Below are 288358 nucleotides of genomic sequence, written 5' to 3' on the forward strand. Positions count from 1 at the left end.
GCAGATGGCACTGGTGTTTACTCTAAGGCTCTCTAAACATCTGTCTTGCAGACAAATTAAAGTATTCTTTCTGCCCTGAACAGAAATTACTTCTGATTTTTCTGCACTGTGAAAACATTATATTCAGATTAGCAAGAGGCAAGCCGTCCATTACTTCTTCAGGAGAGGTTGTGACATAGACCTTGTGGGAGAATAAAGCCTAATTGAAAGGATAAAAAGCTTAAACTCTAAGCCTATCTTTGCTGAATTGATCTGCAAAGAGTTACATGCACACGAAAAAAAAATCTTGGTTTAGTTAATGTCTCTGTCTCTGTGTCATTCCTACTAACCAGCAGACAAATTTCTAATTGTCCAACGCATTTTTGGTTCCCATTTTGTGGCACACAAGGCGCTGTGCCATGGAGGTGAGCAGAGCCTGGAGCCACGGTAAGAGCTGCTCCCCCTCTTTGCACAGTGAGTTGCACAGTGATGTTGGCTTTGTGTCCTTTGCCTGTGCTCCAGACTTGACCTCTCTTCCATAGCTGTTGGCTCCTGACCAGAACAGGGGCTGGAAAAGAGGTTTGTTGGCTGTGTTGGAAGTCAAGTTTCATTATGGCAATGAGCCAAAATGGAGTCCAGATGGGGTTGGCTTCAATAGGAGAATGAGTGATGAGCACAAGCTTAGTTTTATGTGATTCAGAACAAACAGAAGCCAGTGCTCAGGAAAGCTTACATTTCATTGTATGTAAGTGAACGGGAAGGAGGCAAAGCAGAGTTCAATCTCATTGTGGAAAGGCCTGAGGTGCTGAAAAGAAAAATATTATTTTCACATTAAAATATATTGTCATGAAAACCTATAACAGCACAAAAATGGGGCTCTGTTGCTGTGGAGCTGATTGGTGTGCATAAAGAGCATGCATGTTCATGGTCCATTACTGTCTGCATTCTGTTTCATCCTTGGGTGGTTAGTTTTACCTTTTGTATAGGTTTGTTACAGGCTATGTATAGGAGTGTTACAGGATTCTTGACAGTTGCAAGTGGGCTGATCTCAACACATTGCAAAACACACCGCATTTCTAAAATAATGCTCTTGTTATTCCTACCAGATCTGAAACAGGGGTACATTTCAGAGAAATTACCAGAGAAACTGCTAAATTCAGCAGGCTTGAATAGGGCTCCAGACTTCTACTGCTAGCTCAGTTACTTCCACGCTGTGTGGCCTTGGTGCAAGGTATTTATTCCCTCCTCTTCCTTGTTCCCACTGTGATCTCTTTAGGCACTGTGTCCTACTGGGTGTTTGTGTATTATCTAACATAACAGGGCCTGCTAGGCACAACTGCAATACAATTAATAAATAATAATACATTTAGTTCCACTCTGCTATTTACAGGACTGTGCAATGCATCATTTTCTAGAGTTAATGTTGTTCACTTACACATTATTTAGCCAAGCTATACATACATTTTTTTTTCTCATTATTATTTTTCTTTTATAAATCCATCTCTCTATCTTCATTCTTTCTATTGGATTTCTCTGAATGAAAAAGTTAGAGAGGTGCTATGAGTAAAGTAGCCCTACATTTTGCACAATTCTTATCAGCAATAAAATTTTATGTTATATATAATCAATATATTTGTACATATTCCTCAAAAATAAACCTAACATATAAAATGAGGTTTGCTTGGTGCATTTTTCTAACTGCGCCTCAGTTTTCGTTATACCTCCCACTTGCATACTCTTATTGCTTCTGAAGATATGGAATAAAAGTTTAGTCTTAGCTGAGTTTTTCAGACACCTCACCTGGCCCTCCACTGTTGAGCAAACTTCAGCCAGCCCTGCCTTTGGATGCACTGACCCTTGAATGTTTACAGATCTGAATGCCTGAACATTCAAATAGATTGCCAGAAATAAGCATTATATGGACCGTATGCTCATATGAACACATTTAAATACATGGGGGATGGTTGCCAGAATTTAGGACAGGTGCAAAAGACTACATGAAAACACACGGAGGATGTAAACATGTAAAACATGGTGGATTTGAATGAGCACAGGCAGACCTTGTTTATTAGAAACATATGCTTTCCATCTTTGGAGGACAATACAGGAATAAAATGCTCTGTTTCTTTAAGAAATAACTGAAGAATCCTATATACAGTTTTATAAACAAATTTAGAAGATAGACTGAATTTGATATTTGACCATGTGTTAGTATCATTCATCTCACTGAATATTCATCACTCATCTTCCATGTGTTAAGAGTAATGCAAACTTTGAAAGATAGTATTGGTAAAGAGATGAACTGCTAAAGCTTGCATAGCAACTGAAGCTATGCCTACATACGCTTCATTATACATATATTTCTGCACGGAACCTGTCATACCACTAGTCTTTTAGAATCACAGAATCACACAATCAAAGAATGGCTGAGGCTGAAAGAGACCTCTGGTCCAACCCCACTGCACAAGCAGGGCCATCAGGATCTCCAAGGAGGAGACCACAACCTCTCTCGTCAACCTGTGCCAGTGCTCTGTCACCCGTACAGTAAAGAAGTGCTTCCTGGTGTTCAGAGGGAGCCTCCTGTACTACATTTTGTGCCCATCACCTCTTGTGCTGCTACTGGCTCCATCCTTTCTGCACCCTCTCTTCAGGTATTTATAGACATTGATAAGATTCTCCCTGTGACTCTTCTTTCCCAGCTGGAAGAGTCCCAGCTCTCTCAGCCTCTCCTCAGAGAAGAGGTGCTCCAGTCCCTTCATCATCTTGGTAGCTCTATGCTAAACTCTTTCCAGTATGTCTAGGTCTCTCTTGTACCGGGGGGCACAGAAGTGGACTCAGTATTCTGGGTGTGGCCACACCAGGGCTCAGCAGATGGGAAGGATCACCTCTCTTGACCTGCTGGTGATACCTTGCCTAATGCAGCCAAGAATATTGTTAGCCTTCTTAGAGGCAAGGGCACATTGCTGCCCCATGTTCAACTTGTTGTCCACCAGGACCCCCAGGTCCTTTTCTGCATTCCATCTGGGTGGCCTGCAGCCTGTACCAGTGCCTGGGCTTGTTCTTCCCCAGGTGCAGGGCTTTGCACATCTTGTTGAGCTTCATGAGGTACCTGTTGGCACATCTCTCCAGCATGTCCACGTCCCCCTGGACGGCAGCAAGACTCTCTGTCAGCCACTCCTCCCATTTTCGTGTCATCTCCAGACTTGCTGAGGCTACACTCTGCCCCATTCTCTAGATCATTAATGAAGTTTTTGAACAGGATTGGGCCCAGTATTGTCGCCGGGATATTCTGCTCTTTTACTGGCCTCCAACTAGACTTTGTACCACCGACTGCTGCAATCTGGGCCTGGCTATTCAGACAATTTTGATCCACTTCCCTGTCTGCCCATGCAGCTCATACACCTGCGGGAATGTTATGGGGGACAGTGTCAACAGTCTTACTGAAGTCCAGATAGACAATATCCACTGCTCTCCCCACAGCTCCCTAGCTCGTCAATTCATCACAGAAGATTATCATGTTGGTCAAGCGTGGTTTCCCTTTGGTGAATCCAAGCTGACTATGCCTGATTTTCTTACTCTTTATGTGCCTGGAAATGTTTTTCGGGATTAGATTTTCCATCACCGTCCCAGGGACTGAGGTGAGGCTGACAAGTAGGTAGATACCTGGGTCCTCATTCTTGCCCTTCTTGAAGATAGGAGTGACAGTTGTTTTCCATCAGTCTTTAAGCACTTCTATTCACCATGATCGATCAAAGGTTATAGAAAGTGGCCTCACAACAACATCAGCCAGGTGCCTCATCACTCACAGATGAATCCCATCAGAGACTTATGTATGTGCAGTTTGGACATCATGTATGTCCAGGGATCCAAGACTAGTAAATATAATACAGCTAAATTTTACATTTTGTTCTTAAGAATTTTCCAGTAAAGAAATTGTTTCTTTTGTGGCTAGTAAATATAATACAGCTAAATTTTGGAGAAGATGTTCATGTCCTCGCACGAGTAGTTAGCTCCTCACATGAGTAACTTCACTGGAGCTGTTGTTCCTATCTGAGTTAATGTCTGCCCAGGGAAAGCTCTGTAAACTATCTATGAAGAATAAAATAAACTATTTGCAAGTTAACTACAGGAAAGAGAGAAAAGAGATGATTTTGTTTTGAAAAGGATCATGATAAAGCTGTCAAGGGAGTAGACAGACTGTTTGGTATTGCATAATGTATAGCAGGCATAGGCAGAGCTATCTAGATCACTGAGCAGCACGGAACAGATAAAATTACTCCAAACAGTTGGTATTAAGTGTTAATTGCCTGAGCCTCTCTGAGACCATAGGAGTAAACTTTGCTGCATGACCCAGTTCTTATGTAAAGTAATTAAAGACAGGTTTAGGCCAACTCTTCAATGTACATAACACAGATCTTGAGGAAGTTTGTCTAAGCGCTAAAGATTTCTGGATGGATTTCATCATTTGGTAGATTGAGATTTAAAGCCATGGATGCAGTCATCAAGGACTTGATTTTCATAAAAGTAAAATAAACTTTTGCAGTATAAAATAATATTTCATTCTGAATATGTTAGTTTGTTTTTGTTTTTTGGCTTAAGCCCATCTCCAGTATTGATAATGTTCTTGTATATTTTAATTCCACAAAATCGTTAGTGTTTTAACACAGACCTGGCACCTAAAGATGTCCTTATCTCTGTATATTTGAGACATCCCTTTGATTTCAGTGTGATGTCTCATGCATGTAAGTGCTCTGCAGGATCAAAGCCAAAGGATTTAGTATCTTGCATGACATAGCCCCTACAAAATGGAGACAACATGTATTATAAAGTAGTTAGATTACTTTCAGATGCAGACATAATGCCTTCTTCACAGGCCTATAAATATAAAGGAGGAAACTAATTCTGCAAAAACAATAAGTTGGTCAAAATATAATAAGCTTTTTTATGATTTCCTTGAACACAGAAACAATGTCTCCACACAGTATGAATTACTGAGCTCTTAACAAAATTATTGTAGAAGACTCTGAGACAAGAATCAATAGATAAACTTTCCTATAGCATGGCAAAGACGCAGAAATAGCACCTTTCAAATGGGCTACAGAATTGGAGTGTCAGGTATAATCTTCCTTATGTAATCTCTAAGTAGGATCATCATGAAGTATTAATGTATTAGCCAATCAAATAAGTCTAGATAAGGTCAAACACCTTAGGTGTTATCTCTTCAGCTATAATTGCTGTTACAATACAAGTTTATGAACAGCGTGAAACATCCTGAATTTTAGCAGAGAAAAGACTTTGGCAAGTATCAGTCTGTTTGAAGAGAATAGTAAAATAAAGCCAAACAGGAAGCAGGACTTAATTCTGACATGTTCAGAGGGCTGCTTCTAGAAGTAGAGAGCCTCTTCCTGGGCTGATTCTCCCACTCTGCTCCTTCTGTGTATGTTAAATGTTACCAAGAGACTAGAAATAATTTGCTTCTGGGTGGTTTAGGATCCCGCATCCTTTATGGGCTCTTCAGTACGTCACAATACTGGTTTCCTGAGGCTAGGACTGAGCAAAGGTGATTCAAGAGGAGAACCTGTCTAGATCACCCCAGCTAACATCATGGCCTTGCTGTGCTGTTATTTCTCACATCTGTCCAGGAAGTCACATCATGTCCAGTAGTTTCACAGCCTAGGCTAATCTTAGGCCAGGGCTCAGCCATTTTCCTACACACCTTAACACAACTTACAATACTTTTCAATGCAATGTGAGTGCAAATGAAAGCACACAATACATGCAACGCTCCTGCAGTCAGTTGCAAGTTCTACTGGTGCCAGCCGTAAAAGTTGTTGTGAAATGCATGCCATTAATTAAATTGTTTGCAAAAGCTGATAGATCCTAGTACTCAAAGAATACATTTACATCAGCAGCAAGTTTCTCTAATATTGAAGGGGCTTAGACTTTTATAAATTTGGATATTTTTAAGGAAAAAGAGAAGCATTATAGGGACTAGAAAAAGGCAACGAATAACAAGGGTTACTGATTCAAAATGCGTTACATGGTTTTCTGCTTTTTGGCATACCTTAACAAAACTAGAATATGCCAAAAACTTTCCACTGTTTCCCATACTTATATCAATGTAAATGCATTATGATTTTGATGAAATATAACCAGTCAGTAAGACACTGAAAAGAAATTTTTTGTGCAAGATTATTTGCAACTGTGTATTCGAAGTTATACACAATATTATGTACAAATCATTTAAGGGGTTTCACCTCAGAAAATCCATATATTGATTTGAAGCTTCATTGACTTCAAGACTATGCCTGATACAGGATTGATCTTGCAAAGAGCTGCATTGGGATGCAACCAGGCACGCTAGACTGTGAACGGAATTCACTAAACTTCCCAAGAAACTGGAGGTAGGATTGTCTGTCTATTCTATTTATAAACTATTAGATTTCAAAGTTAGCAGTGCTGTAGTATAAAGAAACATCATGGTCATCTGCAGTGCCCTGGCAACCTGGAATGTAGCAACTTTGTCATTTTAACTGGCAAACAAACAAACAAACAAAATCACAGGGAAAACCTATTGAAACTACTTCATTGCTATTCTTTGTTTTGTACGATATAATGCATGTGCTGCAGTCTGAAAATGTAATAGTAAGTTTCCAGTTTTTAATCTGTATGTTCTAATTGGTCAGGAAGTTTACATTAAGCTCATCAGCTTGCAGGCCTCATTGCCTATTTTAGAACAATGAATGTGTCTTGATTGTACTGTTTTCCCTAAATATGTCTTTAATGGTGAGATGGAAAAAATTGTGTTCAATAAAATCAGGGTGAGAATCCTTGTCTTCTACACAACAAGAGCAAATGGAGAAGAATTGCTAACGCAAGCTATTGGGATGTTTTTAGTAGTCTGTAATCTCCTTTAGTCAAGAGAGAGAGATCAGTTTTATTCACAAGGATGGATCAACCCCGTTCCATACCACAGGTCACAAAAACTCTCTGACATCTCTGCAGATCCTGATATGAATAAATATATCCACGTTTGAATGGCTGACCAGTTTTTCTTTGGTGTTGTTCTATGGATCTTAATGTGCAATTATATTTTTCTTAAAGCTCAGTACGATGGTATCATCTTTTCAGTATGCACAAGCTACTATGGAAAATGCTCAAGCTACAATGGAGATAGCAAAGTTTTTCCTAAAATAAAGACATTTTCTAATATAATTGGAGACTTTCCTCCCACCCTAAGATTACAAGTTTCTTACTAATAGTAACTGATGTGCTAAAAAGATTATTTAATTCTAGTCTAGCACAGTCCTGCAGAACTTAAAGCACCAGAAGAAACACAGCGGTTTCACCTTTCATAGTTAGATAGTGTCAGGGAAGAATTGGGTGCTGAAGCTTCATCAGCTGTTAAACTGTTTGCATAGTTTTTAAATTGCTAGCTAGCATGGTCCTTAGCATGAGTTTGATTTGAGCTAAAACACTGTCAGATTTTCATAGGCCAGAATCCATTCATAATAGATAATTCCATGCACCCTGTTTTGAATGGTAGGAGAGTTTAATGCTATGTAATAATAGACTATGTCTCTGCCAGCTGGTTTCCGTGCCAGAGATCAGCCATAAGCCCTTTACTAATCTTCCCAATACAGACCCCGTTTGGTTCTCTAGAGCTACTTGCCCTCTTCTTCTATTGCTGAGATTATTTTTTTCTGAAATTTGCATCAGTGAGACACTTTTTAGAAATTCCAAGGAAGTCTTAGAATAAGGAAGAATGCTCACAGAAAAACAAAACCAAAAACAAACAACAACTACAAAACATAAAACCCACCTTGGCTCAGCAACTCCCTGAGCCTCTTTCTGATTGCTAAGGTTTTGGAGGATTTACCACAGAAATATTGTTATATGATTACATCCTCCTTGTACTTTTTATGAATCCTTTGCAATGGCTAGAGGGACTGTTTTGTACCAGTACAGCTGTTCTTTTATTCTTATACGAACAAGCAGAAAAATGCCCATGGGAGAAAGGTTATTGTTCTTTCTCATACAGTGGCCAAGGAATTTTTGGATTACATACTGCATCATGAAGAATAATAAAGTTTGTAGTCTAGTGTATTAAAATCTATCTTGCTGATTAGCATATTTTTTTTCCGCAATAATTATCTGTCATTAATGAAGGAGGAAAGCAGGAAATGTTCACATCCTGTTGTAGAATAGACTAATTTACAAAATCTGTTAAGAAGGAGTTACAGTAACATATCACTCCCAAATATCATGAGATTAAATATCGATGTTTTCCTTTTGATCACAAGTTTTTAGAGAACACCAAAAGGTCTATCAGTGAACACACACGTGCATTAAAATATTTATATATTGTCCATTTTTCAAATGTAATAAAAACTACAACTAATTAATTTTTCCTAGTGTTGCATATAGTTTGTTAGAAAAAATATTAAAAGGCAATGTAGCAAAAACACATCTATTCCAGTTTATATGGCTGTGAACTAGTGCATAACAGCTCAAAAGAACAGTATTGGAAAAGTATGTAGGATTCATCTTGTTCTTATTGAGGTCTATGGGATCTGGCATTTATTGGAACAGGACAATTTTACTCCTGGTTTAATGCCCGTGATTGAAATCAAGAAAATGATTTTTCATAACCTTGGATCCTAGTCATCACTGTTTCATTTTTCCAGTCTAACTCTTTCCAGGCCACACATTTTTACATAATAATTTCATATTTAAACTGAAATTTCAACTGAAATAACATGGCTTTTCAAAATAATCTGACTATATTTTAAATTTTATTTTAATAAATTCTAATCAATCTATACTCCTATCAGCAGATCTACTCTTGAAGTTGTATTTTTTCCACTGGTCCAGTGTGCTTCAGTTGTCTTTTATTTTACTTTTACAGGAACACAGTGTCATCTAGGAAATACCTTGCAGAAAGAACGAAATGTAATCTTCTACATGTTAAAGGCTATGCTCTCTCTTTGATCTGTTGCAGTTTAAGTGTTGCCCTATAAAGGATAGAAAGCATTTTTCACAATATGCCGTGTTGTGTTGGAGTTCAATAATATCTTTTAATCTAAACAAAGCATATTGTTCAAGCCTGATTTTAACTTCTGGTTGTCAGTGGTTTGTTCATTAACTGTAATTTTGGATACTGTCCATATAGACAATATATGTCAGATTTTATTTGGCAGATAATCTATGTCCTGAGACTTTTCAGACTCTTTGTGCCATGTTAAAATCTTTCTCATTATGGTTTTTCACATTTCTGTCTAGACTGTTTAAAAACAAATTTTCTTAGCATATAACCAGTACATAAATGTTTATACAAATACATTTCCCTATTATCATATATCAGTTATGCATGTGCTTCATGTATCAATAAAGAACTATATATGTCTCTGAGCTAGCTAAGATTGTGGCATTTTTTCTGACTTGGAAAACTTACATTACAAAATGTATACCATTATTTCCACAGTCAGTGGATTCTTCTTGACTGTAAATCATAGGAAGCTAGAGCAGAATAGAGTCATGAATTACTACCAGGAAAGGCCAGTTCATGTTATGAATCTAACCATTTGTAGAGATCGAATGTTTAGCTCCAACCTGGATTTAGCAAAAAGCTTGTCCTATTTTACTCGGTGCAGTTGTCAATGTCTTTCTTATCTCAGAACCCTCACTTCTTGCTGTAGATATACATTTCAATTCATGAGGGAGTTTTTCCAGGAAATGGAGCCCACTGAACTAGCATTTTTCATCTTATAGACCAATTTCACTATTCTACTGGCTTTCTCTCTTCTAGTAGCAGTACTAAAGAAATCTTCCAGGAGAGAAAATATCTGTTTGAACTGCAGATTAATTTTAGCCCAGAAATATATATTACTGCCATATATTTGCAACCTGTTAAGGATTACCTCAGAGCATCAGTCTCCAAAGTGGGTGTACACAACCCAGGATGTGTGAAAGAGATTCCAGAGGGTTGTGGAAAGAAAATATTTTTGTGCCATTAATAAATAAAATAATAAAATAATGTTTATTTCATCCTTACCTCATCCTTTTTAACTTTCTTGTTTTGTGTATAATGTGCAGAGTATACTAGTAGAGAAATAAATGTATTGAATATAAATAAGAAATATATGTATATTGGAAATGTGTGCTCAGAACTGTATGTGCAAACAGAAAGCTATGGCTTCCTCTGTAGGTTGTTCTCCAGCAATGATAATAAGGGGCTGCTGACACTCAACTATGGCTTATACTACAACCATACTATAGAGTTCATCCCAGATACCTCCAGTTACATAACATATTGATATTTTCAATGTCTGTGTCTTGGATGTGTAATGGATGTTTTGTAATTATTCATCTAGTCTTGCTGACTCCCTGTAGCACATCATCTGTGTTGCCACCCTATTTGTTTCTCCTTTCTCTCTACCTTGCTCTTCATGACTGTTTCTCCACCCATTCATTTATTGTATTCTTTTACCTTCCTTTTGTCCTGTGTTTCTTCCCATTGCCTTCAGATCCTCTCATTCCCTTACACTTTTACCACGTGACCATTTCACCACAGAGCAACTTTATGTTCACTCCAATTAAGTAATTATAAACTGCTCCCATAGACAGGAACAAGTGTAAATAGGAGACGAAAAACATGCCAAATGCAACTTTCCTATTATTGTAACCCTCATGCTCTTTTGTTTGCATCACTCACCTTGTCAGATCTAAGTTTAGACTATAAACTCCTCAAGGCAGAAACCATTTTTCACTTTCCTGGAAACTGTTTTGCCATCTTATTGCACTATATAAATATTGTTGAACATTTAAAACACATTAGTCATTTTGTATGCCACAATGTTCATCTGTCCAGCTAAAGAGTGCTTAAAGGGTTAGAAATTTTATATGGCAGGTACTCTGCATTTCCTAAAAATGGGGTTTCTTTAGGAAGCCATATATTGGATACTGAAGAAATTAAAAAAGCAACATCAGTCATATTTATTTTGCACATAGAAATCTCACTGGTATCACTGGCAGGAATAATGGGGGATGAAAGCAAAAGGAAAGTAACTAGTCTCTGACAGGAGCTGCTGAATCCAGCAGCCTGATAGAGGTTAGGTGGCTGCAGCTCCATATCCACAGGTCCAACCAGTAACAAGGCTGAGCATGTCATCCTGACAGGTATGCAAACACATGTATACCATATGCATATCCACATGGCCAGACACACACACACTGTAGACGAATCCAGTAACTGATACTAGATTCTCACTCTATCCAGTAACTTGTTCTGGGACTTTCATATCTCCAGTTGCGGCATGCACTGACATGCATACATTCAAATGGGTCCCACTGTAAAATCATGGACCCCACGGCCAGCCCAGTAGCTGGCTTGGACCTCCTGGTCCCTCCAGTTACCAATCAGAAAATGCAGTGGTCTCTCTAGTGTCCAGCCTGTCTCCAAGGCCATACATATCTGCCTGCACACTATGCACACATTCCAGTCAGAGTAGTAATATATGAAGCCGTACTGGGTTTACATGCAAGGATTTGGTAGCAGGGGGGCTGTGGGGGTGGCCTCTATGAGCAGAGCCTAGCAGCTGCCCCATGTCAGATCAGAGCCAGCTCCAACTGGCTCCAAAAAGGACCTGCTGCTGGCCAGAGACGAGCCAGGGAGCAACATTTGTTGGCCTCTGAGAGGTCAGATTTAAGAAAAGGGAAAGGAAAAAAACAAACTGCTGCACAACAGCAGCTGGGAGAGCGAGGAGTGAGAAGAAGCCCTGCAGACCCCAAGGTCAGTGCAGAAGGAGGGCAGGAGGTGCTCCAGAAGCCAGAGCAAAAGTTCCCCTGTGGCCGTGGAGAGGCCCCTGGTGGAGCAGGCTGTCCCCCCTGCAGCCCATGGGTCCCACATGGAGGCAGATCTCCACGCTGCAGCCTGTGGAGGAGCCCCCGGTGGAGCAGGTGGATGTGGCCTTGAGGAGGCTGCGGCCCATGGAGAGCCCCCGCAGAAGCAGGCCCCGGGCCGGAGCTGCAGCCTGTGGAGAGAAGCCCACGCAGGAGCAGGGGGTCTGGAGGGAGCTGCTGCCTGTGGGGGACCCAGGTTGGAGCAGTTTGCTCCTGATGGATGGACCCCGTGGTAGGGACCCATGTTGGAGCAGTTCTTGAAGAGCTGCTGCCTGTGGGCAGCCCCTGCAGGTTCAATTTGGGAAGGATGGCATCCTGTGGCAGGGACTCCATTCCCTGCTCCCCTGCACTGCTCAGGGGGAGAAGGTTGAAGAGGGTGAACAGGGGGGAAGGTGTTTTTAGTTTGCTTTTGGTTTCTCACTGTTCTAGTCTGCTAGTGATAGGTAATAAGTTACATTAATCTCCCTACGCTGAGTTTCTGTTTGTGATGATAATTGGTGAGTGATCTCCCTGTCCTTATCTCAACCCTTGAGCCCTTCCCATTGTATTTTCTCCCCTTTTTCCTTTGCAGAAAGGGAGTGAGAGAGCGTTTGTGGTAAAGTTCAGCTGCCCAGCGGGGTAAGAACAAGACAGAAACACCCAGAGGAGCAAACACCAACCAGAAGATTGGCTGTAAGAGTGTCATATGCTCATTTCAGCAGATTAACTGTCCATTAGAACCCCGTCATATTTATTTGTAACTGCCTAGGACAGCTAGGCTAACAGACCTAGGACATTGAGCAAATTCTCATTGCTCATATGGATGTGAAAGAATGAAAAGGCTATCAGCTCCCAAAGGACACTAAAAGAGTATCCAAAAACAACACAAGAGAACCTCAGGAGATGTGAGAGTACAGCATCGTTTTTCCTCTGTGTCATTGCAAAGAATCCTGCCTAGACCACCCAAGTACAAATACCTTGGAGGCTGCACGCTAGGTGGACTACGTGGACACATAGGTTTTAGTGTTTTTGAGTATGTGGGTAAGACTGTGTGTGAATGAGTGAAGTAACTTTTTTTTAACGATAAAATCACCTTTTCTTGTATGTCTCATATTGAGTTTTGCTACATTTGGACTGCAGTGTTGCAGCATTATTTCCTACAGGCTGGTTTAGATGTCACCTTGCTCAGTGTGGTGGCTGCTGTGAAACCCCGTTATTAGCCACACTAGAGCTTACAAGAACATACAAGCACTTACTAAATTTCAAGAACTTACATGCTTAGGTTCAATTAATGAACTACACTAGGTGCCTGACACATAAATATTTTGTATAGTAGTAGCATGTCATGCTCTCACACCTAAATCTGTTTCTGGATCTGTGTGTGTTTCAGTCACAATTTGTTCATTTTTTTTTCATTTGTGCTGGAAACCTAGCCTGATGTTGAAAACAGAATTTGTTGGCACCTTTAATAGGCAATCATCACTGCAGTATTTGACTACTAAAGGGCTCACGGACCTTCTAAACAATCTCACAACAAATTATAAACATACACAGTAGCACTTATATTATGGGCTTTGAAAATTCCCCATCCAGTTAGCCGTGGTATTTTTCTGCACTTGCAGAAATTGTTATACCCATTACACTACTAAATAATAAATAAACAAGCACAGATTCTCATGATCTTAGAAAAGCTTAATTACAATCAAATAAAGAGGAGTTTGGTCTGAGGACGAACATCAGGATTTAGTGAAGCAGTTGAAGCTGAATTTAATGAAATACAATACTTACTGAGCAGCAGAGTGTGTGGGTGAAGTGTAACTGTGAGGGGGAAGGTTTGAGTATGTGTACATATTGCTATTTGTAACCACCCTTCACACACCAAGTGGTATACTCTGCTTCCTGAACAGAAAAAGAAAAAAAAATCTTTCTTCTACAAATAAGTGCAATTTTCCTTTTCGTTTTCTCATTTATTTTGATATATGGGGCACCATATAATGTACAGCTATAATAACTACAGCTAAAAATATTGTAAGGAAATAGGCAAGAAGTGCAGTATACAAGTGACTGCTAAACTTACAGGGATGTAACACTGAAAGGGAACAAGGGCTGTTTCTCCTTTAGTAGTAGACACACATTGAGATATACTAAAGGCAGCAATTTAAATTCAGAAAATGCCTTGCAATGCAATGTCTTCCTCTCCTTAGGAATGTTTTCCTCACCATTAAAATCATAGTTTATCTCTTGGATGTCCTCTGTGACTTCCCACAAGACTTTCTAATCAATGGTGTACTGTCTGAAGAGAAGGCGTAAAGTGTGTTGTCAATTGTTTAGGGCACTATCATTGGAAGTGAAAAGCCTGGATTGGACATAGCCATACTAATAAAAGCTTGAGTCCTAGGTCAGCTACTTCTACATCTACTGCCCTGACAACAGAAAAGAGGAACTTTTAGTGCAATGACCAGGTCTATAAGGAAGTTTTGGTCTTACATATATACTCAGGTCTGGGAAGGTGGGAGAGAGAGCTACAGCCCTTTTTATCAGGTTTCCCTCTGACCGTGTTTGTCATCTTCCTGTTCTACGTACCTGATGCTGCAAATCTCACTCTGTACAGTGTCTACAGATATGAAAATGCAATTCTGTCTGATTTTTGCCAAAACAAACTTACCTATTCCTCCATCTGACAAATACTCATTTTCTCAGTCTCCACTTTCAACATGCCAATTGCTTATGGGAAGACTAGGGAGTTCATTCCTACCTGCACATTTTCACAACTATGGAATCAGTAGCTGAGCCAGTTTCTCCTATACATGCAGGACTTAGTTTGTCAGCAGTCACAAAGATTGCATTTTTTCCATGTTTACGGCTTAAAAGACTTTAAGAAATGTTTATGTGTGTCTGCTACCTTTGACCCAAAGACAAAATCTGTATTTCCAACTTTGGGCCACAGCAGCTCTCATCAGTTTCAGGTTAATTGACTATATTGTGAACTTTATTTCTCCTGTAAAAGGAAGCTCTGAGTTCTTTTTGTACTAACATCACATTCTGTACTAACTTCACATATTATAACCCTTCTTTTATAGTATAACTTCTGAAGTTCTCACTCCACTCAAGTCAATGACAGGAGGCTACTGAGTTTGAGTCCAAATTTTCATCCATGGATATAGAAAATATAGCTCCTTCCATCCGGCAGTTCTGGAAGAGGAACAAGTTTTTTTAGCTACAAATATGGTTAAAGTACTGTAATTTATTTGTGACACAAAATTAAAGACATTTTTGCCATCTGGAGGAAACATTCTGTTACCATGGGTTTGTTTTGAAAACTCAAAAGGTGGCATCCCCAATGTGTAAGCAGAACAAGATTTGTTTTTCATATACAATGGCCTTACTTGAGCATTTGACAAAGCCAAATGTAACAGGATGCTCTATTCACTGCTTAAATGTCTTAGTAGGTAGATTTGTGTACCAAAATTGGGACTAATCCAGGTTATTTTCATTTTCAAAGTCATCATTTTCTCATCACAAAACTGCTGAAGGAGGGATGTGGTCATTTTTTGTTTTGAATCTTTTTCTCTGACTCTGTCCTTAATTACAGTTCTCTCTTCCAAAATTTACCAGCTGCTGCTCTAACAGAGGATAAACAAATCAACTTGAGAAGACATTCAGGAAGATGGAACCAGAAAACATGCATGGGATCTGGAAAATGAAAATTTATCTGTTAGGAAATGATGAGACTGTTTTATTCTCTGAAATAGATTAAGACAGAAATTCCTACATATCAGAGCTCTTCTACAACTATTACAATAAAATAAATAAAAGTATGAAGGATAACTGGGTGAAGTTCTGGGTTAAAATTAAATAAAATAACAGTGACAGGTGAACATATAGAAAGTGACGATCCAAGACTAGTAAATCAGCAAGCAACTCTACTTTAAGGATGAAAGTGTAAAGACCAACATCATGTACTCAGTACAGGATAAGTGAACTGTTGCAAGGCAGAGCTCCCAGCTTTCTTCTTTCACTGGAAGTCTCACTCTGTGTAAGGGTGGAGCTCTGTCTCTGCTCTCTGCCTTTTTCTTAGGTAGATGCTCTTATTTCTAGTCCCAGGTGCAGTGCAATGTACAGGTGTTACTGATTTTTAATGTTATTATTCTCTGTATTCTTTTGTGGGTATTGGAGAGATTGGAAGGGTTTTGGTAGACATAAAGAAAAAAATGAATCTGGATGGGAAAATATTAACTGTGTTAATGGTAATTATTGTGTTGGTAGTAACACCTATGAGCATCAGCCTATTTTTTCTCTGCTGAGGTACAATCGCAGCATAAGAGATGAAACTCAGGCCAAGAATAATAATTTGCTGCAGACCCTTTCTCAAGAATTTGTTACATTTTGTTTGACCATGCCTGACTTCACATTTCATCCAGTGTTCAGACACTTGAATATTTATAGCAAAAGTATTCAGTAAAAATGTTGGTATTTTTTTCCATCTGTTAATTACTTGTAACAATTTTGGGGTCAAACCCACTGTGTGACAGTTCACTTCTTAGGGTTTTGTGCTTTGGCTTCAATATATACAAGTGAAATGAGATTCATGTTCCCTGTGAAGTTAATGGAGATGTTTACTCTGTGATCTTCTCTGTTTCATTTTTCAGAAGGTAACTATTCTGGCTCACTTTATTGACAACACTGGGAACTGAAAAATTTGCCGGGGGCGGGAACAAACCCTATACTGACAATCCATCATTAAAGCACACTACTGTAACCCAGTGTTCTGAACCTTGTATCCTGGCCTTTTGGGCCATAACTCATCTTTTCTTAATTTTATATCTGCTTTTCATGTCAGATCCCAAATGACAGTTTTGCGGGTTACTCTACCTTTAGGTGAGAGACAGGTAAGTAAGTTGGCAAAACATGCCCTCTGACAGTGGGAGTTTATGTGGAACTACACATTAGAAGTCATGTCTCACTACTGGGAAAGGTCTGTTATATGGCCGTCAGAAAAGCTATGCTTGAATAACAGGTAATCTGGGAAAGGAACTACAGGGCTACTGAAATAAAGCTGGGGGAGGGGGGGGGGAGCTGTAAAGAGTCTAGATGTAAAAGAAAGAAAGATTTAAAGGGATTTGCTGTAATTCAAAGATTACTGTAAAAACAAAGTTGCCTGAGGAAGAGAATGTAAGAGATAATGATCTATGAGCTGCCTTATACTTGAATATCCTATGCGTCAGTGTTCTTTTAAATTTTAATTGTTTTCTTGTTTCTTCTCAAAATGTTATTTATCAATATTCCTTTTCAAAATGCAAGCATCAGAGAATGGCATATGTTCCACCTCAGCAGCAGCAGTCACGGGCACTAGTAGAGGTATCAGATGCTTCCTACCAGTCTTCACTGGCAGTCAGGCTTCCTCAAGTACCTGAACCACTGGGCAGGGGCTGGGGGAGCAAAGTCCCTCCCACTGTAAGTGAAAAGCAGGTTTGAGACCACCTGATGAAACTGAACAGGTACAGGTCTATGGGATCCAGTGACATGCATCCTGGAGTCCTGAGGGAACTGGTTGACAGAGTTGCCAAGCCTCTCTTCATCATATTTGAAAAGTCATGGTAGTAGGGCAAAGTCCCTGGTGGCTGCAAAAAGGAAAATATCGTTCCCATTTTTAAGGGGTAGAAATGAAGACACAGGAAAGTACAGACTGGTGAGCCTCACCTCTGTGCCTGGAAAGATCATGGAACAGATCCTCCTGGAAGCAATTTCAAGTCACATACAAGACAAGGTAGTGATCCAAGAAAGCCAGTATGACTTCACTAAGGGTAAATTGTGCCTGACCAATCTGCTGGCTTTCTATGATGGAGTGACTGCATCACTCAACAAGGGAAAACCAACTCGTGTCATCTATCTGAACTTCTGTAAGGCCTTTGACATGGTCCCACGTGATGTCTTTGTCTCTAAATTGGAGAAAGATGGATTTGAAGGGTAGACCATTCAGAGGATAAAGAATTGGCTGGATGGCTGCAGTCAGAGAGTTGCAGTCAATGGCTCTATGTCCAGGTGGAGGCTGGTGATGAGTGTTGTCCCTCAGGGGTTGTCTTGGAACCAGTACTGTTTAGAGTGGTGCAGTTGATACAATAGAAGTAAGGGATGCCATCCAAAGGACAGGCTTGGATAGACAAGCTTGAGAAGTGGGCCCATGTGAACCTAATGAGGTTCAACAAGTCTAAGTGCAAGGTGCTGCACCTGGGTGAGGGTAATCCCAGACAGGAGTACAGACTGGGTGAAGAACTCACTGAGAGCAGTCCTGCAGAGAAGGACTCAGGGGTTCTGGTGGACAAACAGCTTGACATGAGTCAGCAGTGCATGCTTGCCACCCAGAAGGCCAACTGTGTCCTGGGCTGCATCAACAGAGGAGTGGCCAGCAGGTCAAGGGAGGTGATTGTCCCCCTCTGCTCTGCCTTTGTGAGGCCTCACTTGGAGTACTGCATCCAGGTCTTGGGCCCCCAGCACAAGGAGGATGTTGATCTGTTAGAGCTGGTGCAGAGGAGGGCCACGAAGATCAGAGGGCTGGAGCACCTCTCCTATGAAGAAAGGGTGAGAGAGCTGTGGATGTTCAGCCTGGAGAAGAGAAGGCTCCAAGGAGACCTCATTATAGCCTTTCAGTACTTAAACAGGGCTTATACAAAAGATAGTGACTTTTTACACAAGAAGATAGTGATGGGGCAAGGGGGAACAGGTTTGAACTAAAAGAGGGGAGATTTAGATTAGATATAAGAAGAAATCGTTCACTATGATGGTGGTGAGGCACTGGCACAGGTTGCCCAGAGAAGCTGTGGATGCCCCATCCCTGGAAGTGTTCAAAGCCAGGTTGGATGGGGCTTTGGGCAACCTGATCTAGTGGGAGATGTCCCTGCCCATGGCATGGGGGTTGGCATTAGATTGTCTTTAAGGTCTTTTCCAATCCAAACCATTCTTTGATTCTATGATACTACTCAGTGTTCAGCTTTCTGTATGTAATCCCTACAAAACAAGCATTACTGAGGAAGCTCACGTTCAGCTGAATCCCCACTATGATCTCTCTCAGGCTCAGTCTTTCCTGGGTTTCATCTTAGAAGCTCAGCCTGCATTCTTTACTCCCAGGTGTATGACCTTACATTTAGCCAGACAGAAACATATGGATTGTGCCCAATTTACAAGATGATCCAGCTTTCTACATTAGTGACCTGCATTCTTCATTATTTACCACTCCCTCAATCTTTGTCAACAGCAAACTTTATCAGTAATGATTTTATGTCGTCCACATCACTGGCAAATATTAAGTACTGTACAATCAAGAATAGATCCCCATGGGGCTCCAGTAAAGTTGTACAGCTAGATGGTTCTCCAGAATAGCATTCTGAGACATGCAGTTTTTAATCCATTTTTAATATACCATGTTGTTTTTGTATCGTTCTGTTTTCTGATTTAAAATGCTGTAAAATACAAAGAGCAAGACCTTAGCTTTCAACTTTATCAATTAAATTTGTGTGCTTTTCTTTTTCCTTCATTGTATTAATTTGATAAAATTTTCAATCATAAGCATCAGCTGATGGCATTATTTAAATAACCCTCCTGTAATAGTAGAGCCTTAATGACTAGTTGGTACTACTACATGATGAGAACCTGATTAACTGGGAGCTAAGTGCCAGTCATTAAGGCTGCCTATTCAGCTCTTTGTAGGAATTGAGATGGCTTATTGGAGCATTTGGATTGAAGACATTTATTAATGTGCATATGCATCTGCTAAATGTTATAACAACTTAAACTATAACTATAAATTACCAGGGACAAGCTCCTCACGAGGGCTTAAATATTTAGATACCATTTCAGATGTTTGCATGTAAAATATAAACTCCCTAAAAGCACTTCAAGTGCTATATCCAGCTATCTCTGGAGACACCTAAATTCTTTAGATGCCTAAGCTTTAACCAGTAATTCAAAGCCACCAAGTGTATAATAGAAATCAATTGTTTTTTGCATATGTCAAGAAAATTTACAGATTATGTATTTTCATGTTTAGGTTATCTCTAATGATTATTTTAGTATATTTCCAGAACTCGTTTTCTGGTTCTGATTTCACATATAGGTAGGTGTCTCTTTTACCCAAAAGCCTAATGCTTAGAGCAAAAAGATCCATTAATCCACTTAAGTTACAGAGGGAGTCAAAAACTCTTCTTCATAGCCTTTGTTTCATTCAGGCATCACAATCACAAATAAAACCTTACATCTGTCCCACAGCTGAATTCAAGACACCAGGAGATGTCTCTGGGCACTTCGGTCTCAGAGGCTTAGATCTCACTTGCAGATAGGTGCCTGTGTTTTTGCTTTCCAAAAAGAGCACCTGGATCTTTTTTCTGAAAAGCTTGTAATTGTGGTTGTCTTGGACCTTCATTTCTGTTTCCTTTCTTCTCCTTCTTATAAGCACAGACCTGCCACTGAGTTGAATGTGCAGCTGTGTTTCACTTAATCAGTTATTAGATGTTCAACTTTTCATGTTCTTAACTATAAAGGTAGAATACTGGTATGAAAGGATTTTGAAAACCTGCCCTGTTTAAAAGAAAAAAAATAAAAATAAAAAAGTTTTATTTTTTATTTAATTTTAATTTTTATTTTATTTTATTTTTTGAAGCTACAGATGTAGGTAGTTGTCTTCAACTTGAAAAAGTCTGTTTAAAACAATGATGTTGACACATTCTCAGCACTGGAGCATCCCTCACTGTAACATACTCCGGCAGCTAAGCTTTGAGATGTACACTGGTTCTATTTTAATAGGAGACTAATTGGCTTACAAATGAATCTGCTTGGGTGAGGCAAGTATAAATGGTTTCCTCAACAATACATACCACCACAAAACCTTAGAGTTGACTTAAACTTTAAGATTACTTTGTTGTACAGTTTGATGCCAGCTTTCCGCCCTAGAGATATGATCTGGTAAGGATACTCTTTCAGCTTTTTAAGATGGGCAATGTATATATTTATAAGATTATAGCCCATATGTTGGAATTTAGTTGACATTTCATGGACTTGGCCATGCCATGATTTTCCTTCCTTTCTGGAAATGCCCCTCCCTGTTTAGCTGCCAGAAGAATGCAGCTGACATCAAGAAGTTTTCTTACTATATCATAGATGTTCTGATTTAGCACTTACCGTTTCACCTGATGAGATCGATCTACCTTTTCCACTTGCACAGTGTACCACTTCTCAATAAGCCCCTATCCATTGGGAGTTTAACTGTGCCAGCTACAAGGCACTATTTGTTGATGGGTTGTCTTGAGTAATACACAGCAGCAGGACATTTGAAACGCTTTCCTTTACATCCTTCTGATCACTAGATTACTTTTTACAATTTAGAAATAAAACTGTCATTATAAGGAGAAGGAAGTGGTGCATTCTGTTTCTCTTCGGCATTCTGATTCTTTTGCTTGAAACAGACCTTGGCTCCTCTTCTCAGAATAGTTTGAAAGACAAGGTCACATAATATGAATTTCTCATTTAAACTATGTTAGGCAGTAATTCTTCAATTCAGACTATTCCCATAGTGCTCTGCACTTATTACATTACAGAGACGAGGACTGCACCTGAAAAGAAAAAAAAAAAAAAAAAAAAGAAAAAAAAAAAGGAATTAAGCCAAAAGAACATTTTTTATATATTAACATCCAGGAGAAAAATAATGATAATAATAACAATTTAAAGTTGATTCTGGGCACACTACCTTTTTTAGTTCTTTATGGCACACAACAGAATGCTGGAAAATTTTATTTGCTTATCATGAATGACCAGCAGTTCCCTTAGTCTTAAAAGCAGTAATCATTGACAATCAGACACATACTCACTCATGTGCTACAGCCAATGAATACAACGCATAAACATGATAGATGAAAATGTTTTTTATTTAAGCTTAAATTCAACATTAGAAAATTCTTTGGCATAAAATCTTCCTCTCCCCCAAGAATATCTAGTTTTTAAAGTGATATATGAGCATAGACATATAATAGAATGAGAGATTATTGCATTTCTTAGCATTGGAATAAAGGTGAAAATATAGATTATTTTCAACTGCTTATTACTCTGTAAGTTGTTTAAGAACTTCAGCTACAACACAGATCAAGTGTGTACATCTTCCCTCTTTTTTCCATTTAGTAAAATGGAATATAGAGTCAATATCATGTTAACTAACAAGGAATCTATGGGACCTTCAGTATTTGTATAGTGTTTAGATATATTTTCTAGCTCCCTCTAACCTAGGTCTTTACATTGTTGCCTGTCATTTAGCTATGCAAACTAATACATTCATTCTCACAGGAGATTCTATCATATGTTCAAATAATGCTAAAAGATAACTTTAAAAAAGCAACTATGCCTTCAGGAAGTGACTGATTTTTATTTTTATTTTTTCAAAAATACAAAATAAGATGGAACTGGACAGGTGTCCCAGATTCATTGCCTACAATTCTGGTAAATCAGCCTTTTTGTGTTGTGTAGGAGTCTGGACCACACTGACTCACCTTTCTTCATATAATACTCTGTTTGGATTGCCTTGCTTTCTCCAGTGAGAAAAAGCAAACATCTCTGATGTATATTACATATCCACTACCTCCAGAATCAGAGGAGCTTTAGTCTCAACAGGCAACTAGGAACCCAATAAAATGAGTTGTCCTGTTCTCAGACTCAAAGCAAATTGACGTGGCTGTTGGATTTCCTGAAGTTTGTTTAATAAACAAACCAAAGAAAAAATTAATCTGTATGAACAGAGAGCAAGCAGTTTAAAGCATAGGGCAGGTGTTCTTAGACACCAACCATTGCAAAATTTTGTTTAAGCTAACAAAGGTTTTGATTTATATTCTAGTTCTATATTTCTCTAAATAAAGTGAGCTTGCACAACACGAGTGGTTGTTTGATAGTTTATTATAAGGCTTGCCTAAATTGGCAATCTAGTTTAGACAGTCACCAAAACAGGTAAATACGTTGAAAGTAAATGAATAGGGTGGCATAGGGTGGCATGCAGTTTGCCTTTTTTTTTTTTTTTTTTTTTTTTAAGAATGGTGAAGCAATATCTGCCATTACCAATAGCTAAATTGGGTGAATTTTTCACTTGTTTCTAGGAGGTAAAATTATTTAAGCAACTAAGAAATGTGCCAGAAACTTATATGAATCTATTTATATTTTTTAACTATGTAAAATCACTATAATAATATTGTTTACCTAAAATCAGTATTGTATACACTAAGCACAAATTCCATACGGCTACTCTAGTGTTGCCATCTCTCTGCCAAGGAGACTGTTCATTCTGCAGAACAAGTTTAAAAATTAAAATTAAGTTACTAGGAAAGATCAAAGTAAACTTCTAATAACTCTATATCCATTAAACCTCATGCCCCATTATGTCAGGTAACAATACAAATGACTGGTATTAAAATAAATTGGACTTTATATACTTCAGGAAAAGAGAGCCTGATCAGACTTAACCTTGGATGTAATGTCAACATCTTAAGTATTTTAATTTAACTGTTATACAATTGTGAAAGCACTCCATAGCTTTAGAGTTTCCATACATCCTGAAACTCACTTGCAATGTCATTTATCATTGCATCTGAAGTGAAACAATTATCACTGACAGGCTTTTAAAGAAATATTTAGTTTATAAGTACAAGTCACTTAAAAGAAGTGAAATACTTTTTCTTTGAGTTACTTCTCAGTTGGCAGTAGCTGAAGTATCATCTCTAGGAAACAAAATCTTCACTGATTTTTTTCCTTCACTACAAGCATAGTTCAGCTGAATGACTATTTTTTTCTTTTTTTTTTTCTAAACTGAAAACTTCAGCAACATGGCAATAGTATTATTCAAGCTTATTTGTTCAATTAAATCTTCCAGCACTGAAGATATTTATTTTATATTAGTATGATTATTAAAAAGAATGTATACCTTCAGAAGCAAATGAGAAGCAAATACCTTCTCCCCATGTTCAAAAAACCTAGGGAATACGATCCTAAAAGCTTTATTTTAATATCTCCCCAGATCAGCTGTGGAATGTCTACATTTGCAGACACAAGCTTATTTTAACAGATTAAGAACTGCACAGAACAATCTGCAGGTTTATTATAAGTCATACACCCTTGAGCTAAAGTGTCCCTCTAGAACTAGGGGATCCAGAGATTGGAAAAAGAAGGCTAAAGTAGGCACCAGGATTTATGAAAAGTTAAATCTGCAACCATTTTGGTGGGAATTAGACTCTGCATTTATCTCATATAATCTTTTCTGTATACGGTTTCCTTAAAATGACAAATGACATAAAAATATAGTTTTAATGCTTTAACTTTATTTCTGTCACAGAAGGTTCAGTTTATAAATTAGGCTCTGAAATGCAGACTGAGAAATTTCCTTTTTATGAAAAAAATATGCTTTTCAGAGTAAGAACAGTAGTGCATTCACATGCACAACTGACATTTCATGTAATGATCCACAATCTGAAAAAAAAAAAAAAAGAAAATAAAGAGTATGTTTACTGATAATGGATTCATTAGAATCTCTATCCTACTGCCAACAGGCACAGGAAAAATTTCTCTAGCTACATTTGTTGGCTACTCTTAGTGTTGATGGAAGAACTGAAATGTCTTTCAATTGCATCCAAGTAAAAGGGGATCTTTGTTCTGTGTTCTAGTGGGACTGAAAACGTTCATTTTGAAACTCAAGGTGTACGGTCAAGGAAGACTTAGAAAATGTTTGTTAACTGAGGAGGCTCCAAAAGGGGAAGTTAGACTAAATGTGTCACTGTTAAATTTATGATGAGTTCCAGAGGCCCAGGCACTTTTAGGTTCCAAGAAATCTCAAAGTAATGCAGAATATGAAGGAAAATTATTTCTGCATGTACTTCACAAGAGCAGATTCATTGGCTGCATAATTCTATTTGAATAAAATATTTAAATTTGAAGTATAAACTTTGCTTGCTAGGAACATGAAATATTTCCATGGTATAGCTTGTTAGAGATCAGAAAAGAAAAAAAGAATAATATATATATGTATGTATGTATATATATACACGGAGAGTATTCAGTTATTCTATAAGGCCGTAATACACGTGTACATATAACTTGTATATTATTATTCTATATATCATTACATTCAAAGCTTTCTCCTGACTTTCTTTACAGTTTTATGTTTCATTTCAAAAATCTTAACAGTGTGAGTGCTTGAGGAAAAAAAAAAAAAGAAAAAAAAAAGTAGTTTCTAGTTTGGTTTCATATGAGTGATAAGACACGGTTGTAAGTGAATATGGGACTGTTGGGTTGTAAGTGAATAAGTGAAGTGTGAGCGGGACTTCCCAAACTGCCTAAGAAAGCATCTCACTGTAGACTGATCACAGTAACAAGTCAGGTTAAACCAGAGAATTACCTTTTGAAGCACAGGATGAGTCAAAAGGAAATATAATAAAATATCAAAATTGTAATGATGAGACGAGACTTAGGAAAGATCAGCAGCAGGGCTGGTGTGACCCTGCCAGATCTGACACAGCACATCCCCCCATGCATACCCCCAGTAGCAAAATAAATAAATAAATAAATAAATAAATAAAACCCCTGAACATTCTGCATTCTGAAAACTCTGGATGGACCTGGCTAATTTCATCTTTGGCTCTCACAGAAAGCTTCATCCTGTGGCTATTCATAGTTGTCACTCCCAGGGTTAGGCAGGACATTCTCTGCAGGAAGAGAATGGAATTTTCTACATCAATCCTTTCAGCCGTAGTAGTAAGAAAAAGTAAGTGAAAGCAGTTGTCCAATTGTCTCTAGTGAACAGTTTATTTGTTCATCTAATGTACTATGCATCACAGCCCTGAGATGCAGATGGGATAGAAGTTGACAAAGTAATACAGGAGTCCTTTTCTCCTAATTGTTCTACTTTGCATATCTCCCAAACCAGAGAAATTGCTATGCTATTGACGCTATCTTTTAGTGATGTTTACAAGACATTTAGCAATATAGAAATAGTAGTTTGTGTAGATAGTGAGCAAAAAGAAAACATTATGAAAGAATTAGAGTTGCTAAGATAATTATCTTGAAGCAACAATGTGATAATAACTTGTGTTTGGTACACAATAATCTCAGAAGAGATATTTGCCTTACCTCACTTTTATGATTCATATTTTAATTCATAAAAAATGTTCCACTAATAGATTGTAGGTGATTATGAGATGATCATTACTTTCAGTACATCAAGCATCACAGCTTTTCATAATTGTTTTTTTGTTGATCTGTCCCCTCCAACACAATTTTGGGCAAGTGGGCCAAAACTCAGCAACCCATCTCCCTCTAGAAAACTATTTAAACATACATAGGCACGTAAACTTAATTTTCCTGCTGAACAGGACTTAGTCCTCCTGTTTATATGCCTCACACATCTGGGGCTAAAAGGGCTTAGTATAAGTATACATGTTTGAAATGTATCTTCCTGCATAAGCATACATATACAGGTCTAGTTACCCACTGAAAATCAGCAGTTTCTTATTGCATAGATACTAAAGTACATTGAACCACAACATTCTTCCATTTAATGATATTTTAACTGATTCTGACATTTGCAACATTTAGATGTAATCGGTGTTCTTGGAATCTTTGCTGGAATCATTACAGGCACTTGTGTTCACCAGCAGAGCTTGGAAATGCAGGAAGTTTTGCAAAGATAATTGTTGCTACTATTTCTTTGCTAACTTCTCATGAAGATGTATATATTAGGAAGTTGCTTCTAAATAAACTGAATAATCAAATAAACTATATGTGCACAGATTAAGTTTGTGATGTTTTCTCATTAGTGGGTCCTCAACACAAAAGAATGGGGAAAGATTCGGGAGAATTAATAAATTAGACACCCAGATGCACATACCCTAAGAAGCCACAGATAACGGGGTCAACACCAAAGACCAGTGGTCTGGGTACCTGATTAATGGGCCATTGACAGAAACTCTCAAGGCCTTGAGGAGGTTCATCCAGATGCTTTGTGACTGATAAGAAGAGTGAAACAAGATTATCCTGGGTCTCATGAGAAAGTGCAAGCTTATTACGGGATACTTGAAGAAGTTTGTGAGATTGTGAAGTTTATTGAGACTTTTAGGGGAAGTGCCAAAGAAAATAGTGTGTAAACAATCTGCTGGACTGGCACTCTTGACTGGCTGTGCTCTGTACAATTTCAGTCTGTTGAGCTTTCTTATTGAACCCTCCTCTTAAGCATTTTCTTACATGAGTGTGGGGTTTGTGTGTGTGTATGTGTGTGTGTGAGAAATCCGCTAGTGAGCATGCATCTGGACTAATTGACAAGTAGGAAGCGTGGTCTAAGTGCCTGCTACAGGAGACAGAGAGTGTGGATCAAAGGAGCATGTAGGAGGGGGAGTCTGGTAGCTGGAGGGTCTGGGGCCAGCTCCTGGATAGGCTGAGGGTCTATTGAGAGCTCCTGGAGGTATCCATGTATGTGTATGATGCTAAAAAATAGCAACCTGGAGTAACTGGTGGGTCACACCATAGAGAGCCACTTATTGGAGAGTCCTTAGGTCTCTTAGGTATCTTAGGATACTGGGGAGACGGGGAGTTTGGGGTGCAGCTATTGGAGGGGTTCTAGCTCAGGGCCAGAAGCAGGAAGTCCTTTTTGTGTGTACATGGGGTGGGCTCTGTTAGCAATCTTTGAAGCCAATTAGCCTTTAGGTGAGAACAGGATCAGGCCATCGGTATGCTCTACATTTCTGGAAGTGCTGTTTGTAGGCACTGCTTTCCTGTCTGTCTGTCATTGCTGGTGGCTGGCTGTGTGTGCATGCACGCGTGTTCATCTGTGTGTCAGAGGTACCTGCCCAGCCTTACTACTGCTGAGACCTGGGGTCAGGAACCTCGGCAGCCTGACTCTTGGTGACTGGGTCAGAAGGATTCCCTTCAGCTCTGGTGGGCTGGGACTGATAACTGCCTTGGGTCCTAAAGTTCACCAGATTTGGCATTCCTTTAGCTCATACTCCTGGAGGCCCCATCTGAATCACACCTACTGGTTCCCAGCATGCAGAGAGAGGGAGCAGTGCTGTACATGCCAGGCTTGGAAGCAGCCTTACTCTGAGCTCCTTCTCCCAGAAGCTCCCAGCCCCACTGTAGCCCCCATATACCTCCAGGAACCCAAATATAAACCAAAAACTTCTGTGGAGAATGCCAAAAACTTCTGAGAACACCAAAAGCAAACAGAATAGGCACGAAAACACAGAATCAAGGTGTCAAGGCCCCATTTCATACAGTAATGGGAAGTTAGATAGGTGAAAACTCTTTCAAAGGAGCCTAGAGCAGTATCATCCCACCCTCAGCAAGTACGCCGATGATACAAAGCTAGGAGGAGTGGCCAACATGCCAGAAGGCTGTGCTGCCATTCAGCAAGACCTGGACAGGCTGGAGAGCTGGGCAGGAAGTAACCAAATGAGGTTTAATAAGAGCAAGTGTAGAGTCCTACATCTGGGAAGGAACTACCTCATGTATCAGTACAGGCTGGGGTGCGATCTGCTGGAGAGGAGCTCTGCGGAAAAGGACCTGGGGGTCCTGGTGGATGACAGATTGACCACAAGCCAGAAGTGTGCCCTGGTGGCCAAGAAGGCCAATGCGATCTTGGCATGCATTAAAAGGAGAGTGGCCAGCACATCAAGGGAGGTGATCCTCCCCCCCTACTCTGCCCTGGTCAGGCCTCACCTGGAGTACTGTGTCCAGTTCTGGGCTCCCCAGTACAAGAAAGACAGAGATCTTCTGGAAAGAGTCCAGCGGAGGGCAACAAAGATGATACGGGGCCTGGAGCATCGTCCCTATGAGGAAAGACTGAGACCTGTGTCTGTTCAGTCTTGAGAAGAGAAGACTAAGAGGGGATCTTATCAGTGTTTACATATATCTTAAGTGTGAGAGACAATGGGATTTGGCCAACCTCTTTTCAGTGGTTTGTGGGGATGGGACAAGGGGCAATGGCCACAAAATGGAGCACAGGAAGTTCCGCACCAACATGTGAAAGAACTTTTTCATAGTGAGGGTGACAGAGCACTGGAACAGGCTGCACAGGGAGGTTGTGGAGTCTCCTTCTCTGGAGATATTCAAGGCCCGTCTGGACGCCTACCTGGGCAACCTGCTCTAAAGAACCTGCTTTGGCAGGGGGGTTGGACCCGATGATCTCTTGAGGTCTCTTCCAACCCACACAACTCTGTGATTCTGTGGTTCTGTGACCATCTGCTAAAGATTAAACACCTCCTCCCCACCCCCCCACCCCCCCCAAAACAAAACAAAACAAACAAACAAAAAAAAAAAAAACAATGTACTGGTTCCAGTGAATTAGACCTGGAAGCAGATACTAATGCTTTCTTGAATTCCACTCTGACAGCAGTACTAAAAGCCCAAATGCATCTTTCCCCATGCCCTGTACCAAGCATGGCCATTTTCAGAATCTGTAATAGAAGGTCATACATGACTCTGATATACAATTGTCCAATGCAAAGGGAAAAAAAAATCTTCCTTGTCCACAAAAGAGCCCAGAGGAAACTCTTAACGCATGGAATCAATATAGTACTGTACAAATACAGTACAATATGTTTCCTGTTATGTATCAAAAATTCATGTCCAAGTGTTATCAATAAAGAACCCATTTCTTTTTATGTTTCCAGGGTACTGAAAGGGGAAGAAATGGGGGTGGAAGGAAACAACATTAGTGCTATTTCTTCTGTCAGCAGTTTTTTCTCATTCTGTTTTTATTTTTATTTTATTTTTGTTCTATTTTATATCTGTGTAGCTAATATGTAGTCTGCTGACAAAATGTCTTTTCCTTGGCCTTATTCAAAACACTGGGAAATATATGAAACCTCAGAATAAACTTCTTAGTTTTCACTAAGGGGAAGACTTTCAGTTTGAAAAAATTAATTTGTTAAGGATAAAAATTGTCATTCACACTGACGATCCATCTTGACACTTCTTTGTTCATTTGTTTATGAAAAATTGTGGAAGAACTGACCAGCTGTTTAATATAGAAGGCAAGTACTGTAGAAACCCCAGTGACAAAATTATGAGGCAAAATTTGCCTGTGTTACCTAGCTTGCTCCCAAGATACTATTTTCTGGTCATAGAGTATTACCATTACTAAATCCATTAAGGGGTATTAAACCCATTAAAAGCAAGGGAACTTACTATTAAATTTTCATATAAAGTGATGATCTCCAAAGAAGTTATCTGAGAAAGTCCTCCTTAATCAGACATTTTATACATCACGTGATTTGAGTTATTTCCTTACACCTTGGGGAAATATCTTTCTTTCTCTTTAGAAACAGATTAATCACTCATTCATTGCAAACTGTGCAACATGTACATAGGTTTTACTTAACCTTCCTGTTTGCACGCACGCACACACCACACACACACACTGAATTTGTTACAGAGTAGGTCATTGGCTGAGTATATTGACTAACTTAACTAGGGCTGTGCAGGATATGTGTAAACTATTCAAAGGGTTATCATTATTATTATTTTTAATACAGAAGTATCAATGGGCTTCACTGTGACGTCAGTCTTTTCACGAGTCACACTGAGTACTAACGCACAGAAAAACATTAAATGGGAATTTTGATGACGTAAAGATCTGTGTTAAGGAGACTTTCAGAATATGATACACAGGAATCCTTGTTTCAAATTTGTCTTTGAGACAAATTTATCTCCTCTACATAAAGATTAGATGGTGAGAAGGACTGTTACAATAGTTCTCAAAGATATATTTTCAGGATCATTATCTCAAGATTCATCATCCCCCAAGTGGCTGATTATCATTGTGTCTGGTTTCAGTCAAGAAGCAGAAAGAAATTACATGCACTTATTCCATTTAAATATTGATATTAAGTATATCTGCTAAAGTGTAGATTGATATGAAATACAAGGTTCAGTAAATGAAGATCCTTCAGTTTTACATTTGCAGTCTCATTTACCCAAAGCAGTGGGAAGCTTGATAGTTTACTCTTCACCAAGTCAATTATAGCAAATGCTGCTTGTTTACCAGCTCAATATATAAACACATAAATGACAGTATGGGATCTAGTCCATATACCTTGAACTACTTCCTCAGAGATACTACTTTAAATTCGCCTATTCTTATATTTTTCCTCAGTTCTGCCTCACAATTTGTCCGGTCCTGTTCAAAGGACTCTGTGCCAGTGGTGGTGGTTTGCACTGAATACCTCTGAGATTTTGCTTCTTTGCATGTATTAAGTTGCCTTTTGAGCCTATTCAAAATTTGAGTATACTTGTGAGTAACTTTTAGTATATATGATAAATTGTAATAAATATTTCAGCATCTTACTTGTGTGTTGTGCAAAGTATCTACTTTTGCTTGCTTTAAGCTTTTGACTTGTTAATTTCATTTAATTCTCCTAAGGGAGAAGACAGTGAAAATTAACTTTCTATACACTTATTCATATAACACAGGGTTTTAGAACTTTTTTGTGTTTCCCTTCAGCTGCCTTTTTTAAAGAGTCCTTCTATATGCAGTTTTTCTCTATAAAATAGAAACATCTGTGATGACTTGATCATCCTTGTAGCCTTTATCCAAACATGACTACCTTATACAACATGATTACTTTGCTACTTAATAAGCACTTTTGATATGCAAGGAGAGAAACAGAGGCAAATTTTCAAATAGAATTCAAGATGCAGGTATGTAATGGATTTACACAGCACTATAATGATTTTATTATTATTATTTTGTTTTGTTCACTATTCCATTCCTAACAACTTCTAACATCTCATTTGGTTTTCTTCACTGCTACTGTGTATTGAACTGACACTTTCATAGATCTCTCCCTCTCATACTCCTAAGAGCTTTTCTCAAACACTAATATACTAATATGCATAAAACAACATTATATATACAAAATTTATTTTTTCATGTTTCACTTGTACTTCATTTCATCTGTATGCCATGCCATTTCCTAGTTCCTTAGTATTGTGCAGCTTTTCTTTTTACCATTATTAACACTCATTCCTTGTCTTTATTACTGTTAGTATTATCAGCGCTTTTCCATATAACTCTTTCCAGATCGTTTATGAATATAGTGAATAACACAGTCTCTGACAGAGACTTCTACAGATTTTTATTTATGATGTATCTCCATTGTGAACATGAGGTAATAATTCTTTCCTCAGTTTTCTGTACTTTAATCACCTCATCCATACGAGGACTTTGCCTCCTTTGTTAAATTTCTTTAAGAGTCGTTGCAGAGGAATCCCACTAAAAGCCTCTTGGAAACCCAGAAAAGCATACCAACTTTATTAGCATTATTTACATGTTTTGAGAACTTTTATAGATAAGTAAGATAGCCTCTTACTAAGGCCATTCTGATTCCTCTCCCATGTATCATATTTATTGATACGTTTACTAATCCCTCCTCTAAGGTCAGTTTGCCCAATAGACATCATAGTTTACTTGATTAAAAATTTTCAGATTTCACACAAAGCGCTTTAAGAAACTGCTGTCACCATAACCACCTTACAGTCATGAGGCAGTTTTAGGAAGACAGCACAAGGCATGTCAGCTATCTTTCCACTTCCTTCAGATCTCTTATATTAATTCAAGCAGATATTTGACACATCATCTTGTCAACTATTCTTTAACATTACAGCATCACAGAATTATTGAGGTTGAATGGGACCTTTGGAGGTCATTTGGTCCAACCACCCTGCTCAAGCAGGGACACCTGGAGCAGGCTGCCCGTGACCATGTCTAGACAGCTTTTGAAGATCTCCAAGGAAATCTTATACAGACATTTCAGCTTAAGATGATGCTGTGATAATGCTACCCTGGCAGGTAACCCCATCTTCCCATGTTCTTGCACTCTTAACACAGATACAAAAGTTTGCATCTCCACAAAAGTTTCTGCCAGGAAAGTAGTGCCAGTAATATCATCAAATAAAGTGAAATAAACTTTAAGAAGTATGGCTTTGGGCCTTTGACCTTGGCCAGCAGCCAGACACCCTCCCTACTCATCCCATCCCCCCCCCCCCCCCCCAAGACGAGAGCAGAAAATGGGATGGAAAAGCGTGTGCCTCAAGACAAAGATAGGAAGATCACTTGCCAAACTCCATCACAGGTGAAACAGACTTGACTAGGGGAAAATTATCTTAATTTAATGTTAGTTAAAATAGGTTTGGATAGTGAGAAACAAAGACAAATTAAAACAACAGCTTCCACTGACTCCCTACCCCTTCTTTCCAGGTTCAACTTCCATCCTTCATTCCTCACTTCTCTACTCCCCCACTCCACTGAGCAGTGCAGGGAATGGGGGTTGTGGTCAGCCCACAGCAGTTCCTCATTGCTGCTCCTCCCTCCTCATACTTTCCACTTTTCCAGTGCGGGTGCCTTCCACAGGGTACATCCCTTTATGAACTGCTCCAGGGCTGGGTCCTCCATGGGCTGCAGTATGGATATCTGCTCCAGTGTTTGGAGCACCTCTTCCCCTCCATCCTCTCTCACCTTAGTGTTCGCAAGGCTTCTTTCACTTTTTCTCCACAGTCCTTGGCCTATGTGGCATTTTTATCCTTTCTTGAACACATTTTCGCAGAGGTGCCACCTCCTTGGCTGCCGGGCTTAGTGGTGCCCTGTGGTGGGACCACTGGAGCCAGCTGGAACCAGCTGGCACCAGCAGTGTCCATCATGGGGAAACCCCGGCCTCTCCTCACAGAGGTCTCCCTACAGCCTTCGCTGCCAGCACCTGGACACTAAAACCATGACACACACAATACAGTGGCTAACAGCCTGTAAGCCACTAACAGGTCCCTGGGAAGGAGATCAGCTAGCTCATTCCACTCATAAGGATCTTAGTCTGACAAATACAACCTTAGGGCAATGCAGAAACACAGAACCCTCACAGAATATCTGAGTGACCCAGCTTAAGACACCCACTGCAAAGAGTCTGTTTGTATATCCAAGCTAGTGCCTAAATGACTTCTGTGTTGAGTGGAGAGGCACTTTAGAATCAGATTCACAATGGCTGCAATAATATTTCCTAAATGAATGCTAAAGCAAATAGAATACTAAGAAATACTGAAGAAATAAATTATTTAAAATCATTCTTCTGTCTCAGAGTTAAGTATATGAACGACAAATGGCTCTGGAGATTAATTGTTCCTTTGTAGACACAAAGGAAAGAAGACTGAAGTGAATGAAAACCATCTAATTCCTAGGAGGAGCCAAATCCCCTTGAGACAAACATGTTTTGGAGTCCAGAAATCTCCAGACCCCAGGGCTGATATTCAAATGGGTCACCCATCTCCAAGTGTGCAATTTACCCATTTCAGCAAAGGAAATCTTTAGACCCTGAGCTCCACATGTGCCTAGCTCTTACCAAGGATGGTGGCTAAGGCACAGGCATGAGACAGAGTTGCGCTGGCTTCCCAGTGCTTAATAACCATCTTAAGTGTCACCTTGCTCAACAAGTTGACTGTTATGAATCATATTTTTAGTGCTCAGAGTTGAGTGTTAAAGAGAGACATAACTCAGTGCTGGCAGTTCTATTCATTTCAGTACAGAATATGACAACAGCTAGCCAGTGGTGATCATGTGATTCACCAGGAGTCAAAGAACTAATCTCTGACTGTTCTGGGAAGTTAAATCTTATTCCAGTAAGGCTAATGTTGCCATCACCTAGGTATCTCTCTCGCTTCAGCCACAAAACTACAAAAGCAGCTGCAAGACCACTTTATGGGCCATGCAGATGGACAGAATCGGCTTTAGAGGAACTCCTGGGGTTGCCGGATTACAGACTGGGACTTGATGCTATAACAATCCATGTAAAGAGTTTAAAAGGAAAGAGATATGGGGGAATAAGATTACCAGTGCTAAAATAATTACTTTTATGTATGAAGAAGAAAGCTCTGCATGAACTGTACAGCTTCTGAGATAAACAAGCGTGTATGATTGTGCCAGTATAATTTGGAGAGAGGTGGCAGAGGTTAGAAAAAAGCTTTTGTCCCTCAAGGAATTGTTCGAGCAGCTCACATCAACAGAGGCATACGTACTGCACAACACCATGCAGCCTGGCCCATCAAAGGAATAATTTAATCTTCAGAACTTTAAATTTCTTGTCTCTCTGAACCACTTAAGTTCAATTCTTTTAATTAACATTTAAATGAGATTACAATTCCCCGTTTGCATTTTTAAAGGTCATTAGGACTTTATGGCATTAGGCAATGTTCATTTTATATCAAAGGATTTGAGAAATCATCTCACATTCAGGCATTTTATACTTTTCCAGTACAGCTTATCTGGATTTATTTTGCTGCTTCCTCTTTAACTACCTATTGTACCTGGATTTAATAAGTAACACAACCAGAAAAAACATGCATGGCCCAGATTTCTCTGAAAGGTAAATAGAAGTTCCACTAATTTCCATATCCTATAAAGTAAAGCTCAAAACTATCCTTTCTAAACCCTCTCTTCTTTACTGCTTTTCTCATTTCTCACAGAATGTTTATCTTTCCCCTATTTCCATCTTTTTCTTATATTGGTAGTGTGCTCTGTGCCCTCATTTGTCTGTTCCCTCTTCTTCTTAGAGACCTGAGTACACAGTATAGTAACATTTCTCAGCAAGATAAGAGCTTGTGCTATATGACATAACCCTGCCTATAAGCAAAGCACTGTACACACAGTTGGATTCACAAAAGCTGTAAGGGGCATTCAGCATTACAGTCAGAGGGTATTCAGCATTGCTGCCCTTGCAAAGCCTCTTTTTGCTCTCACATACGTCCTATTCTGCTAGTTGATGTACATGCAGGATAGCTCAATGGATATTTCTTCTCTATGCTGTTTGTAGTGTTCAAAGGCTCTCCTTTTGGGTCCTTGAAATATCCTCCCCTGAGGTAGTCTATGCCAAGGATGGGGTGCTTTTGCCACTCTTTCCCAGTTAGGCTCATTTCAGCCTCCAATTGATCAGCCACTCCAGAAATACAGATGGGTTCTGCCCCTTTATAGCTTGATGGCATTAGGGTACACTCTACACTGGTGTCCACTGGAGCCTTGTTCTCCTGTGGGTCTGATGTGCCAGGCCATTGAATCCATACTGTCCAAAAAACCCTGTTGTCCCTTTCCTCCACCTGGTTGGAGGCAGGGCTCCTCTAGTCCTGGTCATAATATTCATTAGTCACTTCTTGTAAATGAAAATCACAAGTCCCTTTGTTAAGATCAGAAGTAAGATCAACCCTTCTATTCTGTCTGGGGAACTGCCAATCAGAAACTGGAGCATTAATTTTCCTGGAAGAACTCTCTTCTGTGATTGTTTTTCCTTGCAACTCATGTACTTGTGCCTTTATGGTCAAGGTAGATTTCTGATCCCAGTTCTGCATGTCCTCCCCATGATCACACGGGGAAAACCACAGGGTGACATGTGGTGTGTACCCACTATATCCTTTCTATAACAGTGGAACACTTACTCTGAATAGCTGAGATACTAGTTTGTACAGCTAGGGTGGAAGATATATTTTCTTTGAGTTGCTGGACCTCTTGGGAAATTTTCTCCACAGCCAAGACACAAGTCCATAGGGGGAAAGGAGACTTTCTTTGTACTGCCAGAGTTGGACAGCCAATTCATCCATCGTTTGTTCCTCTCAGTCTTTCCAGGTCATTACTGCTAATGAGTTGGCATATGACAGTGTGCTTCGTACAAATTTCTGCCACAAATGTAGCATGCACTTGACTTCATCTGGATTTTTGGATATCTGGTCATTGTCTAGGTCACCATAAATCACTTCCAGAACAGTTAATTCCCTCAGGTACTGTATACCTCTTTCTGTAGTTGTCCACTTGCCTGTGTGACATATAACATCTTTGAAGGGCCACCTTTCCTTCATACCTGACATGAGTTACTTCCAGAGTCTGAAGGCTTGTGGCACTTTTCCAGTCACATTGTCAATGCCCCCTTCCCTAGAGAGGGATCCCAGTTGCTTGGCTTTCCTGCCCTCTAATTCCGGGCTATTGGCCTCATTATCCCAGCATCGGAGCAGCCATGTGATATCATGCTCATCTGGACAACATTTGAAATCTTGTCACGTATCTCACAGCTTACCCAGGGATAAGGGATCAGGTGGTTACTGTCACACGTATGAGATCTGCCTCTTCCTCCTCCTGTTCCCATGATGGCCCTGCTTCTGAATAACCTGCCTCACCCTCTTCTTCATCCTTCCCCTTCTTAGTAGGGAATTAACCCTTGTGTATAGGGGTGACTGATACCAGCATGGGTTGGTTCTCTGGTCCAGCTGCAGTGCCTGTCACGGGAGTTAGAGTTGCTTCAGGGCCTGGTATGGGGGTTGGAGTGGTTGCATGACCTGTCACAAGAGTTGGGTTAGAGTTGAGTACTGCTCAGTAGGCATAAGCCAAACCCTAGCACATTGCAGTGAATTGTGTCTCTGGAATTGCCAGGGTGACGGCGTAACTTTTTCAAATATTTTACCATTTTTTTCAGGATTCTGCTTTTTTTTAGGGGCGAAGTTTCAAATCATTGGAGGTGCCCACTGTTGTAGGTGCCTGCCCATATCCTCCCACACTCCCTGCCACTCATAGCTATTCTGCCTTAGGGCAGATCTCTGGGTGGCATTCCTAAATAGTTGTTTAACATAAATAAAATAAAATTAAAATAAAATAAAATAAAATAAAATAAAATAAAATAAAATAAAATAAAATAAATAAAATTAAAATAAAATAAAATAAAATAAAATAAAATAAAATAAAATAAAATAAAATAAAATAAATAAAATAAAATAAATAAACCTGAAACACATTCAGGAGACAGAGCAATAGGAACACACTTGTTTGAACATCCCAAGGATATTCAAAATTCTCAAGAGGTATTGTAACTAGCCTGGAGGAGAATGGAGAGGTGGAGGAGAAAAGGAGGGTGAAGAAGTGGAAGAAAGGGTTGCTCTTCATCTCCCCATATATTGTCTCCCTGAGGAGAAAAGGCAAAGAGTGTAATTTATTAATAGTTTCTGAGAGATGGTTCCCAAAGTATGAAATGACAGCAATGCTGAGTACAAATACCAGATTCATAAGCCAGTGTACAGCGAAATGATAACCTTAAACCAGCCCCCAGAGATGATAAACAGTACGACAGGGAACACATACAGCAAGTAATGTGTAACTCAACACAACTCTGAGAACAAGCACAACCACTGTAAGAGAAAAAAAAAAATCAACATTGTTACCAGTAACAGTTAAATGGATATCATGCTTATAATGATTTTTTTTTTAATGTTCTCTTGTCAGATCTCTCATTATGTCAACCCTTCATGCCCCACACTGGACCTCAAAAGGACTGTTGTGGTTTAACTGGGCAGGCAGCCAAGCACCACACAGCCATTCACACCTTCCCTCCCTGCACTCAATGGGATGGGGGAAAGAATTGGGAAAAAAAAAAAATAATAATAATGATAAAAGAATAAACAAAGCAAGTGATGCACAGTGAGATTGCTCACCACTGACTAATACCCAGCTAGTCCCCAAGCAGTGACCGCCCACCCCCTGGTCAACTTGCCCAGTTTTATTGTTCCTCATGATGCCATATGGTATGGGATATCCCTTTGGCCAGTTTGGGTCAGTTGTCCTGGCTCTGTCCCCTCCCAGCTCCTTGTGCACCCCCAGCCTCCTTGCTAGCAGGGCAGCATGAGAAGCTGAAAAGTCCTTGGCTTAGTGTAAGCACCGCCCTGCAACAACTGAAACATCAGCATGTTATCAACATTGTTCTCATCCTAAATCCAAAACACAGCACCATACTAGCTACTAGGAAGAAAATTAACTCCATCCCAGCCAAAAGCAAGACAGAGACTCTGGTTCTATCATTGACTCCTTATTGTCCAGTGGTAGCATACAATTATAGTACTGCTGAGCAGGCAAGCACATCAAATATTTAAATATGAAGAAACTTATGTTGAGCTTCCTTTCCAGTTTCCTTTGTTCTTTTCTCTGTACAGATATCCCTGACAGTTCTGACATACATGTTATTTCCTTTAATTGTGTAGTATTTCTGAACATTACTTTCCAGCATCTTTTGTTACTGTCTGCATCTCTGTTCTTCTAGTTGAGGAGCGACAGGGTTACAATTTATTTAACTTGCATGTCTTACCAAGAGAAACTGCCACCATCTAGGGCACAAATATAGTTGGATAAAGCATCAATGTACTTACTTTATCCACAGATCAGGGGATATAAGCTGGTAGTTATCCCCTATCCTAGACTTGTGAGGGGCATTTAAGTTCCTCTGTCCTAAACATGATCTTCTGAAAGGCTAGACTGACCTTGGTGAAGGTCTAAATTTGCTTTAACTCACAGTTTTCTATGGTTCAAAGTTTAAACAGTGCATGATCGGATGTCGCTTATATCTGAATAAGACTTGGAAACTTTTTTTTTTTTTTTTTTTTTTTAATTCTGAACCAAGAGATTCTGATTCTTTTTGAAGTATTTTCAGAAGATGCCTTATGCTTGAAAGTTTTATGCCTGCTGGGATGATATCGAAGAGATGATGCTGTCTTGTTCAGTAGGCCAGGGTGGTTCCTGGAATAGCTGTTTCCAAAAGAAAATACTTTTTATTTCTAAAATACCTAGTTAGTGCACTCCAAAAGAGAAACCACAATGCACGCACAATGTGGACAGTCAGTGAAATGGGACCTGGGAGAGATTCGGATAGTATAGTATTGAGATACCCTGTATCTTCTTTGTAAAAGTAGTCCTTCACAGATAATATAGTATTTTCTTACAAAAGAACAACAAGAATAAATAATAAAAAACAAACAAAAAAAACTCTTCAGTATCTTTTCAACCTGAATGCATTGCTATAATGAAAACATGGGCAAAGACATGCAGCAGGAAACTGGCCAGTGTGACAAGGTAACAGGATCTCAGTGTAGAAACCAGGAGGCTGCAGCCACACTTGTCAAATGTCATGGTAAGAATGTCTAATGCTGAAAATCAAAGCAAAAAATGTCTGTGAACCATAACACAAAAGTACTGCACAATAAATTTCTTATCATGCAATTAGACAGCAAGTGAGCAATTCATAGATAACAAGGATGCCTCTGCATGTCAATTCAGGGGAATATATAAAAATAGAAGAATCCTGGAAGAGAAAAGAAAGATAATCAATACAGAGATTAATGACAGTAATTTCATACAAACATCTGGGCAATTAAGCATTCTCTTTAGGAGTTGTTTCTTGCAGTGACTTGTGAAGGGATAAATGAGTTGCAAACCAAACCACATCAATATATTGAACGTTGCCAGTGTGGTAGAAACAATACTTATTTCAGCTTGGACACTTGCCAGAAATTAAATACTAATACAAAAACATATTTGAAAAATATTGGTTCTTCAAACAATTTTTGTAATTGTTGTTGGATGCTGCTTTGCTTTTGCAACTTTTCCACTCTGGTTCTCCTGAATTATAACTTGAACATTTCAGATCAGGAAACCAAAAACAAAAACAAAAAAAAAAAAAACAAACAAAAAAGGAATTTCATGAAGGAAGGAGGTACTTAAGTGAAAGTCTATATGTTGCATTTCATGCGACAAATACTGAATCTTAGAATCACAGAATCACAAAATAGCTGAGGTTGGAAGAGAGCTCTGGAGGTCACCTGGTCCAACCACTTACTGAAGCCCGGACATAGAGCAAGTTGCCTAGGGCCCTGTCCAGACAGCTTTTGAATATCTCCAAGGAGATATTCCATCATTCTCACAGAAAAGACCTGCTTCCTAATGTTCAGAGGGAACCTTCTGTGTTCCAGTTTGTGCCCATGTCACTGTCCACCTGTCACTGACCACCACTGAAAAGACCCTGGCTTTGTCCTTTTTGCACCCTCCCTTCAGATATTTATAGACATGGATAAGATCCTCCCTGAGCCTCTTCACTCCAGATGTGGCCTCACCAGGGCTCAGCAGATGGGAAGGATCACCTCTCTTGACCTGCTGGTGATACCTTGCCTAATGCAGCCAAGAATATTGTTAGCCTTCTTAGAGGCAAGGGCACATTGCTGCCCCATGTTCAACTTGTTGTCCACCAGGACCCCCAGGTCCTTTTCTGCATTCCATCTGGGTGGCCTGCAGCCTGTACCAGTGCCTGGGCTTGTTCTTCCCCAGGTGCAGGGTTTTGCACATCTTGTTGAGCTTCATGAGGTACCTGTTGGCACATCTCTCCAGCATGTCCACGTCCCCCTGGACGGCAGCAAGACTCTCTGTCAGCCACTCCTCCCATTTTCGTGTCATCTCCAGACTTGCTGAGGCTACACTCTGCCCCATTCTCTAGATCATTAATGAAGTTTTTGAACAGGATTGGGCCCAGTATTGTCGCCGGGATATTCTGCTCTTTTACTGGCCTCCAACTAGACTTTGTACCACCGACTGCTGCAATCTGGGCCTGGCTATTCAGACAATTTTTGATCCACTTCCCTGTCTGCCCATGCAGCTCATACACCTGCGGGAATGTTATGGGGGACAGTGTCAACAGTCTTACTGAAGTCCAGATAGACAATATCCACTGCTCTCCCCACAGCTCCCTAGCTCGTCAATTCATCACAGAAGATTATCATGTTGGTCAAGCGTGGTTTCCCTTTGGTGAATCCAAGCTGACTATGCCTGATTTTCTTACTCTTTATGTGCCTGGAAATGTTTTTCGGGATTAGATTTTCCATCACCGTCCCAGGGACTGAGGTGAGGCTGACAAGCAGGTAGATACCTGGGTCCTTCTTATTGCTCTTGTTGAAGGAAACAAAAATGCTTAAGTGTTGTAAAAAGTCCTATGCATTCTGAATGTTTGTATAGAGGATAATAGTTTATGTCCTTTGGGGCTGAAAGTAACTCAAATGGACTTTGGTTTGGCATTGATCAGGGTCTAGTTTCTTTTCCTAGTGAAGCACAATTCAAATGTACATTTCAGCCTTGCATGTCCCATAGCAGAATTCTACTTTTAATACAAACCCATTTTTACTAGTGCAGCAGTGACCTAGCAATATACATGGAAAAAAAGAAGTTTGACTTACATGTTTTGTAAGTTTTAGGATTGACTAATATTCATTAAATTTCAGTCCTCATAATTGGTAAGCACCCAGAATTTTGCCATTTGACATGCTAGGTAATCTGTAAAACACTCATTTCCTTTATCCTTAGGTTATTTTGAGCAGAAAACAAGTTTGTGCCATGCCAACAGATATTGTGTTGAACTGAAGGATGTCATTAATAATATATTCATAAGTTTTAATTCCATTGGCAATTATTGATATACAGATGTTTAGTTGATTTTATTCACTATAATAATTCAAACGTAGTGTGAGAGTGGTTGGCAAGCAGTGATTAGAAATATTTGTTATTCATAGTTAATTTTGTCCAATTGGTTAAACTAGTATTGATTGTGTTTCTTGTTTGAAAAGATTTTTTGGAAGAGAATAATTCCTGGTAGCTAAATTCTGAATTTGGGCCCAAACATTAAAACAAAAAATTAATTACCTGCCAAATAATCATGAAAATAGGTCTGAAACAGACTGAATTGTCATATCAAATTTCTCTTGTGCTAATTGTGATTGCTAGATGTTTACTAATAAGTTTTCTGCGTTTTGCAGCATATTCACCTATGAAGTGAATGGTATAAATTAGACATGGATCAGCTTGGAAGTTTTTTTAATTCTTCTCTTTCAGAAACCAAACACTTCCTTGAACTTAAGATGCTAAGGTATTTAAGACACTCCCTAAACCCTTCCATTCAGAACTGCTGTTTATGTCAATCACCTGCAGACAAAACTAAACGGGAGCTAATTTCTAGGCTGAATGATTAGACACCTTTTACTGACACTATTTTTTTTTCTTTTTTTTTTTTTTGTTTGTTCTCAAAAGAAGGGAAGAAATTTAGCCACCTGTTCATCATTTTTTTACAGTGTCTGCATCAGTAAAGTCTAATGAATGGAGCTTCAGATATTACAGAAGTAGGTACACTGCTAGGCACTCTACCTTTCTCATATAAATTAGATATTCTACTCTATTTTGATTTGAAAAATTAACTAATCCTTCTTTTACCCTTTTTATACCCAGATATATCCATATCTCTCTGTGTTGTCAGTATCTGTTATTCGTTCATTTTCTGAGGCTAAAGTTGGCTGTAATGTTATACAGCATCTAAAGAACAGCAACTGTAAATCTTATGGTAATATGTACCAAGCAAACCACAATGCCTTTAGGAAACTTTTTTTCTGTTCTCTTATTTATTGACAGATTTTTTTTTTTTAATTACAACACAATGAAACGATGGTAAGTACATAAGATGCAATAGTATAAAAAGCCATTTTAACCCTTCCCTTGGTTAAGACACTTACAGCAGACAAGAACTGCCCCACCCCAATTCCCCCCTTCTCAAATGAAAACAAAAATAAATATAAATTAATAAATATAAAACAAATCACTGCACAGCCCTTAACTCTTTGATTGCCATGGCAAGAACCGTAATGATGATTCTAGCATGTGACTTCCTGTGGTTAAAGGTTGCCGCAGCAGTCAAAGGGTTATAGCATTGTAAACATAAGTACTTTGTTGAAAATGTTCAGTCATGTTAATGGTCTACAGCAATGAGATTATCATCATGACCCCTTGACCTTTAATGACACAACATTATAAGGAGTTAAAGAGATAATAGCTTGGTGAGCTGTTACATAGATTAGTTAACCCATTTTGTTTAACAATGCACTATGAGGTCTTGATTTACTAATAAAAGACAACTTGTGTATAATAAAACACTGTTCAATGCGTTGATCAATAAAATCAATGAAAAAAATCAGTCTAAGCACCACAAAATTTTGCCTGATTATATCTGACAGTCATAATACACTTTAGCACCATTTAGTCAGCCTTGCATTTGCACACAAACAAGCTTTGTGTTTGTCAGTAAAAGCTACCTGAAGGAATAACATATGTCAGTTATAAAAAGGTTACTGTATAGAATGCTGTGTGAGCCAATAAAATAAAATAGAATAAAATAACAATAATAAAATGACATTTAGTTGCAGAAAAAAAAAAAGGCAAGAAAAAAAAAAAAGCTCCAGTTATTTTGTTACTAACATACATTCTAATGAGCTAAACATGGGCATGAAATGCATGGGGCTGTGCTGAGAAAAGAAAATAAAGGTAAGAAATTTGCATGACACAGAGAAATCATCACATCTATATTCTGAGTTATTTGTCAGGCCGTGTAAATTAAGTGAGCAACTGTTGGATGTTTCAAAAAGTAGAGCTTGAAAAGAGTTGATGTTTAACAATGTGTGGGTTTTACAGTAATGTTATGCATAAAACCACTTTCAGAGACATCCTAGCAACTGCACCAAAATCCTTGTCTCTTCATGAAAAGTTTGTTTCTTTTTCTCAGAGGTGGAGGATAAACAAGGATATCATGGTGTGGGAAGAGACTCATAACTGCAGCAGATTCTAGCTAACGTATTGGAACCAGATTAATTGCTACTTTAATTACAGGGAATTAGGTGGAGGAAAGAATGGCAACTACATGGAAAATAGAATCAGCTTCTAAAATCACAAATCACACCCAAAAAACAGGACTAAAAAAAAAAAATAATGTTCTGATAGATAAAAGATTACAGCACTTGGAGTGAAAAAAAAAAAGTGAATGTTATTTGGAAAGTAATGGAAACAAGAATGTGTATGTAGTAGAAAAAAAAAAAAAAAGACACACACCTTTCTTGTACATAAACATATCAAACTGATTGACTACACCCAAACAAAACCAGCCATACACGCTTTAACCACTAACAGTACCAACCACGGGACTGGCAAAGAGCAGGTATAACCTCCCTTAAACATCTTCTGAGCATGTAGGAATACACCACGTACAGTAAACCTGCAGAAGTCAAACACTTGCACCTTTCTCTGCAAGCTGTGAATAAACTGTATAATGAATCTAATTCTCAGCCTACAGTAGCAGATGATAAGGAGAGCTCTTCATAAATACACTGTTTATGACACCTAAAAATTAGGATCATTCAGAAAACAATGTATAATAGGAAAACATTCAGCCATGCAACAGTGTTAGTCTGTTATGCCAGAGTAATAATTTAATGGTGGTTGATGTCTGTGTATGAACTGACTTGCTGTAGAGGAGAGTCCAGTCCTATAATTATTGCTGGAGTAGCTATGGCATAAATTACAGGCATCAGAATGTAAAGATGGAAGAGAAAAGGTTAAAGAAAAGAACTGGTACCACTGCAAATAATACCAATACTCTCAAAATACAGCTTTCTAGACTTCCCATCTCTCACAGACAACATAAACCGTGGATGTAAATAGTGTGCAAGGGCTGGCATCAAAAATGGTAGCTCTTTGCTGTTACATTATGACCAATGGAATAGCCATGAGATGCAAACATGAAGTCTATGATGGTCAGTGCTGGCTGTGCCACATCATTTTTATAAAAGTTAAAGCATGGCTGTGCCAATGGATGTCAGAGACTTTAGCAATCTGAAGTGAATAACTTGGAGCTCAGCTGTTGGGGTACTGGACAATGAACAAGATTTAGTGAAAGATATATTCCAAGTTCCTCTAATGTGCATATGATGTGTTTTTGAGAAGATACTACCTTTACATCATTGACAAAAAGCTGCATTTCCCAGTGATAGACTGTGAAAATATATCTGATTAATGAGGTGGACAACAAAATCTTATTTTCTTCATCTGTAGAGTTAAGAGACCATTTCTCACTTGTCTACCAAGATCAGAATACATTAAAAATTGTATCAATCAGTCAAAACACGTCAAGGCACAGTCAAAAAAAATAAACAAAAAGGGGGAGGGATCGGAAATTTGAACATATTTATCAATTTAAATTAAAAAAAAAAAAAGAAAGTGATACATGATCCATCCAGAGGTCATAGGTGTGTTTCTATTAAATCAAATATTTCAGGACTGAGATACAGAAATAAAGATACATGTCTGTAATATAGACTAACATAGGTAAAGGCTTCTTTCTCCTTCAACATCTCATCCAGCAGAGTTCTTCCAGTGATGGCTAACTATGGAGTTCTAATTTCTAAAAACAAGGGTAAAACATTTCACTGTGACAAGTTTTTGCACATAGATTCAGGATGATATTGGTTTGACTAATCCTTTCTTGAACAATTTACAATTGTAGAAGATATTTAGTGTGCTCTCTGTATATTTCTAGTCAGATTTAGAGCAACTCTGCTGAGGCGCCTTTTTGACTGACCAGTGGGATATGACATCAAATATATAATTCAGTGGACTTTCTAAAGTGTAACAATTATCTTTGTTGGAAATCAATAATACTTTCAAAGCTATCACTGAGTTCCTGATAATATGTCCTTTTGTTCTAATGTCAGTAAACAAGGTAGTGGGTACATGCAATTTTCTGTGGTGTCAGTCATCATCTTTGGTTCCTTCCCTACCCATCAACTTGGTTTTGCACTTGCAGTTATGAAGCAAAGTGTTCTCATTCCTTTCCTTATATTCTTCTAGAAATGAAAAACAGAAATGCACTTCCCTTGCTTTTTCTGTGTCTGCCTGCTGTCTTTGATCAAAAGACCTAGTTGGCTCTCCTGTGGATCCTAGATGTTTTGGAAAGACAATTCATGACTAATATATGTTTTCTCTAAGAAAGATCTCAATGGTCCTAAAAAGCTGTATTTGTCATCACTGTGATCCAAGGACAACAATCTTCAAAGCAATGCACAGATAGCAGATGATGGCCTGTGTATCTTGTATGGGAGATCTATCCTGTAACATAGTTTACATTCAGACTCAGTAAGACAGTAATAGTGAATGACACTACAAGTCCAAACTTTTAAGCATGAATTGACAAGAGATGACTGCTTGGTTTCAGAAACACACAAAGGATGGATGTTAGACATACACTTAGTTGACAGTATTTCACCAAATGCATTACACAGTGTAAGAACTGAGAATAGATTATTTGTGTCATCACACATTCCTTCAATACTGGAATGCTACTCAGCATTAAATTTTCTTGGGTATAGCAATCTCAGGTATTTCTGTGAGCTGAGTGAGTATTGTATTGACAATTAATGTCCTAAAGGTTGTTCTTTTTGTTGTCTGTCTGTCTGTTTGTTTGTCTTTAATAGTTTTCATCTGCCTTGTGATTCATGACCTGAGTTCATAGCACTTCATTATGTAAGGTGAAACACAGCTATGCAAATACAATCCACAGCTATGCCTTTCAGGTGTGAATTGTGGTTTGCCACAATCATTTAAAACAGTGCTGTAGGTTGCTGGTGATGTCTTCTGAATACACATCGTCAAATGTATCTATTCCTAATGCATATAACGGTGCTTTCCTAATGTTATAAATCTCTATCCAAGCAAACAAACTGCTCAGAGCTGACTTCAACATGGTGATCCCATAAAATATTAATGTGATCAGTGTGTGAGCACTGAAAATTTTGTGGCAATAACCAAGCAATGCATACATAGTATATGAATCTGTTTAGATTCTTTGTATGCCTAAATAGGGGGCTGTGCATTTAATCTTGACTATATCAGTTGTATAATAGTGTTTTTTGGGCTACGTATAATATGTAAGTGTTAACACTGAAAAATAAAGAGTATTTTAAACCACCATTTTACACTACTGGCCAACCTCCTTTTTCTCTTTGAAGTTGTGAAATCATAGTAAGGGAAACAATTTTTTTTCACACCTTATAAATGAGTTAGCACTGACTATATACTGACCCTAAGCACTGTCAGCTTCCGCAAGTCTGACAATTTTATTTATAGCCATGTAAGTACAAATATGTGTGTAGACAGGGTTTTAAACTATGTCAATATATAAGGATGGAAATATGGATTAGAAACATTATTTTCTGATTTAACACACTACTCTCTGCAAGTGGCGAACACAGCTGAGCATGCGCTGATTGGCAGAGATACAGTGCATTGTTACCAGTATGTAAGTAATATATTACTTCCCTAAAAACTCTTCAAACTCTGTTGTCGTAATGTTAAGGTCTAAGCACTTACTGCAGAAAGCTATTTTATACCAGCCTTCTGTTGCTAATCCTACTTCCCAGAAACCCAGTTCCCAGAATGATGGATGGGCAAATGTCTGATCCAGGACACGTGCATGACACAGAATAAAAGTGATTATTCCATATGTCAGTGCCAGATGGCAAGATGAAGAGAATTCTCAGTATATATTTTACTGCAAGAGCAAATTTTATTATTTATTTATTTATTTATTCATGGGGCATGAAAGACTATGAATTAAGATATGCTGAGAGCTTGCCAAAGAGATTAAGGATGTAGTTATAAAAAGGATATGATGCAATTTCATAGGGTAGAGATGGCTATTAACTAAACAGAAAACTCTAGTTTATGTGGTGGCTATTATAATTACCAGCTGTGAACAATGTCATTTTACAGAAGCAGAAGAAACTAAGCTGTATGACTGGAAAGCTTTGTGCCATCATAAATGGCTGGCATATGTAATGGTTAGAGTTTATGTAGTGTGACAGCAAGCAGCACTGTGCTGCATGCACATCCAAGTGTAGAAAATCCTGTTTAGTATGTTAGTTTGAATCAACATTTCTTCATTTATATTTTATCTGTCTCTCAAATTTATTTCATCTGTACTATGGGCAGACCAGAGTAATACTTAAGGCTATATCCACAGGGTCAACATACTTTAAACACCTCGCATAGAAAGTCATATCTCAACAAGAGGATAGGCAACTGCAAATGACTACAAATTGTAGACGATATGCTAAAGCTTATGAATGCTGAGAGTCAAAACCTGTTTATGACGTTTGTATTCAATGCTGTCTACGTACTTTGAAAGTCATTTTGATTTGACGAACAAATGCTTACTGTGGTCACATACTGATGAACCTTCAAAATATGAACTCCAGTTATCATTGTGCTTTCTTAGTTACATACATACCTCAAATAACACATCGTAGAGAATCTATGCTGTCTAACACTAGAGTCTACCTTAGATCAATTGTAAAATGGAGCCAGTCCACAACAAGTGATGGTATGCTTTTGATGTTTACCAGACATTTTCAGCATCTATGGCACTGATGACAATGTTGATCTCTATCAGCCTCTGACATCTCAGAGGATAAGTCATAAGAATGGATTAGAGAGATTGGACTCACACATTACATTTTTTTTCACGAGATCATTGGCTGACAAATCAGTGATTTATATGCATAAACAGATATTAATTTTATGTTTATATGTTATATGGTTCATTTACACCTGATTTTGTAACTGACATATGTTTAAATGGTCTTATTTGAACCACCCTCTCTAGAGTCTGTGTACTTTGAGCTAAGGAAGTATTCTTAACATAACAGCACTGATCTATCAGTCACAGATATAGCATTGTATTCAATAACAGGTTATCTGTTCCTCGACTCACACAAAACATTATTTGATTTACAGCATAGCTGAACACCTAAGTGGCCAGTGACATTTGTTCCTTCCACTGATAATAATGATTTTCCTTGTGGCTCATAGGGCTGCAGTCTTCTATTTACACTTCTGGAAATAGAGCTGTCCAAAGACAGTCTTGACAACAACAAAAGGCGACAGGGAGCTATTGTTCTGTAATGGCTGCATCAAATCTCTTACTACTACGGTACACAGCTTCTGCCACCTCTGCAATTGGTGATAAAACTTAGGCCTCATTCTAAGAATATATGTAAGCCAGGACAGAGCAAGCCCCTGCAGCCATATCCTTCAGCCTGGTTATCTTGTGCTATCTCCAATTTAGGCTGCTAATGGTGTGATAGTTTGCATTTCTAGTTTCTTAAAAATGCAGTGACTGGAACATTCACTGTTCAGTTTTCTATCTGGCGTTTTTTAAGCTTTGCCCTAGTGATGGTTTAAATGCAAAAAAACAAACAAACAAACAAAAAACAATAGGAATGTAATGTTTCTGTTGCTTTTAGGCAGACCTACTTTCTACCCTACACATATTTTTTCTAACCAACAAGCTAGAATTCTATTATATATAATTTGGTACCAAAAGCTACATTTAACTGACATTAGGATTGTGAAGTAAGCCAAAAAAAAGTTGAAAATTCAAAATTAAATCTTACATTCTGTTCTTAACCCACAGTGCTCATAGCACAAGAGTCTTGGCCAAACAACTGGGAGGTGAAGTATACTGCCAAGAGAAAGTGTAAATCTGCCCCTTATGTTTGAATATATTAATTTCTGTCATTTTCATTCACAAAAGTAGCCTTTTTTTTTTTCCTTTAATTATTGCCTCCCTTTACTCCACTTTGAAAAAACAAAAAGAACAAAAATTCATAGGAAGATATAAAACATGTATTACATTTATTCAGGAGACTTGAAAGGGCTCCTTTGGAGTCATTTGAGTGTCTCCATCTCAGGCTATCCAGTAAATATACAGTTACATACTTTTTTAAGTGTATTTTTTGGAAAAAAAAAGTGTCAATATGTTACAGTCAATAACCTTTTCATAGCTTTATACATTAAAAGGCCAGGTGAAACGGTGATGTTATCTACTCTGGCCTCCTGTGTCATATAGACCGTAGTATTTTGAAGATACACAGCCCTGTATAGTCAGCTTGATAGACTGTAACTGATTAACACAATGAATATTCAGTTTTATATTGTTCCACAGTACACATCGTGACAGTAGCAATATGGAAAGGCTTATTAAAAATTTTATGTGAAAAGTTACGACATGTGAGTAGGAACCCAGATTGCAGAATTCAATCACTTTGTTTTTGATTAGTGCTTGTAATTATAGGCCCTGGTAGAAAAACAACTGTTCAAAAAATAACATTGTCTTAGAACTTTTACTTGTTTGAGTTCAAAACTAAATCAGGCAACACCACTAATTTAATCTGAACTTCCATAATTCAAAGTCAGCCAACATGTATTTGGAAATTCCACTGACCACAATTGCTCCGACTTAAAACAAACCTTTATGACTGTGTTATAACCTACTGAAAATAGGAGTATATAAGAGAAATGCTGACAAAATCTTGCTCTGCATGACATAAACATGCCAATATAATATTACTTTTCCCTCTCTGTATATAATATATATGCACTTTAGAGTAAAAGAAAATAATCAACTTGTGTATTCAGGTATCTATGATGTACCATATACCAAGCACTAGACTTATCACACTTACCTTCCTGCATAACTAAAATTAAGTTCTCCAAATGCAAACATTTTTGTTACTTTATCAAAAAACAACAGTCAACATGCTCAGCACTTCATTACTCTCAGGGAAACAGTTGCACAAAAAGTTAAAGCTGCCATGAAAGATATTTCAAAATTGAAGTGAAATTTTCAAGTGAACAAAAAAAACAGATGAGATGCTGTTCTGAATTAAAGAGAATATAAAACCAGTTCTCCTGTTGTAGAGGAAAACCAAATGCAGAGTAAATAGTGTTAGTATTTTCCACCAACTATCCAAGGGACAAAATTGGAACAGGTGATGAATCATTTTGTTCTGTCTGTAGTAAAATATAAGTTATAGTAGATTGCTGACAATAAAAATGTATGCATGAATTAAAATATGCATGTATGTGTATGTGAGTGTGTGCATGCATTTCTAAATACACAAATACATGCACACACACACATATTAATATATATGACAAAGAGGCATTGAATTCCAAATTCACCAAATGAGCAGATGCGCAGTAAATACCCTACATTACTTAACTGTGAATTAATATATATTTTCAGCAACAACTGAATTGGATTTACTAAATAATGCTATGGGCTGATACTGGTGCAATTCTAACCTACAGTATGCAGTACCTCTACAAAACATCTCGAAAATGCCATCTGCATTGCATATTTGTTGTAAAACTATATCTTTTTCTAATCTTCATTTCTGTTAGCCGTTACATATGTATATCTGTTTACGCTCTAAGAAATAACAATTTGCAATGCTTTATAGCATGCCACATGTTCATAAAATAAGTCCTCAAATCAATATAAAATCATATAATTGAACAAAAAGGCATACTATTTTTCATGCTATGCTCAATATAAATATAAATTCAAGGCAGTCAAGCTATTCATTACCAAAATAATAATAACCATAATATATGTGTATATATACCTACACTCTCTAAAAAATGATCCAGTTATGTGAATTAAGAAATCAGTAAGAAATTGGCTGAATGTAGTACAAAAGTCTCATTTTATGTAAAAGCCAATACTGGCCATTTCAAGTATTTTAATACTTTCCTATAACCTTTTCATTAATAACTAGCTATCTGTAGAAATGATAACTTTATATGGAAAAATTGTATTCAAGTTAAATAAAAAATCATTTCTACTGTAGTTCATTTTTAGAGTGTGCATGTATACATAGCAAAATACCTTTCTACAGATCTATCATAAATATTTTTGTTTCTGTCTTTTCTTTCCTAAGAAAACACTTCACCATTTTTTTCTCTAATTTTGGATAATGTACATCAGGCCTTTTAAGAAATTAAACCCATCTTAGATCATTAGCAACACCAGATTCCATTCAGTTTGTGCCAGTTTGCAAGTTAAAGGTCAAAGAGCAAAGACATAGGACAGTACACTTTAAGGAAATTCAGACAGTGAAGCTGTTCACAGAAGACAATGTTTAACTTGGTAATGACAGTCAACAGGTCAATAATCAAGTTCAAGGCAAGCTGTTCATTGTTGCAAAAGCTACTCCCCTCAAATCCCGGCTTTCATAAAAAACCAGGTGTCTGACGTTTGGGGTGCATCATTCTGACCATCTTTAATAAGTTCACAGCCCAGTGACTGTAAAGCCTATCACTGCAAGAAGCAGCTCCTAAAATCAATAAAGAGGTCTGTCAGTTGCTGACTTTTCTCTAGGAAAAAAATATTGATACAAACCTGCTCTGCAGGTCACATGAAAATGACAATACTGCTGTTAGCACAAATTACACGTAATGACAAAATGCTTTGGTGGTCCCTTGGCTCTGTCAATGATATCATGTTCAGCTAAAGGCCAGAGATTTGACTAACCCTTTGAGAACTATGGTGAACATGCAAGGGGGTAACACACCAGAGGATATTCATGCAATATTGGAGTCATCATTTTGGTTTTCCTTTGAAACTGTAACTCTACCTCTGAAGAGGCAAATTGAATTATCATGCAACATAGTTTAAAAGAGAAATTCAAGATGCTTAAGATAAAAGGCTAAGCTATAAAACTGTAGCCAGTTCAGAAAAATCCTTGGTAAGTGGTAGAAGATATTAAAATACGTTTGATTCATTTAACCAGAAAGTAGCTGGTAAATATAGTTTGTTTTCTCTTTATGTTATAAATGCTTTTGTATCAATAATGCAAGTAATTAAAAACACTCACTTGCAGTCACAGGAAATCCGTTTTAAAAAAAAACAAAAAACTGTTTTTCTTTTAAAACCTGTATTTCCAAAACACAATCCTGTAATTTAATGACAACCAAGATTAACATCCACCAGACTCTGCAAACCAATGCAATAGTTCTCAAAGGGTTACACCAAAGTAATACCAGTGTCAAGTTTCTCTACAGCATGACTGTTGCTTTAGTTCATTGAAATCCACTTCAGAGACACACTGCTTTTTACCATGCTTTGGAATGAATGCTCCTGACAGACCTGTGAAAGGCCTGGGGCAGTTGGCTTGGTACAGCTTGGGAAAGATTATGCAGGAAAACCAACCCAAAATCAAACAAACCAATAAAAAGATTCCTCTTAAATATAGTAATGAATATAAATGAGTTTAAAACATTGAGGACATAGCCCAGAGCAGCTGTATAAAACACAAAATGAATGTATTATTAAGGCTGTTACTATATTGCAGATATTTTGGCCCCTTGTTTGTTGGAAAATGGCTGTCCGAACAGTCTGAAGTCCTGCGTGTCATCCAGGTCTCCCACCTGACAAACTGGAAGTAGGAGTATAGGACTTTATCCATAGCAGACAGAAAGCAATCCTCTTTGGAGACAAAGCTGTTTTGGGTCTTCTCACTTTCCTGAAAGTTCCATTGCGGGTTGTTGTGTTTTTCTAAAAAAATTGACTTTCAGCAAAAAATTTTCAAAGGGGAACAGGCCTTAAGGGAAAAATGTAGAAACACTGGAGATTTTTTATTTTTCCTCTTTGTTAGTTAATCCTGATAGTTTATCGGGCATTTAGCGTGCAGAGGAAAGGCCTAAATTGAATGACGAAGAAAGACAAAGGACTGAAGAAACAGCAGATACTTTGTATCATGGAAGCTTCCCAGCTGAGCAAATCGCCACTCATGCGCAGGACCGGCAACCCCCTGGGTTTTAAAGATCAGCTTTGTTTCAGATTGACAGATGCCTGCTCCTAGCTAGGAAACTGCATAACAGCTCTTGTGTTGAATCTCAAGTTACCACAAACTCCTGGGAGGGAAAGAAAAAAAACCAAAACCCTACATCACACCCACTCTTGCATAGAGCGTTTGCAGTACAGTATGTGGCGGGGTGTTCCTTTCCTTTTGAACTGGAACACAGTGTAAACCAAGACAAGGAGGCACAAGGCCAGGATGCAAGGAATGACGATGGCTATGGCTTTCACAGTGCTGGCTGTGTTGTCCAATTTGATGACAATGTCAACGTCATCTTGAGGGCTGTGTCGGTCTTTGTCTCGGTCTGTTGGTCCATCACAACCCATAAAATCCTTGAGGATGGATCTGGGATAGCCAGGTTCCACTCTGAGCATCTGGTTATTGAATTTCCAGTACTCTTTTCCTTTGTAGAAATATGTGAAGCCTGAGGAAGAAAATTGCAATTATTCATGGTCATATCAGATCAAACCACGTCATCTGCACCCAATGACTGAAACTACTGGTATGAAATTATTTTACAATTAGAAAGATAAAAAATATGAGGAATATACCCTACTGATGGGCCTTTCAAAACTTTCCAAGTTTCATTTCTTTCCTGTCTCTAGAAAATCTGTTTTCCCCTATTTTTTATAGAATAGAAAGATTTTATTTCCTGCATTACCACAAACAATAAAGGAATTTCAAAAAATGTTATCTGTGACAGACCAGGGTCCAGGTGATTTGTTTATTCATTGAAAGCCCAACAGGAGCTGTAATCCTCAGGGCCAGCTCTATGCACTTTGAAGCATCTCAAGCTCTTCAAGATGAAAAGTCTACTGAAATAAGTTGCTAGCCAGAAATAAGAGCTCTCTCTCTTCAGTGTCACATAGCCTACCACTGTACTTCAGAAGAAGGAAACTGTATGAAATAAAAGCAGCTTTGCCAAAAAAAAACACAGGTGTACACATTTAAATTTTCTGCAGGGAGCTGCTATTTGATCATTCAGATGCAATCCGATGTTATTACCAAATATGCCTAAATGAAAAAAAATAAAAAATAGAGAGACTCCCTGACAAAAATCTAAGTTACTTTATTATCCCAGATGAAAAATGGCATTAATCTGGAAAAAAAAAATAATATGTATATATATATATATATATACAGCAAACCTTCACAAAGGGTGAATTTCCTCCCACTGTTTATAGGCTGAATGCAAACTGATGGATTTTTTTCCAGCATTTTTTTTTTTTTTTCTCACAGTTAAGTACTTCGGCTGAAGCAATTTGATGTATTATCTATAAAAATATTCTTATACATATAGAGAGACTATATAGAAATGACATCTCTATATCTGTATTCTAACGTATATATATAAACTACAAACTTGTATATATCAGGTACATTTAACCCAAAATACTGACATTAGTTAGTATTAATTGTGAAGGAAATCCTTTTGTCTCTTATCACACTTACTGTAGGTGTTTATTTGCATGGTTTGCACAATTAAAAAAAAAAAAAAAAAAAGGAAAACCAAAAAAAAAATTAGAAATTATTTGGTTTAATTAGAAGATATGCTTTCAAATGGTCACCAACAGAACTATGAAGAAAAGCTTGCATGTCAGCTCTTCTACCCAAAGAAAGGAAAACGGATCCAGACAAAATGCACTCAAATTCTTTCCAAGTAAGTTGTGTTACTTCATATTGGTATCTGTTTTTGTTTCTTGCTATTTCCATACAAGCAGCAGTGGAGATGTGAACTATTTCTCAAGATATGCCTGCTTTCATTATTTCATGAAAAATGTCTTAGTGGTCTTAATGGGAACTTTATGACGGCATTTTCAATCCTTCTTTCTGCCCTAGGGTCCTTTTAGGCTTCCTGAGAAGCCCAAGAATGCCCTTTTCCCTTCACCTTCTTCACAATCTAATGTCATGTTTTACCACCCTCCTCATTCAAAGACTCTTGGACAGGCTATCAAAGCTATTGGGGAAGAGAAGTGGGTCTGACATCATGAAGAGTCTTTTCTGCCTTAGTAATAAGTTTTCTGCCCCTGTAGTACTTTGAAAACCACTCATCTGAGTGTTACACTAAGATAATTTGCATTCATGACAGACACATGTACCTGAGCTCAATAGAGAAACCTTTTTATGGGATATGCAGTCAAAATAAGAAAAAAAAATATATAAATACATGCATACATACAGATATCATAGAATCATAGAATAGCTCGGGTTGGAAAGAACCTTAAAGATCATTTAACTCCAACTCCCCCTGCCATAGGCAGGGATACCATCCACTAGATCAGGTTGGCCAAGGCCCCATCTGGCCTGGCCTTGAACACCTCCAGGGATGGGGCATCCACAACTTCTCTTTGGCAACCTGTTCCAGTGCCTCACTATATATAAACATATATACATGCTAAATTCCTTTTGGATGTAATCTTTAGAAATATGCTTTAAAAGTAATTAAGGGAAGAGAGCGTAGGTTATATCCATTGTGCTTGTGTGTGCATACATAATGTTTGTGCCCATTTCCAAACATATATGTGTATTTACAAACAACAGTTAGTTATTGAGTGTAATACATGCAGAATGTCATCATGCCTGACCTACTTCCCAGTAAAAATAAAATAAACCAAAGGAAAACAACATAAAAAAATCTAGTCTAGCCAAAATGCTGGAATCCAGAGATGTTTTCTACTTCTGGATGTAACAGAGATGAAGCAAGGAAGCAATTAGACATTTTTTGGGGGAAAAAAAATCTGTAGTAAATCACTTAATCAAGTTGGAGATTGAAATAGTAGATGGAAATGATCTATACATGGAAAGAAATCTTTTTGCCTACTTATTAAAAGGAAATTAAAATAATATGGCAATACATATATGTGCTGCCTGTGAGGTGAGCACAACGAACTCAAAATTTATTAATAAATAAATCATAAATGCCATACAACTTTCTTCCAACAATGATAAATGAGGACAAATGCATATTTTTATTCCCATCAAAGGGACCTACACTCTGTGCAACTGAGGGCAGCCTGCCAGTAGCCCTGGGTAGCACTGAATTCTCATAAAATAGATGAGATTTTGACTGCTCTCATTCATTTGGAACTGTGGTTAACTGAAATTCTAGATTCCTATATGTGATGATCCATCTTGGTCCAGGTAGTAGCACCTTATACTAACATCCCCATGATTTGCATTTCTTTATCATGGGTTTATGACATCTTTGATAACATAAATTCCTAAGGATATTTCAGATTAAGATTTCTATTCAGATAAAGATCTGGTTTCCCTGTTCTAGTTATTCAGAATAAAGGTATTACTTTCTAAATTGTATAAACAGCCAACGCCTTGACAGTAGTAAAATAGAGATATACTGTGGTTAGAAAATTCATTTTAAGACATACTTTAATTCTTTAAGAAGAATTTTTAAGACATACTTTAATAATAATTAAATAATTAATGCAGAGAACAGAAATAATTAAATGAATTGACAGAATAAAACAAACAAAAAAATGAAAATTAACGTTTATTATGCTAAATTTGAAAGATCTTTCCCCTTCATTGTGTTAAGTGATACATGCAAGCAAACAAAGCCTTTTTCACAAAACCAAGTTCTATAGCAGGAAATATTTCCTCTGTTCATAAATTCCTCCACTACTTAATACAAATAGTCATTCAGTGCTCTGCTACTCTGTATTACATAAAGCGTGTTAGTAAATTAGCAAATTAGTAAAACAGAAATGTGTTTGCATACCATTTCTTTGTGGACAAAGGCTCCCTGAGGAGATTCTGGGATACCTTTCCAAATTGTGATTGGTTTGGGATAACCAGGGTCCATGGATCTCATTTCTTCACTGTACCTCCAGTACCTGATTTTTTTTTTTTAAGAAAACGATAAAAAAAGAAAGAAAGAAAGAAAGAAAGAAAGAAAGAAAGAAAGAAAGAAAGAAAGAAAGAAAGAAAGAAAGATTATAACATAGCAGGCCAGAAACTACATAGTTTTTTCCTTCTAACATTTGCTATATTCAATAGTCACAAATGGGAATACTTGAGTTCTTTTAGATACTACCAAATAACAAAGAAATAAAATCTATTTGCAAACTAGATAACTGTTTCATGTATACTGAAAAAAGATAAAAGATTTTTGCACTTTGACAACTAAATCAACTTGTGTCTCACTTATAAACACAGCAATTCTGATGTCTAGGACACAGTGAAACAAAGAGATGCAGCATATGAAAAAAAGGTACACAGATGTTTTAACTAACATTTTAATCACAAAAATGCCAGCATGCTTAACTTGACTCCCTATGAATATACATTACTGTAGCTGGTCATTTTATTAAATTGTTACAATGCAAGAGAAAATTTTAAATGCACTTGTGCATCATTGTCAACCAGCCTTTCTCTAATTAAAAAGCCTCACTATGCAAATTTTACGCAACCTGAACATCAGAGAAGTATTTAAAATTTTGATTTTATTTACACTTAGAAATAATGTTGATATCTTCTTTGTTCTTATGCAGATGATTAAATTGCTGTATGCATCTAAGTATTATCATAGCGTATCCTTAGTTTCTCTGTGTATATTGCTATAATATTTGGGTAGGTTATTACATATTTGGATTGGCTCCACTAATTTAAATTACACTAAGTTAGAGCATAGTTTTCTGGGAGTTTTCCAAATTCAGCTTTATTCTTGTGAAAAATCACCTAAAAAGGCAGCCACTCTCCATATCACCTGCATTAATAATATAGTCCTGCTAAAATCTTGACCCTTTTTATAATTTGAACCATTTGACTTCAGCTTTTAGAAATGGTCATTATGATATATCCTGGTAGATTAGAGTCCTTAAGTGGACAATATTTTTTTCCTTCTGAAGGTTCTTAGAAACTAGTCAATTCATCTCTTGATCTTTTTGAAAAACAGAATAGACTAAACTCTTATGTACCTTGCCCTGTGCAGCATTTCCCTGGCTTTAAAATTCTAGTGAAATTAAAAGGTGGCAGATTTGGTAAATTACACTAAAAATTATTTGTATTTATTTTTTTCTTTCAAATGCATAAATCATTTTTATAATCTGATTTCTTAATATAGTAGTTCATGCACCAATAACCAGCCAACAAAACAATGTTATTTTGAAATGGAACATCTTTTAGAATTTACATGGAGAATGAAACAACATGTAGAAGTAGCAAACAAAGATCTGAAATCAATACTACTGCAGATAGCTATTACTCATGTCCTGACTCTGCATTTCTTCAGCCTTAGCTTCTCTTTCCACATTTGTTTGTTCTCATTTCTGTGTTCTCACTCTTCACTGAGTTTAATCTTCTATTTTCTAATCTCCATTTTTATCTGCATTTCCTATCAATTATCTTATCTTTTCCTCTGTCCCTCTTTCCCAGAACCCCCTTTCTTTCTTGCTTAATTCCATTCATTTTCATTTCTTCTCTTCCAACCTGGAGCTCTTCCAGCGAGTTCCATTTACTAGCCTTTATGTTTTTGCAGGATGGAAACAGGCAGTCCTATAGGACTTTCAAACATATATGTTGCATTAAAAAACATCTTTGAGGACACAGTCAGTACACACTTGAAAGCCCTGAAAGCATTGTCTTTTCAGCATTGATGAGAAATCCTATTAGGAAAAGACTGATCATGATACTATCTCTTCAGTCTGTGCTGAAATAATGAGCATGTCCACAGGGTAAGGAAAAACCTAGTTCTGTCTTTCCTTGGCATGCAAAATGTTCACAAGCAGACTCCCCAGTGATGACTTGAATGATTTGAGCTTTACCAACTATATAAACTGTGTTACCGTATCTCAAAGACTGGTAGAGTAACAGGGGGAAAATAAATGAAAATGCACTTTGTGGTTTGTAAAAATATAGGAAAACATTTGCTAAAATGTGTTCTTTCCTCTAGTTAATACTGTTTACTTAACAATATTGTAAACTACCAGAAAGCTAAGCTTTATGAATGAAAAAAAGATTCATTTAAACTAAAAAGTGCAAAAAACACTCACACCGAACAGGGGCATAAACAAGGCCAGGTGTCAAGAAGTGCAGCAACCGTGTTATCATCTTGTCCTACACTATTCAGTTCTAAGGAGGGGAATAAGAGTGGGCAAAATGTTTTTCTGCAATTTTTTGGACCCTCTCTTGCTTTTATAGAATTACTTGGAAGAGTTATCTTTTGTGTGTAAATGGATCACTTCAAGTAATAATAATGATCATCATTTCATGAGTTAGTTTAGACATGCAGGTATTATAATATCATTTACTATTTGAACTTCTAAATATTTATTTTTTAATTTTATAGATAATATTAGATGCTTGATATTTTATTGCTCCAACTGCTTTTTATTTATACCATTGTTCTGGCAGATTTAACTCTGTCTAGATTCTGCCCTGAAGCTCCTTTACTGAAGATTACCATCAAAACAAGTGTACATGTCCTTGAGTTACATAAGCAGGAACATTGTTATTTTTATGCTAGTATAATGTTTTGTTTTCCTTTCATTACTACCTTCTGCCACTAAGCAGCTACATTCATACCTTTCTCATGATTAGATACAGCCCTATAGTAGATATATACGTACTACTAAAACCAGCAGAATTCAACTCTAACTTTAAAAAGAAAAAATTGTGATATAAACAATACACATCGAGAAGCTTAGTGGTATATGGGTTTATTCCCACTGGTGGTCAATATCCCATAATAGCTCAATTATCTCTGCAAGGTTCATGTTCTTCGATCTTCTTACATACTGTAATGCATTTATATCATGCTGAGTCTCATTCTGCTTGTTAGCTCTAAGTTGAAACTTCTTTGCCAACATATTTTTTTTCCTGAAAGTTATTTTTATGTTATTAAAATGTTATTACCTATTATTATTGTTATTGTTATTATTATTATTATTATTATTATTATTGAAACTGTTAACTATAAATAACTGTTTGTGCATGGAAATATAAAAGGACACTGCTGAATAAAGACTAAGGCAAGTGCAGGTCATGTAAGATTCCTACTGTACATACTTTCCCAGGTGTGTGGAGGTGGGAAATTGTTATTTGAAAATGAACTTACATGAAAAAAAATATAATAATCAATCTTCTGAACAAGAGGAAGCAAATTGTACACGTGTCTTTCTTAATTAATTTTCAAACACCACTAAATTTTTACTTAGTTTCTACCTTCTTTACCATGAGCTGAAGAACTATTTTTCTTTAAAAACAAACATATAAACAAAACCTTTAACAATACAATTGGTTGTGGCAGTCTGTAAAGCAATATTATTGTACTGCTAAAAGATTATAAATATAGTGTTATCTACTAAACTAGTAAACTAAAAATATTCTGTGATGTGCATTAAATTAATTTCTGAAGACATCCAAGAATACTATTAACGTCTCATAATCCTAAGTACCACACAGTAATAACAGCAGCAATCATACTTCTAACAATACTAATATAAACATTAAAATAATTAGGAAAGAATAAGTTTTCTATTGGTTTATTAATTGTTTATTATTATTAGTGCCTTGAGCACCCAGAATATATTAATCAACAAATATAGTAACATCCTGAACTTATAAAATCCATCATTCAGATAACTTGCAGAGCTTCAAAAACTAATGGGTTTTCTTGACATTTCTATAAAGTAGACAAATATTCTTTCCTTTATTTTTGCAGACAAGGAAATGAAGACACAGAGACAATAAGTGACAAGTGGAAGTCAGTTTCAGGACTGGAGGAGAACTCAGATATTACCATTTTTCTTCTGTTCTTTATTAATCATAAAAATAAGCGTCCCTTCTGAAAGAAACCATAGGCTTTATTTAAAAATAATTCCTAGGGAACTGTTTAAATTGTTCTCTAGCTTCCTGGGTTAGCTGTCATTTTCCTTTCTTATCTCATTTTTAAATAGTAGCAACAAAGCCATTTTCACTGACCTTAAAAACCTTCAAATGAAGCGTTGCCTGTTTATGTGCTAGAGTTTAGAAATGAGGTTAAAAAGGAGGTAAGAGTGCACATAAGACTAAACACCAGGAAACTACCCAAATAAAGTGAGAGTGCAAGCTAATTACATTACTTGGAATATTTAAATTTAAATTTGTCACAACTGTGACTTGCCTGTTGACTTCTAAATCATAACTTTCCACTGGAAAGAGACACCTCATTTCAGTATGCTAACATAATTATAATACAGGTTATAAGAAATATGAAAGAAGTATGGCTCTCTGTGCAGGAGGAATTAACTACGTCCACAAAAACCACTGAGCTGTTGAAGTGGCTCAACTTCTTTAGGGAAATAACAGAAAAGATTAACACGCTTAGTCGACATCCACCAAATTGTTTCCTTGAAGAATTCCTATACCAACCTATCTCCTTTGAAGAAGTAGGTTTTCCCAACATCTTCCCACCAAATTGCTGAATCAATACCATGGGAAGGAATTCCGCTTCCAAGTGTTATCAAATCATGAGGATACCCTGGCTGGAGAGTAGTGTCCTTGAAAACCCAGAACTTGTTACCTGTACAAAAGCATATATATACACATACATATATAGGTGTTAGTCTTCAGAACTCTCAGTATTGAAATGAATACATTCTAAAGAAATAAGAAAGACACCCATAGGGTACAGTAATTGTGCTAAAAACATTGAAATGAAAAATATTATATCACTGCAGATAATGCAAAATAAAATACCTTAGAAAATGAAATATATTACAGATACCTTGTATTTATAAAACATCTATTATCAAAAAGGACCACAAATAGGACCACATATTCTAATACCATCTATTCTATGCCATTTACTGAGATCAAACCCAGAGTGAAAATTAAGTCATCTTTAAAGGTCTCTGTGAACAGTAATGTAATAAATTTACAGCAGTACTATACAATAGTATATAATGTTGAACGAGGAAAAAAAATAGTTAATTTTAAGACAAAATCAGATAAGAAGACAAATAAATAAAAAATAGAAATTCTTATCCTCATATAAACTGTATACTTTTATGACTGTGTTCTTTTTCTCCTGAAAAAGTTAAATTACTTAGACATAATGTACAGGTAGATTTTAAAATAGTTTTTCATATTATATATTCACATTCATATCCTCAGTGTGGCCTAAAGACTGCAAACTAAGGTTCTGAATCCCACTGGTGAAAATGCTGTGCTTCTGAAATTAATGAGTGGTTGCCTTTAGTACCAGTGGCAATAACATTTAACCTTTGGTTTTGCGTAGTGGATCATTGAAAACCACACAATTGATTTAGTATATGATGATAACACAAGGTAGTTGTGTGATGCTAGCTGGTATGCAAATGTCTACACAAACCTCAGATTACCTAATCTGTTTTAAATATCAGTTTAGGCTTAGTGCCTCCTGGACAGCAATGCTCAGTGGTTGAATCCCTACTGTTTCAGTTACTAGCTGAATATATTGTCTGTGTAGCTGTAAACATGTCTACAAAAGCAGAATTTACAACAATATTTTCTAGTATAGGCTTCCCTGTACCTGCTTTTGGAGGGGATGCTTCCTGTGCTCTCTTGCGATTCTTAACACTCCATTTTCCCACCTTCAGTTTGCCCCAGCTTCCTATCCAAGCTCTTCTTCCTCAATGAACACTTCCATGACTCGTATCACCAAATTCATTACCTCATATTATAAGCCTTTAGACTAGTGCCATCCCCAATAATTCTGCTGTCTTCCAGACTCTTCCCTAAGGTCTTTTAAACATACTGTGCCCCCTGACCTATTTCTGCAACCATCTTTTCATTTGTATATTTTTACTTTCTTCTAATTAATCTTCAAAATACATATCTCACCTGTGTCTTTTCAGTAAAAATTTCTCTTTCAAACACAGACATCTCAGGCTGAAAAAAGGTAATAAAGATCCTCCTATCCCCCCAAGAAATAGGGAAAATGGAGTGTAATCTGTGTTTTAGTATTTATCTGAAGAACTTGCTTTAGGGCCTGTCTTCTTTTTGCTTTATGTTATCACAGGGACATTCTTTGTAAGCTAGACTACAGCCTCCATCATGTAGGAAACATGTTTATTTTCTCTTTAAAGGACTACCTTCATCTGTGTTTCTAAAAAGTGCTGCTAATTGTAATAACAACACTGAAGGGGAAGGTTCTCTGATGCGATGTAGACCCTTCTGAGTTACATTACAGAAAAGTCTAGGGAAGGTCCTTGAATACTGGATTGGCCTATTGTATATGTATATATAGCCCTATTGGTTATTTCACCTTGGTCTGTCCAGTGTTATTTATGATGATGTTTAAAATTTAAGGGAAAAAAAAAACAAAACAGGTTGGATGGGGCTTTGCGCAGCCTGATCTAGTGGAAGGTGTCCCTGCCTGTGGCAGGGGGATTGCAACTAGATGATCTCTAAGGTTCTGTCCAACCCAAACCATTCTATGATTCTATGATAAAATATATTTTCCTCAGACACTTTTAGAAAGAGATCTTAAAAGATAAAATCATGGCTGTTTATGTTAGTTATTATATTTACCTGTAAGGCTAGGCAGGCTGTTACACAGACTTAGGAGGTTAAGGCGCTGTGCTGCATAATTATTTTATAAGGAAATGTAATATCACTCCAAAGACATAGGATCAGGTGTATGCCAGAGTCAACAAGAGGGAAAGTCCAGAACACTGTTTTGCAGTTGTTTTTATATTTTAGCTATCCCTCAGTGGTATTAAATATTTGCTTAACGGGAGGTTTTCTTTATATCCCTGTTTGTACTGTAGTGATGTAAAGCATGCTTTCATTTTATCACAGTTTTAATTAGGAGAAGGGATATAGTTTCAGTCCCTCCTATGCTGGGTTTCCAGAGTAAATTTTTTATCAGCTTCTTTACAGCTGCTTGCCACCCACTTCCAAACATAGACACTACAGTTTGCTCAACAGATCCATCTTCTCCCTCTGTCAGTTGAAGGAAGAAAGGGTTCTAAGAACAAATACATACAGAGACATCTGAAGTACTGAAAATAAAAGGGACATAGAGATCTAAGAACAGTCACGAAAAGCTAAGGTCTGTATTGACCTAGGATTAAGGTCTGTGCTAACCTGATATTTACCTTTACTGAGATTCCCTACAAAACTCACTTATATAGGGTATGATGATGAGGGTGAGCATCTCTAGTCTTTCATTGTCTCTCCTCCCATGTGGTTTATCCTTCTGCCAATTCAGATGACCAGACACAGAAGGCTTCGGATGATAATGGCAGTTTCAAATGCAACAGTAAGAGAAGCCATGTATTTTGGACCTTAGTAGTTGGTACTTATGGTGTGAACAACAGATGGGATCCAGTGAATGATACAGAGCCAGCTTATTTCTGTTTCAGAAGATCATTCAAAATGACAGCTGTTGGACAGCATTGAGAGGCATATGCTGTGATGTATGTAATGCCATTACCTTTTCCTGTGCCTCACAAGGAATAAAAGTAAAGTCAATTGTTAGGAATTGATCATTATCAGCCATACCCAACAAACTCAGCTATTAACAAGATCAGATCACAGTAAAACAAAACAGCGGTTGAGCGCACACTTTAGTGGACAGCAGTACTAAGCAAGGTATCTGTTAAATGTTCATATATACTGAAGTATGAGCAGGTAAAGAAAGGAAAAACATGACATAAGTGAGAAATTAAATCCTTCTTCACAAAATTTCTGACAGGAAGTGAATTGCTTTGGGGTAATTAGACAGAAGGTAAATTTAACTGTATAAAATACACTACCAAAAATGGAGACAGTAGGACATTGAGAGCTTTAACATATGTGGGCAAGACTTCTATTGATTCTAACTATAGGGCATTGAGTTTAACATTTGCATTGGAAGATATATTTAGTCTGCTACAACTCTGTTGATTGTTAATGGGAATGTCTGTATATAAGAAACCCAAATGTTCCACCTGAATGCCCATTTTAACTTTTTTTTTTTTTCTGTTTAGCGTCTGTCCCTCAGATGTTGATCAGAGAATTTCAGAAAAGTTGCAGCAAGAATGAGAAGCGTTCAAACTCTGAACCAAATATTAGGAGTTAAAGCTGAAAATCAGTGCAAAAGATGCATGACTATAAAGAAAATTAACTCCTTTACTTTTAAATGATATTTATGTATCTTAAAATGTACTAAAAATGAACCCGCAAGTCAGTAAGCTATCGTTTGGTTCATATTCCACTTCCACACTTAAATAATCAATACACTTCATAAACTGTGATTACAATGGAAATAAAGAATACATAACAAGACTAAAATAATAATAGTTTCAACCTTCTTATACATAAATAATGCTTGATCAGAGTCCTACTCTATGTCCCAGACAGAAATTAGCACTGTATTTATTTAACAAACTTGTTTTTCAAGGTCTGTTTGGTAGGTTTGTTATTCTCACAGAGTTTAATAAAGCACCACATGTTTCATGAAGTCTGGCCAGCCTTCAGAATGTTTCATCTCTCTGCATTTATTCCCTACTGTAAGATCTAATATACCAGCAAGCAGAATGGTAAGGTCACAAGCTGAGAATGAAGCAAGTGACAAAAAAGTCAAAATGTCTTACTTTTTTCAGTAATGCTTTGTTAAATATCATCACCATAGGAAAACAATTGAAAAAGATGAACTGTGACTGCAATTACTTGAAGTTTCTAAGCATCTATCTTTGACATTCTTAAAAAATTACTGGAAATAAAGACTATCTGTATTGCAATGCGTTTCTTAAAATACCAAATATTTAACTCCAGATAGTCTCCAGACTGACAACTGCAAAAAATTATGCAGATTTTAGAAACCATAACCATTCCTTTTTAGCATCAGAATGCTGAATGGTTGTGCTCCAGGGTTGTCAGCAACCAAGTCATGTTTGTTCATGGTATATGCAATTATAATATCTGTACTGCAAGACCTGTGCAGGATATAGCATATAATCACTACATAGGCCATGATAAGCCAAGATTATAAAAACTTTTAGGACTTCTATTCTGAACCGGTTTCTGTCTGAAACCAGTTAGAATTTGAATATCTAATTCTGGAGGGTTTTTTCTCCAGTTACTTTTGTTCTTAACTTTGGTCTTGCAAGCCAGGATCAAGCATCTTCTCACTAGTATCCCCAACTTACTATTTTTGCTTCCTTTTATCTCATTCTCTTTTTTCCCCCATCTTGTCTCTGGCACTTCTCTGCTCCATTATCCAACACTATAGTAAATATATTTTTCAAAATAGAATTGCCAAGCAGTGGGAAAAGTGCAGTTGAAAGTTATGATGGTGGCACTGGTACTATGTTTTACAGCAGCCTTTCTATTGCTACATTTGGTTTACCATAACATTCAATAGCACAGATGGCTTGACAATTTCATTTTTAGCACTATATAAATTCCCACAGGTATGGAGAATAAATTTTACTACTCACATTTCCTCATTTAAAAAAAAAAAAAAAGTATAGTTCTGGTGCCATCTTCTTATTATCATTCAGCATAGACACCAGCAATGAATAATAACAAGAATGTAAACAGCTGCTTTTTATAAGCCACTGTCCACCAGATTGTTAAGTACTTTATAAGCATTATGAGTCACAAGGAGGCAGGCCAAGTATCTTAAGCTACACAAAATGAGCAAGTATCACTTTACAGCTTTGCACTACAAGCATGCCACTGAATTTTTACAATTATTTTTCCTTTTATAAATAAATATTAATAAAAAAGTATATGAAACTAGTTAAATTTTTAAAGAGAAAAACATCAAAACCAAGGAAATTTCAAAACCGAAGAAGACCCTTGATCCAATAGCCTTGAACTTGATTTAGCTATATTTTCTATGGATATCTAACATATTATATGTGATCTCAAATGCTCCTCAAATATTCTCAGAAGAGTAATGTTGAACAGGTATAAACATACTGAAAGATTTTTAATAGCACAAGTAAGGAATAACTACATTTCCCACAGTAAAAAATTAAGCTATACAGATGTTTCAAAGGATCATAAATAAATATTCCATCCTGAGTTGCCATCCCAGATTATTTGCATATGGCTCATATTTTACAACATAGCTCCCATTTAAAAATATATATATACATTTAAAATCTTTTTATACCTGTACTATTTTATATTTCTACTAGTGTAAAACAGAAGCCTACTAATACAAATACAACTGTTTACACATAAATAGGAAAAATATCATACTAATTAAAAAAAAAAATTTATGAAGATCTAAACTTGCTTTATCATTTAAATCAACTATTTCAAACTTGATGTTTTCTGTCTCAAAAGGTAAAGATTGAAACAAATCGAATCAAATCAAATTCAATTTAATCAAATAGGATAGAATTGAATCAAATCAAATTGAATTGAATTGAATTGAATAGTTCAGTTGGAAGGGACCTTCAGAGACCCTCTAGTCCAACTGCCTGACCTCTTCAGGGCTAACAAAAGTTAAAGCATATTATTGAGGGCATTGTCCAAATGTCTCTTGGACATTGACAGGCATGGGGCATCAACCACCTCTCTGGGAAGCCTGTTCCAGTGTTTGACCTCTGTCATGGTAAAGAAATGTTTTCTTATATCTAGTCTGAACTTCCCCTGGACCAGCTTCATGCCATTCCTGTATATCTTGTTATTAGTTACCAGGAAAAAGGGACCAGCACCTCCCTGTCTGTTTCCTTTCCTCAAGAAGTCATAGAGAATAATAAGGTCATCTCTTAGCCTTCTCATCTCCAGACAACCCACGTGTCCTCATAAGAAGGAAATAGAGCATAGATTATTGAAAGTAAATGAGATTTGTGGATTCCTAAAGAGATCAACAGAATGTTCCTATCCTGGATGTTTCACAAGGTCTACATTGAACGTTTCTCAGAAGTGTTATTGGCCTAAGATTGAATATTTTTTTGTCCTGAACCTATGACAGTGTAGGAATGCACGCAAAAACAAAGTTGCAATTACTCACTATCAATCACATATGAATAAATTGGATTAATCCTCCCTCCTCTGACCCCGGACAGTGGAGGTATTGCTCCACAAAAAAGAAAGCAGAAGTAGAAAACTGTTCAGTCATGGAAGATGTCCAGACCCTGTTTCACTGTCCTGGTTTCAGTTTGGAGTCGGGGATACAGAGGATCTGAGGCCTGCTATACTCCAACCAAAAAGGAGATATTAGCAGCATATGAAGGAGTTTGATCTGCTTTGAAAGTGGTCGGTACTGAAGCGCAGCTCCTCCTGGCACCCCGACTGCCGGTACTAGGCTGGATATTCAAAGGAAGGGTCCCCTCTACACATCAAGCAACTGATGCTACATGGAGCAAGTGGGTTGCACTGATTACTCAGCGGGCTCGAATAGGAAACCCCAGTCACCCAGGAATCTTGGAATTGATTATGGACTGGCCAGAAGGCAAATACTTTGGGATATCATCAGAGGAGGAGGTGGTCCGTGCTGAAGAAGCCCCACTGTACAACAAGCTACCAGCATGAGACTCTTAATCTCAGGGTCGTGGGTTCGAGCCCCACGTTGGGCGCCAAAAGGACTGTTGTGGTTTAACCCAGCCGGCAGCTAAACACCACACAGCCGTTCGCTCACCCGCCCCTCTCCCTCTCTGGGATGGGGGAGAGAAATGGGAAAGTGAAGCCTGTGAGTTGAGATAAATACAGTTTATTAAGACAGGAAAATAATAATAATAATAATAATAATAATAATAATAATAATAATAATAATAATAATAATAATAATAGTATTACTAATAATAATGTGTACGAAATAAGTGATGCACAATGCAATTGCTCACCACCCGCTGACTGATGCCCAGCCTATCCCTGAGCAGCCGGCCCCCCACCCTGGCTAGCCACCCCTATATATTGTTTAGCATGATGTCAGATGGTATGGAATACCCCTTTGGCCAGTTTGGGTCAGCTGTCCTGGGTCTGTCCCCTCCCAGCTCCTGCTGCACCCCTAGCCTGCTCACTGGCAGGACAGAGCGAGAAGCCGAAAAGTCCTTGGCTTGGTGTAAGCACTGCTCTGCAACAATTAAAACATCAGCATGTTATCAGCGCTCTTCTCATCCTAATCCAAAACATAGCACCCTACCAGCTACTAGGAGGAAAATTAACTCTGTCCTAACTGAAACCAGGACATTCACAATAGGAATTTCACTCCAAAGTGAGTGAAAGAGAGCAACGGAGATGTAAGGTGTGCCTTCAGAAGGGAGTTCTGAAGGGAGGATATTTACACACTGACATGTTTCTCCAGCACATGGCTGAGATTGAATAGTCTATAATTTATTGGAAAACACTGGATGTTACTGATAACTTGAGAAGAAGTATTGGAGGCTTTATTTAAAAACCTGCAAGTCAATGCTGTCGTCACTTGATCATGACACTTTTCTGTGGTGAAGAACTGATCAGTCTTAAAGTGAGGCGATCTGGTGAGTGTTTTCTGAGCACACTGTGATGTTAACCCCGTCCAAGCCTTGTGATGGCATTCACTCCATTGATTCTATTTTTTTTTCTCTGAATAATGGACATAAATGTCGGCTTAGATCTGTGCTCTGTGAACATATCTGTATGACAAACTTCAGATTTAGAGCTCCTACTAGAACTTACTTGGTTTCACCATTTTTTTCCATTGGTAAAGCATACTACCTAGGTAACATGTTCTATTTGCTCATCATCTCAGCAACAATCAGCTTGTCTATTGCTAGCAACCTTGGGAGGAAGACATATACTATTTCCCCAGGAAGAAATTTTGTAAGGGAATGGAAGAAATGAGATGAGGATTGCTACCTACAGACTTCTGCAATCATGTTTCACAAATCAGCTGAGATCCTTGGTTAGCAGGAATTTTCAAGGACATGCATAGAAAAGACTCAGATGAACCTATTGATTCTGTGGCAGCAGGAAAACATGAATTACAGTGGTGGACAAACACTATCAGGTAGATATTGAAAATCATGAAGAGCTTATTCTTCATGACTGAGAAGCAAAAATTCAGAAAAAAAAATCAAAAAAGAAAATAGAAGTATTTTTGACTTTGGCAAACAATGGAACAATACAGATGTCATTGAAAAACAAAACAAAACAAAACATAACAACAACAAAGAAAGGAACTTTGAATGAAAAGCAAGTGGAAAAATATCTGTAGCAAAATCCAAGTGTATGATGTCATCTATAAGGCACAAAATCATCTGGTCTGAACTCAGAGAGCATACACTGGGGATAAGGAAGATGGAAAAGAACATAGTTTTCTGACTTATAGGAACACCATCTTGTTGCTTCTGTTTGCTTTAATTAATCTAGATTATTTCATTTCACAGGTAAAAAAAATGAAAAAAATCCTCTTAGCACCTCCTGTTGTTTTGTTATCTGTAATGTACAGATTGTTGAACCAACCCATTCCTCCAGGGCCTAACACGAGTCAGTCAGCACTGGATAAAGATTTAAATAATAAAATATTTTTAGGTCACAGGGAAGGAAATGAAAGGAAAGCAAAGGTAAGGCTAGCTTGATCATTTCTGCCTGAAGGTCAAGCAGTGGGGATCCCAGAATTATCAAGGAAGAGGTCTGATATGCACAGAATGGTTCCTTTGCTCTATGTAACAATGATGAGCGAAGGAGAATGTACAGAATAATCCCTCTATCCTTGCATGACCAGCAGACACAAAAATCAAATAGAGGAATGCAGATTTGGTGATACTTTCATCATGACTCCTGATCTTATTGACTTCCCAGTTTATGACATTACGTTTATTTTATGGTAACATAAATAAAAGTATATATTCTTTTGAAGTTGTGCAAATAGAAAATGCATGGAATGTAATATATCTTGCAATTCACACACACACAAAAAATTGTTTGGCTATTAGTAGAACATAAAGTTCATCTTCATTGTACTATTATGTAGTATTTCTGCATGTTATTAAGCATTTTCCATTTAGCATTTTAAAGGTGATAACATTTCCATAGTGAATGAAATATTACTTCTATCTCCCTGTTAACTTTTCTGCTTTTAAAAAAAGGATTAATTTATGATATAACAAAAAACATTTTTTCTACCTTTTTGTGATAAGTTAACAAGTGAATCACTCACAACACAAATAAAAGCTGAAGTTTTACAAATACCTATGAAGTTTCTTATTTCTTCTCCTAAAATATTATATTATAAAACATATTTTACATGGTTTTCACTCTTTAATTGCTATATGGGTATTTATTTATCATATAGGACAATATAAATTTGTTAATTTTGCTCATTAAATTAATTTTGCTCATTAAATCTAAATCTAGATTTAAATCTAAATTAGATTTAAAGAACCACTGATGCTGGGAGTGAAACTGAAAAGAATTATTAGCAATAATTCAATCCATACAACATTTTCTGGAATTTATACTTTTACAAAAATACTTGATACATCTGTGAAAAATATATTTGTTATGAATTCATTTCCCACCTGAAATTCCTAACATCACAGTTCTCATATGAAATAATTACAGTGCAATACAGTAAGATATATGTAGATCAGCTGCCATTTAAATATATATATGCAAATATCATTTGTAACAAGAAAGAAGAGCAAGGAGAACAACATGAAAACATGGGCAACTGTGTTCATTCTTGCTTCTGATCCACATTTTCCATAAAAAGATTTCATCATAGATCACTGCATTGCAATGTCTTGTATTTATGCTTCTAAATTTTTACAGAATATGTCAGAGTAAATGATCTGATACTCTGAAGGGTAAGCATAAATTAAAGCTGCAGTAGACAGGATGAGAAAACCTAACTTATATACTCTTTAGTTAGCTACAAATTTCTAACATTATTTACAAACCATTAATACAAATAAGTAAGTATGTTCCAAAAAAAACCATCACAGTCAAAAGTATTACACAAAGTCTGGCTTTTCTTACCTTTAAAGAAGACAAAATTCCCGTCACTGTTTTCATAAACTGCATCAATGCTTGGAGGCAGTCCTCTCCAGAAATAGGTAATCTGCATGGGGTATCCATCCATCACCCTGTTGTTTCTGACTCGCCAAAACCACTGATCCTGGAAACCAAATATACACCTCTTACTATGTTTTCAGGCATTTGTATATGTTCAGTTGCTGTCCTGGAAATACTGAACAGCCTATCCTAGCATTTTTAGAGCAGAACCTTTGCTGTTTGCATAACTATATTCGTATTTGCATATGTGTCACCTCCCCACATTACCAATGTGTCAGAACTAGTTGTTCCCTAAGGTTAGAATAAACTTCCCATGTGAACTCTGTGTGTGGTGCAGATAACCTTTGTCAGAATGTACAGAGTACTGTACATTATGATGCAACCTTCTCAACATCATTCCAGTAAGGGACCAGACTTAAAATTTGCAGGCTGACTACAAGTGCTTATAGACTGAGCTGTATGTATACATGTGATCAACTAATTCTGCAAGTCATTTTTCTGCAGTGGCTCCTAAGAGCGAAAGGTTGGTAGATTAACATTACAGTAGTGTAACTTGGCTACAACAGCCCCATAAGAATGAATATTCTTATGAATCTTATTCATAAGAATAAGAACTTTGATGGCAACTTTACTGTAGTGAAGATTTGCAGTCTTTACATGCACAAAATTTAATATTACAGCCAATTATAGGTGTTAAATCCAGTATCCTGGTAAATCTCTCTTATGTTGTTGACACTTAAAATAGCTTCTCTCTGTTAAGATATGCTATTGCTTTAAGTGAGAATCATATGGAAGGCACATTGTTGAGGAATGAGGAATGTTCAAGTTGAGGAATGAGTACATGACACATTAGGTGGGCTTTGATAAAGACAGCATTATGGTAAGAGCTGAAGAGGTACAACAGAAACAGTTCTAGTTGGCAAAGGAACTCTAATAGAATATTTCACTTTTTAGACACATTTTCACAGTCTTATAACATTAATTTTATATAAAACAAAACAACTCCCTTAAATGACAAAGTGCTATCCTGTCAGATATCTATCACAGTTGTTTTACATGGCAGATCAGCATTCTTTCTGTACAGATCAACTTGCAAAGCAAAAGAGATCTGTGCTCTTGTGGGAACTGGCACAGCTTAGAGAGAAGATTAGTGTTTTACAGGAGCAGGCTTATGATGAACTGCATTCATCATCTTTCCTAAACTGAGATCACAACTCTATTTAATTGTTCATCTTTACAATGACTCATCAATTTATAAATCATCACTGAAAGTATTAACTATAGAAATACAAAACTGCTCAATACATACACAAAAATACGTCTTAGTCATGTGCATAAATGAGTCTTAGATTGAAAGAGTTGTTTTCAGTTCCAAATTTCTGAGAGCTTTTAAAAAATGTTTGAATAGCTTATACAATTTGAAAAATATAATATTGATTGCCACTGAGCTGCAACTCTCTGAAAATAATATCACTAAAATCCCTCACATTTTTTCACATCTAGCTATTTCACTAGCAATAAAACTCTATTATATCTTATAGTCACACTATTTTTGTCTCATTAGACTCCTATTTACAATTTTCATTCTTTTTTTCTTTTTTCTTTTTTCTTTTTTTTTTTTCAATTGTTAGTTGTATTAAAATGTTTTAGGAAGGTCAGCAAAACAATTTTTTTTAGGATTAATTGACTAAATTCCAGTATGGGCAAAAGTGAGGGAATGCAGCTTAAAGATAAAAACATTTAGGAAGGCCTAACTGAAAAGTTTTCTCAACGCTGGAACAGATGTCCACCTCTGTTATTTGGTCACGAAGATAAGACAAAAGGGCTTTGAAAAATTAAAATTAGGGGAAATGTCATCAAAACAGATGATTTGGAAGTACTTTTTCATTGAAATGGTAATAAACACTTGAAATGCATTTTCACATCATATTTTTAAGGCATCATCAATCTAGCAGTGACTTAGGGAAAAATGATGTAACAGGAAGTCTCAATAGGTCAAATAGTTCTTTGTCTTCTCCAAATTCCCACAAAACCCTCAAAAGCCAGGTATTATCTCAGAAATCAGTTATTGAATTTTAAAAAATTACAAACAAGTAGCAAGCTGCAGTGAGCTATTCTTTCTGATATCTGTTACTATCAGGGTTTGCCTGGGCCTGCATCCTGTATCCCGAGTCACCAGGAAATTAAGAGACAACAATAAAAACACAGGAAACATGCAATGACACCTCTCTGATAACACCTCTGAGAGAGGTGATGATGCCTCTCTCTCCCAGCCACCCATCATTTACGGTTCAGGAGGTTCCCAAACAAAATTTTATAATTTTGGTATTAACAGCACTTCATTGCTAAGAATTCCTTCCTAAACACGTGCAAATTTACAGCATCCACAGCTATCTGCAGAAATAAATATATGACAATTTAACAACATGCAGTGTGAAAAGCCATAAGCAATTAGCAAATTCACAGCTGCTCGCTGTTCTGCCTTCATTTGCCTTCTTTCCTTTTCTGTATCACCAACAATAGCAGCAATTTGACTGCAAGATCTAATCCAAGATCCTTGTCCCTCCAAGTCAAAATTACCTTGTAGACCAAATCCATTCTACAATCTTTCTGTTTATTTTCAGGAAACCTTTCTATATGTTTGACCAAAGTTTAGGAAAAATAAATTCTTGAAATAAGATCTTCCTATGTCATTACCCTTAATGTTTAGATATTGCATCCTGAAACATAATTTTGAGCATACCAAGATCTGTTTTCTGATGAGCATTGGCACAAATTCCCTGACTTCAGGGAGTTCAGTGGAGCAGTACCAGCATTACAGGAGATTCTGACCCACTGAACTTCCTGAATTCCTTTAATATTTTTCTGTTGTCAGTAAATTGTATTACAATTTACAGTCTTCTAAGTACTGACTGAGAAAAGGGCAACCTGCTAGCACTAACCAGAAATTGTACCAAAATTCTAGAACTACTTGTTCTTTTTTTTTTTTTTAATGAAATTAACCTTTCTGTTCAAGTAGCTATTACATGATTTATTATTATTATTTTCATTATGGTGTTCATGAACTACAGTGGTTACTTAAAGATACTAAAAAGGCTTTTTGTCTCAATCAAGTGCTCTGAGAAGTTTATACATCCAGCAAGCTCATTATTTTTCTGGGATGTTCTCAGTTGATTTACATGTCATCATAATAAGAAGGAACAATGAGGTATTGCTCATCAATAAAGACCCTTCAGGTTTTCACAGTGTAGTCCCAACCTGGGAAAACAGAATTAAAATTTTGGAAGGGAATAATCTTAGCATTTTTATGTTCTTATGTAAATAGAAAAAAGCAGGCACAGTATTTGCCAATAGATGTATTTTTAGAGATAGGCAAACTGACAAGATTGAGCAAGTATCTGGAAATGTCTGAAAACAGAACTGGCAGTCTGGATCATATATAAGAATGGGCAAAATAGGTGTTGGTGGACATTGATAGGATAATATGCTTATGTAAATTTAACTTTCCTGGCTGATTTTCATATGAACATAACAGACCCAATGATTTTAGACTGCCGGAGTTCAAACTCTGGAAAACAAGCTGACAAATTCTAACATGTGGATGCCAAGATCTTGCTGAGGTATCAGATAGGCTCTGTTTATAGAAATAATGGATCATTTCAGCACATATGACTAAATTTACTTATTTTTTCTTAAACAAAGTTATATTTACTAGCAATGTTATCATTTGCATTTTGATAAACAGTTACAAGTAATGAAAATGTATTTTGAATGCAGTTAGCTATTATTGAAATTGGAAAGAATAATAGTCTTGGAGAAAGTGCATTCACTCTAAGAAAGCTCCTTTACACTCAAAGTAAATAGCCTGAAACAGTTTCTCTGACAAAACACATCTCAGCGTATTTGCTTATATTGAAAAAATACAATTTTGTCTCTTTTGAGAAATTTAGTGCATTGAAAAACTGTTTGTCTTTCCCACTATATTGGTTTAATATACTTCTAATTACTTTATTTCCCCAAAACGCATTAACTCCTGCAGACAGGTTGAACATATGACTTGTCACATGCATTGCCATTCCAAGCCTAAAAAACACATGGATTGAGTGCAAAGCTTTTAGTGTCTTTCCTTGCTGGCTAGCAAATGCGTTTTTTTTTGTAAGCATCTGTAGTTACCCAATAGCTCCAAATACATGGGATCTTGAATAATAAAGGATCATTTAATATTATAACCATAGACATACTAAGTAAATTAAACATGGACAATTATTCCCGGTTCAAAGAGTAGAACTGTAACAGACAAACAGTCAAACAAAATTGAATTGAAAAGAGAGTAATATGTCTAAGAATCAGAAAATGGGTATTGAGCAAGGAGAGTGTAAGCTACTTCAGAAACACTATTATGGATAAAGAGAAAAGGTAGGATGAAAAAGCAGGAACAGTCACTCAGATTGAATGTTACAGAATTTGTTTTATATAGAATATGGGATACTTTTGAGAAAAAAAAAAAAAAAAAAGACAACAAAGCCTTTTAGAGAAAATAAACTGAATAGAGATTGTACATAAATCATTCTACTCTCAGTAAATACTTTAGGTAATTTTTCCCATACATATGTAGCTTAGTGATTAGATGAAGGGACTAAAATGTAGTACTGTGTGTATGATAATAGCAAGTACCTTCTGCACAAAAGTATTTCTTTGTGGACAATCTTGAATGGAAGACTATTATAGTAAAAAAAACTCTCATAATGCATAATATATAATACTCTTACAATAAATAAAATTTTGCTTTTCAGTGATGACTGTGGTAAATTGTGTTCATGTTTGATTTTTTTTTTTTTTTAAATGAGTGTTTAAATCTGTACATCGATGAAGGAGAGTTTCAATCCCATTCCCTGGTATTTATTCTCACCCTAAACATTCTTCATGTTCCTTAAGAGACAGAACCGATGGTAGGAGAATTAAAAGCAATCTCCAGATATTTCGATTCATCCATAAAAACAGACAAAGCAAACAAACAAACAAACTAACTAACTAACTAACAATAACAAAACCACCACCACCACAACAACAAAAACTTGTAGAGATTTTAGTGCAAAATCAGTGGAGATGTTTTGTTTCTCAGAACCTCGCTTTCTCCCTCATCTCTGAACCAATAACCATCACCAACAGTAAAACATTAACGTGCTGCAAAATCTCTAAAGCTCTGCCCTTTATTTTATACTTGATGAATCCCACCTAGAATTCTTTAATGACATGCAGCACCCCAACCCTGACTCACAGATCTAAAATACACCTAATAAAAACCTCCAGGGTCTGGCTGGGATGGAGTTAACTTTCCCTGCAGTGACCCATATAAGGCTGTGCTCTGCACTTGTAGCTAGAACAGCACTGATACCACACCATTTTTTTGCCTATTGCTGAGCAATACTGGCACAGCATCAAGACTCCCTCTCGCTCTTCCCTCTCCCTGGCCCCCAAAAGAGCCAGCAGGCTGGGGGTGGGCAAGAGGTGGGGAGGAAACATCACCAGGGCAGCCAGCTGACCTAAACTGACTAAAAGGATATTCCATGCCATGTGGTGTCACACTGAGCAATAAAAGTTGGGTAAGAGAAAAGAGAAGGTGAGGCTCTTCTTATGAAAATGTCTGTCCTCCCGAACAACCGCTACATGTATTGATGCCTCATTTCCCAAGAAGTGTCTGAACATCTCTAGCTGATGACAAGTAGAGAATAATATCTTTTTTCTCCGTCTTTGCTTCTGTGTGGCCTTTGCTTGTCCCCCCCCCCCCCCCCCCCCCCCACTTCTCCCTTTAATTAAATTATCCTTATCACAACCCATGAGCCTTTTCCATGAGCCCTTTTTTCCTTTATAATTTCTCCTATCCCCCCTTCCTTTGAAGAGGGGAGTGAGAGAGCAGTTGTGGTGGAGTTTAGCTATCTATCAAGGTGAAACCACCACAAACAGAAAAACAGTCCAAGGTGATACACATTTTTTAAAAGTACAGAGTTAAATAGAAGAAAAGATTGGAAACTTTTTGAGTAGTAACTTTCATACCTACTTGGCAATGAAGATTAAGTTGCCTTTAAGCAGAAATTAGGTCTTGTGATGGTTTTACAAGGAATCTTAAAAGTCACTGTGGGTGCACAAGGAAAGAAAAGATTTAAGGCAGATGGTGGGATAGGTGAAAATGTAGGACATATCACAGCTGTAAATTATGATATTTTGACTACGAATATAAAAAATTATGTGGAATCTCCAGAACTCTGTGAAATACCCTCACATTATATAGAAAGTACCATATGAATTTCTGTTAGTCAATAATACTCTGACTTAATGCTAAAGTATATATACAGTGTTGTTAAAGGTATTCCACCATCAAAAGGTGGAATGAGATGGAAAACTGAAAAACTGAGTATCTACAGGTGCTAGAGAAAGAAGTTTTACCATGACTATATTCCACAGGGATCTCTGCTTGGCCTATTTAATTTCCCATGAAAAGGCAAATAAATGTGCCCTAAACATCTGCCCTAAATCAATGTTAACTAAATGCTGAATTCCAATTAATATTGTAGGCTAATACTATTGACAAAACACATAAAAGTTTCAGACTGGGTCATGCCTTCTCCCATAATCTCACCATATGAAAAAGCAGACCTTTTTCAATGGAAGATTGAAAATACCCAGAAGCTATGCAAAGTTGTAGAGGCAAACTGAATAATTCAGACAAATGACTATTGTAATTTCTTTCCCATCTGAGAGTTACAAAAACAGCACATGGTAAATAATAAACTATGATGTTTAGAAAATTTAAATTATTCTTCTACAGAGAAAGAAGAGTTCCAGTTATGTACAGAGAAAGATACCAGAAAACAAAACCTTAGAAACTATCTTTCAAATGACTGTGAGAATGAAAGTTTCATACTACACACCTTAATATGTTCTATATGTATTGTATCCAAGTAAAGATAAATCAGGAGTATCCTTTAGAAAATCTTGCTCTAATCTCAAAAGGCACTTTTTCACATCTACTTCATCAGTTCATCTGAATTTCATCACGGGACCCCAATGTCTGGGATCTGGGTCTAGGGGTCAATACTGTTTCTGCCACTGAGTCTTCAGCATGTGGGTTCATAGGCTTTGTTCCTACTCATTTGGTTATTTCTTTCATAACATCCATTTTCAACGTTACAAATTTGGAATTTATAACATTTAACTTAAAGTAGAGGAAAACATAATAGGAAATGTATATATAATAGAAAAAAAATTAAATGCTTTCGAGCAACTTTCTGCAAAATAATTTTAATGGAGCAGAAGAAAGATTTAGTCTAGGGGATTTAAAAGTAGAAAAAATATTAGCACAATTCAGCTATAAGAATGAGTATTTAAATTATTATTATTATTTTTATTATTTTTACATAAGATTTGTGAGGAAATGTATAGATTAGCTGTACTTCAGTTCCTACTTAATTACACAGAAGAAAACAATTGGTTCTAGTGAGACTGGAATCAGACATTAAATGGATACTACCAATCTAGCTTGTTTTAGGAAACAATTAACTAAATGGGTTATTCTATACACAGACTGGATATTTTAGCTCAACTTATTATTAAGCTAATTCACTTTAAGAACAAACAATACTCTTTTAAAACTACCAAGGACAATAATAGATGAATGTATAATGCATTGAAGATGATTTATTTGAACTGGTAGAAACAATTCATCTTTCCTAATGAGTTTGAGATAACAGCATGGTTATAATGGGGTAACAATGTCGTCTGAGAAACCACTGTGTGAACTCAGACCATTTAACACTGCTCAGAAACACCTCAGCCCCTCCTATGGTGAGATCCTGAACTTTTTGCTGGAGATGAGGCCAACTCACTAGATTCAAACCGTCCTCCACACAAATTAAAGCCATTGTTATGATGAACTCTTTTTCTTAACAGTATGTTTATGCCAACCAAGTCCAGGAGTAAAATAGCTACCTGTGACTCAGAGTAGGAGTAAGATACTGGTAGACTTACCCATTTGCTGTTTATAGGAAGTACTACATTGCACATGGCTTTAACTGTCCATCCTCAGCTGGACTGATTAAATGCTATTTAAAAAAGAAAGCATTCCACACACACACACACACACACAGTTTATTGCTGTATACATCTCTTTCACAGATATTAAATTAAAGAAAATTGTAATGTGTACTCTTGTTCATCCGAAGTCTGTTACTGTCTTATGCACCAGGAAGACAGAATGCAATGAGAAGATACGACAGAAGCTGGAGCAAAAATACCACCAAATTTTAAACTATGGTTGATTAGCCAACGTCAGTAAACCCTCTGAAAACTCTCCTGACTTTTTATAGCAATTTCAATAAAATACTATCAGCTGCAACCCATTTTTCCCATTTCTAGTGTTGGACAATGGTAAACCCAAGATGTGTACTTTCTCCTCCTTTATTTTACCTTTCAATTTCTTGTTTTCTATATAAACTTACTTTTACATTTTCTCTAAACTATATTCTAGCTATTTGCACCGTGTGTCAGTGATGAGGTGCTGGCAGCGAGGCCTCTGTGAGGAGAGGGTGGAGCTGCCCCATGTCAGGCACGGCCAATTCCAGACAGTTCCAGCCAGCTCCAATGGCCCCACTGTACAACACCGCTGAGCCTGGCAGCCCCTGGGAAAACTTGTTTAGGAAATGGCAAAAACATTGTTCCTCACTTAAATTTTCTTACATTCAAAACACTTCAGTGTTTAGGATCAGATTTGAGGAAGTTAAGGACTTTTTCACATCAAAGAATGAAGTAATAATTATATCTCACTGGATGTCAACAGAAAAAAAAAAGGTTAAAATATTTTAAAACTCAGTGTTAGCACAGTAATCTTGAGCTATACAGTGTCTGCAGGTAGGAGAACAATACAGATGGCAGGTCCCCCAAGTAGGCAACTTTTGCTTTAAAATAAAAAAGTTCTGATGTAGAAGAAGGTATCAATGCTTGATTAAAAAAAAAAAAAAAAAAAAAAGACAATAATTCATTTTTTTGTAATAAGGGTAAAACCTTCAGTCCAGAAACAAGTGTTTTTGGAAATGCAAAGCATATGATTTCATGTCTATAAAGGAAATATTTTGGAATAAAAATAAAGGATATTCCATGGTCAATGCATGGTTTTGTCCTCTTTGTTCTGTTTTGGTTTGTTTATTTATTTATTTATTTTTCCATACACTTCTGATAATTTCTCTTTTCATCTGGATAGAGCCCATTCTTTCTCTCGTACGTCACAATTCTGACTTTTTACATTACTTTTCTACCTGTGTAGTTTATTATGACTTGAGGAAAAATTCACTGTTTCACTGTAAATAGCTCTCATTTATGGTTATGAGGATGAACATATATATATGTATGTATATATATTCTGTCCCTGGAAATAGTTGACAAAAACATATTGGGCCATTCTGTAATATCTGTAATACTACATAAATATTAACTTTCTCATCAAAACAAGCACTAGATTCTGAAGCTAGAAAAGATCAAGATGATAGCAATTACAACTTAAAACTAACAAAAAAAAACAAGCAACAACAAACACAAAACAAACCCAAAGGAAAACTTCCTGTTTACTGGTCAAAAAGTGGAAACTAGTGAAACTTACATTCTGCTGTGACTGTCAAAAGATATCAAAAATTAAAGACACATCAGCTGTGCAACCAATTTATTGATTTATTGATTTATTTGATCAATTTTACCCACTTAATGAGAGTTTTCTAATCAGCCAATTGTTTTTTATTTTTTTTCCTTAGAGCTACAGGAAACAGTACTTTTATTTTCCAAAATGGTGATCTGTATTCAATTCTCAGAAAGTCCTAAGTGGAACAATCATTTTTTCATCATAATTCATTTATAATACCTTTACATGGCATCTACATTATTTTTTAATAGTGGTAGGAAGAGACATTCATTTGTTTTACAGTGAATTGGACAAAATTGGAGTATTCTTTACTGTGGCCCCTTACATTAGAAAAGGTATAATTCTTCTAGTTTCCACTGTAGGACAATTCCGAAATGCTCAATATTGTAATATTTGCCAGGAATTTCTGATTTTATTTCTAGTACACAAATAATAATATTGAAAGCCTGACAACAATCTATACAAGAATTCTGCAACTCTTCAACAAGCTTTGAAAAACACCCATATTTAGACTAGGTTCTGTGATTCTGAGACAATTACTATACCCAAACACTACATGTGCTTCCCTGGATACTGGATGCATAAGATGCACACAGACACGTGTTAGAAATAAAATCAACTCATAAAAGTAGATCTTATTCTTTAAAAGTGCCCAAACAGGCCATTTATTTATTTGTTTGTTAAGGAAACAGGCTTGGTACTATTCATACAGAAATGCCAGACAAATTACCTTTTTAAATAAATGCAGTGAACATAGCTTACTACCATGGCTATATGTTCTCTTTTGAAAGAGGTGCTTTCATGTAAACCCTGGCCCTTCCCTGTCTGTGCTTGGTGGAGTGGATTAACTAAATGCAGTAAGTTAGTTAACTTAATTTCTGAGTTAATTTTCCTAACTTAATGACTGCTCTTGCCCTTGCCAGTGCAGATGAAAACAGCTTTTTTCTTTCTTCTTTCTTTCTTTTTTTTTATATATATAAAATCTTCTCTACATTTCAAACTAACAGATTTTAATTACTCCATATCAACAATTTCATTCTAAATTAGGCACAGATTAGGGCTCCTACTGGTATTTGGTATTCCATGGCAGTAATTCATTTAAGAACACTTTGATGCATGTTTGGTTAATATTTAATTTTGAAATGTGTCCTCATTTTTTTTCCCGTTCTGTTCTCATTAGTAAATAATTCTTTAACTATATCCTTTGTTTTAATTCTTTCAGTCTTATTAGTCTTATTCAAATATATATATATTATAGTTTCTTCATTATCAAATTGTATTTTAGCTTTTTATAAAACATTTTGATGAATATTCATCTGTCCTGTTTTTGCTATGTAGACAGTAGCAATGGCATTTATGCATTTCCTTTCTTTGTATACATTAACCATTCAAAAATACTCTGAAGCCACCAAAACCTGTAAGTATCTATAGAATGCTTTTAGTTCAAGGAAAAACTATTATATAGTATACTTTTAAAATGTGCCACTGTATCTTTGGTTACCAACAATGGCTGGATGACACTAGGTCTTTTACATGAAATTCAGCAGTCTCAGAGAGCCGTAACAAACACAACGAGTTGATCTGGGCCTTATGTGGAAGACTTCCACACATGATATCACTATCATATACTTCCAAGAGCTCTTCCTGGAAAGTCTTAGATACCAGAACCTATTCCAAACGCAAATCTGACAGTTACAGACCTTGCACTACGGTGCAGCTGGAGATCATAGTCTTCAGTGCTATTGCTTTTCTGATGTCCCAGAACTTATTAATGGTAACAACTCAAGTATGAGTCATGCCACAAATGCTGTAACTTTGCCAACTAGATAATTCAAGTAAAAAAAAAAAAAAAAAAAAAAAAAAAAAAAAAGTAGCTATCTTCTTTTGGTCTCTTTATTCCTAACTGAGTTTGGCATTTCAGTTCATTCTGATTTTGTCCAAATAACTAAAAAGACTTAAACTCCATAAAATGTTCCCATTGCCACATGATGATTACTCAAATGAACAAACAAACAGCCAGCTATTAGAGAGACGCAAAAAAGACCTGTGAAGACATCAAATCTAGGCTTGCTGCCAGGAATTTCTGGAATGCTCCCATTCCCTCTAATGCTCTGTAGGTAACAGCACATGTGTGATGCACAAAACACTTCATCCACAGGATGAACATTAGGCCTTGACAGAGCAGTTGACTAGTTATTTCCCCAGTAGTGATTGCACAAGACAATCTGTAAGCAATCTGTAAATTTTCTTGAACCCAATTATGTTGCCTGTATCCTTGGGGAATTCATACAGAAGTCAATGAGTTTAATGAGTTCATGGAGAAATGGTGCATTCTGCACCATGGAAAGACAAGAAAACTGTATATTTTAAAACAATAATTTTAAAAAAAATATTAAAATTGAAAAAAATCTCCTGGCCTTCAGGGAAAAAAAAAAAAAAAAGTTTTAAACTCTGTTAAAGTATATGTTATATTTAAACTGCAAATATTCTTACAGTGATGACTCAAATTGAAAAAGTATGATGCATTTGCATTAACACACATGCTTCTCTATGTATTATAATTCAAACAAGGGATTCTTGATAGATCCATTTTTCAAACCGTGTAGGTATATAGTAGGGGTTAAACAATGAAAAGGTGTGAAAAGGTTTAATAAGTAGTTGAATGCCAATATGAGGTGAAGATGTCTGCTTTGCAGTAGCTCTCCTTGTCTCTTTACAAATCATAGTGTAAAAGGAGTTGGAATGAAGATTGACTTTCTGAGAGGCCTGCATTTACACAGGCTGTGTCAACACATTATCATGATTCTTGGAAATATCATGGGATATATGTTGAATATCACGTTTAAATGAGTCACAGCTTTTCTAGTTACCAACACCTACTTCTTGGTACTTCTCTTACATTAATACATTCCCCTCCAGATGCTACGGGAAACCAAATAACCAATAATTTTCTGTAACAGTTTGCTAGCTTAACTCTGACAAACATGTGAGCCTCTATTCTATCTGAAATCTCAGTAATACTAATTTTACAACTTCCTTCATCCCTCAAGTCAACAATGGTATTGTATGTCCACTTTTATTCAAATTATCCTTTTATAGCCTGCTTTGCTATTCCATTACGAAAGAGTATCAATAATTTTGGACTACATTTTCCATTTAATTAAAATTGGCAAGAGGATTTGAAAACATGCACAGTTCCCTAGGAATAGGTTAGATATTAGTATAAATATATTTTCAGAAATGTGTTCCCAGTTGCATGGTATTCCTTGTCAGTATGCTATTCTGTCTTACCTATAATAGCACAGATCTTTGAAAACACATCTACCCCAAAGATCAACTGTAGTGCCTATTATCCTACAGAAAAATTAGGGATTTTTTTCCACGTTTGTTTTTAATTTGTTTTTCTGTCTATCTTAGACCATAAGAAAAAAAAAAAAATATATATTTGGAAAATAAGGATTTCTTTCTTTTCCTTGGATGTCTTTTTTTTTTTTTCACAATAACTTTTATTTCTTTTCAGAATTATATTTTATCTATTTCTCATCGGTCTGACTTTGTTGACTCCACATTTGTAAGGAATAGACATAGAAATATTTGAAAATGGTTCAGGACAGACTTAACTTTGTCCAAGCTTTGTCCAAGACAAACTGTTCTAATTAAATTGAGATAATTGGGTTTTCTCTACCTGTCTATCCTTATCTCTTTATCACTTGTAATATGGACATCTGCTTGAGGGGTGAGCAGAATACAAATATGTCTGAGTCATCAGGCTTTTCCTGAAAATCAAAAATGCCAGAGGAAAGCAAACCCAATCCCCTGTCTGTAATTTTGCCCCCAAATATAGAGATTGATTCAGTATGGAATGCAGGCTATGTAATGGGCTATGTCTGGGCCTAGATAACCAGAAGTTCATTGAGAATGCAAGAGACAGTATGACCCGCTTCATCAAAGTTTCTAGACACTGGCAGGGAAAACACTGAAAAAAAGTTAAATGGAGAAATGATGATTAAGCCAAAGCCATAATTACTCATTTCTAGTTTCTTTAACCCAGCTAGCTAACACCAGCATACAAAGAAGACTGGAAAAGTCCACATAGAACACAAAAGGATTAACTCATTAAAAAATAATTTTTAGCTACATGAGTAAGCCTGTGGACTGTGAACCATTGCATGTCTGGGAGATCATTTAGTATCATTTCAAGATACAGCAAGCTATATGTTAAAACCAACAATGATACCTGCTGCAACAACACAGATATAAAAATGTTGTATATTTAGAATCATAGAATGGTTCGGGTTGGAAGGGACCTTGAAGATCATCTAATTTGAACCACCCTGCCATAGGCAGGGACACCACCCACTAGATCAGGTTGCCCAGAGCCTCATCTAACCTGGTCTTAAATACCTCCAGGGATGGGGCATCCACAATCTCTCTGGGCAACCTGTTCCAGCACATCACCAACCTCTGAGTGAAGAACTTCCTCTTAATCTCTAACCTAAATCTCTCCTCTTTTAGTTTAAAACCATTCCTACTTGTTCTGCCATTATCTGATTGAGCAAATTTGATTGTCTTTGCTTAGTCACTCAGATACAGGGATTAAATCTTGAAGAAATTGAAGGACTTTCTAACAGTGCGTATATGATACTGTAGAATAAATATGATTACAGATAAACTGTGAATTTACAATTTAAAGCAGTAAATGACTGTGGGTGACTATAGAGCTGGACAGATATCACTAAAACGTCTGCAAAGGCACCATCATGGTAAGATTGAAAAGAAACACTGGTGCTCTGCTAGGGAGAAGGGGAAATCATTGAATTCTATTATCAAGTATATTGTTTGATCTAATAATACAGTCTGTTCTCCTCGGTGAAGATACTCTCACTGGACAGATTTGTCAGATCATTACTTCAAATTTTCCCTGTCCCATTTCAATTTATAGACTGGACAAGCAATATTATCATATTATATAGCAAAACAGTTCTTGATTTCATATGCTTAATATTACAAGCTAATGTGCTGTTTCTTGTGTTATTTTACCTAATATCTATTACTCATAGTTGGTAGTCTCCCTGTCATGTCAAAGGTACTTAACTCTGGTGAAATCTTGATTCTGCTAAGGTCAATGGACTTTTTCATATTAGTTTTAGCTGGGCCAAGAATTCACTCAGTAGGCAAGGAAGAATGCACTTCAAAAAATATTCAAGCTATGAAAAAGAAGATATAGAATTTTGATAAATGCTTATTATAAGTTTGTTATATTTTAGTAGATTTTCAAATTGCAAAAGGTTTTTCATTCATTTGTTGAAAAAACTAAGTGCGTGGATGTTGCTTAATTATTTAAGACTTCAACTGCTTAGTAGTGCAGTGTTTTGCACAGGAAACAACTAATTTAGAGGAACAAATGAGATGCGTTTCTTTTCATCTCTGTTAAACTTCTGTGTTGTTGATCCTTAACCTCTTGAATGGGCAATAAATAAAAAAAGTAAATGAATAATTAAAACACACACAAATACTTCTGGAATATAAAGCCTTAGCTGCAAATCAAGATTAAGCAAATATTTCCAAGACTAATCAATAACACTGCTTGAAAAAGCTTACATTACAAATCATTACAATTGTTTCCCAAAATCTCTACATAAATTAGTTGAAAGGCCACAATTTTGTACAACAAGAAATTTTAATTAAGTCTTGTGCTTGAAATGTTTCTCCAATTACTCCCTTTGGTTCCATTAAGATGTAGCCCCAATTAAAATGTATTGTTAATATTGTCAATATTCCAAGGTAACACTTGCTGGTGCCTCCATGTAATTTTAAATAACTCCTTGCCGTGAAATTTTGCAATTATTTTTTGTCTTTTTTATTTTATTATTTTTTTGCTATTCTATTGCATAAATATTTTTTTCATCAGTGGAACATTCAAACACTCATTCTCTGAAAATAATCAAGTTTAAAAAGATTAAATACATTTTGTACCCAAGTATTCTGTTAAGGCTTTTTGTTAAGTTTTTGCTGTAGTAACATAGCAAGTAAAAACATTTATTGGTTCATAGTTACAAGTGACTGTAACAAGTAAACATTGTAACTGTGAGAAGAAAATCAGGATTTGATCTTTCACCTTTAATTTGCACTGTTATCGTAAGACATAAATTTGCCAGATCAAAGTCTTTTATGTTTATTTATTTATCTATATTTTTGATTTTTTCTTCAATTTTTATCAGTGGCATGCAGAGTTATAATTTTCCTGTATTTCTTTCATTTGATGTTATATTAAACTTGCTCTGATCATAAGCACAATTAAATTACTGGTCATCTAGGTTTCAGAATAAACTCTTGACATATGTGGGAAAAAGAAGGGGGGACAGTTATATTCAATGGCTAACTAAAATAGCAATTTTTGTTATTCTATATATCCACAAGTAAGAACGTATAAGCATGTTATCATTTATGAATTATTTTGGGTGAAGTAAGAGAAAGCCATAATTCCATTTTTATTCGTATTGTTACAAGTACTTTCCTAAGAATATGTACAGATTTGACCCACTGTATCCTTTTACATAGAGTGGCAGAGATCTTCAGATTCCACCAACTCTATGAATATACATATATATAGGCACATACAAAAATGACTAATTCTTGGAATTTTGGCTTCCAAATAGTAAGTCTCACATTTTTTTTCCCACTATTTATTAGGTTAAAACTAAGTCAGAAATAAGAATTTGTTGACGTTCATGTTTAACTGTCTAACCTTTACAGACACATCCCATCACTACATTTTTATATGGGTTCATACAAGTATTTGAGAAATTTTGTTGAGCTCAGTTTTGCCTACCCCATTGTGAAAAATCTTTTTAATGTGATGACTCTGTGGGGTAGGAAGTGTAGGTGTAATGGTTCATCATGAGAACAGAAGGAAAGGATTAGTCTTTGAATAAAGTGTTTTAGACCAGAGCCTGACCCTTGGAGTGGAGGTTGATTTCTCCTGAAAGCTGATACAGGGAAAGGAGACAGGAGAGGATCTGTCTTGCACAGCTGGAGGTGGTGGCTCCCCACAGTCCCCTCTGTTAGTGCTTTGTGATCAGCAGCTGCATACACGTCTGCTGTGCCTGGCCCCTTCTCCTGACATGAACATAGCAGTCACAAAACAGACCCCTGATTAAATCTCACTAGATACTCCCTGTGAGAGCTGTAGCCTAAAAGAGACAATGGATCACATGCTATGGGGACATGAATTGGTAAAACAGTCAAATTTCAGTGGATTCACAGCATCACAGAATGACTGAGTTTGGAAGGGACCTATGGAGGATTCAGAGGAGTAGGAAGAAATGCTCAATCTCCTCCTTTGGAGGAGAGTGGGGAAAGCAGATGATGCAGAGACAATTTGCAAATCTATTCCTTTCTAGTCCTCACATTTCAATACCTACATAAAAACACAATAGGGCTGAGGTTGGAAGGCACCACTGAAGATCCAACCCCCTCCTTTGCTCAAAGCAGAATCAGATGAAGCCCAGGGCTGTGTCCAGTCAGGTTTTGAGGCTCCACAAAGGTTTTGAGGCTCCAGAGGATCCACAGCTTTTCTGGACAACCTGTTGCAGTGTTTGATCGGTAAGGATTTACAATGGGAAGGTACTTTCCTATGTTCAAATTGAATTTAAATTTAATTTAAACAAGTGTTTCTGTCTTATTTTTCACCCAGGGATAATAGAATTCAGAAAGATGTTAGTATGTAATTTAAGGTGATGTCTCAGCAGTATGTCATTCAAACTTGTGTTAAGGAGATAGTCAAACAGCAGGCACCATCGTGTCACTCAAAAAAATGGCTTGAGGAGAAATAATAATATGAGTTTTGCATGGGAGGGTTTATTTAGGTCAAGATGGTGTGGGCAATGACATGTTAACAACATGGTAACATCACTTGCATTGAATGAGAGGATTGTGTGGTACAACATCAAGGTGCCCACAAAGACACCAGTGTCTAAGGGCTGGCTGACCTTCAGAAAAATCTGAACTACATTTATAGCGGAACTGTTTGGCCTCAGAGGACAGACTGTATCTAATTAAAAGCAAAGCACATATGATGGACATGAGAGAAGCTCAGTGCCATCTGCTTTGCTGCTGATCAAATCCTTTTACACTATACTGTTCGCCAACGAAAACATAGCCTTCTTGGAAAAAAATAGTACTTTTCTGTCTGACAAATCTAAGGCTCTGCTGAAGATATTGAGTCACGCATCTTTCTGAAGTTATGATTTATAATAGGCCAGTACATAAATAATAGGAATTTTATTAGCCAGATATTACAGACTGTTAATCAGTTCAAGTTGCTTATGAGTTTCAATAACATATATATACATTAAACTTGCACTCTTGTAAATAAATCCCTAGTAATATATAGCTATAATTCTTTATACTTTTCTATACATGATACTCATATGTACACAAATGTACATGTAGGTTAGTAAGTGCTACTTAATAAGTGTAGCTATGACTGGGTTGTCATCTTTCAGATGTACATAAAACTGTGTCCATAACAATTTTTTCAAAGATGAGTGGGAGGATTTTTAAATGTCTTACTCTGGGAAGTTTATGACTCACATGATTACATGCTTGTCTAGATTTCCCTGCAGCTGGATGGAGTATACTACCTGCTTCCCATACAGCGATGAACAGACAGTGCATTTTAAAGTTGTGAAACATGGTAGCTAAAGTCCTTTCCTAACTTAGAAGCACACTGAAAGATTTAAATAAAGTTTGGAAAATATTTTGTCATCAGCTAGTGAAAGTACCTATATAACAAAAATACATTAACTACGACTTTTTAGCATTCCAGCACTTCCCTGCTTTTGTCCTTGACATCATACAACTTATTTTTGTGCCATGAAACATCCATCTTGTACATTTCCAATGGGCTTGGTCTATTGTGATACATTGAAGTCCCCCCTGAACTTTTGCCACTTTTCTCCTTCCTTTTCAACATAGAACCTGAGTTACATGAATTAAAGCTGTTGTCCTCCCTAATGAGTACAAAAATAGCAAATCCCATCAGGTTTATTCTTCCTATCATAAAGATACGAAAAAGAGGTAGAAAGGAATCTGCTATCTGCAGTCTTAGCTACTTCTGACCTCCTGTTCCTGGTCTTTTACAGTTGATATGTTAAGTGTTTTTCCTCTCAGATCCCAAAGTGTTTACTTCCACAGCATCCTCTTTTGAACTTTCCCAGGCTGCAATTGACAGACCAGACATCCACAGCATTATGAGACAAAAACAGCTACACAAACAGTCTAGGAGACCTTTGAAAAAATATATGCTTTCAAATTCTGTGGAGTCAAGTCTCTTATTGTGTCTATTTCTTCATCTCTACTTTTTATTAGTAGTATTTTCCCTCTGTCTCTCAGATTTTTTTTTATTACACCAACCAGTCTAATGATTAAATAGTCAATGATAAAATGCTTTAAAAATTCCTCTTTTGTTTAATACATATCAAGAAACATTTTTTTTTCTTCTTTTGTGTTTAACAGCATACTCTATATAAATACACAATTCCAAAAGGGATATTGAATGGCATCTATACAGTTATGTATGAAAGCAACTGCAGCCTAAACTAATGCCAAAGGCTAATGACAGCCTAATTAGCTTGGTTTGTTTGGCACTTCATAAATGTTTTTACAGGGGTTCTTAGCAGATGAAGAGTCAGAAAACAAATTTCTGCAAGTTGTGGAGAAATTACTATAAAATAGTAAAACGCAGCCTGTTAAGGACTTCCTGAAATTGTTTCCATATTCTACCATCTGTAACACTAACATTTCAGAAGACATTTCTCTAAGCTGTAAATGCTCTTGCCCTGGTGGACACACTTCTTTCTCTACACTTACATTACATTTCAACAAAAACCCTATTAAATGGCAATGGTTAAATCTGGTATTCTTGAAGGAGCGAGTTAACTTTTCAAACATGAGTACTAAAACCATTATGGATCATATAATATCCATAATACATTCATTTGTTTCTTAAGGAGTTAGCATTAAACAAAGCAGAAAGTACTAATGCAAGCTCTATGAGATGTTCTTCTGCGAAGCAAAATCCTGTTTCAAAAAACAAAGAAATGTGACCAGTCTCTCTAATGTGCTGATTCTGAAGGAAAATTTCAACACATGTGGTGCTTAATTTTCTAGATGTACCCAGTTCAAAAAGCTAAAGATTTTGTTAAAATCAGTATAAACTTAAAAGAAGCATAAAGGAAAAAAATAATAATCAGTAACACATATTGTTGAAACAGAGCCAGAGGTAATTTTGCTGACAAGGAACAATCAACATATAGAGTCAAACACGAGCTATACACATCTCAGAAGTTACACAACAACCAGTGTGACTCTGTCTGCATACTGATAGATAGCACATCTGAGAGACAGTAATTTCTGTGCACCATTGAACCCCTTGAAACCTTTTTTCTTTTTTTTAAATTAACTGTACAAAATATTCAGAAAGCATTAACATAAGTACCTTTATGGGTAGGACATCCAATATCATCTTCAAAACTCTCTCTCTCTCTCTTTTTTTTTTTTTTTTCTACAGAAGATTGAAAAAGCATGCTGTAAACATCTTCACTAATGGATCTTATCTGGTGACCTTAGAAAATGGGGATCCTTTTCATTGAGGACCCTAGAGGTACTTCCAGGAGACTTTAAGAAGAAAACAGGATTGTCAAATATAACATACTACTATACACAGTGGCTGAGAAGTTTTTCCGTTAAAAGCAGGCAGACCAACAGTGTCATACCACTTCGCACAACTTTTCCAGAAAAGGAGGACCAATTTGTTTTTTCTCCATTTTTCAGCATTTTCTACGTCCCTGGAGAGTCCTAACTAAACAGAGGGAGAAAATAGCTGGAGAAAATACTGGAAATGAGAGTGACAGCTAATACTAATTGCATTCAGAATATATGCAGAAGCTAACAGTAACCTCAAGATAAAAACTTGGCACTCATGAATTTTGGCATAGAAAGTCTTGTCCTGATGGTTGCTTATACCAGTTCAAGCACATTTTAAATAATAACAGTAATTTTAAAACTACATTCAGTTAAGACAAACTTCATACATTTTCAAATATCATTTGATGAAAACTGAAGCCAATACTTAAAATAAACTATTTCCTTCTTTTTTTTAATTATTTTTTTTAGCATACTATGTCTCCATGCCATATAGCTAGCATTGGCATTTTAAGGGCACCTAATTTAATGAATTTAATGAAAGGAAAAATTCTTTTGGGAACAATACATTTATATAGCAGTAATCCATATATATTTGTTGAAAAACATTTTTTTTCCATAAAATCCAGTAATTTCTGCCAAAACAGTTCACCTGAAAAATTCTAATTTTATTTGCTGATCTTTGGGGAATCTTTAACAGGTTGATTGCTTTACTTCTGTATTTACCAGTCATGTTACATTGAGAACAATTCTTCTTTATTTCATTTCTTAAACCACACAAATTTTATCGAGTGTTGCTAGAACTGCTATTTTGTCAAATTGATGGAAAACAGTAAAAGAAGGATAAGCGTAGATTCCATTTTCCTTTTAAGTTTACTGTTATTCAGTTTAACTCTGGTTCTAGCCATTTGAGAATACCGGATATTCTTAAAACCACAAACAAAGCTCATCTATTTGACGGAACGCAGCAATTGCCTCTAATATTCTGATACACTTAAGTATACCTAATAGCTAAACAGCCAACAGAAAGCAATCTTCTTGAAATTAATATTGTTTGTCATCTACTATGAAAATCCACAGTGTATCTCAAACTCAAACTGCTATCTTTTGTGCTTCAGTTTTATGTTTAAATTAGAATTTAATTATTCAAAAGGGCTTGCATTCTTCAACTCTGTGGCTAACCTCCTATGCAATTTCAAGGATTATTTAAACAAATTGAGCACCTGATCTTGAAACTGGCCCATGAGATAAAAATATTAGCTATTTTCATTTTGAAATCGGTACACAGCACACATGCTATTCAGAAGGCAGTAAAATTTGCCACTACACAGTCATCACAGACCTGTGAATAAAGAGAAAGAAAGCAAAGGATATCATTTGATTAGCCTCCAACTTGATTAATTTTAACTCATCTTGGAACTATCCAGCAATAATTCTTCCAATGAAGGTCATAATTCTTCTTTAATTGTTTCCACCTGGTACAGTACTGTCACCAATTCCCTCTTTTCTCCACCTCTCTGTATCTGGTTCTCAGCCTGTTGCTCATGCCTTCCCAGGCTTTCTTTGTACTAGCATTAAGGAGCAGGAGTCAGGCGGTTGCCTTTTTCAGTTGTGTCAGACAACAGAACCCCCAGCTTCATTTCCTTCACTGGTGGATGCTCTCCTTGAATTCATTCCTTATTTCAGTTTATACCTTTTGAGAATGAATTCTTGCCCTGCTCCTGCTACAGTCTGATGTGCTAAGCTTTCACTTGTAACCTGCCCTCACTGATATTCTGCAAAGGAAAGTAGAAAAATAACAACCCCTGACTTTCTGACTTTTCTAATTCCTTCTCCCCTTTCCTGATTCTTTCATGCTCCTCCCCATGCACACACACATGAGAGAGAGAGAGAATCACAACCAGGTAATGAGACTGTCTTAGTAGACAAAAATCATTAACAAATTAATTTCTGAATTAGAATGATCAGAATGGCCTAATAACCCAAGGATTCAATGACACACAGACTACAAAAACAGGATTTGTATACTTAACTAAATCCCATTGTTTAGCATGCTAACCCAAGTTATCTCTTGTCATGCTGCCAGGTACTCTGAAGAGAAAATGAGAACTGTGGGACCCTTAAAGAAATTCATCCAGGCAAATGTCATCTTTTTCTTGCCTTCCAACATCTTGCTTTTAAGATTGAAGCAACTGAATTTTGTAATTCTAAACTCTAGACATAAAACCTGTAAACACTCTGTTACTGGTTGTTTTCTCTGATAATATTTGACCATGTTTCTTCATTAGAGTGTGGACATCAGGAATAAAATTTTAGTTTTAGAACATAAACGCATGCTAGAAAGTATATAAGCTATATAGTAAATATGTAGCGATATATGTAGTGTTAAGGCAATAAGCAGCAAACAACTTTCCAAGAAAACACAGTTTTTCTTTTCAATCAGAATAGTAAAGAGTGATCAGTAATGGTGGTCAATCTATTTATCCAGGAACACTGACTTGGCTAGACAGGAAATTTTGTATTAGTGGGATAGCATTTCACTATTTATCGATTTATGTCTAAAATAAATGAGAGAATGTTTTATTGCTCTTGAGGTGGATGATATGAGATTGAAGTAGATATTTTAATATCCTGTTTAATGTCAAGTTAGAAAATTAGATTCTTCCTTAACCTTTGAGTTTTAGTCATAAAAAGACTGATAGTTCAAGACCTCCCAGAGTTTGAAGGTGTACCATCTATTCAAATGAAAAGGGCTGACAGCCCCAGAGATGACAAAATACTTAGCTGTTCCTGGGAAAAAAATATTTTTTTGCTCATTGGGTTATGAAGTTTTTCATCAATAATTGGTTACTCATCAATAATTGGGATGAATTAATGTAAAGCTATTGGTAAATACTTTTTCTAAGTTATGCTACAGAACTTGAAAGTCTGAGTAGTACTGCTAAAGAGATTTATCTGGAGCAATACAGTACATAAAAAGAAAACATGTTAAGGGGGAAATGGTCCCACCAGAAAGAACAAAAAGAAAGAACCAAAAAACAAAACAAACCAAACAAACAAAAAAAACCATTGAATTGGGAGCTTCATGCTTTAGGACAAATTCATGTGTACTTGTGATATTGCTGAAGGAAAAAGTACTATCCATTCATGTGAAAGACCCTAGCTATGATGTTGAATCATGTCATATATTTACAAAACAAAGATCCCACGCTTCCTATTGCTGAAGCACATTTGACACAGCAATAGTTCAAAATAATAGATTATCCTCTTTCATGTTTCCAGAACACAGCAATACCTGTCAGCAAATTGTCTTAAGATTTAAGACACTGAATAATAAAGATTTTGTAATTATTTTTCAACATTCAATGCCTTCTGGAAACTGTACTTCCTATGATAGTCTTGATGTCCATGAGCCTTAGCAAAGTCCTTCTATCAAAAGACTGCCTTTCAGATTAGTTTGATTAATTCAGTTTGTCACATATACCACATTTATCAGCTTAGAGCAAGATGACTGGAAATAACAGCAACCCATTTGCAATAAGATTTTTGTATTTTTGTGACAAAGACCTTTACTTAGATGTGGGTTTAATGCAACCACAACACAATGACACACATCCATTGTAAATGACAGATCTAATAATAAAGTTAAAATTATAGCTCTGGGCAAAAAAAAAATAAAAAAAATAAAAAAAAATAAGACGCACGGTATCTAGTATATGTCTGAATGTAGCTGTATTCCCAGCAAAGTCATTCTTACTAGCTCCTACTCATGAGCTGATTTATGCTTTTTTTTATCTCTCCATAACCTGCAGCATTTATTTACCCTTGCATTTTGAGGCATTACAGTTTCTGCTGACATGGGTATTTTCCCCAAATAGAACATTACAGCAGTCCCTTGCTAGATATTTAAGCTATGTGTATGTTTATTTTTTAATTTCTTTCTTGAACTTTCTAACTGTGAGAGGGCTGGGAAAGTGGAGTCAGGATGAATGAGAGTTTGCTTAAAAAAAAAATAATAATAGAAATGTAGACATTTGATGTAACATTGAAAAATTCACAACCTCCTACCTTGAAAACAAACATTTCCCGGCGAAGAATAGCCAGAGTGTTGAAGTTCCCATCACAGATGTTAGGTTTGGCCCCAGGATAGGAAGGTTTGTCACCAGTGGGTGGCCGGGGAGGTTTAGGTTGTCTGTCATTCTTCCGCGGGTCTGCTGGAGGGATCGAACGATGTGGGGGCACTGTTGGCAGAGGTCTTGTTGGTGGTGGGATCCTGTCAGGTGGACCTTTAAAAACAGTAGCAAGGGATAATTTACATGGCTATCAGTGACATTTCAAGAAGAAATACAAAGAAACCCTGCTGCAAGCAGTGCAAATCCTACAGCGGGTGGAAAATGGAAAAAGTGACCTAATCAGCCTTTCTCATGTTGCTAAAGGGTATAATGAAGGAATACCACAGAACCAAGGCACTAATGAAGAAAATAATTATTTTTCACTATTCAGGATCTTTCTTCTATATTGGAACAACAATCCAATAAAACCTTCAAGAGATTTATTCATCACATATACTTTACCAAGTGAATAAGAACTGTTCAGAAAGAATCATTGTCTCTTGAATAAAATAAAGGGAATAAACAAACAAAACTTTTCCTAATAAGACTATCACCAGTCAATGGGTTTACAAACAAAACTTTTCCTAATAAGACTATCACCAGTCAATGGGTTTACAAATCATCTTTTTAACTTCCACCTATCAATTTGCATATGCATATGTATGAAATATGTGATAATTTCTATTGACCCAATTTTTAGGCAAAGTACTATCTTATTCAGAACATGTTCCCAGCTTTCCACACTTCCCTTTGCTATGTATAGATGGTCTTAAAACTGGACTTCAAATCCTATGCAACCACATAAAAAAAAAAAAAAAAAGATAATTTCATTTTTCTTCAAAATTCTGAAATTAATTGTTTATGTTTTATATTTAATTTTTATTTTTTGGTGAGTTTAACAAAGATAGATACTTGGTAATTAGAAGAATTTCTGAGGATAAATGTATTGAAAAGGAATAACTAAAACTCTGTATAATGTTTTAAACAAATTTTTATTCTTGTAGATACATTTTCTGTCATAATATACAGGGTTTGATGAAAGGTAAAATAACTATCCCCCCCATAAGTTCTCTATCTGAAAGTCCAATGGCCTTCCTAGAGAGATGCTTTTCATGTATATAAATATATATATATTTCTTTCCGGATATGCAAGGATGGGATCAGGAAAGGCAAAGCACAGATGGAACTGAACTTGGCAAGGGATGCAAAGAATAACAAGAAGGGATTCTGTAGGTACATTGGTCAGAAAAGAAATGCCAAGGAGAGTTTATCTCCTCTGGTAAATGAGAAGGGAGAACTGGCAACAACAGACATGGAGAAAGCTACTCAGCAACTTCTTTGGCTCAGCCTTCATTGTCAGTCAGGATTTCCACATCTCTCAAGTGGTATCCCTTCCTATGGCAGGGGGTTGGAGTTAGATGATCTTTAAGGTCCCTTCCAACCTGAGACATTCTATGATTTTATGATTCTAATTCTCTGAATCTCTGGGCAGGATCTGGGGGAGCAAAGTCCCTCCCACTGTAAGCGAAGAAGAGGTTCAAGACCACCTGATGAAACTGATGAAACAAGTCTGTAGGACCCAATGTCATATATTCCAGGGTCCTGAGGGAGCTGTCTGATGTAGCTGCCAAGCCTCTCTCCATCACATTTGAAAAGTCCTGTTAGTAGGGCAAAGTCCCTGGTGACTGGGAAAAGGGAAACATCGCTCCCATTTTTAAAAAGGGCAGAAATGAAGACCAGGGGAACTACAGACTGATGAGCCCCACCTCTGTGCCTGGGAGGATCATGGAACAGATCCTCCTGGAAGCAATGTCAAGTTACATACAAGACAAGGCAGTGATCTGAGACAGTCAGCACAGCTTCACCAAGGACAAATTGTGCCTGACCTGTCTGGTGACCTTCAATGATGGAGTGACTGCATCAGTCAACAAGAGAAGACCAACCCATGTCATCTACCTGGGCTTCTGGGGCTTTTGACATGATTCCATACGACATCCTTGTCTCTAAATTGGAGAAATATGGATTTGAAGGTTGGAGTATTCGGTAGATAAGGAATTGGCCAGATGGCTACAGCTAGAGAGTTATAGTTAATGGCTCTATGTCCAGGTAATGAGTGGTTTCCCTCAGGAATCTGTCTTGGGACTGGTGCTGTTTAATATCTTTATCAATGACGTAGACAGGGGAATAGACATAGACACTGGTACCCTCAGCAAGGGCCCACAGCATAAGAAAGATGTGGACCTGTTAGAGTGGGTCCAGAGGATGACCACAAAGACGACTAGAGGGCTGGAGCACCTCTCCTATGAAAAAAGCTGGGGGTGTTCAGCCTGGAAAAGAGAAGGCTCCAAGGAGATGTCATTGTGGCCTTTCAGTAGTTAAAGAGGGCTTATACAAAAGATGGAGAGTGACTTTTTACACAAGCAGATAGTGATAGAAAAAAGCGAAACATTTTTAAACTAAAAGGGGGGAGATTTAGATTAGATATAAGGAAGAAATCCTTCAATATGAGGGACTGGCACAGGTTGCCCAGAGGAGCTGTGGATGCCCCATCCCTGGAAGTGTTCAAGGCCAGGTTGTATGCGGCCCTGGGCAACATGATCTAGTGGGTGGTATCCCTGCCAATGTCAGGGGGGTTAGAATCATATGATCTTTAAAGTCCCTTCCAACTCAAGGTTGGAATCAAGGTATGATTCTATGATAATCCTAATGGCAATCCATTTACTTGCAATGGATGCATTGAATATGTCTTTCCCTTTCTAAACATACTAGTACATTTACTTATATTTTCCATGTACAACAATATTGGAAGTTTCAGTTGGATCAGTAATATTTCTGGAAACAAATGAAAATTTAAATTTGGATCATCTCTCCAAATTATTAAATACAAAATCAATTTTGACTTTAAAAAACTAACATATTTTGCATGAGCAACTTCAGAAAGACATTTTAATAGTAAGACAACCTTAAAACTTCATAAATGCCATTTGAATTTCTGATACTTGTTCAAAATAAGCATACTTTTTAAAGAAAAATATAGACTATGTAAGGAAATGGTAAACTCCCCAAATGGTTGTCATACAATTTAATAGGGCATTTATTTCATTCACAGTTTTAAGGTTTGTGACAATTATAATTTACAGTTAATAATGGTGTTTTGAGGAATACTGCAGACCAAAGCAATTATTTTAATAGGCGTGACATTTTTATTGAGGCGTATGATTCCCGATCACCTCTTGATTTTAAAGGAGGAAAGGAATCAGTTTGCAGTAGCTCATGTTGGAATGATTTTAACCCCAAACCAAAGTTTTCATATGTCATTTGCTGGTGATGTCAGATATTACTTCCCAGGGGTAACACATTTCTCCTAATGTATAGCCCACAGCTGTTAGAGCTTAGAGGTTAGTTTTTGGCAAAGTATTGTTGTCTAGACCTCAAGTCTAGACTACCAACTTATGAGGTCATGAGAAACAACCTTCCTTCTAGCTAATCACACAGGGAAAAAAAAAAAAAAAAAAAAAAAGCTTGGTAAGCTAATCATTTTGAAATTGCTTTATGAAAATATATATCAGTGCTTACTAATATAATATTTTTAAAAAGCTTGTTAATATAAAATATATCATAATGGCAGCAGAGTTCTAATTAGCAGTATGGTAATTCTACACCAATATAGATGTCATTTGTAGTAGTAATGATATGCAAGGAATGGCCCTGATAATATTCAATTTAACCCTGATAGTTAAACCTCTAAACTGAAAATAACTGTGAATATAAAATTAAATCTAATACAAAATTAATTGGGGAATATTAACCAAGGGAGTTCTAAATTATACTACTGGATACATGGCATTAACATAGAAATAGCACGAATTTTTTGCTGTAGGAAAGAAATATATATATATATGTAATAAACAAAACAAACAAACAAAACAGCTATAGAATCAAAGTCTTTAAAACCAGGAATGAAATTATAGCTTTAGAAATGTAAGGAAAAATAATGTGGGAGTTAGTCTTAGATTCAGCCTATAAGCAGAATAATGTTATTGTTTTCATAGAATCATTTAGTTTGGAAAAGGTCTCTAAGATCAACTAGTCCAACCTTTAACATAGCACTGCCAAGCCCACCATTAAACCCTGTCACTAAGCTCTACATCTACACCTTTTTTGAAGACCTCCAGGGATGGTAACTCAAGTAGTTCCCCAGGCAGCCTGTTCCAATACTTCATAACCTTTTCAGTGAAGAAATTTTTCCTAATATACAATTTAAACCTCCCCTGGCACAACTTAATGCCATTTCCTCTTATCTTATCACTTAGAGCTTGGGAGAAGAGACTGATCCCCACCTCACTATAGCCTCCTTTAAGGTAACTGTGGGGTGCAATAAGGTCTCCCCGGAGTGTCCTTTTGTCTAAGCTAAATAACCCCAGCTCCCTCAGCTGCTCCTCATAAGACTTGTTCTTTAGACCCTTCACCAGCTTCATAGCCCTTCTTTGGTCATGCTCCAGCACCTCGATGTCCATCTTGTAGTGAGGGGCCCAAAACTGAACACAATATTCAAGGTGTGGCCACACCAGAGCTGAGTACAGGGGGACAATCACTTCCCTAGACCTGCTGCCCACCCAGTTTCTGATATAAGCAAGGATGCTGTCGGCCTTCTTGGCCACCTGAGCATGCTTCTGGCTCATACTCAGATGGCTGTTGACCAATACCCCCAGGTCCATTTTCACCAGGCAGCTTTCCAGCCACTTTTCCCCCAGCCTGTATTGTTGCATGGGATTGTTGTGCCCCAAGTTCAGGACCCGACACTTAGCCTTGTTGAACTTCATAGAGTTGACCTCGGCCCATCAGTCCATCCTATCCAGATCCCTCCACAGAATCTTCCTACCCTCAAGCAGATCAACACTTACACCTAACTTGGTGTTATCTGCAAACTTACTGAGGGCGAACTCAATCCCCTTGTCAAGATCATTGGTAAAGATATCGAACAGAAGTGGCCCAGGTACTGAACCCTGGGGACCAGCACTAGTGACCGGCCTCCAGCTGGATTTAACTCCATTCATCACAACCCTGAGCTCAGCCACCCAGCCAGCTTTTAACTACACAAAGTGTACACCTATCCAAGCTGTGAGCAGCCAGGCTCAGAAGAATGCTGGGAAACAGTGTCAAAAGCCTTACAGAAGTCTAGGTAGACTACATCCACAGCCTTTCCCTCATCCACTGAGTCCATCACCTTGTCGTAGAAGGAGATCAGGTTTGTCAAATAGGACCTGCCCTTCATAAACCCATGCTGACTGGACTTGATTGCCTGGTTGCCCTGTAGGTGCTGTGTGATGGCATTCAGAATAATCTGCTCCATGAGTTTCCCCAGCACCAAGGTCAGACTGACAGGCCTGTAGTTTTCTGGATCCTCCTTCTGGCCCTTCTTGTAAATGGGCATCACATTTGCTAGCCGCCAGTCCCCTGATAGCCAGGACTCTTGATAAATGATGGAAAGCAGCTTGGCAAGCACTCCCACCAAGTCCTTCAGTACCCATGGGTGGATCCCATTCGGCCCCATAGACTTGCATACATCTAAGTTGTTTAGCAGGTCACTAAAAATTTCCTCATGGATTATGAAGGATTCATTTTGCTCACCATCCTTATCTGCCAGCTCAGGGAACTGGGTACCTGGAGAACAACTGGTCTTGCTGCTAAAGGATGAGACAAAGAAGGCATTAAGTACCTCAGCCTTTACCTCATCTCTTGTCACTATATTTCCCCCATATCCAATAAAGAATGGAGATTCTCCTTAGTCCTTCTTTTATTGTTTATGTATTTATAAAAGCATTTTAATTGTCTTTAACAGCAGTAGCCAGACTGAGCTCAAGTTGAGCTTTGGCCCTTCTAATTTTCTCCCTGCACAGCCTCATGGCATCATTATAGTCCTCCTGAGTGGCCCGCCCCTTCTTCCAAAGGTCATAAACCCTCTTTTTCCTCCTGAGTTCCAGCAATAGCTCTCTGTTCAGCCAGGCTGGTCTTCTTCCACCCTGACTTGTCTTTTGGCATGTGGGGACTTTTAAGATTTCATTCTTGAAGAGTGTCCAGCCTTCCTGGACTCCTTTGCCCTTCAGGACTGTCTCCCAAGGGACTCCCCCAACCAGTCTCCTTAGCAGGCCGAAGTCTGCTCTCCAGAAGTCCAGGGTGGTAGTTCTGCTAACTCCCTCCTTACTTTTCTAAGAATCAGAAAGTCTATTAATTCATGATCTCTATGCCCAAGATGGCCTGCAACCTTCACATCACTCACAGGTCCCTCTCTGGTAACAAGCAAAAGATCCAGAGGGGTGCTGTCCTTAGCTGGCTCACTCACCAGCTGTGTCAGGAAGTTATCTTCCACATACTGTAGAAACTTGCTAGACAGTTTCCTCTCCACTTTGTTGTATTTCCAGCAGACATCTGGTAAGATGAAGTCTCCCACGAGAACAAGGGCTAGCGTTTGTGAGAGTTCTCCCAACTGCCACGTATAGAATATTTTGTCTTCCACTTCAGCCTGGTTGGGTGGTTTATAGTAGAATCCCACCATGACATCTGCCTCATTGACCCTCCCCTTTATTCTTACCTATAAACACTCAAATCTGTCATCACCATTGTTCAGCTCTAGAAAATCAAAATACTCTCTAACATACAGGGCTATGTTTTGTTTTCTTTTTAGATTTTCAGTTACCTTGCATTCTCAAATACATACAGAATTTACCTTCACTAGATGTATCTCCTATTTCCAGCCACAAAAAAATAAACCATATTTTAAAAAGTGGGTCTTTTTTTCCCCTGTGTAGCTTGAAGTCTTGGACTCATAATCACATTTTTTTGAGATCAATTAGCTATATTTATCACAAAAAAAGGGTTTTCAGGGACCACGAAATTGATCTACCCAGGAAACTGTTTAGTATTATAACTGATAAACTGATAACTGAGAAGCAATCAATTCATACAATTATATTAACTTCGAGTACTGTGGAAATAAGCTCATTATGGTTAAAGCCTGCATGTCTTAATATTTTAATAGATTGGGATCCCTTTGCAGATATTTTCTATATGGCCTTTTAAAACATTTAAGATTACCATTCCAACTGAGTGCAAATTTGAATGCAAGTTGTGAATAGTGAGAAAACAAGTAAAAGAGCTTCATCAGAATTTTTGGCATTATCACAAGAAGGCCTTTGGGATAACAAGTGGCAGAGCCTACCCCAACAAATAATTTTTAGAGAGGTGATGTGGACAGGAGGTTGTCAAACACATTCTTAAGTGAAAACATTGTTTCCTAATTAAAATATGACATACCATATATCTTCTGAATGCCCTGTAAATCATCATTAGGTAGTTTGAAGTTATCAGTTTCCATATACTGGTAAAATGGAGCCATGATTGCTGTGGGATCATTAGAATGCTCCAAGCCCAGAGCATGTCCCAGTTCATGCACAGCAACTAGAAACAGATCATTTCCTGTGGAGAAAAGAAGGGAAAAAAAAAAAAAAGAACTTTGAAACAATAAGCATAGTAACAGAAATAACACAAGTGGAGGACTCTTCATTTGAAAGACATTTTCATTGAATTTGAATTTTACTAGTTAATATGTAACAATGAAACATTAAGCTAATGCAGTAGCAAAGGTGACTTTCTTTCCTTTTTTTCTTTTTTTCTAAAAGAGGCAACCAATCATATTATAACCATATGATACTCATATGGATACCATAAGAGTGTTTATCTTTTTAAGTTGATGCACATGGTTAATACAGGGTTCAAGTGTCATATCTGGCATCTAGGCTTGTGTGTAATTTTAGACATCTGGTTTATGCTTTAGTTAGGCTAAGTAAAAATGCTTGCACCAAGACATAGTTCCAAAAGGAAAATCTCTCTGATTTGTGTGGTTAACTTCACAGACTGAGGACTACCTATTTAGGACAAACCCTACAGGGAACTTAGTCATCCAAGTGCTAGCAATCAGGCCCCTGCTGATTATTTGTACATGTTGTCCATTTCTGAATCACCATAACTGAAATTCTAATGAGGGAAATATGGGTGTCTTGCTATCTCATTCTCAAAATAGGATTCCCTTATTTATTTAATTGTATAATCACTATATATTTTCAAATTCTTAAGTATTAGAACTTTTTTGATTTATGTAGATCTAAACAATAAAATGTCAGACTCATATTATAGACTGATTTCACACTTTTGTTTTTCCCTTCCAAAAATCCACATTTCATTTTTATTACAGGGTATTGGAAACAATTAGAAATGTTACCAGTAGAATTATGGCACTCTGTGAAGCAAACACAAATCAAAGTCAGTAAACTATTTCTATAAAACTTTCAGAGCTCGACCTTTAGGGTGTTCATTTTGCTTATTTTTACTCATCTACGACTGCACGAGTTCAGCATATCTTTCTATAAGTCTTTTGTACAGATTCTGTCTGTAGTCAACCTGTTATATAATGAGACTTCGGAAAAAATGTTTGACATCAGAAAGATTCTGGTCACTTGGAGAGGATTCACGTCCAGTATATTGCTCAGTTTCACCACATGGGAATGGGAGGAATCATTCCTCAAACATGTGTTCCTGTCACACACAAAAATTATTCTAGGTTACCAGCTTATGATGAACATATAACTTTTAGAAAGTTGAACATAAGCGAAAGGGGTCCCACCTAAAGTAGGTATCTGCTTGTTGAAATACCAGTATAAATGGTGAAAAAGTAAAACTGAAATGTAAAGTCTATACTGTGGTCCAGTAGACAGATATATATTGAGACGCAAAAATGTTCAACATTAACTTTCATTCTATATTCTGTAAATCCTTTGGAGGTAGACAGTAATATTCCACTGCTGGCGCTGGGATTATAAGTACTTTTATAATATAATAATAATATTAAACATTGGATTTAGAACAAAAAAAAAGAAAAGAAAAACATATATATTTACAGAACTTTGAGCACATAGTTGAGAGTGTTTCAATTTTTCAAGTATTTCCTCTTGCTGACACAAGAAATAAACTTTCTCCCAAGTACCTATGAAAGGGGAAACACTTGGCAGTAGACGTCTTCATGATGTATGGAACCATGCTGATGTTTGTAAAATAAATGTTTGATTGAAAGCATGGAAACATTCATAGTTAAAACTCTGTTTAGTTGACAGAGTCTTTTCATGTCCTTCTTGTTTTTAATCCAGAAATAGGAAAGCTAAATGCTTGTGCTCCTTTATTCAGTATAACTGTGCAGAAAAATCACCTTTCAAAAATTAATGTGACATAATATGCATTTAGAAATGAGAAAAAGTTTATCCTATCATTTATAATTAAGTGGTTTTCAGATGAAATATCTTCTTGACTATATGTATATATATTTGGATGCAGTTCTTTACATAGCAAGGCAGATTCTCTGTGCACTGTTGTAACAGGTTTGAGGAGCTTGACTGTCCCTGTCAGTAATGCTTTTGATATCTGAATTTGCCCTTCTATATCCAGTCAAAACTGATCTTGACGGTATCTCATATGAATAATCCACAATATCTGTGGCTAACCTCAGCATTTTAAGTGATGCACAGGAGCAACTCTGTAAATGTTTTCATTCTGCACTCAAAATGGAATAATTAATATCCTTTAAAAAATGATAGTTTAAGATGAAAAGACATGAAACAAGATATTACTGTGCTATAGCTATTGTATTGTGACAAGGCTCACAATTCTTTTCTGCATTTTATGAAAGTTAGAGTTTCAACACAGGTTTATTAGAATGAATTATTTCTTTGTGCAGCACTAGATTGTATGTGTAAAATGGAACTTCCTCTTGTTCATCAGACCTTGTGAAAGGCAAATTTGTCTCCTAGACCTGGGCTCCTACCATCATAATTAAGAATATTAACCAGTCTAAGTCTTTGTATCAATAATTGAACTAGCAACCTGCATACAGTATTTATTGAACCATTTTCATACAGTTTTACATTAATAATATTTGAATTTTTAATAATATAAATAATGACACTATGACTAGGCTGGTCAGTATCAATAGATTAAAGAGTGTTTTACATGTGGTACTCAACATCTACTGTTTGAAGTGAGAGGGCCGGGAGGTGAACTTGTAACCATTTCTAAAATTACGCAAAACTACAGTTAATAAAATAGTCTTGGAAGAGTCTACTGCTTCTCTCTAATTGTGCCAGTTATACAACGCCTGAAGAATCAATACATCCTTTGGTTCTCAGTCACCACTGAGTATTTATAAAGATCTCCAGGAATTCTTATATCTTCTTCCATGTTGACTTTGAGACTGCATAAATTACACATATGAAGTGAATATACATAGTAAATAAGTAAAACATCTACTGGCATGTGTTCCTTCCAGGATCACAGACAATGTGCATATGGCAGAGCACTTCTACTACTACTTCTAAGTGATAGTGGGTCTATGTTAAAGAACAGTTATTATGCAAGGGGTGTTCGTTTGTCTCTCTATGTATTTTGGGTGGGGTCATATGTGAAAAATAATAAATATTCAGTATATGCTTGGCCCCTCTAGGCCTAGTAAAAGCCTAAGCCCAAAAGGGAAAAAGGCAAAAGGACTCCGTAATTTCTACCTCCTGCAATGCAACTGGTAGATATCAAGGTAGCTATTAAATGTGGTAAACCAGAGACAGAACTGCCCTTGGAGAAAACAGGTAAAGGGGAAGGGAGAAGGTCACAGGAAAAAGCTGGGAGAATAACATTCTTGCCTGGGGTGACAGAGTGATTTAACACAGAACATATTTTCTACTTATAGTCAAATAGCTCCATTTTTCATAACTATTTCCATCAAGAGTCATGATTGTCTCCAGGGCATCCTGAGTTTAAACTGACCCAAATAACTTAGTGCAGTTGAAACTGAGGTTTAAACCAGTTCAGAATGTGTTGCGTGAGATCACTGCAGGTAAGACTTACTACTGTCATAGTTTTCATCCTTTTTCTTTTGCATATGATTAGATCTCTCTAATTCAGCAACAATTACTCAGTCCCTCTTTGCTTTTGGGAGAAAACTTGCCTTGAGCATCACAATGTTACAATCACTAGCTACTGAGAGTGCAGAAGGATAATCCTAAAAGTTCTCGTTCTTTCTCTCCAGACTGCGCAGAAGTGTATTTGAGTCTGCAAGGTTGATCACAGGACAACTTCAGTTCCTTGGCCAGTGGTCAGAGAAAGATGGAGTATACAGGCAAGTGAACATTAGTACCAGCTCCAGACAGCTTTGTTATCATACTTACACTGGATATCATCTTTTAAATATTTTCAGTCCTCACCATTGAAGGAGAGAGTCCCAAATGATTCTGTATATCCATATACATTATGCACGTAGAAATATATATTTCAGTCTACTTGGCAAAATGAAGCACCATCTCAAAAACTTTAAAAAGTCATGAGTAAAAGAATTAAACTACATACAACTATGATGGCTTTTAAACTAAAAGTTGCCACTTCAGGATGTACAGCGGTGAATATTCATTGTGATAGTCTCAGTTACATCTTGTTATATTTATCTATAGGGTAGTAGAGGAGTATTGCAAAATATATTTCACAAGTCCAAAATCTGTGCATCCCTGGTATTCTGTTATTAACGTAGAAATTCAGAATAGGTAGGATATAAGATCAAACAGATTGTGATTGTTTTTCTCATTTTATCTCAGGTTTAATTTCACATTGGAAAAAAAAATAAAAATAATAATAATAAAAAGTACTGTGTGTAAGGAACTAAGACAAAATGATTATTTTTATACTGACACTTTCTCTGAGGCCATAAACTATTTTAGGCACTAAATCTCCCTGACTTTACAATCACTGCCCAAACTTCAGAATATAAATATGTATTAATATATCAAATATTCAACAGCCAACACTGTGGAGCACAGCCTATGGAGAAACCTCTGTAGCTAATATATACACTATTTTTCATGTCTACAGAGAAACAAAACTAATATGTTTGTCCACAGCAAGCTATTAAGAAACACTAGTACTGGAGACATTATTTCCTGCTTTAAATGGTATGTGAGCTTAATTTAGAAAAGTAATACCCTAATGGCTTAGCAACTGTTAGATTTGTCACTTGGCCATCTTTTTGACTTAGCACTAAATGACACCCCAAGGCATGTCACTTGGTTCTTCTCCTTGGCACATGATAGTAACTGCTACAATACATCATGAGCTCAAAAGTTATCCATCTTTCAAATGCCAAGTGACCTAAATTTTGAAGACTTCCATATCCAGAGAACAACAAAATGAAGCTAGAAGATGAATTTCAAATGTGAAACAAACTGGAACACTACGAAACTATTTTATATACAGACCATTTTTTTTCTCAAATCTTATTTTGCTTCATTTTTTCCTGTGACACAGAATATTTCAGATTAAACACATATGAATCTGAAATGTAAATCTGTACAAGAAAGACTTCCATTTCATATCTATTATCAAAAAAACAGTACTCCAGAGGCAACTTTATAGTTCATCAGAGAATATTACACATGTGCTGCCCATGAACTTGTCTGATGTATTTACAATTTGCTTTTTTGTTATTTGGTTCATTTATACCATTGAATCACCAGACCAAAGCTGCTAATCCAAACTTGCTGAAATGCTGCAAAATTTAGAATAAGATTCTTACTGCATGTAGCATACAGAAAAATGGAAGTTGTATATCTATGTTATTATTATTTCCAGACAGGACAGAATTTTGAATGCAATATTTCAACAGTAGTGATAAAAGAAGACTTTTTCTCTCTGTAACCGTATTGCAATACAGCAGAATTGAGCATATACATGTATGTTCTTACATAAACACAACATATGCATGCTATATATGAGTATAAATGGTCCTAGATATAAATCATAGGCATGCTCTTACACAAATAAAAGTGCCACATTTCCTAGCCTAGGAAATCATATACTGTTGCTTGATGTTATCTCAAACTTTTATCAATCGCTGAAAATTGTTAGCTTTATGGTTATTTGGGGAAGAATTTTCCAAGAAAAGGGAGAGATGGTGCCATAGCTTTGACAAAAGAAGAATAAAAAGTTTTTTTGTTTGTTTGTTTTTTCTGGTTTTAAATTAAAAAAAAAAAAAAAAAGCATTATACAGAGTATATCCATTTTCTGTATGAACTTGGTTTACCTATTTTGTATACATAGTGTATTTTGAACAATTAAATACTAAATCCCATTTAGTCATTTTTTCACTGTGACAAAAAAGAATGACACAAAAATGTATTTCATTTACTCTGTCATTATATATAAGCTAATACGTATACTGCAATATTTGCAGATTGTTTTGCTGATATGTGTATATATATTTGGAAACAGTAGGGAGACACAAGCAGTTTATTATATATATAAAGTATGTACACTCTGTATGTCATTTAGTATACCTACACCCACATGTGTGTACTTCTTTAAAAAATACTCTATTTTAAACTGACCAGCAGATTAGTGTGAAATTTAAACTAGCTTGCTTGAAATTTGACAAGGGAATATTCAGCAGGACTGTCTTAGGGCTGTCTTAGGGTGACTCAGTGATCATTGCTGAAATTCATTAACGACATGTGAGTTTAGAAGAGTGTATGTCTTTTCAGGCAGTGTTCTACTGGTTCTGCATATTCTAGGCATAATTTAGAAGAAGTCAAGGGCCTGATAAAAAAACATCTTTGAATGGAGCCCACATTCTTTTATAAAACATATCAGCCTCTGCTTTAAAAGGGGAGGACGTGCAGAAGGTAAGACTTTTTGCTTTACCACATATATTTATTATCATTTATACAAACATTTAGTAAATAGCTTGAAATGGGTATAATTAATTACTTCAGATATTCTTAATTTTCTTTCTAAAACATGATGTAAGGATCTTTCCACTTTTTTTTTTTTCTCGTAGTTTTAATTACTAGTAATAAAAGATTTCACAAATTATTCTGACTCATGTATCAATATCAACATCTCTAAAAAGTGAGAAGTCGAGCAGTTGGAAAATATCCTAGGGGAGGTAAGCATGCTGCTTCCCCAAAAGGTGTAAATAAGGTTCTGCAAATATACTGCTTACCATTTTGTTTCATGCTTTGAGGAAACCCTGCTGTGACAATGAACCTAAAAAGACTAAAAACATCTACACTTATGTTGAGTCTTTAGCTCCCAGGATTAATTTCTGTCCATCTCCTGGGATTAACTTCTTCAGCATGCAGGTCTACTAGCGAATTTTTATACTATTCTCAGATGACATTTGCATTCAGATAGTAATGAAGCCACATCAGTTAGCAGACTGAAAAGTTCTATTTTGTATGCGTTCATGGCCATCTTTAGTTACTAATTATTTTAAATAAATCAAATTAAAAGTATATTGGAATTTTTAATTTTGTTATAAAAGATCTTCATAAATGATTTTTTCTCAGAAAACTCACACCAGTCAAAAGGTTTGAAAATAAAATGGTTATTCTTGGAACATTACAAATGACTAGGATGCTAAATAACATTTAATCTATTTTTCCAGTAGTCTCAATGCATTTGCAAATGTTGCACATACTATAGCAGCCATATCTATTTATATTTTTTCCTGTCTTCTCTTTGTTGCTGTTTTGGTTGTTGCTGTGGGAACAATAAGCTGTAGAAATATTTAAAACTTATTTCTGAAGGCTGTGAGAATGAACACATGCTGAGATTGAGTGTTTGAATATGTGTGTGACAAGAGCATGTATCACATATTTATCATCTTTCTTGCATGGTCCTGTCCTTAACGGTCATTCATGTGAAGGGAATGGACATCTTTCTACCACTCCTGAGTGAGTGCCAGGGAAGGAAAGGATAAAAACAAAAGGGCTTTAATTGAGGCTGAGTCCATATTAAAATCAAATTCTTGCCTTTGACAACAACAAATGTAGATTTTGACTTAAAGGCATTCAGCTAAAATGCTGGCTTGTTAACACTGCAGTTACTTTTGTTTTGAAGAGATGTTTTTGTTATTGTTGTTGTTGTTTTAATTTCCTCTAACATCCTGTGTATCCTACTATAATGAGAAATATGTGCAATTACTAGGAGGAAGGTCAAAGTCATGCTGCCAATATTCACAATAGATGTAACTTGCCATGGGGCAGAAATCTGCACAGGTCCTGCAGATCACTGAAATCACCCAAATAGAACCACGCAGAATTTAATTTATGTATGAACTATGTGTTGGCACTCTGCAGAGATAATTTTTTACCCAGTTTCAGTTAAACTACTGAGATTAATTATATCATGCTCTAATTTAATTTACACTAAAGCCAGGTACAGGTTGTTATTCCTATCCTACTTAGCACATATACATGACTAAGATTTTTTTAAAGATAAAGTGACATAGCATTGTATATATATTTGGGAATTTTATGTGAGTAGTTCTTCTTTCTTTATAGTTGTTTTGTTTGTTTAGTTCCTATTAAGAGAAAAAATCATGATAGAATTTTCCACGTATTTTTTTTTCTTGGACTGATGGTGACAGAACTGGGAATTAAGAATCTAATTGGCAAAGTGATTAGGAGAAGGAAAAAAATCATTAAAATTCTATGATCTGAGAAGCAGGTATGATTTCTTAGAAGGCTATAGACTTCAACAGGAGACTTGATCCAAGTGTATATCATATTTAAATGGAGGCAACATTGAACTGGAGATAATAAATAGGGAGAAAGTGACATAAAGAAAATCTTTTGTTTTACTTTGTTAAAATTTACACATATGAAATGCTATGATCTATTGGATAAATCTGCTGTCATCAGAGGGTATATCCATACACCTGTTTGTTCTACTTTACATAGAGGAACCACTGCAAGAATCTATGGCACTCAGAGAATGCTGTCATTTTGACACTAGTGACTCTTGCCATCAGCATGAAGATAGAGGCCTCAGAACCTGCTGTGGAGGGGAAGCCTCCAGGATGAATGATTGTAGAGAGCAGCTCCAAGGGTGCTGGAGAGGCTAAGATGGTTGGGCAAATAAGCTGTCCTCTTGGGCCCCACAGCAGAAGAGAGCCTATGCAAGACGATGCTTAAAGAGGAAGATAAAGGCAGGAGATAGCTAGTCCTGCCAAAGTGCAGAAGAACTTGAATGTGGGGATGTTAGATGGGGCAGAGGCTGACCATGATCGTATGTCCCAGCACACTTTCCCTCCTGTTGGTAAGGAGCTCAGCAGGACTCCAGCCTGGGGGGACAGAAGCTAGCACAGACTGGGAGAAGGGGAAATGCCATATATCCCGTGCCTTTGACAGCTCTCCAACCACGGCTTACCCGTAGAAAGCAGGGAGCTGAGCACAAAGTCACTGGGGACAAACTGGTCCCACAGCTGCTCTGTCACATCCTACACTCAAGCAGGTGCGGGACCATTATCTCTCTCCCTGTGTCAGCCAGCACGGCCAACCCTATTAGCAACATAAGTGATCATTAAAAACACAAAACAGCTAAGAACTGTCTGTTCATATATATCATGCCTGTTAGTTCTTCATGAAGCTCAGGCCCCAATATTTTTACTGCTTCTGTTAGAACTGCTAGCTGGTGTAAAGCTAATGACATTAACCCTATGTAATATTGCTTACACACCTTCAGTTTCCTGAATAGACAGTGCTTACCCCATTTTCTTATCAGTTCCCCAACTGCATCAATAGAAAGGAGATATATATATAATTCTTATGATAAGGGAAAAAAATATATGTTTACATATTACCATATTACCCATGACACGTTCAAAATTTAAGTTGTTAAATCCTTTGTGGATTACCATATTTAAATCAACAGGAAGGTGTTTGTCCTGTCATACGACAGGGATAGCCTGCACCAGTAACTACCTTCTCTGAGCGTAATACTGAACTGTTCCCCCAGCAGGCATCTGTGCTGCTGAGATAGATTTCCTTGGACCCCAGTTGGTGCTATTATTTGAAAGCAGTTATTACTTCAGTTCTCCTTCTCTAATCTGAAATTGCATGGTTTCAACATTGCAGGCAATATATCTCTAACTACAAAGGAACTCTATGAGATTAACTCAGATATAAACATCAACATTTGGTCAGATTGATTCCTCCCCCTGAGTCTGCTGGCTTCTGACTTAGGTCTTTTCATTTAGGCCCATGGCAAAACATTAATTGTAAACTACAAGATACAGATTTAATTCTGTGTACAAAATCAGGAAGCATTCATCGTTTACTTGAACTAGAGACTTAAACCTGTCCACTACGACAAAACATTTTGCACAAACAATATTGTTCTTTAATTTAGCTGGTTCTTTTTTGATCTTTCTGTTTTCATCTTTTCCCCAGCCTGATATTTTAGCTGTAGATGTTTCCAGGTACTGGTGTTAAATGCTCAGCATTTTTTGAAATGCAAGCCACTTAGGAAAGAGTCTAAATATAGACTTAAAAAAAAAGAAAATGGCCTCAAGAACATATGGTTTAAGCATTTTGAAGTACAGAATTGACAGGGTAAAGCACAAATTATTCTCTAGATTTGAGAACGCAGACACTGTGAGAAAGTCTTTCATTAGACAGTCATATACTACTCTTAAAAAAAAAAAAAGTTATATATGAGGTTTCCTTATATTTAGGGTTAGCTTACATTTTACTTTTCAACAATAATATATTAATTTTCTCCCTAACAGATAAAGAAATACATAATTATGTAAAGTTCTTGTCTCATTCTCAGGAAACCATGACAATATACATAGTACTTGGGAGTGTGATTTTTCCAATTCTGTTTGCCTCTGAAAAGGCGGGAAGAGGAGGGGTCAGCACAATAATGATATCCTATAGAACGTCTGTGGGAAAAAGTCAGATTTCTTAGAACCACTGTCTTGGAGAAAAAGTCTCCACAAAGTGGTCCCAGCAGCCAACAGAGACTCTAAGATCCAACTTGAGATTTGGAGTGCCGAGCCTAGTACCGTCTTCAAACAGCAAAAATGCAACTTTCTATTTAATGGGACAATTTGAGGGTCATAGATATTTTTTTTTTAGATATTCACAGATAATTCTCTTTCCTAAATTATTTCTACTGTCTCAGACTGATAACGATATAGTTTCAAGCTATTCTTCTCTTGTTTTTATTTTGTGTGTGTGGTGTGTGTGTGTGTGAACTGATTTTGCCTTTATGGCAATTTATTTGTGATCAAAGAGATAATTTCCTATTTGTTTTTAACCTGGCATGTTTAACAGTATGGATTTTCATAAGGTCTCCATAGCAAGCAGACCTGAAATGAACCTGAAATTCAGGCTGTGGTGTGAAATCTCCTAGAAGGTCATAAAGCAGTTTCTTTATAATTAGCATTAGTGTATTAGTATTATTTTACGGTATACATTTTTAAAGAAATACTGTCTTTCTGATAGATGATGGAGAACAGAAAAAGATGTATAGGGGATAAAAATAACACTAGAATATGTTGAATCATTTCCTTTTTCCCCCTTTTCAATAACTGTCATGTAGAAGATTTATATGAAGCTCTCTCAGATTCAGGACCCAGACTTAAAACCTTCTAAGCTTCCTGCTAAGAGAAGGGAAGGTAGGAGCTAGATTTATTTGTTGTGTATGAGGTCTTCCTTCCTTCCTTCCTTCCTTCCTTCCTTCCTTCCTTCTTCCTTCTTCCTTCCTTCCTTCCTTCCTTCTTCCTTCCTTCTTTCTTTCTCTCTTTCTTTTTTCTTTCTTTTTGTTTTTCTTTCTTTCTTTCTTTCTTTTCTCTCTTTCTTTCTTTCTTTCTTTCTTTTCTTTCTTTCTTTCTTTTTATTTCTTTCTTTCTTTTTTCTTTCTCCTTCCTTCCTTCCTTCCTTTTCCTTCCTTCCTTCCCTTTTCCTCTTCTCTTTCTTCTCTTTCTTTTCTTTCTTTTTCTTTTTCTTCTTTCCTTCCTTCCTTCCTTCCTTCCTTCCTTCTCCTTTCCTTCCTTTCTCTCTCCTTCTTTCTTCTTCCTTTCTCCTTTCTCCTCTTCCTTTCCTTCCTCCTTCCTCTTCCTCCTTCCTTCCTTCCTTCTTCCCTTCCTTCCTCTTCTTTTCTTTCTTTTTCTTCTTTCTTTTCTCTTTCTTTCTTTTCTTTCTTCTTTCTTTCTTTCTTTCTTCCTTCCTTCCTTCCTTCCTTCCTTTTCCTTCCTTCCTTTCTTTCTTCCTTCCTTCCTTCCTCTCTTCCTTTCCTCTTTCCTTTCTTCCTTCCTTCCTTCCTTCCTTCCCTTCTTTTCCTTCTTCTTCCTCTTTTCTTTCTTTCTTTTTTTCTCTTTCTTTTCTCTTCTTCTTTCCTCCTTCCTTCCTTTTCCTTCCTCCTTTCCTCCTTCCTTCCTTCCTTCCTCCTTCCTTCCTTCTTCTCTCTTCTTTCTTCTTCCTCCTTCCTTCCTCCTTTCCTTCTTCCTTCCTTCCTTCCCTTTCCTTCCTTCATTCTCTCTCGTTCTTTCTCTCTCTCTTTCTCTCTCTTTCTTTCTCTCTCTCTTTCTCTCTTTCCTCTCTTCTCTCTTTCTCACACAGTAACTGTACGTGAGGTGTTGTGGGATCAGGAAAATAATCATGAAGAGGTGACCCACATCTTCTATGCACTTGTTCAAACCACATCCATCTGCCCCAAACAAAACCAAAACAAAACAAAACAAAAACCTTTCTAGCATGCTGCAGAAAGAGGAAAAAAAAAACTCATGGAAACATCATTAGCTTCAACATATTAATGTTTAGCAAACTCATGTTAAACCTACTACTCTCAGTATACAGGTGTCTGATCCAATGAATCCAGTTTGGGAAGACAGTAATAAATTTTTTGTTGTTGCATAACCAGAGACAAAGGCCTCTAGACGACAACAACAATATTAATAATAATGGTGTGGTCTGTTCCTTTTCTATGCATACCTGCAATGGTTACAGAAATTCTGTGAGGGGCCATTCTGTCTTTCAGCTAAATGTTTCCTTGGCAATAAAGTTAATGTAACAGACAATGTGAACTTTCATCATTCATTTCCATACAAAGTCAGCCAGTTTAGTTTTAACAGTTCTCATAGCAGTTTAAGACTGGCTGATAGCGAACTGAGGCAGATGGCAAATACAAACAGTTGTTCTACTGGCCTAGTATGTGGGAAATAACCTCCAGTCGTAGTTCAAATGGATAACTGAGTTTGCAGCTTCCCTAGCTACTCCACATAGGCTTGCAATGGTCTGTGTTTGCCTACACAATGATGGAAGCATTATGCAACTTAGTGGACCTTGTTACACTTCATTTTTGATTACTGCCTGCATCATGACCATTTCTGTTTGGCAAATAAGCCACAGTGTAAATACCACTTGGATCTAGACACTAAAAGCACTGTGTAAGATGTGCTTAACAGACTACATTTCCATTGCTTTAATTAGGAATACAACAAAGTCCATCTCTTGACTTATTCCTTAGCCTCTCTTTCAGTTAGCATAATAGTACACTTGGCAATTTTAGGTCAAGACAGAAACTGAGAGTATGATATTGATAGCCCCTGGGATTATTAAATGAGCCAACTAAACACACATCTAGGACACGGGGCTGGATTCATCCACATCTCTGCCTTCACTGAGTGCCAGTGTTTAAGTTTCCCTTTTAACAACATGTAAATTAAGCACTTTCTCAAAGGTGAAAGGGTTTTCCATGAAAGCAAAAACAAACAAACAAACAAACAAACAACAACAACAAATAGAAAATGAGATCATTAGCTTGCCAATGGTTAATATTTTCCAACATCTGGCTTCCAGATAGTACATGGGATCTATTAGACAGATCCACTTCTCATGTCTGTATATTCCTGTGCCTCATGACTGAGTCCTCACAAGCTACCCAGGGCAACTTATGGATGCATATATTGCATCTCTTCAATAACCGAAGGGGTCTTTCTATTCCCAAGTGCAGCTCTACATCCATAGCTCTACATACCATAGTAATACTTTTAAGTACACACTGAATGTTTCAGAGTTATCATTTTATGCAACAACTTGGGGTGACTGGACACGGAACAAGTGGGTGTATGCACACCAAACAAGTAAATCCATGTAAGATTTGGAAAGCTTGAAAACAGATTACCCTGTTAAATTCTAAGAGCATAACATGCACTTACTATTGGGGAAAGAGTGATTGCCTTTCTAAATACTGAAAACCTTGAGGTTAGCATAAAAAACTATTATAGTGTATGAGTTGATCCTGAATTTCAGGGAGAATGGTGAAATGAAAAAAATCATCAGTTACTCCATTTGTCTGTAGCTTTCAAAGTTCTTTAAATATTTTCTGGCTTCTTCAGCATTGTGAAATGCTATAAATGTAATTGTTTGTTGTTTGCCTATTTTATAATAGTGCTAATTACCTCTTTTGCATTCAAATAGATTTAGTTTAAAACAGAAGTTGGGCTTCTTAACCTTACAACCACACATAAACAAAGCTGTAACTTCAACAAGTTAGGTCTCTTTAGCCTGGAAACAAGATATGACCAAGATCCATAAGATTATTAATGGCATAGATAAAATGATTAGGGAAATACTTCCTCATAATATGAGTATCAGTGTACTTAAAGTGAATTTATAAATGGCAACTTTAAAAATCAAGAACAGATAGTTTTTCACGTCTGCTTAAACTATAAAACTCATTGCCACAGGATGTTGTGGATACTAAATGCTTACACAGGTTAAAAAAGAGATTACACCAGTTCATGAAAGGAAATCCCTCAAAGGCTATTAAACACAAAAATATGGCCTCTGGCTCAGAAAGTCAAATGAGTCACAGATTGTTGGAAGCTAGGTGTGAATATGCCAGGGTTTTGTTGCCATATGCTTGTCCTTGCTTTTATCCTCTTTCCTAGGTATCAGCTAATAGCCCAATTAAAAATAGGTTGTTTTCTAGGAACCCATGTTGTTAATTCTGTGTTTAAAATATATAGATAAGTATGATACTATATATATATATATATATATAGGTATATATATATATTTTTTTTTCAAAGAACACAAACAACTTTTACATATTTGTCCTAGTACAGAACTGGAAAACAAGCATGTGATGACTACTAGGTCACACTGTTTGATTGCAGATTAAATTCAATATTAATAAAAGCTTATTAAAATAATCAAGTAAGAAAGAGCACTAGCCTTTATGAAATGAAATTAATTTTAAAATTGTAATACAGAGCTTCCTTTAATCTGAACTGCTTAGCTTGCTTTCTACCTAACCATAGCATATGACATGCATTGTTTGAGACGCAAATCCCTTAGGAGATATGGTTTTCACAACTCCACTAGTTCATATTTCCAGCAGCATATATCTGCTGCACTGTGACAACCACATTGGCAGCCAAAAGAAATTTACTACAAGTTGATCTATGCACTTCAGAGATTAAGATTTTCATAAACTTTTCCTGGCTGCCAACAAAGAGCCCACAGCATAATCTATGCACTAACTAAAGTCCAAGTATCTATCTACATTAGATACTGTATTTGCATCAAATCCCGAAAACTTTTGCTTGGCAACATGAGAGATCTATCAACCATAGTACAAAGTGACAGAGTTTTGTTTGTTTTGTTTGTCTGTAAAACCTGATAATTTTTGAGTACTACAGAGTTAGCAAAAAATTACCAAATCCTTAAGACGAGTTTTGCACTCGTTTTCCCAAAGACAGGTCACGTATATAAAAGTTGCAAATATTCCACATGAATGTAAGCATGCTACAAACATATTCTCCTTACACTTAAAAGCAAATGTACACCAAAAATACCTATTTCTGTAATAGAATATCATTTGCTATTATTTTGTGTTGCTTTTTTTGTTTGTTGTTTAGAAGACTTCTTTCTACAGGAATTTCAGTGTCTGTGTAGTACTTGCCATAGTAATTTGCTACAGCACATTACACAAAAAAAACATTGCATTCACCTTTTATTCTACTTTCTCTGGCAGATATCAAATATGAGGATACGAGTAATACAAATGAACTTCACTGATCTTACTATTTTTTTATTCTGAGGAGAGATTATACTCTAGTTTTGCTAAGTATTTTTTGCCACTGGAAGTCAGACCTTCTGCAGTCAGATTTTAGTCAGCAATTGGTACCTTAAAGCATCATGTCTAATCTGCTTGAAGTCTCAGCTCTCTAGACATCCTTGTTTTCCCCAAGAGCTACTTCTAAATCTTACTGTTTTAAAAAGCTGCACATGTGTAAGTAGGTCAATCTTAAATGAATCTAGTTAAAAGTACTATACTCTCCATTCCAAACTGGTTTAACATCCCTTAAATAGGTTTAAATGCATTCAGTAATTTCCCAGAAAAAAATAACTGATTTTAAGAAGAGGTTAAACTAACTTAAGTGCATTTAGCCAGACAAATCTAAAATCAATTTTGATAAACCAATGCAATTTTTTGAAGTTGAAGCAGGAGTTCATGCTTTAAGTTAAGCCTTTTAGTTTCTGGCAGATAGCCAAAAATGTTTTCACCACTTCTCAAGTGTGAGAAAGGAAATATATATATTAAGAAGCCATACAAAAGTATGATGATATGTATTGCTGATGGATTTGTCTATTAAAATATATCTTCATCCATGATGGGCTGCTCTCTGAAAGTCTTCTTTCTGCCCTATTTACTCGCCATAATTTTTAGGATTCCATCTGAGAGCTTTACTATATTTAATAGGAATTATGTTTGTAATAAATATATAATAAATCCAGGTAAAAGAGATTAATGGAAAATATATAAGGTCAAAGTGAGGAGGAATAACAGTGCATCTCAGTCACCATTCCCACCTGATAGAAATAGTTTTGTGTTTCATTCAACAAGCAGACAGCAGTGACATTGAACTCCAAAAATCATCACAGCCCTTCTTTCCCAGCTACTTGCTTGCCAAGACAAAGCTCTGAGCATAGTCATTAGTTAGGAACCTGTCTTCAGTGGGTTGGGACTGCCAAAGATTATCACAATTTTACCCAAACTTCATCTACTAAATGTCTGCTGGTATTTACCAACAGAACTAGTCAAGACACACAGATTTCTAAAGATAAGCTAGCTTTGTCTGAAGTCACTGTTCAGAAGACTGCTTTCAGTCTCTTCATCTGTTCCTCACTTAGGTCTTACTTCAGAAATTATAAATGATGAAAGGTCTGAGATTCATTTAGCTTTTGGTACTGCTCACTGTTAAGTTAATGGGAAGGGTTGCAAAATGAATTGAGGTTAGTGCTTGTCCTCTTCAAGGCTTTCCAATGGATTCATCAAAATAATACAGCAAGCAAGCAAGCAAGCAACACCCCTTACTCCAGAACACTCTAGCTAGTTATCCTATAATAGGGGACATATATCTACTTTATCACTTCAAAGCAACCTCAGTGTGTACGCTGCTTTTAGCAACTCTGAGATCAGATGTTGCCTCCTCTCTTTCTCAAAAGTCCTGTAGTGGGATCCTAAGCAACCTTCATTCACAAGTATGAGGCAATGAAATCAAATCTAGTGAGTCCTGTATAAAATATATGTTTTGTTTTCTTTCTAATTTGGATTTTTTGAAGTAAACATAGGAAAATTGTCCTGCTGATTTTTTTTTAATGTTTCTATTGCTATATACTATTGACAAAGCAGATCTGCAAGATAAGTCATATTCATAATTGTGTTATAGAAATACATCATCCATTTTTTCCAGTAGCAAATATCTATGCTCAGCAGATATTATTTAAATTTCCACAGATTTATAAATACTGCTGCTCAAAACCCAAAGTAAAATGTGAAGAGTATAAGTAGAACCATATAATTGCCTGTTTTACAATAGGGACAGCATCTTGTCTCTAAGACCTTGAGAACGTATATACATCATGCTGCAGTAACTTGGAGGATAGGGGAGGAGGCTCTGAAGCTTAACAACTACATAATGAAGCAGCATGTCCAGAAATCTAGCACACTGGTTATTCTACTAGAATCTGATACTTCAACCCTCTAATTATATTGCAGTGCCTTAAAAACTTTACGTGTTCCAGATTTAAAAATGGCCAGATGAAGACAACGTGTGACAGAGCCCTGTTAAAGCCAACAAGAACACTACCAGCTTCAGTACAGGAAGACAGGGCACAGTAGAGGATTTTTATGCTAGCAGCTAACAGTAGAGGCAGTCCCTGCCTCCTCCCATCCCTGTCAATGACTTTGAATTTCTATACAGTGATTTCAAACATTTGCAACTGAAAGTATACTTTGAAAAAGATTTCTGGTTAAGGATTTTGACAATACTATACCTCCAAAATATTGCCACTCTTAGCAAGATATCATTGTCCTTTTCTGGATACATCATTCATTGTCTAAATATTTTTCACTCCAAAAATGAGGTGATGTATATCACCTAAATGGATTGGAGTCATAGGGGCAATGAAATCTCTTCCTCGCCTCCAGATTGATATATTAAGATTTCTTCCTTTTCCCTTTTTTTCCTTCTTTTTCTTTCCAGCACTTAAATTCAGGAGAAAATAAAGTGTTTTTGTTTGTTTGTTTGTTTGTTTTTAATAAATACTGATTTTTTCAAATAAATACTTATGTCAGTTGATGTTGCTTATTTTCATCTGTTTTTTTTGTTGTTTACATCTCTAATTGTACATACTGTATGACCTCTATTTCCTTATTTTATGTTTGTCTTGTTATTAATCTAAACTGTGTTCTCTGCGAAATATTTTCCTGTGATTTTCACATCCTTTCTGACTTCCTGTTCCTGACTAGTGTTTCACTTTCAATGTTTGTTTCTTCCATCCTCTTCTCCTACTGCAGTTGCAAAGTGTTATCAAAATAATCTTGAGACTAAACAAACTAAACTTTCCCTGCTGCAGCCCATACAGTGCTGTGCTCTGCACTTGTAGCTAGAACAGCACTGGTATCGCACCAGTGTTGCGTCTATTGCTGCGCAATACTGGCACAGCATCAGGACTCCCTCCAAACCCCCAAGAGCCAGCAGGCTGGGGGTAGGCAAGCAATGGGGAGGGGACATCACCAGGGCAGCTGACCTAAACTGAACAAGGGGATATTCCACGCCATGTGATGTCACACTCAGCAATAAAGGTAGGAAAGGGGAAGGGGAGGAGTGGGGGGAGCTCTCATTATGAAGATGTCTGTCCTCCCAAACAACCGCTACGTGTACTGAGGCCCTGCTTCCCTGGACGTGGCCAAACATCGCTTGTTGAAGGGAAGTAGATATTTTTTTCCTCTTTCTGTGCTTTCAAGCAGTCTTTTCTTGTTTTGTTCTTGTCGTTGTTTTTTTCCTCTTTATTTTTCCTTGAATTAAATTATCTTTTTCTCAACCCATTGGCCCCCTTTTTTTTTTTTTTTTTTCCTTTCCAGAATACTTTCTTGTCCTCCTCTTCTTCTTCTGAGGGGGAGTGAGAGCAGTTGTGGTGGAGTTCAGCAGCCCAGCAAGGTAAAACCAGCATCGTTTGCAATCACCAACAGCACTATGGAAGTTCAGAGAAGAATTCACTACAGTTTAGCTGGAGTTAAGGTATCAGCCGTACTCAACTTATAGGGTAACCAGAAAAAAAAAGAAATAGATCATTATAGAGAATCTGCAAGTGTTAATTTGTGTGACCGGAGTGGTTTTTTTCTGAGCAACAGGCCCATTAGTCTCTACTCCTACAAAAGTCTTATTCACTCCCCAGAATGAGGGAAAAGTGCAGACCCCTCAAAGCATAGACCCTTTTCGCCAGCTTGTTAAAATAGGTATACAAGCCACAAAAAATGACCCTGAAGTGATAACAATGGAAAGCAGCACTAAACTGCAGAGATTATGTGTTTATATTGAAAACGACCCCTCAGTCCAGAACGTTATTGAAACCAAGCAAAACAAAATAAAATCAAGAAAGCATGATAAGAAAATGACAACAACAACAAAAACCCAGTAATAACAAATCACCCAGAGTATGAGGACACTGCTATTAACTAGTCAATATAAAGTAGTTTAGGAATATCTTTACTCAGAGTACTGAATTTGTGTACGATATTTTATATTCTTGTTTTGTGATCATTATATATATATATAAAATAAAATAAAATAAAATAAAATAAAATAAAATAAAATAAAATAAAATAAAACATTTTAAAAAGGAAAACTCTTTCTGAAAGCATTTCAAGGAGTTGCTTGTCTTTTCTGAGGTAGAAAGTATGCAAGCAGTTTTCATTAGCAGAACACTAAGAGGTGGAAAATCAGGCTAGTACTTTTCAAGAGGACCTAAGACTTGCATTTTGCTGCTAAATAACCAAGCTAGTCTATGTTTTCAAATCACTCTGGAATAATAGAATTGTAATCAGAGAAAATGATTATTGGGGTGAGATTTAATTCAAAAACAAAAAACAAAAGTTTATGACCAAAGGTTTTTACCCTTGTATTGGATTTCTAACAACACTACATGGAGTTGACTATTGAAGGACTATGGCAGTAATGAAGCTTAAAAAAATGACACTCGCCCGGGAAAAATGACTCATGGCTAAGATCAGAAATATATTTTTCAACATTCTGCTTTTCAGTGTTCTGAGACTGAGCTCAAGATGATAGGGAGCCTAAGAGAGCTGTAAGTCTTTTCTTCCTGTCAATCCCAAATGGCATGCTTGTCTTCTTTTTCCACCTGGAAGTTTTTTCCAGTCACAAAACAACAACAACAACAACAACAAATGTAGACATTCCTTCAGGATTCCTAGACCTAAGCTAATGCAGTAAGACCATCAGCACTGGCCTACCTGATAACTGGAAGTCACAGACAAATAGCAACTCTGAGTACATATATCAACTGTACTTAGGTTGGTATTTCTAGGCTGACAATCACATAGTACTTTCATTTAGACAATAGCTATGACCTAAGATCCAATGTATATACAATTTCAACAATGAAACTAGGATTTGCCAAAATTCTTCAGAACACTTGCATTGATAAGATATTTATTTTAATTTTAATGTATTTTGCAGAATTTTTGCAGTCATAAACTATTGTGGGTTTTCTATCTTGACTATCCCATTTTAACAGAAATCTCTCTCCCTCATACAGGATATACGAGCACATCAAAGTACGTTATTACACTTGCAAAACAAATTTCCTGTGATATCTGTTGACACTTCATGGCATAGATAACAAAACTTTTTTCTTATAAAAGGTCAATCTTCTAAGATACATAAAAGCACAGTTTTAATGATAGTATCATTTTACTTTCACTTAAATTTTTCCTTCAAGATATTTTAAAATTAGTGAATACAAGAAATAGCTCTTGAGAACTACTCTACAAAACACAACCACAAGAAAACACATTAAGAAATGCATGTCATTTTGCACTCTGAAAAATATCTAAGGTAAAGTAGAAGATAGCCAGAAGGTCGCACATTTTCATAGAGACTAAAAGTATCCATATGTGGAACTGTTCCAAAGGAGTTATCACATTTTAAATTGACACCTTGCCTTCAACATACGCATGTCTGTAGATTTTCCTGAGTGCTTAAGTAATAACTTAAAAAACATAGAACATTATGTGCAGTGTTGGTCTCCCACAGAGCCCATAAGAACACCTTCATTTAGCCTCACAATGCTGTGACTATTTACCTGAGCTGCACAAACAGAAGATTCCCACTGCTGTTTCTTTGATCTGAGTTTGTGGAGGGCAAATATAAGCAGTGCAATACGTTTTGCTCCAATAAGAATCTGGGGCTCAGTCCATAGGAAATAAGCTTCTTGAATCCATTCTGCTACTAAAGGCCTCCACAATGCAGTATACTGCTCTTGCTTCACTGACCCTTACACAATACAAGTATTTCACCATCAGAATCATCACAATATCCTATTTATACCCCTGAACTATTAAGTTAAAACTTTGTTGTAAGCACAAGGCTACAAATACTTAGACTTGGAAGATGGAAAAGAGAGGAAGGAAAGGAGTTAAATAAAGTCCATAATTGTTCACAAATTTGTTTTAACATTCATATACTACAGTTTTGCACTTAATTGTCATCTTTATCATCTTTTGTGTATCAATAGCATCTTCTTTGTGCATCTGTACGTCCTCTTCTATGTGTCATTGTTTGCTGAAGAGACTCTCTCAAACTATGTAAATGAATTAAAGAGATCTACTAGGACAAAAGGGGCCAAACCAGGGAATGCACAATAAGTCTACACAAAGGCTTTTCCTTGATACTGTTCTGCAGAGATAGCTTTAAATTAGGCTTCTTAGATAACAGCAGTAATTTAATCACATGAATTTGGAGCTCAGCAAAGGCCAGATTATTCTTCTGCAAATAGTATCCTTAAAGAGTATCTGTAGTTTTCACTTAGCAAATTTTAGGTGTACCAACTGCATTATGTAGTCACTTCTTTGACTCGGAGGCATTTACAACTTAAATAAGGAATTATGAATCATAGAATGGTTTGGGCTGTAAGGGACCTTAAAGATCGTCTAGTTCCAAACTCCCTACCACGGACAGGGACACCTCCCTCTAGACCAGGTTGCTCAAAGACCCATCAAACCTGGCCTTGAACACCGCCAGGGATGGGGCATCCACAGCTTCTCTGGGCAACCTGTGCCAGTGCCTCACCACCCTATGAGTAAAGAATTTCTTCTTAATATCTAATCTGAATCTAACTTCTTCTAGTTTAAAACCATTACTGCTTGTCCTATCACTACATTCTTTGCTAAAGAGTCCCTCCCCAGCTTTCTCTTATGAGTTCCAAAAAAAAGGTTCAAAAGTTATTGGGAAACACTAATTCTGTTCTTGGAATAGCACCCTTAAGAGCTGACTTTAAATGCTACCATTGAATCACCATTAAGTAAAACAGAAGACTAGGTTTTATACACATAGGTATTGGTGAGAAGTGTCAGTCGTTCTTAATCTTTCTTATATCACTTCTAATGAACATTCAATTTTCCCTAAACCTAAATAAAATCCACATGGCCAACAAGTTCAAAATGAAAGTTATGTAAACACTCATCAGTACAATGGTTGAATGAACACAAGGGTTCCTAACAAGAATTTAATGTGTTTCAAGAGAAACACTTTTTCACGCTCTAAGTTACATTTAGACAGAAACTTTCTGCTGTTAGAATCTTTTAGATTCCTAATCGACCAATTAACTGAAGATATTTCTAAAGCAACATAAACTTAGAAGAGAAAACTATGTGACTTTAAGGACAGTGAAGCATGGAAATAGCTGAAAATTCATGATACACTTTAATTAATATTATTTATTTTGTTTAAACTGAAATCTTCTCTTACCATCATGATTAGGATTTCCCAAAGTCCATGGCTCATCTGAGTCAAAATGAGTGTCTCCCCCAATTCCTGGCCCAGGGAAATATGCATGGGCCAAAAATCCTCCCTCCCCGTCAAAGGGAGAACTGTCTCCATGAAAACCTGATGCAAAAATGATTGTAATATCCACGTCCCTCTTGCCATTTTCTAATTCAATATAAGGAACTTCTTCAAATGTTAGAGGAGTTACATTCTGCCACACATCAAAGGCACGGCGAATGGCTTTACGAGTTTCAGCATCACCTACTTTTGGAGTGACGTTCTTAATGCTGAAAGAAACAGAGAAAGAGTAAATAGATTAAATTTTACAGAGTGGTAAGTGACACTGCTCACATCCATTTTTCCCTAGATAATTAAAAACACAGTGCTTTTAATAAAACATGCTAGTGTGGATTTATATTCCTTAAGAAAATTATTTTTAAACAAGCAGGTGAGAAATTACTGTGTAAATTTGTTTAGCCCTTTATGCTAGTTGTCTTTATATGTTAGCTGACTTATTCTCAGCAGTACAAAAATCTTATTTTTAGAACATTAAAAATATTTTTAAATAAAAAAATTCTTAACAGTGGGATAACCAGATTAATCAACCACTGACTGTTTACCTCCTGGATCACAGTTCGAATATATCACAGCTGAAGAATGGCATGTCATTTCTGATCAAAAGCTTAAAATGTCTCCAGTTAAATGATTTTTTAACTTAGCGAGTCCATTAACAATAGCAGAGCTCCATACTGTGACTACCAACCAATTTTTACAAAGACTCAAAAATGGTTCTTGTTTCATTTGGAACTGGATAGATAATTCCTTATCACAAATAAAGCCTTTCTATTTTATAACAGGCTATGTTCTTTAATAATCTGATTGCTTTTATTAATCTTTCATAAAACTGTAGAATTTGTCAGAAAAATCATTTTATAGAAAATCAATTTTATGCTAATTCATAAAAAAATATAGTTAAACAAAAATTTCAGTCTCCACTACTTCTACAGTTACACACACACAAAAAAAAAGGCAAAGAAATGTCAGAATCACTGTTGAGTTCAAAACGGAATTAATCTGCATTACAGTGAAATTATCTTAAAAACAAACAAAACTACCCTTCTTTATTTATTTTTATTACTTAATTCAAGAAAAGAATGCCAATAATCAGATTCAGACCTATCCAATTTCCTCTGTCATTTCTACTTAATTCATGTGCACAACAAAGACTGTTTTATTATTATGTCTGTATTGAAACTGCTGCAATCAGTTGCACTTTTTTTTCATTTGACATGTGCTTTGCTGAACATCCATCACAAGTTTTAGAAGTAACATTCTGGAATGCATGTAAGATTTCTGTAAGTTTACACAACGTGATGTGCTGATGGAGATCACAAATATTTCATTAATCAGCCTGAGAAGATTCATGTACTTGATTATATGATACTGAAAGTTTATAAAAATGGAAATAAACCTTTCAAGTCTAATCTAATTTTACATATATAGTATGTAAAATACTTATTGAATTCCTCCAGTTTCATTATGTCATTTTAAAACTAACTTTGTCAGATCTACAATGTCCTGTCACACTGATACCACTCTCAGAGAGGAAAAATCCTGTCACCTAGACCTGGCCCTATCCTACACAATGCAGATGTTGTGATTCAGATTGCTTTGTATGCCTTTTTCTCCTGATTTTGTCTGGGATAGAGTTTCATCTTAGAGGCTCATATGTTTTTAGAGGCTCTTGTGTTTTAGGATTTTTTGATGAAAACAGTGTTGATAACACACCAATGTTTTTGGTTGTTGCTGATCGGTGCTTGCACAGACTCACAGACATTTCAGCTTCTTGTGCTGCCCTGCAAGTGAGGAGGCTGGAGATGCACAAGGAGCTAGGAGGGCACACGGCCAGGACAGCTGACCCAAACTGGCCAAAAGGATATCCTATACCAAATGGAGTTATGATCAGAAATAAAAGACTGGGTGAAAGAAGGGGGAGGGGTGGGACATTTGGAGGAATGGCATTTGTCTTCCTAAGTAACTGTTATGCTTGATGAAGATCTGCTTTCCTGGAAGCAGCTGAACACCTGCCTGACAATGGGAAGTAGTAAATGAATTCCTTGTTTCACTTTGCCTGTGCACATAGCTTTTGCTTTACCTAATAAACTGTCTTTATCTTAACCCATGATTTTTTGTACTTTTACCTTTTTGATTCTCTCCCCTGTCCCACTGTGGGAGGAGTGAGTGAACAGCTGTGTGGTACTTAGCTGTCTGCTGGGGTAACAACACCTTTCCTCACAGTTATGTATTCCTTAGTACTGACTCATCAGTAATTTTATGATTACTGTTTGTGTTGATTTTCAGGTAATTAAAAATTGCTGGACACACTGGACCAAGTATCAGGCCATGCAGAACCCCTCTCTAAAAGCTCCCTACTTTGTGAATTACTTTTTTAAGATGTTTTAGAGAGTTTGTAACCTACCCACCGTATGTTCATTGAGAATGTACAGTATTTCACAACCAGAATGCCATACAGCACTAAATGAAAACACCTCACAAAAGCACACTTACACTGCCACTACCAGAAACTTAACAACAGTTAATGTGCTGCTTTCCTAAGAATACCACTATAATGTGGATGAATTTTTGCATTAGTCTAATCTTGCAGTGTACTCTGTAAGGCACATAAATTGTCCCAAGCACAGCTCACTGAAGGATTAGAGCCTCTGTTTCTGCATATACAGCAAATGAATAAACAGGTTTTTATAGAAAATAGAATATGTCTAGCGAAACTGCTATTTTTGACATAGTAAAATTTCCTCTGATAGATTCAATTTATTATTTAATTGTTTTCTGTTTAGAAATCAGTAATGGATCAAAGTCACACTTTGGGGTTATGCAAACGATCAAAAGGATACAAGGAAACTGATGAAAACAGATTGGATAAAAACAGATTGGAATTTTGTACTGGTGGTAAACTGATCAATTGCTTGGTCTAAGAGGAATTGACTCACATTTTAAACCTCATCACTTTACATTTTCTTGCTTTTTCAGTGCACAGAATTAAGTTTTAGTCATTGATTACAAATGAAAAGTTAAGCCATTCAACTAGTTTCACACACATTAACTATGGGTGATTACCTATAGTGGGGGGCCTTTTCCAGGAGCTTCAGCTATCAAATTACTTTTGAAATAGCATTCTACATCTCAAGAGTCATTGTCAAGAAAAAGTATTTTTCAGAGCATACATTCTGTATTAGAACAAGACATATTTCTGGCTTCCAAAATGGTCTTCTGGAGAGAGTAAGATTATAATGAAAAATGTAGCTTCTAAAAGAAATGAAATAAATCAATATTTATTCCAATATAGGAATATTTCCAGAGATGGTTGTCCTTTTTAATGGGTTTAATACAAGTCAAGTACAATCCTAAAAGGGCAAATTCTAATGTTATTTGTAATACCAGTGTGGAAGTTTTCTGGCTGGGAAGCTTGCATAGAATATAGATATGAAATCCAAACAACTTTACGTTTCTTTCATGGTGTTGATCTTCAAAAGGGAAGTATGTAACATGATAAATCCATACAATGTATCAACTATCAGGGATTTTACCTCTCACCTCTTAAAAGCTTTTGGTTTAGACATATCACTGCAGTAGCAGATAGTCTTATGTGATCCTTTCTCACATGGCTCTAGGTCTTAAAGATAGAAGTCACCTAAAATAGTAGTTGCTGTCACTGGTAACATGAAAAGAGGAGCTAGGCATCTTACACTCAAAGTGTCCATATAATGTGGCTCAAAAATATTCGGGACATGCCAGCTCAGAATCACTCATATTGCAAGGTGGTAGCATAGCAAGCCAAAAGCCATCATAATAAGAAAATGGTATTTCCTAAGAACTGCTTTCATAACCTCTCTGTCTAGTGATCATTTCACAGGAAAGAAATTCAATTGAGAAATCTTCAGTGCTGACCTTGAAGTGATTTGCAACGAAACCTTATAAAGAAGCTGAAGACTGTACTTGCAATTCCTTCCAATGGAAGTTTTTTAGTAAGCAAATGGAAAATAAGTTGAAATATTTCTTTAGACGCCATTTTTTACAAACAAGTATACTGACTGACATTTTGCACTGATTTTGAAAGCTGTTATTCTTAGACAATCACAGACATATTCATTGAATAGTGTTTTGTGTTTATTATTGATGTTTAATGCAAACATGGTTTTCAACCTTGCAGTTGCTTTAGTCATAGTAGTTTTTAAATCCATCTCTTGTAAAAGAAAGAAAAAGATTTCATCAGTGATATTCACTTTTCACATTTAAGTAGTATTTATACAGATACATGAAGAGTCTTGTTTGGGAGACTGCTATCCTGAAATTCTGCCTCCTCTTGATTTTAGAAAAGCTTTGGGTTTTCCTTCTACTCCTCCCCCTCTTCACCCAAAATAGCCTCCAAAAAATTCTCCATCTTTCAGTGACAGATTTTTGGCTGCAACAGCTTCAGGAGGCCCTGTAAGGCTGTCAGGATATACCTCACATGACTGTGTAGCATCACTCATCTGAAATTTAAATACAGTATATTAAGAATCACATATTTGCCATTAAATTTCACTGTTTCCTTCCTTTTCTTATTGTCCTCAGAGCAGCTCATTATATTTTTCACATAAATTGCTACAATCCTGTATATAAAATCAACACTTCTGACCAAACCAAAACCCAAGAGACAGCTCAGCAAATGCTAGGTAAAGCTCAAATACTTTTGCATAAAGCTTAGCATTATTGCTTACCTTAGCAGTAACAGTCTTCACAAGAGTTATAATAACTTACTGATAGACATGGCCTGTAGACTGTGATACTTTTATTCTTCCCTGCATGTAATAAATACTGTTCTTAAATTGGTTCTGTGCTCATTTGTGCATTAAATACAGAGTACAGGATTAACAATATCTTACTACCCTGTTATGATTACACTGGATACTAATGGGTGCTTTTAGAATTATTAGGTAACTATAACGAAGCAAGAGGACTTTTTAATTCTTCTAGAACGCGAATATATCAATTAAGTATAAATTTATAGATTATTTCTACAATGCCATTTCTTTCAAACATTTTAAGATTTTCCCAAAATTTGGGAAAAAATTACTATTTTCCCACAAATGGGAAACTCTTCTAGAGAAAGAAAGGATACAGAAGAAAAAAGATCAGGAAAATTAACTGAATAGGTAAAAACATGCAGTCTGTAATCCATACGAAGTAGTCAGCCATTTCTAGATCTATACTTGATATGAAACAGTTAAGATAAAATAAATTGAAATATAGCTTAATTTTAAATAACTTGTTGAAACGTTAGCTTCTCATTGTCATTGCTGTCAATCAAACCTAAAATGAACTGAAATTTTTCTTCTCCCTTTTTTTTTTCTTTTCCTTTTTTCCCATCCCAGTCTTACTCCTATTTGAAACAAATAGATCACCTCTGGTTAAAGATATACTGCGTTTTGTGCCATCATTTATCTACAGGCACTTTCCATCAAGTAACTTCATTAATCTCTCACTGATGTAGGTTTTCTTAGCTTCAACTTCTTTGCAGTCTCACTTTGCTAACTCTTTGTAGCTATAACCTAAAAACCTTTTTCATGTAAAATGTGATCTTGATTCATATAGCTCCTGCTCCAGCTGATTAAGCCCAAGTCAGATATATTGCTTTTGATCTCCTTGTTCTGTGACCACATTAAAAGTCAACCTACTGTTGCCACGTCTATAATTCTCTTCTGTTTCATGGACAATACTCTCCCTATAATTTGTTAAAAGGAGCTGAAAAGTGACAAAGATGAGGTTTCCAAGATACAAAACTAAGATTGGCTACTGCCGGTAAAGATAACAAAAAATGTTTTTATAAATACATCAACACAAAAAGGAGGACTAAGGAGAATCTCCATCCTTTACTGGATGCAAGGGGAAACTTAGTTACAAGAGATGAGGAAAAGGCTGAGGTGCTTAATGCCTTCTTTGCCTCAGTCTTTAGCGGCAAAACCAGCTGTTCTCTGGATACCCAGTACCCTGAGCTGGTGGAAGGGGATGGGGAGCAGACTGTGGCCCTCGTAATCCACGAGGAAATGTTTGGCGACCTGCTACAGCACTTGGATGTACGTAAGTTGATGGGGCCGGATGGGATCCACCCGAGGCTACTGAAAGAACTGGCGGAGGAGCTGGCCAAGCCGCTTTCCATCATTTATCGGCAGTCCTGGCTATCAGGGGAGGTCCCAGTCGACTGGCGGCCAGCAAATGTGATGCCCATCTACAAGAAGGGCCGGAGGGTAGACCCAGGGAACTATAGGCCTGTTAGTTTGACCTCAGTGCCAGGGAAGCTCATGGAGCAGATTATCTTGAGTATCATCACACGGCACTTACAGGGCAAGCAGGCGATCAGGCCCAGTCAGCATGGGTTTATGAAAGGCAGGTCCTGCTTGACGAACCTGATCTCCTTCTATGACAAAGTGACACGCTTAGTGGATGAGGGAAAGGCTCTGGATGTGGTCTACCTTGATTTCAGTAAGGCTTCTGACACCATTTCCCACAGCATTCTCCTCAAGAAACTGGCTGCTCATGGCTTGGTCTGGCATATGCTTCATTGGGTTAAAAACTGGCTGGATAGCCGGGCCCAAAGAGTTGTGGTGAATGGAGTCAAATCCAGTTGGAGGCCGGTCACTAGTGGCGTCCCCCAGGGCTCAGTACTGGGGCCAGTCCTCTTTAATATCTTTATCGATGATCTGGATGAGGGGATCGAGCGCACCCTCAGTAAGTTTGCAGATGACACCAAGTTAGGTGCATGTGTTGATCTGCTCAAGGGTAGGAAGGCTCTGCAGGAGGATCTGGATAGGCTGGACCGATGGGCTGAGGCCAACTGTATGAAGGTCAACGAGGCCGAGTGCCGGGTCCAGCACCTGAGGCACAACAACCCCAAGCAGAGCTACAGGCTGGGAGATGAGTGGTTGGAAAGCTGCCTGGCAGAGAAGGACCTGGGAGTATTGGTTGATAGTCGGCTGAATATGAGCCAGCAGTGTGCTCAGGTGGCCAAGAAGGCCAACAGCATCCTGGCTTGTATAAGAAGCAGTGTGGCCAGCAGATCTAGGGAAGTGATTGTCCCCCTGTACTCGGCTCTGGTGAGGCTGCACCTCGAGTACTGTGTTCAGTTTTGGGCCCCTCTCTACAAGAAGGACATGGAGGTGCTCGAGAGAGTCCAGAGAAGGGCAACGAAGCTGGTGTGGGGTCTGGAGAACAAGTCTTACGAGGAGCGGCTGAGGGAGCTGGGATTGTTCAGCCTGGAGAAGAGGAGGCTCAGGGGCGACCTTATCGCTCTCTATAGGTACCTTAAAGGAGCCTGTAGCGAGGTGGGGATTGGTCTGTTCTCCCACATGCCTGGTGACAGGACAAGGGGGAATGGGCTAAAGTTGCGCCAGGGGAGGTTTAGGTTGGATATTAGGAAAAACTTCTTTAACAGAAGGGTTGTTAGGCATTGGAATGGGCTGCCCAGGGAAGTGGTTGAGTCACCATCCCTGGAGGTCTTTAAAAGACGTTTAGATGTTGAGCTTAGTGATATGGTTTAGTGAAGGACTTGTTAGTGTTAGGTCAGAGGTTGGACTAGGTGATCCTGGAGGTCTCTTCCAACCTAGACAATTATGTGATTCTGTGAATCTGTGATTCTGTGATTATTAAAATACTTTGTTTTTACAGGAATGGGACTGTATGTCATATTTTACTACTAATTAATCTGAATAAAATGCAAGACCAAAAAAAAAAAATTTACAATTATAGCATATTAATGTTTAAGGATTTTATTATTTCAGAATTATTGAAGTAGTCAATTATTAAAGAAACGAGAACTCATATTATACAATGGAGATAAATTTTATTTGAGAAGGGCTGACACTAAAAGTACATATAGTGAAAAGCATTTTAATTTAAATTACACTGTGCAAAAACACAGCTAATTGGCTTAATTGACTGTTAAGTAGGAATTCTCTCTCACAAGTACAGTTATTGGGACTTTTTATTACCTTATATACCTTTTATGAGGTATATTTTACATGCCTTTACCTCTCCATTCAGTGGTTAGAAATGCTGAGGTACATAACACAGCTAACTGTTCTTTAAGAAAAAGGAAAGAATCACTGGTATGAAATTAGATTTTGAGATAGAACCAAGCTTTAACAGGGGGTATATATGCTTAAATCAGCAGGTAGGAATGGGAGTACTTCATTTTATTCAGAGTCATAAACATTGTCTATAATGGTACTGGCAGAACTAAGGTAAATACCAGAAACTTTCCCATGTAGCATAAGGTTGATTATAATTGCAAATTTTATGGTTTTGTTTTTTTTTTCTGTTTGAAAGCTTGTGGGAAATACATATATAATGGCATAAGAATGTTTAGTAGACAAGGATCTATTAAAATTTAGGCTGTAATTTTGCATCCATGATTATTACGGAAAGTTAATGCTTAGTTTCAGGAATCATAGGATCCCTGGCCAATTAGTCCTCAGGAGATGAAGCCCCATGGTAGTCTAATAGTTTATGAGAATTTCATTGTTGAAATCAACTAGTCTCCCTAGTATAAATCCCTATTTTTCTAGAGTATGCAACTACAAGTCACCAGAGCTCCAGCAAAACATGTACGTGGGAATGATACGAGCTCACATGTGGGTCATTTTAAAAACATCTGTTTTCAGAGAACCCTAAGAACTTCTTCCCCAGGCCACTCAGCATGCTTTCCTCATCTGCAAGTATCACTTCCCAATACAAATCTGCATGCATTTTCTGTGCTACTGTGTGTTCTTCGATAGAGAGAAATGAAAGATTTTGGCTACTGACTTGAAATTTAAAGTTCTAGAGCACATGGTGAGGTATTTCCACTGACTTAAGGCCTTGTAAGCCTCATGTGTATGTTGGGAAAAATGATACAGGCCAGTCCTGTAAATGCTTCTAGCATGTTTCAAAATATTTTACCTAGGCATAAGTTAATACAACTGAATTAAAGCACAGAATATTGCTTCCATGTTGAAGACTGGTTTTCAGATGTTTCAGTTACTCAAAAATTAATTAAATTTAGAAATTTCTCATCATCTCTGAAAACGACAACAACAAAAACACAGAGAATGTTTATTCCCCTTATTTCTGTTGTTTTTTATTATTATTATTATTTATTTATTTATTTACTTTTAAAGGAAAGAGAATATGCTCATGTCTAGACACTAAAATAACCATATATTTAAAAAATAATACAGTATGCAAATCATCCCATCACAAAACATATGCTCTTATTTCAATATTGATGGATCTGCCCTTTTTCATTCATGAGCAAAATATAATCAAGAAAATTCAGCATACAGACTTAGTGACAAGTAGAATTAATAAGGAGTGCAATTCCTTGATTTAGGAAATATGTTCTTAATATTCGTCTGTGGCAGTAATATTATGTTATAATCCAACTTGTTGCTACTTTAAATCAACAATACTTTCTAAAGTCTTTCTTAACTCAGTTTGTCTTATTTTTCAGTGTGGCTTTCAAACCTCAAAGAAAATTTTCTTTCCATATTCTACACAATGTGGGTCATTCAGAATTTAGTAATAATATATGGTTAACATGGCAGATAGGACCTTTCATTACATATTGAAGCTTCCAATGAGCATTAATTCATTTAACTGGACAGCATAAAGGTAGACATGTCCAAATCTTTCATCTTTTGTTGCTTTTCGGGGAGCTGAAGTCAAGGATGAATCCAGCTCATTGGGAAAGGAAGAAGATATTAATCTAGTGTTTGACCCAAGGCCATTGACCATCTGCAGTTAAGCTTTCTCTACCAATTAAATTAATGTTATATATTGCTGAACAATCAATTATTTTTTTTCTCTTCCTCGAGAAAGCAGAATAAAGCTGCAGAACAGCTTTTAAATTGCTATTTTATTTTATTTTAAAATGTTAAAAGTTCTAAATGATGGTCTTCATTCAAGACAAAGTTTGGCTTTTCAGAGAGCATTCTCTAATTTTATTTGTATAAGTGTTCTGCAGGCTGAATAATCGGAACAATTGACTAATGACTGACTCTCTTAGTGCTAGAGTTAAAATTATGAATAGTATGCCCAGACTTCTGATGAAGAGGACTTTATATTCAATAATTCTCTATTTAATTATATGCCTAAAAAAGGCATATAAACATTCATGTTCTATTTTACAAAGACGAGTGCTTTATTGATTCACATTCTTACTCCTTTAAAATACTGGGTGATTTACTTCCCTAACAACAGAGAAGGTGATTGCTTTTTCAGAGAGACTTATAAGTGTCTTTGTAAACATCACCTTAAAAAAAAAAATCCCTTAATAGGTTTCATAGATTTCTTCTCTCAATCTATATTATGTTCAGTCAGAGATTGTTTTGTAACCTGATACAGTCTAAAACACTAAGAGACAAGACTTAGCCATTAATATCTTTCTTGTTCTGTAATGGAGCTAGTTCTCACCAGTCCTATATGCTTATGGCTGGTAAAGAAGGTTAATCACTTTCTGTTTCTCCTTTGGTAAAAGTCATATTAGAATATAGGATAAGTATAAATAATACGTAAGTATAAATAATGTTTACAAGGTATGCAAGCATGAACTATACCACACAGAAAAGATACAAGAACTACTATTGCTGTGTAACTTCAGTAGAAACAGGAATTCTAAAAAGAAACAACCTATTACCAGTTCAAATAATTTGAAAGCTGCATTCCCTGAAGGAGAAAAAGTATAACTAATGCAGCAAAATATCCGTTCCATGCTATCATTACAAATATTGGAATTCTGCATATTGACACTGACTGTAGATATATCGCTGTCTAAGACTAACGATCATCTAAGCTAAAACTGTAATATGTGGCCAGAAAGGATTCAATTAACACAAATGATCATGGTAAATGATTTATTTGAAGCTCCATCTTGAAATTCGAGCTGAAGTTCTTAGACTGAAAAATTACAAATTAAAAACATGGAAATGCAGAAAAAATGTGATAAAAGTTGCATGTGTATCCATTTTGATCCTCTTATCTGTGATTACAGAGACAATCTAAAGGGAAAAATATTCTTAACAACATTAATCATTTAAATTTAACAGGTGCCAGGAGCAATTCTTGGTGGAAAAAAAAAAAAAGGAAAAAAAAAAAAAAAAGCTAGACTGAAAATACAAGTAGAAACAGATTAAAATGCATCTATATGTGATCTCAGTTCTATTTTACCATTAACAGTGATTTGATGTCTTGCCTAAAGTGATAATTTCATTTAAATCCAGTATCTCAGGATATCCTCTAGCCAGAGAGATAGTAAGTGGTAAATGTAGTTTTTGAACTCCTTCCGAGTGATCCCCTCAACATCGGAGTTGCGCCTATTTGACAATGATACATAGAAAAAACTCTACATCTGTGAATTTCACAGAGCCCAACAAAACTTTATACACTTACAGTTTTATATTAAATACTTTCTAGAAATAAGCACTAGCATTTAAAAAGTTTGCCTTACTCTATCCCAGTCAAAGCCCCCCGCCAAAAAAACAAACAAACAAAAAAAACAACCAACCAACCAAACAAAAACTCTTCTAAGAAAACTTACTATGAGCTGCTGTTAAGGTTCATGTTCTGCTCATCTTTATTGGGCTCTTTTTCAAGTAATGTCAATGCTTGAAATATACTTTTTTTTTTTTTTTTTTTTCAGTTAACCTTTCTGTTCAGAAAAGCAGGTGAGTGCAGATAACCTTACAGAATCATAGAATCATAGAATGGCTCAGGTTGGAAGGGACTTTGAAGATCATCTAACTCCAACCCCCCTGCCACAGGCAGCAATGCCACCTGCTAGATCAGGTTGGCGAAGGCCCCATCCAGCTTGGCCTTGAACACCTCCAGGGATGGGGCATCCACAACTTCTCTGGATAATCTGTTCCAGTGCCTCACTACCCTACCTTGATTGATGGCATTTTTTTAATTGTTTATTCTATGTTTCTGTTCTATTCTTTTCAGAAAAGTGGAAGAGGTAGCAGACACTGATATGAACGAGAAATTGTCCTTCCTTTGGAGGTGTTCCTAAGCCTGCTTAGCCAGGACAGTTAAGACTACAAGGTTTGACTAGCCAGAAAGACACAGAATGCAGCTGGAAACCTGCAGGTTACAAAAAGACTAAGAACTAGCACCAAGAAAAATGGAGCAGACGTGATGCTAGAGATATGTTCAAAATTTTAGGGAACAAAGCAACTTAAAGGGTCATTCAGTTAACTGGAATTAATCCTGTCAGCAAGGAACCACTAGGAAGGACAAAGTAAGTGGGGAGAAGGGATGAATTTTATTTCTCTATTTTATTTCTCTCTCTCTCTCTCTCTCTCTCTCTTTTTTTCCTGTTGTTAGTTGCTTTGAATTTTCTATATTCAGAAAAAATAATATATATTTTCTTTATTCTAAGGCTACTTGGCTTTTCTAGTTTAAATGACTTTTGATCTGTAATTCACTACAAAAGTATTATAGGTTTATTCACTTTAAAGCTCTGGTTGACTGGAGGTCTTGTCAAAATGAGACTGAACATTTTACAAGAGGGAAGGCAGGAGGTAGAGAACTGCTATAAATTCCTCAAAGTGAGGGAGATTACTAGATAGTTGCCACATAGTTTAAAACTGAGCACCCGTGTTTGGGATTATGATGAATGCCTTGGGTGACGGAAGATAAACAAGTGGTAGGATTTAGACTGTTGTAAAAAATCCTGTAATGAAATAGAAAATTGGACTCAGTACAAATGAGATGGGGAAAAAAAAAAAGGCATTTTTAGGTGACCCTGAATGCTTTTCATATGTATACATACATGCTATGTTTAAATTTTAAAATGCAGATAGAAGTGCTTTCTTATTCTGGTCAGCTATGTACTTCACCTATATTAACAATAAAGAACATCAGCCAGTGCAACATACTAATCACAAGGTAGTCAGTTCTCTATTGCTTTAAGTTATATCAGTGTTTAATGCCTTAAAATAAAATTCTACAATTCAAACATAAGCCATAGAATTGATATAGTGTTACTAATAAAACTCTCTTCACAGTTCTATGAAGATCAGTCTATATGACCATTACAGCTTATGGACTTAAAATCTAATGCTTATATGGGGTTATGAATAAAGGCAACAATCAGTGAATTTGAAAAACAGGTTTATCCCTTGTAACTTACTCTTGTTAGATAGTACAGAAATCCCAAAGGGGATGTGTAAATTTTCAAACAGGCTGTGTGGGAATCATTGGTCTGTTGACAAACTATGGATACTACATTGCATACATCACATTTACTTTGGTTGACAGAATTCTGGCAAGTACACTGTATGGATCTAACTTTCCCTGGAAAGATCAGCTTTTACAGAATAGGCAATATACTGTGTAAAGTATGTGCCAGACTCATGAGTTACAAAGATGTACAACCCCCATGTATCCCTATACCCATCACTGGCTAAGCAGGAAATGGTTAGGTCAGTGACTCACCAAAATGTAATCAAATTTATTGGTGCTTCAGAACAGACCTGTAGGCACCTACATTTTACAGAGACTGACTTACTTCAATAGCCTATTTTACATACTTAAATTAGAGATCTCAGTTTCATTAGAGTGCTCCTACTTTCAGAGAAATGTTCTCTGAGAAACTGCCAAGAGGGTTGTAAGGTAAGGTTAAGGACATATTGGGTGTGAATTAGATGCTAAAAGCTTCAGAGAATTTACTGCTTACTAAATGCATGCAATTTTAATTCAGGAAAATCCCTTGGTTCTTAGGTACTACATATGTATTTATCCAAGAGGTATTCAAATCAGCATTTTTACATCACATATTAATAATAAACTTCTTGAAACATTGAAAAATATTTCAGAAACTTATATTTACTTTTAATTAAAATTCAGTGCTACTAGTGATATTTATAAATCTATATTAGTCTTTTTAGTACCTGTAAGTGATATGTTTGTGCTGCCACTTCTGTCCTGTTAACGCATATCGTTTCCGACGAATGTTAAATTTAGAGCTACCTCTTGTTTGGTCAGGCACACCACATCGAGGCTTCTTCATCCAGCTGCAAGAAACAGCATCATAGTTGAAGCAGCATGAAAGAAAAATCATAATCACTGCACCCAACTAATAAAGATATCAAACTTTTTTTGAAGTTATAGTATTATCAATTTTGTGTCTATATACAAAAATGACTACCAAGAGGAACAGTTATCTTGCTACTAGATGTATATTTTGTGGAGCTTCATTGCGTCTGATGACATTCAGAAACAAATGTATTTGCTTTTATTTTTCCCTTTTTTTCCCTTCTTTTGCTACAACTTCTGAACAAAGACTTCACAAGTATTTCAGAATTAGTAATTTTTTCTGATTCATTCGAAGTAATTCTTATCTGTGTTACTGGCTTGCTTACTGGAGGTGAAGTTAAAGTATACACACACAAATTTAATCAAATCACTAGTTGCTACTGCCAGATTATTATTATTTTTTTAATTCAACATATTGAAACATTCTAACATCATAATAATTTTAAGATCTTCATTAAATGTTCCTACTATGTCACTGTCTTTCCACACAATGAAGAGTACCAGCTCTATTCACAACTATAAATAACTAGTGGAGATATCTAACAAGAATTCTGCCTAAGAATATTTAAAATTCTGCACAGAATCAAGTTGAAAATGTCTAATACACAAACAACAAAACAACCACTTCTGTAGCACCAGGTTTCCCACAGAAATGCTCAGTTTTTGCAATGGCCTTCAATGTTTCAAAGTATTCAAATATTTCAAACACCTCAAATTTGTCAGCATTCCAAATTATCAAAATTAGGATGATGTCTAATTCAAAAGAATAAGTTCAACAGAAGTGTTACTAAAAGAACTGTTTCTTGCTTGTAGTATAAACGCTTTAGTTTGATTAGAAGTAACAAAGCTCAGCAGAAGTGGTGATTTCATATGCAGCACATACCAGGATGATAGTAAGATTAAAGACATTCATTGTATAAGTAAAAGACAACTCTCCCCTGATACTTTTCCAATTCATTGACTTTACTCATGCCAGATAATTACTGACGTGAAAGCTGCAGTTTTCCTATGGTATATACCACAACAATGGTAATGTTCTTCAGGCTTGCACGGATGAATTTCTGACCATTAAACTGGCATTTAAGCATTGTTTTGTAAATATATACACACAACAGCTCTATGAATGGATGATAAGTCACTTGAAATTTCATCTAATTAGAATATAGATTCCTTTTAAAATATGTACAGTTAACAAAACTTTAAAAAAAAAAAACAACTAAAGAAACAAACACACAACAACAAAAAAAAAAACAGCTAATTTATTTAATCTTTTCCTGTGGGTGTTCTTAGTTAAATATATGCATAATAAAGAAAATTATCTTGTTTTGTTCATAAGAACTTGTGGAATGGTTGCAGTGCACAGGACTATTTTATATATATACATATATATAGTACTACTGTATATATATATATAGTAAACAATCCAATGAAATCATTGATTCTTCACTTCTGTACTCAAGGAATGAGATGTGCATTGTAAGTTTGATAACTACTAATACAGGACAAACTATATTGTGTATGGAATGATTTTTTGGAGATGGGATAATGAAATTTGAATTTCAGTGAAATCAGACACACTTGTTTTCATAAATCTATGGATTTCACTACATCCCCCGTCAAAGAGTCCCTCCCCAGCTTTCCTCTAGGCGCCCCCCTTATGTACTGGAAGGCCACTATAAGGCCTCCCCAGAGCCTTCTCTTCTCCAGGATGAACAATCTTCATTCTCTCAGCCTGTTTTCACAGGATCAGCACTACATCAAGAGAAAGTACCAAGCAATAAAGAAACACACACACATACAAACACACAAACAAATAATAATAAAAAACAATCAAACAAACAAATCAAAAACAAAAACTATTTTGTTATAAACATTGTACAGAAATGTCAGGGTCTTGTATAAATTTATATCACTTACAATTTTATATTTTCAAAGGCAATGAATTAGGCATTTGAATTAAAAGCATTTGAATTAATGAATTCAAAGCAATTGAATTAGGCCTTCCTCTCATGCCCCCTCACTTTCTCCTCCCCCCCCCAAAAAAAAAAAAAAAGTTTAAATTACTCAGACTAACTGATGGAAACCTATTTTAATAACAAGGTTTGCTCACTGGTGGACCAGGGGCAAAAAGTGTAAATATTAAAAGTTTTGAATTTTTAAAAATAATCTTCAAAGCTGTTATTGAAATAAGCTTTCAAGTTACGTCCAAAGTTCAATACTCCTCCAGAAAAGGTTAGCATAAAACGTTTTATGCTTAAGATTTAATATCAAAACAAACAAGTAACATACAAACAAACAAATAAACAAAAAAAAAACCAAGACCAGTAGGTAGCATGGACTCAGAATTCAACATAATATTATTTTACTAGAAATACTAACAAAAAATTTTAAACAAAACAAAACATACTCACAAATTTGGAACAAATTATGAAATTTAAGCAGTCACAATTTGTTTTTCCATTGACCTTGAAGTGGCATGTACCTATCAGAAGTGTTATGCAGCCTGTCAAGCTCGCATCCTTCTTCGAACGGGCAGAGGATGTTCCATGCTGTCATTCTGTGTGGCCTGCTGATGTTCTTACTGTTGTTGGTTATACAACGACTGGGACTGTGGTTCATACACAGCATAAATCTCAATGTAAATGTAAATGGAAGCCTTTGCACAAGTGGCTCACTAGCTTTCGGCAAGTTATCTTCATGTAAAATTTCAGGAAAGATGCAATTTTCTCTGTTTAATGCAGCTGAAGTGTTGGACTGTCACCTGCTCTATTACCTAAATACTAATTGAGCTAAATTTGGCAGTTAGAGTTTTAAACAAATTATTAAATGGTTAGTAACAGAGTCAAGTCCTTTCTAGCACAGAAATGAGGCAAAATATTAACAATCTCTGGCACATAATTTTCACTTTCTCTTTTTTTTTTTTTTTTTTTCAATGCTAAAAATAGTTTCTTAAACATTAACAGGTCTTACTCTGACTGTGGGGAAGGCTTCTGTCAGTAATCATTAATGCTCATAAAATTTGTGGATACTTATTGTGTAATGTGCTCTTCCATCTGAGGGATAACTGATGTATAAAACACTCATTTTTATTTTCTTCTGAATATAGCTGCTTATAGCGTAATATGATCAATGTTTTCCATGTTCTTGATTGTGTGTTAGAATTTAATTATTTAATATATATATTATTTTATTTTAAAAGGTGCACACTGGTAATGACTGCCTACCTCTCTTTCATATGTTTGTTTCCGAACCTGTGGAAATATTTTATTCAGCAGCCCCTCAATATTAATATTTTATTGGTACTCAATAAAGAGGCTTAATTGTGACTAATGTACTCTATCTGTAGACTATCTTACATCAAATTCTTCTCTTAGGTCCATTAGTTTAAAGCTTGAAGAGCTATATATGTCAAGAGAATTAAAACAGTTTAGACTCACAGAAAATTTGAAAAGATTAAAATAAAAATATGCAGCAAAATTATAACGTTTCTCCAGGAGAAAAAAATGAAAATGAACTTTTCATAACTCAAGTCAATTGCCTTATCATATTTTGTTCTTTGGGGGATAAGAGGAAGAAAATCTTTCTCCCTCCTCACCTTCTTAAGCCTTCAGGAAAAATTGAGAAAAGTCATACTTTGTTTTAAAACAGAGTCAAAACATTAAAAAAGCTACCTTTTATTTCTTTTCCCTGCTTATTCCACATCAAAACTGTATTATATATATATAGAGAGAGAGAGTCAGAGATAAACTAAATGGTTGGAAGCGGTCTTTTTAGGAAAAACAAACAAACAAACCAACTCTAACACCACGAAAGGAAGATAAAAAGGGAGAACACCAAAAATCCAATTTGACTTGGTGGCTGGTAAAACTGATTTCAGTTAACTACTGAATGGCACCCTGAAACTTCTTGTGAAGAGACATAGATGTGTTTTCTAAACGTTTTTACTCTTCCCTATCGTTTTCTTACTATCATTACAGGACTTTACTGGCACCCCTGTATGTAACAGAAAACAGTCAAAAAATGATGTAAGGTATTTCAACACTCTTACTGAGGATTGTTTCTCAGCAAGGCTTCTCACTGAATGTTTGCTGAGGCAACAAGAATTTATGTATACTTTTTTTCACATAAAACAACATTTACCAATAGAACAGACTGCTGATATGATTTCAACAGCTCAAAATTTATCATTCACTGCTAATTGAAATATGATACATTTTAATTGTAACCTATAAAGTAAACTTGGTTATAAGCTCATCTGAGAACTAAAGTGACCACATTTGCCATTTATTTGTAAAGGATGACACTAAAATAAAATGAATGCTTTGTTACTATCACAGAGATTTATTTAGCATCTTATATACTACCATTCTATTTGTATACCAAGAGGTTTGTAATGTACCCCTTTAAACTGCAAAACACATTTTGGAAATAAACATGTATAACAGTTTTAAGAGAAGACAGCAACTACTCTTCCTCTGCTTCGCATGTTTGTTTCAGGGATGTGAAAGACCAAGAAGCCAACTGTGGGTCCATTCTCATAATTTTCCTTTTTCAGTGAGTCATTGATGGGTTTGGTAATATATGAATGAATTGCATAAAATATTGTTGCACCCCATGCAAATGTCAGAGTATTTTCACTGAATTTTCCATTGTAATAATTCTATTCAGAATGTCCCTCATTTTTTATGTCATTATGATGATATCTATTTGTACCACTCATATTTCCATATCCCCAGCAATAAGCAAGCATCATTTTTTCAAATCACTTGGGAAACAAATTTAAAAATACAGCAAAAAAAAATGAATGGTGAGTAGTAGGGGGAAGATGTTCACATTTATGCATGCCAAAGTACTCATTAAGGGATTTACTGTTTCTCAGAACAACAAATTTTCTCCAGGAGACTTTGATGCTGCTGCTGCAAGACGTTATTTCTCTGCTCATGTTCCCATAGTTGGTTCCTGTCAAATTACTACAGTAATTTCTTTTAATTGTTCATCCTTCTGCAGACTAAGAGGCAGACTGTAATCTCTTCTCCAGACATGCTAGAGAAGCATGTATGCACAAGATGAGAACGTTTCTATGAGGTTCCTGCTACAGTCTTTATTTTGTAATCCCAGCATTACATGTGATTATAACATAATAATCACAGAGAAACAAATGGTAAACTGTCAAACTTTTCTGGTCTAAAGATTGTATGTATTCTCTTTACATATAGACAAAAGTGAAAATGATTTCAAATGTTTACTGCCATAAATGAACACTTAAAAAATATTTATCCTTTGCTATGTCGCCACTTCTCACTAGAATATTCAGTGCTGTTAATTGATGGTAACTTGAGGCCACACTTTAGTTTAATGAGTTTATTTTTTCTCAAGACCAATGCAAATGTGACAAGTCTTTAAGAATCAGTTCTGTTCCCAACTTGACTCAAGTTAATACAACTCCAAATGTGTAAGTAAATATGGAATTCATACAGCATTAATTATATGTACCTAAGAATCAACCATGCTTTAGTCTATCTTTCTGTGGAGAAGAAAATCATGTATCAAAAGAATGGAAGGTTCATGTTTGGAAGATTCAGACCCACCAAACTGTAAAATGGATGCTTTGGACTGCTGTATTCTTTGTCTCTTAACAGAAGAAATGAAGACAATCTTTCTGGCATGCTGCCCAACACGCCTTTTGCAATTAAATATTTTTTGTTTGTTTGTTTTAGTTCTTGTTTTTAACTTGCTGACTGATGCTCTAAAGCAAGAGGTGGCCTCCCCTTTTCCTTTCTTTTACCACTTTCTAGCTTCTCTGTACTGCTAATTGAACAGATCATTTTCCTTTTAGCGGAATATATTGCTTCTTACAAAGCTGCCACTAATGCGTCTTTATAAGGCTACTAGGTGTAGTAGCACTCTCCCCTCAAGGATCAATCACAAGGTGAATAAAGAGCCCAGTCTTTACAACCTGCAGGCTGGATCACAAACATATCTCTAAGCATGGCTCTCTCACAGGGCATTTCCTGAGCGTACTGCTATTGCAATGCCTGTTCTAAGGTCCTTTAAATTCCAAAACTGAGGGATGTCTGATCAACTCACCTCCCCTTAGGGCAGCCCTAAAATCTGTTTTGCTTTATTGCTTTTCAATGCAATAATGCATGTGCCAGTGGAATAAAATGATTTTTCCAGTCCTGCCAGCATTTTAGGTAGTCTCTTCCCTAAACCATAAATGATTGAAAAATCATTCATGTCAGCTACTTTACCAGAAAAGAGTAACAAAAGATGAAACATCAGATTGAGGCTAGTAAGTGGGAAATTAAAGAGGATTCCCCCCAAAAACAAAACAAAACAAAACAAAAAACATTTTTGAGAAGTAGTAGAAACATATGTCAACAAAATAAATGTTGGATATGTTACTTTGTTATTGTTCTATAGTGTTATTTTGTTGTTGTTTGCTTTTCAGGTAAAGTTACTTCTTCTAAAATCATGAGATTATCTTTATTGCATTTTACCTGGAATGAGTCCAACACTTCAACTCTTAGCCTCAAATAAGTTTTCTTCATACTCATTCTGTTTTGTATCTTCTATTATACTCATTCTATTTTGCATCTTTGCATATTTCTAAAATTTCTTATAGCATAGAGCTGTTTGGAAGAGTCTTTCAATCTCTCCCTTCTACAGCATTTGGCTGTGTTTGGTCTCTCAGCAGAATCAGATGCTGCCTGCTTTACATGACCAGAATTGCAAAGGGCATGCAAAACTAATCCAGTTTTACTGCACATGAAAATTAGCACACCTGGTCTTTTGTTACTGGAAACCATGAAATGAATGAACCAGTGGAATGTGCTAACTTTTGTGTGTGTTTGTGTGTAATGAGGATAAGGAAATTTACACTGAAGATTTTCCACTGTGAAATATTTAGTGAATTCTTGGCAGTTTCGAATAGATTTCTCCAGTTCCACACGGATAATCTTCCTTTTCTTTAATTAAGCCTGAAACATTTTCTTTAGAATCATGGGCCCAAAAGCAGGCAGCAGTTGACAGCTGACTATCTCCTATCATAAAATACATCAGAACAAGATGAAAATAAAAGAAGTCAAGGAGAGGCGGAAACATTTTTGCTCCCCATCTGAAGATGCAATGCTATTTGGATATCCAGGTCACCCTACTTCATTTGCCATATAGTTTTCCCATTTCTATTTTACTCTTTCTGAAACAGAAAAGTCAAGAGCAGTTCAGTACCAGTTACTTACTCAATTGTGTTCCTGTCCACTTTTCCTGTCATATTAATGCCATAGAACTGCTGCATGGCAGCTATAGCTGATTGCATGGTTTCTGCAGAGCGCAACACCGACATTCTGGGGTCAGTTGGTGGAAGGTAGCCATACTTTTGTAACCATACCTGCAATGACAAGTGCAGTGGCTATTAAATAGAAATTAGAGGTAAATAAAGAGCTCCCCAGTAATTAGTTTTGTATGATATATAATGAAGCTTCTGATTCATCAAGCATAAATCCTGTTAAATCCTGTCAGTTTATTGGAGGTTTGGGTCTTTGGATTTTTTTTTTTTTTGCCTTTTTTTTTTTTCTTTTTCCAGAGAAGAAATTCTTTGGGCTTTTCATTTCTTCTCCTTTATAAAAGATTCTGCTGTTTCCAGACTTACAGTGTTTTTTACCCAGGAGCCAGTTCTCTTTATTATCTGAAACTGCCTGCTTCAATTATTTTTTTAATGTATTTATTTATTTGAAGTTACAACTTAACCACCTATCCCTTGCTGTAGGCACTTCAAAAAAAAAATTAAAGCAGGCAAAATGTAAAATCTACAATATATGCCACATATAATTGGCTGTCCACCAGATACATAATAACATTTACCAACTATAATAAATCCACAATAGCTCTCACACAGTTACACTTCATTGTTATCTACTCTGAAAGAATACGAAAGAGAGGGTGAGAAGAGATTCATTTTCCAGGATGAATATCAAACACATATTTATATGCAAAGCACGTGGCTGGGAAAGAGGGAAGCAGCAGAGTCTGTGCACACTTACAGGAATCTCCCTGGTAAGAGGATCCTCCTTTTCAGATCCAGATAGATTTAGTGCCAACTCTTTATGTTCTTAATTGTGTAGAAGTAAGAAGGAGAGGGCATAGTCCAAATAACTGAAAGCTGTGTGGATTATAGCCAATATCTTAGTACACCTGGAAAAACTCTCTGAAACATGCTGTCCTCTTGAGGCAACGTTTCACAAATGAGTAGCTGCAGTTATCCTAATGTTTTGAAGCATTCTCAAAATCCAGCCTATACAAAGCACAGTGTAAGACTTTTAAGCTGATGAGAGTACTGATATATCTGAAAACTTCTTAGCTTCTCATCTGAGGAGTAGAACTACTCACTACAATGAAAAGTGTACATATTGCCACTACACAAGAAATGGTGAAATTGTCCTCCTTTAGCTTCATTCTCCGCAGTAAAAAGCACATGCAACCCCATAAATCAGTTTTTCCATTCTTAAATAAATAAAGAAATTCAGTCACCTCTTTCAGATCTATCACATTCATGGATTCAGAATTGTTACATTAATAAAATTTATCCACCTGCTCTCCCCTTATAAGTGTGTCATGGGCTTTGTCTACCTTATACAATGCTGCTGGGTTATTTATCTGTTTATACACACAGTTTACACACATCCTGACACCAAACCATGCAACTGCAATTTTCAACCTTAAGTTTAGCTTGCAGAGTCCTGTCCATAGAAAGATAACCATGTTTGTGGTTCACTCCCATTTTACATATCTAAAAAATACCCTAAGCTTTCCAGAGAAGTACCTCAAGATGGAACAACTTGTTGTCATGTTTAACTTTACTATGCAGTGAACATGAATTATAGGTGAACATTGGCACAGTGCAAGTAAAGGATCAAACCAGCACTAAAGATAGGGGAAATTTTCAGGTTACAAGCTTGGATATTTCTAATTTAAACAGGTTTACATATCCAGAGACAGACACTATCTCAAAAATGTTTGTAAGCTCTGCACAATGGGGAGATACAATACGGACAGGATTAAGATGTAGCCTAACCTCTGTCACCTTCACACTATCTCTATATACAGGAACCCTTCAGAATAAGAACAGAATTATATTTAATAGATAGGATGATGCTCTTATTTTCCATGAAACTGAACTATTACAATCTGTACCTACATCCAATTTTGCATTCTCCTGACTTCTTGCACTTTCCAGCTTCAAGGATGAACTTATGAACTTTAAGTTTCTATTATTTTGTGTCATCACACCATTTAGCTTATGTGTCATTATTTTGCAGGAAGTCTACTTTTCCTTCCATTACTGGAGGATGGCGCTGAAAGGCCAGCTCGGGGTTGAAGGCTGGCAAGAGTAATATATGTGGAAATGTGACCATGGAAGTAACAAATTAGTCTGATGCAGAGTGAGTTGATTTCAAGGTAATTTACAGAGTTCCTTTGAACTTACATACTTACAAAATACTTTGAACTTGTATACTTACAAAGAATATATTTAAGGATGGGGTTACTTTGAGACTCATCAAGCCATTGAAGAAAAGACAAGGGGAAGAATGTCAAAATATGATACTAAAACAAACGATCACCTGGGGAAGAAAAATAATTCTGAGCAGCATATCACTGCTCCCAAAACTGATGCTACCTTCTTGCCACCTTCTCAGCGTTAATTTGGTATGCAGACACACAGTGGGGCTTTCTGCAAAGTTCTCTTCTGTGTGTTAAGGGCACAAAAATTTCCTTGGTAGGCTTGAGAGACCATTCATCACCACTCAAAACATCCTCACTGTGGCAAACTGAAGGAGACGGGTATGGGGTTACAATTTGCCAGATTTACCAGAAGCTGAAGTTTCAGATACCTGAATTAGAAAAGGTGTAAGGAGAGAAAGAGACAGAAAAAAGGGCTTGGGGAGCACTGCTTATGGAAGAAAGGAAGAGGAGTGGACAAACTGGAATTAAGTACAGTACCACTGCAGACACAGAGGAAAAAGAAAAGAGAGGTGGCTCAAAAACAGCAGGAGCCTATTCCCTTCTAAAAATACAGGACACCCGATAATCACTCCCTAATGTTGAATAAAGGAAGTAGACCACCTGGCTCTTCCCTTACGATTTAAAATAGCAAATAGAAGACACAGTCTGACTGGAAAGTCAGAGGACAGTCTGAAAACAAGTTTCTTTTTCTGAAAATTTAGACTAATTGGCCTCCAAGGCTAATAACTGGTGAATGCTTGAAAGCAAGCTCAGATACTACTAAAAGCTATTAGTGTTCTGTAATATTGTGGATCATGAAACAAGACAACAGACAACAAATCTGGTTTCTGTGTCATTCCTCAGATTCCCCGAGTTTTCACTAATGGATTTTGAAGGACCTTGGCTCATTATGCCAGATGACTGAAATATGTGTCTGGGACTCCATTGTACACTGTCCAAATGCTGGGAACTAGGAAGGAGAAACTTAACTTTAAAAAATTAAGTCCAAAATATAGAGGTGGGGAAAATATCAGAAAGGAAAAGAATGAGGCAGCCACAGCAGGAGAACAAATTAAAACAATTTTCTCACAGTCTTGTAATTTTGAGGCAACCTATTTAAGAAATTATGGCCAGAAGACTTTCTCCCTACCTCACTAATGAAATTAAATGTCTTTCTGCCTTAACACACTTCAAAAATGACAGCACAGTGCCAGCAAGTCATCTATCATTCTGAGGAACTCGTTTGTCCTGGAAAAAGGAACTAGTGAAGTACATCCATCTAACACGTAACCTTTGGGATGCCAACAGAGACACTTTGCATGGACTCCAAAATCTGTGATATCTCACATTTCTTTATACAATATAGGAAGATAAAATACCACTATTTCAAGTGAAGCTTCTGGGCATGGCTTCCTTGTTCAGCAGCAATCTGACAGCCATGTTAACCTCTTATGATAACCACAGAAAAACATAGCTGCAAGACAACAGGCTCCACCACTTCCCTCTCTATTACAACACTTTGCCATCCTCTGGGAGGTTTGCCTCAGAACTGAATCTCCCTTGCTGTAATTTAAGCCTGTAGCTTCTCATTTTACCTGCTACGGGTGAAGGGAACTGATTATTCTTTTCCCCTCTGCAGCAGCCTTTATGTATTAGAACTCTCTTATGTGTCACTCTAATCTTTTAAAATAAACTAAATGAATGCCTTTTGTTTAATCTCAGAGACTTTTCATTGTTCACACTAACCTCTAGGAAACTAGAAGCTAAAATCTATCTCCACTAAGCATCTGCTTGCCCTAGATTTGTATATTGGTTCTTATTGTTATCCTGTTAACAAACATTGGATTTTTAACTGAAGACTGTTAGGAGTAATTCAGAAGGATGTGGGCACTCAAAGGTTTGGTTTTGGACAAAAACACGGAAATAAAATTAACCTAAAACTATTTTTTTCTCACTAATCGAACTTCAAGACTTATATCTCATTTATTTAGCCATTTTAAAATTATAAAACCATGCTCTACATATGCCTTTTGCATCAGAAGAATTCCCCCTACATAATTTCATCTTCTTTTTTTTCATAAGTATAAGGGAAAAAATAAAAGTAAACAAAGCTCACAGGTGAGGAAATGAGAAATGCTAGGAGTTTCTAGAGGAACTGCCAATTTTGCAGGAATCTGTGGAACCCATAAGTACTTAGAACATGAGCTGTATTAACTTCCAGATTTAGAATGTCATTGACTATATGCCTAAGGTTTTTTGATAGTTTGTGTGTCTCCTGCCAGGATGAGATCTTTTCATCTTTGTTTGTATCTGCTACTAACGCTATGCTATACCAATCATTTAGCTACAGAATAGATATCACTTTGTCATTCATCTGTATGTTTTCTCCTTTAAAGGAGAAAGTATGGGTTAATTTAAAATGTATGAAATACAGTGGTGGACTTTAGTCATTCAGATCTTTGCTAGTTGGGGAAGAAAGAGTACTCTTAAGAACACCATGTTGACACCAGACGGTTACAGAAACAAAGATAATCCATATATCATAATTAAAGATTAAGAAGTGAGACTATTATGACGAGTATCTGAGAGCTGTGTGATTTCTAAGATAGAATTTATCAATGAATCATTAGTGTTACTTAATGACTGCACAGTATAAGCTACAGTGCATTTATGTTCTATAAATCTGAAACCTTAGTAAATCAAACAGGCTCAGACAGCACAGATCAAAACAATTTCATGAATACCTTCAGTAGTGCAGCTGCATATCATTATTATTCATGTATTTGTGTTCCTTTCTCAGATCTTATCATAAAAACAAAATTCCTGTAGGTACTGAGTAGAACTCTGAGATTTCTTAACTTCAAACTATTCTGAGTTTTGTTTTTTAAGGAACTTCTACTAAAAACAATTTAAGTGAAATTATTTAAAATGTCTGAGTAATTTAGGAGATTTATATTTTCAAAAAACATATATTTAGGAATCTAACTTTTACTGATCACCACAGGATTTAGCAGTTTAGGCGTTGATATCACCTTGAAAAGAACTTGAAAGTTTTCACTATTATATAGATAAATAAGCTAAGTTCAGAATTAGTAACTGTATAGCCAGTTTAGTTCTCCATGCAGGCCAATTAATCATACACCCTGCTAATCTGCAATTTCCAAACAAAGTTAATATCTATCTGCTTTAGAGTTTGCATATCAGCTTGTTACTGCTACTGTGATGCCACTTGAAACTGCCCTGGTGTTTATAAAGTACTTCTGAAACCGATTCAATATGCTTAGAATCTAAAGAATAATATATCAATGATTTTTTTTTCCATCCATGCTTGCCTCATAGCAACGATGTATTGTTGCAAGTTTTTAATGGCTAATGGTATATTTTAGTTGCAGGCCTAACTTCTGCAGCCAGTACTGACTTTTCAGTGGCAACTTGATAGACAGATAGCCAGAGATAGACAGAAGTAAGCACTTGCACAGAGCAGTATAGGGAATTTTCTGCTGTTTTTCCTACCTCTTATCTCTGATTCCACCAATTCCTTATTGATGATTACTCTTTTTAACACCAATGTGAATTTACAGAACACAGATAATTGTGTACACAGTATATATTGTGTACGGTATCTATCTGGTGAGAAAAATCCTTAGTTACATTCTTCCCCCCAAAAGCATATAAGAACAAACAGACTAGGAGAATCCAACCTAGTCTATCAGAAGAGACTGAAAAATGTGAATACAAATTATGATAGATAACATAATAGCTTAATGGACATGATCAGTTTTCTACCTATGGTTTAATTTGAGATAACTAATATTTAGCAACTAAAACTGAGCTTGCACATTCAGAATACATTAATCTGGAATGCTTTGAAGCTCACAAATAAATTCACTTCTTGGAAATTGTAGAGCAGGGCAGGAAAGATCTTAAATTAAAGAAGGAATTACCTTCAAACCAAGCAACTATCTTGTTTCACATTTCACACGTGCCAAAGAAAAGACAAAATACCAACTTACAATATTTAGTTCTCAGATAACCTAACTCTTCCTCACCTTGAAAGATGATTATTTATTTTCTTCTGAATTATTGTGACAAACACCCAGAAATTAATTCAGGTGTTATATTGGCATGGTCTCAGACATTAGTATCTGTAATCTTCAATATGGATTAGAGAGCTTGCAATAAGGTCTTAAAAATAGAAAAAGTCTATGGGATGTCTAGATTGAAGACCACACTGTAGTAAATACTTAGATGTAGTCTTGGAAGCAGTAGAGTTGAGCTCATAGTGGACCAGTGTTGTGGTTCACCACAACTGCTCTCTCACTCCCCCTCCTCAAAAGGAAAAGGGCGAGAAAATAGGGTGAAAAGGGCTCAAGGGGCAGAGAAAATAGGATAAAAAGGGCTCAAAGGCTGAGATAAGGACAGGGAGATCACTCAACAATTAATGTCACGGACAGAACAGACAGCATAGGGAGATTAAAGAAATTTATTACCTATTACTAACAAGCTAGAGAAGTGAGAAACAAAACAAACTAAAACCACCTCCCCCCCCATCCATCCTCTTCTACCCCTCCTCCCTATGAGTGTATGAGTGGCAAAGGGGAGCAGGGAATGCAGGCTGCGGTCAATCCCTAACACTTTGTCTCCACAGCTCCTTCATGGTCACTCTCTGTCCCTGCTCTATGTAGGGTCCCTGCCACGGGATGCTGTCCTTCCCGAATTGAATCTGCAGTGGCTGCCCACAGGCAGCAGCTCTTCAAGAACTGCTCCAATATGGGTCCTTACCATTGGGTCCATCCGTCAGGAGCAAACTGCTCCAGCACAGGTCCCCCACGGGCCACAGCTCCCCCCAGACCCCCTGCTCCTGCGTGGGCTCCTCTCCACGGGCTGCAGCTCCGGCCCGGGGCCTGCTCCTGTGGGGGCTCTCCATGGGCCGCAGCCTCCTCCAGGCCACATCCACCTGCTCCACCAGGGGCTCCTCCACGGGCTGCAGCGTGGAGATCTGCTCCATGTGGGACCCATGGGCTGCAGGGGGACAGCCTGCTCCACCAGGGGCCTCTCCACAGGCCGCAGGAGAACTGCTGCTGCATGCCTGGAGCACCTCCTGCCCTCCTTCTGCACTGACCTTGGGGTCTGAAGGGCTGCTTTTCACTCCTCACTCTCCCAGCTGCTGTTGCCCAGCAGTTTTTTTGTTTGTTTGTTTGTTTTTTCCCTTTCTTAATTCGCAGAGGCACAAACAACGTCACTTAGTGGCTCATCTCTGGGCAGCGGCGGGTCCCTTTGGAGCTGGCTGGAACTAGCCCTTATCTAACATGGGGCAGCTTCTGGATTCTTCTCACAGAGGCCATCCCTGCAGTCCCCCTGCTACCAGAACCTTGCCTCATAAACTGAATACAGCCGGTGAAAAGAACACATTCAGCCTCATCAGCAACTACCGGCCTGTCAGTCTCACGTCAGTGCCTGGTAAAATTATGGAGAAAGTTATCTTTGAAGTTATTTAAGCGCACCTGGGGGACAATGTAGTCATTGGTCCCAGCCAACTTGGGTTCAGGAGGGGTAGGTCCTGTTTGACTAACTTGATTTCGTTTATGATAAGATCACCCATTTAGTCGATCGAGGGAAACCAGCTATGATCTTTTTGGATTTCAGTAAAGCTTTTGACACTGTTTCTGATTGGATCATACTGGACAAAATGTCCAGCATACAGATAGACAAAAACATCACACGATGGATGAATAATTGGCTGACGGGTAGGGCTCAAAGGTCTGTGGTAAATGGGGCCGCATCAGGCTAGCAGCTAGTCACCAGTGGGGTCCCCCAAGGCTCCATTTTAGGGCCAGTTCTCTTCAATGTTTTTATAAATGATTTGGATGTAGGACTAGAAGGTGTTTTGAGCAAATTTACTGATGATACTAAACTTGGAGGAGTTGTTGACTTTGCTGAGGGTGGAAAGGCCTTGCAGAAAGATCTGGACAGACTGGAGAGCTGGGCAGTCACCAACCACATGAAGTTCAACAAGAGCAACTGCAAGATTCTGCATCTGGGACTGGGCAAGCCTGGCTATATATACAGACTGGGCGACAAGATGTTGGACGGCAGCCCCGCAGAGAGGGATCTGGGGGTTTTGGTTGACAGCAAGTTGAATATGAGCCAACAGTGTGCCCTGGCAGCCAGGAGGGCCAACCATATCCTGGGGTGCATCAAGCACGGCATCGCTAGTCAGTTGAGGATAGTGACTGTCCCGCTCTACTCTGCGCTGGTCCGGCCTCATCTCAAGTACCTTGTGCAGTTCTGGGCACCACTGTACAGAAAGGACATGAAACTATTGGAGAATGTCCAGAGGAGGGCTACAAAGATGTTGAAGGGCCTAGACGGGAAGACGTACAAGGAGCAGCTGAGGTCACTAGGTCTGTTCAGCCTGAAAAAAAGGAGGCTGAGGGGAGACTTCATCGCAGTCTACAGCTTCTTCATGAGGGGGAGTGGAGGGGCAGGCGCTGATCTGTTCTCTTTAGTGACCAGTGATAGGACCTGAGGGAGTGGTGTCAAGCTGTGACAGGGGAAGTTCAGGTTGGACATCAGGAAGAGGTTCTTCACTGAGAGGGTTGTTGCACACTGGCACAGGCTCCCCAGGGATGTAGTCACTGCACCAAGCCTGTCTGAATTTCAGAAGCATTTGGACTGTGCACTTAGTCACATGGTCTGAATTTTTGGGTAGACCTGTGTGGTGCCAGGAGTTGGACTTGATGATCCTTATGGGTCCCTTCCAACTCAGGATATTCTAGATTCTATGATTCTAGTTCAGTGTTGCTACAGTTGGTTCATTAAAAAATATTTGAGGCATCTCCACAGCTTTAGCATGTATATCCTTATAGATTTTTTCCTGTGTCCCTGCTACAAAATGGGTGGGAAACTGAACATTCATATTATATAAGTCTCTGTGTGAAACCATATTTGCCAGTACATGTTCATGTATATCTCCTCCTACAGGCAGTCAGGAGAGAGGGGTCAGAGCCTGGAATTGCCCCATGCAAGTATATAGTGACTGAGATCATTTTAAAAGCTCACACTTGCAGCGAGGAGTAATTCCACTTCAGGTCAAGACTGCATAAGATCTGCCTGGTTAGTGACCTGAACCAAAAATACGGCATAATTAAAAATGCAAAATATATTCAAAAATGATTGCTGTTTTCCCAATATTTATGATTCTATTTTAGTTTAAATGTGCTAAATTTTTTGCTTTACTGTCACACTTGAATATGGAAAAACCATGTACCTTGCGAGCAGCAGTAACGAAAGAGGTTCCCAGTAAGTAGAAAAGGTAGAAATCACATGTACAGCTGTGCTTGAGAGACTCAGAAATATGCATGGAACAAGGGTCAGATATTACCCAGTTCCCAAGGCAGGAGTTACATTTTTCATTCACTACTACCAAGTGTCTGTACAGGGAGTGGGTTAGTGTTATAACAGATTACGATACAAATCTTTGCCGTGGAAAGAAACTCTTTGTACCTTGATCATTCCCCAAAACATTATACATATTTATAGCTGACTGTAGAATGTGAAACTTATTAATTTCTCAAGGAATATTTCTCCAGTCACTAATAGAAATCTCTGAAGAAGTCTGGCATGGACCCAGATCAGTGGAAAGACTACCACAAATAAAACTAACAGTTCTAGTAGATGTAAATACTCCTTCATACAGCTTATGTTAGGGAACACCATCCTTACATCATACTAGAATTTCTGTAGCTTCTTTGAAAATATGAAAAGCAATGCTAAGGATGCTGTGCTGAATAATCTGGCTGTGTAAGTCATGTATGCTTAAGAGTTTTGTCTGATACTTTAAAGGCCATGAAGATGATGAAGGGACTGGAGCACCTCTCCTATGAGGGAAAGGTTGAGGGATCTGGAACTCTTTGGCCAGAGAAGAGGAGGCTCAGGGGGAATCTCACCAATGTATACAAATACTTGAAGGGACGATGCAATGAGCATGGAGCCAGGCTCTTTTCTGTGGTGTGTAGTTCCAGGACAAGAGGCAATGGGCACCAGGTGGAACACAAGAGGTTCAATCTAAGCATCAGGAAGCACTTCTGTGCTGTGTGGTTGACAGAGCACTGGCACTGGTTGCCCAGAGAGGTTGTGGAGTCTTCCTCCTTGGAGATCATGAGACACGGTCCTGGACAACCTGCCTTAATTGCCCCTGCTGGAGCAGGGAGGTTGGACCAGATGGCCTCCAGAGGTCCCATCAACTTCAACCATTCTGTGATTCTGTGATTCTAAACTGAAGCATCCTGAGAACTTGCAGAATCCTATTCATATTAGCTCAAACCTGTTCATACTGGTTCAGGGAAAAGTCTCTGAGGGATGAGAGATCCAGGTAAGTAATTACTTTGTTGGTATTTTTATTGTGTTTTTTGTTTGTTTGTTTGTTTCCTTGTTTGTTTTCTGTCCCCCTCCCCCTGAGGTCTGTTGTAACAATTACTCTAAAATTTTTCCAGGCTCCTTCTCATATTGTCAAACAAAAGGATAGACTATTTTACTGTTTACGGTATTCCCACCTAAAGTAAATGTATATTTTAGGTCGCAGAGGGAAAGGTGTATAGGTACAAACAAGAATTTGTCCCAAGGCTGGCTAATTTAAGTTAGCAATTCTAACAAACCCCTCTCAAGTGACTTCATAGCAAAACTGGTTTGAAACGCAGGACTACTAACATTGGCTAAGCATATGCCCCTTGCAAATTATGGTTATAGTGACTGATTTTCTTAGATGCCCTCCTCATGCAGAAGAAGGGACTTCATTTGGAATTATAACTCACATGCTTGTACCCAATGTTATTCCAAGATCTCCAAAACAGGAGGAGTAGTAGTTATCCAGGAGGAAAAAGATATCTACATTCTTGTTTTCCTGAACAACTTTATGGACCCTCTCTGCTCATAAGTCACAAGAACTACTAACATGAGGACAAAAAAAAAGGACTGATAGAGAATTGGGAAATATCAAGATGGGAATAACACTAATTATTAGTGTTTATGCAGTAGAAGACAAATAGATGTTACAGAGTCCTATTGTGCTACACTGAAGAAACTAAGAATGAGAGTCAATTCCTTCATCATAAATAAATATTGTCTAGTTTAATGTGAAATGAAGAAACAGTTTATAGGAAGGAAAGACTTAAAGATCATGTGAAAAGAGGATGAAATGCAGCGTAAAAGAAACACTGACAGGTGTTATATGTACAATGAGTGTTGAGTAATTTAAGCTTTTAAACAAGATAAGATAGAAAAATAATGAGGAATTCTTAGTTGTCATCCACAGTCACTTGGGAAAAAAAAAAGGGGGGGACAGTCTTGGAGATAATAACTTATCTAGCAGAGTGTTGTAAGATTAAGGGAACAAGTCCTCGTGTTCAAAGATGAAAATAAGTTCTGGGAAGTTAATTCTCCACAACGCTCTCTTTTTACTTTATCTGTTCTACAGCACATTTTACTTATGAATCTCAAACTAAGGAAGCACTTGTGTGGAACTTTGCTACTTTTCCCCTGATAGCTAAGCACTCTGTTTTCTAGAATACTTTTTACAAGAATTGTGGTCTATTTCTTTGATAACCGTCAAAGAGGTTTTATGGTACGGAGATTGCCCACAATATCCCATAATCTCCAGTCACTATAAGTCCCTTAAGTCATTTTATTTGTCCCTGTAAACCTTTTGCTTCTCCTTTCTTGCATCTTTCTCTCTCTATGAATCTTCTGAAAGGTTACTTACATGTTCACACCTGGAATATCCTCGATCTTTGCTGAGTTTAGATTGCTTTCTCTCTTTTACTGATTCTTGTCATTTTTAACTGTGGGGGTTTATTCAGATGCCTGGATCCCAGAACAGCATGGGACTGGCATATATCAAAGAAAAAAATGATGAGGCTGGAGTCAGAACAATCCTGGCTGAGCCACAGGCCCATTATGTGTTCCTGGGAAAATTAGCTGGATTTCTTGGTAGCAAAGAGAAGAACGAGTGATGCTTCCAGACTTTCCTCAGCCCAGCATTGCAAGAATCCAGACAGGGTTTGGAACATATAAAATGCTATCTAAATGCAACTGTCATTTATGGTTGTCTCAAGGAAGGCAAGTGTTAAAAATGACTCTCATCACAGTCCAGAAGATTACCCAAAGTTGAGGGATAAACCCCACTTTGTGATTGCCTTAATATTAGGATATTTGATCTCTATAGCTTTGCACTAACTCACCTACAAGCTAATTTTTTTAGTCTAATCCATCTGTGTATTGTTGGCATTATTTTAACTGTACTTATCACAGTATTTCATTTCAGAGTTGTTTCTTCTATTTCATTATTTCTAAAAGTAAGCAAGGAACTGAACACCAACCAAGGAAACATAGTTTGCTGCATAGCTCCTACAGATTTGTTTTTCTTGTTTTAGATTCCACAAGAGTAGAGAAAAGCCCTCACACACATATGCTAACCAACCAAAGCAATGCATTTTGTGATTTCTTTATGAATGAATTCATAAAGACTGCCTAGCTACTTCCATCACCATCCTATACAAGCAACAAAGTCTCAAAGTGGTGGAAATGATCACAGACCTTTTAGGCTCTGAGAATATCATTGCAGTGAGTCACATACTTCAAAAGAGAGTCATTCGTATCAGTAAGATTTAACAGTAATTTAGGATTTTCCCTTAAAGTCTGTAATCATGCGCATCATCATCAACATCAGACAAATAGAAATTTTGTAGTACTATAAACTTAAGTTGAAAAATCATGGTTGTTTGACATCTTCAAGGGAACAGTTTTAAATCATATGCTGTAGTGTAATGTGCTGTAATATATATACATATATTTTATGTATATAAGGAAGTCAGGCAAAAATGTCAGGAAGCCTTCGTCAGTGAACAAGTTGCTCCTTGACAAATTCAAATACGAAAAAGAAAGCCTACAGAGAGTGGAAGCAAGGACAGATAGCTTGAGAGGAATACAGAGAAATCACCTGAGCAGCCAGGAATCAGGTTAGGAAAGTCAAAGCCCTGATAGAATTAAATCTGGCCAGGGACATCAAGGGCAACAAGAAACACTTCTATAGATATATCAGTGATAAAAGGAAGACTAAGGAAATTGTGGGCCCTCTCCAGAAGGAGACAGGAGTCCTAGTTACCTGGGATATGGAGCAGGCGGAGGTACTCAACTTTTTTGCCTCAGTCTTCACCGGCAAGTGCTCTAGCCACACTGCCCAAGTCACAGAAGACAAAGGCAGGAACTAGGAGAACGAAGAACTACCCACCGTAGGAGAAGATCACGATCTAAGGAACCTGAAGGTGTGCAAGTCCACGGGACCTGATGAGATGCATCTGCAGATCTTGGGGGAACTGGTGGATGCAGTTGCTAAGCTGCTGTCCTTCATGTTTGAGAAGTCATGGCAGTGGGGGGCAGTGGGGTGAAGTTCCTGCTTCTGGGAAGAGGAGAAGCATAACCCCTCATAAGAGGGGAAAACAGGACAACCCAGAGAACTACAGGCCAGTCAGTCTCACCTCTGTGCCCAGCAAGATCATGAAGCAGATCCTCCTTGAAACTATGGAAAATAAGGAGGTGATTTGTGACAGCCAACATGGCTTCACTAAGGATAGATCATGCCTGACAAAGTTGGTGGCCTTCAACAACAGGATTACAGCACTAGTGGATAGAGGAATAGCAACTGATATCATCTACCTGGACTTGTGAAAAGCATTTGATGTTGTCCTACATGACATCCTTGTCTTTAAATTGGAGAGACATGGATTTGACACATGGACGACTCAGTGGATAATGAATTGGCTGGATGGTCACGCTCAGAGTTGTGGTCAGAGTCACTGATGTCCAAGTGGAGATCAGTGATGAGTGGTATTCCTCAGGAGTTGGTATTGGGACTGATGCTCTTTAACATCTTTGTCAGCAACATGGACAATGGGATTGAGTGCACTCTCAGCATGTCAGCCAATGACACCAAGCTGTGTGATGCTATTGATAAGCTGGAGGGAAGGGACTCCATCCAGAGGGACCTTGTCAGGCTTGAAAGGTGGGCCTGTGCAAACCTCAAAAAGTTCAATAAGGCCAGGTGCAAGGTCCTGCAGCTGGGTCAGGGCAATTCCAAGCATAAATACAGGCTGGGTGGAGCATGGATTGAGAACAGCTCTGAGAAGGACTTGGGGTTGTTGGTTAATGAGAAGCTCAACATGATCCAGCAATGTGCGCTTGCACCCCAGAAAGCCAATGCATCAAAAGAAGCATGGCCAGCAGGTCGAGGGAAGTGATTCTGTTGGACTGAGCCCAGAAAAGGACCACAAAGATGATCAGAGGGATGAAGCACCTCTCCTATGAAGAGAGGCTGAGAGATTTAGGGTTGTTCAGCCTGGAGAAGGCTCCAGGGAGACATTATAGCAGCCTTCCATTACCTAAAGGGGGCCTACAGGAAAGCTGGAGAGGGACTTTTTATTGGGCCATGTAATGATAGAACAAGGATACAACAAGTAATAGAACAAGGGTTAATGGATTTAAACTGAAATGGATTTTGAACTGAATGGATTTGGATTAGATATTAAGAAGAAATTCTTTACTCAGAGTGTGGTGAGGCACTGGCACAGGTTGCCCAGAAAAGCTGTGGATGCCCCATCCCTGGAAGAGTTTAAGGCCAAGTTGGATGGGGCTTTGAGCAACCCCCCATATTTGGAACTAAGAGATCTTAAAGGTCCAAACCAAACCATTCTATGATTCTATGATTCTATGATTCTATGATTCTATGATTCTATGATTCTACGATTCTATGATTCTACGATTCTACAATTCTATGATTATGTGATTCTATGATATTGACAGTGCATTAAACAAAATATATTAATTAGCATGGTCCTTTTTTATATGTCCCAAGAGGTTGTTTCAAATTATCTTAATAAAAGTACTGAAACTTTGTTCTAAGACATTTACATAGGAAATACATAAATACATAATGTAACAACAGATGGTGTTGTGCTACTTTATAAAGGCTCGTGGGAAGATAGTACATTGTAATAAAATCAAAAGGTCAAGCTGCAAAGTTCCTTTTGGGAAATGATTACTCAAACCATATCTGAAACTTGATATTTGAATCCATTAGATAAAATAACTCTACTATTATAGTTAATGAAGTTTTAAGTTTTTAACAGTGAAGTTAAACATCTATAGGAAATGTGACTTGGCCAAACTTTTTTTTTTTTTTCTCAGTATCACATATTTAATTTTCTTCATTACCAAGTTTATTTTTATCATTTTATAAACATAAGAATAAATAATATTTTTAATCATAAAAGTATCCATTAAATGTCTATGCAAATATTTTCCATGGAGATATTTATGTATTGAATGTTCTCATATTATGGATTAAACTCAAACTGCATGAAAGCAAAAGAACAGAAATGCGATAACACATTGCACATGTTGTGGGTTTATACTTTATAGGTTTGTTGTTTTTTTATTGTTGTTGGTTTTGTTGTTTGTTTTTTGATGACACCTTTACAAGCAAGATTGCATGTAAATTCATATGGTACTCCACTTAACCAGTGTTTGAAAGTCTGTGTCTTTAAAAAACGATTGGATACACTAAAGACAACAGCAAGGTTGCCTCCAGTGGAAACAGGAGGCATTCAACTGAACAGAGAGATCCCTTATTTTGTTGAAAATTACTCTTCCTTCCTTCCTTCCTTCCTATGTCTTTTCAGCAACTACTGATGTCACTACCACTTGCAATGTAAGTTTTTATGACAGTATATGTGCTTCCTCTGGTCAGAGGAAGAGTTCTTAAATATAAATTGACTGTAAAAATGTTTTTAAATTAAAAATATTTTTTCCTGTCTTCTGTTTTTCAAAGTCAGCTATTTCAGATGTAAACTTTAAAGATTCTGTGCTTCCTGTCTGAATATCCATCCATATCATTCCACATTTTAGAAATGTTTTTTTTTTTATATATATATTTTTGTTGTTGTTTGTTTGTTTGTTTTTTACATTCAGGTTAGTATAAGATTTGTGATATTCGTCAGTACTCTAATGACTCTTTGAAAAATCTAATCCCTGTTTTCCTGCAGAAACTTGTAGATAGAAGATAAACATTGGATTTTATAAGACACAGTATTATCTACAGATAATATCAGGGTGTCCCTTCCCAGGGGAAAACAGGAAGAGGATGTAGTGCATAACAGGTAATATTGTGGTTTCCGAAATGACTTTATTTGGTCCAAATGGCAGAGTGGAAAAAAAAAAAAAAAAAAAAAACAACACTAAACTGTGACACATCATTAAAAAAAAAAAAAAACTAAGCAAACAAACAAACAAAAAAGACCTGTTCCTTCTGCCAGGGAGCAGAAAGGAAGTGCAATCCCTAAAACCTATAATTTCTTAGGAACAATGCATCCAGTTGGGAGGAAGGAGGACAACTTTCTAATTCAGTCACTCACTTCCTGTTTTTCAATGAAGACAATTCATTCAACTGCATAGTAACTCTATCTGATCAGAAACTCTAAGAATGAAAAGGAAAAGGCAGCACAAATGTAAGCTTGTTTTATGTCTGTCCTAACCTCTTTCAGTTTCTGACTTACTCCCCAGTTTTGAAGATGTTGGTCCAGTAAAGAAATTTCCATGGGATATTGATCTGTAATGAATGCTCCCCCCTTCCACTTCCAACCTGCCAATAGAAAATGCCCATGGGAGAAGGTAAATCTGTTACACGGCGGGTAGAGATCAACCAGAGTCCAGCATATTTTTGCATACTCGCTTCTACGGATTCTCTTTGATAATTTATTCAAATAACACCTGTTGCATTTTCCTCTTGTACATACGGTTTGAATGGCACTATGCAGTGCCCTACAACTGAAGAGGTAATGAGAAGACTAGATAAATAGTTGTTTTGTTTTTTTTTTACAAATCATCTTCAGCAGTGATCACATACCTTTCATAAATTCTGTTCCAGCATGGATTGTAATAGGTCAATATAGTAGCTTTTCTGGCTAGACTTCAAATCTTAAGTAGCAAGAAAATGTGAATTTAGTATGGGTGAGACATTATCATTGCTTCAAAATCACCGCAGAGTCTGTTACAATTGACTCCTGCTGTAGATGTTAAGGGAAGGAAAAAGAAAGAAAGTAGTGAAAGATGTCTTGCCTGCTATGGTAAAGACCATATCAATTCTGAAGTAAAACATTCCCTTTCCACAAAATCATCTCTGTGTAGATCAATGACAGAATATGACCAACTCGGGCTAGCTGTATTAGCCTCCTACTTTCAAAAAGATAAAAAATCCTTATACTTCATTTGACAAGCAAGTCTATTTTGCTTGCTGTACGCTAACTTACCAGCTGTCTGTAATGCTTTTGCATGTAGCAGAAAGACTACATATAATTCAGTACATCTGCAATTCTCCTTTTTATGTCACCCTCTAAACTCTATTTTTGTTAAAGGGCAGGATTACAAAAATAGAAGGGGGGAAGGGGAAGTGGTAGATTGATGCAAGTAAGGGATGTGACAAGGTGATTCCTGCAGGCAGAAAGGGACATACAGTAATTGCTTCAAAGCAAACCACAGAATTATCTTTTATTAGCTCCCCTATGGGCTACGGTCATGTGTATTGCAATTTAAAAATGTAACAGAACAATTTTAGCTTTGCTTAATTAGGACCTGATGCTGTGAATTCCTGAGTACCCTCAATAGCCAGAAGTTCCAATGGATGTTTAGTATCTGGCAGAAGTGTCTCTATCAACCAACATCAAGAGTAGTATTTATCTATATTTTCGTATATATTAAAAAATAAGCTCCTATGATAAAATAATTTCCTTTCATTTATCACAGGTAACATTTGTAAAAGCTCAGATATTGCAGAGTTTTTTTGTATAAATACATTATTTTTCTAGCTCAAGCATGCAGGTAGAATTGAATCAGCACAAAATGACAGGGAAAATTACATTCACATGGTGGGTTATCTTCCTTTTTTTTTTTTTCCTGCAAGGCATGATCTTCTATACAGTTAAGAAGTATAATATGCAAAACAAGTAACCTAGTACATTTTAAGATTACATTTGTAGTTAATAAACATAGCAGGTTCTGTAGTGTCATATCAATGTCATTGGCATGATTATCCTGTGAATGTTACATTTAAGTATTGCAAGTATCAAAACTTTATTTGATACTCATTTGCTCTGAGTTTAACACAAGTTATTTAAACTTGATGTACCATAAAGTAGTGGCAAAATCTGAGCTACGGTAACCCCATTGAGCAACTAAACACAAATTTAAAAAGTCTGTATACATTTTTTACAGGTCCAGCTGCAAATAAGGACAGCTTTTGATTTTATGAAAGCCAAGGTTTTTTACAACTGTTTATCTGTGCATGCATACATATGCTCAAGATAACGTTTTGCAAATTTTGGTCTTAGAAACAAGAAAATATCTTAATATATAGTGACTGAATTGTTAATTGATAAACAGAATATTTGATTTCTTACTTCCTATCAACAAAAAGGAACAAAGTTTTGCTATGGGAAAAAAAAAAAAAAAAAAAGAAAAAAAGAGAGAGAGAGAAAGAGGTCAGAGAAAATGGGGTTAGCAATCAAATGAAGTCCAGCAAATATTAAGCTCTATCCCAGATTAAGTTATATCAGAACGGCAACTAAGGTACCAATACTCCAAAAAAAAAAAAAATCAAGCCTGGGACCCATGTATAATGAACAAACAAATACAGATTATGATTGTCCCAGTATAAAGCAGTTAGGATATATTACTCTAGTCCATCCTACCCCAAAAAAAGAACAGATATATAAAGAATTTCCAACTAAGACCTTCAAACAGGTGGTCGATATCCTGGATGTAGTATTCTTATTTTGCTGTATATATTTTTTTCCTGCATGATAGCATATTTAGACCCTGGGCAATGTTTTGTTTTGTTTTGTTTTGTTTTTTATGTGCTACAAGAAAAACTTAACAGTATGCTTTTGCATTCAGTTTGAAGATGATATCTGTATGACAAATTACTGCACTATAAATTTCATTTTTATCAAGGACCGTCTTCTTATTCATCTTAACGTTGTACAATAAACCTTCATCATAATTTTTCTAAGATTCTTTTTTTTTTTTTTTAATAAATGCTCACCACATATTTTCTTCTCTAAGAAATTTTTCACACAAAAAAAAAAAAAAGTAATCTTTCTTCTTTCTCCCAATCTAAGGATTATCCAGTTTCAGAAAAAGTGATAAAGTTACAAGTTCTTCTGTAACAAATGAGAAACTCATGTTACTAAAAAGCAGAAATTCCTAGCCTTTTCTTCTAGTTTTGGACTAATGTTTGAGATCAGCTTTTAAAATAATAATAGCATTTTAAGTGTATCATTAGACTCAAGTCTTTTTTAGTTTAATAGTGGATTTAATAATGCAGCCATTATCTGAACAGAAACGTATGTAAAGGTGACTTCCTGAATCTGCAGGAGAGTACTTAAAGTGCTCATGCTGCTCTTTGATTGCATTGTAAGGAGGAGCATGGCTATGCTCTAAAGAGAAGTTCCTAGATGGTAAAAGCTGTGTAATCCTATTGTCAAGAAAGTTACCTGTAGCAGTCAAACACTGGGATGTAAATGTAGTCTCAGGGAGTGTCAGTGACCTTTCTTTTCTTTCTCTTCATATCAAAAAGTCTGAAGAAGCAGATGGAGGCTTTGCTTGCAACTAAATGCAAAAGAAAGTTCTTCTATCCTATAACGATTGAAGAATAACTACTTCAAAGTTATCAAACACCTATTAGTCAGATGTTGATTTGAAGACCCTAAGACTTCACATTAACAGAAACTATAATCAACTTTCCAGTAGTTGTTGAAGTATCTATAGTTATGGAAGCATCTCATGTATCCTTTCCATAAAGTACATCGTCTCTTAGGAACCTAAAGCTGCCAGGTAGAAAATTGGACTTTTCTCCTCATTTGGTTTTACTGATAATAAGTGAGATATGTTCACAAAGCTATATTGCCAAAAAGCAAGGTATGCCTAATGAAACAAGATAGACTTTACTGAGAGGCATTTTCAGATTCATCAAATTATTTAATCTCAAGTTGCCCTTCCCTTCCCTTCCCTTCCCTTCCCTTCCCTTCCCTTCCCTTCCCTTCCCTTCCCTTCCCTTCCCTTCCCTTCCCTTCCCTTCCCTTCCCTTCCCTTCCCTTCCCTTCCCTTCCCTTCCCTTCCCTTCCCTTCGTTCTCCCTATCCAGCGCAGAAATGCAGTCTTGCTTCAGTAATGGGTAAGTTTTGCAGGTGACTGAAAAGTAAAGCAAAAATGAAGAATCTGATAATATCAAAAGCTGTTAACTGATCGTATGTTCAGGAACATTATAACATAAACTGAAGCACAGTACATTGTAAAGTAAATATAGAGTAAATATATTGTAAATTAAATATAGAGTAAAAATGGGAAACGCCACAATGGATCATCTCAATGGCTATGCACTTCCTGTCTTAGGAAACAATCCCTATTGGACACTTATCGAATAGCCTGGCTACTGGGGTAAACTCATTTTCACCCCATTAATTAAGGTTACAGATAAATTTTCACTTAAAAATTTACTGTCCATTTCAGCTGATCCACATTATGTTCTGAAAAGATAAATAGGAGAATACAGTTCAGCTTTTCTTATTCTTAAGGCTTATCCTGGTTATTGTCCTCAAATGAAACAATATTAATATGGTCCCTTCCACAAAATACTTTCCCTTTCTCATTTTTTCCTCCCCATTTCCTAGGACTCTGTCTTTTCTTGATCAACCATTTCCTGAAATGAAGTCACCAGAACCTAACATACAAGTACGTAAGAACATGGTAACTGATCAACTTAATTACATTATTTTAGATTTTTTAGATTTCTGTTTTTTAAATGTCCTAGCATTTTCCTTTTGCTGCACATTGAACAGATGTTTTTGCTGAGCTGTCCGAAACATTGCCCAAGTCTCTTCCCTCAGTGACTGCAATTAACACAGAAATCTGCAACGTGTGTGAGAAATTCAAATTATTCCTTCTAGCGTGCATTACCTTATCAACATTGAATTTCACCTGCCACCCATAATAAATTGATAACCATTCACTCCAACCCACACAGTCTGAGAACTTTACTATGCAAATAATAATAATTAGTACTCAGTATTATTAATAATAATGAGTACTCAAATAATAAGCACTCAGCAAATAATATCTCTCTAAAATTCATCTCACTTTATAACTCACTTCTATAAACTCAATTCTCAACTAAATCACTGGGGAAAAAAATGTCTTGCAGGGATAAGTAGCTACTGGAATAATTTTCAAAGTTTTAGGAGATACTGTTTTCACTGGCAAGTTGAAAATCAAGATGATTTTTTTTTTCACCCCTAATTGAATGTGCTTTATTTCAAAGCAGAATTAGTTCAGGAAAATCCCATGACCTTTACTATAGCAGCAGGATGATCAACAGCCTTCTATGACAATAGGCCTTATGTTATTTTCCTCCTAGATGTAACAATCTTAGAGACAGTCATTCTTTATAAAGAGTAAGATGTGATGGGATACTTGGACAATCACCATGACAGTAGCTAGTAGACTTGAATTTGTGCATACCATGATCTCCAAATCAATAGTTGCTTTTTTGTGTGTGTGTGTGTGTGCCTGTTCACATTATCTCAGCCCGACAAGAGCACGTGGTTATGACAGCAAAGAGGTAATGCTTAGTGTAACAGAAAGCTGTATATTTAAGCAATAAATATCACAAGAGTTTGGGAGGTCTGGCATTTGATGCCTCCAGGGAAGAGTGCAGAAGCCTGAACGAACTAAAGCAGCAAGGACTGACATAGCAGGACATAGGCTGGTCAGGGACTGGAAAGAACTGGAAAATATTCATTTGTTTTCAGTGAGTGCTAAACTGCTTTGTAGGGAGAAAAAAAAAATCTGAGAGACATGGATCAAAAGTTTGCTACTGAGGTCTGAGACGATAAATTGGCTCAAGAGCTGTTTATATAAATGCTTCAGTTGCACACATAAGCTCTAGACAGGTGGAAACACATATGCATCACTTCAAAATTAATCTTAGCCAGTTTTCTGCCATAGGATTAAAAATAATAATAATAATCTGCTTGAGCTATTTATTTTATTTATTTTTGTAGGGCACACAGGACAGCTGACATACCAAGTTATGTACATGTCACTTTTCATAATGGAACACTTGAACTAAATCTTGTAAAACCCTTACAACTAATTACCTTTTGTACTCATCCAGTAAAATTCTACTCTCAGTTCTGAATTAACAAGTAAGCTTAGCTTACTTAGAAGGTTATTTTTAAAGAACACCCAGATAATCTTGATATTAAAAAAAATGGATATTTCTATATTTTAGTGCTCTAGATATAATAGATATTATTTTAATTACTTTTCCAGCATTTTGTCATAGAGTTATTTAAAAAAAAAAAAATCAAAAATTCATGCTCGGGTATACAGGAATTTCCCTCCAGAACTTCAATTTATCCAGAATTTTGCTATGTTTAACAAATACTATCAAATATTTTGCTATTCCAAAAGATCTTTAGATCACATAGGTATGGATGCAAATTTCGTTCACAGAAAGGGCAATAAGCATTTTTTGGTCCAAGACCTGTTTCCTATTCTAGCCACTGGAATGCAAAGCCATACCATTACTTGTGCTCTTCTCTGTGGAGACATTCCCTCCCACCACTTCGAGTAGCATTCCTGCTATGCACATAGCATTACAGATGGTACAGGCTGTGGAGAGCTTCAACCTGTTGCCTCTAGTCGAAGAGACTATTGCGAGGGAATGTGGCAGACAAAGTCTGAGAAGATGAGTAAATGCTTCATTTGCAAGACCACCATGGAAAATCTGTTGATCCCTTAGCACCAGCTATCTGGCAATGCTTTTCAAATACTAGAGTGAACCAGCTACCCAAAAGTTTATTTAGCTTGATAAAACTCAAAGGGACTAGAGGTCACAAACTTCTCTTTTCCATGTTTCTGAGTGGAAGCTGAAGGTGTGCTACATATCATGCTGATAGATACACTCTTCTCTCTTCCATGTAAAGGGATTGCAGATTTGGAACACGATTTTGTGAATTCTGTCTCCAGCCTGAGCCCTGTTAATGTTGGTAACATTGTATCTTCCAACGTCTTCACTAGTGATTCACTAGTGTGACAATTTATACTGTGGTGAATGTGAATATTATCAGCTTTGAAAGAGCAGATTCAAACAAATTAGGAAAAAGAACACAATAACGAAAACAATAAAAAGACCTAAATAGAAAAGCAGATACGCAAGAGAAGCATTCATCTTTGTGATCCTAACCAGCAAATCTTTAAACCATTACCTGTGCCCTTATATGTAAAATTTTAAATGCATCTAGGTTTTTGCAAAGTGGCAACTTTTAGATATCAGGGAGAGAATAACATGGATAATTACACACAGCAACAAATCCTCAGAAGTCCTCAAGTGGTAATTTAAGCTGGTTAAGGCCAGGGCAGCATCTCAGATGTAGACTGAGAAACCTAATAGTGGACTTGAACGCATACTCAGAGAGTCAGTTTCAAGCAACAAATTACAATCTTGAAATGGCCTTACTAAAATCAAAAGCCTGGAGAATTAAATCAAGGCCTCTTCAGGAAGACAGCTCAGTAGGTCAGGTGGAATTGTATATGGGCTAAGTATTGTATTTCTTTATTAAATACTTCTGACTGGACAAGATGGTTATATCATGAAGGATTCTTTGCTATGTTTTGTTTTGTTTTGTTTTTAAGTTAACCCCCTATTTTTATATTCTATATAATTCATGACTTCTCTGAAGAAGTATAAAATATACAAAAGTATATAAAATGCATATCTTCACAGGTGGTTGCACATGACTGAACATTACAATGATTGTGAATATGAACTGTTTAAATTTTTTTCTCAAATTAGGAATAAGACCAGGACAATAAAAACAATACAAAAGTCCACACATATAAATATTACAATGCATCTAAAGTATAAACAAATATAACAAGTTATTAAAACCAAATGTTGTTTCTCTTCTTTATGTGAATAAATTGATAAAAGCAAAAAGCATGAACTTTCCAGTTGGACTTGCAGAGGGACTCTACAGGTACTAGTCTGATTAAATTAAAATATCGTACATGCATTCACTGTGTTTGTGGCCAAACAGAAATGAGTAATTAATGTCACAATGCATTCACATTTTATTTTTACTACAGCTAAATTAACTTTCTCGTACTTTCGAAGTGCTTTGATGATTATCACTTGACTCTGCTTGCTTTCCTCCACAGGTACTTTTCCCCCTGTTCTATTGTTTAAAATGCTTTCCAATTGATAAAACATACTTGCATTTCAGTTTTCTCTGGCATCAACTTTTATTATGGTATATACTTGTTAGTTTTTATACTACATTAAAAAAATGACACAAATTGGCAGCTAGGCAGAATTTTTAAATTTAGTCAGGGTGCCTACACAAGAGCAGTTCTTACCAGACATTTTTCATGCCCTATTATCAGTGACAAGACCCATAGATCCATATGCCACCTTAAATACTATCATTTTACTGTAATTGATCCCAGCAACAATGGCTTGGCTTTCATTTCAGTATTTTCCATCTTTACAACAAAATCTGTATAAACTTAGAAAAAGACCTCTATTTCACAGTACTTTGATGTAGCAAAGTAATGCTTTTAATATTGCTTGTAACACCCAAGCCCATGTTGATACCTATGCTTCAATTAATAAAATGAACTGCAAACACATTGGTTTTCACAAAGTCTTAAATTTATATAGTTTTTTCAACACTTGGTTGTGGAAACTTAGAATTAAATTCAGACCCAAATGTCCTCTCTTGTGTGTTACAAATTCATGCAGACTTGCACATGAGGAAAGGTTTAGTTTAAAGCACATGAAAGTCAGGAGTTTATTATCTAAATGGGATATGATTAAAATTGGGATTAAAGTAGTCTTTAATCTCAATTTTTACAGATGTTTACTCTTGTGAAATTCTCTGTGTCAACTGCTTACTGTTATTTTGATCGAAAAAATAATAAATCCTACTTTAAAAATATTTTCACTATTTAAGTAAACTATGAACAGGGCGGTTTTTTGTTGTTGTTGTTTGTTTGTTCATTTTTTGTTTGTTTTCTGAAAAAGTTCTCATTTTATTTGATTTTTCTGGCAAAATTTTTGTTAACTTTCTGATACCTAATAGTATGATAGATGATTTTGAGATATATTTTCAGTTAATATACAGAGAGTGCTATAGCTTTTTATTAGTCTCGATTTTACTGACCCCAAATTCAAACACAGTCTCAGTGACAAGGGATCTGACAAAGAACCTCTAAGCAATGCCATCTGTGATGAGAATTTGACATGTTCAGCTTTAGAAAGGTCAATGCAGAAGGACAACCTTGCTTGCAGCATCCATCACAACAGAATTCAGCAGCTTGGATGAAGAAAATGCTTTCCTTTAGTCTAATCAATCACAATATCAGGGTGATGTCTCAAAATACTAAAAACAACCACTAACATGTTTGTAAATATTGATTTTTCTTTCATGCTGTCACTTTCAAATTTGCATAATACCCCATTCTGGGAGACTACATCAAATCATTTGACACAGTAGAAAGAATGAGTTAGAAAAGCTGTCAGAAAAAGAATACTTCAGAAAATAGTGTTCTTCTTAAAACAGTTTTTATAATGCCTCAAAGCAATTGTTAAAAAATGTATAATTTTAATTGAAATATGGATATAAGCTTAAATTCTTATTACGTAGTTACAATTTTGTTCAGTCCAACAACCTCCATGAAACTCCTACTTTGTTTTATTCCCTTATGGATTACTCAGTCCTCTATATGTAGGCAATGTCCTTCATCAACCTTTCAGTGCCTCTGGTATGCAGGAACACTTTGACCTTCTGTAAGCCTCTTCAAAATATGACAGCAAGGTAGAATTACTTACATTCTGCTTTGCTCGGACTTCAACTTTTTCTACGGACATCTGGAAAATAGCTACACCAATCAAGCAATGCTTGACTCTTCAAGGAAGTTTGGTGCTACTTTTGGGTGGTAGCAGCTTTGTAGTTACATTGGTAACCACGAAAAATGCAAGTAAGGGCAATACATAGAAGTATACATGGATTCAACGAATGTAGTTCAGAATTAAATAATATAATGCAGAAAAGAAAATAGGAGTAACAGTAGAGAAAGGTACAGAATAGCAGTCTGGGGCCTGCTGCCATTGAAATCAATGTTAAACATTGCTTGATCTCTATGGTACCATGGAGTAACTGCAGTTTGCTTTCCAGCCAGCTGACACTAGCTCTAACTGATCAGCCAGAAGTCTACAGAAGAGAATAAATGTGGCCCCAACTCCTTTATTACTTTCCACTGTTGAGATAATAAACAATAATAATTTATGTATGATGATAATTATTTCTCTGGCAGGACAGAACACCCAGTAGCACTGAATTCAAGAATGTATTTGTTTGAATAGTTCATGGTATCTTTTTTTCTACCAACATGACTTCACTTAGACTCTGTCTGGAAGTATTGCTTGCTCTATTTCTTTCATCCATGTATAGTTGTTTCTCCTTTTCATTTCATTAGCACTAAAACAACAATTCAGTAATAGTCATATTTAGTATCCTGACTAGATACCCCCTTGAAAATTACGTTATTATAGCAGTCTACAGTTAGAAGTACAAACAGGAAATAAAAGCAGAGTGTGAAGACGATGCTCAGTCCTATGAAAATCACAGCCATAGAAATACATCTGCAGTGTCTAGAGGAGTCAAATATACCCACAAAGTATGATTTACAGTTTATCACCTCTCTTAGATGCTCTAGTGCCATCTAATAAGCACAATCTGTAAAAGTCACCTCCAATTCTATTTGTTCTAGTTTCATTTTAAAAAATACTTCCAAATAAGTCCTCTGCACAAAATGTGGAGAGTGATGTGGACACAAATCTGGACAGTATGATGTCACTGTACATGCACGTTTGTTTAGTATCTCCAAGTCCCAGTGGATGGTAAGGAGAAGGAAGTCACCTAAGGCTGACCTCAGGTAAAACCACCGTGTCTTACTTCATCAGTTGTGCCATGGGCTTCTTTAACCAAAACTGAGCACATGAAGACAAGGCAATTATTGGCAAAATACATTGAAATGCCTCATAATCCCTGGCTAGTTCCATGCTGGCTAGTCCCTGTTGGTTATTATATTTTCTAACATGTCATTTACATGACATCTCACCTTGAGTACTGTGTGCAGTTCTGGGCACCACAGTACAAAAAGGACATTAAACTGTTGGAGAGTGTCCAGAGGAGGGTGATGAAGATGGTGAAGGGCCTAGAGGGGAAGACATATGAGGAGCGGCTGAGGTCACTGGGCCTGTTCAGCCTGGAGAAGAGAAGGCTGAGGGGGGAACCTCATCGCAGTCTACAACTTCCTTGCGAGGGGGAGTGGAGAGGCAGGTGACCTATTCTCCATTATCACCAGTGATAGGACCCGCGGGAACGGTGTTAAGCTGAGGCAGGGAAAGTTTAGGCTAGACATCAGGAAGAGGTTCTTCACTGAGAGGGTTGTTACACACTGGAACAGGCTGCCCAGTCACTGCACCAAGCCTGTCTGAATTTCAGAAGCATTTGGACTGTGCACTTAGTCACATGGTCTGAATTTTTGGGTAGACCTGTGTGGTGCCAGGAGTTGGACTTGATGATCCTTATGGGTCCCTTCCAACTCGGGATATTCTATGATTCTATGATTTCTTCCACATGGATTCCCTGGTATAATGAGCAGCAACTCCTGCAGTGTCAGTGCTGGGTCATAGGCACACTTAGGAAGTCTTTTGTCCCACCTCTTTCTCTCATGTGGTGATGGTGGCAGCTGGCACATCTCTGTGCCAAACTGCACAGGTGATGGAGGCGGCATTTACTGGCTACTCAAGAGCAGACATTCATCTCCTCCATCTCCTCTGTGAACAAGGCAGTGGAATGTCTTTTATATATATATATACACATATATATATAACTATTTTTCATACTGCTTTGAATAGATGCTGTACAAGTTGTGAAAAATGTATGCCATAGTTTGGTAATCCTTGTTTTGGATAAGAACAACAGTCAGCAAACTGTTCTGCTACATCCAAGTCCCCATTCAGACTTGATGGCAGCCCATTGCTGGACAGGGTGCAGCTCCACACCATTTACAAAAAGGTCCAGCTATGACATTTACATTATGGTGCTGCCCCCACATCTATTATGCAATGGTAATCACTGCAAACAGTCCACATTCCTATTTAAGCTCAGTGCTTTCCAGCCAGTTAGGATCAAAAGTAATTCTCACCCATTTTTAGATCATGAAATGCATTCAGCCTTCCAATCTTGACAGCTTGTATCAAGCTCTCTCCAGCCCCACTGACCAAACACACAAAAAGCAGAAATGCCAGGCAAAAGAAAGCAAAACTGCTGCTGTCCTGAAAGCCCCTTGGCACCTCAGGCAACCACTGCAAGTCAAAACACATTCCTTACAGTCTTTTCACCTGTGAACGGAGACTGACTCTGTGAGAAACCAACCTGGCTTGAAGTCATTTTTGCAGCATCCACCACTTAAGATGTGCCAAGCAGTGCTTGGTTACAGCTGTGACTCTAAATCAAAATATCTCTTATTTGAAAAAAAAAACAACAAACAAACACATCTTTCACTTTCGAAAGGTAAGAGCTTCCAGATGGTACAACTGTCAAGGCAGATCAGTTTCTGATCTAGATCCAGATACCTTGACAGTACCGTCTTTAGTACAGATGCAGACCAAAAAAAAAAAAAAAAAAAAAAAAAAAAAGTCAAGAAATGAGATTTGAATTTTTGAATTTCAATTACAAGGCATTCTCTTTTAATCTTGTGATGACACTACTTAAAATAAAGTAACATTCTGCTATTGCTTTTGAAACATAAAATGCGTCTCAACTGATGCAGCCAAAGTCTAGGAAAACTGACTAATCTCAGATATAAGAATATGTAAATTAGAGAAACTGCACATCCCCAAATTTTGCTGATATTTGTGAAGGAATATTGCAGAAATCATTGACATAACACAGGTTTAGAATGGCATGCAATGCTAACCAATCACAATGATATGTAATTTAATAACAAATTTGACTCAATGTTTGCTCTGTTGTTTCATGTCTACATCCTTCCAAGAAGCTTTCTCAGAATATTTGATCACCTAGCATTATTCACAGTTCACCCAGCTACTCAGTCTCACAGATTTCTGGGATAAACTGGCTCGAGGCAGGTGAATTCCATGGTCAAAACGTAATGTACAAAAGACTTAAGCAAGGGAAGCCATCACACCCCAGATGGGAGACTTAATTCTTGGAGACCTCTGCTGTACATAATGAAATGCTGGATGTCTGGGAAAGACACTTCAGAAATGGGATCACAGGGAGGAAAAGAGGAAGAGGGGCAAAGAGAGACAAGTGGGATATGAGTATGATGTAAGACACAAAATGCAAGAATAGCAAAATAGCATGTGTTTAAATTTATGTGATATCTACATAAGCAAAGGTATTTCTAAGCCAAAACATTGTATTTGCTCTAAATAGGTTTCAATAAGTGCCTGTAGGAAACATTTTGCTATATAACTATGATGTGTGTAAAACATTTTGATGTTTATTTCTTCACCTACACCTTGCAGGATGTATGTGGCTTACTGCCAGTTAAGGTTTTATAAATTATTCTCACATTTGTAAATAATTCCCAAACCACTGTCAAATTGTTTTCTCAATTTTTTTTTTGGGGGGGGGCGAGGCAAGAAGGTGCAGTTGAAAGAAAATGTAAAGAAAAGAATTTTAAAAAGAAAACAAAACAAACAAACAAACAAACAAAAAAAACACGAAAAAACACAAGCAGCTGGTGGATTGGCATTAGGAGGCTGACAGCTTTAAGGAGTGTAAGGAGCATGTATGCACTTCAGTGTTTCCATTCTGAGAACATATCTGAAACTGAGCTACCTATCACTTAATCCAAAAGCAGCATGAAAATCAGGACTATGTTTTATAGGCAGATCTGTCTCTGACCAGAAAAGGACATCTGTATCACAAGTTACTACGCTGGTTACCATGTAACCTCGTACATCTCCCAAACATGTCAAAAGAACAACCGCAGGGTACCACAACCTCAACTTCCCCATCACCTTCCTACCCTATAACAGGCATTAGACTTTCACTGTGAAAGACCAAAAACCTCACAAATGATAATGCTGAAATATAACACCTTTCTCAAGATTGTTGTGATGACTTATTTGGAAACCCAGGGTTTGTATCTTGCAGAAGAAAATCATTCCTGTCAAAAGGAAAACTTGAGGGTATATTGTGATTAGATTCTTCTGCTTGGTTTCTCATGTCTGCACCTGGTGGTGCCATTTATAGCCACTTCCCATTATAAGCATACTGGCCGTAGATGAAATAGGAAACATTACTGAATGACATGCGTAAGCTCTCTCAAATAAAAACATACAGGCAGGCATCAGCAGAACTAAATTCATATGATCAACCTGAAGTATGCTCTAAAGCAGCTGTGTGGTAATTACACCGTAAAGGGAGAAACTGCAGCTGGAAAAATCTTCAACAACTACATCTCTTTGCCCTTTGATTACACAGAAATAGAAATATACAGAGAGTTGATATCAACTGCACCTCACCTCTCCATGGTTTCCTTGTGAATTAAATAAATTGCAATAAATTGCAATACATTTTGAGTTTAGAAGAATCAGACATTCCTTCAAGAACCAGCTATTTAAACAGTCATCCTTCTTAAAAGGCATGTATTTTATAGCCTTTTATGTGATTGTATAGTTTACTTCCATTTATTTACCCACTTGTCTCAGAAAACCTGATTGATACTCTTCCTGAGGCCTTCCCTGCAGTCATCCAACTGCCCCTCTCCTTCCTTAGACTTACATTCATAGCTCTGCCTCTGCCTTGTTCATCTTTCACACGTGATCCTGGACTATTCCTATTTAGACCCCATTTGGACTCTCTACAAACTGTAAGAAAATTTTATGTCTTCTCTTTCGCTACCCTCCTTGGGAGTTCAAAGCACTAAATTTGAGCGCAGTACTCAGTCACTTCCCTCCAGCTTTCCACCACCTTCCTTCCCTGCCTTTTCCATGACAAGAGGTTCCATAACATATAATCTTTCTGGCAACAATGTACATCCATCTACAGGGTGCATTACAAGAGGTGCCTGCCCTACAAGCCAAACATGATTAGCCTGCCTTACATGGAGATAAGCCTGAATTAAAAAGGCCCTCCTGAGATATAAAGTACACCCGTTCAAACTCAGCACTACGTCAATGCAAGCACAGATCTTTTGGACTCGACTCAGCTCACATTGCATTTTCTCAGAGCATCTATGAGAGATCCTAAGCACACCTACAGAACATCTTGGAGACATTTACTCAGTCTTCTTTCTCTCAAAAACTCCACATGCATTCATATGAACGTATGCAAAATATTCCTGGGTGAAGGAAAAAAAAAAAAAAAAAAAAAAGCCCATACTCTGGAGCACTGTCTTGTTTACCCTTGCTATTACCTCCGTAATATTTTTCCTTGCTTCTTAAATTTGTTCCCTTCCCTCAAAACATCTGCTGAAGGTGCAAAAACATCCAAGCCAGCTCTGCTTAGGACCGTCATATAAGGTCTTACTCACTCCAGTACAATTGTTCTGCTTCTGCCTCTTTTGGGGGATCCCTTTTTCCAAACCTTGAACAAATTTCCTGTTATCTCATTGATATGGTCCAGAGACCACATCTGGATTATTTTTTTCCTTTTCTGTACTCCCCAGTGCAAGGAGAGGTGCCTTTGAACCTTCAGACATTCTGTGATTTCTATCAACTTTGTACATTTGATCCATTTTCGTGTTTCTGACACTGTTCACAACTCCTTCTACTTTCACTTTCCTGCCACTTTGCGTCTTTCTTTCTTGGAAGGCTCACTAAGAACACCCAAATGAAGAGTCAGCTCAAATCAAGAAATGGTACAACCACTTCCACATGGCTTCTGGACTTCTGAGCCCTGCCACACACACAAAGACCAGAGCAGAATTAACTGTGCTGACTGAATACATAGCATGACCTACGTACAGACCACATAATCTTCTCATTGATAACAGAAAGTTGATTTCATTCCTATTCTTTCAATTCCTGCTTGTCACCTTTTTCTATAGTAATGCCGCTTTGTTTTTTTGGACCAGGTAAGAGGTCACACAAGTTCTGACTAAACCCAAACCACTTCTATGACTCTCTTTAAATTATCCAGAATATAGGTGCCCTATCCCCCTATCCCCACAGCCTTTGGGTGAAAAACATACCTCAGTAACTCTGATAGCCCTCATGGAATTATTTCCGTTTTATACCGGTGTAATGGAGGAAGGAAGCTGGTCCTCCTGTTGCAAAGCTTAAAAAAAACTTACTGGGGAAAGAATCACCAAGCTTTATACTATTTGTCTGTTTGTTTGTTTGTTTTTAATAGTGAATGTAATTACTGTTATTAGAGTGGCCCATAATACCTGACTAACTGTTAACTATTAACTGTTTTGTTGTTGTTGTTGCCACACATGGAAGCTGACATAAAGGAAAACTTCAAAGAGCCCTGTTTGTCCAATTGAGATGGGATAGATTGAATGAAAGATAAAAAGGCAAAATAGCAAATTACTTAATCAACTTCATGTATGCTTAACTAGGGATTGCAGTATAATAAGGCTTTTTCTAATCCAAACAAATAAATTGAAACATCATCCTGCTTCTTGGAGAAAAAAAGAAATGTTATCACAAAGTATAATTTTCTGCATTCAGTTATATAATCTGGTACTGACAAAAGTTATACAGTGCTTAAAATGTGTAATTATACTGAATAACAGGGCCAAAGCCCTGAGGAGTTTTAAAGTCACAGATGAAAGACAACGCAGTAGATTCCTCTGCAGCAGGGAGGCTGGAGGTAGTGCTGTGTGACGTTTAACACCAGAAATATACTGATAAGTCAAAATCCAGCTACGATAGCTGCAGATACAGGTTGAAATGATTGAAGTGCTATCTGTAGCAGAAGGCAGGGAGTAAAATGGGGAACTCCTATTTTAGTTCATTGCTCTCAGGGCCTGTGGATGCCCTGATAGTGACCTTCCATACTTCCCCATGAACAGAAACCTCTCAGCAGTAGTTAGAAGAAGGAAGAAAGCTCACATAGATTTTCCACTACACAGGTACTTCTAGTATATCTCTCCTAGAAGCCTTTCTGCTGTTTTTCTGCCTGGGATCTTCCGAGAAAAAGAAAAGGAAATGAAGGCAGATTCTTTTTATTTTATTTTATTTTTCTGAAGAATGAAGAAAAAGCTAAATATTAGATTGTCACTACCTGTGTAAAAGATCCACAAATTAGACCAATGAAAACACATATAAAGCTAAGAAATAAGCAATAGCTTATAGCATCTATGAAGGTTTTGCCTCACTGATTGATTTGGGAATTCCCACCATTTTCCTGCAGGACAGCAGCCATATACTAAAAAAATTAAAATAATAATAATAATAATAAAAAGTAAAGCTAATCAATGAAGATAAATGAATAATGAAAACTTGCCATTCTTTGGACCAGAAACAAAAGCATTGCAATGGGTGAGGAAAAATGGTTGCTATTGTTTAAATGGACAGAAGTTTTGCGTGAGGTTTGTTTCATTATCCACAAAACAGCAAATACTTAAATGCTTTCAAGGAACTTTATAGCTTTAGTAAACAACTATTTGAAAGCAACATGACATGGTGATCTACTATTTATTTTTCAGAATAAATAAACTACAACCAGAGTATAATAGATTAAATAGAAAATGTGGCTGTTTTACCAGAAGTAAAAACAGCCAGCCAAACAACCTTTTTACATAACCACTTCAACTTTGAAAAACAGAAAAATCCTGCTTAAAAATTGCAGGCCTTTAAGTATTGTTTATCAGCCGTTGAAGAGGAAAATAAACAAAAGATTACACTAGTGCAGCTCCTCAAGTATTCCTTACTGAATCTCACAGCTTGATGCTTATGGTTCTTTTGCTAACACAGGAGCAAATCAGGAATAATTATCAAAGCTTAAATTCGTATTCCAATACAAAAGTCACAAAAGTCATGCAAGCAAATGGAATACTCAATGTTATTTGTTATGAGTCAGTTGTGAAATACCTCTTTATCTGTCTGAACTACATCTTCCATGAGGCACTGCAGTCTCACCTAAGTGAAACTAGGCATAGTGGACATCTGATCTAGTAAGGGAGATAGATAGAAAACAAATGCCAAAATATTGGAATTGTCTGTGGGACAAAATCTGTGATTTCAGTGAGTTCTAATGTGATATATTCAGATATGGTGATTGCCACTTCCATCAAACAGTCCCAAAATAAACAAAAAAGAAGCCTGGAGAGGTGATATTCTCAGTCTACAACTGAGAGACTGTTGTACTCCAGATGCACATCTGGAACATCTGCAAGACAAAAAAAATGTTCATGCAAAACTGTGGAGAGAATATCTGTGGTGTAATAAATAGCAGCAGTCTAGCAAGTCTGACTCATCTTGAGCTGATTCAGAAATTCTGTTCCGTTCTCTATGTGTTAACCTATTTAGAATAACTGGTTAATTAAGAAGGCATCACATTGGAAGTAACTTGTCCAATTCCACAAATACAAAGACCAAATTCATACATCAAACTAAACAGAAATTTTAAAAGAAGTTTTATAAGGGCAAAATCAGAATTTTGACATTACATTTTACAAAACAAAAAAAAAATCATAGAAAAGTAAGGCCATTTGAGAGTACAGGAGTCGTTAAGTCATTTCCCTATCTCCAAGGTAGATTTAGGTGCATCTAAACTATTCATTACTAATTATTTTTCTTAAAAATGAAAAATGAAATCCACAATGAAAAAAGAATACACACCGTTTCCTGATACCAGCTTTCCTTCACTTCATTTACAAAAGGTAATATTTTTTTCCAGTAGCAAATCCAAAGCACTGGACTTTGGTTGGTTGGTTGGTTCTGTGGTTTTTTTGTTTGTTTGTTTGTTTTTGTTTTTAAATTAAGCTAATTCTTAGCTCTTTACCCACATGGATGTCTTTCTTTTGTCTATAACATTTTTTTTTTTTACATACCAGAAGTCTGTTATTATGCATTCCACCATTTAGACGAAAACTTCTCCACTCAAAAGTGAATTTTCATAGAATCATAGAACCATTTAGGTTGGAAAAGATCCATCAGATCATCAACCACCACCTAACACTACCAAATCCACCACCAAACCATGTCCCTAAGTGCCACATCCACGTCTCAAAAGCCTCCAGGGATGGCTACTCCACCACTTCTCTGGGCAGCCTCTTCCAATGCCTATCCACTCTTTCCATGAGAAATTTCCTCCTAATGTCTATTAGCCTGGCACAGTTTGAGGCCATTTCCATACCTCTCATAGTTTTGATGCTCTTGTCTGGGCATACCATCACTTTAAGCTCTTTTCTATAGTGTGGAGGCAAACAGTGGACACATTACTTTATCACCAACAGCTCATCAGCTCCATGCAGGTTAAAACTATTAACTTACAAAAACACTGCATATGGAATTCTGGTTAATACAACTGGAATAATATCTGATATTTGTTTTTCAAAACTATTATCTTTTTAGATGACAAAAAGTCTGTGTTTATTTGTGAATTTCAGCACAATGGTAAAAACCATCTCAAATTTTCCAATTCCTGCATGGGAATGGCACAAAATTGTGCCAAGAGAGGTTCAGACTGTACATGAGGAAAAATTTCTTTACTGTGAGGGTGGTCAAACACTGGAACTGACTTCCTACAATGGTTGATGCCCCATGCCTGTTAGTGTTCAGGCACTAATACCCTCATTAATGTGCTTTAACTTCTGGTTAGCCCTGACGAGGTCAGGCAGTTGGACTAGATGATCTCTGAAGGTCCCTTCCAACTGAACTATTCTATTCTATTCTATTCTATTCTATTCTATTCTATTCTATTCTATTCTATTCTATTCTATTCCATTCCATTCCATTCCATTCCATTCCATTCCATTCCATTCCATAATGACCTTTCTTTCCCATTGTTGAAAATGATTCAAAAGTCTCAGAACTCCTCCATAATTATAATTATAAATACTTTTTAGTCTGTTACCAAATAATTTAATAAAATGTTGAACAAAATCAGCACCAGCACAGTCCATCCTCTTTGAAAATCATCCATTGATAACTCAGCCTTAAGTACAGTTTCCAACTGTTAATTTTGCACTTCACAAGGTGTAATTATGCACCTTGCCTTAATTTCATCTACATGTTCTTCTAATTTGCTTATAGAGTCCTTCATGTGACAGTGTAAGAAACCTTCCTTGAAGTCAGAATTAATCCTATCCTTTTCTACATCCAAATAACTCAAAAAAATCTTTCTAAAAAAGTAGAGTATGTTGATGAGACTGTATTTGACAAAACATACTATCTGTTTTTATTATTTTTTATCTTCTAGGTACCTGCATATTGAATGCATAATAATTTGTTCTAATAATTTTCCAGATGCTGAAGTTACACTCATTCATATATAATTCTACAGTAGGCTACTTTTCCATTTTTAAAGCTACAGACTATGTTTGCTAATAGTTCAGGGACTGACTTGGTTAGGTTTTCTAAATTCTTAAAGGCAAATTAAATTGGACCCTGTCAACATGAATACATCATGTTACATTAATATTCTTTTAAATTGTTCCTTTCTAATTCTGTGTTTGTACTCATTTGGTAATTTTATTTTGTTAAATATGTGCCTGCAGAACTGAGTGGGATTTTGTTTTTAATGTTTTTTACCCTTCTTCCTTGCTAAGCAAAGGACCAACACAATCCTTTATCATTCTTTCATTCTAATTTATTTTTCTAACACCTTCAGAAAGTTTTCCCCAAAGCTTTCATGTACCTCATTTGTGAAGCCTGATGAATCCGTATTTCTCAGTATATTTCCTGCCTTTCCTCCTCAATACAATAGCTTGCTACTCTGCTTTTAACATATTTCCTTTCAGTAACTGCCAGCTATCCTTCACTCATTGATGCTTTACTTTATCTTCACAAGCAACCTTTTCTACCAAGTCCCCAAGTTTAAGTATGTTTGTTTGAAGACTATTGTCCATCTTCTGCTACTACTGCTGCTTTCCTAACACCACAACCTTTGTCATTTTACAGACACTTTCACCCAAATTAGCTTCCAAGCAGAGATTTTCATCTGTTTGCAGAAATTACTTAGTCATAGCCGAATCTAAGAAATGCTATTTGTAATAACTTTCCTTACACTTTAAAATAAAGTTCTTCATACATCTGTCCTTGTCTATTCTTACATAGTATTTTTGGAATAGATTAACTGATGTTCTCCAATTCAACAACATCACATCCTTCAGGTGATTTTGTTGTTTCTATTCCTCAACCAAGTTGGCTACAGTAGATACGAAGAATGACAGCAAGCCTTTACTTTTCCCTTCTCTATACAGATTGGTGAAAGTGTGCTTTCAAGATGTCTGCTTCTCACTTCCCACCTTAAATGTCAGACAGCTATAAAGATACTTTTTTATCTTTAAAAATATATACATATATATATGTATATATAACTTTTTTTGACCAAAAAAAAATAAGTGCAACTTTTTTCCCCTTAGCTTATCTAAACAAACCATACTTTTCTACCTCAGTAGTCCATTTCTGATTTAATTCATAGTACTTTTGTGACCCATACCAACTAATGGATACTAATGTGTATGCAATGTAATGGAACACACTAATATGTGTTAAAGATATCTTCCAGTTTATCCTGGAGGCATCTCTGTAAAGAATTGTCAATGTCTGGCACTGTTTGCTATTGTCCTGCAATTTCCAGGTTCTTGCCTCAGTTTTCAGTTCTGGGAATACTTCAGCCTACCAGTGATATTTTTACTCAAAAATAATTTTTTATTAGCTTCTTTCAAATGAGAGGAGAGGAGAGGAGAGGAGAGGAGAGGAGAGGAGAGGAGAGGAGAGGAGGAGAGGAGAGGAGAGGAGAGGAGAGGAGAGGAGAGGAGAGGAGAGGAGAGGAGAGGAGAGGAGAGGAGAGGAGAGGAGAGGGGACCAGCAAGCTGATAAAGTAGTGTATTCCCTTCCTAAAAATTATTAGAGGATTTTTATTAATTGCATTTAATATTAATAGAAGAAAAATCAAAAAGAAGGAAAATTAGGTCTTTACAAAACATATAAAAACACAGTAAATGTTGTTAAGCAAATTAATCAATTCTTTCCGTACTAATATTTAAGGCAATGCAAGCCCAGTTTTGATTATTACAGATGCAATTTCTTTTAGGATTTGAATGTATTTTGGTTTTGCTTTAGGCAGAAGTAACAGAATCTTAAGTGTCCTTATGCTTTCTGAAGTACCAGGTATGATGTGAACACCTGTCAGTCATGTCATGTCCCTTGATCTCATTATGATTGGAACTTTTATTAAATTATCTTCAGAACTGGGAGGAAATTCTGAATTACAAATCTTATAATGAAAAAATGTGTGACTTTACTAATATAGCTTAATTAGTTTACAGTAAAATAAGCACTGAAATTATGTGCTCAGTTCACTGGACAACATCTGGTGTAACTAGCTGCTGACATTCACTGAAGTCACAGCACAGAGATTATTGTACAATTTGTAAAAAATATGCAAAATGCCACTATAGCAACGTGACTCCTACCATCACAAGTTTGTCTTTGAAAGAAGGTGAGCAATTTGCAACATACACTTCACAATTCTTTTTTGAGATAAACATATTTATTGAAACACTGAATCTATAAACACTTTCTATGTAAAAGATATACAATAACCAAATCATTTTATACACATATATGCTGATAAACATATACATCCACACATGCAAACATTTAAACAGTAATGTATACTGGAAAATAATGACATCATTTGTGTTATTGAAATGGGTATAATTAAACTTAAAAGAGTCTACATGTTTTGCATTACCTATGTATTAGAAAAATGCAATGAAAATTTAACAGGATCTATTAAAATTCTAAAGCCATTGCTCATATAAAAATGATTTATTAACTCAGATAAATACTAACTTAAAAGACTGGGCATCTGAGTCAGAAATGTAGCACTCTATTGTCCTAAAATAAAATTAATTAATAAAAGAATTCCAATAAATAGTAAATTTCAATAATATAAAATATTTTCATCATGCACCACATACACTGCTGCAAAACAAACTGAAACACTGACTCTGAAACTATCAGCTTCTACAGTGACATTATTTACATGGGATTAATTGTGCAATTTAGTCTTAATTAAGCTAGTGATGCATTCCTGTGAAATTTTCTCAGTATGTAATTACTTTTATATACAATTCTGACAAGTTCAAACATTTTATGCTTTCTGCAGTAAAACTTAAGATTTAAGAGAGTTTCTTTTACATTGTCATTAGAAAATGCTTGGCAATTTAACAATCTCTCTACAGTATAAACATTTATAAAAATGTCAATCATTTTGGCTTTTATGTGCTTAAAAATATTTAAAATTTCCCCAGAGGGTGGTAAGCTAAGTTCCTTGTCCTGTTCTTGGTACAATCATTGGCTGTTATTACTGAAAGTCCACCCAGGTTTTCTGTTGCTTACAGCTGGACCTAAATATGGTGAGATTAAGGCTTTCTCTAATGGTTTTTGAAAGGTTCCTCTAAAATGATCTTATCTCCAGCTCCTTTAAGTTTATTCTTGCATTTTCTTCAACAAGATGTAGGAGATGGCTTCTGTTTTTTGTTTTTTTGTTTTGTTTTGTTTTTTTAGATTATGTAAACCTAATCACACTGCAAATATAAAGGTTTTCCCAGCACAAGGTAACTAGCCTTATTAAACAAAAGCAAACAAACAAACAAGAAAACACAGTTATCAGTATAATCCACAACTATAGTAAAAAAGAATATAACGTATTCCGTGTTTTACATGGAAGTTGCCTCAATCTGGTTTTACTTCGCATATTCTGTAAACTGAATTCCTCACACTGTGTTGAACAGGATGTAATGGAAAAACATTTTTTTCATAGTTTAGCTCATTCCAATAATTTCACAATGAATCGAATAATAGCAGTTTAATGAGTAGTGTGCTCTGGTGCAAAGAATAAAAAGAACTTAAGAAGAGAAGCTGCAAAGATACAAACACTGAGAGAGAATGTCTTTTCACTAGAAGATTATATAAATGTTCTATAATACAATAACCTTCAGAATTTCAAAACATGCTTGGCAAAGCCATGAGGCCAAAGTCAAATTTTACAGCTTTCTAAAAGGAAAACATAAAAATCAACAAAAGACCCCCTACCTTCAACAAGATCCAGATTTTCCCAGGTGATATAACACTATCACTCCATTGCCCTAATTTGCTAAAAATTTCAAAGCAGAAATCAAATTGTAGTGGCAAGAATAATTAAAAGAAGTTTTGAGAAGGGTAAAATAGTCTATGAAGAAGTGACAGGAAAAGTATAAGTGATACAAGTTAAAAGGGAAATTCAAGAATTTCAAGATACAAAAAAATAAGAAATAAAAAATAAAAAAAAACAGGGGTCAGATGTTAGGTTGAATCCATCTTACACTTTGTTACAAAGAAATTTATTCACCCTTGATGTTAAAATAATAATTTAGCTCTGATCTGTTTCTGCAGTAGCCTACACTGCCTGAACCAACAAAGTAAAATGTCTTACAGTTTCCACTAAAAAGGAGCAAAAACTTTTCTTTTATTAGCAGAAAATGTAATAGAAATTCAATAACATGTTCCCAAAGTTCACCCTACAAATTGAAGAAAATCTTGTTCCTAGAATTACACTAAGCTGCTACAGAAACTTAAAACGAGACCATTAAAACAATGGTTGAATCTGTTCCAGTTTATATGAACTTTGTCAAGAACTATAAGAGATGTTCTAGCTGAGGAACAGGCTTGTGAGAATCAAAAAGAGGTCAACAGTCTAGAGAGATGTGGAATTCTTACTGTGAGGACTTGTAGACACTCAAACAAGTAATACTTTTAACATTTAACGTAATTTACTGGAATCAGATCCTTGCTACCAGACTGTCTATACAAGAACAGATTTATCAATAAACTAAATGCCACTGTATTATGTGTAAAATTTTACTAAAATCACATAGTCTGCTATCCAGCAGTGGATTCCAGGAATCGGAGCTATGATAAGAGCTAAAAAGTTTGAACTGTAACGGGAACTGCAGAATAAAGTGGAATTCTAAGAACATCCACCAAAAATTAGAGTGCTGTAAAATAAAGCAGTTACAGGAAATTACCAGTTACAGGAATTTAGCAAGAAGTATTGCTTTGCAAATTAATATGCATTATTTCACAATTATTTTATCTAGAGAAGGTGATCCAAACTTTCTAGATAAACTGCTCTCAACTATACCTTTCATTTCTCACACACAAACATTTATTACTTAATGGTTTTAATTTAATAAACAAACAAATAAGTATCTGTCTTTCATTGTTTTAATAAGGACTGATTTTTTCTGGAGTCAGTTCCAGGATACATGTGAGATTTTGTAGGCTGTAGAACAGAAGAAAGGAACATAATATTCCTAGTAATCTGTAATTTATTCCCTGCAATTTTTTGTTTTACGAGGAGACTAGATGCTCACACAGGAAATAGATGAACACAAATTCTGAAAAAGTTCTTCCTCAAGACCTCATTTCTGAAAAGTGCACTTGAAATTGACAAAGATCAGTTTCATTCTATCATTTACTAACATGACAAAACAACACTGAAGGCATATTTTACTGGTCATAGCATTAAGTGAAGATTAGATTTCCACATACCATGAACAGTTACAATGTTTTTACCTTTTTATCTCATTAAGTTAAGAGCTTGCAACAGTTTGCAGGATTAAATCCCAAGAAATTTGCATACATATAATAGGCACATGGTAGAAGTTGGCTTACTGAACTTTATTTTTATTTCCCTGGCACAACTGGGCTTGAAGTATGAGTTTAATGAAGGAAACATGTGGCTACCAATCCCAGCTTCTAGTTACTGCTTTGCTTCCCCTAGAATTCATAAGCATCATATTTGTTTAATTCTTACACTAATTTGTAAGAATTACCTTTCTATTTCTGTCAAGGCAAAGTTGTTTCATTTAGTAATTTGAAGTAGTTTTTCTCATAGTATCGAATAAATGAGCAGGAAGATATCTTCAGAACATTAAAGAGAAAACATCTGCCCCTAATCTAGAATTCACCATTTTTCAACATAAAAAGTTACAGAAGGCTGAACAGTTTTGTTTTGTTTTGTTTTAATCCCATTTTATTTTGGTTTAGAAAAGTTAGACTAGAATAATATGTAATTATGTGTAAAGCTAAAATACTAAACCTTCGATGTAAATAAACTGAAGTCATAATCAAGCAATATATCAATATCTCTTAGCAAACATCTAGAAGTTAATTATACTAATTTCACGCGCTAATGGCTTTGCCCTGAACCTAGAAATGCCTAAAGCCACTTCATGAAAGAAAATAAATAAATAAATGTAAGGGTGAATTTGAACAACAATGTAAAGTTCCTGTTTAAAGGTCTTGCTACTGTGAAGTTTTATTTAAATTTTTACTCAGTAAATCAGATAGTGGCACTTTTTTTGCTTTAGCTGTAGGTTCAGATGTATAAATCTTCATTTGTCCTGGTTTTAGATCAAAGAGGTTAGCTCCAGATCAACTGCAGAGACAAAATCAATTCTCATTCTCTGAATGGAAAGCCCCCATTGTGGGTTCTTCCAACAAAGCTAGTTTAATTATAAATCCAAGAGCAACCTATCAGAAACTTGTTAATAAAACCTGTTTCTAGATCCTAATCTATATTCTCACTTCTAAACTGCTTGTTGTTGTTGTTGCTGTTTCCTGACATATTAGGATATTAATTTTTGTAATTTGTTGTTACAACTGTGCTAATTCTCTAAAAAATATGCTATTATCCAAACCCTATGACTGTTCAAGGGTGTCACTCTGCTGTCACTGAAGTTAAGAGGGTCTCTGCCTCTGACTCCAAGACTGATGTGATATTATAAGCTTTAAAAACATACTGTACCCTTCCAATCTACATTTCACTAATAATGTACAGACCTGCTAACCATTTTTTTTTAATCTGTGTTGAATTCTGCACAGCACAACCAGCTAATTCCAAATAAATGTTAGATTCATAGAATCATATAATTATAGAATCATAAAATATCTCAAGTTGGAAGGGACCCACAAGGATCAACAAGTCCAAATAGTGGCTCCACATGGGACCAACCAAAAATCAAACTATACGTCTGAGAATGATGTCCAGATGCTTCTTGAGCTCCAGCAGACTCAGTGCTGTGACCAATTCCCTGGGGAGCCTGTTCCAGTGCCTGACCACCCTGTGGGTGAAGAACCTTTTCCTAACACCCAGCCCGACCCTCCACTGTCCCAGCTCCATGCCATTCCCTTGGGTCCTGTCGCTGTCCCCAAAGAGCTGAGCTCAGCACCTGCCCCTCCACTCCCCTCATGAGGAAGCTGCAGGCTGCCGCGAGGCCTCCCTCCCTCATGGGCAAACCAAGGGACCTCAGCCACTCCTCATACGTCTTGCCCTCTAGACTCTTCACCATCTTTGTAGCCCTCCTTAGGACACTTTCTAGTAGCTTTACGTCCTTTTTATACTGTGGTACAACCAAACTGCACACAGTGCTTGAAGTGAGGCCGCGCTAGCACAGAGCAGAGGGGGTCAATCTTTCCCTCAGATGGCTAGCAGTGCTATGCTGGGTGCACCCCAGGGTATGGCTGGCCCTCCTGGCTGCCAGGGCACATGGTTGACTCATATTCAACTTGCTGTCAACCAAAATGCCCAAGTTTCTTTTGCGGGGCTGCTCTCCAACCTCACATCCCCCAAGTCTGTCATACAGCCAGGGTTGCCCCTTCCCAGGTACAGAATCCAGCACTTGCCCTTAAACTTCATATGGTCGGTGAATGCCCAACTTCCTAATTTGCCAAGATCTCTCTGCAAGACCTCTCTACCCTCAATGGAGTCAACAGCTCTTCCCAATTTAGTTTCACTTCTGGATATGCAATAATTATTAAACAGATGCTAAATTCCCACCTATTGTTGTATACCTAGGGTTCAAAGAAGGCCACTTCAGTGTTTACTTGACTACTATGACAATTAACACACCAATTCTCAGTCTTCCAGGCCATTGCTAGCTCCTTCTAGGTTATCCACAGAAACTCAGAGACAACACAGGGAGACTTGAGCAGGAGCAACAGGAGTAAATGAAGGGCAGTCACTTGTGCAAATGTTCATACACCTTTGCCCCTGGACATCTAATGAAATATAATCTCATGATTCTCCTGGAATTTATACATTGGAAAGTCTGATTTCCTGTTCAAACTGTAGAGGTCCACAGTGCTCTTATCAGAAAGAATAATTTCAAAACAATTATATGATAAAAGGTTTTCAATCCCCTTTAAGTTTGTCTTTTTCTGAAGAAGACCAATACCTAAGAATCTAACATAAAACCATCCATTTTTGTGTAACAGTCTAATATAAACAGCACTTTAGAAAGCTGTCATTTCTGTAAGCTATTCATATATTCATAATTTTGCAATTAGTAATTTGAAAACGACACAATGGGAATTATGCTGTATCTTTCAAATTTACACTATAACTGTAATGGTGAAAGGAAAGTATAGAGGCCAAAAGAGCAGAGATAATACCTATATATATGTGTCATTCTTAAATATGTCTGGTGTGTCTCCTCTTCCTTTTGCCTAACAATGATTACTAAACATTTTATAATTATCTGTTACAGAATAATCATCACCTTGATCTTGGCAATTAACTTAAAAAAGTTATCATAGTATTTTGCATGTAACTTGACTATCACACAACTCTCACTTTCTAAAGAAAAAAGTGACACCGCCTTTTTCTACATCCATCTACCCTCCTTAAAGTTAATTATTACAATGTACCCATAAAAGATTGCATAACAGATGTCTCCACTTGCTTTATAGCAAACAAAAACTAACAACAAACAAACCAACAAACAAACAAAAACAATCGCATCATTTTAAATAGGTATTATGTCTTTGACTTTTTAATATTGGATTATGGCAAGTCAAGAAAGTCAAGGTTCTTCTGACAACACACTGCCTCTTTTGCTGTGCCATATTGGCATTCAATTTCTTCTCTTTCCTCTGAATGGTCTGGGAAACAGTGCCTAGACAACTAACTGCATTAAAAGTGTAATTTAAGCAAGAGCGGGTTTTATCTTTTTATTTGAAAAACATGCTAGCAAGTGTCCTGCAGCTGTCATGAATTAAGTCTAGTACAGCACCATCCTGTTTAAAATTCTGACTTTGCTTAATTACAACTGGGGGTAAATCTCCTTTGCATGTGGTTAGCATAAAACATTGATATATATGACCTATAAAACTACAGTCTTAAAACAACCCTAATAAAATACATTCTCACCTTATTTAAAAGTACTCTCGTACATTCAGCTCATTGCCCTAAGTACTTGCAAGATTAGAAACTGTCATTTCCTGTTGTATAAGAAAAAACAACTTTCCCATATAAAGCTACACAACACTGATCTATGGTTAGAAGATTGAGTTTGAAATAATGTTAGTTTCCAAATACAGTGCTAAAGCAGTTGCATGCACACTACAGGCCCACAATTCCCATACCAATTAGTATTTCTACAATCACAGTTTCTCAGTGTTAACACTGTTTTTCTCTCCTCTTTTGTAGTGTAAACACCTTCACTAAAAGTGAGAATTGATTTATTAGCACTCTCTTTAAGTAGATCTAATGCATCTGGAGCATCTCTCTACTGTGAAAGAGCAAAGTAACTCTGCAGACTATTTAGCATCTTCTTCCAAGCTTAAACTCATTTACATGAGCAATGATGCTAGAGTTACTGCTTCTATCTGGGACAGACAGTAGACCCAAGAAACAGCTACTGAATACAGAAAACATCTCTCCAAAGGAGACAGACCACTCCAATTTGCTTCAAATATTACTGATGCATAGCAGAACAAGAAGTACCAGTTTGCTCATGCAGCACTGACAACTTCCTTACATATAAGGAAGTAGAAACACTTGACAGTAGTAGGCATCTAATTGCAGGAACTGAAAAACGGTCTTCTTATGTGACAGGGGAAAGGCAGAAGTAGGGCACAAAAAGAAACAAGAAAATGACATATCTGGCTGAAGTCCACACCCCTGTGTTTCCCATTAGTACAATATTTCTTTCCATTACAGATTTACTATTGCAAATCAGTGAAGGATGAAATTCCACCAGTGACAAAGTATGAAAAATATATTTTTTCTCATTTGCTCATTCTGAGAGGTCCAAATTCACTTCCAAACTCAGAAAATACTTGATTCATACTTCATTGAACCACATGCTGCTCTGAGAGCAAAATACTGCTGCAGTATCCATCACCATACAATCCATTAAGAAGAAACAGATCCCTTTCTCCATGCATCCAGTTTACCATTATAAAAATTCTATGTCCCTCTCTAATCTCTAATTAGGTGTTCAAGAAGGATGATAATATATTGTCATATAATGCATCCCTACAAATACTATCAGTATTCAAATTTTTATTTTTGTTTTTCTTGTACAGTGACAAAGTTTAGATTTCCTGTGAATTCAATGGACTGGCTAAATACTATTTACTGTCTCTTTCACATAAGATTTAGAGCCACTTCTTTCAGTCTGTTGGTTTCTGTATCCTCAGGTATGCAAACAGTAACATTAAAAATTTACTCTTTCCTTCTAGGCCCTTCACCATTTTTGTAGCCCTTCTCTGGACACTCTCCAATAGTTTCACACCCTTTTTGTACTGTGGTGCCCAGAACTGCACACGGTATTCGAGGTGAGGCTGTGCCAGTGCAGAATAGAATGGGACAATCACTCCCCTTGACCGACTAGCAATGCCGTGCTTGATGCACCCCAGAATATGGTTGGCACTCCTCTCTGCCAGGGCACACTGCTGGCTCATATTCATCTTGCTATCAACCACAACCTCCAGATCCCTCTCTGTGGGGCTGCTCTCCAGTGGCGCATCTCCCAGTCTGTACGTATAATCTGTTCTCTCTTTATCTTACTGAAAATCTAGAATATAGTTTTTCTCTTCAAGTGTTTGTGCAATAAGCACACATCTTAAATCAGCTCATTCTTGACAAAAACATCAAAAGCAAGCTCTGTATCACAGATTGGTTCAGCTCTACAGAATACAAGTCTGTTGTGATAGAATTACACATCTAACTGGTTATAAAGCTCCCTCTGTTTAAGCAATGGTTGATTACTGTGTTTAATTTGGCACTCTCAAGTGCACCTCATAATCTGACGTTATTTCAGACAAGCAGGATGCTCAGATTCAGCTGCCTCAAGTTTAGAACTAGCTCTTCAAGCCTTTTAAATGTCACAGTTAATTAAATACATTTCCCCTAGAAAATGCATTGCTATAACAGAGATGATGGTTTACTAATTTCTAAAAGGACAAATTGGTAACAAAGAAATCAGGTTCAGCAAAGGAATTTCTAATACACAGAAGTGCTGTTCTCCTGAAAAATAGAAAGAAAAAAAAAAAAAGATTAAATTATCCAGGTAAACAACCTGCTGAATGTAATTTTAATTGCGAAACTTCAAATGAAAGCTATGCTTTGCTTATCCAGCCAGAAGCTACGATACGCTCACTCTCTCCTCTTATATTCCAGTAGACATAAATAACCTTTGTCAAGAGAATGCTTCTCTTAAAAGTTTCCTACCTCTGCTCTTTCAATGGAAGTTCTCCTTGCTCTAATGCTCCTGCTATTTGCTACTGGATTTCTTGCCAGAGAGCTGTTCAGAGTATATGGTCCTGCCTGGAGAACATCCACAGTGTTCCCAGTGGGAATCAATGCCGATAGCACTTCATTTCTCTCACATATCTTCCCACACTAGGCAATAGCTTTGTTGTAGAAAAATGAACTCTTACAGCCTTAGCAACAGTTATATGCAAAGTAGGACTCAAATGAACTGTGACCAACACACAGACACATGTAAAACCCCAAAATATCAAGGAACTGAAACCCTTTTGGAGACTTAACCATCATGTAGTTATAGTATGCAGTACAACAAAATATGCTTGAACTAGTGACAGCAGTCAAATTTAAAGGGTGGTTCAACTCCAAAGTGTGTTTTTCAACATCTTTTATGACATTACAATTAAAAAATAAATAAAGAAAGAACCCCCCAGCCCTTTCTACTCCTTTCCAACTCTCAGCATGGGATCCAGAAAGCTGTTTTCTCTCTAACATCCAGTAATCTTGATCTAATTTGTACATAACAAAGGGACAATTATGGCAAGGATCATTTCTCTGGTCTACTGTCCTCATTGGTAAATATGGACATTAATAATTATCTTTAGTAAAAATGATTAGTTATCTGATAATATTTATAAATCCTATACATATATTAAAATACGTCTGCAGTCCACTGCAAATTCTCCGAATTCTGTACAGATACAAACTCCAGGTGCAAATCTTGTTTGGAAAAAAAAAAAAAATTTACACACTGTTTTAAGGTTAGTAACAGCAGTTGTGCTCCAAGGCTGATGCAGGAAGTGACTGGGAATATTTGACAATGCTCTTCCCTGTAATCACTGTGAAGAAATAAGTTCTGGAGAGACGCCATTTTCAATTTCTAAAAACTCACCTTGGATAAAATGTTGTTGTATTTCAGTTGAGGATTATGTAGCTCTAGCAACATTAAAAAAATAAAATAGAAGTTTATTTCTTCTCATAAAATTCAATAACAATTTGTCACCTGCTCTTGCTACAGAAAGAGCATTATCAGTAAAGGCTGGGTTTACATTACCATAAGACTGGTAGAAAGGCAACCAGGACAGTGCTATCAGGATGGATGCTACCTCAGTATGCAAGAGGCTGGAGAAGGGAGACAGGCAAATAGCATGGAGGGGCAGAACAGTCAAGCAGCTGTGTCATACTTCATTGGATTGCATGCCCCAACTAAAGAGGAAAGCCATACAACTACCTTCACCTGATGGGTAAATACCAGCTCTATGAGAATACAAATGCTATTTTTAATTTCTGCTTGTATTGTGGTTTTATTACTTTTATGTATTTTTAAAAAGTACACAAGTACAATGCACAACATTACCTCCTCACCATAAATCAATGTCTCAGTTGAAATATTTATGGATAAAGTATCAGCTGTATTAATAAAGAATGTGGTTTTGGCAGCCAATCATTTTGACTGCACAGAAAGAACTTCTACCATTCATAATATTTTAGGTAGGCAGAGGTTAAATTCTTGAATACCTAATCAAATACCTGCATTTTGCAGTGCTTGGCTGTGCCATTAAAGGTGCAGCACTGAGTTGTGTCCAAGGTCAACAACTAAAAAAAATCAATCATTTAAGTAATAAGCTCTTGATGACTTTCCTAAAACCATCCTTCAGTTGTAAAGTGTTTTTAAACAGATCAGGAAGATGGCTAGGTTATGAAAAAGTTCTATTCTCACTGTCAGACCTTTTCAGAAATTTAAATCAGAATATTGATTTCAGACACCTCAGCATAGCATGTCTATTAAGACTCATATAGGTATAACCAGTACTGCTCAGATATAAGTGATTGTTAAAACACTATCTTCATTAACTGTATCTTAATAATGCCCAGTACTGTGTATTACAGATACAGCTTATAATATTTTATAAGGTTATAATTCAGCCATATATTTAAATACTAAGAAAGCAGTTTATGTTTTCTATGTCAATCGGTCTATTTAAAAGGAAGAAAGCTGAGAATTTCTTGTAGTTTTGAAGGTTAGCAGCAGAATGTAGACTGCACAAGTATTTGTGCTCCAAGGCTGTTGTATGTCATTGAGAAGATCCAAGAATTGTTTGTTGAAGGGTCTTGTGGAACATGAGGGGGAAGGAAACAGCTTCAGTCCTGTATCTCGCCAAGGGGTGGATACCACAACTCTCTCTTAAGCAAGACTCGAATAGAATGTAGCAGACATTTTATCAAGCAAGAATGAAGAATTTCTTTCAAACTACCTTTCTGAAATTTGCAATTCAGCATAATACAGAAAAGCAAACAACCTCTATAGTCTCAGAGAAGTTAAACATATCTCAATTTGTTTACAAAATGGAGAATAACATCAGCCATGTACATTGATAAGCTAATTGGAAATGTCCACTGATAGGATAATTGGAAATATCTTCCCCTTTTTGTAACTCTCATGTGATAAGGTACACAAAAAGTTGGAAGCAGCAGGCTTATATAGTAGTTTGTTGCAAAAAATGTTCACAATATTTTTACAAGACCATCTTGGAAGGGAACAATGAAACTCGTTTTTTCAGAACATTTTGAGATCTTTGAATTACTTTATTTATTGTCTTTTAAGGAACTTAAAATTATTTTTTTCACATTCCAGCATTCCAGGAAGCAAATGCCTCTGTCCTTTTTATTCCATTTCTAAAAGGTTCTCTTTTTATTTACCTCTCCAAAATGAAAAAAAAAAAAAAAAAAAAAGAGCATAATAAAAGCAAGCATGACTGAAAAGCAGTTGCTATGGTTCACTGTGTTTCACAAAGTGCTGAATGGAAAGTAAATGGTAGAAAGAGGACAAGAAGAATACCTAAAGTGTTCCAAACAGGGAGAAATTAATGCTTTGTAGTACATGTGAATCTGTTCTGCAGTTATTATTGCTCTGATGAGAAAAAATTTCATATTTCTTTCTTCAGGTTTGAGAAGAAGTCTTATCAATTTAGCATAAATACCAACTTCCCCAAGAGGGAGTGTATATATAATACACATTTTTATTACAGATTATGTATCTTTATTTTATAATATATACGTGTTATATATTTGTTTTTATATTTTATATTTACATATCATTTAAAATATGGCATATTGGATATATTATCTTTATGTAATAAAGATAATAGATAGTAGATAAATATAATATAATACATTATATTTTATTATGTACATATATATGTATTTTCAATACACTGGCTATTTCACATGTTATCACAGTTTCTTATGAGTGCATGTAGAATTCTATGCACATGCACTATGCACATGTAGAATTCTATGCACTCTTAACACATGCATGACATCTTAAGAGAAATCAACTCAATCTGCACTCTGCTCCTCTAAAGATTCATGATGGAATTGTGTGGATGTTTCTGTAAAAAAAAGATACCCCAAGTTCTGTAAAGTATATTTAGATCAACTGCAAAACTAAAGGGTTAAGTCTAAGAAAGAACCACATGACTGGTGATTATGTGAAGTAGCTAACTCCCTGCCATATCAACATTAGATTATCATTCTGTAGAGGCTGTGCCTATAGATCTGTTTAATGAATCCCACAGAAAAAGAACAAAGACCTTTTATTTGAAATTAACATGAGAGGGTGATGTTTGCTTTAAACCAGAGGCTAAGAACAATCTTTATACCTCAAAGATCAGTATGTGTATCAGCTCTGTTGCAGGTGATATTTACCTTCCTGAATTTCCAAACCACAACAGATCTTAAGGCTCTATACTACTCTTTTCAATCTGCAGCATTTCTTCTAAGGTCTCATTCCTCCTCTATAATTTTTTAGGAAAACTTTCATCTCAAAAAGAGTGGTTAGGCATTAGAACAGGTTGCCCAGGGGTGTGGTGTCACCATCCCTGGAGGTGTTTAAAGAAAGGGTAGATGTGGTACTTAGGGACATGGTTGGACTAGATGATCTTAGAGGTCTTTCACGACCTTAATGATTCTATGATTCTATGAAATGGTGTTTCAAACAACAGAAATATATACAGATATATTTCCTAGAATAGTTAACCTTGTCAAAAATGTTACCTATTCCATTATATTAGTGCAGTTCTAGTATTGGGCAAGCATCATACAGAGTCATTTTAAAGATTAAAGTAGGTCTGTCCAACCAAACCCATTATCCAGCAGAAACGACTTGTTTCCATTCATTGTCTAGTTTCAGTCAAGTGCTCATCCTTAACCATGAACATTAGTCTCACTTATATGCTTACAGACAGTTTTAGCTGTCTGTTGTTATAAATAATGGGAATTTCAGTGTATAAAGTGTATAAACTCTATGGTTTCAGAACTACACATTCTCAGAAATGTAAACAAAGGCAAACTAAGGAAAGCATTTCAAATATCAGCAAAGGATTTGAAGGAAACAAAGCTTTTCTCTTCAGCAGTACTCTTCTATTATTTTTAGATAAGAAGATCAATACAAGTTTGTATTTTCCAGTGCATTCCCTGCAACAACCCATTAGAAACTGGAACATACAGACAAAGAATACAGAGATAACTTGCACATATTTACACTAATTTGTATTTCCTTGATTTGGAAAACATTGATTTTCCTTCTTGTACTCTGAAGAGAAGTGAAATTTGCATGTCTGCATTTGTTTAACAAGAATTTAAACTCATACAGTGTCTTGGCATTCTCATATATCTTTGCCTCCGTACTACCACCATTTGAGTAATATTTGTGTATCTCTAGGAAGTGACTACCTTTTATCCGTATCAGCGTAACAAGGGAAGAATGAAAAATAATTGTTGTATACCCCACAAAAGTAGTGATTAAAAAAATTCTTACATCATAATACAATAAAAGAAGAGTAACCCATCTTAGATAAGGGGAGTCTGAGGACTATAACCCAGCAGATGATTATACTTGAGAACTAAACCTGAATTGATGTCTGACATTTAGTATTAGATAATAATAAACATAATCTTGTGAGACTAATATCTGGCTGAGTTGTGGCTACGCTGCAATCAAAGCAGTCTGATCATATTACCTTTGAGGACCTGAGTAAAAGTCTAGAGTTTGTTTCTTGTGCTCCTAATGTAGTAAAGAACACTGCTTTGCTGTACAAAGGCTGCACTGCTCATGCCCTGAAGAGTCTGATTTCAAGTGAGTCAGAGAGACAAAAATGTAAGGAATAACTAGCAAACGACAGTTATTTATGTCTCAATGGTAAAATTAACCAGACAATAATATTGCATCCATAAAATGTTGTAAATTGATGATATATGGAGCAAATGACAAGTTCCCATAAAAACATATAGTTCTAGTTACTTGAAGATACAGATCTTCAAAGGGATTTGGAAAAGGAAGAATGAGTGACCTGGAGGACAGTCCCTCCAGTTCTGCTCTTATTATTACTAAATGAGAAAAAAAGGCGTATTTCTGGAGCCATTATTTCACAACTAGAAATCTCATGTGCTTGCCCCTATTTGACAATATCTATTAAAAACAAAACAAAAAACACATTGTCTAAAGAGCCTACCACGTTAAAAAGCATAATAAAATCCTCCATGTAATTTAGTTGTTTCAGTAGAAAACTGGAGCTGGTCCAGGGTATTTCACTTTGTTGCAGGGAAGCAGTTGGTCATACTTATGGAACTTCAGTCCATTTTTAATTACATGCATTTGACTCAGCAAGCAATCTTTTACAGATAGAAAAGTATAGTTTTTCAAACAGCAAATCTTAAAGCAATAGCTATAGCTAGCTGGTACTGCAGGATTAAACTTCTTCAGTAGCTCATCAACCACAGTTTAGCCCAGTCAAGTTAAATTAAGGTCAGAGGTTCAGGTATAGCTGCCTCTAGCTGATGAGTTCTGCGATAAACAGTGCAGGTTCTCTATTGCTGTAATAGGACAAGAAAAAGTGCAGAACAGCATGTTTCTCTTCAGCTTATTTCTATCTCTGGGTCAGCTAAACACAGTAGCTTTCTCTCCATCCTTTCCCCATAAACTAAACTAAACTAAACTAATCTCTCAGTAGAAGCTTGCCTACTGTAATTTTCTTAAACGTGTATCAGTACTCTAATTTATTATTGAAACAGCTTTTGCCAGACCTACCTGCGTCAGGCTTACTTTAACCATTAACCATTTCTCTGTGACCTGCTGTGCCTGCAGACAGGCAAGTTATGTTCTGAAGATGCTTCATCCCATATTCTCATTTGAAATGTTACTTCAGCAGGTGGGACATGCTTTTAAGAATTGAGAACAAAATAAGGCAGTTAGTGGGACAGTCCATGGAGGATAGAAACAAAGAGAAATGGAAATGAAATGGAAGGAATAATAAATACTGAGAGGTAAACTTGAAGAAACAAAGGGAAAGAAAAGGCAGAATGTTTGGCTACATAGGACAGTTATGAAAGCATTCAGGGAGTAAAAAGTTTGATAAAATTCTGTGGAAAAGGGAGTAAGGTACACAGAGATGGTGGAGGAAAGTGGACAACAGAAAAAGAGAAGAAGGAACATTAAAAACAGGAAGCCATACTGAGCTGCTTAGTATTTAGAAGAAGTTCGCCTAAGTCAGCAATTTCTAGGTATTTCTAGTGAAAAACTAGCTATTTATTTATTAAGAAGTTATTTATTTGTTTATTTATTAATCTCTGGATGAGAAAGCAACATCACCTTTTTTTGCATCTTTGAATTTTTAAGCACTGCTTTCAGTCCTTACAAGGAAGAAGGCTAGTTTTTCACTTCAATAGAAGGCAGGCCACAAGCATTCTACCCCAGAATATCTTCTCTTTTTAGATGCAAAAATTTGTTCAATTCAAAAGAAATATTATCCAAGAAACTTCTCAAAACTCTTGAGTCACATAAAGCTATGTAATACTAACTGGAAATTCAAACAACACCAAAAAAATGGTTAATGAAAACTGTAGTGGAATTTGAGAATCACAACACTTTTCCCCTTTTCTGAAATTTCTTCAAGTTTCTGTTTAAAACAATGAAATCAGACAAAAAAAAAAAAGTTTCTAATGTCATATTTCATTAGGAAGTTATTTCTTCCATTTTCAACTACAGCCATGGGAAACAGATATCAAGTTTGTTAACACTGTAGGAAGTATTAGAACCAGACAACTGGTTAGCAGACAGTTCATTGCAATGCCTACCTATAAGGTTTTCAAGCTGATCCATAAATAAATAAATTAATAATGATAATTACAATAATAATAATACATTAAAAATATAATAATAATAATAATGCAACCTATTTTTGGCTCCCTAGTTATAAAAAATCTGACTAGTAATCATATTCTGAACAATTTCAAATAAACATGGATAGATAATTCTGGAAGACTCAAACAGTAAGAGAATTGCTATCTAACAGGATTAAATAAAATCCTGCAGCTGCAGTCTCTTATATTGGGCTAATACAAGAATTTCAAGATGCAGATGGAGAAAAAAAAAATACAGTAACACTTAGAACATAAAAGCTCAATACACAAACGGCATGTGGAATGAAAACATACCATTTGTAGAAAGACAATGCTATTTCCTCTTAACAGAATTTACACACATTTTAAATATCAATGGACACACAAGAAAATAAAAAGAAATGAATATCTCAATGAATGAGAGAGCTTAGCAAAATCAACACTCAATCCAGTCACGCAGAAGACAATAAACTTTAAGTAAGTTATTGCTCAGGTTTTGCAAATCAGCATTTACATTCACTCACAGAAAAAATGCAAAATATAGAGGGCAACAGCATCAGCCAAGAGTTTAGCTTACCACAGACCATATGAGAGGATGTCCCCATAGACTGTGCATCTTGTACTAGCATGGCATCTGCACTATATAGTAACACTTTATCTGATGTAATAAGGCCTTCTGCTCTTAGTCACTCTAAGTTATAAAACCAATGATTAAGTGATTTCACCATAAGCAGCCGCATGAAACACTGACAAGGTGGGATGTATATAATGGAGTTATCATTCCATATGCCAGGCAACTTGTTACTGTTATATTAAGAGTTACAGCCAAACTTATCCTTTTGTTAGAATACTATATTGTTAAAAAAAAAAAAAGTTAATTCACAGAGTGAAAGCTTCTAGAGTTCTTTTGTATCTTACAGTGGGTATATTTGTGGACAAATGCATCTGATGAAAATATAAATAAAAATGATGATGAAAATATAATAAAATTTATGTAAACTGCATGTTATCAACAAATGACTGTCGTGCTTTGAAAACTGTTAGCTAGAGTGAAGTAACGTAACAAGCGCCACCCACAACAAATACAGAATATGTTCATTGCTATGCATTTTCAACAAATATTAAGAGAGAACAGGTTGTCATATGAGATGTGTTCACAGAAGTACACCTTCAAAAATATTAATAGATCACAAAAGACTTTAGCAACTTTTGCTATGACAGGCTTAGAAGAGCTGCAGTCTAGAGAGAAGGACTTTCCAGTGGGACAGGTACTCCCTATAGACACTGTCTCCCATTATGTTATTGTGATAGTTAATAAAAATGCAGCTGATAAGCACTGTGGAAGCAAAGGACAACATCAAGAGAAAGATGCTTTCCAACAAAGTCCCATGCTTCAGTCATAGAAGGATGACGTCACTAAAATTTATTGTAATAAAACAAGTATCAGCAGTCCTTTTTTTTTTTTTACAGATGTTTTCTCATCAAATACAGCCTTTATTTTTCTCTAGCATTAGAATACACATCTAATTACAGAAAGAAAAAGAGAGAATACAAATGTCTTAAACTAAGGAAGAATAGCATACATTTATTTCTTTAACATTCCACAAAAAAAACCAAAAGGGTAGGGAAACCAGTCTAGATTTACCCAAAGTTAGAAAGACACAAAAAGTAATCCATCCACTAGTTCTGGGGCCCATGGGAATCTTCATTAAAAGAGAAAAGAAGTAGAAAAAAAATCATGGCATGTTTATTTTAGCAAATTAGCATTTTCCAACACATGTTCATCCCTAAAAAAATTCTGTCTGGCTCTCATCTTGTCCTGTCCTATGCTAAAAGCCCTGAGCAGGAAGTGCTCTGGCTTAAGTGACAAACCCAACAATACAGTAAAAATGTCTTCAGCATACTACGTCTTCTAACAGCTCCCTTAATCTGCCTGCATTCAACATAATAATTCTACTGGGAGCTACTGATAAAACTAGCCCAAGATAGGGACACATTAGAGATTAGTTTTAGAGATTTTGGCAGTGATGTTATGTTCCCAAGCACCACTGACATTAGTCTGTTGTTTTATTACAATTTCAATTTTAGCATACTATGTCTGCTTTTAAACATTCTTCACTAATGTGAGGACCACTTGACCAAACTGTGTTCCATCAACTACTTGCAATATATATATATCAGAATTTTAAGAGATGGATTACCCAGAACACCAGGAATCCAAATTTCACACTGCTTTTCCTTAAATATTTTATCCTTAAAGGCCTTGACTCTCTAATCATATAATTTAACACATAAAGCGCATCTCCAGCTCCAGTAATCTAATCCTGTTTAAGCAGGCAAAATTCTTTCAGTTTTCTCAATGTCTCTACGATCTGTGTCAACTTTCAGCTTGAAATAAAGATAGCCCTAAAACATACTATATTTTTCACCCCTACAATTGCCTTGGATTGGTTAACTGCACAGTTATCATAATTATTTTTTATGTAATACATATCTACCTAATAGACAATTTCCTATTGTCTGTTTTAGAGCAAATCCAGCAAAAACACCCTGGTTATAAAAGTGATTCCCAAACTTTATACTAGTCCAAATGACAGCTGAATTTGCTCTGAACCTGCCTATTGAATTTGGCTGCTGAGAAGATTATAAAGTTTAAGGATTTCTCACTTGTGAAGCTCCAATAACCTCAGTTGGGTTACAGGTCCTGAGCACTAGGCACAAAAATATCATCTCCAAATATCTGTAAGGTAAGGGATCAGCTCTCTGCAAGGCTTTAGAAGAATGCTTTTTCAGTTCTAGTGCTAACATTTCACCTAAATTTCCATTTGAATGCTAGAATGCTTAAACAGGATTACTTAGAAGAAAGATGTTTTCATGTCTGAAAGCACTGTATGTTACATATGTACTGCAGATTGTCTAACATTGGTAAAACATGGTGAGGCAGTGGTTACTTCCTGCTTGAAAACTGCTGCTCATTTCCTAGTTCTCTTCATGTACATACTGCCATTCCATAGCTAATTGTCATTAATGAAAATGTAATAGGTCTTCCTTCAGAACAACTGAGTTGATATCTAAAGGAATCAAATACAAGCTTTTAATAACAAGCCTTAGTTTAATTTTCTCACAAGCCAAGCCAAATGAAACACAACTAGGCAACAAATATGATTACCATGAAATAGGAGAGCCACTCTTTTTCCACTCCAGCCACTGATCGAGATCTTTTATCGTCATTTTCAGCGTAAGCGTAGGTCTTCATATTTCTGAAGAATCTCAGAAGTAATTACATAAGAGAATTCAATTCTGAATTCTTAATTACCATAGCACTATCACTGTTGTATGTGAGTGAGGTCATGCAGTAAGAACCAACACTTGTCTCTAGATTGAGATAGAATAGAAACTCTTGGTTAGTGAGTAGGTAAAGCAGATAACGGAATGACAAAGGGTGGAGGGATGTGCGGGAGAAGTAAGAAATGGATTATTGAGATTTTTCCAGCAAGCAGGGAAAGGCATAAAGCTTCTACTAATCTGTCCTGGCGGGTGGTATTTGTTTGGAAGGTTCAGTGCAGGAAGAGTCAGGAGTTTCTCCTCCTATTTAATCTGGTTGTCCAAGTGAAGGTAGATTTCACAGGTTCTGGGAAAGAAGCTTTGTATGAAGCTAATTAATGCTGATCCCCACAGATGTTCTTTTCAAGGGCTCACTTGGAACAGCTGTTTACAAACCTCCCTGACTTGGGTGGGTGGATTTTCTATGCACAGACACAGGCATTGACTACAAAACCTCCAGATAACTTTCCATGATAATTCTAGACTGTCTATGAGAAAATAGGACACAACACAATCAGTGGAAGAATAGACAGACTTGCTTTGGTACTGTTGGAGGTTGAGATTAACCACCTTCTTCCTTTCTGTTCACCCACTAATAATCAAGAGCCCAGCCACCCTGCTATGGAAAGATGAGGAGGTACAGCATGGTGGAAACAGGAGAGCACTTCAGCAAAAAACATGAGACACATCAACACAGAAAATGGCTTTAATGAAAGTAGACTCCTACTCTTCTGCTTGTATTTCTACCTGTTTGACTGAATTTGCATGCAGAGAGGCTCTGAGCAGCAATGCTCTTATTCTACATAAGTAACAAGATCAATTCCAAGGTATGTGAGCATGTATTGTTACACAAGCTAGCTCAAATAGTAGAGGCAGTATAGAATCACAGAATCACAGAATCGTCTAGGTTGGAAGAGACATCCATGATCATCTAGTCCAACCTCTGACCTAACACTAACTAGACCTCCACTAAACCATATCACTAAGCTCTACATCTAACCGTCTTTTAAAGACCTCCAGGGATGGGGACTCAACCACTTCCCTGGGCAGCCCATTCCAATGCCTAACAACCCTTTCAGTAAAGAAGTTCTTCCTAATATCCAACCTAAACCTCCCCTGGTGCAACTTTAGCCCATTCCCCCTCGTCCTGTCACCAGGCATGTGGGAGAATAGACCAACCCCCACCTCGCTACACCCTCCTTTAATGTACCTATAGAGAGTGATAAGGTCGCCCCTGAGCCTCCTCTTCTCCTTGCTGAACAATCCCAGCTCCCTCAGCCGCTCCTCATAAGACTTGTTCTCCAGACCCCACACCAGCTTCGTTGCCCTTCTCTGGACTCTCTCGAGCACCTCCATGTCCTTCTTGTAGCGAGGGGCCCAAAACTGAACACAGTACTCGAGGTGCGGCCTCACCAGAGCCGAGTACAGGGAGACAATCACTTCCCTAGACCTGCTGGCCACACTGCTTCTTATACAAGCCAGGATGCTGTTGGCCCTCTTGGCCACCTGAGCACACTGCTGGCTCATATTCAGCCGACTATCAACCAATACTCCCAGGTCCTTCTCTGCCAGGCAGCTTTCCAACCACTCATCTCCCAGCCTGTAGCTCTGCTTGGGGTTGTTGTGCCTCAGGTGCTGGACCCGGCACTCGGCCTCGTTGACCTTCATATAGTTGGCCTCAGCCCATCGGTCCAGCCTATCCAGATCCTCCTGCAGAGCCTTCCTACCCTTGAGCAGATCAACACATGCACCTAACTTGGTGTCATCTGCAAACTTACTGAGGGTGCACTGGACGCCCTCATCCAGATCATCGATAAAGATATTAAAGAGGACTGGCCCCAGTACTGAGCCCTGGGGGACGCCACTAGTGACCGGCCTCCAACTGGATTTGACTCCATTCACCACAACTCTTTGGGCCCGGCTATCCAGCCAGTTTTTAACCCAACGAAGTGTACGCCGGTCCAAGCCACGAGCAGCCAGTTTCTTGAGGAGAATGCTGTGGGAAACGGTGTCAAAAGCCTTACTGAAATCAAGGTAGACCACATCCACAGCCTTTCCCTCATCCACTAAGCGTGTCACTTTGTCATAGAAGGAGATCAGGTTCGTCAAGCAGGACCTGCCTTTCATAAACCCATGCTGACTGGGCCTGATCGCCTGCTTGCCCTGTAAGTGCCGTGTGATGATACTCAAGATAATCTGCTCCATGAGCTTCCCTGGCACTGAGGTCAAACTAACAGGCCTATAGTTCCCTGGGTCTACCCTCCGGCCCTTCTTGTAGATGGGCATCACATTTGCTGGCCGCCAGTCGACTGGGACCTCCCCTGATAGCCAGGATTGCCGATAAATAATGGAAAGAGGCCTGGCCAGCTCCTCCGCCAGTTCTCTCAGTACCCTCGGCCCCATCGACTTGCATACATCCAAGTGCTGTAGCAGGTCGCCAAACATTTCCTCATGGATTACGAGGGCCACAGTCTGCTCCCCATCCCCTTCCACCAGCTCAGGGTACTGGGTATCCAGAGAACAGCTGGTTTTGCCGCTAAAGACTGAGGCAAAGAAGGCATTTAGCACCTCAGCCTTTTCCTCATCTCTTGTAACTAAGTTTCCCCCCACATCCAGTAAAGGATATAGTTGCATTATAGAAGAGTTCTGCCACAGATAATCAGACCAACCACTGCATCATGTTGTGGGAACATATCCTGGGAGACTGACTGGAATCTGACATCAGATTTCCCCTAGATTTTAACTTCCAAGGTGGTATGTCTTTTGTTGAGCCTAGTCTGCTTCCCGCCTTTTGAAACACTTTGGATTTTAAGTTTTCCCATCTGTACTGACTCAGAATCCCCAACCTAATCCCTTCATTTGCTAAGGCCCTGGCTACTATCACAGCCTCTTGATTTCTTACCAGTTAAGTTTCAGGCTATTCTGTGATGCAATTCATAGTTATCAGGAAACACAATTGCCAGCTTCTGCTCCAAGCTCATTCCACCTACAATGATTTCCAATATTTTCCTATTCTGTGTTTTACCGAGAAATCTCTAAGCTGTTAGAAATCCCCGTAAGTTTTACAGAGTACTTACTTTTTCTGAGCCAGAACAACCAGTTGTTACTCATATCCTTCACCTGGAGGCTTCCTCTACATGCTGCACCAAATATTTCACCTTCAAAGACTATATTTTCACCTTTTGATTTAAAAGTAGTACTCTGGTACTCTGAGGAGCACTTTACACTGCAGGGTGGATGAATTTACAAGTCCTATTGCACTAATGTCTACCCTGACATTAGGAACTTTGGCAAGTTTTCAGTCGGTCTCAAAAACGGTGTCTACAAATGTGAATCTTAAATCTACTGAATTATGGAAAGAAATAAGCCTCTCTTTGCATGCATAATTTCCTCCTGTACATTCAATGTTTGTTCTTCATGTGGAAACTGTCCTAATATATCAAATGTCTGGTTAGGGCATCTGCATTATCATGTTTCTGTCCATGCCTGCCTTAACTTTATAGTCAATCATAGCATTTTTTTAATTATTTTTTTTTCCCCTAACAACTTAGCTGACTGCCACTCAAGATTCCCAAGCCGTAAAATCTGTTGTAGGGACACACAACCTCTCATGATTAGAAATTATGAAAAATAAGATGAAAGGATTCTAGAATATGATCATGAGTAGTTATTGTGTAGTTATTTCTCTTAAGAAAATTTGGACTTCTGCTGTTATGACATAATACCTTCTCAAGACACTTGTATATTTACTCTAAGGATTGCCATGCACATTCAACTTTTAAGAACTTTGACATGCAAGCAGACTAAAACCAGAGATGTGACGAGATGTCAATGACTGAGAAAGAAAAAACGCATTGCACTGACTCTTGGAAGCTTGCCTTTCTCACTTAACCTGTGCAGTGTCTGAGTAATATTGGTTTAGCATTATAACTGAGACAAACAGGAGGATAATCCTTGAAATATTTCCATATCCTAAAAGAAATGGAAAACTATCCATTTCTATATCACCCTAGTTATTTCAGAAAAAAAATGCGTATCTCACTAACTTACCATCCTCTTTTTAAATAGTTCTCTTCTCTTTGGATTCAGTTTCTGACTGACAGCCTTCAATTTATCACAGATTGCTTGTCACACACTTCTTCAAACATTTCAGTATATATGAGGATATATTAGCAGGATAACAAACAGACCTGGAAATGCCTCCTATATATCTTGACTACCAGTAATGATCAAATTATGCTGAAACTTCCATATCTCTCTTCATTTTTACATCCTCTCATTATTTTTCCATCTCAGCCACCATCTCCTCCTCGAACCCCCAAACAATGCTCTGCCAAAGCTTTTCTATACACAGCCTTTCAGCTTCCAAGCCATTTTACTTTCTTTGCTTCATACAGATACCAAAGCTTACCTGTTACACAAAACCATCAGAAATGAAAAATAGATATTAAACTTATTATTTGCTTATTTTGACCTGTGGACATGAATGCACAACTTCAAACTATCATGCAGTAGCTGATATAATAATTATTTTCAAAAAATCAGAGTAACAATGAATACACAAATATTTCCAAAAACTGCAAAATGTTAGATAGCAATAAAGCTTGCAACTTCAGCACGGATTTAGGATTTACATTTTTGTGAAATCTCTTTTGATAGTACAAGAAAAAGGCTTTGACTCAAAGTTTTTAGACATGTGCTGTACTCATTTCTATGGAAACTTAAAGTTTGCTTTCATTTAGGAAATGCAAACCAAGCAAGCCTTACAAAATCTATATAACCTAATTCAGAAAGAAAAGTACTCAATTCTGAGTCAGTTATCACATCACACCAGAAGTGCTTTCCTATGTCCTAGCTACACATCTGACCAAGTAAACTCAACAACGAGTGAAAGGAAAAGAAATAACATGCAGCACTTTATTGGACTTTAAATAGCTTGTTCCCAAGGGGGAGACGGACCCTGAAAACTTTATCATCCAGCTATATAATTACCAAACCCATGAGCTATCTATGCACACATATGCACAGCCACAGTCAGACAATCACAATCAAGAACACACAAATAACCGAAAGACATGTTCTCAGGTACTGGGATCACCGGCCTTAAAGGATTCTTTTTTTCTCAGAAGAAAGAAGATTCTTTTTTCTGATAAAAATAAAATAAAATAAAATTATAATAATATTAATAAAAGTTATACATCATTCCCATTATGCATTATTTGGAGAAATACTTTTGTCTGAATGTGTTTTTAAGAAACGCTTAGAAGTGACCCTCATTGAAATGCCTTTTCTTCATCCTTGAAATGCAATAGGATTATTTTCAGATGAAATCACAAAATTGTCTGGATACATGAGGAAATGAAAACAATTTTAAAAGCACATACAGGCAGAAATAGGAAAGAAAAAAGAAAAAAAAAAAAGAAAAAAGAAAAAAGACTTCACACACAAGCCTGAGTATTTTTCTGAAACTATCTGTTGTATATTCTTCACTGCAATTACAACTTTGTGCCCATATACCTGATGTTATTCTACACAGAGATTATAGCATAATAAAAATGTTGGTTTGTGGGTTCTTTTAGCATAGCAATTTTATCCATAAAACCACAACTCCTGATTTAGGTATGGCTGTGACTTCTCTACACTAGGTTATTCATTCTGCTATATCTTTTTAATTTCCTGCTTCCAGATCTAGAAATAGACAGAACAGTATAGAGCAAACCTACTCTCGTGTCAATTCTACCAAGCCATACTGGAATTGAAATTTCTACTTTGCCTGTCTCATCTACTGCTAGAAAAAAAATTTGTACTGTGAATAACCTGTGATGGACGGTTCTTGGTTTTCATTCTTGATGGCAGTTACGAACATTGTTGGGATGGAATCTGCTGAAAAAGGGAGGTTGCTCATTCCCTGGGGACAACACTGAGACTCCTCGAAGAGAAAAAGATGAAGGAAAGGAACCTGTATAACAGTACAGAACTGGGAGCCTGCAACTTCGTTGAAAAGGTGAAGAAACTATTGCAAACAATCAGGCCCCAGAGCTGATTTGAATTTTTTTTTTTTTTTTTTTCTCTATGGTCCCACAGAATGGTGCTGACTCAAGAAGTCGGTGAGCTGTCTGGAAGCAAGGTTCAACTACCGGAAGGCATTTATTTATTAGTCCTTCTTATATCGATTGCCTTCCCTAAGTTGTTTGAATTTTCTTAGAAACTTAACTAATCTAGTTTTATGCTTAGAAAGCCTAAAAGTAATTTACTTATTTACTTGTTTATTTAAAAGCCTTCAAGTTTCGTTTGAAGACTTACTTGTAAAGGAAAAGTCTATGAACATCTGTATTGCAGCTGTGGTTGACTTGGGTTCCCATCACACTAAAAAGTAAGTTCTCAAATCAGCAAAGCTTCAAATGCATCTGGCAAAAACAAATAAACAAAACCACCACCAAGAAAAACCAGACAATAACAGAATCCAGCTGTATCTAGCACATTAGTCTTGCAACTTCATGGATACAGCCATCAATTCAAGAACTCTAAAGGTCTAACTTTTACCTCTGACTGCTGCCAGACAATCACCTACCAGAAGAAAAAAGAAGTGCCACATGAATAATGAGGATAGATTAAATCCAGCTATTTGAAACAAGGAAAGCCAAAACCACAGCACCAATCACCTCTTTGCAGCCCCTTTAGTCCACGTTGTCAATATGCTCTCAAACTGTGACTTTGCTGTACAATACTCAAGTATTTTTTCCATTCTTACTATGCTTTAACTTAATTTGAATTCAATTAAACTTTTATAAATGTATTTTTGAGATGTTATGCTCTTCAAGTCACCCTGAAGTTGATCATCTCTGATTTTATCAACAGCAACCTGAATGATGTAGAGTGATTTTTTGGTGATGCTTGTGCTTATTGTACTGCTAAAAGTACACCCCCATTGACAGCAATTTCTGGACCATCACAAAAAGTCTGGGATTCAGCAGGGCTTTGTCCATAAGCACAAGGTGTGCACTATGTTTTGCTTCCCTTCTTTCTTCCATTTCTTTTACAGCTGTGCCAATCAGGCAACCCATTTCAGGCAGGATCTTTTGCCCTGTGTGGTCAACCCCCCTTTGCAGTCTCTACAGAAGCTCAGATGTGTCCTGAGACTCATCTCATGCTGCTCCTTCTCAGTTTTATTTATGCAAATGTTCAACTCAATCTGATGGAAAATTCTGGGACAGAATTAAGGTAGTCAGTCTCTAAAGCAGATTCAGTCCACTACACTAACAAACGAGTTAAGGTGTCAATTTTAGTCATAATTGACAGTAGAAACTTTTACTTCCATATCCCATTTATACTGTGTTTTGAAAGCCAAGACTAACTAATATGCAATGTATTTCTTAAATAACGTTGGTTTTAATTGCCTAAAGTAAAGACAGTGCATTTCACACTCTTAAATTATGGATTACAGTCTTTTACTTCAGCAGGACTATGAGATCATACAGTTCATTAAATGTTAATTAGGATATTTTCTTGCAGTTTGTCTTTAAATTTAGGGACATGGGACTGAATTCTGCAGGGGAAAAAAAAAAAAAAGAAAAAAACAAGTGTCAAAGCTCCCTTCCCTTGTCTCTGATGTTTGACAAATATAGTAGTGGAATACAGAACTTTGTCTTTGACTTGAACAGCAATTTTCTCTGAGTAAAGACTGTATTACGTTGAAGCTGACTTACAAAAGTTTTCAGATTCAGAAAACATGTCAGGAAAACATCAGTAAAAATACACTAAGCTAGATTATGGGTTTTAACTGGGAATTTTGCTTGCTCCTACTACAGTATTTAAAAAAAAAAAAAAAAAAAACACAAGCGCAAAATTAATCTCCTGTGGTACAGGTAAAATCACATTATCTTAAAGAAACTCCTCATTAAACACAACTGTGCCAAACCTCATAATATTACCGTAAAATATATTTTGTCCTTGTTCCAGACACCTCTATTTTTTAAACAACAGAAAAAAAAAAAAAAAAGAAAAAAGTGGAAAATATTCTAAGTTAATACTAAATTATACAATTAGAACATCTAAAATTTGTTTTAACCACTAGTAAGATAATTTTTTAAGCATACTGATTAGGGTTTCTATACCAGTCTTCTAAACATAGTTGAGTCATCCAGCAATAACTTCAACACAGTAAGGGAAGTACTTTGACCATGACTTGCAAGTGTTTAACAGAGAAGCAAAGATATTGAGTCTGAAATCCTTTCTTCAACAGGATCAGTAGGATCAGTGGCAAACTGAGAGATTTCAACAGTACAAAATGGCACTTGGAGATGCTACTAAAATAGTCAGCTTTACAAAAAGTAATGCTGAATCATCTGAACCCAAAACACATACTACGTTGCTGGTAGAATTTATTTTTACTTGCCCAGGTTATTTTGAAAGTCAGAGCTGGAAAAATCCGTGACGTATCTCATAAATCACTGCAATTATCAATCAGTAAAATGGTGAAGGGTCCCGCCCTTTAGCAAGGCAGCCATCAGCTTGGATGATCAATGCAAAGCACCAGGACTGATTAAAAAACACTATAAAAAATCTAAACATATGTATATCTGAAAATAAAATATAATATTTACATGCTATTACTTCAAAAGCCAATGGAATATGAAAAAATCTGTTCCCATCATTTAGTACCTCTTTTAGAATTACAAATTCTCTGAATAATGTTAATGAGATCAGTCTAATGAGATCTTATAATCAATTTCATCTGAAGTGTTGCAATGGCGTTTCAAGGGATTTATTTAATATACAATTGTTTTCACTGTATTCTGCAAAGATGCTTTAAATTTTGAAGTCGTTTTTTGTAATGTTTTTAAAGTGAAACTAAGTATAAACTTACATGTTTGATTTTTCAGGAGTAAATATAATCCATGTAATAACAATACCCAGATGTTCCACCTGTCAAAAGTAATATAATCTAAAATAAAGAAGTACGTAAACTACAGATTTTAGCTGTAAGTAACCACCTAACAGCCTTACGTAGAAGACAAGTCCCAGACTCAGAATCAGATCTCCCAAGAATAACAAATATTCCTAAAAATGAAGAAAAACAAAGCTAATAAACAAAACATTAATGAAAAAGAGAGAGAGAAAGAAAGAGAAAATAGTACTTGTTGATTATTCACAGGGAATGTGGACTTTATAATTCCCTATAGTTGGAAATCTGTTACCTCCCTGCTGAAGTAGTGCTTCTGAAAAAGCAATGCTTTTTCATTGCAGTGTTCTATGGCTGTTACATTTGGCTAATAAAAAATGACAATTTGCTTTTTTTTTTTTTGGATCGTTACCTGTCTGCCTTTGAAATACACTGTGCATCCTTACAGTGACTTTGTTAGCTCTTCAAATTCTTGTATTCTCTAGATAACAACTGAAATCTGTATTTACTAATTCATCTTTATTTGCAGCTGGCAGACGCAAAGATGTTGGATATACTCAGGAGACTTTGACATGTGACTTCTTGAAACATAGAGGATTTACAATTTTCCCTTTAGCAAACTGTTCCATGTTTTATTTCAAGAAATGTGAGTCCCAAGGCAAAATGAGGTTATTAGACTGACTTACTCTCTTTCAAAATAAGGATTTAATGACTAACATGCAGCTTTATACTTCTAACCTTAGCTAGCTAAGACTTTGGTTTAGTTAAAGTTACTTCTGGTTAAAACAAAAGCAATGTGTGAGGGGACAGAGGAATCTCAGCCATCTCATTCTGAGTCCTGCCATGGACTTAGAGGCTAACACAGCCATGGAGAATAATCTCCTGACTCAGACTGAAGCTGTAATAATGAATGGAGAGAATGTTTGGCACACAGTGACTTTGTGAGCCACTATTGATAAGAGGTAGTGCTGGTAGCATTTCACCAGGTTAGTTCAAGACTTATGTGGACTAATTATACGCTATGACAGGTAGGGAACACTCTTTCTGCAGGTTCAGATTTCAAGCCAAACAGGTCAATTGCATGTTGCCTTGTCAAAACCGAAAGAAGGTGAGTCAGGCAACAAAATATACCTGAATTTCAAACCACTGACACAGATGTGGTCCCCACTGAATCTGTCAAACATTTTACTTATAATCCTCACTTAGTGCTGTTGTACAAGAAGAAGGCATAGACTGTATGGCTCAGAAGTATTCACAAGTACACCAGGGACAGGAAAATAAAATATCTGAAGCATTTCACTTCTTCAACACAAACAGAAATTTGGTCAGTGGTAATATGAAATGATCTTCTCCCCTTAGAAAATTATGAGTTTTTCTGAAATTGTAGGCTTTTGAATCTTACACGTGAATGTGTCCCCTGGCCTGCCGTACATGCACATGAATGATCCTGTGTAGAGTCAACTTTTTAATACCAGACTCAGTGTTCAAATTTGTCTCCAAAGTCCAAGGTGCCAAACCAGAGTATGCTTGGTACCTTGTCCTCCAGTATTACAAATTTTCTTTATACTTGCAGTAAATACCTGTAGAATTAACAATAACTTCCCTCTGTTCTAATCAAACTCCTGACCTGCAAGTATGCCTCAGACCTCAAAACCGTATATATGCTTTTTGGATGGGATACATGTAATCCAAGCACAATAATGATACATAAATGGAATATAGGTCAGTAAACTTTGTCAGAAACACTTTACAACTACAAAATGTTCTTTAAGAAACCGATACAATCATTTAAATACACAGAAACACATAGAAATTCAGGCATAACTATTTCTATTCTTCACCATTTGGTGTATGATACTGCCAAACTGTTGTCAATTCTCTCTATAAAAATATATTGCTAATAGTGGAAGAACAAAACTGTTCAGAGATAACTAAAAGATTAACAAAGAAAAAAAGACTGTCAACTTACACAATTATTATTCTGTTGCTTTCTATTCACAACCATTGACACTGTGGGTATCCAACATGGACAGAGATTAATAGCAGAGCCTTAAGAAAAACAGTGTAAACTGGTCACTGCTAGCTGGTGAGAGTCCTCAAGCACATCAGTACAAGCAGACTGATGTCACCTCACTCCTTTAAGTTATTCACCGGGAACCTGTTGCTGTATTTTATTTTATTTTTTTTCTTCAGCAGAGCTAAATAATTCATCAGGGCATGGTGTTTTGTGAGCGGGCCAGACTGCAGGCATCAGGCCAAGACCAAGGTCGCCATGGAGACGTGCATGCAGCATCGTTCTCGTTCCCTCCTTGCTGAGAGAGCGTATGAAAAATGGCATCAGCTGAGCAGCCTTGTTCATTTTAGCAATGAACAATAGGTATAATAAAATCAAACAAACAAAAGGAAGCAAAATAAGGATATAAAAGCATCTGCTGTAACTGCTCTGAAAGATTTAAATGACAAATGAATCATTAAGCAGTTCCTATTTGCACTGATACAACTATTATTTTACATGAGAGAAATACCAACCCCTCATTATTAATAAGAGCTATTGCTCCTCTTCAAACAAGTGCGTTATCCTATACATTGCAGATGGCAAATTATTAAAGATATATGCTCCTTAGACTCATTTTTTTTTTGTTTCTGAAATGCAGTTGTAGAGGCAAAATGAAATCCTAACATAGAAACAAGATTTATTGCTTAGATTTCCTTTTCCCTATCACATACACTTGCTGTAAAATACTGATTTTCAGAGTTCTCTCATCATTCCTTAAGACCTGGGCATATTTATAATCTAAACTGAAACAAGAACAAATACTACTCAGAAATGCCCAAAATTACATCAGAGGAAAAATGTTTTTGAATGGTGTTTACTGAAGTATTATGTCTCAATGAATTAATGGTATGTAACTTGAAAGCAACAATTTTGTAAGCCATATCAATGGCAAAATGAAAATCTGTTCTTTAATATTTTTAGTAAATTAGCTTAACTTTCTAACCTGTATTCTTGCTACATATTGTTTTTTGACAATTTTGCTCTCCAGGCACCTGCTATTAAACATCACTATACTTTATTACCCAAAAGCAATAATGTTTTTATCAGATGTACAATGTAAAAATCTTTAAAAAAATGAAAAAAAAGAAAAATCTGCAACCACCTAGAATAAAATTCTTGATTTTTTTTTCTCACTTCTAAGCCTGTTTATTACAGAAAACTTATAAAACCACTCCCTCTAACACATTCCCACATCCTCAAGATTATGCGTTTATTGGAAAAAGTGATTCTGCGGAATGCTGACATCACACTAATACAACATAGTACTATATATAGCCTTTGCAAACCACAGTGTGCCTTGTATAGGTGATAATGGGAAAACTTACAGTGTGAGACCACAAGCACACAAATCGGAGGACCACATTACTTCTTTATGATAACCCCGAATTCAGAAGAAGAGCACCTCTTGCCGTGGAAGGTCTTGATACAGTCTCCCATTGCCTCTATTACGGACTCCTGTTAGGACTCCAAAACCTTGAATCTACTATAGACTAATATCTTGAAGGTTTTTCTCTATGATTGATAATCTCATTCTCTGCTTAGGCTCAACTCTCTCTAGCAGTATTCTTGTCTATCCCTTACCCTTCCAGATTCACCTCTAAAAATCATAGTTGAAGTATATCAGTGTTGTGTGAACATAGTAGGCCTCTTCTTGATTTCAGGTGCTCCCACAGAGATTCTCTATGTTCAAATAAAACTTCATAAATAGAAACCCCACAACATTTTGCAGCAGTGTCCCCACTGGCTATCACATGCATGTGAGCAATTTGTATTTTGAGACCAATTCTCCTAGGGTAAGTCTGACATATGAGAACTGAGGACCAATGCATTTCATGAAAAATCTGAGATAAAAGTCACACAACCCCTGATTTCAGAACTATTAAGCCTAATTTAAATCCCAATCCACCCACCGAAAACCACAATATCAATTTGTTTTGTCTTCCCTTTATAATTATGAAGGAGTTAAATGAGCTCAAAATCATGCCTTTTCAGCTTTTAGAGATGGTGGTGGTTTTTTTTTGTTTTTTTTTTTTTTTCTTTTTCTTTTTTCAGAATAATATTTTGGCATATAAAGATCACAAAATCTAGTTACTAATACACTACCTTTTTTTTTTTTTTTTTTGGACAAAAGGCATTTGGGAAATCTTTTCCCTATTTCATCACACAGAGCACAAAAGTTCCTTTGTCTAGAGAGACTACTAAATCACCCCCAAAAAATCTCTGCTGATGCTCTGAAGCACTCTAAACAGAAAATTAGAACAAGTCCCTTTGCTCAATTACAAAATGGTAAAAAGTCAAAGGTTAAAACCTTGTAGCTCAGGTAGGGATAGAATGGTCTATTGCTGGAAGCCTAAATTCCATTACAGGAGAAGGGCAGACCTCCGGGTGGAGTTTTCATTTGAGATGATCTAACTGCAGCCTTCCAAGCCAGCTGGCCATTACATTTATTTTCCATTGGATTTGACAGGTCTGGTCTGCCTCCAAGGCTGCACACAGAACAGCCTCAGTATCATGGAGCTGAAGACCTCATTACAAACGTTAAAAAATCCAGATACGGTAACGCAAACACCAGCAAGTGTTGGAGAGCTGAGGAAATGTGCTGAATGATTCTGATGCTCATGCAGATTTTATATGGACTAGAAGAGAGTTACTTCTGAATCAGACTTCATGTAATGTCAGAGCCAGGCCTTTTATTCTCTCCTGAGCATACATAGCGTGGAAAAAGTCGTTATTCCTCTGCTTTTTTGATCTATTGTTTCATGAATATCACACACTTCTGTAAATCCTTGTAGCTATTGATGTTAATAAATCTTTTTGACATTTACAAATTGTTACTTGCAAAAAGAAGAAAAAAATGAAAAAAATATATAGCTTAATTTGCTTTATTTGTAAAACATGAAGAAAAGGCCTAAGTGAGAGCTTATTGACACACTTTTACTTTAGAACACAGTATAAGTGGTCACAGGGAAAAGTATAAAAAGAACAATTACCATGAAAACCTACTAGAGACATTGTTAGAGATGGACTCACGGGATGCTGAGGATATATGTTGTGGAAATAAAGGTAATTAACAAAAAACACATTTCCTGATATGGTATGTATTTTGTTATTAATATTATATGGAAGATATAGATGACATCAGAAACAGGTTCTTTTGGATTTGGTGTCCAGCAATTGTCCTGCTTTTTCAATCTTCTATGTACAGTAGTCATGCCATGGACATGACAAAAAAGCAAAGAGAAATAGTTGTTTGTGTGAGTTGCACTAAATTTCACATTATCCAAAAGCAATTTCCTCTTTCTTCTGTAATGTTCTTAAGGGGAGGGAAAAATGGGATAGAATTGCCTTGTCACCTGCCATGGGAAGATGCACCGTTAAGCAGAAGGAGGCAGTTTTCTTTCAGGTTGCTTGGCTCTCTGTCCATCTCCTGGTTCCTTTAGCACTCTTCATGCACTCTGCTGTTAGTTATTTGATCCATACGTCTTTTCCTGTGTAACTCTTGTAGAGAGTATGGCTTACGTGATAGTAAACAAAGGACTTTTAAGCTCATTACTAGGAGAATGTATGACGTAGTGGCCTGGCACTGCTCTTCCAAAGCTAGGCATCTTGACATCTAATCCTCACAGTGCTCTCATTGTGATGTTTGGGCAGATTAACTGAAATCAGTTTCCTTATCTGTATACGTATGCCAGGCTGAAAAAAAAAAAAAAAGTTCCCCTTTGACAAAGAATTTTTAATTTTGTCTAAAAAAGATGAAAGGTCTGTTGAAGTTTTACAATGTTCATTCAAATGTACATTTACAATGTACATCGTACAAACATACTAGTATCACTAAGTGCTGTGTATTGTGACTTGCTTTTAATCACTGAGATTAAACGACCAGACATTCCACTTATACCTGAACTGATACGTATGCAGAAATTTGGATCCATACCGTGATATGTTAAATGACTTTACTGCTGAACTACAGATAACTCCTATGGTATGTGATAAGTTCCATAGGAATCACCAGGGATGGTGAGCTTTTACTGAATGGGATATTTAAGCAAAAAGTGAATGTGTCTAGACAGTGAAAGCAGTACAGACTGGAGACTCAAAAGAACAGTAAGACTGTGGCAGGGTGACTGAAAAGTTTGTATGGAGTGATGACTAATGTTTTCCAGCATATATGTTAAAAGGTTTCAATAAATGTCCTATAAAGTGCTACAGAAAGTACAGATAATGTTTTTACATACCATTGTTATCATTGTGAAAATTTGTTTGCCAGTGTTTGTCAAGCATTTTGAACAAGGGCACATTTATATGCAGAAATAATAAAATGCAGTCATATTTAGCTGCTAGGCAACTCTGAAAGAATGTAAGGCTCTTCCTCCAGACTACCACAACTCCACTTCATCTTGACACCCCATATTTCTTATTATGCAAGTCATGGACTCCTATGTTTTTGCTCTACTATTTCAATTGCTTAACAAAATGCTAGGTTGACTAGCAAAATGAAATGCAGTAAAATTAACTTCCAAGGTTAGTAAAGAAAGGTCTCTAAACAAAAGCAGGAAAGTGATGCAGGTCCAGATCTACACATGCAAATGCTACTTATTTATTTATTTATTTATTTGTCTCTGGATATGGGGATTTCTTAGTCAGGTGTAGCATTGTATGACTGCTATTGGGAAACAAATGAGTGTTGTAACTAGCAAGGCACAGCAGGTAGAATCAGTGATAGTTTCAGGATATCTATGCTTCACTCTGTACTGTAGCAGAGAGATGTCTTCGTATCTGAAACAGCATCACAGAACACTATAGTGACATATGAGCATCTCACATATTTTAAAATAAACACTTCACTTGATTCTCAGCCAAAGAAAGGAGGAGTAACACTGCTAATGCTAATGGAGTGGCAGTGGTGAAATATATATCATGCTCTCCTCCTCCACTTGCAGGGAAGTGCAAATAATTTGTCCCAGCATGTAGCTCAAACAAAGAAGCTAGGTCAAAGTAGCAATATTTATAGCTTGTTCTGCTGGTGATCACCGAGACTAATTTTGAGAGAGAATTATTTCAACTTAAGGCAGAAATTATGTCCTCATTTAACATCATGATGAAACATAAGAAAAATATTTCTAGTGACCTGGTATATGTCTACTTGGTACATACAGGTAAGTTAAACATACTCATCTTCCACTTTTTTTCTGTAAGTGGCTTTAACTGCCACTGCCTTGGAAATCGATTGTCAGACACTACATTCAAACAACATCCCTAACTAAGCCTCTCCCAGTTCAAATATCTGCACTCATTTGATATTTTGTTGTATTTTGACATTTTCTAAATAAAATAAAATAAAATAAAATAAAATAATGACTTAGAAGTACTTTGCCAATCACACAACAAACATTTCTGGAAAATTATGTCATTTTTATCAGCCAAAGGCTTATCCTGAAAGCAATTTTCCCTGTAGCCTACAGTGTTCAGCCAGTACTACTGATGTTAGCAAGAGCTAATCCCATGAGTGAAGAACACAGAGTAAAAGCAACGTGAAACATTCTAGCTGGTGGCAGAGGATTCCCAGGCTGCAGACACATTCCCCTCATGCTTTAACCAAAAGCTTTATAAGAAAAGTACTCCAGGTGACCACAAACACACAGATGTCAAGAGTGAAACTCATATTAACTTCACTCAGGACATAATTTAACTGTAGGAATTTGTGAGTTACTAGGAATTATCAGTCTTCCACAGAATACTGTAGTTTCAGTATCATTTCTTCTACTTAGAATAAAACAACCAAACAAAAAACTTGAAGAGGGGAGAGGAAGCATCACACATTACATGGCAATAATTGTATCTACACAGAGAACAAGGGGATATCTGAAGAAATGCAATCCAGTAACTCTGATTTCACTTTTACAACAGAAATTGGAAACGCATGCTTACAAACCCTTAAAACTGTATGATACTTAGACACACAAAGTAACTCAATCTCATAAACAAAACAAACAAAACAAACAAAAAACTACACACAGCAAATTTATTGTACAAATTGCTGACAAGACAGACAACAAGCATGACGCAATGAATATTTTATTTATCTTGATTTCAAGCTCATTAGTACTGCACCACACAGCAATTTCACCTACAAGGTCAGACATTAGAAAAATTGCTCATACAGTTTCATAACTGGTTTATTAAAAGAGAATGGAGGGTGTCAGCTCAAGAGGAAACATTTGGCTTGTGTACAAGTAATAAGCACAATAGTAATCAATACCTTGATTTTGTTTACACAGTGTAAACTGAAGGCAGTATTTCACAGGGTATCAGAGGAGGTTAATAATATCAATGACAAACAAAAATAAAAATATACAAAAACCACACTGGTCTTTCTCCTTTTCAAGACACCTATCAGTCTGTCTTACTCAAATACGGTTCTCAAAAGCATGCTTTCCCAGATTAAGGAAAATTCTTCTACTGTACACTAGGCTGAGCATTATAAAGAGAAATACAAAGAAAAAAAAAAAAAGAAAAAAAACAGAAGGTGGCTCATTTTTTTTTTCCCAAGTAACAATCTGAATGTGGTCTGCAAGGTTAACAATGCTAGACCATTGCTACTACAGGAGTTCAGAGGGTTACTAGTAGATAACACAAGTTGATCATCCCACGTCAGTTTCCAAAAATATAGTTCAAATAAATTCTCACTGACATTCTTCTTGACAGTCCTAGGAAGTACCAAACAGTGAATGAGCTTTTGAAAGCTCCTTTGACATACCTCTCATCAGCAACACAGGAGACTCCAAACACTCCTTTTTCGTGAGACATATCCCAGACAAACACTAACGTGCAATTCTCCACATTCTATAGAGTCTATAGAGGCTATAGTCTTTGATTTTTTCTCAGGAAAACAGGTTTTCCAGCAAGATTTCATCCATTGTGTGACTTTGCCAGCAGGTACAGATCCAACTGTAAAGCAACATCATAACATTTGCACCATCCACAATCTGCAGCCCTAACAGAAGTTTGTAACATGGTACTGCAAACATATAAACTGCATGGAATCATTTCATGACAGCCAACTGTGTAGGTCATGTTCAGAGGTGTCTGCTTCAGTTGACTCTATAATCTCACCTGCAGACTTGGATACTGCCCTCTTCAGCTCTGGTATGATCAATTTCAGCATAGTGTTGGGCAACTTGCATTGCCACTAACCATACTAGACACAATGCCAGGAAAAAGCACGTCCATCTCCTCAATACTTAGTACCTCCTATTTCAAACCAAAACTTGCAACCAAGAACAACATGATCATAAGAAAGCAGAGATTCCAGACAAATACAATGCAGGGCAGACAAGTTTTTGACTCTCAACTTACTGTATGCAACAAATGGCAACAACATGATTTCAGACATTTGAAGGCAAATTTTCTAGATCATAAGTAAAACCTGACTGAGTCCTCTCCCAATAGACCAGTACGACCCTACTGCAGACTAACATGAAATAAAGCCTTGATCCTCAAGTCTTTAAATCTGGTTAAATTCTCCTTTTACCACAAAAGTGTCTGGGGCTAACTTTTCTTTGTGATGCTTGGACAATACAAGTCCAAATTAAATATCGATATGCAAAAACAAAGAAACAACAAAACAATCAGCTTTCCAATACAGTCTCTGTCAGAGAGTTATCCAGAAAAGATTTATAATTTTAATATATTATACATAAACACAGTCAGACCTGTAAAATATTCCAATACTGTGTTCTTACAGAATAAATCCATACAACATAACTTGAAGCTTACAGTGAACTCAAGCAATAATTTCTTGTACAGAAATGTACTTTCATTTTACATCGGACTAGTTCTACAGTCATCAGGGACTGCAATTGCAACGCTTTTTTTTTTTTTTGTCTCCAACATTTGTGATTAGAGCTTTACTTCAGATCTGGACATAATGGGTAAAATTCATTCCACTATTTTTAGAGACTCTTTGAGCAACTACAACTCAGAAGCCAAATCCAACTCTGTTAGTAGAAGCAAAGAGCAATGTTCCTTCTCTGTTCTTTCAAAACAGAGTCACACCATCCACTGTATTTATCTGACATAAGCATGCTTCTGCTGAGCTCTTACTTTGAAATTCATGACTTGCTGTTTCCTTGCTACCTAAGCAACATTTTCTGAATCATAGGAGAGAGATGTGGTGGCTGATTTAAAATACATCCCATTACAGACTTACATGGTTAAAATAAAGCTGAACTTCCTGTTTGCATTCTTGGACAAGCAGAATCCCTATTACCAGGTCTTCCAAAGGTCATCCCCTGATTTTCACTTGTACAGGAAATCAGTCACTAAGGGAATTCTGAAGTTTAAATATATATTTTTAAGTAGTCAATTATTTGTCCCCTGCATCCCTCTGCCCCACCATCAATATCCACTGAACAAATATCACTGACATTTTTCTCATGAAAATATTATATAAGTAGTCAGCTACTTTGTTCTGTCTTCTTAAATTTCATGTGTTTAAATCAAGATAAAATAAAATAAAAGAGCAAAATAAAAGAATATAAAAAGAGGAAAAGCATCTGATTATATAGCAAGAAGAAGAACTTATATCATCTATATACTGTTCTCTAAATTAACCTATTTAGTTTACAAATGATTTTTAGTTTATGACTAAAAGTATACGTTAATACTGACATTGGTACTTTAATGTACTGCTTTTGGAGGTCTAATCTTGGACCTCTAGGACACCACTTCAAAACTCTATTTTGTAGTATCTGTTAGATGCTACAAAAATTAGAGTTACAAAATCACAAACTTAGTTTAAAAGCAGCAAAACCTTTGCCTTCCTCCTCCAATGAGAGAAATCACAGATCCTGGAAAAATAAAAGCTACATCCCTGGAGCACTACCCAGTCACTGCAGCTGCAGTCAGTGGTTAAGTCAAAAGTTACGCTAATCAAAGTTAGGCTTCTCCCATGGTCAAGCAAATGGTGATGCACAAGGCCAGCCAACTAGCCACTGTCAGTTTAGTGGTGTTATGCAAATTGTATAATGTTAGTAGTCATCACATTCTTGAAAAAGAGTGTCTGGAGCAGTTACAAGCACTTTGACCTTTTGAAGTGGCAAGTTTTAACAGAGGCAAAAATATCACCAAATACAGTTCTGAAGGCAATCAAAACTGAAAGTGGTATGAAGTGAGTATTGTGACTAGAGTGTTAGGTAGATTTCACCTTAAACATTTGGTAGACTTTCATGAAGACTTGGTTTACTGCAGACAATGAAAATATTCAGTTTCTTTAACTGTGAAGTTCCTGTCCTCATTTCAGGAAAGGAAAAAGTAATCTGTAAAATGTGAACACAAAAGTTCAAAAAGCAGAAGACAACCAAAAATATTCTAAAAGCCTTTTTATGATTTTTACACCAGTCCGGTTGATTCCACAGGCCATATTCACAATTGGTAGCATTGAATTAAATGTTATTAGAAAAAGACACTTTCACACATGATGGCTGAACAGTGTAAGCGACAAGAAGTAATGAAGCGGAGAAGTCAGTTGATGCAATACAGTCCAAAGTTTTGTTCTAATGTGATAGCTATAAAGTTCTTAAGGTAGACAGACTAGTGCAGAAGAATAAACATTACAGTCAATAGCTGTCAGCAGAGCCATCAGCCTCACTGAATGAGGAAAATTACTGTTAGACTCAGGGTATAGGGAAAGGAAAGAATCCAGTCCCTTACTGCTGATGACATAAGCCATATTTAGAGAGCCCTTTCATTAAATGGTTAGAACTCATCTCAATTTAATTCCACCCTCCCCCTCAAAAAAATTGTCTTTCTGGTATGAAACATATACAGTGGCCACTCCTCTAGTGATGTTACACTGCCTTCTAACTACAAGATTAATTTTACACATAAGATTAATTTTTACACATAGATAGTTTCTCTCTACTTCTTTTTGTACTAAATTTATCCTTTATGCACAGGTTGAGACTATGAATTTAGACATGAATATTCATCCTAAGTATTCAGTATACTGCTCATTGACTCAATTAAAACATTGAGTGATTCAGGGCTTTTCAAACAGCATGGAGTAAAATCCTGGATACAATAAAACTAATGACAAAATCTGACCAATTCCATGAAGTTAGAATCTCATCAGTTTTCCAATCAAGACCACTGGAAATAAATACCTGATTAGGATTGAAAATAGATATCTGATTAGGATAATAAGTAAATAAGCAAACAAATAGCAGTTACGTAAAATAAAATGGGAAATGGTGGATTCCCTTCTTCCTGTTTCTCAATTGCTCTATCAAACATGGGTAAGGCATGAGCTCATGGGTAAGGCATGAGCTCTATTAAAAGAAACCATGGAGCAAAAGCATATTTATACTCTCCTTTTCTACATAAATCTTAAGGCTGCTGACTTCTTTCAATGACTCTGAATTCTTTGTTCCAAGGGAAAAAAAAAGTAAATCAATTTTTATTATTTTACACCAAACACCATTACACAGTTTTCAACTACACATGTAGCTATTTTATTTCTAAAAAGTTAAAATCTAAAAAGACCTTTCTTTGTAGGGCATTTAAAATTGAAAGCACCATTCTGTCCTTTTCTAGCTATCACATTAATGCTAATATGCTTGACGAATTTCTGTATTGTATTATTTTATTAGTTAAAACTTTAGAAAAGCTATAGTTTCTTAAAGCTCTCCTGTCTCAGCCACTTGTAATTTTTACTAAACTTCACCAAATGTTCTAGCATTTTGAAAGCTTAGCTTCAGCTTAAGAATCATTGCTTTGGCTGCTAAAAATTTAGAGAAGGAAGGGAATACTCATAAAGACACACACACACACACACAAAAGCCTTACAATGAAATGGATTTTATTTTTTTTGCTTTATTTTGAGCAAAACTAGAGAAAGAAAACGTTTATACAGAATACAAATTTTTTGGTCCAATTTAAATTGACATCAACTCTTTAGAAAGATCTTGCATGTAGAGAAAAATTCTCTAATATCTCAATGGAAAAGACATCTAAGCAATTAATATACGAAGAACAATGACTCTATCTTTATCTGACTACTGGGACAAAAAGTGAATTCTCTCAGCAGCCAGAAGAAATGATGGGATTATTCACAAAGGAACTAAAATACTGTTTTTTCTCTAAGTGAGCCTGTCAGTGCAAAACAATAGAGTAGAGCTAAATATTACAAAGGAAGCTCTTCTGGAATAGAAGATTGCAGATATAATCACTCTTCTTCCCCAAGTGCAGACCTGAAAATCAACAGTAGATCTATTCTCCCTTCAATTACATCATAGCAGAAACCTCAGTCAAATAGTACATCTCGTAATATATTCAGGTATTTGCAATTCTGGATTTACAAAGAATAAGCAAACATTTAAACATAAAATGGCCAATAATCCTCTTATTCTGATCAAGTTGCTTTCACAGTTCTGAAGATCTAAAGCAAGTAGTGTAAATAAATCAATGAAATTACATACCTTACTACGATGAGATCTAAATTCTAGCATTAACACTGAAATGTAAATTTTTGTTGAATTAATCCATGTTACTTTACTTTAAAGTACTTGAAAACTGCTAATTATTCTTGAGAACACATGGCTTCTACCCAGAGAAATTATTAAAATGTCATTTTCATTGTTATCTTCTTGGGGATTGTCTATCAGACCATAGATATTTAGCAAGCTTATTCTTCTAAAATATATTTTTTAATTACTTACTCTTCATAAAAATGCTTAACATTCTGTTCTCTCTCCTTAAGGGCAACAAATAGCTGTTTTCAGGTTTGTATGTTTAGGAAGGAAAAACAGCCTTTAAAATCACTTAGGGTAAGGCATCAAATAACTCTTGGGAGCATTGTATTTATACAACAGGGCACAAATATACTGTCTAAGTTAGGTAATATGTTGTACACTCACTTAAACAGGCCCAGGCCTGGTCTCATTAAGGTTGAAGGCAAAACTGCCTTGATATCAGCAATGTTGTGCTCTTTATATCCCTAACTAAATATTTAAAATACATGAAATCTAAATGTGTATGAAATGGTGTCTTCTTGCATGAAGGGATAAATGTATGTAATAATGTGTGGGGCATCAGAGTGACAGGATAAAAATCATACCACCATAACAACAGAGTTCTGCTCTTTGGCTTTGCCAGAAATACTAGTGTCTAGTGTGATCTATGATGATCTACATTATCCAGGGAATGACAAATATGTCATTGGACTTTTAGGATGGTCATGATTTTCTAGAATGTCATCTAAAGGCCAAACAAGATAGGCCACAGGGGCTAAACAACACCAAATAGTTAGACAAATTTAATGAAACCCACCATTGCAGAGGGAAGGGATTCAACTCCAAATTAAGACATCTGAATACCAATGTCTACATGGGGGAGCCCCATAGGTACAGGTGTCTTGACACACTCCACCATCACTTAAAATCTGGAATAGGATTCAAGTACCTAAACAGAAGTATCTAGTGCTATCTGAGATGACTTAGGACACACAGCCTGGCTTCCAGCTGCTAATCTAGAAAGACAAAGCTTCCACAAATACTGTATTACTTCTGTCAGCTTTATGCATATTTCGCCCTAGGGCTCCTTAAATGGTGCTAGATGCCTATATGTAAGTAAATCATGCTGCTAGTCAATACTAACAATGGAGTCCAGAAAAAGATTCAAGTCATTCTGATGTCGACATTAAATGGCTGGTTAGCTGAATTATTCTCTCTGCTTCATTGATTTCAGGGAGCAGATTGTTATTAATACACAGGAAACATACACAGAACACATTTGAACACCTAAATGTAAGTATTGTTGTCTCACACTGAATCCTTTCTCCAATCTAACCCAGAGGTCAGCCTTGCTGCTTGCACACTGGATAGAAAATGTATCTCATACAAATAATCCTGCACAAACCTCAGCATCAGGATGTATGTTAGCAAACAAACCCAACCTTCCCACATAACACATTTTGAGATCTTTGGCAAGTGTTACACAATATGCAGAGCATGGACATTACGATAGCTCACATGTGCAAGTGTCACAAACATCTTTGTGTTCACAAACACACTGATGATATGATGTGTGAACTCAAAAAAAAAAAAAAAAGAAACAAAATGATTTCTTCACAGGTTGTTGTATCTAGATATCTATAAAACTCCTACTAATATCCAGTTTTATTCTTCAGGTAGTAATACTTAAATACAACAATGCACAATACTTACAGAATCATAGACTGGTTTGGATTGGAAGGGACCTTTAAAGCCCATTTAATTCCAACCCCCCCTGCCATGGGCAGGGACACCTCCCACCAGACCACGTTGCCCAAAGCCCCATCCAGCCTGGCCTTGAACACTGACAGGGATGGGGCATCCACAGCTTCTCTGGGCAGCCTGTGCCAGTGCCTCACCACCCTCTGAGTGAAGAATTTCTTCCTAAAACCTAATCTAAACCTAGTCTCTTTTAGTTTAAATCCATTCCCCTTTGTCCTATCCCTACACCCCCTGACAAAGAGTCCCTCTCCATCTTTCCTGTAGGCCCCCTTTAGGTACTGGAAGGCCACTATAAAATCTCCCTGGAGCCTTCTCTTCTCCAAGCTGAACAACCCCAGCTATAGGCCTCTCACAGGAGTGGTGTTCAAAAACATCACAAACTATTCTAGCCCTCCTGACACAGTGACAGCAATCCACACAAAACTGCATATATTTTTAAATCAGGTACTGTTAGTCCATTTCAGCTGCACTACAGATTTCAAATGAAGTGAAAATTTAAATCAAGCCTTTGCTCCTCTCTGCTCCTCCTGTTTTTTGTCGTCGTTGTTGTGTGGGTTTTTCTGTTTTTGTAGTTGTTTTTTTTTCATTTTGTAAAGTCAAAGAAATGCACGGAATTACCAGTCAGTGCATGTCATCTATGCTCATGCACAGATGCTCTCACTTTCGCTTGCAGAACAGACATCACTTCTATGAGAAACTGCCTAACTGGAGACAACTTTGAACTACTGTTGCCAGTAGCCAAAGGAAAAGTCTACTAAAAAGAATTCTTCCACTGTAGTTTTCCATAATGTACATTTACCAGGGCTTTTTTCAAGTCCAATTTTGGAAGTTCCACCATTGTGGATTTTAAAATTTGACTTTACAAAATGCCAGAAAATATACAATAGCAAGCAATCCAGCATTGGCAGAGAAATAGACTCTTAACAAGTCTTTCTCATCTCTTCTATCTATGATTCTATGGTTCAATAATGACTGATGACTTTTCCTGGCTGCAGGCAATGAGGCAATGTCCTGTAAAAAGACAAGCTGAGGAAAATAAATTGGGGGGTAGGGGGTGGGGGGTGGGAGGGGGGTGTTGGAGGGAAGGGGGAAGAAAAGAAAAGTAAGAGGAGAAGTAGAACAAAGGAAGACTATAAGGTACAGGAGTATTCAAGGTACAGGAGCCTTGAAGAAAAAGATTGTTTCCAATTCTATACTATTTAACATGTCAGCATAGCAAAGCTCTTATTCTCCCAATGCCTCATCTTTTGCCATTATTTTTTTTTTTAATAAGCAGGGGTATGTGAGCTGCATGTCTGCCTATTAGTGGTGTATAATAAAAACATTAATACCTGGAGCAGTGAAAAGTCAATCTTTTATTTCATCTCATAAAAATGCACAAATATTCAAACAAAGAAACAAAGAAAAAGGCTAGATACTGTGATAACAAGGCAACATGAATGTTTGTGGAACAATTTACTTATTTAATAGTGAATTTGTTTAAAAATAAAATACTTTAATTTTGCATTGTGCAACACACAGACTGATCTGAAATCCATTTTATTTGATAAGACTTTTACACTGAACGATATTTTGAAGCAGACTACTCGTTTTTGTATTTGGGTATCAAAAATTATCATATTCAAACTTTCATTTTGAAAGAGAATGTCATACTCTGTATCTTCAATCATTTTGTGACATCCTTCATGTAATCCTACTGACAGTATTTTCTGTCTAGCTTTGGTACATACATTAAAAACATACAAACAAACAAACAAAAAGAAACAAAACGGTGTTTGAAATGTTATTATTGACGTGTTTCATTTCTTCTGCTCTGGTACTTGTTTCTTGAATATATTCATCACTTCATTATTACATAGATGACCTAAGTGAAATGCTGTATTTATTTTTTATATTTCCCTACTATTTTTTTACATGACAAGAAGGTAAACTGTTCAGAGACGAATGATCTAGAAACATTCATGGCTCTTTAGCATCATTTCTATTCTGTTGTTCTTGACATGTATTGGAAAAGGCAGCAAATACTCCTCAATTAGTCCAATCTACATTTGTGAAAGCTCAGTTGAGAATATGACAGCTCTGTTATCAATATTGATAGCTCTGCTATCAATACGAAGACTCATTATGGAACTGGACACATGAACCAGATCTCCAGCCCCCCAGCACAGTGCTTCAATCACTTACATCACCTCATTTTTCCTACATACCCGAAAATGCATGCAACAAAGAGAGAGATAAAGACCTTTCCAAAGCTGACATACTGTATAAGTAACGAAGGACAGAAAGGACAGATGTATTAGAAGCCAGATAATTGATAATTAATAATGAAAATAGAAAAATGGAACACAGTCCTTTTTTGTGATATACATAGAGCTAATGAGAAAAAAAAAGGGAAAAAAAAAAGAAAACCCTCACTTGCCAAATCAAAATCATGCTGTAAGTTTAGCTATATAAATCTATTACTGCTAGTAATAATAATAAATTTTATTGTGTGGAAGACAGATCATTTATTTTGTTTGCAATTAAATATATTACTACAATTCTGCGCAGCATGTAAACCACGGCACGTAGACAAACACAATCTGTCAGTTGCTCTGAGAAGACAGTGGGTCAAAGTAATTTCCTAGAAGAACATCACACAACCAATGTCTGAGGTAAGAAAGAAAAATATGACAGGATCACCACCTTCAGATCCGGATACAGTACAAGAAAGAAGCAATTTCCTCTTTCCTACACTTCATAAAAATCTACTGAGACATTTAAAGGAAGCATGCACCTTCCCATTGAAAGGGATGCTTGTTCTTTTGTTTCGCTATCTACTTTTTAAAGAAATTGATATTTTCCCCTCTGCCTTTGAGTTGGTAATCTTCTGAAAAGGAAGTCTCCCCCTTGCCAACCTGCATATCACACTTGTAAGTGGAGATGTGATTCCAGGTTAGCAAAAATGAAGAGGACCAATGGAATAAAACAACTGCTTCTCTACAAGATCATGAGGAAAAAATATAATAAAAAATAGATTCTGAGGTCAGCATTTCTTTTCAAATTACCTATACAATTACGAAACCAGTTCAATTGTTTCTGAAAATATGCTGAACATCATCTTCATTTATTACAGCCATGTCACATGAGTGGGAAAAACTGATGAAAATCCACATAGGTTTGTCTTACAGCAGGTACCTTGTCCCCCATAAGCACAGCCTGGTATGAATAGTACAAGGGAGTCAATACAGTTAGAAGCTTAAAGTGGAGGTTATCAGTCCTAGGGGGCATTTCTCCTCTGAGCTCTCCAATAAGGAACCAAAGCCACCTGCAGACCAAGAGGTAGCAAGAGAGAGACAAATCTACTTCCACCCTGGCCCTAGAGTGACAGATGTCCTTTTAAGATGCACCTATAAGGAATTTGTCCCAGTATTGCTTTTAATGTACAGAGGCATCCTCTCTGAACAATCCATAGCACATCTGTTATTTCTGCACTGCTATTCCACACAAGGGTCACTCACAATACGATCCATAAAGAACTAATAAAAAAGGCAAAATATTTCTCATCCAACAGTCAGAAGACAATTGTCAAAAAAAATATGTTTTATGAATGTGTTTCCACACGGTGTAATAAAATCTGCTATTTTCTACCAAAAGCATCAAGTGACTTTAATGTTCTACAGAATTACTGGGGCTCATTGCTTCAGCTGTGCATCCTCTGTTGCAGCAGTTTTTAACCCCTGAATTTTAAACCCCTTTTCAAATACCGGGTTCAAACCTTAGCACTTGAGATAGGATTGCCTATGGCTAAGCAGTGGAATCAACAGGAGAAAAGTTTTGTCATACCCTGAAGCCTTGATCTTGAAATTAACAGGCGATTTTAAACACGACAAAAACACCTGAACAAGACCCTAAGTCAATTATGTGTTGTAATACCTAAAGGTGTTCTAGGACTATTATAATCACAGCTGAAGTGCAGATAATTCCTCAGCTGGTATAAACCAGCTTTTAACAAATAAACATTGTGCCAGCAGTTTCAGTTAGCAAGTAAAACTAAAAAAAGACGAATTCTTTTTCTATTTCTGTAATTTCTGTCAATTTTAACTCGACACAGAAATAAGTTGTTACCACTTAATTACTCTTACTGTACAGCAAAGATGCTTATAATGAATGATGATAAGCAGGAACATGAATGAACAGTTGCCAAGCAACCAATAAATAAAGGTTCCAAATAGCATGACCTCTCTTTAAAAGATAAAGCTCTAATCATAATTATTTTTCAAATCCATTTCTGTGCCAAGTAAAATCATGTTTGCAGCACTAATCCTGGTCTTCCTCATACAAAATTAAACTAAATCTGTCATTTGACATATCACAGTTAGCAAATTTAACAGACTCAGCCTGCTCCTTCAGACTATGGTCAATTGCGTGGTTTAAGGACAGCAAACAGGTTAGACAATAAACTGAAATCTGAAACAGGCAGGTGACAAGCATTACACAATTTAATAAAGGTTATTTTAAAAAGTTACATCTCAGCTTTACGGATCATCAAAAAACATCAACACAAAGTCTTCCACAATCATACAGTAAAGTAGAAGGATGAGACAAGACTTTAAAACACTGACAACATATGCAGTTTAAAATGTTTTAAAATCCATATAATACTGCATTCTATCTTTATAAACTCTTACAATTCAGTCTTGCTGAGTGCATATGGAGAGCTGAGGTGCCTAGAGCAAGCACTGACCTTTTAGATGGATTCAAATAAAACTGACAAAGAGCAACATAAATCTTAAACCAGTTAAAGAAGATGGTATATCCACTCTGAAGAAACAATGAATGGTTATGCAGGAGCATTATCCTACTGCAGGATGCCTTCTGAATAATGGAAGGGGGGAGAGCTTGGGATTGTTCAGGCTTTTTTTGCTGAGCTAATAAATTGTGTATTTATTTTAGTAAGATCTCTTCAGAAAACATTAGGAATACATGTTTTGGCAGGTTTCTCTTGCACTAAATAAGGTGATTACATAAATCTCCTTGTTTAACTATTTTATTTCTTTTCTTTAGTGGAATTGAGAATGACTAATAGCTGTGATGCTCAATCACTAGGTAGTCAGAAATCTGCAATAGGAAAATAAAGATGAAATAGAACTATAAACAAATCCGTCTTGCATCTAAGGTCTAATATACTATGTCAGTGGTGAACTCTTCAGAACTGGGACCATTTTTTTCATATCTGTATTTGAACAAAATAAGAGGCAAAAGAATCCAGAAGGTTCTCTGAAACATTTTAAACAAAATAATCTCATGCTACAGAGTAGAAAATTGATCTACTGTAATTTTTGTAAAAAGGAATTGTTTTAATTATAGTAGAGAATGTACTCTACTGACTAGTAATCTCCACATATATTTTATAATGTCAAATGAGAGCCCATTTGTCATGTAGTAGGTATTTGCCTACTGTAACAGAAAAGAGTTCTGTTGCCTATTAGGCTTAAAACTTCCTGAACATTAGTTTCCTTATCTAGATATATCTGTTCATCAGAAACCTTTACAGAAGGTTTTCTTTGTATCTGTATTTCCTCAATAATCAAATAGGAAATATCCCATATTATATCTATATTTTTATTGAATAATATTTTTCCATCCAGCCACCTCCATCACCAGACCCAAGTAAGTCCTCTCCAGCCTCCTAATAATTTCATCTTGAAGTTCTTGTTCTCAAAAGACAGTTTATTTAGTAGATATCTTACCCAAGGGCAAGATTCAGAATTTGAACCACTGGGAATCATGAGTACTATCTGCACCTAAAAACAATGAAGACGACCCTGTAAATTCTTTTTAGGACACATAGCACTACTTACACCAAAAACACCTTAATTGTTTCTCCTTATTTCTTTTTGAGCTTGCATTTTAACAAGTTAGAAAAGTACAGTATTGTGCTTGCAAACCTGCTAAACAAGCCCATTGGCTGACAAGTGTGTAAAGGTGATATTGGAAGAATGTTTCCTTTCCAAATGTTTATTCCCTTTCAATTGCCAGCTGAAGAATTAAACTGGACTGCTTTCAAGCTTAAATGACCCAGAGCCCATGAAAGAAAAGGTCATGAATTACCACTGGACAGGAGATGGATGTTTATTAACAATGAAAGCAATGTGGTTCTCAGGCACTTCTTGCCCTGGAGGAAATTGAGAGCATTTTCCTGAAGTTTTGATTCTACTGTATTTTGTTCCACAATAACAAATTTAACTGTCACACATCTGAAAATGGGAGGAGATAAAAGACTGTATTGTTTTAAAGAGCTGCTCACACTAAAATAAGATTCATTTTAAGACCTCCCCTAGGGATTCAGGTCTATAAATTTAGCATTAGAAGAAAGAAACTAGAGTGTAACTGCCTGCATGAGGAGAGAGATGATGAAGCATGCTTTGTCTCTAGTGCTTCCCACATCACAGATACAGTGAATGAAACCAGGTGGGAACCTAAAAACAGTTCTTTCCTCAACAGGCTTTATGCACATACCTAGCTGATGCGGTTACTCACAGGAATAAGAATATCCAGTATTAGAATACAAAATCTAATCTTATTCTAGATTCATGATTGATGATCCTGTCTTCTGACCAAGGTGTACATGTTTCAGTAGCCCTTAAATAACATTGACATTGCTTTCTACTTTTTTATATTAAATATCTAATAGCATTAAATATACACAGTTATTATTTAAATATACATAAACTAATTTATAATATTAGAAGATGAGCTCACAGATTAATACCTGCTCAAAGAGTACAATAATATTGGTTTTAGGAAAACATATAAGTATCTATACAGTCTTACATGAATGATACTCATGAAAGACCATAGATGGACACTCCCAATATGAGATACTATTACTATAGTGAGGAACTTTGAGGAAAAAAAGAAACGCCTGGCTGGCTCAGAATATCATCCTCTATCAGATTCTGAGAACAAATTATCTTTGCTTGCTTGTATCAATTTCACTATTTAAATGTGTGTTTAATAACTGTTATTCCATTCTCTATTTCACAGATGGGCATTTTCCTCTATTATTGTATTGAAATAGTTTAAAATAGTAGAAAGAAAAACCTACATCGATAGCCATATTCTTCTGTTACTACAATGACTTATGGATGTTATAGTTCTGGACCAACAGATCAACATTGAAAATAGGAAGCTACCAGTACAGTCCTTAGTTGTTCTCATGATGTCAAAAGCAATGTTTCACCAAAATACCACTGGTAACTAGTGAACTTGAACATTACTGTTAAAATCTTCCTACACATACCAGTATGTGAATCTTAAACTTCATCGTGACTTCTTAAACTATCAGTTTACAACCACCTCTCATGCAGCTTTACCACAAAGCTCTCATTGCCTCAAGAGTGCAAGTGCGCCCCTCCAGAGTCCCATACTCCATGACCCGAATCCTACTCGGCTATGTCTATTAAATACAATACTACATACATGAACACATTTCAGAATTGACAACTCAGATGTCATTGGAAGCTTAAGGACTTCATCCATGTAGATATTTGCTTAAAAGAATTTTACACAGAAGCAATAAAATTACAAAGAAAGAATAGTAATGTTCATACAAGCTTGTAAACTTCATCTTTATGTTTTTCTTTTAAAAGGCAACATTTTATTTAATATCTTTGAGCTACAGTAGTATCTCTTAAGAATTGCTCTGGCTCACAGCCCAAAAAACCAGCATTGAAACAAACAAACAAACCAAAAGTGCTACGCGAATGTTTCTTTTCAATTAGGAAAATGGATTAACAGAGGCAGAATAATAAGAGGAAATAAAGGATCTCTGCATTTTATAATGTTCAACAGGTATTATCTGTACTTTATTTAGAAACAGGAAAGAATTAAAATCTGCTTTCCAGCCATCCTAAGTATCTGTTCAGGGACTTTTTATTCAACTAAATGTACACTGCTTCTTTCCTGAAACCTGTTTCATATGTTAATTTGTATTGCCATAAGAATTGTCATACATTTACACAATTTAACATCAAGTACAACTGTATTATGCACTTGTGCTGACACAGAGTACTGTACAGCACAATACATACACTGCTACTGCCAACACCTTTGCCTCAGATTTCTCATGGTTTTAGCCTTTGCTGTTCCCTACAAGAAGAAAGTTGAATTTGCAGTGCTATCCAAACAGCATGAACATGGGAATGGCTGTTCTGGGGCAAAACTCAAGTCTTTCTAGACAGGATCATGTCACAGAGTAGTCAAAAGCAGTGGTCTAGGGAAGAACCTCACATTAGGACAACTCTTGAATACCAGAGAAATTCCCTCAAACACTCTTCTGGCTCCCAGCAATCTGTGGCTCAAAGACTGAAATATGAAAAGAGACAGAGAGCTGGCTGGTATATGATGAACTGGGAGGAAGAACATGAGATGGAATATTTCAGAAGGAGGAAATATGTTCCCTCATCACACAGACACTACTGCATTTCACCCAACAGAGTCTCTTGCTACTGGTATTGTCTTTTGCCCTCCAAATGTGTTGTTTTCCATATGGAAGAGGTGGCAAAAATGAAACTGTTTCCCTTCTTTCCTCATAAAACCTCCTTCTGACTGGAGTTGGCCTCCTGTTCCTATTCCATTTGACGAAACCAATCTTTTTCTCCTCCCACACTAGCTCCATCTGCCGCCAGTCTCTCCAGCAGAGCCAGATGCCAGCAAAGCAGACTACTGTGGGAGGAGAAAGTTCTGTTGCTGGAATTTCTTCCATATACCCTGCAGGGGGCCAGCCTGTGAAGCCTGGAGAGGCTACAGAGAGCAACTTCCTCCCTTCCATGCTGCTTTCCTATGCTCATCCGTAAAGAAGGCAGCTAAGGACAGGAGCAAAATGAGAAAACTTAAACATGCACGCTGAAATTTGCGACTTCAATATTTATATAGCTACAGACTCCAGCACACTACACACTGCATAAACGCCTAAGGAGACATGAGTGCTGCCCCAAAGAGCTTACTTACAGTCATACTGAAGCAGAGATGTACATTTGTTATATGAAATCAATGAGAGGGACTAGCGTGCAGATGGCAGAGAGAAAAAAAAAAAGGTAGGATGTATGATCAGGAGAGATTTTAATGATGGAGTAAAGACGATACTTTCTAGAGAGAAAGAAGTCAGAGAGGGAAGCTGAGGTTGCGTGTTGCTAAGCAGAAAGGAGAACTGCATGTGGCAAGGGAAACTGCCATCCAAGAGGGAAAGGATAGAATGAAAGCAGACAAGGAAAGAAAAAGTGATTTTTGGTATGTATGAGGTGATCTTGCTGAGGCAGAATGAGAGAAAGTACAGGTAAGGACTTGAGACAGAAAAGGAGACAGCTTAGGGATGGAAGAGCATCTGCGGGAGCAGTCTTGCCATAGACAGGAGCAAGAATGAGTGTCACTAAGTGAGAACAAGAGCTCACATAAAACAAGCCAGTGTGCATATGTGTGAGACAGAAAGAAAGGCACAAGCTTCATTTCTGTGAGAGAAAGAATTGTGGGAACATGAGATGAGAGACAAGAAACAAGAATGAGTTAAGGGTGGTGCATGGGTGCAGCAGAAAGTTTGGAGTGGGGCTGGCAGGACAGAAGAAAAAGGCACACAGAGATCTAACAGAAAACCATTACAGCGTATGTGAAGTGGAAAGAGCACATGCATATTAGAGAGATGTAACGAGAAGGATGAAGAAGAACAGACAGAAAGGAAGATAAATACAGAACATTGAAAAAGATGAGGAAAAAGGGCTCATAACAGAATGAACGGAGTGATGGGAGGGGGAAAAGGAGGAAAGAATATGTGCTATAAAGTCAGTAAAAGCTCGTTACTTATTATAAGCATTATGTTAAAAAAAAAAAAAAAAGGGGGGGAGCATACAGAAGAGTGACTGGAAATGGGTGTTCACTGAATTCTCACCGTGGCTGCAAACTCTTAGGGTTTGCCCTATTTAAGTATCCTTATGTTTTAACCTTCATTTTCACTTAGGAAAAAAAAATGTATTTCCTGGTCCTCCACACCCTCTAACTTTTGTGTTGTAGTTGCACCTTTATACCATTTGTTTCACAGTTTCTAGCGGCAACTCTTTTTATTAGGTTTAAGTGGGAAAAGGATCTTATTTTGCCAAACACTTCACCACAAAGAAACGCACCCCACATCCCAAGTTTCCTTCCTCCTGTCCCCACAACACTCTTTCATTCATTCTTCTTTCCAAAAAAATAAAGGAAGAGAGAAAGAACAGAAGAAAAGGGTAGGGGAAACCTCAGCCATACAGCAATATCTTAGGTCCACGGTATTCGGAGAGCGTTCCCCGAGCTGTAGTGCCCAGCGCCGGGCCGGGGGCTGCCCGCCTTGCCGCGGGGGGGCCGAGGGGGCACGGGCAGCGCTCTAGAGCCCGGCACCGAGCCTGGAGCTGCCGCCGGCAGCGGGATCCCCCTCGGAAACACAGCCATCAGGGAGGGGAGCTAGCTGCCGGCTGCTGGAAAGAAACCGCCACCGACCTGGCTGCTCGATGACATGGCTGGCTAGGGGGGTCGGTTTTATTTAGGGGATGTGGAAAAGGGAAGGGGGAAGCAGGAGCGGAGGGAGCACACACGCTCGCACACGCACACGGCTGAGCTTACCTCCACATTGAAATACTGCTCCGCTTTGCACACTGTAGCACATAAAATCCAAAGGAAGGTTTGCAAGAAAAACACCCTGGACCGAGACACGAAATCCAACCGGCTTCCAGTGCTGAATGCGAGTACGATCATAGTGAACTGTGCTTCAACGGATGGAAGATCTCTCCCTCTCTCTCTCTCTCTCCCCCTCTCTCTCTGTTCCTTAAACAAATACACAAACAAACCAGCCCCCTCCCCGGGTCGGTGAAGAGCCCGTAGCGCAGGTTCACCCACAGCAGGGGAGGAGGTGCAGAAGGAGGAGGAGGAGGAGGAGGAGGAGGAGGAGGAGGAGGAAGGGGCACTTGGCAGCTCCGGCAGCAGGCTCAGCTCTCGCTCATCCTCCCCGCCAGTCCCGTACGGGGGGAATGTGGCGTCCGAGTGCCGCGGCAGCTCCGGCACGACTCCTCTCTGCCCGGCGGCAGCGGCAGCGGCAGCAGCAGCAGCCGCCTCCCCGTGTCCTCCTCCTCCTCCCCCTCCTCCTCTTCAGCCTCCTCCCCTCCCTCCGTCCCTCCCTCCTCCTCCTCAGCCTCCTCCCCCTCCGCCTCCTAACGGGGATGGCTCGGCTCGGCTCTCTGCCCTTCCTCTCCTCTCCCCCTTCTCTCCCCCCTCCTCATCTCAAATCCACGCAGCCCCGCCCGCCTCCCGGCAGCCACCTTGAAGGCGACGGCCCCGCCAGGCGGCCCTGCCATGGTCCGTCCCTCGCTCACCCGCCGCCGTCGGCCCGGCTCTTCCACCCCTTTATTTTTTCCGCTTCTGCCGGGGAAGGGGCCCGCATCCTCCCCAGTGCCTCCGGCCTCCCTGCCGCCCCCCTGCGGGCCGCGTTGGGAGAGGTGGAGGGGTAGTTGGGGTGCCCCCGGGTGACCGGGGATGGGTGCAGAACCACCGCGGGGAAAGTTCCCCGAAGATGGAGTAGTGGTGGTGTAGTTAGCGGTGATGTAAGCAAGTCAGTAAAAAAAAAAAAATGTGTATTTTTATTTTGAAAATCCATTTTAATATGCTCAGATGTACGGTCATATTTATGCCTTCTGATTTAGGCACATAAGCAATTATTGTGATTTTATGGTAAAGAGATCATTTTATGGAGCTGTTTGATGTTTTAGCAGGGCTGTCCAGTCAAAGGTGGAGCAACCCATGACATTAGGGAGACAAGCTATTGCGGTAATGCATCTTGTTCAGATATGTACTGAAAAACAACAACAACAAAAACACCGGGAAGAAAAAGAGTAATTTTAAAGATTCCAAGATATGAAAACTTACAATATGTTTAGTTATCAAAAAAGATGCACTAGATCATGATATGCAACAGACTGGAAGTAGAAGACATCCCTGACAGAAAAATCTACTTTCTTGGGTAGTTGAGGTCAATAACCAGAATTAAAACTCATGCGGTTTAGACATATAGAGTTTTGATAACACTTAGTAGCAGGATGTAGGAATAAGGCAGGTTATCTTTTGATATCTTAAAAATAAGGCAGTTATCTCTGAAGATGTCATGTTCTTGCCTAACCAAAAGTTTTGCGATTTAGCAGAATTCCTTATGTGATACACTTTTCTTTTCTTTTCTTTTCTTTTCTTTTTTTTTTTTAACATTAACTGCTTGACCTAAAAGGCATTTTCTCTTCTTCAAATTATTAGTGATGTGGATGATGGAATCATGAAATATAGAGCTGGAAGCAAGCTAGAAGGACTTGTTGGCACTTTGGTGGCCAGCATCAGAAGTCAAAATGATCTTAACAAATTAATGTCTTGAAACCATCAGCAAGAAACTTAACACTGACAAATGCAAATTACATTTGGGAAGAAAAATCAAAAAGTATGATACCGGTAAAACAACAACACATCAGAAAAGAATCTGAGTGATGTAATGGACCTGAAAGTAAATATGAGTCAGCAACATGCTACAGTTAAAAAAAAAAAAAAAAAAAAAAAAGACAACCTCATCATAGAGTGTATTAATAGTTGTCCTTTATTTCTGACAGGACAGATGATTTTTCTGTTAGGGACTGGTGGAGCCAAGAGTGTTTAGTCTCAAACTAGAGAGAGTCCAGGGGAAAATAATACTAAAACATTTAGAATGTAAGACATGGAAAATTTGAAATAAACACCATTTCTTTAGTCTGAGAAGGCCTAGGGTAAAAAGTATGGAAAATTTTCTTTGTATGGAAAATGTTGCTGTGAAAAGGACAAAAATATTCTTTCTGTCTTCAGGATGAAGGAAAAAATGTATCAACTAAATTATTCAGGAAATTCAGATTTAATGTTAGACAAAACTTTCTACAATAAAAGGTAGTAATATTGGGAACTAGATACCTAGGGGGAGTGTGGAATATCTTTCATATGGAGGTTTGATAAGCAATAATATTATAGCTATACCTTCCATTTTCAGTGTAATGGATTGGATTATGTGATCTCATCAACGTGTTTTTTTGTTTGGTTGTTTTTTTTTGTTTGGTTGGTTGGTTTTTTGGTGCTATTATATTAGTAGTTTCTTTCCTTTTATTATCCTATGAATTAATAACTGATTATTACTCAGGTATTACTCTGTGAACTAACAACTGATAATTCATTACTCTGTGAATCAGTAACTGGTGGGAAAGAAGCACTTATCCTTTGCTTTTTGTTTTTTCTCTTCTTCTAAGGGACCTTCTTTTTATCTGTGCTCTCAGCAAGTGCTAGCTGTGTTTTTGCTGGTGTGTTTTGTAAAGTCTGCCATTAATGTAATACCTGGGAATGGAAACATAAATCATAGAATCATAGAATGGCTCGGGTTGGAAGGTACCTTAAAGATCATCTACTTCCAAACTCTAAACACTCCAAACACTAGACCAGGTTATCCAAAGCCCCATCCAAACTGGCCTTGAGCACTGCACTGAACATCTACAGCTCCTCTGGGCAATTTGTGCCAGTATGTTCCTCTAACTGGAACTTCATTCATCGCCCCTGTCAGGACTGCTGTGACTATTTATTCTGAAAAACATGGGACTATGAATATGATTACCTTCTTCCTTTACACTGTATCCATTAGAAGAGGAAAGAAGAAAAGCAATGATATGAAAAGAACAGTGGAGAACAAAAACACCCAAGTGTTTGTAAGGCTGTGTGAGAAAGACAGAGAGACCACAGTGGTAAAGAAAGAGATTGGTAAGGAACAAGAGCAGAAATATGTGGATATGAGTGCCATGGGAAGAAATGAGGCAATGTCCATATGAAGGACAAAGATGACCTTTGAAGTGAAAAATTTCATTCAGGAATGCTTGTGTGAGGAAACACCAGCAGTAATGGGAAATGGCCTTGAATATTTATGAGTAAGCTGGGGGCATCAATATACAGGAGTAGCATCAGAGCCTCTTGGACGTTCAAGAAGGTACAGAGAAAGAGAAAAGAATTTTGAAACTCCATGCAGTGAGCTGTAGGTAGATATCTGTATATGGGAGTGTGTGAGAGATTGGAGAAAAGGCAGGAAAGAGCAATAAAGATGAAAGAAAAAAGGAAGGAAGAAGAAAAATGCAACTGGAAAGAAATTGGAGCTATTTGTTGAAGTACTTGAATGATTCAAGTCCTGTACTTTATTAGTGTCTTGCTGATTTCTATCTTTATGAAATACCAGTGTGATATTTTCCATTCTTGCTTATACTGCTTACCAGCAGTAATTTATAAACGGTGAGTAGGTTTGTAGGGAAGCACAACTGAAAAAACAAAACAACAACAACAACAAGAAACTTTTGGCCTTTTTGAAAGACAAGGAGAGGTCTTTTCCTGCTGCTTCCAACCAACCTACTAGCTCAGTTTTTTAGGTTCCGTAGATTATATCTTTTACAGAATCACAGAATCATCTAGGTTGGAAGAGACCTCCAAGATCATCTAGTCCAACCTCTGACCTAACACTAACAAGTCCTCCACTAAACCATATCACTAAGCTCTACATCTAAACGTCTTTTAAAGACCTCCAGGGATGGTGACTCAACCATTTCCCTGGGCAGCCCATTCCAATGCCTAACAACCCTTTGAGTAAAGAAGTTCTTCCTAACATCCAACCTAAACCTCCCCTGGTGCAACTTTAGCCCATTCCCCCTCATCCTGTCACCAGGCACATGGGAGAATAGACCAACCCCCACCTCGCTACAGCCTCCTTTAAGGTACCTGTAGAGTGCGTTAAGTTGCCCCTGAGCCTCCTCTTCTCCTTGCTGAACAATCCCAGCTCCCTCAGCCGCTCCTTGTAAGACTTGTTCTCCAGACCCCTCACCAGCTTCGTTGCCCTTCTCTGGACTCTCTCGAGCACCTTCTTTTAGCAAGGGGCCCAAAACTGGACACAGTACTCGAGGTGCGGCCTCACCAGAGCCGAGTACGGGGGGACAATCACTTCCCTAGACCTGCTGGCCACACTGTTTCTTATGCAAGCCAGGATGCTGTTGGCCTTCTTGGCCACCTGATGGATGACTGCAGTCACAATGTATAAAGTAGTAGTATGTACTAGAAGCAGGCATAGGTATCATTGAGCACTCCCATGTCCAGCTTTGAACACAGGGCAAACATCTTCCACATTACTGTATATACAATTCTGAATTTTAAAAAATGATAAGTAAAAAACACAAAATATTACATGTTGTTCTTGCTGACTTCTGTGGTGCTTAGCTGCTAATAGTACCAGCTGGAACTTTTTAAAAGAAGAGGGCTTTGTTGAAACATGCAATAAACTGCAAGAAGTAAGGGTAAACATCACAAATCTTACATATCTATGGATTGCTACATTTAGATATAGTTTGGAAAGATTTTCTACACACCTGGCCTTCTACTTATGAAATGAGACTTTCATAGATGTGTCTATATGAATTCTGTTTGACTATTTGGCAGATCCTACAGGATATGAAGGCAACAAGTTTAACAGTGTAGAGGGAATACTGCATTAGCATGTATTCCTGCAACAATTATGCTCGTATTGCCTCTGTTCAGGTCACTATTGTTCTTTATTGTGCAAGTTTCATTGTAGTCACAAGCCTATGTAGTCAGGAATTAGAACTGACTTATACTGCCAGTGCACTTTGCTATGTTGTCTTACAGCTCCACCAATGGCTTTATAAAGTAGCTGAGTAAAGACAGGAGAAATAATATTGTGAAACTTCGCACAATTGTAGTAGAATCACAAGGAAAATTCCTAGAATCATAAAATTCACTAATAATTAATGATATTTTGGTTCTTGCTTGGTTGCTATTTTTTACCAAAAGCCAGTGAAGTCAGGGAGGAAGTCTGAAAGTGTAAAAAATTAGAAATAAATAAATAAAATTAGTAAAGTATCAATTGAATTTTTAATTCTAATAAAGTCATAATGTCATAGAATAACTTAGGTTCACAGGGGCCTCTGTAAGTCATCAGGTCCAACTGCCTGCACAAAGCAGACTCAACTCAGATTAGGCTACTCTGGTGCTTGTTCTGAGAGTTACAAATCAAGTTAACCTAACCTAAGTATCATAACCTAGTCTGCAAAATGATTTCCCTGTGTCAGGGAGATATTTCGAGGGTAAAATCTCTTTTGTGTGGCATTTGTCAGGCCTCCAGTTATTTTAGTCTTTGTAGTGACAGCATCCATTTCAGAAACTAGAGCAGATATCTCCTAATCTCTTAAAAGTAGGAGAGGTCACCAAGAGAAATAGCTATTGAAAATACAATTCTGTAGCTAAAGACTGACAGAAGTACATTTTAAAGAGAAAGAAGATACAGTGTTAAAGAAAAATGACTCTTGGAAAAAAAACATTGTGAACTACACAATAACAATAAAAATAATCTATTTTTCTGTAATAAAATATTTTTAAAAAATAATTTTTAGTGGCATGAGTTAGTACTGTGTTAGTGAAGAATAGATCCAAAAAAATGCACCAAAGCAGCCAACTCCTTATTTACTCCATGCAAGTACTCATATAAAACTTTATTTTCTCTAATCTATGATAATTTTCATGCTGCTGTTTTCCCTTCCAGTTGTGATACATTCTCTCCATGTTTTCTGATTTTTGGCTGAGTGTCCAGAGCAAGCAAGGTCTGTTTAAACATCAAGTCCATCAACAATTTCCCAACATATATTCCTCATACTAAATGGGTCTATGCAGCCAAAGGCATATGAATGGTCCAGCTGTCCTTTGGACTGTGCTGCTGATTACTCACTAGGTAATGCCGGAATAGAAGTCTAGTGACTGTTGTAAGATCTTAACAATTAATGTTGAATATTATCTCCTTCATTTTTACAATATGCCCCATATTGATGTTTTTAAAAGCTAAGGAAAGAACATGATGCACAAAACAGAAATAAATAATGTAAAGCAACAACAGGTGAGTCTGACAGACAGGAGTTCTGAGAAGCATAGTCAATGGCTTGTAAGGTAACAGAGTGCTTTTAAAAATATTGAAAATATTTTTTTTAAATATTGAAAGGTTTGGTCAAGAAAGGGATCAACAGGTGTCTTTCATAAATATTGTGTTCCATAAGTATGAAAAGGTCTAGTTACTTGATGGCTTCTATAACATAAATACAAAGGCCTTCATATTAGGTTGAATCTTAAACGGAAGGTAATTATCCCAAGTTTTGTATTGCTCTAAACTGACTGGAAATTCAACTTCAACATGGGTTAAAATAGACACATATAACATTCCTTAAGATCATTTTAGTTTATAGTATTCATATATGAGATTTTGGATCAAAAATACATGTTTATAGAAGAAAGACTTCACACTGCTTGTAAAAAGAGAGCAGAGTTATCAATAGAATATATATAATTAAAAGGGCTCACTTGAAAATGTATCTGAGGAGGTCAGCCTGCAAGAAACAGGAGATTTCACCCAGGGTTAAGCTTATGTATTAGTCCTTTTTACAATAGATACCCAAAATGACAGATATCTATGAGGTAGAAACAGTTCTTATTCAAGTGAGCAAGGACAAATCACACACAGAGGATTCAGTTTTTCTATGTCTAGGTTCCTCCAATTACAACCTGATTTCCCCCCCCTTTAATAGACAACTTTTACTTCCATGTTAAGGTTATCTTAGCATCCTTTTTCTATAATTGGTTAATTGTAGAAATAGGTTAATTTTGTCACTTGGGAAGTAGTGGTCAGGTCAAAGACTATAAAATAAGTTATATTCTCTTGAGACAAGTATTAAAGTCTTGTTTGCAGTCTCAACTTTGTAACCTGTGTACTGATGGTCTAAAAAGCAACATTTAACAATTTTAGAAATACTGTTTTCCAGTGTGGGAATATTGAAGTGTGGGTGTATTGTTATAAACCCACTTACCGCAAAGCGAAAAAGAGTAGGGAAGAAAAAGGGAAGCTAAAACCTGGAAAATGAATTTGTTAGAATAGAAGGGCAGACATGATTATTAGGACTACAGTATATGAAAATGCATTACACACTTACAGGATCTAGTTACCCCAAACAGATGATGTTAGGGGGAATATAAATTTGAATGGGACTCAGTTTTTTTCCTTTGCCTAAACTCCTCTGGTGAAACACCATTTTTAACGCCATTTACTTCTCGATTCAAGCAATGGTAACAGTTTCTTTTTACTCTTACTGTTGTTTTTCATATTTATATTTGTCCTGGAAGGAAAGAAGGGAATGGGGAAGTATTTTATAGCAGTTAAGCTTAATCTGAATTTTGCCCTGTTAACATTTTTCATCAGTCAAATTTCATGGCATTGCCTGTTCTTTGCTATTCCAGTCCCAGTCGTGTCCTTAGTTTTATCTTAGCAAGAGAAATAAAAAAAAAAAAAAAAAAAAAGCTTTAAATATGATGTCATAAGGGTGAAGATGCTGGTGTAGATGTGGTTGTTGGGGGGAAGGGTAGGAAGTTTCTTTGAATCTGATATCCTGCTGTGAAATTACTGTAGCATTTTTGAAGGGGAGGTACAGTTCAAACCTGTCTTTATATATGATTTGTATATATGTGTTGTATATGTGTGTAGAACAGAGCTACAAAAACAGATTTAACCTCATTATTGTTCTAGTACTGTATCAAGGAAAAATTATGAAAAAGGAAAAGATGGGGTGATAAACTGGGGTGGTTGGGGTGGTATAACAATGTTATTAGCCTTGAAAAGTCTGTTTATACATGGCTAATAGTAGAGGGGAAGTTGTCAGGAAAGTAAGATAAGTAGACCAGTTTTATATGTGTATTCTGGGAGAAATTCAGAGAAAGTAGTTAGATTATGTTGTGATCTTTTACAGAGTCTTATTTATTCAGTTGGATGTGGCCTTCATAACTCATGTGCAGAAAAGTCACAAGAAAGCTACTGAAGATTTTTGTAACACCCCCTCCCTGAGTTTTGCTCTGTACCATCTGTGAGCCCAAACACCGTCCTGGAACTTGTAATGCTTTACACTATCCTTCTTAAAAAAAACTCACAAGGTTTATGTATTTTAACTTAAATAAATTTTTATCTTCCTTAATCTTAGACATATAGGTTTTTGTAATCTTTCCTCTATCTTCCTTCTGGGATTTTTCTGGTCTTCTCAATTTTATTTTCTTCTAACTTTTGTATTGCAAGACACCTCATAAAAGCACAAGAACTGGCTGTACAGTATTTCCATATCATTAAGGAGGCTCCCAGTAGAGATCCCAAGTATATGTTCTTACTCATGCATAACTGAAGAAGAGGCAGAATTATGCTTAGACCTTTAGCTTAAGAGAGGCTTTCAAATACTGCTCATACTTTCAGGTTGAAATCTCAAGGCCACCTAACAGATTTGAACACCTAGTTCTCTTTAATTTTTTGGGACTTGGACAAACCTGTATGCACATAGGCATCTGTGAAAATACTAGGTTCTTTCTTCACCTGTTTCATTGCCCTGTGGTGAAAAGGATAAAGTAAAAATAAAGGAATGGAAAAACAAGAAAAATTACAGGGGCTTACTAATACAGATATTTTTATTTTTTTTAAGTGCATTTACTGCTATTTATTTAGCTGGTTAGTCATCACATGAGTTTTACACAGTGTTTACCTGAATTGATTGATATTACAGTTGCCCAGCTTATTACATGCTCTGAAAGCCTTTCTAACTGTTCCTATTATTTAGCGTTATTACCATTGTTATTGTGTCCAGACCTTCACAGTGAAAAAAAAACACCTTTAGTGAGAGCATTTTATGTGTGAGGGGCCTTTAGCTGGCTTTGTAGCTTCCAGACCCAAAGGCAGCTGAAAACATTTGTACCTTTTAAAAAGTTTCTCACATTTTGATAGAACATTCACTTATTTGTCACGACAAGTAAAATTTCTGGAGGATAGAGGATGACAACAGCAACTTGAGGAATATGTGGTTTGGTTTTTTTTTTCATTCTAATAGAGATACTAACATTGGTCTTCTGTGAGAGTGCATGTGTGCACACATACATGTATGTGTGAGAGAGAAACAGAGAGCAAGCAAGGCAGAATTCCAGATTCTTTTAATAAAGAGGATATAATCTAGTTTTTCATTATAAGCATCTATAAAGCTGCCAGAAGGCAGAGGGTGTGGTAGAGTTCCGAGACAAGGACTTCTTGCTTTCCCCAAGCCCATATAGATACTTATCTTCAAGCACATGATGTCCATACATATTTAGTCTGTATAAAAAATGAGTGTGATACATATGCATGGTATGCTTATGATAGCATATATATGCATATGGACTAACATCTAATGAATATTAGATCATGTAAAATAAATTTTCTCATTAATCATTTGAGCAAGTTCCACTGTACCACATCTAATTATTCTATCTGGATCATCAAATCTGTAAGTTTACCATATTTTATTAACCAAATAAGTGAGCTTGTTTGTTCTTTAGTTGTTATAACTTAAGACTAGAGTTTATAAAATAATTTAGTTGGAAATTTCTTATTTTATGTTTAGTCTGTGCTTCATTAGTAACTTCAGCGATGTTCAGATACATCTATTTCAGGTGGGTGCACCTCAAGCACCCGTCTCAGTAAATCTATATTTGACCTAAATAATATCTTGCAACTCAGTACAACCAAATACTTTGCTAATGAGTAAGAGAATAGATTAATACATATTTGATGAAAGAAGCACTAATAACTTTGAAAATTACATGTTGTTTTAATTTATATTAGTATGAATTTCAGGTAAATGGAAAGTCTATGGAACTTAAGTCTTTTGTCTAACAAGATTACCTCAATATCGAAAAGTAGTTCCGGTGTGTATTAAGGGTGCTTTTTATTATGCTATTTCATAAATACTTAATAAAATTTAAATATTTTTCCTAATTATGCTATTTCCCCTTTAAATTGTAATCATATAGGTAATACAATTTGCTAACACATTCTGCATATATTTAACTTCATTTATTTATTTATTTATTTATAAGTAGTATCATTAGCTATGTCCTTTTCCAAGCCTCAGGAATTTTGAGTTACTTGACAGTATTTCATGCAATGACACTTGGCATCATGGTATTGAACTGGCACTTGGGATATCTCAGTTTTCTTACCTTCCCGTAGAATCACAACCATTCATATTTTATATTTGCAATATTTTATGGTTCAGATCCCAAGTTTGTGTAACCTTTATATGTTCTAGATAAATGTTCTGTTCCTCACCAAAGCGTTTTGTTGCCATACTGAAACAAATATTTCCATTTTACTTGGTACCATTCACTAATCAGTTTAGTTGTTTTTCTGTTTTGTTATTGTGTTTTTTTTGTTGTTGTTGTTATTATTGTTGTTGTTGTTTTTGTTGTTTGTTTGTTTGTTTTTCCATGGAGGGCAGCAGGGAGTCAAGTCTGAAAATATGGGACAATGCATGAGTAGATGATGAAAAAAGTTCCTTTCTTAATGTACAGTTCTTAGAACTCCAGCTCCATAACAGCATATATCATGTACAAATGAAATTACTAGAAAAAAAGTTGAAAAAAATATTGTATTAGCTCATTTTTAAGTAAATTTTAGTTACAAGGGGGGTATATTTCTGTTCAAGTTGACCCATTCATGGACACTGCTTCTATGAAGGTCAATTCCATATTTTCATTAACAACCTAAACAATGAAATGAAGGGCATAGCAATGCAATTTGCAAATGAAAAAATATTTGTGAAGTTTGTAAGCATTCTGGAGATCAATGCATATCAGAGCAAAGGTCAAAAATCTGATTAAAGTTAATGATGATAAATACATGTACTATGATTGTGAAAAAATGTTATATGGACAAACATAAAATGAGGAAGAACAATGCAAAAAAGACTGGAAAAAAAAGTATAGATGTTCCATAATTTGAATTAAGATTAAGAGGACGTTAATAAAAAAGATAAATACAATTCTGGGAATGGTTCATGGAAAATTGACAACTTTGGGTAATACTTTTTCTTCCTTACTCAGTCTTACTAAGATCTCAACTGGAATTTTAGGTTTGGTTACCATACTGTAAGACAAAACAAATAGAAATTGATCTGAAATAAAGTGATCGAAGATTTGAAAGCATATAAGAAAAGGTTCTGTTTTGGACTGGAAATTTTTTGTGTAGCATAGAAAGGAATTCACTACAGAGGGTATGGTAATTATATCTGTGAAAATGTACAGGTATCATAAAAAGCATACATTTATACCTCATCACTGTGGGGTAAATTCAACTTAATTATAAATCAAGAAATTTAATTTAGACTTTTTTTTCCTTGCTATAATAGTACATAACATTGGAAGAGGCTATTTATGGAGGCTATGAAAATTTTAACAATAAAGATATTTAGGGTACCCGAACAGAGTACATGTCACAGAGCAGAGTACATTCAATAAATAACCAATCTGGTGAATTCTCTTTTTAATGAATTATAGGTAAGCAGTGCAATCAACATTTAATAAACAGCAAATTTGCGTTGATTTAAGTGCGTGTATATATATATATATATATATATATATATATATGTGCACATACTTTTTTTTTTCTTTAAATTCCATGGGAAGTATTTTATATTTGTTCTACTCCTCAAGAATCAATACAGAACAGAGAAATATTTGCTTTTCTCCAGTTCATACACCTAATTCATTCTTTACAGATAAGTTTCTCATTTCTCCATTTTTTGTTTCTTTTTTTTTCCTGGTCAGGAAAGATCCTCACATGATGGGAAGTTTTGTGAGCTATTGTGGAACACAGTAGCGTGCTGACTAACAGGACTACTCTTTGAAATGCTAGTGTTCTCTCCCGTCATTTTTGCTGACAGATGATACATTTTTCTTTAGCTCTTGTAACTAAAAGCTTTTCATCTAATGATTAAAAATGTACTTGCTTGGAATGGTATGAGCTTGCCATTCTGAGAAGATGATGACAATAATATGATTGTGATGTAATTACAGCATATACAGCTTTGGGAAGTGATCTCATTTTCAGAAACCTGTAGCTCATCATAATACAGTCTTTAAACTTGCCTCTACGGATGGGAAAGGATAAAATTATCTGGACCCTATACAGATGACAATAATTCCAGTGTAGCTATCCTTTTAAACATCTTGTTGCCTTTCTTTAGTTGATCACTTTTTTTTTTTTTTTTTTTTTTTTTTTTTTAGGAATATTTATTACTTCTGAATTGGAGGAGGAAGAAATTAATGAACAGGTAACTTCTGGGGGTCCCTAAGCGCCACATCAAAAGGTTTGATGTGGCGCTTAGGGACATGGTTTAGTGGGTGATACTGGTGGTAGGGTGATGGTTGGACCAGATGATCTTGAAGGTCTTTTCTAACCTTAATGATTCTATGATTCTATGACTTTGCTGTAATGAGAGGAGATATAATCTTTCCTATGTCTCTGTTTTCTTCCGATCATATTCATTCATTTTACTCAAAGAATCTGCAATTGTTCCCACTTCATACATAAGTGGGGAACAACCCTCTGATGAGCACATGTGAAGGAACAGAATCTCTGGATCTTCTTTCCATTTGCAGAGTCTTCTCAGAAGTCCCATTCGAAAATCATGCATATGACTTCACTAGTCAAAGGAATTTGTTCTCAATTCTTTTATGATGTAAGGATAAAATAAACGAAACTAGCTCTGATCATCCTATCTGTCTCATATCTGGGCCACCGACAGTTTAGATGAAGGTGATGAAAAATTAGTTTTTAAAAATGTAATCATTACATAGCAATTTATTTTGTTTTGTTTTATTTATTTATTTTTCATCTATATTACTGTCTTTTCTTTCTGCTGCATCCATATGGACTCTGACAAGTTACAATTAGTTGTGCACTAGCCCAATTTGAAACTTTGGCTTCTTCTACTTTCAGGTGGTTATGATAATTTTGCTTTTTATCTAATCACTTGTAAGATTCTAATAGTATGCTTCAGGAAGAGTTTCATTGATATTAGGTTGCAAATCGTAAAGCTTTGCAATCTGTACACAGTCTGTATTGCAATCCTAGGTGATGGGTAAAACTAAGTCTTCCCTTCATGCTACTTTTCCTTTTGGTTGTAGAAGACATGATCAGTTACCTATGGATCTCAAATTATCTGTAAGATAGCAGAGAATAGAGGAAGAAAAAAAATAAAGTGGAGAAAAATTATAAAACAGACAGGCAAAAGAACAGTACAAGATGAGCTTAAAATTTCTGATATATCCCTTAAGAATATCAGCAATATCAGCCTTCTCGGGCATCACTCACTGTCTTTCACCATTTCCTGTTAGTGCCACTGCCTGTTCTACCATTCTTTGAGAGAAATTTGCACTTTTGTGGTGAATGGAAGAATCCATCTCTTTTGTTTTCAGTGGAAGGTTGGGTTTGTGACATCCATCTAAAGGCCACTTTCATGTTGTTCTGTAATAAGGAAAGAGAAAAAAAAAAAAGAGCCAAGGTAAATGAGGGAATATCCTTTACAGCTGTAGACAGGAGATTGATTAGATGTGGTAAGGATGAGATATTGGTGTATCTAAGAGAAAGCAGGAAAAATGATACCATCTGAGAACATCATGACTGGCACAATGGGAGGAAGAAATAATGAATTAATAGGATGAGATCAAGAAATGGAACTATGTGGCTTCATTACCCACTTGACCATACTGGGAGAAAAGATCTTTGCAGATTGCCAGGAATATGTTGAAACAACAAAGACAAAATAATACGAAAATGTTTTAAAACAACAGCAACAACTAAATAAAAAGAAAACATATATATTTGGATCCAGTCACCTCCCTACCCTGCTAAAAAATGAACTGTTGTTGCCCTCCAAGTCTGATATCCAGGTAGGACAGAAAGTGGCTTTTGTCTCCTTCTAAGAAAAATGGTGAAATCCTGAGTCCACTGAAATCCAAAGCAAAGGTCTGTAATTTAATTACAGCCTAGAGATATGAGTTCAATCAGTGCATTAAATATTTGCCTTTATATTTTGCTGTATTTCCAAGTCTATCTCCTGTACCTCTTCTATTAAGAGACATTTCTTGGACAATTTATTGAGCAGTATATATTTTTATTCTTCAAAGTATCCATTATATACCAGCTATGACCTTGAGTAATAGGGTCATCCCCATAATAGGGATGTTTGAAAAGGCAGGGGAAAGAATGAGGTTGTAAGGGTAACAAGATGTAGAAAGTAATACAATGCAGAGAAGCATGTTGCATTTGTATTGAAAGATTACATACAGTTTTATGTAACATGGCAAACTTCATATGCACTTTTGGCAAGAGAAGAGAAGATGTGTTATCTAATGAAAAATGTGTTTCTCTTTCTATTGCACTAATATACCAACTATACAGAGGAATAAACAATGTTAATGTAGCCTGCTGAGATGAAGCAAACCCCAACAGTGGCATTACTTAACATATACAAATAAAATGACTGTATTTCTCACGCTGGAAAACAGTTCAAATCCATGAAGTACCAAAAAGTGGAATCTTGCTATGAGATAGATGTACATATTTCTTCTTGTTTAAATATCAGGGTAATTGATATAAAACCACAGATCTAATGGAAAGTGCATGCAATACATTTTCAGTAAAAATGAGCTATCTGAAGATCTCCTAAAACAACTACTATAATCTTTCTCATGTATATAGATGTAAATTTGATTTGCTGATCTTATTCTTAGAGTTAATCTTAAAAATTCATAGAATGTTGTGAAACTGTCAAGATAGGCACATTTCAAACTTAGTGGCAATAGCAAATTGATGCCTTAACATGAGGAATCCACTCTACTGGCTCTTTTGGATATGATGTAGTGCTGGATCACAATTAATTCTGACCAGCTTAATGCTTGCGTGCTTTCAAGAGCTGCGTATAAAGGGTTTTCTTGTTGGTCTGACCCAAAAATATGATAGGGATGGAACTGCATGCACGACTGAGAGATCGCTGTCCTCACCTTGCTCACTGTAGGAAGCCATGTATATGATGATTTAGAGGGTTTACGTGGCAAGGTTTTGGTAGTGGGGGGGCTGCAGGGATGGCCTCTGTGAGAAGAATCCAGAAGCTGCCCCATGTTAGATAAGGACCAGTTTCAGCCAGATCCAAAGGGACCCGCCACTGCCCAGAGACGAACCACTAAGTGACACTGTTTGCGCCTCTGGAAGAGCAGATTTAAGAAAGGGAATAAAACTGTTGCACAACAGCAGCTGGGAGAGGGAGAGGTGAGAACCAGACAGAAGGAGGGCAGGAGGCGCCCCAGGCACGGAGCAGAAGTTCCCCTGCAGCCTGTGGAGAGGCCCCTGGTGGAGCAGGCTGTCCCCCTGCAGCCCATGGGTTCCACACGGAGCAGATCTCCACGCTGCAGCCCATGGAGGAGCCCCCGGTGGAGCAGGTGGATGGGGCTTGGAGGAGGCTGCGGCCCATGGAGAGCCCCCGCAGGAGCAGGCCCCGGGCCGGAGCTGCAGGCCGTGGAGAGGAGCCCACGCAGGAGCAGGGGGTCTGGGGGGAGCTGTGGCCCGTGGGGGACCTGTGCTGGAGCAGTTTGCTCCTGACGGATGGACCCAATGGCAAGGACCCATATTGGAGCAGTTCTTGAAGAGCTGCTGCCTGTGGGCAGCCCATGCAGAATCAGTTGGGGAAGGACGGCATCCCGTGGCAGGGACCCCACATAGAGCAGGGACAGAGAGTGATAGTGAAGGAGCAGTGGAGACAAAGTGTTCAGGAATCACCGCAGCCTCCATTCCCTGTTCCCCTGTGCTTCTCAGCAGGGAGGAAGTGGAACAGCGTGGATGGGGGAAAGGTGTTTTTAGTTGTTTTATTTTTGTTTGTTTCTCACTGCTCTAGCTTGTTACTAATATGTAATAAATTTTATTAATCTCCCTATGGTGAGTCTCTTTTGCCCATGATGATAATTGTTGAGTGATCTCCATGTCCTTATCCTTATCCTTATATATCCTTATCCATGTCCCTTGAGCTCCTTTCATCGTATTTTCCCTCCCTTTCCCTTTGAGGAGGGGGATTGAGAAAGTGGTTGTAGTGGAGCTCAGCTGCCCAGCTGGGTAAAACCACCACAGATGCTTTATATCATTATGGTGATACCTGTATAGTTGATCTTTTATTAAGGCACAGGCAAAACACCTGCTTTTCAGATTCCATCTCTTTGCTTTCATCTCCAAGGGTATACAAGATGGTATCTGACCACACTTTCATCACCAGGTTGCTGCTGTGCAGCCCAGACACTACCCTGACAGGTTAACTCCTTGGATAATCATCAAGTCATCTAAGGATGATTTGTATTTACTTAATTTTATATTTCAGTTGCAGAAACATCTACTTGCACTGTCTTTTCTACTTTACTTGGGGGTCCCAGTGTATTTTTTTTGCCTAAATCAACAGTTGCTGTGAGATTGTAGTTTGCAAATTACGCAATCTGAAAACAAAATTTTAAATTCTAGATACAACATAACAATTAAATGACATTTTAGAGATTGTTAAAAATCTCTGAAGTGTGCTTATATGTGAAAGGTAATTTTTATGAATGCATTAGGTATGGCGGAAGTCGAATAACTAGGTTAGAGAATATTCTGAATAATGCAAGAAATACCTGGTAGGAAAATTTATCTAATTCTCTACACATTACAATGTGTAGAAGTCCAGTCTGCCTTTAAAACTGTAAAATATCAGATATGATTCATAAAATTCAAACAAATATAAATTTGGGCCTGATTTATTTATACGAAATGTAAAATTATTAGGGAAACATTATTTTATTCACCCCTGTGACAGGGAGCAGCAAGAACTCATCTGGCCTTGGGCTCTTGATGAGGAGGAGCTGACAGTGGGTGGGACAAACAAGGCAGTTCCTTTCATGATGAAGGTACAGTCCCACAGCTTCAGGGCAGGGTGGTAAGAGAAGCAGGGTCAACCAGCAGTCACAGGCAAGGTGAGGTCATGAGTCAAGTCCAGGGTGAGCCCAGGAGGTAGGACTGAAGACAAGGCTACCTACAACCTGGGTGCAAAGTCTGTCCAGGAAGCCTACAAACCAGGACAGCAGGAGGCATATCTGGGCTCATGGACACCTACAGCATAACTCTGGGCAGGTCTGGGTGTCCAGGAATGAGCTTAAATGAGACTCTCATGCCTACAGACAGAAGGGGTGGGCAAAGGTCCAGGTGAGGCTGCTTAGGGTAGTTAAAGCCTGTTAGCACACTCAGGACCCAACAGTGTAAATCCAAAGTAATCCCATTTGCTTCAAAGTATAAGCAATGGAATTTACAGTAATCAGTCTCTCTCAGTCAAATTTTCAACCCCGTTATGTGTTAAGAAATGGTTTAGAGAAATAATGAGTCATTTAATAAATATTTATGTTGCCCCTTATTGGATGAAATAAGTCTTACTGATGAAGTCTGAATATTAAAACAACACCCACTAGATGTTTAAAACAGATTAAATGCCCAAAATACATTGTTAGAATTGTTACATTTATACTTGTGATATATATGAAGCCACATCTTATTCTCATTAATCTATATTTCATAAAAAATCAAACATATCTTATCCCAAAGAGACTTTCATTGATTCCTGTTTCAAATTATAAAATATTATTCACTTTAGTTATGAAGGCTCCATTTACACACATTCAAAGGAGCTTACCTATGTAGAGAGATACTCAGTGTAATTTACGGTGGGAAGAACACATAACTTCCCAAAAGTAGTTCATGGGATATTTTTCAATCAAGGATATTTTCTGGTTCTGACTCACAGTTCTATATTACAGAGCAATGTGTTTTTCAAAATGTTTTTATTATAATTTATACAATTGCAAATAAATATATCCACTAGAGGGCAATAACTCTGCTAACCTAGCTGAAATAACAATATTCCAGTTGATTACAATATTTAAGTGAATAAGGAAAGACACAGAAAATCATGTGAATGACACAGTATTTTGACTGACTTCAGACTGGGAAGAACACTCATCAAGAATTAGGAAATTCCAGAGAGCATTTTCATCACGTGGATGATTGTTGTCTGTTCTCTATAAAAAGTAAAACCTTAAAAAAAATAATCTTAAAATAATCCTCTTCATCTTAATCTCTTCATGGGTACTTTGATGACTCTTAAGAAAAACAGAAACTCTGTTTGACAGCTCTATTGCAGATTTAATTCCAAAGAGAGCATTTTGTTACGAATAACAAAATACTGCTAGCCCCTTTGAAAAGAGTTCAAACACATTTATCAGAGGAAACCAGAACTAAATCTTGGTAATTTATAAAGGCTATACATCATTTCATCAAATTGCTATTCTGCTCAGTATTATGACAAAATTATTCCCTCCATAGTATGCTTTGCTCCAAGAAAAAATTCCCATAACATGTGAATCCTGGGAACAGACACTGAGGAAAGTTGAAGAAACATTGCTCAGGAAAGTTGTGTCATTAGACAAGTCTCTCAAAGGTCCAAACCTTTCAGTCAAAGGAAATGTGGATAGGAAGTAAGTATAAAGAAAATAAGTCAATGTTAATAAAAAGGTACATGTTAAAAAATTCCTTGAAAAAAAAATAAATACATGCAATTACTAGAAAACACAACAAATTCAGTTACTCAATGTTTAGTTGTAAAACTAAGTTTGCTGATTTATTTGAACTGTTAAAGTAGAAATAAAGGTCTCTCTAAATTTAATCCCAATATTAACAAAGTTTAAAATGATATTTCTAGTTACTATATACAAATGCACTTACATGTAAAGTTTAAAATGGATTAAGGAAATAATAAACATACATATGAAATTATAGGTAAATCAGTTTAAATGGAAATATGTTCCAGATGCCAAAGGAGATGCTGGTAAAATGCCTGGTATGTGACGTCAAAGATGATGAGTAAATAGGGTTTAGTAGTAGCATTGAATTAATCCTGAAGATAAAGTAGCATTGATATATGCTCCAGGAGGAATTCACACAGGAAACTGTAAGCTAGAAAATCATAACTGTTGCTCTAGATGGATGGAGGGGATATATTCTGCTTGAGTGTTCTCTCTGGCACAGTGCAGGTGCCCTGTCATGCCAGAGCAGCTGAATTCCTTACGCATTATAATAGGTACCTGGAAGGAAGGGAAATGGAATTTGAAATTATCTCCTTTTGCCTGGGTGAATGTTTAGATGAGTACATAGCCTCTCTCTTTGCTTTCTGAAAATATACAGCCCCGGTCTTGTAAGAACACAGTATCTACATTAATTCTGATTTATCCTAATGTCTTCAGGTAGTATATATGCAAGAAAATAAAACCTCTAAATATTAAAACTCAAGCTAGAAATCTAGAAGGTATTTACCTCCAGAATGCCCAAGTGAAGTTTTGATGCAATAAACTTGCAGTAAAGCCATCTATTCTACATAGTGCATTGAATATTGTTGCCATGGCCCTGAGGGCACTGCCAGACCTGCCTGGCCCTGTCCACCCTTGAGGCTTGCCCCATGTTGCCCATGACACAGAACCTTCTGTCAGGCTCCAGTACTGTCAGTTTCTATCCCAGTGATGCCACAATGGGGGTAGTCACCAGATGCCAGGCTGCACCCACCTGCAGGCTGTGTCCCAAACCCAGCCTTGGGCTGTCCCAGTTCTCAGGGAGGTGCCTAACACACTGTGTTACTCTCAGTTACCCTCGCTAGGCCTGATCCTGACCTGTCTTCCTGGCTTGAGCTCAGACTTGATCAACATGGCCTTACCTGGTGATCTGGGCTCTTGGGTGAACCTGTCTGCCATCTTCAGGCCCACTCTGCCACCTTGCCAGGACAGTGGGACAGGCACCTAGGCCCCAGGAGCAGATGGTCCTTGCTGCTCCCTGGCAACTGGGCTGCTGAGCCAGCTGCCGGGAATAGTGATTGTAAATGATAAAGAAATAATACACATTTGAACTGATAATCTCAGAATGATAAATTCCATGTCCCACAATCACATTTTTCTCATAAACTCTTAGGGATGCATTAAAGCATTCTGTCATTGAATTATAGAATCATAAAATATCTTGAGTTGGAAGGGACCCATAAAGATCATTGAGTACAGCTCCTGGCTCTACAGAAGTAAAAGGTTCTTCACTGATAGGGTGGTTGAGCACTGGAATGGATTCCTCAGGGAAGTAAGTGGTCATGGCACCAAGCCTGCTAGAGTTCAAGAAGTGTTTGGACAATGCTCTTGGACATATGGTTTGATTTTTGGGTGGTCCTGCATGGAACAAGGACTTGTACTCAGTGGTCCTTGTTGGTCCCTTCCAACCTAGGATATTCTATGATTCTATGATTAAGAACTACATTGTCCTGCCTCAATGTTTTCCTGACAGTAGAACTATAAATTCACTCCAGAAGGTTTTTTTCTGTGAAGGTATCGTACCTACAACAAAAGTTGATATTCACTCATATACAAGTATAAGCCTCTCCTATGTACACCTCAATAACTGTGTGAACTTACAATAAATTAATAGTCCCTATTCTTTGAATATGGAAAGTTTTCAAATTAATCTTTCAACAACTTAGGAAATGTGTTTTTTGCACCATGTTTTGAAAGGGACTTTAAATACTATGTTAGCTAATTACTCTAACTAAGGTCAGAATCCAAACAGCTTAAATAATATTTAATCTTAATAATTTTATGTTATGTTATTGGCTTATTTTTATACTTCTATAAAATATCCATTATAAGTCCATTTTAAGTGGATTAGTGGGTTTTCTTTTTCAGAGTTGCTAACACTGGGCAGGAGGTGGTGTAGAAAAAGGATAACCTCCACAACTGTCTTCTTAGTCAATGAGAGAGGCAGCTTCTTTCTAAATGAAGATGACTTTAATTTAACATGTTGAACCATCCTCTTAAGGAATCTCTCTACACTTATTATACAAGAAACCAAAGCATAGATAAATATAGATGGTATAGATAAAGATATAGATATTGATAAAGATAAAGACTGATATAATAAGACATACTTAGAAGAAATTTACTTTTTTTTCTTCCTAAGACGTGTCTGAATTTGTAGGACTTCTCTACGTAGTACATGATTTTTTGGTTATCTTAGTTCATACAATTATGATGCCAGAGATGGTTAGATCATTAAGTAATGAATTTCTAAAAACTTCAGAATGAAAATCCTGTGAATCAGAGACAGGATGGTTGGGATCCAGTTTTGTGCTTAAATCAGAGTTTCTGCTTATTAGCTTTGTTTGAAAAGTAAAACATACATTTTTCCCAAGTATATGGCCTAACCCATTGAAATAACTTCTAGTGAAACGATACTAGGAAATAAATCATATAAATTATTTAAAAATTTAAACATTCCCTTTAGGAATTGTTGGGTTTGTTTCAGTGTCTTCTTTTTCTTCATATGAATTACCAATTAGCTCTTCTCAGCAAATTAAAGCAAGAAGTGCCATTGGATGGTTAAATATTTTTTTCTTTAGAATTAAACATCACAAAACAGTCTTTATAATGAGATGACTCAGGAAGACAAAAAAGAAAAAAAAAAAAGATTATTTCAAGAACGCTCAGTGTGTGGTAGTTAATGCTCCTCAAAGGTGATGTGGTTTTTTTTGCTGCCATAATCTTGAATGGTTACTCATGACTTCTTTTTGTCCAAAGCACAAGGTGGCAGGCAAATGAGAGGAGAAAAACAAAAGGAAATCCTTTAACTCAGTGACATATAGAGGAACTCCAAAATGTGAGTTTCTCTGCTTAGCTCTCACATAGTTCTGCTTTTACTTTGCAGCTCTGCTTCTACTTTACTCTGCTTCTACTCTGCAGCCCTCTAAAGCTTTTGTAAAGTCAGTTACAAAGACTAGATTCATCAATGTGCCTTGACTGTCTGCTCTGCCGTGAAAATGTAGAATAACTTCAGTGCAGCTTTACTGGGGTCTGAATTGCTTTGGCATGGTAACAAATCTAACCTCAAGGGTTAAAATAATTTTATTTTTAAAAGGTTGATACTTCATATCTTCATATCATTAGGCATTACAAAGAGAATGTTCTCTGGCTGCTTCCTATTTCAGTGTTCTAGAATTGATAATTCCTCAAATGTAAGAAAACATATAGAAAAATATTCTTCAAAGGTAAAAAAGCAATGTAAACCAACAGCAAAATGCTATTTACTCTTTCTTTACCAATACACATTACCAATATTACTTCTTTTTTTTTTTTTTTTTTTTTGTTTTGTCTGTGGATTATATATAATACGTACACATACAGTGGTGACAGTTAATTGTTGACTGACAGACACCTACACACACATGTAATTTTTCATTTGAGCAGTCTAATCAGAGTTTCAGGAAGGTCCATGGTGATTTAAATGAGGTCTCACTACATTCTGTATCACGGAAGACACTCTAAACTGTGCAACTTTATGGAGGGATGGAGAAACATAAAATATATATACTAAAAACAAAAATACACAAGACCACTTCCCTCAGCTTCATATAAGGATTTTTGAAGTCTGAAAGGATTTTAAGTTCTCCTGCCTGCAAACAGGGGCCATTCCATAATCATACTCTTAGGTATAGAATTCCTGAAACCATATAAAGCAAATAGATGAGTAAAAGAGATAAAATAATCAATAATTTTCTTTCTTGATGTGCCTCTGCTATTACTTCCTGAAGAAAAGACACAAATGGTTTAGATATATTTGAAGTATTTTTTTTTTTCAATCAGGTGTTGAATTATACAATGAATATACTTAGGCCATTATGCAGAGAACTGCCTTTGGTCCACTATAAAATAACATTATTAGCCTTAACTGCTTGCATAGCAATGTCAAAATGATATCAAAATTAATATTTCCAAGCAAGCTACTCTGAATTAGAGCTACCAGCTCTGTCCCTTTGAATGACAAGAGACTTTGGTGATTCTCCTTGAAAATGATTTTTTGTGCTCATATTAAAAGAAATGGTAATTTCACTTTAGAATATAAATTTCTTTAAAAAGTGGAAAGCTAAGCTGTGTTAGACTAGTGAAATGGAACTCATTTTAATATTTCTTTTATATTTTCATTAAGGAATATACACTAGTATGAATGAAGTAATAGATAATGCAGCTTTGGTATTTTGTTTTCTCCTTTTTCTGTTCAGAGGACTAATTTAAAATAAGAATAAGAAATCCTCAGAGCATCCACATCTGAATTCACATCTTAACGAGTTGTTTCTCTAGAGACTGAAACTTACCAGCTTAGGTTAACAAATGTATGATAGTGAAGTCTAAAATGTTTTTGTATATGCTGATGCCTTTACATTGTTTGGCTTTCTTTTCAACTATTTTTTCAAAGGTTGAATTTAGTAGAATTTGGTTTCATTGACTGATTTTCACTTTCAAGGTACCCTGCTTGGTGCTTTTACCTTGCTGGGCAGTTGAACTCCACCACAACCTCTCTCTCACTCCCACTCAGAAGAAGAGGGGGAAAGAAAGTATGCTGGAAAGGGAAAAAAAAAAAAAAAGTGTTGAAATAAGGATAATTTAATTAAAGGGAAAAGGAAAAAAACAAGTGAAGGCCATGAGGAAGCAAAAAGAGATAAAAAAATAATCTCTACTTCCCATCAATGAAGGATGTTTGGCCACATCCCAGGAAGCAGGGCCTCAATACATATAGCAGTTGTTTCAGAGGACAGTTATCTTCATAAAAAGAGACACCCCCTCCCCCCCTCCTTCCCCTTACCCAACTCTTATTGCTGAGTTTGACACAGAATATGGTAGAGAATATCCTTTCGGTCGGTTTAGGTTAGCTGCCCCAGTGATGTCCCCTCCCCACTTCTTGTCCACCCCCAGCGTACTGGCTTGGGGGGAGAAAGGAGAAAGGGAGGGTTGGAGGGAGTCTTGATGCTGTGCCAATATTTCTCAGCAATAGACAAAACACTGGTGTGACAGCAATGCTGTTGTAGCTACAAGTGCAGAGCACCATATGGGCCACTGCAGGGAAAGCTAACCCTGTCCCAGCTAGACCCAGTGCACGCTGAAGTTTTTTTACAAGATAATGAGACACAAGCTGCTCATTTCAACTGATGTGCAAAAAAGAGTAGTCTTATAAAAGGAAGAAGATGATCTACACATCCCTGTTTGGGTGACATTCATATTGTACTCCTATGAAATTTTCTTGAATAATAACAATAGACGGCCTCTGCAAGGGCAGGACAGCCTGAGTGGGAAGCCCAAATGTTATCCCTCTCAAGGGAAGGTATGCAGCTGAAGTACCAGTGGAACCTTTGGTGCTCCAGTCTCCCAGAGGAGCTTGCAGTAGGCTGTTTTCTGAAAAAACAGAATATACAGAAAATACAGAGGAATGGAGAAAATGCAGCGAGATCACCAGGGCATATAACTTCTCACTTATCCCCAGGTCACATAGTTGCACAGTACAACATCAGGGCAAATAAATATCCATCTGGATACAAACTGCTGAGCTTTGATTCTGATTTTAGATATTAATGCCTACATCACAAGAAAACTAAATACTGGCTGGGGAAGAACCCCTGATATTTTAAATTGTCACAGACTCATCATGTATGCCAGTATCAGTTAATATCTCTTGCGCATATCTCCTGAAATTTCTGCAAAGCATTTTGACTTACCAGATACCGGAAGCTTTATACAGTGCTTTGTAACATAATATCCTCAGGCAGCACCACAAAACTCGAATATAGAGGATGCATGACTCACTCTCCCCACCCCACCATCCTCTATCCTAAGAGTGGTTTCTAAATTAAGTTTCAAAATAACTTCTTCAAAGTAATCATTTTTTCATCCTACCTGTTACTACTATACTATGGCAATAAGATGTTACTTGGCTTTCCTGTGCAAGCATCATTTAAATGAAAACACTTAACTCTGAGAATTGATATTTTAAGAAAAGCACCTTAAATATAGTAAGAATTGGCAACAGCACACAACATACCAAAATAGAAGGTAACTCATTTTCTTACTGAAAGACACTCTGCTCTCTGCATTGTGGTTAAGCATACTGATAACCATGTTATTTTGCAACCAGCGTAAATTGCATTAGACTTAGAAGAGGAACAGTTATGGCAGAAGAGTAACACTTATTTTGAAGGAAGAAAACTGTTTGCTCATTCACAGCTAGGATTATAGCTGTATTGAGTGTAAATAAAATAGAGTTTTGTTAATAATAATAATAGTTTATCTCTAGAATCCTGATGTGGTTTCATGTGTGGACTGGGCTAATGTAACTAATGTAGTTAGTATTGCGTTAGTCATGGTGGCAGGGATTAGCTTCGTAAGACTCATAAGACTCAGAGTTAGGAAGAGTGTTTGATCAATGCACAAGGAAGAACTTTGGAGGACAGCAAACGTGCACCATAGGAAAAGTCAACTTCTAGCATATCCTGAATTTCCATAAGTTAAAATTTGCATAGGCAATAGTCTAGTAGCAATATATGAAATAATAGGAATAAAGCTTTTTTTTTTTTTTCCTTTTTTTTTTTTCTCATTTTTTTCTCCCTTGTACTTCATTGTTCAGGGAAAAAGGACAAAGTGGTTGGTAGAAATAACAGTAGAAGAGTAGAATATGTGATCACACTCAGGGTAAGACTGAAGAGAAATACTCTTTTTACTCAAAATCAAGTTGCAGTATGGGTACTAAATGCTTACAAATTCATGTGTTCTGCCATCTACTTCTAACTGGAGGATCTAATTTAAAAAAAAAAAAAAGTCACATAAAACAGAGTTTAAGAGAGACAGTGCAAAAATAGCTATAATCTAAGAAAAATATCTCCAAATAGAAAGAAGATAGACATCTATAGAGTAAACTGAAGTGGGAATATTTGCCCAGAAGCAGCTTAAGAGATAGAATTGTAGTAGAAAGTAGAAAGCCTACAGAGACACATCAGTGTTTGTTAAAAAGCAAACAAAATCTTTCAGTGACTTGAAGACTATCATTATCCCAAACCACTTCAAATAGCATTGAAAAGTCAATATCATTATCAACAACATGAGTATGCCATCCAACTTCTGCAGAGAAATAATGCTCACTTTTTATAATATAAAAATGAATTCTGTCATATTGAGCCAGATGAACCATTCAGCCACTGACAATCTTGACTATATATATATATATATATATATTTTACTTTTTTTTAAGGGAAAAACTGAATGCCTATTTGTGGAAAATTACCAGAAAACATGGGGATACACAGTTCTACCAAGTTTACGGCCAATACATTCATTTATTAGGTGGGTAAAAATGACACCAAGGAAACAGAAATTCATGTGCAGATTCAGTGGAAGAATTTTAGACAGAAGGCAGATAAATTGAATATTAGTGTGAAATTGCTCCATTCTTCATATCTTGACAGGTGGTGGTCTCCAGCTTTCACTTGAACTTTGAGAACAAGTAAAGGAATCCAGACTGTTGAATGAGAACTGACCCCCACAATTTTTTGAGGTGGTTATCTTAACTACTTGAGTTTCCAAATATGTACTCTTGAGAATATTTAATATATAGTGACATGGAAAAAGGGAGCAAAGAACAGCATTTGAAAAAAGAAATCAAATCATAAGAGGGTCTCAAATCCTAGAGAACCTTACCTCTTCATCAGAAACTAGAACAGCAATGTACTGTTATATTTATATTTATTAAATATTTATTAATTTTTGAGGCTCCACTGACACAAAGAAGCACCTACTAGTAAAAGGGCCTATACTTAAAGACATGATTCTTAAAGTTGCTTTTTGTTGTGGATCAATTTAAGGAAGTCATTTTAAAGACAAATAGAACATATGTAGTCACATTATCAGTGTTAAATAAGTTCCATAAAGAAGTTGCAATGAAGATAAGATGTAATCAATATTAAATCTTTGTACTCTGGAGTATATAACACTGTATTGCTTAAAAAAAATAGTTCTAGTGTTCTACTACATTAGTGGGGTTTTGGTGTAAGGACAGCAGTTGTGACTGCTGTGGGAAGAGGCCATAAATGGCCCTGTACCTGTCACAGCCAGTTCCAGCTGGCTTGTACACCAGTGTGAGCATCTCATTATGCATCGAAACCACAACCAGCCAGTGGAGTCCCAGTGTCATGGCTTTGATGTGTTCAAGAAAGAGCAACAGACTCTGTGGAGGGAACTAGATGAAGGAAATATTGGGGACATAGCTGAAAATGCATTTTCAGAAGTAGATTCCAGACAGTGTACATTCCTGAGGGATTGCAGACTATGGATTAGCAATGCTAAAGCACAGACATCTCTGAGGAAATGTGGTAATAAGTGAACCCCCCACTAGGGCACAGACAATATGAGGGACCACAATCATGGACAATACTCATTGGGGCAGAGGAAAACAAATAGAAGCAAGAAGTGTTGAAAAACTCACCAACCCCAACCTCCTGTCCTCCTTGTCACATCAACATAAGAATTTGGGATTGACTGAGTATAACCCACTGTCAAAATAAGGTGAACTAAGACTGGAAAGGGAGTTGGAAAAGTGACTGAATTTGAGCCTGGCAAAAGGGGATGAGAGGTCTTTCCTAATTGTCTTTATTTATTTAATACCTCAATCAGTAATCAAAATTCTGTATTAGTTGGCAATAAATTAAACTATATCCTCCAAGCTGAGACTGTTTTGTCCACAACAGGCATTATTTATAACAGCTTGGGTACAGAGAGAGATGTGTTGATCAAGGAGAGAGTCCAGCAAAGGACCACAAAGATGACTGAGGGACTGGAGAGAAAGCTGAGAGAGCTAGGACTCTTCAGCATAGAGAAGAGAAGGCTCAGGGGCAATGTTATCTATGTATATAAATACCCAAAGGAAGGATGCAATGAGGATGCAATGAGGATGGAGCCAGGCTCTTTTCAGTGGTGCCCAATGCCAGGACATGAAGCAACAGGCACCAACTGGTACACAGGAGGTTCTGACTGAACATTAGAAAACACTTTACTATTGGGTGACAGAGCACTGGCACAGGTTGCCCAGAGAGGCTGAGAAGTCTTCATCCCCGGAGATATTCAAAAGCTGTCCAGACAAGGTCCTGGACAACCTGCTTTATGTGGCCCTGCTACAGTAGGGGGTTGGACAAGATGATCACCAGAGGTCCCTTCCAACCTTAGCCAGTCTGTGATTCTGTGAGATAGAACCAGCAGTTGTTCCCTTGGCAACCCAAGAAAAAATTGCTGAAAGCATTATTAAACTAACCATGGGGCAGCCAATGAAATAATAATAATAATAAAAATAATTGATTACCTGGTAAAACAAGGAGTGGTCTCAAAGACTCATTCACCTTACAACAGTCATGTTTGGCATGTAAAGAATCTTACTGGAGAATGGCAGTTACCAGTAGGTGTTAGCTTTGAAATCACATCTCCATTATCTGCTGTGGTTCCAGACATGTTGCAATTCTTGCACAAGCAAAGAGCCAAAAAATATACCTGGTGGGTTACAACTGATGTTGAAAGTACTTTTTTTTCAGTCCCTCTCGCTGAGGAAGCAAGACACCAACTTGCCTTCACCTGAAATGGTGTGCACCTGGAACTGGCTGCCCAAGGGGTGTAAATACAGCCAACTCATCTACTTTGGCATCATCCACCTAACTTTAAACCAATAGATATCCAGATAATTTTTCCATTATGTTGATTGTGTATTGATTTGGAGAAACAACTTCAAAAAAGTTCTAAGTAAAGGATAGGTTAACCTTGGACTTCAGTTAGATGACCACCAAACTGCTCATTCACTCCCCATCCCCAAGAGGACAGGGAGAGAAAATAGGATGAAAAAGCTCATAAGTTGATATAAAGACAGGGGGACCACTGACCAATTACTATCATAGGCAAAACATACTTGACTTGGCGAGAATTAATTTAATTAATTACTAGTTTAATTTATTATCTATTTAAAATAGATTTTGTCTAAAACAAAGAAAAAAAAATAAAGCAACACCTACCTCCCACTCCCACTTTTTCTCAGGCTCAACTTCATTTCCCAGGCTCCTTCTTTCCCAGCTCTTCTACCTACCCATCCCCTCCCTGATTGGTGCAGGGGGAATGGGAAATGGGCAGTTATGGTCAGTCCACAGCAGTTCCTCTCTGCCTTCTGTTAGGTCTCGTCTCTGAAACATATCACAGCTGTCCAAATTTCTTGAGTAAGTAACATGAATGTTCATTTGTAATAAACAAGAATGCCTTCTTGATCATTAACAGTTTCTGGTGCACGCACAGCCCCAGTTACAGTCAATTGACCAAACCCTTATATCAAGTGACTTCCAATAAAAGTCATTTTATGACAGAAGAGAAACCAAAGCAAAATTTTTATCAGATCAAGCAAGAGGTAGCCTGTGCAATGGCATTACTAATGATCCAGAAATGTAGCAATTTTGCTATGTACCGGTGCAGGAAAGAGGAGCAGTTTCTGGTAACAAGAGCAGGATTTTGCGGCAATGATCTCCTCAAGAGATGAGAGGGAAGCTGTTGGTATTCTGGAGTTGGAGCTATAGTGGAGCCCAAAATAGTCACATTTCTCTGGAGTAAGAGGCTTAAACTGCAGATGAGGGTGTTCTTCATGCCACTGAAATGTTAGGCACACAGCAGCCACAGTGGTTATACTCTACACTACCTGTCCTGAGCTTTTTGTTCAAGGATTCAAAACCCACTGAGGAAAGAGCAATCAGTACTATGTTACAAAAATGGGTCTTGGCCCCTACCCAGGAGGCATGCACCAGTTCAAGCTCCAGACTGGGATTAGCTGAGTTTATTAGTCAGTAAGCCAGTAAATCAATAACGTGAGGAAAGCAAATTCCTTGGCTGTTGAAGCCCCAGCATATGATGAATTAAGTACTGAAAACAAACAATAGGGTTTGTTTACAGATGGATCTTGTAAAATTGCAATAGGGGTCAGGAGGTGGTGAGCTGCTGGTTGGAATCCCTCCACAGGAGAAGCTGCCACCTGCAAAGGCTCTAGTCAGTTTGCAGAAGTAATGGTCTTGAAAATAGTCTTGGAACATGTTCAGGAGCATCAGTGGCCCCAGTGTATGTGTATACAGACTCCTGGAAGGTGGCTAATGCAGTGTGGAAATGGATTGAAGAGTGGAGCTCATATTAACAGGCAGCAGTGAGTAGTTGAGCCTGGGGAAGGGGGAGGAAAGTGTAGGTGTTTAATTGTGTATGGTTTTAAGTGTGTTTGTGTAACTTTTTCTTAGTATTTGAATCAATAATCAAAAGTTTGTGTTAATTGGCAATAAAAGTTATGTAAAATTCCTCAAACTGAAAACATTTTGCCTTTGACAACTGCTGACAAGATGGCACAAACAAGAGGATTTCTAGAGGGTAGCTCTAAAAAGCAAAATATTGATTTCATCTGCTTGCTACCATACACTTCCTTCATGAAAGTGGAAAAAGGGTACTGTACGGATGGACAGATCTTAAGGAACAAATATGCCCAGTTGCTGATGGGACTGTGCAGGCAACCCTTGCAGATTTAGGAGACTTAAGAAAAATCTATGTTTCACATAGGAAATAAAGAGATTACCAGCTGCGTATGCAAGCTTATTTGGCATATGTTTGAATAGTGAGAAGAGTGCAAACAATACAAAAAAGAATATAGAGGATATAAAAATTTTCAACTGAACCTGGAAAAAAAAATCAGATCAGGATTTAGGAAATATATGGATTACAGAAGGTTAATTTTCAAATTTCCAAGAGAAAGTCTATCTAGAGGGCAAAAATATGATGAGAAAACCAAAGACAGATTTTACAAGTTCTGACCTATCTAACTGACTCAGGAAATGAACAACACATTGCAGTATAATTCAAGTGACTCAATGGCATCAGGGAATCTGAAAACATAATGGATAGCAGTAGGTATGCCTAATCCCCTGGAAAGACATCCAAGAATCTGATGTCAAGGGCAAACAAACAGAAAAGGATCTTTACCTGCTAATTTTGGATCCAGCAGTCCGTCTTCACAGGTAACAAAGCAAATTCTGATGATCTAGAAAAACACTTTTATCTCCTGAGTTCATCTGGACCTCACCAGAGAAATGACAGACTCTGCCACAGTTATGATAATGCCAAAAACAGTGGGCAGCCCTCTATAGCAAAGTAACCAGTGACCTGAGGTGAGGATATACAGCTGAGCATGCTTAGGTCCAGCCATCAAATTATCACACAAAGCGATGACAAAAAGCAATAGTCCATGTTTTAATGGAAAACAATGCATGTAAGGTAAATGCAGACTGACAGAGCACTGGAGAGAAAAACATGGACAACTGCACAGAATTGCCAGATAGAGAGCATTTATGGACATGAAGAATGTGACCTAGCAAAATGTTGCATCCTATGAGAAATGAATTTTCCTAATATGTCTATGAAAAGAGTTACATGATCTGACAAATCCTCTTAGGAACCACAAAAACATTCAAATTCAGAAATTCTAAGACCAAGAAGCTTTTAGCATTTATATTTGATAGGAATTTTGAAAAGATTGGTTCCCATTCTGATTCAGAAAAAAAATAATCAAAAATGTTATACTGAAAGAGAAAATGTGAATTTAGTGAACCGCACATCAACCCTGTTTCAAACTGATGGCAAGATTTTTCACTATTCTGCTACATGCCGTCTATGGCTCTTTTTTAATGTCTTAGCTATTACAATATATAACATTTCTGAAAAGAAACAAAATAAATAGCTTAATTAGTATCAGATGTTTCCAACTGTGAGTAGTTTAATAATACATAATTTGGTGCAGTTAATGCAAACAGAAAGGGATGATAAACTGTTTTATTAAATATAACATAAATTGTCATAACTACAATATCAAATTCTCCTCTGATTTGATTTTTAAGTGAAAAATTTTTTATTTGTCCTTTATAATCATTTTTATGGAAGCATATGTAATATTCTTCAATATATTGATAGCACACTTTATCCTGAATAGATGATCTTTGTTACGGATTCTACTTGTAATCTAGGTTAGATCTGAATAACCATATAAGTCACTTACAGACTTCTATCTGTGTGAAATTTAACGAAGTTTATCTTTGCAGTATCAGAGAAAAATTCACTATTTAATAATATCTATAGATTTCAGTTTATATGGAGAGAACTGAAAGCAGGTTCTTAATTTTATCTCCACCACACTAGCACCAACAGATGAACTTCAATGATATAGGTGAAAATTAGTACTGGCAGGTGAAAATTTAAAGGTAAACCGTGAGTGTGTAGAAGGGTGATATCTTCTCCAATTTTTTCTCAGCAAGGCTACAGGGGGCTGACAATGTGGCAGTGCCTATTTCACAGTTTATCCCTATTTTTCAGGAAGACTTACTGAATGGAATACTCTCACTTAAATGAAAAGCATAATTCATTCAGACCCGCAGGATGGATGAAACTAGTGGTGCCTTGTACTGTAAGAAAAGACCAAACATATATTTTGCTGTGAAGTATATGGTGTGCTGAATGCAAAGTATGAAACAACATTGCAGCATTTTAATAGACAGCCCAAAAGAATTAGGATAGTTAGGATAAATATACCTTTGCTAGCTTGGAAATATCTATAGAAAAACAGAGTTCACCATTTTTGTCATATGTAGGCATGAAACATTTTTTTTTTTTTTTTTAAAGGAGGTAGTGTTCTTGAAGATGAATGCTACATATTTTGGTGATTTTATTAAAAAAAAAGAAGTAAATATTTTCAAAGCTGTCTCTGTGTTTTTGGATATTATACAAAAGCTAAATCCATTCAGAGAAATACACAATTTTATGATATTTATAGAAAGATATGAGAGATTAAAATTTAATTTTAAATGCTATTAGAAATAATTTTTGAAATAGTTCACAGATGATCATTTAATATCATTTCACACTTTATATGAAATACCTAATCTGAAAGTAGAAAAATAATCTAGAGTTGGTTCAGAAGATCTGGAAATTGTTTCTTGTCTCATGATTCAAAATAAGACAGTTCATGAAGTTAATTAACCACTGAGTTTGACAATAACTGTGGTAGATTTTTTTATCACACTGAATTGAAAACTGAATGTCTTCCTAAAAGACATGCTCCAATTAATAAATGAGTTAAAGGGCATCATATGATGAATATCTACTCCTTTGATATATAGAAGAGGTAATGTAATTATGATGACACTTGAAAGTACTTTAAAAGGAGTTCTTACCTAACAACATCCCTCTAACATCTCATCACAATAGGAATGAATGTACTTCCATCTTAAAGGAAAAATTAAACATCTGTTGGTGCTCATTGCATGCTGTGATGTGAGAACATTTCTGTGACACCCCTTGTTTCCATTCTTATTTTTCCTAGTACAACTTTTGGATTGTAATAAAGTACATAAGAACAGAAAATTATCTCTTAATCTGGCATATCAAATCTATCTCTCTAGAAAATAGTTTTAGACTTTATGTAAGCTGGAAATTTTAAATATATGCAGTTTAAATTTGGATTTTGCAGGTTTTAAAAATGTGCGTTCATATGTTCACAGATGTAATATAATGTGAAGTAAGAAAGGAATAGTTAGCAACTTTGCAGTCTGATTCTACCACCATATTTTTATTGGAATGAGCTAGCCATTTCACTGTTTCATTACAGTGCTGGTCTAGAGCCTTAAAAGGTAATACATAATCATTTCCCGGGGGGGGGGGGGGGGGGGGGGGGGCGGGGAGTGAGCTTCAGAATATAGCTTATCTGCAAGGCAAAGAAGGGCTGGAAAGAAAGTGTAGAAATGTGGATAGTTTTTTTAATGCAAATTTTAAAATGTTAAAAATAATTTTAATTGCCCTGGCATTGCATGAACATTATTGGATTAGTCATTAATTCAAGCTGGCTGCAGGTTTTTAAATACCTTTCCAACTTTGCTGTGTGAGGAAGCAGATCATTTTAATGGATATTTAAAGCCTCAAGATGTGTCTAATACTGGAAAGCTTCAGTGTAGAACTGGCAGAACTACGGTGGCTTCAAAATTCTACTAAAAAAAGTCTCAATGCATCTAGTATGTCATGTAGAGACGTCTAACGAAAGATAGCTCTTGTTTACAGAACGGCAACAATGAAAAGTTTGGTCTCATTTGTACTTTGTCTTCTTTTTTTTTCCCTATGTCAAGTTTTAAGGTTATAGTTTGAGAGTGGCTTATGTAGAAATTTGCTGTTTATGTCCTCTAAGGCTTTCTCTTAGGTGATGCAATAGTTAATGGAGCTTATGAATACTTTGGAAACTAAATAATTATTAAATAATTCTAAGTTAATTGATTCTCACTAGGCAGTATCTTTCTATTAATGGTTGGACTAACCACAGGCTAAGTCACAAAAACAAGTAACAAACTTCTCTGAGGCTCAGACAAAAGACTAAACCTGGTGAGAAATTTAGGCACACAGAAGTACTTGACAGCTTCTAAATTATAAATCAGGCTGTTCTTCACCTTTCCATGTAGATTCCACAACTAGCTCAAAAAGAACAGGCATGTCTGTAGAACTATGCCAGATTACTCACCCAGGTTCTGGAAAGGTGGATGGTCTTTTTTAGCCAAGGGCTCCACATACCTGGAAAAGTGCAGTACCATACACTAAAGCACAAGTGTATCCTGGGATACACTTGTAAACATTTTGAAAGCTTTTGCACTACATGGTAATTTTTATTTTTTACAGATTTTTGATTCATAAATCCATGAACATCTCAATATTTATCTAAAAAACAAGCAATAAAATGAGAAATGTTATTATCGTTCATTTGTTCATTACTGGGCAGTCCTTACTGAAGTCCTTATAAAAGCTGTCTCCATCCTAAGAAAAACAAAGGCACTAACAACACCCTTGTCCCATGTTTCAGTACTAACACCATCAATAAACCTTTTAAATCCACAAAACAGTAAAAAACAATCAAAGCACACACAAAAAAAATAATCAGTGGGGATGAATAAACAAGATGTTACTAACTAAAATGCTGCGGTTTTGACTTTTTTTTTTTTTATTTTCCTTTAATTGTATAGAATCTTACACAGGAAAGACTCACTTGGTAGCATTTCGGAAACAGTGAAAGCATTAAATAGGCTTTTTGTGGCAAAAAAGATACAAGCTAGGCTAGGCTATGTTGGTAGTTATTGCTGCTGCAGAAATCCAGTCATTTTTCTTTTAAAAGGCAAGGGCAGGAAAAAGATAAAAAAGTTGGTGAGACCAAGTCTCAATTGCAACTTAAAAATAAGAAAATTACAAGTACAGTGTGCAGTTTTATCTGTCACTTCCAGACTTGATAAAGTTCTACCCAAGCCTGTGAGTAGAGAAATAAGAGTCTGATGTAACAAAAAAAAAATTCCTGGCTTATACAAGTTCCTATAGGCAAGCTGTGTGTTTAAAAGAACCCATATCAGGATTGTCATTCTCTCTAAAAATATTCAGAGGTTATATTATATCTGAGTCCATCCTGGCCCGTCTTCAATTAGCTGGAGGAAATATTTTACTCTTAAACTCTTACAGTTCTTCATGATGCCTTCTCTTCCTTCAGAGTGTAAATATGAAAAGGAAATCCAAGAAGGATTCTGGATCCTGAGTCAACTGCTAAAGCTACATAAAGGAAAATGTTTTTGACATGCTTCCCTTCCTAGCTATGCTTTCTAGCATTTGCTATTGAATAGTTTAAGAAATCTCCTTACTCAAAAATGTCGCTTCTGGATTGCCAAGTACATCATGTACACTGTGAGGGATGAAAGTTTTTAATTCTGTGTTTCAGGTTCCAGTCTGGTAGGTCTCACATATCAAGCCCATATGCTTCTAGGGATTAATCCAGTTCATTTAGCTTAGGGTAACTACCTACCTTCATTTTAGGTATTTAATGAAGTATTAAGATTTATCTCCGAAGAAAGGATCTATTTGTCCAAGGTTAAGCACCTAAATTAGGCAGATATGATCTCATTCATGAAGACTTCAAAGGCACCTACTTCTTTCCATTGACCAGATAGGAGATGTAGGCTTTACCTTTAGAATATTGTCTGCTTTAATATGACTAAAATGGAAGGTAAACAGTTTAGGCTCTACCTTAAGGTTACTTTTGGGTCTAGCCTGAAATACTTGTTCTTTCATTTGAATTTTTTACCATTTATGTTTTATTCCAGTCATCAGAATCATTCAGTCATACTCATATGATATTCTGTATTAAAGACACTTTCTGATTCTGTATCATTACCAACTTTCATTATCACATCAAAACTTGTTGTGCCAAGTCCATAATGAAATATTTAAATAACATCAGTCCCAAGACTAACTTTTTAGAATTCCACCAGTAACTTTCTTCTAGGAAGATAAATCTCATTTCTGTTCTCTTCATATTTCATTGGTCAGTTTCTTAGTTTCTTACTTATCACACAGTTTCTCTACTAGTTCCCATTTTCTACAGCTTAATGAATATCCCCTGTGACACTGCATCATCATCATTATTGTTATTATTATTTTAGTGAAGAGCAGATTAAGTCTACTGCATTTCTCTGAATAGCTTAGGAACAAAGGAAACATGATCCATTATATTAGATCAGCTCAGAAATGACATCTTAGCAAAGTCTAGTGTAAAGAGATAATAATTTTAAGATATTAATCAAAAATGATAAGTAATATTCTCAGAATTCACCCAGAGACCAAACTGAAATACTTATTGAAATATGTGGAGAGAAACCAGAACAACACTAAAACAAATAATCTTTTTTAAAATGACAGTTATTAACTGAATTATTTCTAATGATCTGATGTTTAGGCACCAATCAGCTGGAACCCTGCTCCCTTAGAAACTGCAAATACTAACTCTACAATGTAATATGATGTTTTATTTGCCTCCTCCTTGGTTCTTTCTTTCTGTCAGTGTGATGAATTATATTGGTGTTGCAAGTTATTGGGTCACTAAAGTTAGAGCACAAACTCATTTTTATGACAGCACTAAGATATTACTCTGCCTATTCCTTGAAAATGAAAAGAGTGTTTTTGAAGTTGCAACTTTTTCTACATGCACCAAAAATGATTTCTGTGGTCTCTTTAAAGAGAAATTACTTTGTAATACACATCACGTCCATGTGTCACATCTGACATCAATAAGCCCTGATATGTTTCTTCCTAGGTGTTAATGTCAATACCTGAAATACAGTACTGTTCTGGAGAAAAGGAATAACCTGGGAAATAGAGATGCACTGAGAGCTCTTGTGATTCACTAGCATAGAAATGTCTTATCAGATGAAGTTATGAACTTCTGTGAGAATTCTGTATGCTATTTTCCAACCAAGACAGACTGTAGTTTTTCTTCTCTTGTGAGCAGAAAATCATGAAATATTATTACAGTGATGTGTAATAATGCTTATCAAACAGCAAAACCAGAAGTGGACACGATCAAACATAATTTATTATTCAAAAAATATAGGTGTGCAATTTTAGGGGTGATCTCTGAGAATGATTATTTTAGAAATAGCAGAGGAAATCTTGGCTGCACTGAAATCAGTGAAATTTTGCCATCAATTTGAATAGAGATAGAATTCCAGCTTCTTGTTTTAGTTTTCATTTTCATGTCTCACTTCTTTGGTTCTCTGGACATTTTGTATTCAAGGTGTATTATAATTTGTTTTATCTTTCAGCTCAATCTCACTATTTTTGGTAGATTACTTATATATGTAAATTTATTCTTGAATTTATTCTTGAATTTATAATCTAAAATTTATTTTATTCTTGAACATATCTGTGGGGAGGGCTAGAGTATCTGTGAGAAAGGTGAACAGGTGAAATGCAATTACATAGATTTCATACAAGTTCAGTGGGAATCAAATATGGTTTACTGTCTCTATTTCTAAAGGAAACCAGTATTCCTAACACACTGAAGGATATCTACCAGGATGTTCAGAGCACACAGCCTGTATGAAGGGGCTGAGGGAGACTGTTTGAACTGTCAGAGAGAAGACTAAGGGACAATAAAACACTTGAAAGGTAGTAAAAGTCTTCTCAGCAGATGATACAGCAAGTGGCAATAAGATAATTGAGGTTGGGAGGGTTCTCAAGGGGTCTCTATTCCAACCTTCTATTCAAAGTATCTGTGAGGTCAGAGCAGTGTGCTCACGGCTTAGAATCATATAATCATAGGTTGGAAACCTATAGGTTCAGGTTGGAAAGGACCTTAAAGATCATATAATTTCAATCCCCCTGTCATGGGCAGGGACACCTCCCACTAGACCAAGTTGCACAAAGCCCCATCCAACCTGGCCTTGAACACTTCCAGGGATGGGGCATCAACAGCTTCTCTGGGTAACCCGTGACAGTGCCTTACCACCCTCAGAGTAAAGAATGTCTTCCTTATACCTAATCTAAACTTATAAATTTTTAGTATAAAACCATCTCCCCTTGTCCTATCACTACACTCCCCATCTTTCCTGTAGGCCCCCTTCAGATATGGAAGACCAATCCGTCTCCCTGGAGCCTTCTCTTCTCTGGGCAGAACAACCCCAACTCTCTAAGCCTGTCTTCATAGGAGAGGTGCTCCAGCCCTCTGATCATCTTCATGGCCCTCCTCTGGACCCTCTCTTATAGGTTCACGTCTTTCTTATGCTGCAGGCCCTAGAGCTGAATGCAGTAGTCCAAGTGGGGTCTCACAAGAGTGGAGTGGATGGGGAGAATCACCCCCTTCAACTTGCTAGCTGCTCTTCTTTTGTTGCAGCCCAGGATATGGTTGGCTTTCTGGGCTGCAAGTGCACATTGCCAACTCATGTCCAATTTTTCAACCACCAGTACCCCTAAGTCCTTTTCTACAGGGTTACTTTCTATCCTCTCACTGCCCAGACTGTATTTGTGCTTGGGATTGCTCTGACCCAGATGCAAGACCTTGCGCTTGGCTTTGCTGAAACACGTTATATTTATGTGGGTCCACTTTTCTAGTTTGTCAAGGTCCCCTTGGATGCCATCCCTTCCCTCCAGTGTGTCAACTGCACCACTCAGCTTGGTGTCATCTGCAAAATTGCAGAGGGTGCACTCAATCCCACTGTCCATGGCACTGACAAAGATGTTCAATAGTAAAGGTCCTAGTACAGACCCTTGAGGAACTCATCACTGGTCTCCATTTGGACATCAAGCTGTTGACTGCACCTGCATTAGTGCGACCATCCAGCCAACTCTTTATCCACCGAGTGGCCCATCTGTCAAATCCATGTCTCTCCAATTTGGACACAAGGATGTCATGAAGGACAGTGCTAAATGGCTTGCACAAGTCCAGGTCTATTCTGAAAAACCTTCAAGAATGGAAACTGCACAGCCTTCCTGGGCAACCTGTTCATTGCTTGATTGCCCCATTTCATAAAAGTTTCTCCTTATTTCCAGTCTGAGCCTCTCCTGCTTGAACTATGTGTGTTGTATCTTATCGGCCTACCATGGACCATTGTGAAGAGCCTAACAACAACTTCTTGATTTCCTTGTTGATACTGATAGGCTGTTGTTACGCTTTCTGAAGCCTTCCCTTCTCCAGGGCGAACAAATCCAGCTCCCTCTGCCTTTCATCACAGGGCTAATGCTTCAACCCCACCTGTCACAGTTCCTGACTTCTGAATTTGCTTCAGCATTTCAAAATCTCTTTTTATACTGGGGGTTGGGAGAGGGCACAAAATTGGATGCGGTCTCATGAATGATAATGTACGATGGGATAATAACTTCCCTTGATCTATTTTTGAATGGAATTCAAAAATTCCTGTTCATTTCACCCAGGATTTGGTTGACCCTCTTTGGTGCCAGGACACACTACTGACTCATGCTCATCCTGCTGTCTATGAATCCCCACTGGTCCTTTTCATCAGAGCTGCTTCTCAGCCTGATTCAACCCAGCCTGTATTGTTGCCAGTGATTCTTTCTTCCAAGATACAGGACTTGGCATTGGCTCCTCTGGAATTTCATGGGGTTCCTGTTGGTCCATTCCTCCTGCCTGTCCAGGTCACTTTGTATGGCAGCCCTGTTCTCAACTATTTCAGATGTTCCCTCCATTTTAATGTGATCTGAAAACCTGAGGAGACTGCACTTAGTCATCTCCTTGAGATAATGGCGTTGACCATGACAAGTCACAGAGTAGACCCCTACAATTCTTTACTTTTTACTAGCCTCCAGGTAGAGCATAATCCATTAACCACTGCCCTTTAAACCTGATCACACAATCATCTTTTTACCCGTTCATTGTGCACCCATCCAGACTGTAATGTCCTAATTTGGATTCAGTAATATTGTGGAAGACAGTATTAAAAGCCTTGCTAAGGTCAAAATAAATGATATTCACTGTTCTCACTTCATCCTCAGATTTTTTTTTATCATGGAAGGCAACCAAGTTGATCAGGCATGATTTATCTTTGGTAGGTCTACAATGACTGTTTCCAGTCACTTTATTCTCCTTTGTGTGCCCAGGAATGTGTACCAAAAAGGCTCTTTCCATTATTTTTCCAGGGAACAAACAGCCTGATTGGCCTGCCAGAGGCTGAGGCTTGGAATGCTGAGGTTGGAGATTATGAAAAATATTCAGTAAGGAGTAATGCAATGTTGGAACAGATTATGGAATCTCCATCCTTGGAGTTTGTTAGAACTCAGTCAGGCAAAACCATTACTGACCTGATTAAACACTGGCAATCTCCTACTTTAATGTAACCCTGTTGTTTTGTACAAATTTACCTTTTATTGTACCACAATCACATTTTCTATGCACAACAGATTAGGTCACTTTAGCTTTCATGCAAAATATATAGGACTGTTTTTGCCTATTTTTATATTACTCTAGGAAAAGAAGAAGTTAAGGATGCTCTAAGGCAACATTTGAAGTGCAGTCAAGAGAACTTTAGAACACAATGGAAAAAATGTGGTCATTTATAGGCTACTCTCATTTGAAGTTCACAACTACTCTTAATATTGAAAACAGAAGAATTAAGTAGTATTGTCCCTCCTCAACTACTCTACCTTACACAGGCACTGAAATAACTTTTTAAGATTTACTGTGCACTATGAAGGATTTCACTTCAAACTGCTTTGTACCCAAAGACGACTTAAGTACCTTAGAAAAATTCTTTAATCCTATCAGCCATATTAGACAGACGGAGAAATTTAAAAAATAAATTATTAAATTTATTTCAAGAGAGGAATTTAATTTTAGTGGTGTTATGAGGACTGAGCATTTTGCACAATTGATCTCAAGAAATTCCATTCAAGAAGATTGGGTTGAATTGACTTTGTGAGAGTGGTGATGAACAGGATGTTATCCTGACAGAGCTCTATCCTCCGTCTTTTTGAGTCATTGTCCTGTTCAGTAGGACTTGTGTGCAAATGACATATTTTTTATCAGTAAAAGATTTTATATTTAGACACCATTTTTCCAGGCCTTAAAAATGTTTTTATTCCTACATGACTGGATCTTCAAAATCAGTCTAATTGAAACTTATTGGGATTTGATTCGAATAGGAAACTAATAGAATACATTAAAAATGTTCGGATTCTACAGTAATTTTAAGGATTGAATATACCTCATTAGACAATCAATTAACATATATTTTGAGGGTTTTTTTTTCCTTTTTTTTTTTTTTTTTTAAGTAATTAAGCATGCCACTATTCCTGTTTTTTTTACCTGATTCTACATTCTTAAATTTTGCAATAGCGTGATTTACTTGAGGTGTTTGAATGATTTTTATAACCTTTGTGAAATTTGATTTTCTCTTTCAGTGTATCATGTCCCATGCAGTGGTATGGATGTAGGGAAAATTGTCTGGAAGGTTGCCGGGCAGAAAAGGACCTGGGGATGCTGGTTGATAGCCAGCTGAACATGAGCCAGAAGAGTGTCCAGGTGGCCAAGAAGGCCAATGGCACCCTGGCTTGTATCAGAAAAAGTGTGGCCAGCAAGAAGAGGGAAGTGATTGTTCCTGTGCACTCAGCACTGGTGAGACAACACCTTGAATACTGTGTTCAGTTTTGGGTCCCTCACTATAAGAAGGATATTGAGTTGTTGGAATACATTCAGAGAAGAGCAATGAAACTGGTGACTAGAAAACAAGATTATATGAGGAACACCTAAAGAAACTGGAGTTGTTTAGTCTTGAGAAAAGAAAGCTGAAGGGAGACTTTTTTGATTTCTACAACTACCTGGAAAGAGGTTGTAAAGGTGAGGGTGTCAATCTTTTTTCTCAGATGACAATTATTAGCACACAAGGAAACAGTTTCAAGTTGGACCAGGGGAGGTTTAGATTGGATATCAGGAAGAATTTCTTTGCAGAGAGGATGGTTAGGCAGGTACAATGTCAGGAATAAGTTTTTCATGGAGAAGGTGATTGGAACAAGCTACTCAGGGAAATGGTAGAGTTGCCATCCCTAGAAGTACTTAAGAGATATGTGGATGTATTGCTTAGAGACATGGTTTAGTGGTGGACTTGGTAGTGTTAGGTGATACTTGGACTTGATGATCTTATGGGTCTTTTCCAATCTAAATAATTCCATGATTCTGTGATATCACTTACATAGAAATTTCTGTCTTTCTAAGAACACAGCTACAGAGACGGATATCACAGCATCACAGAATCACATGATTAGGTTGGAAGGGACATCTGGAGGTCATCTGACCCAACTCCTCTGCTCAAGCAGAGCCACCTAGAGCAGGTTGCCCAGGAAATATCATCCATGTAGTAAACTGTACAGGCACAAGACAACTTCTAGAAGAATGTGGTGCATTCATTTAAGTCTCACATTTGATTGTCTCATTTCATCTCTATTCACTACCCTATTTTTGCCACAATTTTAAGTTCCAGACCTTGGGAAAAAAAATCAATCAACTGTTTAAAAAAATAAAATCAGTGCACTGAAAATGTATTTTCCATCTCACACATTGCAGACCCTGGTGCTATGTCCTCATTTTCAGCTTGGAAATAATGATCTCACTGTAACTACTTTTAAGGTTCAGGTTTGAATCTAGCTGAATATTAAAATGGAATAAGCAGAAGTTTTCCATCTCTCTTTTTTTTTTTCTGAAAAAAAAAAAAAAAAGATGGCAAGAAAGGGAGAAATGAGTCTAAAGATCTAAACCCATTAGATTTTCAAGTGGAAAGAACTTCTCTAGAACACTTTGAATGTTAGTGTGGTTCCCTCCTCCAGGCCAGAGTCTACCAGCAGAAGTGTTTCTATTCAGCACTGATATTAATGAAGAATTGTGCTGCCTTTACCTGAAGAAGTGCTCACTGGAGAAGAGTAAGAGTAACTTGGTTTGTCACATTTTGAACCCACTCATTACCCCACAGTTGTTACCATTGTCAAGAGACAGGCTCTAAACCAAATGCTGAGCAGCAGCCCAGTGCTACCAGTGTTTTGTAAAAGTTCTGTTGCCTCTTCTTTTTTACCAATAATGTACACAGGCAGGTCAGAAAGGACCCATAAGGGAGCTGCTCTTCTGGCTCATATCCAAAGTATTTTCTCTGGCAGTCAGGCCTTTTGCTCACCTGCTGCTGAGTGACAGACGATGGCAGGCACTGACCTTGCATATCCCTCATGAGAGGCCAAAAGGAGCCAGCTGTAGATGGTTACCAGTCTCAGCAGGGCTATTCTCAAAGCTGAGTCATATATCTCTCCAGACTACAGTCTTATCCAGGTGGTTATCAGGCCTATCCCCACTGCTTTAATAGTTATCTTTAAGCAAAGGATTTCCACAAAATGGACATAAAACAGCTTTTGAAAGATCTAAGTTTTCTATATCATCTGCTTACCTGCTAGGAAATGAGAAGTACTAACACTCTGGAATCCCTCAGGCTAGAATGATTAGTGGTCCTTGAAATAGCAAAGTATCAGTGAACAGCAAACAAACATTTTCTCATGTGAAAGCTGCATTGTGAAAACAGTCTATAGCTCATTGTACAAAAATAAACAGATTAGTGCCCCATGCAACTGATGTTTTGTACAGTCTGGGCATTGACATAACAAGCTTATAAAGTTGGGGCCAGGCCAGTTCTGATTCCAGGAACACAGCAAGAGATTGATTAAAGTGAGCTTTATACCATCTGTGGTCAGGTTGTGCTTGGGATAGTTCATATATCTGCAAGAGCAGCAATAAATACGCCAGTAGAGACAACAGCTTTTCATGAACTGAGAAAAGAAATAAAAGCCAAGCAGGAAGATGATTTCTGCCTATCAGTAAGGATTCAAGGAGAATGAGTGGCTCCCTGTCGCCTTGTGAGAAAAAATCACCTGCAAATGAAAGCTGATACTGGAAGATGCTTCCTCAGAGGTGAATTTATGATTCAAACTCAAATTCATTCTAATATTTATTCAATTAAATTTGGTATAGGCATTTTGGCAGAAATTCAAAGTCTACATTAGTGAGACAGTAGCAAAATATATATCTGGGTAGGAATAACTGGCTCTCAAATGCTTTAGTCTATTAGTGAGATTGAAAGTAAAGGCCAAATTATAACCAGGGCATAAACCGGCACAATTTAATTCGCTTCAGTGGTATGATACACTTTTCTGCCAGGTATATGTTTTGCCATAAGAGGGTCAGGGCGAGCAAAGTAGTCCTTACTTCTCCATACCTTCAGCTAACACGAAGCAGCTGTCATCCCCACCACAAGAATTACTTGATTCCATATACACGCCATTTCTGATCCATCCACAGCTTAGGCCTTGTGCCAGCTCCTGTGGGTGTCTTGGCAGGGAGCTCCATTAAGATCTGAATTACCAGCACACATAATCACCAATGTCAGTTGTTAAACATGAAGCAGTTATGTCAAAGGATAAAGCAGAGAATATATTTTGTGATTAATATCCTGCTTAATGTTTTGTTATCTCAAGCATCTAATTGGACCTAGAAAAGATTTGCTAGTGCCTGTAAGTATTTTAGCACTGAACTGAGAAAAGCTGGAATTACTACAGGAAACACTTTCCACGTTTAAAAAAATGCAAGAAGTAGGTAGCTGAAAACAGTAAAGCATATGATGTAGGCAGGAAAAGTAATACTATGTTCTCTGATCCATTTACATGGGAGTAATTCAGGCAGACATTTTTTTTTTTTTAACTTGTTTGATATATAGGTTTCCACAATGGGTTATGTGTAGATTTAGAGAAATAAAAACACAAGGCATATTTCTAATAACACTTTATCTTTCTGAGTTTCCCAGACATGTGCAATGACTGC

General features: G+C 36.8%; 1 protein-coding gene across 2 annotated transcripts; it reads right to left on the reverse strand.

Moving 5' to 3' along the window:
• Positions 1–43121: 43121 nt before the first annotated feature.
• Positions 43122–243349, reverse strand: MMP16 (matrix metallopeptidase 16). Of its 2 annotated transcripts, XM_040546313.1 has the most exons (11): positions 242845–243349; positions 149290–149438; positions 141904–142026; positions 127901–128205; positions 105004–105165; positions 97646–97863; positions 73150–73288; positions 62632–62782; positions 58001–58115; position 56185; positions 43122–54688 (listed from the first exon to the last, which is right to left on the reverse strand). In XM_040546313.1, exons 1-11 carry the CDS (start codon positions 242974–242976, stop codon positions 54354–54356), a joined length of 1830 nt encoding a protein of 609 aa, XP_040402247.1. In that variant the 5' UTR covers positions 242977–243349; the 3' UTR covers positions 43122–54353. The 2 variants fall into 2 exon arrangements, with proteins under 2 accessions (XP_040402247.1, XP_040402246.1); XM_040546312.1 differs by lacking the exon at position 56185.
• Positions 243350–288358: the final 45009 nt, after the last annotated feature.

The sequence above is a fragment of the Cygnus olor genome, chromosome 2 (genome assembly GCF_009769625.2).
Source record: "Cygnus olor isolate bCygOlo1 chromosome 2, bCygOlo1.pri.v2, whole genome shotgun sequence".
NCBI classification, from domain to species: Eukaryota; Metazoa; Chordata; class Aves; order Anseriformes; family Anatidae; genus Cygnus; species Cygnus olor.

Coding starts and splice junctions, on each gene's coding strand:
- MMP16 (XM_040546313.1), bottom strand. CDS start 242,976: ATGATCGTACTCGCATTCAGCACTGGAAGCCGGTTGGATTTCGTGTCT. Junction 97,864..105,003: donor GGGCATTCAGAAGATATATG/GTATGTCATATT, acceptor CTGTTTTTAAAG/GTCCACCTGACAGGATCCCA. Junction 73,289..97,645: donor GGGAAATGTTTGTTTTCAAG/GTAGGAGGTTGT, acceptor TTTGGTTTCCAG/GATCAGTGGTTTTGGCGAGT.